The sequence below is a fragment of the Zalophus californianus genome, chromosome 1 (genome assembly GCF_009762305.2).
Source record: "Zalophus californianus isolate mZalCal1 chromosome 1, mZalCal1.pri.v2, whole genome shotgun sequence".
In the NCBI taxonomy this organism is placed as follows: domain Eukaryota; kingdom Metazoa; phylum Chordata; class Mammalia; order Carnivora; family Otariidae; genus Zalophus; species Zalophus californianus.
This window is the reverse complement of record NC_045595.1, coordinates 8,868,648-9,116,392: the sequence shown is the minus strand read 5'-3', so window position 1 is coordinate 9,116,392 and position 247,745 is coordinate 8,868,648. Positions and strand designations below refer to the sequence as shown.

The window sequence follows — 247,745 nt, the reverse complement described above, 5'->3', positions numbered from 1 at the left end:
CAGCCCACGACCCACACGCTGACAGGCACACAGGCCCACCATCACGTGATGATAACCTGTACACACGCATTCCAACGAGGAACCATGTTTAGACAGGCCAGCGCGGGCCTCACATGGACACACACCGATACACACCAAGACACACACACACCAGGGCATGCTGACACGTACATATGCACACTGACACACTGACATGCATGATCACGCAACCACACTGTGGAGCGCTCCAGACATACAACTCCTATATATAGACACCCGAAGGCACACACAAAGCCACACCAAAACATCTTGGCAGTAGCCAGCCGGGCACACAGAATGACACTAATAAAAGGGAGATGTGCTAATACACTGTCAAACAAACATACACCATCAGATACCTGCATGCACAAGCCCAATGACACAGGGAAGGAGCACACTGACCCTGATACAAAGAAATACAAAGTGTCACTGATACAAAGTGACATTGGCAGTCACAACAACACAGGGACATACATAGGACACACCTGGTGCCCAGATGTACCCCTTGGCCTTGGGTACACTGACCAACAGTCCAGGGGCTCACCCAGCCATGCACACAGGTATGACACACATACACCCAAGCCCCTCCCACAACCCACCCTTACGGCACTCATGCAAATACACACACACACAAACACACTTGTACTTGGACCTGATCATGGACACACAGATCTAGGAGGTGCCACAGAGCCCAACCTGCAGGGACAGAAATGGGCATGGAGGCCTCAGGTACATGTACACTCTTGCCGCCCCCCCCACCCCCCGTGAGACTCCAGTCTCTCATGCAGGCCCCTGAACCCTCATTTCCAGAGCGGTAAGGAATGCGGGCAGAAGTTGGTACTGAGGACCCTGGTGTGGGGGCAGGGGGAGCCCTTAGGTGACCCCCGAGGTGGGCGGGGAGGCGGTGCCTGCAGCCCCTGGGCAGATCCTGCCGAGACAAAGCTCTCTCCTGCTGCCAGGTACAGCCAACACCTTCTCGCCCTCCCGGGCCAAGAAGCTGTGGCAATTCTAAGCCGGGCATTGTCTGTTGGAGGGGTGTTGGTACCCAGGTATGTGTGCACATGCATGTGTGCAGGGCTGGCTGTGCAGGGCTGCCATGACTGTGCCCACTGAGTCCCTGCAAGCAGACACAAGGGAGTGAGTGTGTGTGTGTGTGTGTGTGTGATCACATGTGGTCACATTACATCATTGAGGCAGGATGACTGGAGTTGTGTCCTCAGCTATCTGTGTGGGTCTGGGTGTTTTCTGGGGGAAGAGACACAGGTCAGTGTACATCCAGGAGTCTCTTTGTGTGGACCAGTGTTGTGTAGTGGTGGGTCTCTCGGTGGGCTTGGGGGTGTCTGTGAGTCAGAGAGGGTAAGCATCTGCCAGGCCCCGTGTCAAGTGCTGGGCACACAGTAAGAAACAAAACAAAAGGCCCTGCCCTCCGAGGGCTGACATTCTAGTGGGGGTCCCGTGTAGGTGGGGTCTGGGTTTGACAGGAAGTACTGGTGATGTGGGTGCATGGGGAATGAATATGTGTGTTTCAAGCTGACCACATGTGTACAACGGCTCTGAGGGTCTTTCTGTCCGAAAGTGTCAGTGTGTGTGTGATGAACTTGTGTATGTGTGGCAGGGATATGGGTCTGTGTGTCCCAGAGGGTGAGTGATGAAGGGGGCGAGTGGGCAAGGGTCCCAGTGAGTGTGTCCGTGATCGGGGTCTGGGTGGCAGAGAGTGTTAATGGGTGTTACTAGGAGTGTGTTCCTGCGGGGTGGTCTTTGTGGGTCTGGGGCTGTGACAAGGATCTGTGTGTGTGTGTGTGTCAGGGAGGGGGTCTCTGGGTCCATGTGTTGTCATTCAGTGCCTCAGGGACTATGTCCCTAGAACCCTGCGGGTCCCACATGGCCTCCCCCACTATGTCACAGCCGCTACCGAGGCAAGGCCGAAGCAGAGGGAATCGATACGTCCTTAAAAATTCAAGGGCTTCTCGTAAACAGAAACTTTTAACACCGTTTAAAGTTTCAGGGCCGTTGCAGCAGCTCCTCCCCAGCACCACTGCAGGAGGAAGGCAGGGGGCTCGTGAGCAATGGTTTGGAGAGAAGGGGCCAGGCTCATGCTGCATGGGGGACCAGGGTGTGGGGCTGCTGTGAGGGGCTGAAAGAAGGAACAGGAAAGGGATTTAGAGATCCAGGGGGACTAGGGCCTGGATGGCTCGGGAAAGAAATGCAGAGGGTTCGGGTGTCTGGCACCTTTAATATAGCTGGGAGGCTTGGGAGGGATCTTGAGAGCCAGGCAGACACCCCACCCCCCCACCGGCCCCTCTGCAAATGGGCATGAAGGGCCACGCCCCTCAGAAGCCCCCCTCCCCCAACTTGGGTCCCGTCCTCCCCACAACGGATGGCCTGTCCTCCCAGCCCTGTCCACCAGTCATGCCAGACCCTGGGGCTGGGGTCTGCCCACTCCCTTATCACCCTCCTGGTCCTGCCTCTGGCCCCAAACCTAGGTTCTGCTTGAACCAGCTTCCCATACCCACTTACACCCACACCACAATTCCATTTGCACACACACACACACACACCATCCATCCTTCATTCACATACACACTCACAACCCAACATTCATCCCTCTGCTCATACTCACACGCACACACACACACAGAGGCAACACCCATCCTTCCATTCAGACACACATACGCACACACACACAACATTCATATACACACACATAACATCCTTCCATTGAGACACACACACATACACACAGAGGACACCCATCCTTTTATTCAGACAGATAGACACACACACAGGCAACATCCATGCTTCCATCCAGATACACACACAGAAACGGGACACCATCCTTCCATTCAGACACATTCGCACAAAAAGGACACACATCCTTCCATTTACACACACACACAGACCTACTCATAAAACATCCAGATACACACACAACACTCCTCCTTCCATTCCTAAACACACAATACCCATTCTTCCATTTACACACACTCTCACACCACTGTGTGCACATACACACTCACTTCCTTATCTAGTCACAAATTACATCCTCTCATGTTCACACAAACAAAACACTTGAACCCCATGTTCATGCACATATCTGCACTCAGAATTGTCCACATGCTGAGACAACCTCCCCCTACCCACAGCACCCCCACCCTGTGTACACACACACACACACACACACACACACACACACACACATCCACTCTGCTCCCCTCTCCACAGCTGCCCCCTGGGAGGATTTTTATGAGGCAAAGGGGCTGCTCTAAAAAAAAGGGGGGATTGCCCTAGAGGACACCCATGCCCCCCTCCCACTTCCCCACAGAACCCAGGTCTTAGGGCACACCTGGCCTTTGAGAAATCGCAGGGGAGGAGGGTGCTGCCAGGAGGCCGGGCACAGCTGGGATGCCACAGCTGGAACCCCTCACACTCCTCCCTGCCGGGACTGCCCACCTGGCTGCCACTGGAAGCAGGTGTGTTCTTACAATGCAGGTGTGTGGGGGGATGAGGAGGAGGGAGGATCGGGAACCAGGCCCGTGGCATTACCTGGCCAGGATGCTGGGGGTTGGTAGAGGGGAGGGCGCTGAAACATCTGGGCTCTGGCAGCCAGGTCCTGGGCCACTGAAGGCGGGACCAGGCATTGCTGGGCTCTGGGGCAGCTGGGCAGGCCTCTCAGGGGATGTGGGTAAACATCTGGCACACAGGATAAGTCAAGAGCCAGCCTGTGGGTCCTGCCAGGATTGGGGAGAGGGGTGCTCTAGGCCTTCCTGACAGGACTAGGGATCCTCGGGGCACCTGGGTGGCTCAGTTGGTTAAGCGACTGCCTTCGGCTCAGGTCATGATCCTGGAGTCCCGGGATCGAGTCCCACATCGGGCTCCCTGCTCAGCGGGGAGTCTGCTTCTCCCTCTGACCCTCCTCCCTCTTGTGCTCTCTATCTCTCATTCTCTCTCTCAAATAAAGAAATAAAATCTTTAAAAAAAAAAAAAAAAGGACTAGGGATCCTTACTCTCCACGAGGGCCTAATGCTTCCCCTGCCCAGCCTGGCAGGCATGATCTGTGCCCCAAGCCGGGGGGCCTAGCTTTGTGCTTGCTGCCCTCACCCCAAGCTGGGAGTGCCTAAGGGGGTCTGAGCCCGAGATATTAGGGCCCTGTTCTCAAGGCACACCTGGCCAGGCACCTGGGACCATGTCTCACGCACAAGAGAATCACAAAGACACACAGGCATACTCAGACACACAGAGATACAGACCCTCCTCCTCTGGGGGAGGTCATATAAAGCGCCATAATCACACATTGTCACAGGATCACCCAGAGATACTGTTGTACACTCTTCCAGAATAGCGCGCGCACACACACACACACACACACACACACACATATCCCCACAGAGAATCCCACACAGACCTTTCCAGATTCATCCACAGAGTAACACCAGTAATACCCCAGTGACACACAAAAACCCTCACTGACACAGACCGCCATAGAGACTCAAATATACACCAACTTACAAAGACACGCTCAAACATACTGAGACATAGTTATACAGATTCCTAGAATCTCCCTGAGCCTAGTTATACAGATACACACAAGGCCACCCAAAGTCACATAGGTACACAAAATCTCATACGGGACAAATCTATTTGGCCCCACACACAGATGCTCTCAAAATCGTCCAGAGATGTGGCACACACAAAGTCACACAAAGATATACAGATCACACAACACACACACACACACACATAGATACACATGATCACTTGTGATCACAAATGGTCATACACATAGTTGGTCACACCAACACCCAAAGACACACACACATATCCCCAAACCACAAATGGGAATGTGCAGGCCAGCCCACAGCTGCACACAAGGCGCACAGGCACACATTCACACATGCCGCTGGTGGCACAGCCTGGCCAGGGCCGAGGATAGGCAGGCAGCAAGGCCTCCTGTGGCCAGCACTCATCTGGAGGCAAAGGGAAGGAATTGGGGAAATGTTTCATTTGCAGCCGGCAGGAGACCCACCCCACCCGCCCTGGAAACCTAGCCCAGGCTCCTGAATGGGGCCTCTGTGTGCTGCCACCGCCCAGCTGACCCAGGGAGTAGGTATCAGGGGGGTGAGGCTGGCTGAGCCATGTCCCTAGCCAAGCCTCAGGGGCCACCCAGCCACATACCAGGGCCCAGGCTGGAGTCCCCCAGACCACAGGAGCCCTCCGCACACCCATCCCCGCTGCATCTGGGGGCCACTCCCCAAACCCAGCCTGCAGGCAGAAGACAGATCAGCTAGCGGTTGGATCTCCAGGTGTCCCTGCCTCAGGCCCATGTGTGTCCCCAGGCTGGGCAGCTGCCAATCTCATGCCATGAGGCCCCTTGCTCCAGCATGAAGGTGTGACAGACAACAAGGCTGTATATGACAGCATGGCTGAGGATGTGACAGTGTAGTTGTGTGTGACAGTGTAGCTGGGCTCCCTGTGCAGCCTGGGGATGGGGGTGGGGCAGCCATAGCCCCTTGGCTCATGTCATCACACACACTGTCACACACATAGTGTCACTGTCACACCTTCGATCACACAGCCACGCACAGAGCCACACTATCTCATCCTCAGTCACACTGTCACACACAACCACACTGTCACACATGCTGTCACACATAGTTATGCTGTCACACCTTCAACCACACACAGAACCACACTGTCACACCTTCAACCAGCAACACTGTCTGTCACACCCTCAGCCACGCTGTTACACACAGAAATACCATCACACCCTCAACAATGCTGGTCACACACGCCTTCAGCCACATGGGCTCATGTGTCCTCACAGTCGGCCTGATGTGCTGACCCTTGCACTGCCGCAGCGTCACGCCGACCAGCAGAGACACACTGACACGCCCGGTCCGGGTGCCCCTGCAGCTGCGGTCGCCACGTGGCCACACGGAGTCACTGCCACCCTCGGTCACAAGGAGGGGAAGCAGATCTGATCACTCCATCCCCAGGCTGTGGCACAGCTGTCCCTTAGTCAACGTTTGAACCAGACCAGTCATTCAAACAACACAACGACGTACCCTCCCCGTCCCGGTGTCACAGAGCAGGCAGCGCAAAGGCTCTCTGAAGCCATACACTCACGGCCACGCTATTGCAGGGGACAGGCGCACATCTCACACTGCCACACAACACCCAGAGTCCCTGGACAGAGATACAAAGAAACAGTGGATGACAGCCGCCACCACTGTTACAAGAACATCCTGTCACACAACAGTCGCTCTCCCCAGTGCCTGTCACAACATTGAGACAGCCCCTTAGCTGTCCCCACAAGCAGCCAAGCATTCTGACATGGCCCCCACAATAGTCACTAGGATACCCCCCCACCTCCCAAGTCGTGGAGACAGGGACAGGCCCACTCTGACACCACCACCACCACCACCCCCGCCGCTGCAGTCAGCGTGTGGAGAGCCAGGGGGCTAATGGACTCGCAGCTGTAGGCAGTGGGTGCCAGCCCCCCCCGACTCATGAATATTCATCAGCTGGGGCGCTCTTGAACCTGTGGGGAGTCGGAGGTCCCAGGCAGCTGGGCACCCCCTTCTGTGCCAGGAGGCCCTCAGGTGAGGGGGGGCTCAGCCAAGCCCCAGCAGTCCTCAGAGCCCACCCCCAGTTCCACACATAAACACATGAATCTGTGAACATGGACCCCCAGACACACACACAACAGTCCTACAAAGTCAAAACCACACCCAACAACACAGCCATCCACCACACACACATACCCCAGACATGCAAATACAGGCACACACACAATCACATGATTTCACAACCACAAACACATAATCACACCCAAACCACAGACACAAACCACACACACACACACAACATGCAAACACAGAGGTACACAAACCCTCAGTCACACGACCACAAACACACAGATACACCATCACACCCAAACTACATAGACACTATCACACACAGGCATGAAAACACACACGCATACACATGGGAATATGATCACCTCCAAACTACAAGCTACTTCTCATGAAACACCCACGTAAGTGTGCAAACATGGACCCACACGTTCATACATGCAGTTCCACTGACTCTCAAATGCAAATTCACAGACACGCAACCACCCCCAAAAAGCGACTTCATGGACCGTCTCTGTGTCTCTCTCACTTTCTCTTGCTCTCTCTCTCTCTCTCACACACACACACACACACACACACACGTACGCACGCACGCAGCCACCACAATCTCACTCTGCCCACCCCTGCCGTTTTAGAGAACGGGAAACTGAGGCACTGAGTCCCTGAAGGCCCGGTGAAGGACCGTCCCTCTTGACTTCAGGCAGAGGCTGCGGCCGGGCGCCCCCTGCTGGTCCGGCCCCTTCAAGAGCGCGCGGGGCGGCGGCGCGCGGGGCGGGCACGCGCCTGACGTAACCATGGCATCCTCTTGGCACGCGCGGCCCGCGCGCGGGGAGGGCGGGGAGGGCGGGGCGGGCGCGTTGCCATGGCGCCGACGGGCCGCGTGAATGGGGCATTGTTCGTCGCGGCGCCCGGGCCAGGCTGTCCAGGACCCACCCGGACCCACCCGGGCCGGCAGAGACCGGGAGACCGGGCGGAGAAAGACAGAGATGGGGAGAGATGGAAAGGCAGGGAGAGACAAGAGGTAGGAAGAGACAGGCAGAGCCGTAGATGGGAAAAGAAAAACGCTTAGAAGACAAGGGGGAGAGACAGCTGCGGAGAGACAGAGATGGGAGAGACCTGCGAGATGGAGAGAAATGCACAAACGAGGAAAGCCGGACAGAGGAGGAGGGCCAAGGAGAGGCAGAGCAGGGGATGGAGATGGAAGACGAAGGCTGGGTGGGAAACAGAGGCCCGCTGTGCCCGGCGCAGCGCCTGGCAACGGGAGGAGGCAGAAGACCAGGACCCCCAGACAAAGTCGGAGATGCTGAGACGTGGGAGGAGACCCAGCCAGATGGAGGGTCAGGGGGACCCAGGAAGGAAATGAAGGGAAAGCTCCGAGGGTCTCTGGTCCCACCCACCTCAGTCCCTTCTCCACTCCCCTTATTTTGCTTTCCACTCCCCTTTCCATGACTCGCCTCCCCCTGGTTGACACTCTCAGAAGGCAAACCTCTGTCCTACACATCTTCATACACCCGCTACAAGACACCATCAACACAGAGATCCAGTCCTTGGGGACACTGCCCAGATGCTCTGAGACAACTTCACGGACACAGCGACACCTACAGATCCATCCACAGACACCCAGAGACACTCACAGTCATGGTTACAGTCAGGCACACCCACAACAGGGACTCCTTCCCCACACCAGAGCCCCACAGATGCACCATCACACAAGGACCCTGCCAGACATGTGGTCCTGGTCACACACGGCCACACATCACCACACAGGCTCACACTCATGGGAACACTGTCATACGTACCCACCCCAGACACAGAGTGCTCTCTCTCATCTGCACATGTCTCCCTACATTCAGTGACACCTCCTCGGACACACATGTGCCCTCCCCCTGGTCTGACCCACGGACTGGCTTCCTGTCCCCTGGTCCAGATTGGGGGTCTGTGGGGCTGCAGGGTCCAGTTCTCCATGTTTCACATACAGACATCTGTCGGCGGTGGAGATTGGGAAGGGAAGGAAGTGAAGCCCCACCTCACTCTGCCTCAAAGGGCTGGGTCAAGCCAGGCCAGGGTGTTTCCCTAACTTCTGCCTGTCTGGGTCAACTTGGCCCAAACCTTGACCAAGGGTGTCCCCTGGTGGCCATGTGTGGTCCCTGCACCCATCACGTGGGGAGATGGTGGGCGGCCCAAAGGCCCAGCCTGAATAGAAGGGCAGAGAGGACAGGCCCAGGCTTAGCCCAGAGCCTGGAGACCGAAAGCCAGGGTCAGAAGCGAGAACCCAGACCCAGAATTCAGAGCTTGAAATCCAGATCCCAGAATTCAGAATCAGAGCTCAGAATCCAGAATCTGAATCTAGACTCCCAGATACCAAGATCTAAATTCCAGATCCCAGAACTCGGGTCCCAGAATTTAAAATCCAGGTCCAAATGCCCAGGATCTAGAATCCAAACATCTACATCCTATCACCCAGAATCTAAAATTAAGGACCCAGAATCCAGATCCAAGAAACCCTCCTCAGAGCCAGCCCCCCTACCTTCCCCAAGCCTCCCACGTTAGACCCTGGGCAGCAGGGGTTGGTCCCAGCGGCCGCCCCTATGTGTTTACACATACACACTTCAACAGGATATTGCAGACCCACACCCCAAAACATACAGCCTGTGACCACCACACATACAATGCCACACACTGCAGATACACATGGACAATCACACACACACACACACACACACTTACAGCCTGGCAACACAGCATCACCTTCAGAAACCCGGAACTGCCGTACACCCCTCTCCCAGCGTAGGGACCCATGTCGGTCTGTGCACCCATACAGTCTCAGAGCTCCCCCACCCCGCCCCCACCCATCCCACCAAGCTCACACACACAGCCACCATACCCAGAGATACACAAAAACCCAGGACACCCTGGGTTCTGTGCCCTGCATCCGGACACACTCACAGGACTGTGGGAGCTGGCACAGGCCTACACACATGCGCGCACACGCGCGCGCGCGCACACACACACACACACACACACACACACACACACTCCCCCAAGCATGGAGAAGCCCCGTGCCTTGGCAGCTATGCAGCCCCTGGGAACAGGACCCCCGGGACAGGGCTTGCCGTGCACCCCCGTGCCCACCCCAGCCCTCCCCTGCCTGGCCGGCTGGCGGGCTTTAATACAGATGCCAAACTCATAATTGTAACTGAGGGTGACAGGGTCACCTTGAGCCCCAGATGCTCGCGCGGTGACAGATGGCGTTGGCAAACCTGATTAGCGGCCCCCGTGCCAGCGCCTGTGGCACCTGCATCCCTTGCCCCTCCCCCGCTCCCCCAGCACTCATTACCCACCCATTACTGGGCCTGGGGGGCGGGGGTGGGGGCTGGCTGGCACTGCCCAGGAGGGGGCAGGGACTCCGGGGGCCCCCTGGCACCAAGGTTCCCAGCTGGCTCCCCGGCTGGCAGGAGGTGGGCACAGCTGAGGGGGGGGGAGCAGGGGCCTCGTGCCTGCCAGAGAGAGGGGTGCCCATGGTGCCAGGGCTGAGCTGCCCACTCGGACTCAGCCTGGGGTTTGGCACAGAACCCTGGAGGGAGGAGGGAGAGTGGCGCCCCCTGTGGGCCCCTTGCGGCCCTCCCCCACCCAGGGCCCTTGAAGCAGGGCCTTGGGAGCTGGCAGCCTGGCCTGTTCCCACCCCTCTGTGCAGGCCTGTAGGGTCAGAGGTCACAGGCTCCCACGCCCTCCTGGCCCATCTGTTTCCTCGGGTCCCCTCCTTCTGCTCCTCTCACCTGGGGCCTTCCTTCCTGAGGCAGGAAGAGGGCTGAGAGGGGCCTGGCCGCCCCCCCCACCCCGCCCCACGCTCCGGGGGGCATTTGGAGGCAACCCTGACAGCGCCACATGTCCCTGCGTCTGTGCCAGACGGGCCCATCTGCTAGGGCCCTGGTTCCAGCCGCCCAAAGCCAGGCTGCCCTCCTGCGCTGCAGACCCTGTGCCCAGCTAAGGAGGGAGCACCCCTGATGCCCACACCCCAGCACAGGGCCACCCGCTCCCAGGGAACCCGTTGGAGGAACACACACACACACACACACACATACACACACACACACACACACACACACAACTGGGCTTGGCCAACCGTTATGGTTCCTGTTTAATGCCACGCTATGCGTGGGACTGGGTGGAGATTTGAGGGGGTGGGGCAAGAGGGGCAGCTGGGATCACACAGGTCCTGCCCCTGATTTGGGGAGCCCACGTTTCCCGCCCCCTGCAGCTTCATGGGCTTCCCTGCCTTGGTTTCTTGGGGTCCCGAGGATGGGGGTCATCCCTGTGTCTCCTGGTCTGTGTGGGACCATCTGTCCTCCCTGTAGCTGGGAGTGTGTCTTTCATTCTGCGAGGCGGGGGGGTCCAGCCTGGTGGTAAAAACTGGTTGCCACACTGCCTAGGATTCCAATGCCAGATCTGCCACTTATTGCCGTGTGACCTGGAGCAAGAGACTTTGCCTCTTAGAGCCTCAGTTTCCTTCTCCGTGAAATGGGATGATACCAGTCCCATCTCATTGGGCTGTTCCGAGGATGACATGAGGTAGTGTGTGTCAAACGCTTAGCGTGGGGCCGGGCAAACAGAGTGCTTCGTAAGTGTGTGCTATGATCCCCATTGGGGATGCGTCTGGTGTCCCCGGGAATGGGGCAAGAACTCTGGAGCCCCATCTGGTTGTCCCTGTGTACCCGGTCTCTTGACCCAGTGCTTATGATCCAGGTCGGCGTCTTTCTGGGCACGTCTCCCCCCATCTCTCCAAGCTGTGTGCATCTGTGTGTCTGTCCACGAAGCTCAGATCACGCCCTCGGGCTGCACTGACACCCTTCAACCAGCACAGCAGACATCTTCATCCGTCGACGGGAGGCTGGGCTGCTTGCCCGACACCACAGGACCACACGTGTCCGGCGCTTGCGAGTGGGCACACAGCCGTTGCAGAGGACGAGTGGGGTGGGGTCTGAGCTGGGAATGTAGAGGGAGGAGCAGCGGCCAAAGCAGAGGTGATTGCGGAGGTGAACGGCCGTGCAGCCGGGCTGGGAGAGTACCTGGGGCAGGGAGATGGGTCAAGGGCAGTGGAGTCTGGGGCCCAAATGGGGAGAATCATCTCCCATCCACTTCCACCCCCACCTGGGTTCCGATCCTGACCATCTGCTGGCTGTGTGACTCGGAGCAAGCTACTCAACCTCTCTGGGACTGTTTCCTCACCTGTGAAATCGTGGAAGTTCAGCCAGGAAAAAGAGAAATCAATCTAGGCCTTTCAACAAAGAGGATTGATATAGGGAAGGGCTGCTTCTCCCAAGCAGGAGATGATGATGAGGTAGCCTGGGGATTGGTGTCAGGGAATCTGCCGCCACCTCCAGGGATGAGGGTTGGCAGGAAGGGGTGGTTTAGAGGAGCCGGGCGGGGGCGTTAAACAGAAAAGCCCTTAGCCCCTTGCCTAGCGCACAGTGTTCAATAAAATTTCCTCCTATGATCCCCTCCAACTAAGTGGCTCTACCAACTCACCCCCAGATCATGGCCCTTCTCTATTTAAATCCTGCATTCCTGCCGCCCTGCCACCCCCACCCTCATCAACTCCCCCTCCCCTCACTCTGCCCCAGCCACCCCAGCCTCTTCACCGCTCCTCCAATATGCTAAATGCAAGCCCACCTCTGGCCTGTTGCCTCTGATAATAAGCCCAGCACCTGAGCTCCTCCCTCCCCCCCACCCCTGAGCTCATCCCAACTCATTCCTTCCTCAGAAGCCCCCCCAAGGGAAATATCACCCCCTGGTGGCGTCTATCCCAACGAGCCAATCTCTTTCTTCATGGGTTCCCAGTAATTTATAGTCCTGTCTCTTTGAATGTTCTTCTAGAATATAAGCTACCTGGAGGCAGGGAGGTTCTCTGCTTTGTTTATGGCCGTAGGCTGAGCAGGCACATCATAACAGAAGCTAACGCTTGCTGAGCCCTAACACCAGGCGGGGGCCCACACTGCTCACCTTCGACGAACTCACTCCTCCCACAATGCTCCAAGCTGGAACATTATGATCCTCATTTACAGACGAGGAGACGGAGGCTCCGGAGCAGTCCCTCACCTAAAGCCACACAGCTGCTGAAGGGGCTGCGAACCCTTAGAACGTCTTTGTGTCATCCTGGGGTAGCTGCAGCTCTGGGAGAGGGTACATAGCTGGATCCCAGGCCAGGAGTTCCCTCGGCTGGGTGCAGTGTGCATGGCAGCATGGCAACTGGGGCAGGATTCAGGGCAAGGTAGCTGGTCCAAGGCCATGCAGTCACCCCCGTGTCACCTGGATTCAGCGAAAATTTGCTGAATGAATAACAAGCCAGGGGGTCTTGGGAATGGACACCTTGCAGGGCATGGCTCCAAACACGGTGCACGAATTTGTGTCTATTGTTAAGTCTGTTTTTGCAAAGATAGGAAATGAGGCTCAGAGAAGGAAAGCCACTTCCCCCGGGTCACACAGAAATCATCAGTTAAGGCATTAACTTGAAGCCAGGTACACCAAGCACCAAAGCTGGGGCTCCAAACACATGCTCTGAGTTCTCACAGCTCTTATGGAGCACTGACTGACTGCCCATACCCATACCTGTCTCATTCAACTGCCCAATAGCCCTTAGGAGGCAAATACTAGTATTCATTTATTCATTCAACAAACACTGAGGGCCTATCATGTTCCCGGCTCTGCTCACAGGCCTGGAGATGGGGATACAGAAGTGAACAAGGCAAAATATAATCCCTGTCCTGGTGGAGCAGACATCCTAGTGAGGGAGACATGATAAATGTAATTACAAAATCAGTTTTATATGTTAGGTGATGATGTGTTCTACAGCAAGAAATAAAGCAGGAAACAAGCAACAGGGTGGAAGGTCCTGCATTTTTAAATGATGTTTAAGTAAAACCCTGAAGGAGGTGAGAGGAGGAGCCACAGAATGCTCGGGGAGTTGGGGGGATGGTAGAGGCAAAAGGGAACAGCCAGTGCAAAGGCCCTGAAGTAGATGTGACATTGGGTGTGTCCAGATTAAAAAGCCATGTGGCTGGTGTGGCAGGAGTGAAGTGGGTGAGGGGGAGAGTGGGAGGAGGTGAGGTCGGGGAGGTGACAGGCAGAGAGTGCAGGGCCTTGTGGGCCTTGGGAAAGACAAGGCTTTTGCTCTGAGTGAAGTGGGAGCCATGGAGGGTTCTGAGTGGAAGAGGGAGGGAATGGGACTCTGGTATTCACAGGTGCCCTCTGGCCATTAAATGGAAAAATAGACTTGGATGAGAGACAGGATGGAAGTAAACTGCATGGTTGGGTCGGAGAGGCTTAAGCCCCATTTTGTAAGACAGGAAACTGAGGCTAGGACACATTTAGATTGAGGATGCGAGGTTTGACCCCAGATCTGTGCAGGACCACAGTCTGTGCTCTCTGCCCATCCCGAAACTCCGCCCTCCCCTTTCCCCACCCACCCTCACCTGAGTATACGGCACGGCCTTGCACATCTCCTGGGCCACTTCCTGCGGGTCCAATGGCAGAGACACAGTAGGGGCCACCTCCTGCCCGTGGTGCAGGTTACCTCTCCCCAGCCGCCCAGTTTTCTGCAGTCCCAAGAAGGCCTTCCAGCTGCTGAGGGCAGAGGATTGTACCTGGGAGCCTAGGGCCCCTCGGCCCAGAGCCCGGGTCCGATTGGTGGCAGCCCAGAGCTGAGATGGGGGACCCAGGAGTCCAGGCCTCCCGGAGCCTGTGTGCAGCTGGGCCCCACCGAGCAGGCTCAGGAGAGCGATCAACTGGCCGAGGAACATCTGTCCGTCTGTCAGCCAGTCTGGGACTGGGCTCAGGGTCCTGCGCAGTCAACCCTGCTGTCTGGTGAGGGGAGTCTCAGCCCTTCGGACCCGCTTTTAATGGCTTGCCCCCAAGCTGGGCAGCTCGGGAGGCACCTCTGCAAACCCACAGTGGGGAGGAAAATAAACTGAGGCCTGCTGAGTTCCCACCCCTCCCCCCAGCCTGGCTGGGGTCGGGGCTGGGTCTGTGGGTGGGTGGGCTGTGGGGACCGGGAAAGGCGCGACTTGAGACATGGGCTCAGGGGCACAATGCCTGGAGGCTCTGAGGGCCTTCTTTCCAGGTCCAGGGCACCATCCATCCAGTTTGCAAAACTAGACATTGCAGCCAGGCTTCTTGGGTTTCAGTCTCAGCATTGCAACATTCTGGCTGTGCAACCTCTGCCAACCCCCTTAACCACTCTGGGCCTCAGCTTCCTCTTCTGTTATGGTGATCTATGTAATGTGTTATCAACACTCCCTGCTTGGGCCGGGTGCTCTGAGGACCCCCGAGATAATTCATGGAAGCAGCTTAGACTAGAGGCTGATACAGTAGAACCACGAGTAAACTACAATTAACATCATTTTAGTTATTTTTTCTTTAGCACCTATTAGAGGCCAGGCATAATTCTGAGCCCTGGAGATGCCGGAGGGCCAGACAGAAATGGGTGCTCACTGTGAATTTGAAACTGTAGTGCAGAAAACAGGCAAGACAGGAGGATTCCAGAGCCTTCGGTGTTAAGAAGTTATTTAAATAGGATGTGCCTTACAGGTGTCAGGGCGGGGGCTTCTGCCCCCAGGGTGGTCAGAGAAGGCCTCCCTGAGGAGGTGACATTTTTGCAGAGCCTTAAGGTGGTGTTGGAGGCGGTGGGAACAGCCTGGTCGGGGGTGGAGGCTGGAGTGTTGGAAACACATAAAGAGGGTGGGAGCCGCGTCCCAGGCTTTGGAGCCCCGGGGATGCCTGGGGGGGAGGTCCGAGCCGCGCCCTGGCACCCCCGTGGCCCGCATTTCGCACCCAGGCGAAGAGCGGCCGGCCGCGGGGGCCGTGAGAAGCGGCAGGGCAAGTCCTTCCCGCGCCCCGCGGAGCTGCGGAGGGCGATGGGGCGCGCTCGCCCTCTGGCGGCGGCTCTCGGGACTGCGCGGCGGCTGCGCCCAGGACGTCTACCTTCTGGATGCCCCACCTGGAGGTGCAAGGGTGCTGCCCACTCACCCCGCTACATCTGAGCTCCTGAGCGTCCCCCAACCCGCCCTCTCGCTGTCCTCTAGACCCACCTGATGGTGCTAAGGCCCCAAACTTTGGAGCACCGCTGATCCCTCTCTTTCTGACTGCACACCGTCCCCCGCTCCCCGATCTGATATGCCAGCAAGTCCCGTCCGCTTCAGAGTCTACCTACAATCCATCTACTACTTTTTTTTTTAAAGATTTTATTTATTTATTTAATTGACAGAGAGAGAGAGACAGCGAGAGAGGGAACACAAGCAGGGGGAGGGTCAGAGGGAGAAGCAGGCTTCCCGCGGAGGGGGGAGCCCGATGCGGGGCTCGATCCCAGGACCCTGAGATCATGACCTGAGCTGAAGGCAGTCGCTTAACCAACTGAGCCACCCAGGCGCCCCTGGAGTCCATCCACTTCTCACTCCTCTCAGTCCCCCACCCGGACACAACCATTATGTCCCACTTGAACCAATACGGTCCCTCCACCCTGGTGCTCCAGCTCCCGCCGCCTCTCCCCGAAGGCTGCTCCCTCCACAGCAGCCAGAAGGCGACGTGAGCACTCGTGTCCAGGAACTTCTCTCCTCTGCTCAGAACCTTCCAGGGCTCCCACCTCACCTGGGGCAACAGCCCAAGGCCTCACTGCAGCCCATAGACGTCGTTCCGCCCTCTCCTATCACTGCTCTCCCACCCTCAGCGTTCCCGCCCTCTCCCGCTGTCTCCCTCCCTCCAGCCACACGGGGCCTCCTCGCTGTTCTCCAGACTCACCAGGCATAATCCCATAATACTACACAGTGGTACAGGGCTAAGGAAGCTCCTTTTTACCTGGAAAGATAACCAAGACAAATTAAAAAAAAAAAATCAGAACTGGATGTCTATTATGTGCTGACCTTTTGGGGGAGAAAGAATGAATATACAGTTATGCTTTACTTGCGTTTGCCTTTGTATTTCCATGTTGAAAAGAACAGCAAGTTTTCCTTTTGGGGAGGGGCTTCACTTTAGAGTTTAAACATTGTTTTGCGGCGCCTGGGTGGCTCAGTTGGTTAGGCTTCCCACTCTTGATCTCAGCTCAGGTCTTGATCTCAGGGTCTTGAGTTCAAGCCCCACAATGGGCTACATGCTGGGTGTGGAGCCTACTTTGAAAAAAAAAAAAAGTTTTGGGACGCCTGGGTGGCTCAGTCGGTTAAGCGTCTGCCTTTGGCTTAGGTCATGATCTCAGGGTCCTGGGATTGAGTCCCGCATCGGCTCCTCGCTCAGCGGGAAGCCTGCTTCTCCCTCTGCCTGATACTCCCCCTGCTTGTGCTCTCTCTCTGACAAATTAATAAAATCTTTTATTTTTTTTTTAAGATTTTATTTATTTATTTGACAGAGACAGAGAAAGCAGGAACACAAGCAGCAGGAATGGGAGAGGGAGAAGCAGGCCTCCCACCAAGGAGGGAGCCCGATATGGGACTCGATCCCAGAATCCTGGGATCATGACCTGAGCCAAAGGCAGACGCTTAACAACTGAGCCACCCAGGTGCACATAAATAAAATCTTTTAAAAATTGTTTTAAGCAGGGGCGCCTGGGTGGCTCAGATGGTTAAGTGTCTGCCTTCGGCTCAGGTCATGATCCCAGGGTCCTGGGATCGAGCCCCACATCTGGCTCCTGGCTCCTGGTTCGGCAGGGAGCCTGCTTCTCCCTCTCCCTCTGCTTCCCCCCCTGCTCATGCTCTCTCTCTCTGTATCTTTCTGTCTCAAATGAATAAAAAAAATCTTTAAAAAAATTGTTTTCAGTATACAAAATGGAACATAAGAAAAAAAGTACAAATGAAAGCAATCTATACCATTGGTCTGCCCCCTTGCTTTTTTTTTTTAAAGATTTTATTAATTTATTCATGAAAGACAGAGAGAGAGAGAGAGAGAGAGAGAGGCAGAGGGAGAAGCAGGCTCCCAAGGAGCAGGGAGCCCGATGCGGGACTCGATCCCAGGACCCTGGGATCACGACCTGAGCCAAAGGCAGACGCTTAACTGTCTGAGCCACCCAGGCGCCCTGCCCCCTTGCTTTTTAAGTGAACTATTTCAGGCATTCCAATAAGTATAGACAAAAATATATAACAAACACCCCTGTACTCATTACCACAATTAAAAAATTAAAAATTACAGATATGAGAGAAACTGGCTCTATACTTGTCCCTAATTCCTGGATTGGCCAATTTTAATTCCCATGCCTGTATTCATAGTTTTACTATTTATGCATCCATTCAGATATGCAACCTTGTTTTGTTATTTTAAATTTAATGTACATGGCATCATAATGTATATATCCTTTTAACTTTCATCTGTCTTCCACTTCATATTCCTTCCTTTCCACTCTGAAGAGTCTTCCACTGCACATGTATCTCCCAAATTTATTTCTCCATTACCCAGTTTTTAACCATCACAATCAATCCTGCAAGGAACAATCTGGAACATGACTCTGCCCATTAGAGTCATTTCTAATTGGGTAATCCATTCCTAGACCCTGCTCCAGATCAATTACAGTGGAATCTCTGGGGATGGGATCCAGGCACTGGTGTTTTTAAAAACCACTTCAGGGCTGCTGTGAACCCCAAGGGTGTACGGTCATATACAGCGGGGGGTGTGATACTTCTGCAATGCATCCGTGTCAGCTGGAAGGCTCACTGTAGAGTATCTGACTCTGAGACGGAGCCTGAGAACCTGCATTTCTGACAAGTTCCCTGGTGGTGGTGCTGCTGGGCTGAGGACCAAACTCTGAGAACCATGATCTATAGAGCACCTTTATTCTCTTTCTTTCTTTCTTCTTTCTTTTAGAGAGCACAAGCAGAGGGGGAAGGGCAGAGGGAGAGGGACAAGCAGGCTCCCCAGTGATCAGGGAGCCTGACGTGGGGCTCAATCCCAGGACCCTGAGATTATGACCTGGGCCGAAGGCAGATGCTTAACCGACTGAGCCACCCAGGCTCTCCAAGAGCACCTTTATCTGTTTTTAACATCTGCATAGTATTCCATCCTGTGGCTATTTAGTAGTTTCCTTAACCAGCTCTCTATTCTTGGACATTTATGTTATTTTCTATCTTGTTACTACCAAAAAAAAAAAAAAAATCCCTACAATGGAATATCATTCAGCTGGAAAAAGGAATGAAGTACATATTAATTTGCTTGGGCTGCCATAACAGAGGACCACAGACTAGGGGGCTTAATAAACAGAAATTTATTTTCTCACAGTTCTGGAGCCTAGGAATCTGAGATCAAGGGGTCACCCTAGTTAGTTGTTTGTTTTTTTTTCCTGAGGCCTCTCTGGCTTGTGGAAGAACATCTTCTCCGTGTGTCTTCACATGGTCCTCCTCCCATGTAACTCTGTGTTCAGATTTTCTTTTTTATAAGGACACCGGCATAGGTTATCCTTATAAAAAAGTGGCTCAGTCAGTTAAGCTTCTGCTTTCGGCTCAGGTCATGATCCTGGGGTCCTGGGATCAGGCTCCACGTGGGGCTCCTTGCTCAGCGGGGAGCCTGCTTCTCCCTCTGCCTGCCACTCCCCCTGCTTGTGCTCGCTTGTTCTCTCTCTCTGTCAAATAAATAAATAAAATCTTTAAAAAAAAAAAAAAGGATACTGGCATAATGGATTGGGGCCCACCGTACTGACCTCATTTTAGTTACTTTTTTAGTGACCCTATTTCGAGACATGGTCACATTCTGAGGTACCTGAGAGTTAGCACTTTAACATGTGAATTGTGGGGGGGACACAAGTCAGTCCAACAAGGATTGATACATGTTACACTATGGGTGAACATCAAAAACATGCTAAGTAAAAGAATCCAGACGCAAATGGTCACAAATGACTCTGTTTATATGAAATGTCCAGAATTAGGCAAATCTATAGAGACAGAAAGTAGGCTACTGGTTGCCAGGAACTGAGGGGAGGGGGTAAGGGGGAGTGACTGTTAATGGGGATGGAATTTCCTTTTGGGGTGATGGAAATACTCCAGAACTAAACAGTGGTGCTAGTTGCACAACACTGTGAATGTGTTAAATTCCACTGGATTGTTCACTTTATTTTTTAATAGTTTTTATTTATTTATTTATCTGAGAGAGAGAGAGAGAGAGAGAGAGAGAAAGAGTGCATGTGGCAGGGGGAGGGAGAGGGAGGGAGAATCCCAAACAAACTCTCCGCTGAACTTAAGAGCCCAAAACGGGGCTCGATCTCGTGACCGCAAGATCATGAAACCAAGAATCAGACGCTTAACCAACTGTGCCACCCAGGCACCACTGGACTGTTACTTTATTTATTTATGTATTCATTCATTCATTCATTCATTCATGAGACAGAGAGAGAGAGAGCATGAGTGGGAGGGGTAGAGGAAGAGGGAGAGAGATTCTTTTTTTTCTAAGGTTTTATTTATTTATTTGACAGAGAGAGCAACAGCGAGAGAGGGAACACAAGCAGGGGGAGTGGGAGAGGGAGAAGCAGGCTTCCCGCTGAGCAGGGAGCCCGATGCGGGGCTTGATCCCAGGACCCCAGGATCATGACCTGAGCCGAAGGCAGACGCTTAATGACTGAACCACCCAGGCGCCCCCCAGGGGGAGAGATTCTTTTTTTTTTTTTTTTTTTTTTTTTGGAGCAGGGAGAGATTCTTAAGCAGACTCCACTCTGAGCATGGAGCTGACACGGGGTTCAATCTCATGACCCCTGAGATCAGGACCTCAGCTGAAACCGAGAGTCCCACACTCAACCGATTGAGCCACCCAGGCAACCCTGGATTGGTCACTTTAAAATGATTAATTTGGGGCGCCTGGGTGACTCAGTCGTTAAGCGTCTGCCTTCCGCTCGGGTCGTGATCCCAGGGTCCTGGGATCGAGCCCCGCATCGGGCTCCCTGCTCCGCGGGAAGCCTGCTTCTCCCTCTCCCACTCCCCCTGCTTGTGTTCCCTCTCTCGTTGTCTCTCTCTCTGTCAAATAAATAAATAAAATCTTAAAAAAATAAATAAAATGATTAATTTTAGGGGTCATGGGGTGGAGCCCCGTGTCGGCTCCAAGCTCAGCAAGGCCTCTGCTAAACTTTCTCTCTCTCTCTCCCCCTGCCCCTCCCTGTGCTCTGTCTCTCTCTCTCTCTCTCTCTCAAATAAATACATAAAAACAAATCTTTAAAATGATTAAGTTTATGTTATGTAAATTTTAATTTTAATTTTAATAAAATTTCAATTTGAGACCTGCCCTCAGAACCCTCTCCACTCTATGCCTCCCATTCCCACTCCCACCCTCCCCCACCCCAGTGCCATTTGGGTCCTGCTGTGTGCAGAGCCCTGGCCAGTGGCTGGAACTCAGCTGTGGCTACTTCGACATCAAAGTGTCTACTCTTAGCTTGTAAACTGGTGTTTCTCAGAATGGATCCCAAATTGCCTGGTCTGGTAGGAAACTGTTGCCCATCAGCCCCATTGCGGGAACTTACTTCTTTCACCTCCGTTATAATTATTTGTGTGTCTCACCCACAAGACTGTGAGCTGTTTGAGGTCAAGGGCCAGCTCTACTTCATTACCTATCTCTTCAAAGATTCAAAAACTAGAAGAGGTGACTGCAGAGTTAAACATGAATGACAAGAAAGAGCCCACCATATAAAGATTCTGGAAGACAGTTCTAGACATAATAACAGCAAAGATAATGCAAAGGCCCTGAGGCCAGTGCAGGTCAGGGACCACATGGCCCCTTCTACCTCCTAATGGGTCTTCTTGCTTCTGCATATTGCCCCACTCAATGTCTTTCCTTCTCAGCAGCCAGAGGAGAACCATAAATCATATCCATCTCTGCTCTGCTCAGAGACCTCTCATGGCTCCCCTTTGCCCTTGGAATAAAACCGAACTCCTCACCATGGCCTATAATGCCTGCATGGCTGACCCCTGTTTATCACTGTGCAATGCACCTCCTTCCTCAATCCCCTCATTCACTTAGACCTCAACCACACTGGTCATGTGTCCCTCAGCAAACCCTGGGGAAAGACTTACTGGGCACCCCAGGGAAACCTCCCAGTGGGCACAGGGGGACACAGATAGGGAGGCTCACTGCAGCATTATTTTTGCAATCAAGAAAGATTGGAACCAAACGCCCATCAAAACAACCTGTTGGAATAGTTTATTCATAACATGAACAATATTGAGCAGAGATTTTTTTTGAGACTTTTTTTTTACTTTTATTTTTTACAACTAAGTGCCGTGAGAAATACACTTTATACTGTGAACCAGAGGTGGCAGAATGTACTTTCCAAAGAGACCTCAACAGTATGCCCCATCCCACATACAATTCTTTGTATGTGACCTTGAAAATCCTTTGACTGGGGGCTCCTGGGTGGCTCAGTTGGTTAAGCGTCTGACTTCGGCTTGGGTTATGATCTCAGGGTCCTGGGATGGCACCCAGCATCGGGCTCCCTGCTCAACGGGGAGCCTGCTTCTCCCTCTCCCTCTGCCGCTCACTCTGCTTGTGCTCTCTCACTCTCTCTGTCAAATAAGCAAATAAAATATTTAAAAAATGTGTGGTTTTTTTTTTTAAAGAAAGAAAATCCTTTGATTGCCTGACAATCTTTGACCCCTTCCCTTGAACCTAGACAACCTTTATGACTGGATCCACCAAAAGCATAGAGCAGAAATGATGTCATGTGACTTCTGAGATTCAGTCATAAAAATGCCATGCACTTCAGCTTTGGGCACTAGGGACCCAGCTACCATGTTGTGAGGAAGCTCAAATTGGCTCACATGGAGAAACCACTTTGTAGAGGATATTCAGCTGATAGCCCAGCTGAGACTTCAGCCAGCATCAATGACGAGACCTGAATGAAGGGAGATGCCTTCTAATGATTCTGGTAGCCAGGCATCAATTCATTCAACTTCAAATTCTTCCCAGCTGAGGCTGCAGAAAGCAAGGAGCAGAGACAAGCCATCCCCACTGTGCTCTGCCCAAATTCCTTTTTTTTTTTTTTTTTTGCAAAGTTGTATGTAAATTCTAGTTAATTAACATACTGTGCAATACTGGCTCAGGAGTAGAACTCAGTGGTTCATCACTTACATACACACCCAGTGCTCATCACAAGTGCCCTCCTTAATCCCCACCATCCATCTAGCCCATCCCCCTCACCTCCCTCCATCAACCCTCAATTTGTTCTCTATAGTTATGAGTTTTTTTTTTAAGATTTTATTTATTTATTTGAGAGATAGAGAGCACGAGAGGGAAGAGGGTCAGAGGGAGAAGCAGACTCCCCGCTGAGCAGGGAGCCTGATGTGGGACTCGATCCCGGGACTCCGGGATCATGACCTGAGCCGAAGGCAGTCGCTTAACCGACTGAGCCACCCAGGCGTCTCAATATAGTTATGAGTTTCTTATGGTTTGTTTCCCGCTCTCTTTTCCTCCCCTCCCATATGTTCATCTGTTTTGTTTCTTCAATTCCACGTATGAGTGAAATCATATGGTATTTGTCCTTCTCTGACTGACTTATTTTGCTTAGCATAATACCCTCTAGCTCCATCCACGTCACTGCAAATGGCAAGATTTCGTTATTTTTGATGGCTGAGTAATATTCTATTGTATATATACACACCACATCTTTTTTTTAAGATTTTTATTTATTTATTTATTTGAGAGAGAGACAGAGATAGCAAGAGAGAGAGCACACGAGCGGGGAGCAGAGGGAGAAGCAGGCTCCCCACTGAGCAGGGAGCCCCATGTGGGGCTCCATCCCAGGACCCTGGGATCATGATCTAAGCCGAAGGCAGATGCTTAATCAACTGAGCCACCCAGGCGCCCCATACCACATCTTCTTTATCCAGTCATCATTAGATGGGACATTTAGGCTCTTTCCATAGTTTGGCTATTGTTGATAACCAAATTCTTGACCTACACACTCTTATGAGCATAATCAAAATGGTTGTTTGGGGCAAGGTTTGTTAGCATCATTTGCAACTGGAACACTAGTATATACAAACATGTATATGTGACAGAAATAAGAGTTTTACCAAAGGATACTTAACCCTTACTACACATGATACAATCTGACATTTTTATTCTATTCTATTTTTTCTATTAAAAAATAACCTCTGGGGCGCCTGGGTGGCTCAGTTGGTTAAGCAACTGCCTTCAGCTCAGGTCATGATCCTGGAGTCCCGGGATCGAGTCCCACATCGGGCTCCCCGCTCAGCGGGGAGTCTGCTTCTCCCTCTGACCCGCCCCCCTCTCATGCTCTCTCTCTCTCATTCTCTCTCTCAAATAAATAAATAAAATCTTTAAAAAAAAAATAAAAAAATAAAAAATAAAAAATAACCTCTGTACGCCCGGGTTCATGGGAGCATTACTCACAACAGCCAAAAGGTGGAAGGAGCCCAGGTGTCCATCAGTGGATGAATGAATTAACAAAATTTGGTAAATACATATGAGAGAATGTCATTTAGTCTTAAAAAGGAAGGAAATTCTAACACATGCTAATAATGCGGACATTATTGAGGACATTATGCTAAGTGAAATAAGCCAGTCACAAAAGGGTAAATGCTGTATGATTCTCCTGATATGAAGTCCCTAGAGTCGTCAAATTCATAGAGACAGAAATGGAATGGTGGGTGCCAGGGGCTGAGGGAGGGAGGAATGAAGAGTTAGTGTTTAACAGGGACAGTTTCTGTTTTGCAAGATGACAAAGTTCTAGAGCTGGTTGGTGGTAATGATTGCACAACAGTGTGGATGTTTACTGCCACTGAATAGCACACTTTAAAATGATGATGGTGGTAAATTTTATGTGTGTTTTGTCACAATTTTTTAAACAAATAATTTTTGAAATAAAAGGTTTTCTATGAGCCATTCTCCCCTTAATTGTAAACCTGGAAATAAATAAATGCTAGTTGTAACCCACCTCATTGATTTCCTGAGTCAATAATGGGCCCCCGGGGGCGCCTGGATGGCTCAGCCATTAAATGTTGGCCTTAGGCTCGGGTCATGATCCCAGGGTCCTGGGACGGAGCCCCGCATCCGGCTCCCTGCTCCGCGGGAAGCCTGCTTCTCCCTCCCCCCCCCCCCGCTTGTGTTCCCTCTCTAGCTGTGTCTCTCTCTGTCAAATAAATAAATAAAATCTTAAAAAAAAATAATAATGGGCCCCCGGACCCACAGTGTGAAAAACAGCTACACAGCATGTACAATAAATCTCTAGGCACCTGGAAAGCGTGAAGTTGAGGGAGAAAAGTTGCAAACTAATACATTCAGAATACCACTAATGTAAACTGTTTAAAAATACATATTGCGGGCGCCTGGGTGGTGGCTCAGTCAGTTGAGCGTCTGTCTTCAACTCGGGTCATGAGCCCAGCGTCCTGGAATCGAGCCCCTCATCGGGCTCCCTGCTCAGTGCAGAGCCTGCTTCTCCCTCTGCCCCTCCCCCTGCTCATGCTCGCTCTCTCTCTCTTGCTCTCCAATAAATAAAATCTTTAAAAAAAAATAAAAATATATATCGCATATTGTTTTCAAGACTCCAGATAAGTAGCGAATGCATAAAGTTTGGTCTGGTCCTGGAAGAATAAGCTAATTTCAAAATACTTGTTACTCCTGAGAAGGGTGGGGAGGGAAAGGGGTGGCATTTGTCGGTGGAGGCCTGTCATTGGAGGCTTTCATAGTAGGGGGGCAAGTTTTATTAGAAAGAGTTTTTTTTTTTTTTTAAAGATTTTATTTATTTATTTGAGAGAGAGAGAATGAGAGATAGCGAGCACGAGAGGGAAGAGGGTCAGAGGGAGAAGCAGACTCCCTGCTGAGCAGGGAGCCCGACGCGGAACTCGATCCCGGGACTCCGGGATCATGACCTGAGCCGAAGGCAGTTGCTTAACCAACTGAGCCACCCAGGCGCCCTAAAAAGAGTTTTTTAAAAAAGGATCTGAAGGTGGGTACCTGAGGGGAGGGCAGTAGAGGGGATGGAAGGGGAGTGAAGGGGGGGGTGGAGGGGTGTGGAGGGATGGGCAAAATAGGTGAAGGGGGTTAAGAGGTACAAACTTCCAGTTATAAAATAAAGTCACAGGGATGACAAGTACAGAATAGGGAACATAGTCAATAATATTGTAATAACATTGTAAGGTGACAGATGGTGACTACACTTATCATGGTGAGCATTTTGTAATGTATGTAATCGTCAAATCACTACAATGAACACCTGAAATAATATGATATTGTATATCAACCATACTTCCATTTAAGAAAAAAAGATCTGGGGCGCCTGGGTGGCTCAGATGGTTAAGCGTCTGCCTTCGGCTCAGGTCATGATCCCAGGGTCCTGGATCCAGCCCCGCATCGGGCTCCCTGCTCCTCCCTCTCCCACTCCCCCTGCTTGTGTTCCCTCTCTCACTGTGTCTCTCTCTGTCAAATAAATAAATAAAATCTTTTAAAAAATAAAAATAAAATAAAACCAGTGTTGGGGCTCCTGGGTGGCTCAGTCGGTTAAGCGTCTGCCTTCGGCTCAGGTCATGATCCCAGAGTCCTGGGATCGAGTCCCGCATCGGGCTCCCTGCCCCCTGGGGAGCTGCTTCTCCCTCTGTCTCCCTCTCTCTTTCTCTCTCTCTGTCTCTCATGAATAAGTAAATAAAATCTTAAAAAAATAAAATAAAAAATAAAAAAAGATCTGAAGCAATCTAATCAAAGTGTTAATATCTGTTAACTCTGGGTGATAACGTATGTGACTGTACTCATCTGTCCTTGCGAAATAATCCGTTAACACTGTAAATGACAATGTCTAAAGCAATGCTCTAGGATACAAAAGAAACTAACACAAGTCAGGGGAGGAGCTCAGGCAGGGGCGGGGGTATGGGAGGCAGGTGGGAGTACGACTGCTCACTATAATCCTTTTTTGTTGCTTGTATTTTTATTTTTTTTCACTTACAAAGTATAATAAATCTTACCGTAAAGTATGCAGCCTACACATACACAGCTTACAGAATAACTATAACTCAGGCGCCACTATAGCCCAGATCAAGAAATAACATTAGGGGGGGCGCCTGGGTGGCTCAGGGGTTGGGTGTCTGCCTTCGGCTCAGGTCATGATCTCGGGGTCCTGGGATCGAGCTCCGCATCGGGCTCTCTGCTCAGCAGAAAGCCTGCTTCTCCCTCTCCCACTTCCCCTGCTTGTGTTCCCTCTCTGGCTGTGTCTCTCTCTGATGGAATCTTTAAAAAAAAAAGAAAGAAAGAAAGAAAAAAGAAATAACATTAGGAATGCCTGGGTGGCTCAGTTAGTTAAGCATCTGCCTTCAGCTCAGGTCATGATCCCAGAGTCCTGGGATCAAGTCCCACATCCGGCTCCCTGGTCAGTGCAGAGCCTGCTTCTCCCTCTGCCCCTCCCCCTGCTTGTGCTCCCTCACTCTCTCTGACAATTAAATAAAATCTTTAAAATAGAAATAACATTAAATACAGTGCACTTGGAGAAAAGCAAACAGAACAGGAATGTCCAGCTCAATGACCTGTTACCAAGTGACTCTCCCCCCCTCAACATGACCACTACCCAGACGCCCCCTCATTCCCACCAGAGGTGTCCCATCTTGATTTCCAGAATAATCTATCCTTTACCGCTAAAGGTGTGCATCCATAATGACACCAGGATTTTTCCACTTTACATAAAAAGGACAATTTGTGTAAACTTTATGCAGTGAAAAACGTTCCCTTATGAAAAGGAATCTCTTGGGCCCTGCCTCCTTTGTTGCAAATGAGGTCCCTGAGAATCACCCGCTGAGATTACGCGCAGCTGTAATTTCTGCTCTTGCATTCCTGTGTAGTATTCTGTTGGTTGAAACATCAAAATTTAGGTCTCCATTCTCCTGTGAATGGACTCGGGTGCCGGCTGTTTCCAGCTTGGGATTGACATAAATGATATATATGCTGCAGTTCTAAATTATGAACATTATTCTCCAGGCTTCCTAGTTCACCCAGCAAACCGCAATTCGTGTGTGTGTGTGTGTGTGTGTGATAAAATATATATAACATAAATCATACCATTTTAATCATTTTCAAGTGTACCGTTCAGTGCTATTAAGCACATTCACACTGTTGTGCAACCATTATCACCATGCGTCTCCAGAACTTTTTCATCTTCTCAAACAAGAACTCTGTCCCCATTAAAAGCTAACTCCCATTCTTTGTCTCCTCTGTCCCTGCCAACCACCATTCTACTTTCTGTCTCTATGAATTTGGCTACTCCAAAGACCCCATATAAGTGGAATCACATGATATATGTTCTTTTGTGACTCGCTTATTTCACTCAGCATAATGTCTTCCAGGTTCATCCATGTTGTAGCATGAGACAGAATTTCCTTCCTTTTTAAGGTTGAAACCCTGTTTTTAAAAAATACTGTTTAATTGCTACACCTTGATCGAATATTTTAAACATTTTTAAATATGAAAAATTAAATGAAAAGGCATAAAGTAACAAAATGTTTACAATAAAATTTAAAATAAAATTCCTACATAAATATCTTAAATAATCATACAACTTTAAATATCTTAAGTAGAAATTTAAATATTTAAAATTGTCTAGGTAAGGTTTTTATATAATTCTTTAAAATAAAAATCTTGAGATATTAAAAATCTAATTAAAAAGCATAAAATAAAGCATAAAAAATATTTAATGTTATGAACAATATTCAAGTATTTAAAATGAAATTTAAATATTTTAACGAAGATCTTAAAAAGATTCTAAATATTTCAAATATAAAGTAATATGTAAAAATAAAATAAAATATAAAGTAATATGTAGATTAAACTTCAAACTGAAGCAATATTTAAATTTTTAAATAAATACTTAGTTGTTTAAAATTTAGACATTTAAATTTTGGAAATAAAAAATCAAATGCTACTTTAAATGTATAAAATTAAAATTTAATGAGATTTTAATAAGTACCTGCTAAAATAAAATTTTAAATTATACTTGAAGACGTATAAAACATTTATTACCCCCTTCTCTCCCCTGCCCGGAACTGCGGCAGCAGGGACGCCCCCTCGCCCCGCCCAGGCTGCCATCGGACCTCGCGCGCAGGCAGTGCTGTGGCCAGCCCCGCCGGCCCGCGAGGACCCCGCACAGGCAAGATGGCGGCGCCCGCGCGGCGGGCGCGCAGCCTGCTCGAACTGCCGGCTCTCCGGGGCCGGGGCTCCCGTGACTACCGGGCGCCGCCGCCCCCACGCCGCTCGCCAGGGCCCTGGTGGCCGGACCCGGACGACCCGCTGACCCCGCGCTGGCAGCTGGGGCCGCGCTACGCGGCCAAGCAGTTCGCGCGGCACGGCGCCGCCTCCGGGGTGGCCGCCGGTTCGCTATGGCCGTCGCGGGAGCAGCTGCGCGAACTGGAGGCCGAGGAGCGCGAATGGTGCCCGAGCCTGGCGGCCATGCAGGAGTCGCTGCGGGTGCAGCAGCTGGCAGAGGAGCAGAAGCGTCAGGCCAGGTGTGTGCGGGGCTGTGGGCTGAGGACCTCCAGTGCGCGAGGCCTTGTCCCAGGTGCTGAGCACGTAGCAGAGAACAAGATAATTTCCGATGGCGGCAGTGGACCGTTAGGAAGATAAAATTGGGTGAAAAATGTGTGTGCCAGAGAAACTTTGGTTTGTGAGACTTCGAACCTAATGTGAGCCGACTACGTGGTGGGCTGTGGGTGGAACCTAAGGACTTGATCCTTAGAGACCTGAATGACCAGACGTAGCCATGGGGAGCTCTTAGGGAGTGTTCCTGGTAGAAGGAACCGCTGGTGCAAAGACCCTGAGGAAGGAGTATGGTTTAAGGAACTACCAGGAGGTCAGTGCGGCTGGGGAAGAGTGGGAGGTGATGGGGCCTGGAGTCAAGGGCAGAGGTCGGACTCGGAGACAGGTCTGAAGAATTAGACTTGGAAGAATGCAAGACCAGGAACATCAGGATGGTGCCACTTCCTGGAGGGCAGGCAGGGTGGGGGAGCAGGCCAAACGTGTTCCTGCTTTTCATTGTTCTTGTCCTCACAATAACTCTAGGAGGAAGAGGGGATCACCCTCATTTTAAAGAGATGAAAAACCGAAGCCTGGGAGTTTGTGGAGTCACTTGTCCAGTCACCCAGGCAGTAAACTGGAGCTAGAATGTGAACCCCAGTCTCTGTCCCATCGTAGCTGGATAACCCTGCCATGGGGTAGATCTTTCAGCTTGACGTTTCTAATCCTTAAAATGGGGCTGTGACTGGCACCTACAAACTCACAGGATTGGAGGGAAAGGTCCAATCCATTTCTTGCCTTTACAACTGGTCCTGGCATACAGTAGGTGCTCAGTGATGTCTGCAGGATGAAAGAGTGTGCTGTGGGAAATGGCCATATGGTGTGCCTCTTGGATGGCTCAGTGAAATGCTGAGTTGACTTGGGGTCTCCTCCTAAGGGGGTTAGCTCTCTTGTGCTCAAGGTCACACACAAGTTAATTCATCTCTCTTGCCTGTTACTTCACTTGTCTGGGACTTTTCCTGACAGTTTTAATGACCACCCTAAGTCTTCCCAGTTTTTCATCTCCACTGGGGGAGTTGGGGGAGTTGTAATGTGGGCAGACTAGGCGGTGGGCTGCCACCTGAAAAGGGTGCTCCTTTTCTGGCTGGGTGTTGCTGTCTTCATCACTCTACCCTCCCCTGCAGGGAGCAGCTCATTGCAGAGAGAATGGCCAATATGCCACAGATGATTGAGAACTGGCGGCGGCAGCAGCAGGAGCGCAGGGAACAGGAACAGGCAGACAAGGAGCGGCGGGCCCGGCTTCAGGCTGAGGCCCAGGAACGCCTGGGCTACCATGTGGACCCGAGGAGTGCCCGCTTCCAGGAGCTGCTGCAGGACCTGGAGAAGCAGCAGCGCAAACGCCTCAAGGAGGAGAAACAAAGACAGAAGAAGGAGGCCCGAGCCGCTGCACTGGCTGCTGCTGCGGCCCCAGACTCGGCAGCCTCTGTGGCACCCAGGTCCTGAGCTAGCCTGTCCCAATAAAATCTGCTGCCCCACAGCCCCGGCCCTGCACAGTTGTGTGTCCGCTCTCATCACGCCCCTTCCTGGGCCCCCAACACCTGGGGCCAGGGAATCCCCCACCCTTCCTGGCTCTGCTCACTCAGGGACTCTAGGCCACGCCGACTCACTGGGGCTTCAGGGGGAGGAAGGGGGACGCAATGGGGAAATAATGGAGGAGCAGATGGCAGAGGAGAAGAAGGCTTCTGTTTACCAACATTAATCTCCGGTAATTAGCCGATTACTAGGGGGGGAAGTGTAGCCAAAACAGACTTGTGGTGGTAATGGTGGGGGGCAGGGAGAAGCAGCCCTTCCAAGGCTAAGTTGGGGCTGGGGCCCACTGCCTGGGAATGAGATAGCCTCAAGGGGGGTGTGGAGACACTGCGAGCCCCAATCTGCTGAGGCAGACAGACCACTCTGCCCCTTCTCAGCACGGCCACGTCACCTGTGCCCAACCAGCCCCCAGACCCAGACGAGCTGGAGCAGGAAGCCCCAGTAGGCACACACCACCACAGGATTGGCTTTTAAAACTTTATTCACTTCAAAACCTTTATCAGGGACACGGTTCTGTCCTGGGGTTGGCGGGAGGGGGGGGAGGGGTGGCCTTGACCTCCAGAGCAGCTCTGGTGTCATCCCCTCCCCAGGCAGGACAAACCAGGCCGCCTCCTCTCCGGCGAAGGGATGCAGGCCAGACTGGGGCGGGGAGGATCCTTGAGCCTCTGAGTGCTTACCCCCAGATGGAAACGTTGGGGCACTCAAATGGAGGATCAAAGTTTGGGGCTCCAGCTTCCCCTCACCCTGGAAGAAGGCGGGGGGAGGTCTCAGGGGCTCTTCGGGGGGGAGGGGGAAGCAAGCAGCCGCCTCTCCATCTGGCTGCAGGGAGCTGGGACAGAGGCCAAGAGGGGCCCATCTGTCGCCTCCAGTCCTGCCAGTTTCTTAGAGCAGGCAGGGCTGGGGCGGGGGATGGGGGACAGCTGTCTGGCCTAGGTCTTCTCAGGCCAAGATGGGAATGGGGGCCACTTGAGGAGGGTGGGAAATCAGGGTGGTTTTTTTTAAGGTTTTTGATTTTTTTTCCACTTCTTAAATAAACATGAATATATATATATTTTTTTCTTTTATAAAACTTCTGTGGAGTTGGGGGGTGGGGAGGTTGGGGGGCAGCCCGGCCTCCCTGCATCACTCGTCATCAAAGTTCTGACTCAGAAGAAAGTTGGCAGCCAAGTTCTCGTTTTTTTCACAAGCGAAGTAGGCCTGGATCACCAAGCTCTCTGGGAAGCCCAGGGCTTTCAACTGCAGGAAGATTGGGTGGGTGTCAGCACGGCCTGGGGCCACCCGTCAGGGAGCTCGCCCCCAGCCAGGCCTCTTACCCTCTCTATCGCTTCCTTCTCCTGCGGCGTCACCTGGATGTAGTTCATCTGCGGAGCCTCCTCACCAATGGCGCCCACCTCACCCTCCACATCAGAGATGTCTGCCAGCTCCCCGGGGGGCTCATTGAGCATCTGGATGAACTGCTCCTGGTGCCGACTAATTTGCTGTGGGAAACAGGAAGGGACTGTGACCCACAGCCCTTGATGCCCACCCACCCCCACCCCCACCAGGTCCCTATCGCAGCCCTGCCTTTTCATTCCCTCAGCACATACTTAGAGGGTGCCTATTCTGGCCAAACAGCAACACAATAGTGGATACAGGCCCTGTCCTGGCGGAGCTGATGTTCCAGGGTAGGGCGACAGGCTATAAATAAATGGGTAATTATTTACAATAGAAATAGTGGGACTCACATACAATAGGGCAAACAGTGGACTAGAAAAAATGCTGCAGGCCAGGGAAGAGGGGCCTGTGATCTGCAGGATGAGAAGGGAAGTTCCCTCCAGATAGAACAGTAAGTGCAAAGGCCTGGAGATAGAAATGCACCTGACAAATCCCAGAAAACAGAAGATCCATGTGGCAAGGAACAAAGTAAACAAGCAACAGAAAGGGGACAAAACAAAGAGGAAGGCAAAGACCAGACCTGCTTTCTTCAATTGCCTTCTAGTATGAAAGGATGCCGCAGCTGACAGTTAAATAGCGGAAGACGTGATCCGGTGCACATTCTAAAAAGACTAATTCATCTGGGTGTTGCACATCTGGGGTTCTACAACTCTCTACAACACGACTTTTACGTACGTCTAACTTTAACTTCACCTCAAAAAGTGCTTTCTCAGGAACCTGGCTCCTCGTGGAGAATGGACCGTGGGGGCTGTGCAAAGGCCAAGGCCCGGGGGGTGGCTGCCAGGGAACTGGGTGGAAGTTGAGGTAGCAGCCGCAGGGGTTGAGTGCAGGGCTGGGCTGAGTGAGATGTTCTGGCAAGACAGGTGATGGACGACCCCAGCAGGTGCACAGGGCCTGAGGCTCAAGCAACCCCAGGCTGGTTTTTGCAGGGATGGCAAGGGCTGAGGAGTATCTGCTCTGAAGTCTTAAGACATCTACAAAGCACTTTCATGCTTGTGTCAAGTCAGCCATGGATAAGCGTGGCATTTGGAGATTCAGGCTAGTTACATCAATCTGGGGGGAACATCATCATTCAAGGTGATATAGAGGGAACACTAAACAGAGAAGAGTGAAGGTGTGCAACCTGAGCCCTGTAACACCAGAGAAGGTAAGCAAGAGGCAGCACAAGAGACTGAGAAGTGGAGCAGCAGTGGACGCCAGGCCCTAAACCAGGAGAGGCAGGCCTTTACAGAGGATCCAGAAAACCCTGTCACACCCAGGAGCCACTGCCCCTCTGCACAGGAACCTTCAAGGGCAGGATGGAGACTTGCGGAGCGCCGTGGTCCCAGAGCCAACTGGGACACACTGGTCCTGGGTGGTGCCATGCAACCCCGTGGACACTTAGGATGCACTAACTGTACGTGAGACCAAGCCAGAACCAAAACACCCAGAAGGTACAGTAAAGGACCCAGAGGCTGGAGGCAGACACACACAACACCAGCTGCCAAGACTGCTCCAGACCTCTGGCATCTTCCTCTGTGAGACAATGACACCACTACCCACACCTCACGAGGTGTTTGAGAATATGACATGAAACCAGGCAGATCATTAGACTGCATGGAGCAGCAGAGGGATGTCATTAGTCCTGCTTTGCAAATACAGAGGAACTCCCATATACCACACTGGGCCAGGCTAGTTTTCTGGGGCCCTGGCTCCCTCCATCCCCAGGGCCACACCTGCAAAAGCTGAGGATTCTCTTGGCCCAGCTGCTGGAGCAGGGCAGGCAACAGTGCCGGGTTCTGCTGAATCACCTGCCGCATGTTCTGGAACTGGGGCTGGTCCCGCAGGAACTCCAGGGGGTTCTCTCCTGCTAGCAGGAGAAAAGTGTGTATTCAGACACCATGTTGGACTCCCAGAAGCTTGGGGGGGGGGTCCCAACGCTTTGACAGCAGACACCCCACATGCACATCTCCCAATCCACTCACCTCCTTCTGTGGCTGGCTGCTCCGACACCTGGCTCTCCTGGACAGAACCATGTTCTGGCTCGGGGCTCCCAGGAATTCCCTGTCAGGGGTCCTATTTAGTTCTAATGCACAGACTGCCCACTGCCTCCCTTCTGCATGCTCAGCCCTGGCAGAAGACGGGTGAGGCCTCGGCCCTGCCCTCCACAGACCCACCCCACCACTCATGTCCAGGCTCCTGCAGGCAGGCTTTCCTGGCTGGAACCACAACCGAAAGGCTTCTGAGGGCAGGTTTTGCCTCTCTGACCACCCATCAGGGCACATAAGCCCATGTACTCCCTTGAGGCCTCCCCAGGAGGGAGCAGCCCCACCTCACCGTGAGTAGATACTCCACGGCTCGGTGGGGGTTGTTGTAGCTGGCTCTCAGGGCGGCCACGACCCGCTCCCGTTCATAGCCCATGGACATGATCTCTGTCAGCATCGTCTCATACTCAGAACCAGTCACTGTGGAGGGAGCAGCAAGGCCTTGGTCACCAAGGAGGGGGAAGGGTAGCTCCCAGGCCCTCCCACACCCACACAAGGCCCAGCTGCCGGCCGGGGCACCCAACTGCTTCTGCCCTGGGGACCACCCACCCACCTAGCGTGGATGCCGCGTCTTCCTCTCGCCCGCTGCTACCTGAAGAGGGAACAGAGCTGCAAATTCAAGAGAGAGAAATCGGACCCTGGCTTCTGGCGGCTTGCCCTCCCCCAAGTATGCAGAAACATGTATGTGTTGGAAGGTGCTGGGAGGACAGGGCCCAAGCTGGGGCTTCTGCTCCCTGGCCTTACCCTGACACAGACTCCGGGGATGTCGTGGGGACCGATTCCTCCGATGGGCTCTTGTCCTCTCTGGCAGTAGGTGGGGGATGGGACATGCCTGAGGCAGGGGCTGGAGGAAAGGATGTGGAGGACTCCGGGACAGCAGTGGGTGAGGCCTCTGGGGGTACTGAGGTGCCTGGGCTAGTTTTGGCCTGTGACACCCAGAAAAAGGAGCAGGCATCAATACCCCTATCTAGCCCCAACACCCCATCCCATCTCAGCCCCGCCCTATTCATAGCTAATCTCTCCCGGGCACACTGGCTCTTTGTCAGCTCCCCAGCCAATTCACCCACCCTCCCAACCAGCACACTTCACCCACCTTGGTCACCATAACGACCACAAAGTTCTTCTCGTCAATGCGATAGTCCCTGATGGGCACGTCATCACTCAGGATCTTGCCAGCATAAATGAGTTTCTGTCCAGCCACGGGGAAGGCATCACGACCTTTCTCAGCTTCTATCTTTTCCTTTAGCACCTTCACCTGGAGAGAGAGGAACACTCATTGCAAACCTCAAGATTCTTTTTTGGGGGGGGGGGCCTACAAGCCTCAATGGCAGAGAAACTAAGCTTCACGATCAACCATGCCAGATTCGAATTTGTTTGCTCATCCCACCATCAACGGAGTGTTTACCAAACACTTCACACCAGGTGCTATTCTAGGTACTGAGCATACAACATTAACAAGGAACAACACTCCACACGAGTCTCCGCTTCCGCGGAGATAACACTAACGCGAAGAAAAGAGAAAACAAACATAACTTCAGATAACGTAAAATATGATGAAAAATTAAATAGAATAAAAAGAAGATAAGATTCTTCATTCCACACTGCTGACAGTGCTTGGTTTTTGCCAAAGGCATCCTATACGGACGATACTAACCTAAGTGTATACATGTCACTTTTAAAGCCTCCCCACTGCATAAAGTAGGTATCAATAGCCCCGTTTTATATTTGAGAAAAGAGGTACAAACAGATTAGTTTGCCCAAATTCAAATATTTAGACTGATCGAAAAATATGAGTGCTTCCTTTTCTACAACACATAAGAGTTCAGTGTCTCCTTCATGAGGTAGTTGTGCAAAGAGTGCCAAACACACAGACGTTCAATATGTGTTAGGTCATAAGCCTCTTTTCAGCTAAAAATGCAGCGCAATGTTTAAACTATGGGCTCTCACATGAGGCAAAACCAAATATGAATCCCCGTTCTGCCATTACTTGCTTCCTGTGACTGTAGCGAAGTTCCTTAATTCCTAAATTTCCACATCTATAAAATGGAATACAAGAATCAAGAACGCTCAAGTGGTAAGTCTGTTTTGCATCTTTAGTAAGATAACAAACGCTCAGCAGCCGGTAAAAAACAAACCCCCAACAAACACAGACCACTGAAACTGAGATCGTTTATTATCATTATCATCGTCACTGCCGTCACCACTCGGCATCTCCTGGTCACTACTCCCAAATTCGGCCACCAACGTCCCGAGGAGACGCCTGCAAAGCTGGGAACTCGGAGCCCCCGTCCCGGAGAGCGTGGCCCGGCCGGGAATCTGAACCTGCGGCTCCCGCGACCCGCGAGGGCGCTGACATTGGAGCTGGGGCCTGATGGGTGCCCCGGGGGTGGGGCCTCGTCCGGAGACCGGCCCATAAGCGCCATCAGCACGAGTCGCCCGGGTCTGAGCCGAGAACCGAACGGAGGTTCGGGCAAGTCAGGCAGGCTGGAAGGGGTGGGCAGAGCCCTGCCTGCGCCGTCCTCCCCGCCCCTCCTGTCGGGATCCCGTCCTCCCCGCCCCCACTCCCCCACCCCACCCCCCTGGCACCCGTCGTTCCCACCCCCGGGCTCCGGTCCAGCTCCCACCGTTTCGTCAGGCTCCATGCGGATTTTGAAGGTCTGCTGCTGCAGCGTTTTGAGCGTGATGGTGACGGCCATGGCGGGGCCGGAGCGACGCGGCGGCCCCGGGATCCTCACACAACATGCAACTCACGCCGCCGCCATCTTAGCGCCCAGCCGCGCCGCGAGGCGACCGCTTCCGGGGCAGGCGGTGCGCGCGCCGACCACCAGAGCACGTGACCTGCGCGCGCCCCCCGTAGTCTTGGTGGGCATGCGCAAGAGGGAGGCCTTTGGCCAAGGCATGCGCATACTAAACTCGGCTCCCGGAGGGAGCTTCTCATTCAACACGCGTACAGATCACGTGGCTTCCTGAGTGACGCCACGCCCGTTAGCGGTGACGTCATACGGCCACAAAATGGCTCCGACATGCCGCCTTTCTTGCCCTTAGGAGTTTCTGTTGATTACCTTGAACAAAATTTTTAATGTACTTGTAGATATTTGTATTTTGGGGGGTTTTTTTGTTTACCAAATGAGTTTTGTTCTGGTGTGGCCACCCTCGTAGGAACCCTTACTTAGGACTGGAGATACTCAAAAGGTCACCAACAATTAATTAAAAAGATGAAAATTCTAAAAACCATTATTTGGCCGTGGAAGGAGGGCCAGGGGGCCAACTTGGGACCTCATACATTCCTGAGGGAGAACTGGATTTTTGGAATGAACGTGTAGTAGCTCCTGGGTGTCCCACCTCTCTGCTGCTCCTTCCCCAACCTCTTTGTTCACCCCACTATCCCCAGTCTGACCCCACAAGTATTTAAGGAAACGGTCACCTTTCAAGGCCTCCCTACATTGAATACAGAATTCTCTCCATAAACTTTCCCTGGATGCACCAATTCAATTGGAGGCTACCCAGAGGGGTGGAGCTGGGCCACAGGACACAGGTGGGAAGCATGGAGGCCCATCCACCAATCAAGGAATGGAAGGATTAGTTGGCCAAAGCTGAAGATGGTGCTTTGGGGGACTGGATGGAGGCAAGGCTGAGAGTATCTCCCAGTTACTGGGTGGAGGTCCTTCCATCCTGAACTGACCATTACCTGCCTCCAAACCTGCTCTTTAGTTTCCATTCAAGCACTCAACGCAAGCCCAGAACCAGTTACCTGACACCTCACCCATTCATTGCCCAACTGTAACCAGGTCCTGTTGTGTTTCCCTTCAGCGCAGGCAGAGCCTACGTTTCCACAGTAGGCCAGGCTGTTGAGGCCTTCTTGCCTCCCTCCTGCAACAAGGGACATGAGCTCCAGACCACCTACTGAACTTCAGGGGCAGCCTCACGGACCCCAAGAGATGGGCTAAGCCTCAGGGGCCCTAGACCTTGTTGGTCTATCTCTTTCCCTCTAAGAATTCAAAGACCACCAACAGTGCTATTTACCATCTCTGTACCTACATTATTATAGAAGGAACAACTTCTAATACGGACTAGTATTTAAAAAACGTTTAGGGGCGCCTGGGTAGCTCAGGCATTAAATGTCTGCCTTCAGCTCGGGTCATGATCCCGCAGTCCTGGGATCAAGCCCCGCATCGGGCTCCCTGCTCGGCAGAAGGCCTGCTTCTCCCTCTCCCATTCCCCCTGCTTGTGTTCCCTCCCTCGCGGTCTCTGTCAAATAAAATCTTCAAAAAGAAAGAAAACGTTTAAAATGGTCCAACTGTTCTATGTAGTCTTGTTCATTAACAGTTAAGAGGCATATATGGTTGAGTGTAGAATGGATGGCATGAAACGGTGCCACAGTGTGGGTTCAGAGTCCTGCCCTACTCCTTAAATTCAGGAGCTCGACCTCCTCATCAAACCGGACGGGAACTAGAAACAAAACTCACCAGTTTGGTGCAAAGACTCAATGAGTTAATATGAAGAGTATTTGTAATGGCACTTAGAACAATCACTCTTCTCTCACTGGTTTGAGGTTGTGGGGGTAAACAACAGGCCCTGGAACCTTATGGGACATTCAACCAACACTTTAGCCGCTGGAAAATGAGCCTTACTCGAGTCACCTCCCCCAGAAGGAAACACAGGAGGAAGACACAAAACTTAATTTAATAGAAATTTTGTTTGTAGTCCTTACATTCTCAGTGTGAGCCAAGCTGGAACCCACTGCCCCACCCAGAAGGGGCCCAGATCCTGGAAGCAGGGGGGGGAAAAAAGGGAGGTGGTGGGGGGGGGGTCAGAGCTCAGGCCCTAGGAGCCTTAGTTCTTCCTCAGTGCTGGGGGCTGGGGATGCCCCCCTCTTCTCCGGCCCCCCCTTCAGGATCCAAGAAGGAAAGCAGATGGAATCTTGGGCCTGGGGCTTCTCTTCCACCCTCCCCCGCCCCCTCAGGTTGGAGGGGAACGAAGAGATCTGGGGAGACAAAGGGACAGAGGAAGGCAGGGATGTCAATCAAGAAAGATGAGGTCAGGAATAAGGACGAAAGGAGAATTGAAGACAAAACACCAGTTTAGAAGGGGGGAAAAAAAAAAAGGAGGGGAGGAAACAAAACCAAAATCCACCCCAGATCAGAACCCGCCTGGGAAACAAAAAAAAAAAAAAAATGAAAAGTTCTCCAGTCTCATAGAGACATTATGTGGCGCAGCCGGCTCTGCGGCGGGAGCGCTCAGGCCTCAGTCCAGCCCCGGAGGCGGCGGCACGGCCCCTACAGCTCATCCTTGGCCTGGCCGCCGGCGGCGTCCTCCTCCTCCTCCTCCTCCTTGTCGTCCTCCTCGTCCTCGTCCTCGTCCTTGTCCGCCTCCTCCTCGTCCTTGCGCTTCTTGTCCTCCTCCTCCTCCTTTAGCCTCTGCTCTTCGTCCTGCTTGTCCTTCATCTGCTTCTCAGCCGCCTGCGCACAGACCACCGCACCTCAGCGGCCTGGCCCCCCCCACCCGCCGCACCTGCCTAGACCCACCGAGCCCAGGAGCGGACCCCGGTCCCACCTTCGTGACACCCCAGGTCTCGTTTCCAAACTCCTCTGCGTAGGCCTCGTCGTTGGTGATGAGGAAGTTGTCGAAGATGGTGCCAGACTTGACCTGGGGCGGCGGCAGGAGGATGGATGGAGGGGCGGTCAGAGCGGACATCGGGATGTCCCCGGCCTTGGACAAGCCCCCGCCCCGGCCCCGCCCCCATGTTCCCATGACAACTACAAAATGCCCTGCGATTTCTTCATCTGTAAAAGAGGGGCTCGCTCAGGCTCTTCAAATATTTTCCTAGGACCCACTACATGCCAGGCACCGTTCTAGGCAGGAAATGGTTATTAGCGAATAAAACTAAAATTTGGCTCCTCTGAGATGGAGTTTTTAAAAATTTTTTCTAGTAGTTACATTTTTTTTTTTTTTCCAGTAGGCTCTACTCCCAATGTGGGGCTTGAACTCATGCCTGTGAGATCAAAATTTGCATGCTCTGCCAACTGAGTCAAACAAGTACCCCTGAAACTAACTTTCTAACAAGGTTATCTAACCAACTTCTAGCTGTTAAGGGCAGTTAAACACGTTTGTTTGCATGAAGGAACTTAGTAGAAAAGTATCTGGCACACAATAAGCGAAACCTCAAAGGGGGTGCTGGGACAACTCCACGAACACAGACCAGGAAATTCTTCAGGAAAAGTACCAGTTTGGGCTCAGATCTGCCTGGAGTTGAATGCTACTACCCCTTTCTCCTCCTGGATGAGCCTGGACATTTGAAGTACTCCAGGAATCCCCTCTGTGTCTCACCTGCCAGAGATCTAAGCCCAGAACAGCAAAGTTTTCATAGGCATAGATGTTGCCATCAGGGGAGTACTCAGGGTTGTCAATCTCTGGGTGGATCCAAGTGCCCTTGTAATCTGGGTTGTCGATCTGCCGGGGCTTCCATTCGCCCTGCAGAAGGGGAAGGGAACCAGTGGTTGAGTGGAGGCCAGTGTGCTCCCCACCGGGCACCCCCACCCTGCTCAGAGCCCCAGGCTCACCTTGTACTCAGGGTTCTGAATCACAGGTGGTTCCCACTCTCCGTCCATCTCTTCATCCCAGTCCTCTGGCTTTTTCGCATCAGGGTCAGGGATGTGCTCGGGCTTGTCCCAGTCCTGAGGGCACACAAAAAGGTCAGGCAGCCCAGCTGTCCCCTGCACCCTCCATGTGGGGAGCCTCTGCCCAAGCACCAACCTCAGGCTTAGAGTCTGTGGGGTCATCAATCTTGGCCCGCTCATCCCAGTCTTCAGGCTTCGAAGCATCAGGATCCTTTATCTTCTTGGGAGGGAGGAAGTCCCAATCATCCTCCAAGGAGCCTGATTCCACCTGGCTGTTGTCAATCTTCACCTCATAGGTGTTATCCGGCCGGACAATCAGGGTATACAGGTGTGTGAATTCATCATCCTGAAGAGGGTGGGAGATGAGTGGCCCCGCCCCCCAGGCTGGTCTCTGAGACTCCCCCGTCAGCCGTTTGTCACCACCCCCAGTCACACCTTGCAACGGATGTCCTTGTTGATCAGCACGTTCTTGCCCTTGTAGTTGAAGATGACGTGAACCTTCTTGGTGCCGGGGCCACAGATATCGGGGCCTAGGTGAAGAGCGGGTTCAGTTAGAGCAAGAAGCTGCCTGCCATTGCAAAACTCCCCTTCGCAAAGGAAGACTCGATTCTTAAATTCAGGTCTGTAAAGGGTCACAGGACCGGAATCAGACCCTGACTGGTTCTAAGAAGCTAAAGTGAGCCTTTTTTGAAAAGGAAAAAAAAAGAAACAACCCAAAACAAACAAAAACCGGCTCTAGGATTTAATGCCCTCACTGGTAATATCAGGAAATAACTACAGAAAATCCCGTAAACTAACACTTTCAGACCAACAATAACAATGCAACGTTCTCAGCCTCCCTTCCAAAGACAAGCCTTAACTCCGTAACTACTTTCTGTGTTCTCAACACTACCTGTGCGGGGTTTTAAGGAACCCCTGAGATTTCAGTCTCCCTCTAATGAATCAAAGGTCAGCAACAGGGCGGGGCCCCTCACCGAACATGATGTTGTATTCAGAGTCTCCGTGCATGTCGGTCTGGTCCAGACCATCTGGAAAGAGCTTCACGTAGCCGCCCCCACAGTCGATGTTCTGCTCGTGTTTCACGGTGAACTGCACCACCAATGTCTGGCCCTTGTTGCTGAAGGGCTCAAATCTGGCCGACAAAGCGTAAAAGCGGGCATCCTGGCTTGTCTGCAGCCCTAGCAGGAGACCACAGTGAGGTCATGCCTCAGCCCCAATCTCCGGGGCTCCTAAGCACTGGAGACACAGAGGACTGCCCCTTCCTCCCCCCTGCCCTGCTCGTGGGGATACCCAGGCTGTGTGTGCGCGCACGGCTTCCTCCAGGAAGTCCTCCTGAATCCAAACACCCACCCGCCTCAAGCCCTTACCTTTATCCTTCTCCTGGTCACCGTAGAACTTGCCGGAACTGAGGACGAATTTACCAAAATCTGACTTGTGTTTGGATTCGATCCAGCGGTCGGTCCACCCGTCTAGGGGATCAAAGGGGCAGGTCAGTGCGGCCGTACTGATCTCTCACCACCGAGTATCTGCCGATGGCCTCAAGTTGCTGAGGACTGGGAAACAGATACCCCTTGACTGACCCCACCCCATCCTCTAGTTTGACACCTTCGATGGCTTAAGGGCTCCTCCAGCGAATCCTAACTCCCGCCACAGGAGTCCGCGGCACCCTCGACGCTCCCCAGGGACATGGAAGGGAGGCTCGCCTGCGGCTCTCGTCCCCGGAGGCCACCGTATTGGTCCTCTAAGCAATAATTACAGGGGAACAGCGCGGATCTAGGCTGAGGGGCCGCCCTCGTAGTCGGGACGGCCTCGAGACGGGACCAGGCCTTACCTCCGTCCAGAAACTGCTCCTTGAAGTAGATGGCGGGTTCGGCAGCGGCCAGGCCGAAGAGGCCGAGCAGCAGCGGCACGGGTAGCAGCATGGCGGGCCGAGGGGGCGGCGACGCGCGGGCCCTTTAAATCTCTCCTCCGGCGGCGGCTCTGCAGTAGGGACAGACGCTGCCGCCGGCCGCGCGCTTTTATACCCTACCGCCTCTCAAACCAACCTGGCCCGGCCTCTTGTCCCGCCCTCTGCACCTTATCATTGGCCTGCGGCCACGTCCCTGACTTTCCATTGGACCCTTGTGGTCTGAGCATGTTAGGCTGTGCCTCGGAACGCAGGGTTCCCAGATGGCCGATTTCTATTGGCCACACAACTGGCCAATGAAGGTCGACCACGCGTTGTGGGGGCCGCCCACCGGTGCGGTGGGGGCCTCGAGCCCCTCTGCCCAGGTCATGTGACCAGACCTCGACCCAACCCCGCCCTAGCCCGCGCGCTTAGCTCCGGGTCTGGGCGTTTAAAGAACGCGCGCGAGTCCCGGTGTCACCGCGCAGGACCTGGACCCTGCCCGAGCTCGCCCTCTTTCATTCCTCTGCCGGGAGGTGTGGGCAAGGTTTTCCTAACCACTTTCTACTCTGCAATTGGGGAGCCCCCACTCCGACGCCCTCGCTCTCGCTCTCGCCCGCCCCAGGCCGGGATAGGGCAAAGGGCACCAGAGCTCAGGGGCTGGGGCCCTGGATCTTCACGTCACCCCAGTGCCACAGCCTTGCAGGCTAGCGAGTAAAGTGCTCGCTCTCTCCTCTCTGGCCCCTAGTGGTCCCTAGTGCCCTCACAAGCCCGTCAGACTGCTGCTGTGTGGCTGGGGCAAGTCACTTAGCCTCTGAAGTCACAGGAGCCCCTGAGAGGCTAGGAGGAGCAACCGTGGCTAGGTGCCACCCTACAGAACCGCTTTCAAAGCTGTTGGGGTTGTCCTGGGACAGACAGAAGGAAGCCTAGAAGGCTAGAAGATGTGACTATTGGCTGTGGCTCCTAGAGTTTGGTAGGATTGTTCCTCTAACTGCAGCCTCTCCTTTAAACCCCCCTCAGCCGGTAAAGGGGTCGCTGCCTGTGGTCTCCCACAAACGGCCTGGCTTTTGCAACTAAACGGCTAAAGAGGAGAGGAGGGGGGTTCCGTTGGAGATGAAAAAAATGAGACAGATGGTGGGGAAGATAAAGTCCAAGGGAGATGGGCAGGACCCCTGAGTCTAGAGTCTTCTGAAGCCAGAGGCACGTGACTGACAGTGACTGACACCATCTCCCTGCCCCCCCCTTCAGCTGCAGGAAGCAGGAAGGAGATCTGGGGGTTTCCCAAATTCTAAGCAAACAGGCCCTGGACCTGGGAACATTGAAGTGAACTCGGGAAAGGGGGAATCCTGGCAAAAGAGTGGGAGAAGGGGTGCTTCCCTGATAGTGGTGGGGACTCAGAAAAAGGAATGGGGAGTCTTGGAGAAGTTGGGGTTCTGCCCCAGACATATCCAGGGTCACCCAACCTGCACCCCCTCATGAGGAGCCCCAGTTTGGGGTGATCACTCCTGGCCTGCCACTGGCCCTCCCAACTTCCCTCCCTTCCACCATAATGTCACGCACACATGAGCTTGGTGCTTCCTGCTTAAGGGTAGACACTGTGACTGTCTTACTCATTTCACCATCCCCCAGTGTCTCTTGTAGCACCTGGCACAAAAGAGGCTTAAAACCTACTTGCTGTGTGACAGAAAGAAGGAAAGACTCTTGGAGGAATTAAATAAACAAAGACAAGGGAAGGGTTTTGAAGCTAAGAAGGGACTTGGAGATCCACATACTGAATTTTTATAAGGACCTCACTGTAGGGTCAGGATCGCGGGTGATCTTAGTAACCCCACTTTTCAGGCTCACATAATTGTGATGGTTAAATGAGTAAAGGTGTTCTGCTTACGATCGTGCTTGTCACATGGTCCACACTCAATTTAGTATTAGCGAGTATGCGTATGTGTGTGGGCAGTATTTCACTTAAATCTCACAATGACCTGGGCTTATATCATCTCTATCCAGGCAAGGAAACAGGCACAGAAAGATTAAGCGACTTGGCTGAGTGGCATAAATGGGATTAGAATCTACTTGCACTGTCTAATCTCCACTGGCCACATGTGACTATTGATCTTTTGAAATGTAGCTGGTCCCAACTGAGATGTGCCATAAGTGTAAAATACGCATCAGATTTTGGAGACTTACTATGAAAAAAGAACATAAAATATTCCATTAGTAATTTTATAATATTGAAATGATAATTTGGACATACTAGGTTTGGTAGGTTCTTCAAATTAATTTCATCCATTTTGTTTTTAACGTTGCCACTAGAAAATTTAAAATTAGATTTGTGTCTTGCATTATATTTCTATAGGACAGTACTGATTAGGGTATCCATAATTGCCCTCACATTGATCTTCTCAGAGCATGCAGGGATTGGAGTGGGATCTGAAGTGTTTATAGTGTTTTTTTTTTTAAGACTTTATTTATTTATTTATGAGAGACCGAGAGAGAAAAGCAGAGGGAGAAGCAGGCTCCCAAGGAGCGGGGAGCCCGATGCGGGACTCGATCCCAGGGCCCTGGGATCATGACCTGAGCCAAAGGCAGACGCTTAACCATCTGAGCCACCCAGGCACCCTGAAGTGTTTATAGTTTCTGACACCATCTCTACCAACTGCTTGTAGAACCTTGGGGAAGTCATATCACCCTCTGAGCTTCCATTTTCACAACTGTGAAAGGGGAATTATATTAATATTTACATCAAAGTTTTGGGGAAAATGAAGTAACACACCCGAAGCACTTGGTACTGGGCACCTCTGGACATCACGAGATGTCCAAACAGGTTAGCTGCTATCTTGACTATAACTATTATTAGGTGAGTCCCTCTCCCCTTTATAAATAGGGATGGTCCCTACCTAGCCTCCCTTTAAAACTTAAGAGTCATTGGTATCAGCAGAATGACTATCTCTGGAGCCCACCACCTACAGCCCTCCTGCAGGCCAAGAGCGAATCCCACAAGGGCAGAGGGGTCCTAGGCTCAGAGAGAGGGAAGTCCAAGGTCACACCGCCTACTGGAAGTGGGGCTAGGTGAAAGTTAAAACAACGCCGCGATTCTGTCCTCGAGGTCTTCCATTTGGCGTGTCTGGTCAACCGGACACTACTAGTCTAGCTAGGGCGGAGGCGGGCACTGAGTCTCTCCCAGCCTCTAAGGTTCAAGCGCCACACTGAAGATGGCGGCATCCTGAGCCTCGCCACAGGTCCGCCACACTCAAGATGGCGACACTCCTTCGGCGCCGGTTCCGGTTCCGGTTGTTCAGGCCCTGGCGGGACACGCCGAGCACGCTGGCAGCAGCCATGGCGGACGGCCCGGTGGCGGAGGTGCTGCTCCGGCAGCTAGAGGCGGCGGATGGCGGCCTGGACAGCGCGGACCTGGCAGCTAAGCTGGGCGTGGACCACCAGGCCGTTGTGGGCGCGGTAAAGAGCCTGCAAGCGCTGGGCGAGGTGAGTCGGATCCGTGATGCCGGGCCTCCTCGCTTTTGCACCTGAAGTCCCCATGCCCGAAGGCCCTGCCTGGTGAAGAACCCTTCGGGAGTCCAGCTTGGGGTGCGCAGGCAGGGAGTCGGCAACAAGTGAGAGCCCAGAAGCACTAACGTTCTGCGCTCAGTGAATGTCCATTGAGACATGGTAGGCATCAGGGAGGGCACGATGGTGGACAAGGGAGCCCGGGTCGCTGCCCTCAAGGAAGTTGCGGTCTAATGAGGGAGATACTCAGGTGACTCTCAGAGCGATAAGAGGAAGTACAGGGAACCCAGAGGTGACAGCTGGCCCAGGCTTGGGAGTCAAGGAGAACATCCTGGAGGAGGTGACGGCTGAGTCAGGCCTCTGCGCTGAGGAGGAAAGCTCCAGGGATCAATGGCAGGAACGGGAAACAGGTCTAGAAAGGCATTAGCAGAGCCAAAATTTGCAAGGCCTTGTAGGTCTTTATCTCACGGGGGTACTGGAGAGCCATGGCAGGAGCTGGAGGCAGTCCGATGTGTGTCCTGTCTGCATCACTTTGGGAAAGGATTGGCAGGGGCAGGACTGGTGGTGAGGGGAGGAAGACAGAGGTTGGCACATCCCCAAGCTAGAGGGCCTGGTGTCTGGTTGTAGGGAGGCAGGTGGAATGGAGAGAGGATTCAGGAGAGGGAATGAAAGGAGATTTCATGACAAGGCAGGGAGAGCAGGGATGAAGCCCAGCCTTTTAAACTTGGACAAATAAGAGGTGATAGAGTCATAGGAGGAAGATTCGGAGAGGCCTGTGGGCCACCCAGGAGGCTGGATCCTCGGGGCTACAAATCAGAAAACATAACTGGGCTGCATATTCATCAAGCTCATGTTCTGTGCCCCACTTTGGTCTCGGCTTTATTCATCATCTAGTCCTTGTCATTACCCCAGGATGGTAGCACTGATATCTCCGTTTTGCAGACTGGACACCTTCTGAGCACTGGTCAGTAACTTGATCAGTGTCACTAGAAGGAACAGGCAAACGTGGATTTGAAATTAAGCATTCAGGCTGCAGAGCCTGAGGTCATCAGTGCAGAGAGGGCATCGGGTGTGGGGTGTGAAATTGACTTGTGTTGGTCACAGAAGGTTGAATAGTGGCTATTTATTGTGGCGCAGCCTAACACAGTGATGGTAACGAAACATTCTGTGTCCTTTCCATATGTTAATTCAGTAATTACTCAAGAAAACTTCGTGGGGTAGAGCCCATCGCACCTTTCTCTTGCTGGTAAGAAAACTTGCTCAGGGAAGCTAAGCAACTTTGCCAGGTTCACACAGGGAGTGAGGAGCAGAGCTGGGGATTAGAGTGCAGAGGGAGCTAAGTCCTGTGGGCCCCACCCAACCTTGCTCCTCTGTGCACGACCTGAACCCATCCTCATCATGGAGCTTTGGATTCCTGTGTGTATTGGGAACCTGGGGGCCCTTTGCTGACACGCTGGGCCGTGAGATGCAAACACGTTAAATGTGGAGACGAATCAGTTCACTTGGGGCCTTAAAAATCTTTCTGAGATTCAAAAGCAATAGAGAGAACTCATTTTCTGCTAGATACCGTTCTTAGTACTTTACTTCACCCTGGGAGACGTGAGCCGTCTCTGTCATTATCCTTGTGTCACAGAAGGGAAACTGAGGCTCAGCAAGGGGTACTCACTCAGCTGGGAAGTGGTGCAGCTCAGATGTAAAGCTGGCTTCAGGGGCACCTGGGTGGCTCAGTCGTTAAGCATCTGCCTTCGGCTCCGGTCATGATCCCAGGGCCCTGGGATCGAGCTCCGCGTCGGGTTCCCCACCCTGCGGGAGGCCTGCTTCTCCCTCTCCCACTCTCGCTGCTTGTGTTCCCTCTCTCACTGTATCTCTCTCTCTGTCAAATAAGTAAGTAATCTTTAAAAATAAATAAATGAATAAATAAAGCCGGCTTCAGGCACTCTGCAACCCAAGTGCTGTGGTGAGGGCGTGCCTGGCTCTGAACCCTATCTCTGTGGGTCTTCCCTCCCCCATTTCCCTGCAGATCATTGAGGCTGAGCTGCGCTCCACCAAGCGCTGGGAGCTTACTGCTGAGGGCGAGGAGATGGCCCGGGAGGGCAGCCACGAGGCCCGGGTGTTTCGCAGCATCCCCCAGGAGGGCCTGGCCCAGAGCGAGCTCATGGTAAGGTCCTAGGGGCGAGGCCTAGGGAAGTGACGGGGCGAAGGGGTCCTCATGCTCCGCTCACCGTGGCCTCGCTCCCCCAGCAACTGCCCAGCGGCAAGGTGGGCTTCAGCAAGGCCATGTCCAACAAGTGGATCCGTGTGGACAAGAGTGCAGCCGACGGGCCCCGGGTATTCCGAGTGGTGAGTCCCTGCAGGTGGCGGTGGGTAGGTGAGCAGGGTGGCCCCCCCCCCCCCCCCGGCCCTCTCGGTAGCCTCTCACACCCATCATCACGGCAGGTGGACAGCGTGGAGGACGAGGTGCAGCGGCGGCTCCAGCTGGTCCAGGGTGGGCAGGCTGAGAAGCTGGGTGAGAAGGAAAGGAGTGAGCTCAGGAAGAGGAAGCTGCTGACTGAAGTGTGAGTGGGTGCCCTCCCCTTCCGTCCCATATCACCCACTTGGTCCTAGGGATTGGGGGGACGGGGTCACCCCGCCCAGACTGGGTCACAGTGCTGTCAGTGTCCTCCCAGCTCTGCTTGACCATGTGGTTGTCAAGAGCTCGTGCCAGCCTCATGCCACTTCAGGGCCTTCGCTCGTGCCATGACTTCTGCTGAGAATGGTCTTCCCTTAAGCCAGGCTTGGGCATCAAACCTCTGCCTGTGTGTCACCTTAAAGAGGCCATCCTGACACGCCCCCCCCCCCCCCCTTTGAGTTCCATAAAAGCTGTTTGCTTCTACTCCCCGTACCAGTGCCATGTTTATTTCCTTTATGGCTCTGATTTCAGTGTCTGAAATTTACCGCATGCTGGGACCTGGACAGGCCTAGGGCTCTTCTCTCACAGGGCTGACGTACCCTTTGAGCAGATACCGAGTGGCATAGTGGTTATGAGGACACAGGCTGGAGGAGGGCTGCCCAGTCCAGGTCCCGGCTCCGGCACTTATTAGTTGTGTGACCTTGGCCAAGTCACCTGATCTTTCTGGGCCTCAGTTTCCTCATCTGTAAAATGGCCTCTTTTTCACAAGGTAGTGGGATGATTTCAGTGGAATAGAGCCTGCTGGCACGGAATAAATCCTTGAGAGTTTACCTGTTATTCTTGCTCAGCTGTGTGCTTAGTACCTCGAGTAGACCCTGGCACATGGTAGGTTCTCATCAAGTATTTGTTAAACGAGTAAGTGAGTGACAGAGGAGTGTAAGTGTGGGCTAAATAAGAAGATTTCAGGTGATGATGAATGTCAGGAGGAAAATAAAGCAGAGCGAGTTGGTGGCTGGTGTTGGGGTCAGCATCAGCTGGGAGATCAAGGGAAGCCTCTTGAAGGAGGTGACAGTGGCATCCCCTCTTCCTCTCTGGCTGCAGGACCCTGAAGACCTACTGGGTGAGCAAAGGCAGTGCCTTCAGCACCAGCATCTCCAAGCAGGAGACAGAGCTGAGCCCAGAGATGATCTCCAGGTAGGGGGTGACCCCAGGAACTGGGGCAGGTTGAGGAGGAAGGACAGCCCTCACCAGGGCCACGTACCTTGCATCCCCCACCAGCGGCTCCTGGCGGGACCGGCCCTTCAAGCCGTACAACTTCTTGGCCCATGGTGTCCTCCCAGACAGCGGCCACCTGCATCCTCTGCTCAAGGTCCGCACGCAGTTCCGGCAGATCTTCCTGGAGATGGGGTGAGCATTGGGCCCGGGGTGGGGCCGGCCCAGCCACTGGGCACAGGCAGGGCAGTCAGGCCACATCTCCCTCCAGGTTCACAGAGATGCCGACTGACAACTTCATTGAGAGCTCCTTCTGGAACTTTGATGCACTTTTCCAGCCCCAGCAGCACCCGGCGCGTGACCAACACGACACCTTCTTCCTCCGAGGTGGGTGGAACTGGCCGCACCATGCAGAACTTCTTGGAGTATCGTACTCAGTTTACAGAATAAACTCCATCCTCGGCGTGGCCAGCCGGGTCGGTGTGAGCTGGTCCCGGCAACCTCTGTGACTTCCTCCCATGTCCCCTCCTGCCCACTTCATGGCCCTTGCCTGCGCTGCCAGGCAGTTTTCTACCAAGAACCATCCTCTCCTAGATCTTCAAGGCTGCCTCCTCCCAGATCGTCAAACCTCTGCCGACGGGTCACCTTACAGAGACCACCTTGACATGCGCTTGCCCCCCTGAATTCTAAAAGTCCCTCATCTCTAGTCTTCAAGCGTGGTTGCCGATTTTTCCTTTCATTCACTGCGTTTAGTACCGTCTGAAATTGAATGACTTTCACAATGGTTGTTATTATCTAATCCCCCCCACCCCCCCCACCCCCCGCGCCCCGAGGCAGGGGAGGCCAGGGGTTGCCGGTTACCTGGCCTGGCCAGGAACAACAATGGCATTGTTATCATTGTCGTGGTACCCAAAACTTACTAAGTTCTCACCACACGTCAGTCTCTGTTCTAATTCTCCTTCCAACTGTGGGAAGTAGCACTGTTCGCTCTCTTTTACAAGGGAGGAAACGGGGGCTCAGGGAAGGAACATCACTTGCCCTGGGTCACACAGGTTAAACGTGGTGGAGCTGGGATTTGGTGTCAAGCTTTTCAGGTGCACCAAAGTTAATGTTTCTGGAAAGGGATCTTAAGAATTCACACATTCACGCAACAGATGGTTGCTAAGCCCCTCCTGTGTATCAAGGTCTTTGTTAAACATCTGGGTTACAGCTATGAATGAAACGTGGAGTTCCTGCCCTGGTGAGACCTGTGTCTGGTGGGATAGGTATTTATTAAATCCTGAGTCATATGCAAATGCAGTAATGCAAGATGGCAGTAAACACAGTGGAAACTGGCGTGAAGGGGGAAGGGGCTGTCAACTTAAAACCAAGTCTTTGTTTACGTAAAGGCCAAAGGAGGTAAGGGAGAGAACCGTATATGGGAAGGAAAGTTACAGGAGGGAAAGGCCTGTGCAAAGGCCCTGAGGCTGTAACGTGCGTGGTATGCTCACAGATAGCTGGGAGGCCCTGTGACTGGAGGAAGTGAACGGCTAGGAATGGGCAGTGACAGGACATGATGGCCAAAGAGAGTTTTTTTTTTTTTTTTTTTTAATTTTTATTTATTTGACAGAGACAGCGAGAGAGGGAACACAAGCAGGGGGAGAGGGAGAGGGAGAAGCGGGCTTCCCACAGAGCAGGGAGCCCGATGCGGGGCTCCATCCCAGGACCCTGGGATCATGACCTGAGCCGAAGGCAGACGCTTAACGACTGAGCCACCCAGGCGCCCCCAAAGAGAGCCTTGTGTCCACCTCCCGCCCTCACACCCAGGGAGATGGAGGGTTCTGGGCAGAGGGAGGATGTGACTGACTTGGGTGTTCCCGGGCGCCCCCTGGCTGCTGTGGGTGGCAAGGATGGGAGCTGCGCATGTTGCTGTCTGTCCTCAGCGCAGTGGCTGGCTGAGAAATGCTCCTTGACTGACCAGATGATGCTCTGTCTTGCCCAGATCCAGCTGAGGCCCTGCAGCTCCCAATGGACTACGTCCATCGGGTCAAGCGGACCCACTCTCAGGGTGGCTACGGCTCACAGGGGTGAGGCAGGACCAGGACTTTGCAGTGTAAGAGGGGGAGAAGGTTGGGGGGTCTGAAGGCCACAACGCGGACTGTATTTGTCCTCCCAAAGGTACAAGTACGCGTGGAAGCTGGAGGAGGCCCGGAAGAACCTGCTGCGCACGCACACCACGTCAGCCAGCGCCCGTGCCCTCTACCGCTTGGCCCAGAAGGTGCAGCTCAGCCCAGGCAGTGGGGGAGGCAGGGGGCTGTCCTGCTGACCTTCTGACCTCCTCCCGGGCCTGGCCTGCCTGTCACCCCCAGAAGCCTTTCACGCCAGCCAAGTACTTCTCCATCGATCGCGTGTTCCGAAACGAGACCCTAGACGCCACACACCTGGCCGAGTTTCACCAGATTGAGGGCGTGGTGGCTGACCATGGCCTCACCCTTGGCCACCTCATGGGCATCCTGCGGGAATTCTTCACCAAGCTGGGTAGGCAGGCAGGCTGCGGTGGGAGGTGCTAGCGGAGCCATGGGAGGATGCCGTGCCTCCAGGCTTATCCTCCACCTCTGCTCACCCGCCTCCCCTGCCCAGGTATCACCCAGCTGCGCTTCAAGCCGGCCTACAACCCCTACACGGAGCCCAGCATGGAGGTGTTCAGCTACCACCAAGGTCAGGGTGGAACCTGGCACTGGGATGGGGAGGGATGTCTCAGGCTGCCCACAGCTAAGCCCGGGTCCCTGTCACTGCCAAGCCCACTCCCAAGGTCACTGCCAGACCCGGGGTCATCCACACAACCTGCCCTATCCTTCTCCCACCCCTATAGGCCTGAAGAAGTGGGTGGAAGTCGGGAATTCTGGGCTTTTCCGCCCTGAGATGCTGCTGCCCATGGGGCTCCCCGAAAACGTGTCAGTCATTGCTTGGGGCCTCTCCCTGGAGCGGTGAGTGCCTAAGCCACTTAGGGTGTCTGGCTGTCGCACGGGTGACTTGCTGGGCGTGGGGGCCTGCAGACCTTCAGCCCCATCCGTCTGTTCTTCATTCGACAAGCCTTTCGCGAGCGTCTGCTACGTGCTCGGTCCTGTGCTAAGAGTAGGACAGCACACATCCCTGCCTCTGCAGAGCCGGGCTCGTAGTGTAGCGAGAAAGACGGCAGTTCGCAAGATAAGTCAGTAAATGGAACAAGTGAAGTTCAGAGTGTGTCTGCAGCTAGCAAATGCGATAGAGAGAACCCAGTAGGGAGGGCTGAGGAGACAGCGTTGTCAGGGAAGGCTTCAAGGAGGAGGCAGTATCCGAGCAAAGACCGGAGGCGGGTGATAGGGTAAGCTGGGGGCACATCTGGGGAAGGGTGGTCTAGGCAGCAGGAACAGCCAGCGCAAAGACCCAGAGGCAGGCATGTGTGTGATGTATTTGGAGAACGTGGAGGAGGCCAGTGTGGCTGGAGAGGGGGCGTAGGTAGAGTGGGAGGAGATGAGGGTGGGGAAGTGACAGGGCAGATCACTCAGGACCTGGTGAGCCCCGGGAACAACCTGGGCCTTTAAGGAGGTGGGAAGCATCAGAGAGGGCCTGGTCAGAGGAGAGCACGACCTGGCATAGCGTTAAAACTGGTTTCCTCCCTCCCCCCCGCAAGCCCGACAATGATCAAATACGGCATCAACAACATCCGGGAGCTGGTGGGCCACAAGGTGAACCTGCAGATGGTGTATGACGGTCCTCTGTGCCGCCTGGACGCTGAACCGGGGCCCCCACAGACACAGGGCGCCGCGTAATGTGGACCACCCTGGATAGCCCGCCTTCCCTGAGCCCCAGCTGTCCAGCCCTCTAACATCCCTGCCAGTGACCCCCTTGTATTTATAAGGCCTCTGTGAGGCCATCCCCCTCACCCTCACCCCTCGTATCTCCTCTTCCCTACCTGCCCCCAAGGTCCCAGGGGCAGGGGAGCAAGTAGCAGGTTCGATCTATGAAGGTGGGCCTTAGGGAGTCCTGCAGGCCAGCTGCTGGCTAATAAAGTGGGCAGTTGTCCTCATCTGGTGCCTTTCCTTAGGGATGGGGGACTGCTAGAGCCCTGGGTGTGAGGAGTGGTGGGTTAGGGGTCCTGGGTCCTCAGGAGCTCCTGGCTTGCCTGAACCAGCCCCTTGGGGGAGACTAGCTCTATCAAGCATTTACTGATCACCTGGTGGTGCCAGGCTCTCCTCTAGACGAACAGAAGTCCCCACCCCTGGGGAAGGGGCATATGGGAGGGGAAGACCAAGGCAGGTGCCACAATTCCCCCTGGGAGCCAGGCATGGTGGGGTGACAGCGTGGGGGGAATGAGGGGGGACAGCTTTAAAAAAAACTTTTTTTAAGTGTTTCTTTAAAGCTGCCCCCTTCCCCCTTTTTTAAAGAGCAATTTCTGGTTCACAGCAAAATCGAGTGGAAAGTACAGAATTTTTTTTTTTTTTTAAGATTTTATGTATTTATTTGACAGACACAGCGAGAGAGGGAACACAAGCAGGGGGAGTGAGAGAGATGCAGAAAAAAAAAAATAGACCCAGTAGCCCTTGGGAGATTGGTGCCCCCCACACCCAGGGCCTAGAGAAGCCCACAGCCTGAACCTGTGGGGACCCTGATGCGGGGCTCGATCCCAGGACCCTGGGATCATGACCTGAGCCAAAGGCAGATGCTTAACCCACTGAGTCACCCAGGCGCCCCTAGAAATTTCTCATATACCTTCTGCCCCCACACGTGCACAGCCTCCCCACCACAAACATCCCCACCAGAGGGGTGCATTTCTTAGAATGAATGAACTACATAGACACATCCTAATTGCCCACACTTCATGGTTTACATTGTGGTTCACGCTCTGTGTTGTACATTCTCTGGGTTTCGACAAACGGGTGATGATGCGTGTCCATTGTTCTGGTATCACAGCGTATTTTCAATGCCCTAAAAGTCCTTTGTGCTCCACCCACTCATCCCTCCATCCTCCCCCTAAAAAGCTGCTCTTTTTTAAAAAAAAGTGGTCTCCTGAGAACTTCATGGGAGCTCAGAAGAGGAAGAAGAGTAGGGTAGAGCTTCATGAACCCACATTGAACATGAGTGGGATCTCTCTTAATGTGAAAATATTTTAAAGCAAACCTCTGTCTCCATGTCTACAGGGTCAGCACACTTTTGGAAACGTAAACAGTTCTTCTAGAACCACGAGGTCACTCTTGTAGCCAGCACAGTCGGCAGTTGAGGCTGTGGGCTTCTCTAGGCCCTGGGTGTGGGGGCACCGATCTCCCAAGGGCTACTTGGTCAATTTTTTTTTTCTGTATTTCAAATTAAATAATTCAGTCATACAGAAAAATAACTCGTTCTTCCAACAAATGTGCACCTCCTGAGTGCCAGCAGTGTGCAAGCTGAAGACTCAGCAATGGGCAAAGTGACTCAGGTCCCTGCCCTTGGGAGTGAACCTGGGGGGAAGGGGGTACACTGGAGACATAAACAGATGAGTACAGAAATGGAGGGAGGGGTAAAGCCACAGAAGAGGGAAGGTGGTGGGGAAGGTTAAGTGTATATAGCATAAACTAACCCAACAAGCACTTAGGAATCCATCCCCAGTTGGATCAAATCTGAACACGGACTATGTTTGTTTTGGATCTTCTGCATTTTAGATCTGTGACTAATGGGTTGAAGACCCTATGGGCTTGTCCTAGTTCCTTTTGCCAGCACCTCACTGAGATTGCTCCCTCCTGAATGTGGTGTTTTCTCTTTCTCATGTGTTTTTAAACTTTTGCTACTACATATTTTACTTTAACAAGTTTGATTTTGCTTATTTTCAGAAGTCACACAGACCCTGCACCATTAAAAAAAAAAAAATCGTCCTGCATATTGTGTGTTGCTTTTGTTGCTTTTTGGTGTGTATGTGTGCATGTGTGTGTGCACGTGTGCTTACCAGTGAATCTTGAGATTTTTCTCATAGATAATCTTCAAATCTGATGCTGCAGGAATGTACATTTTGTTTACATTGTGGCTTTGCCACAAGATACTGTTAGCTGCTGTTTATTAAACTGTGTTCTAGAAGCTTATCTCTGCAACCCTTACAATAGTCTGATGTTTTAGATTTTACTGCCTCGGTTACAGGCAAAAATGGATTTTGAGAACGAGTGGCAGTGTTATGCCCCACCCCCAGCCCCTCTCGCCGGTAAGACCAGATTCAAACCACATTCTCCAGAATGTGGTGTCAACATGGGTGCTCTGGTCATTGCGTGATGGGCGACAGAGTCCTGCACAGGATTCCTGCTGCCTCTCCCACATGGACACTGACCAGTGAATTGGAGCAAAACCCCAACTTCTTGCTTTGGCCCCCAGCCCAGCCCAGCCCCTGCCCAACTTTGATCCTTCACAACCACAGCTACCCCCATTCCCTGTTCTCCCCACCAGGCCTGGCTTCTCCTCAAGCACACTAAGTGTGCTCCCACCTCAGGACTTTGGCACACGCCTATTCAAATCTTTTGCCCATTTTTAAGTTGGGTTGTTTTATTATTGAGTTGTAAGAGTTCTTTGTAAATGCTGGCTGTTAAGTTCTCAGATATATGTTGAGCAATATCTTCTCCCAGTCTGTGCTTCCTCAGGTGACAATTATTATTGTTACTATTGAGGCATTACTGTTATTACTACTATTAGTAAGGGATATGGGCCCAACTCTAAAGGCCAGACCCGCCATGCTTTTAAGGAGCTACCAGGTTTAGAGCGCACAAGTAACTGATTCAAGGTGATACTGCAGAAGTTTTTTCTCTGAAGACAACAGGTCATAATCAAGAACAGCAACGGTCAGGATTTTTTATTGCAAGGACTTCTTGGGGCTCAGCGCAGACGAACTGAAATCTAAGAATTAACGCAAAGACGGCTCGATTCCCCCAACCCACGCCTGGCCCGGGAAACCCCCACATGGGCACGCACACGCACACAGACCACCCCCTCCTCCGGGCGGCGCCGGCTGCGCGCGCAACCTCTAGGACAGCCCAACCGCCGGTTAACGGCCAACTCCTACCCGCTGCGCGAGCAAATTCTCAAAAAGAGGCGGACCCAGGAGCACGTGATGCAGCACGTGCGCGGGGGCCGTGCGAGCCGGAGGGCGGGGCCAGAGCGTGCGCAGAGTGCTCGAGGGAGAAGGCGGGAAAAGGCAGGATGGAGCGACAGGGAGTAAGCGGCGCTTGTTTTCCTTAGCGAGGCGGGTGGCGGGTGGCGGGTGGCGGGCGGGGAACCGCCGCGATCTCGGGCTTCCCTGGTGGACCCTAACCCAGCCGCTTGTCTCCTGCCATCGGCGCCACCCATCGCCTGGCCGGGTCCCGATTTCCTGACTGACTGACCAGGCCCCGACTGACGGACGGGACTGTGTGACTGACACGCTGACAGCCCGGGCCAGAAGGACGGACTCCCACGCATGGCTCGTGGCAGGAGCAGGGTAGACAAAGGCTCCGACATCCATGCGCCGCACCCTTTTCCTATCTTCTTTTTCTCCTACCTCTTCTCCTTCCTCGGAGGACTCGAGCCGCCGCACACGCCAGTTAGGAGCCCAGCACCCCTCCCGGCGCCTCTGCCCTCACCCCAGCCCCTCCAGGTCTCCCCGCCTCTGTACTCCAGCGCTCCAGGCGCAGGCCCTCCCACCGCACGTCCCCGACCTCGTGGTGCCCGTCCCTAGCCCCGCGCGCCTCTCCTGGGTGTCCCCGGCCTTTCGGAGCGGCACACGGAGGTGCGCGGGGCCAAAGGGGCGGTAGGAGGGGATCTGACCCCTTCTCGCCCTTACCCCTCTGGCCTCTCAAGCGCTGGCTGTGCTCACAGGTGGACATGCCCCACGTAGAATGCAAGGACCAGGAGCTGCAGCCGCTGGGGGAGAGCAAGGAACGGCAGCAGTGCGAGGAGAGCCGCGAAGACGAAGCTGGTCGGGGGTCGGCTAGGTGAGGAAGCACCCTGCAGGACGGGTCCACACAGACCCCTGGGTCCTTCTCGTTCACCCGGTTCTTCCACGAGACCCTGCCAGTGTCTGCTGTGGGTGCATTTGCTCCGCGTACTGGTCAGGCATCTGCCATGTGCGTGGCATGGTTCCAAGTACTAGGACACAGCAGTGAGCTGACACTCTAGAGGAGGAGACAGACTGTAAACCCGGGAATATATAGTAGTCAGGAGACACTAATGCAGTGTGGGGGCCAGTGGTGGGGGCCGGGGTGGAATAGGGAGAGAGTGCCAGTTTGGATCAGAGGGTTAGGGAAGCCTTCGTGGAGGAGGTGACGAGTGAACCATGAGGCAGAACTATGCTCTAGACAGAGGAACAGCACCTACAAAGTCTGGGAGGAGGACTGTGCTGGAGGAGCCAAAGAGGGTGATAGTAAGAGATACAGTCAGGCAGGTGGTGGGACTTTGGGTGTTAATTACCCATGAGAAGGTTTGGAATAGAGTGACATGGCAAGGACTATTGTTAATAAAGTTTTATTGGAATGTAGCTACGCTTGTCTGTGGCTGCTTCTGTAGAGTCAAGTTTTTGCAACTGAGACTACAGAACCCACAAAGCTGAAAAGATTTACTATCTGGCCCTTTATGGAAATTTGAAGTCCTCTGGACTAAGGTATTAAAAGCCTCCCTCTGGCTTCCATGTAGCGAATAGATTGTTGAGGGCAGGAGTTTAGAAGCTGGGAGACTAGTGAGGAGGCAATTGGAATCATCTAGGTGCAAGATGACTCCAATTTGGCCCATGGTGGATCTATTGAGGTGATGAGAAGTCAGATTCTGGGCATATTTAAGAAGGTAGAACTGATAGAAGTTGCTAAAAATGGATTAGTTGTTGGAGTTGAAAGAGCAGCATCAAGGATGACAAAAAAAGTTTTTGTCTCATACATTTATTTATTCACCATATATTTCTTGAGGGTCTGCTTTGGCCAGACAATGATGATGAGCATGCAGCAGTGAACAAATCAGAATTTCTGCTCTCTTGGAGCTTTCTTTCTTTCACTTAGCAGTATGCACTTAAGGTTCCTCTGTATCTTTTCATGGCTTGATAGCTCATTTCTTTTTAGTGCTGAATAATATTCCATTGTCTGGATGTCCCACAGTTTGTTTATCCACTCACCTACTGCAGGACGTCTTGGTTGCTTCCAGGTTTTGGCAATTCTGAATAAAGCTGCTATAAACATTCATGTGCAGGTCTTTGTGCAGACGCAAGTTTTCAGTTCCTTTGGATAAATACCGAGGAGCGCCATGGCTTGATCATGTGATAAGAATATATGTAGTTTTGTAAGAAACTGCCAAACTGTCTTCCAAAGTGGCTGTGCCTGTCATCAATGAAAGAGAGTTCCTGTTGCTCCACATCCTTGTCAGCACTTGATGTTATCAGTGTTTTGGATTTTCACCATTTTAACAAGTGTGTAGTAGTATCTCGTTGTGTTGATTTGCTGTTTCCTGGAGAGATAAGAAGTTACACATCTTTTCATATGCCTATTTGTCATCTGTATGTCTTTTCTGGGGAGATGTCCAGATTTTTTGCCCCTTCTTTAATCAGGTTGTTTGTTTCCTTATTGTTTTTAAGAGTTCTTTGTATATTTTAAATACTTGTACTTTATCAGGCATGTGTTTCACAAAGATTTCCTCCCAGTTTGTGGCATATCTTTTCATTCTGTTGAGAGTGTTTTGCAGAGCAGAAGTTTTTAATTTTTTTTTAAAGATTTTATTAACTTATTTATCTGAGACAGTGAGAATGAGAGAGAGAGAGAGCACATGAGAGAGGGGAGGGTCAGAGGGAGAAGCAGACTCCCTGCTGAGCAGTGAGCCTGATGTGGACTCGATCCCGGGACTCCAGGATCATGACCTGAGCCAAAGGCAGTTGCTTAGCCAACTGAGCCACCCAGGCGCCCAGAAGTTTTTAATTTTAATGAAGTCCAACTTACCAATGTTTTCTGTTGATATTACATCTAAGATGGTCCTCTAGATCTTTTTCCTATGATATCTTCCAGGAGTTTGATAGCTTTGTGTTTGACATTTAGGTCTGTGCTACATTTTGAGTTAGTTTGTGTGAAAGTATGAGGTCTGTGTCTCATTCTTCTGTCCATGGCTGTCCAGTTATTTCAGCACCATTTGTTGAAAAGACTCCTTTCTCCATTGAATTTCTTTGCTCTTTTGTCAAAGAACTGTTGACTATATACGTGTGGGCCTATTTCTGGGCTCTCTATTCTGTTCCATTGATCTGTTACCTATTCCTATACCAGTACCACACCATCTGGATCACTGCAGCTTTATAGTCAGTCTTGAGGTCAAGGAACATCAGTCCTCCAACTTTGTTCTTCTACTTCAATATTGTGTTGGCTATTCTGGGTCTATTGCCAAGCTGACTTTCTGAAAAAGAGAGATAGACAATAATAATAACAATAAAATAATGTGATTTCAACTGGTGGCAAGTGCTGTGAAGAAACAAAACAGTGTGGAGCAACTAGAATGATAGGGAGTTTAGAGTAGTTAGAGAAGAGCTCTAAGGAGGTTACATGACAAAGGGCAGCCAGGAAGTATCGGGGGGCCCAGATATGCCAGGCAGAGTAGAAGTCTCTGAGGTATGAATAAGCTTGGTGTGCTCACAAAACAGTCATAAGATCAGCATATCAGCATTGTGATTGGATGCAGAGGGATACCCTGAGTCCACGGGACACCCATACCCTCCCAGTGCTTCCATCTGACCGAGAGGCAGATACTAAGTGCTGACACAGAAGAGATTGGGGTGCTGGGAAAACGTTTCCCCTGGGGGCAGCCAGCCCCCAAATCGGGAGCCAGAGACAGCGCCCTTGAAGAAGCAATGCTAAATCAAAAGGTAAGGGAGAATGGATGTTGAGTGGCCATGGGGGTGGGAGGAGGGGCTGAGAAGAGTTTATGGGAAGGCCCTCTGGCTCAGGGAGCTGAAGGCAGGCCCGTGTGGCTGGGGTGTGGTTGTGAGTGCAAGAGGAGCACTGGACGGCTTGGCAGAGGCCAGGTCACGGGGCGTTTTGTCAGCTATGGACTTTATTAAGAGGACTTTTTTTGGTAATAGCTTGAGATATAATTCACATACTATACAATTCACCAACCTAAAATGTGTAATTCAACTATTTTTAGTACATTCAAAGAGCTGTGCAACCATCACCACAGTCAACTTTATAACATTTCATTGCTCCAAAAAGAAACCTTGCACCCCTAACCACCATCCCCCGTGTCTGCATGGTGTCTGCCTCTTCCCCAGCCCCTGGTAACCACTACTTTCTGTCTCCATGCATTTGCTTCTGCTGGACATTTCATATAAGCAGAATCATACACTTATGTGGTCCTTTGTGACTGGCTTCTTTCACTGAGCATAAGGTCTTCAGGATTTATCCACACTGTAACATGTATCAGAACTCCATTACTCTATATGGCTGAATAATATTCTATATTATGAACGCACCATGTTTTACTTAGCCATTCGTTGGCTGATGGACATTTGAGTTGTTGCTGCATTTTGGTTCTTGTGAGTAATGCTGCTGCAAATATCCTTGTATGAATTTTGGCAGAGACATACATTTTCATTTCTTTTGGGTAGATACCTAGGAGGGAAATCACTGTGTCAGAGAAGTGCCATGTTCTGGTTCCTGTTTTTAAAAGACACTGGCTGCTTTGTGGAGAATGGGTGGGAGCGGGCATGAGTGGATGTGGGAAGATCAGGTGGGAGGCTCCTGTGGGGGTAGCATCTAGCAGAGCAGACAGAGAGAAACTCTCATGGGGGTGGGGATCATTTAGTGAGGCATGAGGAAGGGGATGAACCGAGGATCTCTCCCGGCTAGTGTGCTACCAAACAGGGAAAACGCCATCGTGTCAGGCATTGTGATTGGCAGCGGGGATACCCCTGCTGTGTTGTGCTGGAGCGGGCTCCTCCTAGCTCACAAGAGCCAGTTCTACACATCTCTTCCCAATATAGCATTTAGCCATTTTATGTTGGTAGCTTGAAATTGGCTAGAGTGGGAGTTTGCACCATGGAAATTGGCAAACACTACAAATTAGGCCTTTTTTCTCCCCCACGGAGAGCCACTTGCTAAATGTTTACTAGCACACCGCTTTATCCCCCCTTTGGACTGGTTTCCAGCAAGTAATGGTTTCCGTGGCAGAGGCAAGAACACGAGTTCCATTTTGCCCTTATTGAGCTTGCGGTGACTGGGGACACGCACATGAACATGTCCAGCATATAGTTGGACTTGCTGACCTGGAACTCAGGGTGGGACAAGGGGCTGGAGATGGCACCATGGGAGCCACCGTTTCAGTGGCAGCTGTGGGGTGAATGCGCTCACCTGGGGAAGGAGTGAGACAAGGCCAGGCTCAGGACAGGGCCCTGAGGACTCAAGGTATAAAGCCAGCTTCCCCCGACCTCCAGATTCCTCAGTTGTAGAGCAGACTACAAGGTGGAATGGTTTCTAGGTGTGTACTATCAATTGGAGACCAGAAAAAAGAAGGAAATGACTGCAGTCATTTGTTTGATACCATCTTCCTGCAAATAGGGTGTTTAGACCTGGATATAAGTGGCAAAGAGACATAGACAATTGCATATTAAAGACTTCAAGGAGTTCCACTAGAGCTTTGGGCCGGAAAAAAACAGATGGATTAGAACCAGTGCAAGGGCCAATTAATAGATCCAGCAGCAGATACTCCGCGACATGATTAAAATATGAACGCATTTCGGGAAAGAAAAGCAGAGGGTGAGGAACGGGCTCAGTAGCTTTGATTCAAACCTTCCCCTTCCCCCTTCCTGGCTGTACTTCAGCAAAACCTCATTTCGCCCAAGCACCAGAGATTCTGTTGTGTTCCTCCTTGAATGTTTGATTAGCTTGTCTCCCCTCCTGGGACTGCCGCCTGCGGTGGTCATGAGTGGCTGGCGGCTTGTTTACTTGTCTATCTGTTAGAGGCCACGGAGGGAGGGCCCCATCAGCGGGCGGCTCTGGCTCATACGCCTGCCAATCACAGCTTTACCTGGAGTGAACAGATGGTCTCTTCACTTAGACCCATTTCCTCACCGTACCCGGGCCCCCTGCCAGCATGGGCCCTGCTCGGAAACTATGTCCTAATCCTCGCAGCTGAATTAGGGACTCCTTAGAAGGATAGACTATAATAGATGAGCATGGTGAAGTGTTCACAGCCCCCACCCCAAAGCCCCCCTGCCGGACCCCTCCGTGGGGCCATGCACACCCAGCCTGCTTTGTTGGGCCTACTTCCATTAGCTGGCCCCCATCCAGGGTTGGGCAACAGAAGCAGGCCTGGGAATGGAGGAAACCAGTGAAGAGGACATCGTGCATTTTGTTTATTAAAGTTAATTGGTGAATGCAGGCCCAGGGAAGCCTATGATTCATTAGCATCCTGATGAATATGCAGCTGCTGAGTATTAAGAGAAATGAAATGGAAAGAAAGAAATCCCCAAAGGAGAGGTTGGAAAAAATCAAGAAGCTCTCTGCAGACATCTGATGCAGGCTCTTGTACCACAACAAAATTTGAATGAGATGAATTCAAGTGATTTTTCACCATTTTCGTAGCTGCCATGAAAACCATTCCATCCTCATCCCTGGAGCCTGAGGAAGGAGCGACTTTGAACTGTTAGCAGCACAAGCAGGTTGTTAGCAATTGCATTAAAAAGAAGCACCTGTTTTTATCATTGATTTTAAATTCAGATCCTTGCACAGTTGGGACAAAGCAACTGTGGGTACAAGGAGGTTTTGTGAGTGGAAATGTTATGCATGGCTCTGGAAGATGTTCATTCCTTTACATATTCAGTGAATATCTGTGCGCCTTTGGGATGCATAGAATGCCGTCCCCACCCTAAGCGTGCAGTGTCCTGGAAGGAACCAATGTGTGTAAACCGTGGCAGTGTTGTGATTAGTAAGTGGAGGTGCTGTGGGGGTGCACTAGCAGAAACTCCAAATGGTGAAGTTGCAGGAAGGGAAAGTCATTTCAGGCAATGGCTGATGAGTTTGGTGATGTGAAATGTTCCAAACTGCTCAGAGTGGAGGGTGGAAAGGGAAGGTGGCAGCCAGGGCCCTGGAAGGCCTTGTGTGCTGGGCGAGGGAATTTACTTGATCCTGTGGCAGGTGGGGCTCTCAGGCTGTCAAGCAGTAGGACATCAGATTGCAGTTTCGAAGGTCCCTAGAGACCAGGTGAGAAATGATAGGTGTGGAGTTGCAAATGATTAGGTAGAGAGGAGATGATAGGTTTGGGAGAGACTAAGGGGGTGGAAGGGAGGATTTTCTGACAGGATGTGGAGGACAGAGAGAAGCTGGACTCCAGGCTGACTGTTAAGTTTCTGGCATGGGGACCAGGTGGCTTTTGGTGTCATTCACAGAAGGGGAAGGAGTATGGCGATGTCGGTATGCCCATTTGGAGTTTGAGATGCCTCTGGGACAGCCAAGTGGAGAGGGCCTGGAGGCAGTCAGATACATTGTTGGGAGCTCAGGAGACAGGTGTGGGCAGAGGATGAACTTGGGGGTTGTGGAAGGTGGATGGTATTGAAAGTCCTTGCTAGTCATTCATTCATTTATTCCATGCCCCTTTATTACTCCTATCATGAGGCGTAGGTATTATGGACATGAAGATGAGTGACACATGGCCCAGTCCTCCCAGAGACTACATGGGGAGGCTGAGGTGCAGGCCCTTACGCTGTAGGTGCTGTGTGCATGTAACTCAGCCAGGGAAGACTTTCTAGAAGAGGCAGGATATAGGCAGGAAAAAGGACTGGCTACAAGGGTGCCTTAGGGGAATGACAGGTTATACATTGTGAGGTGGTGGGTGGGGGTTTGCAGGAAAGGCCAGTAGGGAAGAGGTTTGGGGGTCCTGGCTTCAGAGCAAGGGTGTGAACGATGGGGTGAACAATGGTGTGAAGAGAAGAGAGCGAGGCCAAGCAACAGAGCCGACCTGTTGGGAACGGCAGGGAAGGGTGGTCAGTAGCACCAGCTGCAGCCAGTAGGTCAAGGGAATTACGGTCTGCCAGGTGCAACTGGGGACCTTGGCAGGAGACACTTCATTTGAGAACTGGGGTAGGAACCAGTGGGCAGAGAGTGAGAGGTGAGAAAACGTGCTCAGAAAGTGCCAGCAGCTCTTTCTAGAAGAGCTACATGGCTGTGAAGGGGAGGAAAGAGGGAGGAGGCTGGCTGAGGGATACCTGGTGTTTGAGGGGAGGGGTGTCTATATGTGTGCTGTTTTGAAACGTAAGACTGGGGATGACATGTCCCGGAATGGGTCAGCCTAAGGGAGAGGTCAAAGGTACAAGAAGAGGGTGAGGTACAGAGGGGAATGGGATTGGGAGCCCCACAGAGGCATGGGACCCTTTTCCTGCCTGCCAAATAGGGAGTTTGGAAAGAGGAAGGGTGGTTGTGGATCCATTTGTTGGGGGGGGCAGTGGAGGAAGTTACTGGCTTGCACTATTTCTGTATCTCCTCAGGGTGAGGGGAGGCAAGTGTGCGGTCAGGGACAGAATTATGAAGGTTTGGAATGGCTGGTAAGAATGAGAGAAGGAGGTGACCAGAGCACAGACAGGATGCCCAGTGACCTTGAGGACCCCCCAGAGGCTAGAGAGCTAGACCCTGCAGTGACCCTGTTCACAGGATCATTATTTCCTCCAGTGTCGTTCACGTTCCTAAGTTTAAGAAAAGATATAACGCTTGGTTATGGAGAGCCAGGGTGGGGTTTTGGTGTGGGTGTGACACAGGGGTGAAGGGAAGCAGGCTGAGACCCCCAGCTGAAGACTGTAGTGATAGACCCACTGGTTTAGGCTGAACAGGAGGGCAGTCAGTGCTGAGGTCTCAAGGAAGTCAAACACCAGGTTTTCTTGAACCCATGTCCACAATTCCATTATCGTCATGCAAAGCATGGCTGTCTTTTCAAGAGCCATCCGCTTTGTGTTTTTTCACATGCATCCAAATGTTACAGAAGTCTGAATGTTAAACTGTCAGTGTGTGGAGTGAGGGGGCCTGGCTGGCTCAGTCAGTAGAGCATGGGATTCTTGGTCTCGAGGTTGTGAGTTTGAGCCCCAAGTCAGGTGTAGAGATTACTTAAAAATAAAATCATAAAAAAAAGGAAAAAAAATAAAATACATGTCCCAGATCTGAATTAATCTCCTTCTGCCTCACTTCCCTGTAGGAAAGCAGTAATCGCAAGCTAGGAGGCCATAAACTCCTTAGTGAACCTCTGTCCTGAATGCTCAGGAAGGCTTTAGTTTGTCTATTGTTTTCTAGCTGACGTAAGTCTTTGCTATAGATTATCTGCCTCAGAGACACACTTTCCCGTCTTGATAAATGCATTGACCACACACACACACACACACACACACACACACACACACACACACGTATCTTGCCTTGGAGGCTGATGAACTTGCATGCTTTGCACACACACACACACACACACACACACACACACACACACACACACACACACACACACGTATCTTGCCTTGGAGGCTGATGAACTTGCATGCTTTGTATGAGGCCAGAGGAGGGTGGAATAGATCAGATGGAAGGCATCCTTCTTCATTCATTCAACAAACAATGGAAGATTTACTATGTGGTGAGTGCTGGGAATTCAGAGATAAACAGGACACAGCCTTCTGGGGAGATAGGGATAGAAGCTGTGACAAGCACATGCAGTGATAGAGACAGGCACAGGGTCATGGACAGCTTCTCAAGGGAGGCATTGGTGTGGGCTTGGTCTCACAGGTCAAGTCAGAGAGCAAGCACAAAGCCACAGAGGCAGGAAGCGATCTGGCAAGGAGTACTCAAGGGCCAGGACACAGCTGAAGTCTTGGGCCTGAGAACTTTCATGCAGGCAAAAACTCTGGCCACCCAGGCTCTTGTGCTCAGGGGTTTTACTGTGCTTGTATCCTGAGCCAAAAGGAAGAGCTTAGGCAGTCAGGAAACCACCAAGAAAAATAGTTTTATGGAGAAAGCATCCAAAAATCAAGATGTAATTTTCTAAGTAATCAGTGCCTGGCTTGTGGTCTTGGCCAACTTTATGGTTGCTTGTGAACTGGTATATACAGGAACTGTTCTGTTGGCACCTCTGAGTCGCAGCCATTAAGAGCTAGAAGGACCTCAGAGGGCAAAGAAACTGAGGACCCAGGGCAGCAGAACATGGGCTGGGGAGTCAGGCCAGCTGGGTGCCACACCCAGCTCTATCACACATTGGCCAGTGACCCTGGGAGAGTGACACACCAACTCTGCGTTCTCAGCTACGAGGTAGGTAAAGATGATTGAGTGGACCAACCCCAAAGCATGGTCATGAGGATGCAGCAAGACAAGGTGTGCAGCTTAGCACCATGCCTGACAGACAGTGCTTACAGATCAAATAAAGCAGAGATACAGAACAAAAAAAAAAAAAAAAAAAAGAAAGAAAGAAGGGAGGGAGGAAGGAAGAGGTACCTTAAACATTTTATCTTAATTTAAAACACCAAGGGGTCTGCTAATAAGAGTACAACTTTTTTTTGCATAAGTTTCATTCACATTGCATTACCCACAATTTCCACTTCTTTGTTTTTAAATATTTTATTTAAAGTAGGCTCTACACTTAACGTAATCTTTGCCCCAATCTATAGTTGTTGATATACTATAAACAGTATAACTGACACTCATTTCAAAGCAACAAGTTGGTGTAATAACATGATAGTGGGCTTTGGAGTCCAGCAGATACCTCTGTTCTGGAACTTTAGGTGGATTTTGTTTGTACCTCTGGGTCTGTTTCCTCAGTTATAAAATGGAGATGCTGTCCCTGCCTTCTCAGGGCAGTGTGTGAATGAAATAAGCAAGCGTCGCCTACAGGAGACACACCACACTGGTTCCCCTCCCACCATAGAGCTAATTCAGATCAGCACTCTTGGGAGAGTTTGCTGTTGACCTCAGTTTCCTGTACTTTCAGAAGTCAGGTTTCTAGCCCCTCTATCGCCACCTCCAGTGCCAACCGCCAGCTGATGATGCTAGAAGGGAAGTCAGGATCCTACTTTTCCTCTCTCGAGTCAAGCATCGACAACCTGAAGAAGAGGGCCCAGGAGCTGATTGAAAACATCAACGAGAGCAGACAGAAGGACCACGCACTCATGACCAACTTCAGGGACAGCCTCAAGATCAAGGTGACAGATTGTCCCACACACTGCAAAGCCCCAGAGGTCAGGGGGAAGGAGTCCTATGTAAAGGGTGAAAAGGGGAGGGAATGAGCTGCTGCTGAGCGTCTTTGAGGCTCTAGGCCTGTTGCTCAGCAAGCTGCAAATAGTACCTCATTTCCCCCTTACAACAGTCCTGCCAAGAGATCAGACCCATTTTATAGATGGTAAAGTAAGGTTTGGAAATAATTTGCTCAAATGAAGGAGCCAGGATGAGGAACAAGGGTCCATCTGCACCCGCAGCCCACCCTTCTTATTTCATGCCAGGGCTGATGGCCATGGGAGTAGGGGCTGAGGCATAGCCTGCATTGTCACACCCATTTGTCCTCCAGAAGTTGGTTTGTGGGGGACCCGGCTGACTCATTCAGTAGAGCATGCAACTCTTGATCTCAGGGTTGTGAGTTTGAGCCTCACGTGGGGTGTGGTAGTTACTTAAAAACAAAAATCTTTCCAAAAAAAAAAAAAAAGTGGAATGGTTCGTGATGGGAGGGTAGGGTTTCCTTGACATGGCTGGGCCTTAAAGTGTCTACTAACAAAGCCAGATATTATGTTCAGGTCCAACATTAATGATGGTCCTGGATGTTTCTTCAGAATGCATAATGAATCCTATGAATGGGACAGCTTGTTGGTCACATATGGGACACATATTATGCATCTTTCAATGACAGGCTAACTTTTTTCCCTTCTCCCTCCTCCCATCCCTACCAGTACACACCCTGGTACCTCAGAGAAAACTTAGAAAGTAGAGGAGAGTATACATAGCAGAAAAAATAGAAAACATTCCTATGATCTCACTACCCAGAGGCTACTTTGTCACATGTTTTCTTCCGGTTTCCACTGCATATTTTCTTCCTAACCTGTCTGAGCCTGTACTATATACATACTTTTGCATCTTCCTTTAAAAAAAAAAAAAAATCAAGTGGCGCCTGGGTGGCTCAGCCATTAGGGTCCTGGGGTCCTGCGATCGAGCCCCACATCGGGCTCCCTGCTCTGCGGGAAGCCTGCTTCTCCGTCTCCCACTCCCTCTGCTTGTGTTCCCTCTCTTGCTGTCTCTCTCTCTGTCAAATAAATAAATAAAATTAATATATAGGCAATTTCACTTCCAGTCACTGGAATTGTTTTTACCATTTTTTTTAAGGACTTTATTTATTCATTTGAGACACAGAGATAGAGAAGAGAAAGCATGAGCAGGGAGAGAGGCAGAGGGAGAGGGAGAAGCAGGCTCCCTGCTGAGCCAGGAGCCTGACGTGGGGCTCGATCCCAGGACCCTGGGATCATGACCTGAGCCGAAGGCAGACGCTTAACCATCTGAGCCACCCAGGCGCCCCTTTACCATTTTTATAAAATAAATTGCAGGGACGCCTGGGTGGCTCAGTCGTTAAGCGTCTGCCTTCGGCTCAGGTTATGATCCCAGGGTCCTGGGATCAAGCCCCACATCGGGCTCCCTGCTCGGTGGGGAGCCTGCTTCTCCCTCTCTCACTCCCCCTGCTTGTGTTCCCTCTCTCGCTGTGTTTCTGTCTGTCAAATAAATAAATAAAATCTTTAAAAATAAAATAAATTGCAGAAATCTTAGCAAGCCACTTAAAACAAATGTCTTGTGATGCCTCTTGTTTGATTTTCTAAAAGCACGCTTTATTTTTTAAAAGGTTTCAGACCTGACAGAAAAGCTAGAGGAGAGGATGTATCAGATTTATAATCACCATAACAAGATCATTCAGGACAAGCTCCAAGAGTTCACCCAGAAAATGACAAAGATCAGCAATTTGGAAACAGAGCTCAAACAAGTGTGCCACACCGTGGAGACCGTGTACAAAGACCTGTGCATCCAGCCTGAGGTATGACTAAACACATGCATGTGGGTGCCACCTGAGAAAGGCAAAGACGAAAGTAAATGTCAACACAAACCAAGGACGTTAGCACTGCGCCCAGCCCTAAACCCCACAGGGGCCACTATCACTGCAAAACCCTTGATGCTCTTGCCACCTCACCTGTGGCCCCTGGCTCCCTCTGAGGCAGTGTGTCTGAGCTAAGAAGCTAGACAGTTGTTATTTCCCACCACTGTGTGGTCAGCTCTGTGGTGACAGAAAGGACAGTGTCTACAGCCCTAAGCCCTGGTCAGTGCCTATCCAGGGTTATTACAGCAGAGCCAAAGACTCTGGCACAGGCCACACCACTTAAGGGGGAAATCCCTACCACATACCCAGTCACCTCACAGTCACCACATTTTTCCTGTGACTGAAATGACTTTGTGGGTGGTTACAATTAAAAGTGGCCCACACCTTGGGGTCAGATATGCAGACTTTATTATTCTCTCTTTCACTCTCATTCTGCTCCAACATCCAGCATAAGGCACTTACCCTCAAGATGGGAGGGTCAGAGGGCACACAGTGAACTCTTGGTGTGTGGGGGATTTGCTCAGTCAGACACCAGAGGTTGCTTCCATGTCACTCTCCTTCCCTCTTCCTGCTCCCCTGTCAAGAGAAGCTTCTGTTCCAAGATAAGTGGAATCCATCCCCGTCCACGGTTAAAAGTGGGTTGAGAAACTTGGTACAGAGAGTCCCATCTTTTTAAGGAACACATTTGAATGACTTCAAAGGGAAAATTTTGATAATTAAGAATCAGTGTCTCTCACTTCCCACTATAAAAGTTGGCTCCATCTGCCACCTCCCTGAGTAAGCTCAGAGCACAGCGTTTCCCTGGGAAGGAGCTGGAGACCATCTGGGCTCCTGGGTGAAGTATGTTCACTTGCTGGCCGTGAACGCCTGGATCCCTGTGATTGCCCTTCCAAGGATCAGAGCATGAATGTCATGAGTGCCTGGACGAGATAAATACAGAGTTGGTTTGGAGTCTGAAGAGCTCGCAACCTCCCTTTAAAGTCAATCTTCATGTCCCTCCTCCCCCTAGGCTACTACTTTGGAAGAAGAACAGGCCCACAAAGATGGCGAATGCTGAGAGCTACCGGGAGAGAGTCCCCTCTTGGTGACAGCCACCAAGAGAAAGCTAAGAGGCCACCATTTGGGCCATGCCGAGAAAATTGTTTTTCACAGTTCTGTAATGCATCTTGGCAAAAAAAAAAAAAAAAAAAAAAATACCCCTAGAATCCTTGTGCTAGACCCAAAACTTCAAGTCCAGCCCTGGCAATGGGCCCAGCTTTGGTGCTCCCCACACTTGGCCGATTCACCCCACCCGACCCTGCACAGTTGGTTAAACGTTTGATTTTCAACCCGTTCACGCTTCTTTCCCACAGAGGCTGAGAAAGCTGATGAGCTCTGTGGAAATATGTCAGGCCCTTTCTTACCTACAGAAGGGATGGGAAAGCAAACATCAGATAAATTGCTTGTCCCAGCTGATCTCCCCCATCCTAAAGCCGCCACCCCACATCCCACACTCTCAAGTCTGGGTAACATTTTTACAAGCCTCAGTGCTCTCCTTTGCTCTTCCTCAGTTTAACGGGGTGGACGAGATTATTACCTCCCTTTTATGGAGCAAAATAATTATGTTTACTTCCCAAAGTGCACATCTGACCCCATCCCTCCCCTGCATAAAACTCCCTGAAGGCCCCCCCTCTGCTTGCCCTCAGGGTCATTCCCACACCAGTAGGATCCCCCCAACCCCAGCCCTCCCTCTTGCTGTTTCTGGAATGTCCCATCCAGAATAGCACACAGAAGCTATTTCACTGTCTCTGCCCAGGTTGCTACACTTCCCTTCAGGCCTAACATGGTCCCACTTTCTCCCCAAGATGAGCACTTGTACCCCTTTACATCGCTCCCTATTTCTGCCTGGCTCACACAAGATTGTACTTTTTTTTTTTTTAATTGTCTTTTTCCATGTTTGTTTTCCCATGAGGAAAGTGTTTTGGGCCCCATGCAAGTTACAACCAGTCGCCAGGTGCAGACACCACAGCCTGACAATGATTTATCTTTTTTCTCTTAACATAAATGGAGTCGTGATTCCTGTGTGTAGCTGCGCTTTTGCTCCCTGGCACCCACCAGCTCACTAGGCATTGTGCCCCACTCTGGGGATGTCCGAGGAGATAGTAAAGCAATCTGGGGAGCACCCCTCCTCCCAATCACCATGGGGGAAAGGGCTGAGAGCATTTCACTTCCCCAGTCCCTGTGTGAGCCACTCCAGATGAAGAACACGGGTGGGACTTGCCCCAGGTCACACTGCTAGTGATGACAGCTGGGAGCAGGACTCAGGCGTGCTGTCCCCTCCCTTCTCTAGACAGCTGAGGCCACTGTGACACTCCTCCCCCCAGAGACCCAGCCCCTACCTTCATAGGTGTTCACAGCCTCCAGGTTCATGGCATGCCGGATTACGTGATACTCATCAGAAATCCCATTCCCCCCTAGTATGTCTCGGGCCTGGCGGGCGATATCCAGGGCCTTCCCACAGTTATTCCTCTTCAGCAGGGAGACCATTTCCGGAGTGGCCCTGGGAGTAGCAGAGAAACGTCACACAAGTATGGGATCACAACTGACCCGAGGCATCCCTAAGCCCTGGGCAAACCCAGCCAGGGGAGAAAATTCCCCAAGTTATAGTCACAGCAGCAGACACTGAGCTCCCAGTAAGGGATAGGCAGGCAGTCCTGTCCCATCAAGGCCAAGAGGGAAAGGGACGGGTCCCCAGGGGCCACCAGGCACAAAAGACCTTTCTCCCCAGGACCAGCCACCACCACGTCCAGGAGGGACACAGGGTCCCCTCCTTGCTGCCTACCCCCTGCTCCCCCAACACACAGCCCCTACTTGTCTTGATCCTTCAAGCGTCCAAGCTGCAGGCAAGCGTGAAGGCCCAGCGCGATCTCAGTGAGCATATCTGCCAGCTTCTTCTGAATCAGCTGGTTCCTGGCCAGTGGGGCGCCAAACTGGATCCTAAGTGGGCAAGTTCAGGGTAAGTGTGGACATGTTCACCCCCCCAGTCCAGGAAGCCTTCCCAGGCTGCCTCAAGTCCTCACTGAGTTCACCCTGGCCCTGTCACTGCTCAGTATCACCAATGTCACCGAGCAGTCAACCCCTCACTGCTCTAGGACTTCCCAGGCCATTTCACTGAGTGGGGAACTTAAGTCTGGTAGGCAGGGGAGGAGGTAGGGTAAGGGATGGAGCCCGTGCCCCCCACACCTCCCAAGAGATCTCATGGCAGCCCCACACACCTATCCAGGGTGTACTGCCGGGCCGTGTGCAAACAGAATTCAGCAGCTCCGAGCACGCCCCAGGCAATGCCAAACCGGGCATTGTTCAGGCAGCCGAAGGGCCCCTGTAGGGTCAAGAAAGAGGCCTCAGCCCCACCCAGGAGCTGAGAAGCCCTGGGCAGAACTAACTTACGTAGGGGGAAGCCCCCTCCCCAGATGTGCAGTCACTATAAACCGAGGGATTCAGGGCAGCCATTTCAATCACACAAGGTCCTGGCACCAAAGCTCATGCACACACAATTCTACCCAGCCCGGGATCTGGGTTGGATGCTCAGATCTAGGGAATGATGTAAGGAGACAGAAAGATGCACGTGTATCAAAGGATTAAGCTGGTTCAGCCTGTATGTGTCCTTGGCAGAGCCAGTATAAGGAAAATAGTCACCCCAAAGGGGCAATTTCCAAACATCAGTGAGCCAGGCAGAAGCTCTCAGAATCACTTGTGTGTGGGCTCTGCAAGCACAGGGACTGTGTCTGGTCCACAGCTGGGTCCCCAGCATGGGGCCTGCCCAAGGAAGTTGAACCAGCAGGTGACCTGATACCAGTTCCCAAGGTGGCCGCTGCTCACCGCCAGACCAGATACATCAGGCAGCACATTCTCCTCCGGCACCTCCACATTGTCCATGACGATCATGCCTGTGGACGAGGCCCGCAGGGAGAACTTGCCCTCAATCTTGGGGGCTGAGAGGCCCCGCATCCCCTTCTCCAGCAGGAAGCCCCGAATGCAGCTGTCTTCACACCGAGCCCATACGACAAACAGGTCAGCCACAGGTGAATTGGTGATCCTGGGGGGAGGGATGGGCAGTGAGAGTCTGGCCACCTCCCTCCTGCCCCTGCCCACCTGCCTGAGACACCCAGACCCCTCACCAGGTCTTGGTCCCATTGAGGGTGTAGCTCCTGTTGGATGGGTTGTGGCGGGCTCTGGTCTCCATGCTGCCAGGGTCACTCCCATGGTTGGGCTCTGTGAGCCCAAAGCAGCCCAGGAGCTCCCCCTTGGCTGCAGGGACAAGACAGGGTCACAGGTCTGCCTGTCCCCCACTCATCTCTTCAAATGGAAATTGTCAGCCTCCCCGTCAAGCCAGGCCAAAGGCAGACCCAACTCTGTCCCCATGGCACTCTCAGGTGGTGTTGGTGTGTGGGGGCACCCCTCCCCCCGGCCACAGTAACAATGCCATGATGGGGAGGGGCCCCACAGGAGTCAGGAAAGAGATAATCTGTCTTGAAGGCAGTGAAAAGGAGTTAAGCAGGAGGAGGAAGGGTGGAGAGGAGTGGTTCCTGTGAGGGTACAGATGTGCAAAGGCACAGTGGTACATTTGGAGAACGCCAAGTAGCTGAGTCTGGCTGAGAAGGAGCAGTCAAGAGAATAGCCAGAGATGAGGTGGAATGGTCAGAGGCCTGCCTACTCATGAGGGGCCTTGTGGACCCAGTCAAGAAATTAAGACTTTAAACTTTGGGCTGGGATGGGGGAACACAGCAAATCAGGAGGGAGATGATAGTGGTAAGAAGTGGGCACAGTCAAGAGAGACCTGGGGAGGGGTCAGTCAGGATCAGATGTAGGGGTGAGGCCCATGGTCTGGCAGGGGATTTGGGTGGCCATTGGGGCTATCCTTGAGGTAGGGACAGAAGGCAGGCTCTGGGGACCGTCCCATTCCTAAGTTCTAGATCACTGAGGCGGTCTTCCTTCCACCAGGCTCTACAGGCAACTGCTCACCCAGCCGGGGCAGGTACTTCTGCTGCTGCTCCTTGCTGCCATAGGCGTAGATGGGGTGCATGACAAGGGAAGACTGGACACTCATTGCTGACCTGTAGCCGCTATCCACCCGCTCCAGCTCTCGGGCTAGGAGCCCATAGGCCACAGACGAGACTCCAGCACAGCCATACCCTGGTCGGGGGGGAGGTGGAGGGAAGATAGGGCAATGGGAGAAAAGTCCTGCCCAGCTGGGACCAGTGTGATTACTGGGCCCCAAGAGACAGAGCTATATAGGGGTGCCCAAGGAGGGGGCACCAAGCTGGCCCTAGTTTGAAGGTTTATTAATTTTTCCTCACAGCTACTTTCAGATGGAGGGATAACTAACAGCCTCACTTTGCAGACTGGGAAACTCAGGCTCAGGGATAAGAAGGGGCTTTCCAGGACACAGTGGGGACTGCAGAGTGTGGAGATAAATCTGTCCCTACCTTTGACGGTGGGGCCCAGCACACCAAGCTCCCCCATTTCTGAGATGATCTCCCGGTGAAAAACTGGAAAAGACAGATGCCCAAACTCAGGCCCAGCCCTAGCCCACTGGAGCCCCCATCCCAGGGACAGAGGGGGCCCAGGACCCAGCTAAAGCAGGGAGAGCTGCTGTGCATAGTGGAGGGTGCCCACCCGCCCGCCGGAGCACCTTCGTTGCGATTGGCCAGCAGGATTCGGGGCATGAGGCGCTCCTGGCAATAGGTGCGGAAGGTGTCCCTGATGAGGATCTCATCCGCTGTCAGCTGCCCCTCCAGCATCAGCGGGTCTCTCCAGTCAAATTCAGGACGCGAGGCTGGGACAGAGAGCAGAGAGTGGGAGGGGGCTTGACTCGGCCCAGCCCACCCGACCACCGCACCCTCCTCTCCTGGAATCCTCAGCCCCACTCCGCGACTCCCAACTGGCTCCTGGTGGATGTGGGGAGTAAAAAGCACTGGCAAGACGGCATTTCTCCGGGAAACTCACTACCTCTGGCCCTGGCCACGCCCTGCCTCCCCTCCAGGGCAGCCCTCGGATTCTGGGACAGAGCCCACTCTGGGCAGACAGTTGGACAAGGGCCGCAGACGCCTGGCGCAAGAAGGGATCCTTACACTTAGTCGCTCCTTTCTGTGTCTTCCCGCCCTTTTCTGCAAACACAGGACGGAAAAGTCACTCCGGAAAAGTCCCCCGAGCCTCCAGTTCCACCCTCCCCACCCTGCCCCCGACCCGACACTGACCAGTTTGCGCCGCCGCCGAGCCCCACCCGCGCAGGAAGCTCAGACCTGGTCCACGGCTCAACAGCCGCTCCGAGACCCTTCTCAGGGCCATCTGGGCAGCTGGCGGGCAAGCGGAGCAACCACGGCCAACCTGGAGGAGGAGGGGCGTCACAGCGGAATGGCTCCCACCGGCGGGCCTGGGCCCTGGCGTCTCTCGGCCCTCTCGGCCCTCTCGGCCCTCTCGGCCCTCTCGGCCCTCTCGCCCCTCTCGCCCCTCTCGCCCCTCTCGCCCCTCTCGCCCCTCTCGCCCCTCTCGCCCCTCTCGCCCCTCTCGCGGGTGCTTAACTAGCGCCTCCCGGCTCACCGTACAGTCCACAGTAAGACTTTTGACCTCTGGAGGGGGTGGGAGGGGCGGATGCCGAACGGGGCTTCTCATTGGTGTGTGCTAAGACCCGGCTCCTCCGCGGCTCTGCTTTTTAAAAGGGCCACGGCAGCCTTGCCTGTGAAGACGTGAGAGCCCAGGCGAAGGCATATTAGAGGCTTTAAGAAGCAGAACAGGAAAGGGGCGGAAGGTGAGTGCGCCAAGCCAATTGGCCAGCTGTGCTCCTGTCCTGATTGGCCCTAGGAGGGGGCTTGGCCCACGCTTGATTGGTCAGTTGCAGGGGCCGTGTACGGAGGAATTTTGGAGTTAAATGAGGAAACTGAGGCACAAGAAAAATGAGTCCTGGGAGCCTGGAGGGCAGACCTTGATGCCGCCTCTAAAGGCTGCTGTGGGGAGCAGGGGTAGAGGCGGGCTCCAGTGGGCGATCTCAGCCCAACCTAGCTGCCAGCCCGTCCCAGGAAGCACACGTAGCCCTGGGCGACGGTGTGTGTGACTTGTAGTGATTACCGTGCGCTGTTGCTTCCTGCATCTAGGTCTGTGATTGTGCGGGACTGACTCTGTATCTGTATGTGGGTGTGCCTACGACGTTGTGGGGCGATTGTCTGTGGGCGGTTGTGTGCCATTGTCACTGGCTGTGGCTATGTGCCTGAATGTCTTTGTGGTTTCTTGTCTGTGTAGTTGTAAGCTTGTGTAATGGTATTCCGTGCGATCGTATGTCTGTATGAATGATTCTGTGTTGTGATGGTTTTCTCTCTAGGTGTGGCTATTATTTTTGTGACAACATGACTGGATATTTGTGTGTATGTCTGTGTGGTTGTCTACCTCCATGTGTCAGTGTGATTTGGTCTGTGTGCACTTGGACAGGACTGTGAGTGCGATATGAGTATATGCCTGAGTGAGTGGCTGTTCTCACCTAGTCACTTTGATGAGCATTTGTGTGATGTGCATTTGAATCTGGGTGCACTGTGCTTGACCATCGCTGTATCTAAAAGGCACATATCTAGCATGACATGGCCTTTTCCCAGGTGGGGAAAGTAAGGCCCAGAAAGCAGAATGATCTTGCTCAAGGTTACCATGGGCCAAATGCAGAGCCTGGTTCCCAGGCCAGGCCCCTCCCTGCCCACCAGGAACACGTCTCCCCACGTCGACATTCTAGCTATTTGTGTGTATATCATGTTCTACCTCACATACCATCTCTGAATGAGTGTGCTGGGAGTAACGGTGGGATTGTGTTCTGAGTGTGATCCCTGGCCTGCCTGTCCCCAGGTGCCTGGAACCTGGGTGTCCCTAGACTCTCCCACTTTCTGGGCCCTTCTTGCCCTTAACATCCATATGAAACAGTTTGAGCCCTCCTCCTCACACAGTAGGGATTCCATCACCACCCTGAGATGTCCCTGATTCTGCATGGCTCTCATTCTTCTGGTCACCTCCCTTCTGCAGCCAGTGGCCTCTCTCCCCCACCCCCTTCCTTTCCCAGAGCTCCCTACCCTGAAGCTGGTGTGGGTGTCAGAGGGTGATGTCAGTATCCACACCAGGAAACCCAAACTAAGTTTCAGGCCTTGCCACACTGGGAAGTCATTATCCCTCCTGGCCACAGGCTCCTAGAGGACAAATGCTTCCAGCCAAATTCCCCCCCCCCCTTCTTGCCTCCCATTTTAGAGCCACACAGTCCTGTTTAGTGCCTCATCCCAAACCAAGGAGATCTCTCTCCAAGAGAGACTCTGCTTTCTTCTCCAGGAACCCACTAATTCCAGCCATTTTATTTTATTGAGGCAAAATTCACATAACACAAATGAACCATTTTTTTAAAGATTTTATTTATTTATTTGACAGAGAGAGAGACAGCGAGAGAGGGAACACAAGCAGGGGGAATTGAGGAGGGAAAAGCAGGCCTGCTGCCAAGCAGGGAGTCCGATGTGGGGCTCGATCCCAGGACCCTGGGATCGTGACCCGAGCCAAAGGCAGACACTCAACAACTGAGCCACCCAGGCGCCCCCATAAATGAACGATTTTAAAGTGAACAATTCACTGGAATTTAGCACATTCACGATGTTGTGCAACTACCACCTCTATCTAATTCCAGAACATTTCCATCACTCCAAAAGGAGACCTTGTACCCATTAGCAGCCACTCCCCGTTCCTCCTCCCCCTGCCCCTGGCAGCCACTTATCTTTATGTCTGTTCTTTTTTTTTAAGATTTTATCTATTTATTTATCAGAGAGAGCACAAGCCAGGGGAGTGACAGGCAGAGGGAGAAGCAGGCTCCCCACTGAGCAAGGAGCCCGATGTGATGCGGGGCTTAATCCCAGGACCCAGAGATCATGACCCGAGGCAAAGGCAGATGCTTCACCAACTGAGCCACCCAGGCGTCCCTGACTACCTGTTTTCAATTCTTTGGGATATATACCTAGGAGAGGAATTGCTGGGTCATATGGTAACTCTTCTCCAACTTTTGGATTGTTTAACTTTTGGAAGAATCACCAGACTTTTCCACAGTAGCTGCATTTTCCATTCCCACCAGCAGTTTACGGGGTTCCAATTTCTCTCTACATGGCCATCTTAGTGGGTACATTGAGCTGGCTTTTATATTACTTGCTTCCCCCTCCCTTTGTGGCACATGATAATATTTTGCCTTTTTGTGCGATACGTTTGTGATGCACCAACTCTGATTGTGGGTCTGTGGTAATGTGTCTACATCTGGGCAAGGTTGTGCGCTTTTCACTATCAGAGTGCTAGATTCTATGTTGGCAGGATTGTCTGTCTTTGACTGGCCGTGCCCCCTATGGTTGGGCATTGGTAGCTGTGTAATTGTGTGACCACTTACAAACTGTGACCGTGACAGGGGGCCTGAATATGTAAGGTGGTAGGTTTTATATGGTGCCATGCACGGATGTGTCTGATGTATAGCTGTGTGCATTACTACATCATCGTGTGTTTGTGAGTGGTTGTGTGTTCCTGTGTTTTTCTGGAACAGTGTGTGATTGTGGCGGTAACTGTCTGTGGGATTATGAATTCTATGTCTGAGAGATTGTGTGACCATATCATTGTGTAACCAATGCAGCGTATAGCTGTGTTTTTGTGCCTGGGAATTGGGTGTCTGTTCATCGTCTACATGATATGCAGACGCACAATTCCATGTGCAGGGACTATATGGTCTGTGTGACTGAGGGACCAGGAATCTGTGTCACTATGTAACTGCCTATTGTGTGTGGATATGACCGTGGACTAGGTGTCTATGATGTGTCCGTAGCATCCACCCAGGTTCCCAGGGCACAACAGTGGAGGTCCCTGGTGTAGAAGCTTGGATCCCCACCCCGCCCCCCCATGTGGGGCAGCAATCAAAGAGCAGCCAGTCCTAGAGCAGGGGTTGCTGAGGGTCTCCTGTACATCCTCAGGTACTTCCTGTGGCCTGATGATCCGACCGTCCCATTTCACCCCGCAGAGGGGGTCACTTCCCCCGCCCCCCGCCGGCCCCATCACACCGGAGCAACTGTGGTCACAGCAGCCTCCCCCCCACAACACAGCCCAACTCCACACAGCACCCCGCAGAGGGTCCATGGTCGACAGCTGGCGGCTGATTGGGAGGGGGTCCTCCTGGCACTGGGCTCAGGCCCTGCGAACTCACAATCCAGGCAATTTCAAACCAACCCAACGAGAAGCCCCAGCCCCCAACCCTCCCACTCATCGGGAACAGAGCTTCGGCTGTTCTGGGCTCCCACCTGATAGCAGGCTCCAACATCTGGGGTGTCTGATAATGCTTGGCTTGGCAGGGACTTCAGGCCAAGTCCCGCCATCAGCACGGTCGCTGCTGTTTATTGGGGAGGGGGAGAGCTACAGGGCCCCGGTCACAGGAAAGGGTGTCTCAAAGCCCCTTCTCAGGATCCCCATTCTGTCTGTTACCCCTTCTACAGGAAGATAACTAAGAGTAGGGCACCAAGTCTCTCCTTTTGTGGGGACTCAGTGCCTCGCTTTACCAACACCTGAACCCTCAACCTCTGAGCCCCCAGCCCCTGAACCTCTGACTTGGCTTTTTATATGGGGTCAGTCCTTAAGGCCCAGCCCTTAAGCAGGCTGAGATGAGGTCTCTTCCCCAGAAACAGTGACCCCCGCCTTGCCTGCCTCTTATCAGGGGCTGCAGCCAATCAGCTGAGGGCAGAGAGGAGCCCTCCAAGGGGCCATTGGTGTCTCAGAGCCCACGAGGCCACGGAGGGAGAGGAGGCCTGAGGCCCAGGGTGGGCACCAGCCGGCCATGGCTGCAGCTGAGACCGCCTTGCCCTCCATCAGCACGCTGACCACCTTGGGCCCCTTCCCGGACACACAGGAGGACTTTCTCAAGGTGGGGCCAGGTGGGGTGTAAGTGGGCTGGCTGGGGTCCTGGGCTGTGGTTAGAGCTTGGGGGGGGGTGTCTAGTCTGCATCTTGCTCTGCATCTTACCCAAGGCTGGGGGTCCTCAGCCCAGGCCAGGCGTCTGAACTTGGTCTAAGGACCTATTCTTGTCATATAAGACTGAGGCTTGGAGGGGCACCTGGCTGGCTCAGTAGGTAGAACATGCAACTCTTGATCTTAGGGTCGTGAGTTCAAGCCCCATGTTGGGCATAGAGCTTACTTTGAAAAAAGAAAAAAGAAAAAAGGAAAGAAAGAAAAGAAAAAAGAACCTGAGGTTCAAAGCTGAACACTGCAGCAGTCCACAGTAAGACAACCCCAGATATCAGGGGGAAACAGCAAATGCAGGAATTTAATCTTGGGAATTAATTTTGGGGGGGGCAGGGAAGGAGAGGGAGAGCCTGGAGGAAACTGAGGCAAGGCTGCCCCCCACCCAGCCTTCCATGCCTAGCTCTTCCCCCCCTTCCCCCGTGCCTGAGTGTGGCTCCAGATAATGTCAGTCTTATCTTGGGTCTCCAGCCAGACCCATCGACCTCTGGTCCCCGGACTTGGAGGGGCTGGAGGGAGTGTGCAGTGTAAGGGAGGGGGACAGACTGATATGACAGACAAGCAACCAAGACCCCTTTCCAGAGCCTCTGGCCAGCCTGCCCCCATTAGGGCATCCAGCCCCTTCCGTCTCTGGGCAGGGTACCCTGGTGTCCACCGAAGCCTCACGCTACCGGCTCCCTCCCCAGTGGTGGCGCTCTGAGGAGGTGCAGGACTTGGGTCTCGGTCGCCCTGATCCCACCGGGCTGCCCCTCCACGTGAGGCCGGAGTTGCAGGACACGCCCAGGGAGGACGAAGACGGCGAGAGGGACTCGGCCACTGCCTGGGATCTGGATCTCCTTCTCACCAATTTCTCGTGCTCAGAGCCGGGCGGCGCGCCCCAAACCTGCGCTGTGGCGCCAGGCGAGTGCTCCGGGGTGCAGTTCCCGCCGCCGCCCCTGCTGCCGCCGCCGCCACCCGAGACTCCCAGCCCGTATGTGGGCGGCCCGGGGCTGGCTGGGCTCTTGGGTCCCGAGGAGCACCCGGGCTGGGCACGCCCGGCCCCAAGAGCCCCGGCCCCGGACGCCTTCGCGGGCTCAGCCCTGGGCCCAGCCCCCGAGCCCAAGGCACTGCCGCTGCAGCCGGTGTACCCCGGGCCAGGTGCGGGCTCCTCCGGCAGCTACTTCTCGAGGACCGGGCTTTCAGTGCCCACGGCGCCAGGCGCCCCCTACGGGCTGCTGTCCGGGTACCCAGCGCTGTACCCAGTGCCGCAGTACCAAGGGCACTTCCAGCTCTTCCGCGGGCTCCCGGTGCCTGCGCCCGGCCCCACATCACCCCCCTCTTTCTTGAGTTGTCTGGGACCCGGGACGGCGGGTGCGGGACTCCGGGGAACCGCAGGAGACCCAGGAGGGATCGCGGACGCGGCGCCATCCAAACGCAGCCGGCGATCGTGGGCGCGCAAGAGGCAGGCGGCGCACACATGCACGCACCCGGGCTGTGGGAAGAGCTACACCAAGAGCTCACACCTAAAGGCTCATCTGCGCACGCACACAGGTGAGGGAGCGGGGCGCGCGGCTGGAGGATGGGCCTCAGGACCAGAGAATGGCTGGGGAGCTGGAAAACCCGAGCAAGTGGCGGAGCTAAAGCAGAATTTCGGAGCCACGGGCAGGGCAGAGGGAGCTGGGAGCCGGCCTGGGACCCCGGGAGCAGGGTAGGGGCACGGAGACAACCTGGGGAACCTGAGGAGCGTCTCAGGGAACAGACAGCTAAGACCTGGGCAGGAGAAGGGCCAAAGAGCAGAAAGCCTGGCAAGTGACAAAGGGGGCGGGCTAGAGGAGGGACTGCGGAGAGGGGACAAGCTTGGAATGCCAGGGGCGGGGTCAAAGACAGAGGGTTCAGGTGTGGGGCCAGCGGAGAGCGGGGGTTAGCGGCCAGGAGTATAAGGCTTGGGTTGCTTGCCGGGGAGGCGGAGCCAGACTGTAGGGGGCGTGGCCGCACTGAGGAGGAGAGGCAGGGCCAGAGTCAGTTTCCGGAGCCCAGAAGCCGAGGCAGGTCCAGGACCGTAGAGGGACTAGAAAGGAGGGTGGGCAGCGGAGGAGAAAGCCGGGTCCCAGGGATCCTAAGACGGGGCGGGGCTGTGGAATAGAGGCTGGGGAGAGGAGGAAGGGTGAAGCCTAAATTTAGTAGGAGTCCCCACAGGGCCACGTGTACCTTCCTGTGCAGAGACGCATGGGGGGAGAGGCCAGGAGTAGCCTGGGGAGAGAACAATCACCGGGGACAGGGCCTGGATTTCGAGGCCCAAGGGTCAAGGCCGGGGGAGGGGCGGGGGGGGCGGGCAGAATTAGGCGGCTGCTGGAGGGTCCCCAGGGAGGGGCTGGAACACAGGGAGCCAAGCCAAAGGACGAAGGTGGGGATGGCTTTAGGACTCCGGGGCAGGGTAATAGGGAACAGGAAATGAAGCCAGTGGGGTAGGGGACACGACTTGGGTCCAGGAAATGAGAACGGGTTTGGTGCCAAATGCAGGTACAGAGGGGTCGAGGTCGCAGAGGCAGGACGTGGGTGCAGAATCAGGACCTTCCCCTGAGAGTGAGCGCCTCCCTACATTTTGCGTGCTGGGGCGCCTCACTTGCCTCACCCCAGTACGGACCAAGGGTGAGCAAAGGAGTGCGACCAGATAGATGCAGAGGCAGACGGGGGAGGGGTGGGGCGGACAGTGGCGCTCAAGGCTTCCTCGTCCCCCACCCATCCCCCAGGGGAGAAGCCCTACGCCTGCACGTGGGACGGCTGTGGCTGGAGGTTCGCGCGCTCGGACGAACTGACCCGCCACTACCGGAAGCACACTGGACAGCGCCCCTTCCGCTGCCAGCTCTGCCCGCGCGCTTTTTCACGCTCCGATCACCTGGCCTTGCACATGAAGCGTCATCTTTGAGCCCTGCCCCAACACTTGGACCCTTCCAGGGGATTGGGGATGGAACAACAGCAGATCCACACAGGGTGGTTTTCCCTCGGACGGACCCTCTCCTGGATTCGCGGCCCCACAGATCCACCCAAAGATCAAGGGCTGGCCCATAGACAGACTGGGGGAACCTCCAACCCAAGCTCCCACGCGTCCTCAGCCACAGAGCTACACAGATACAGCAAGAGAGAGAGACCTCCAAATAAACGGACTCTGTGGGACACTCAGACATTTCGGACAGAGAGACAGACCCTCAGAGAGCTGGACCCTCAGACCAGCTTACAAGAGGCCCTGGGCAGTGGGAGTGGTTGTGGGGTGAGGCTTCCCAAAGACCCTGGGCCTAGAAGGGGGGTTTCACACCTTGACTAATGAAGCTCTGCATAGTGGCTGGATCTGCTGTGAATGGTTATAACGGGTCCTGTACTAATGCCCCTCCCAGATAAAGGTTCAGCGTTGGCCTGACTTTGTGGGTTTTGGGTGCTGGAAGATGGGAGGAAGCTTTACTCTCGGGGTGAGATTGGGGGGCCATACACACCTTCACACCCTCATGTAAACTTCAGCGACCCCTCTCGGCACTGAAGGCTTTGCCGCCCCTCCCGGTCACACCCCCAGTTTAGCCTAAATTGTCCTTGTCTCCTGCCTTGAACCCCAGGTACATTCACTGGGACCGTCTCCCTGGGTCCCCAGCCCTCAGCCTGGCCCCATCACCCTCCACCGTGACCCGATCCAAAATATTCCCTTGAATAGCTATCTCAGGAGGCCCCAGGAAAACATGTGGAATAAAAAGGGGGAGGATCAGGAGCACAAGCGCCCCTTAAAAGAGCAAAGTTCACAAGAGTTAGACTTCAGGTTGTAAGACAGGAAAGGAAAAAAATCCAAATCTGCGTTTGACCCAGGAGCCGGAGCAGCGGGGTGCTAGCGGAAGAGAGCAGTTTTGAGACTAGCCACAGAAAGAGACGGAGGCGGGGCCTAGCGGAGGGATGTGAGCTATGATTGGCCAGGAAAGGAGTCGGAGGCGGGAGAGGGTCATAGGAGGCGTGGCCTGAGCCGGACGGGCGGGTGGAGTATTATCAAGAGTTGAGTCCGCCGGAAGCGCGAGGTGGTGCCCGAGGGGAGTGACCGTCAGAAAGGAAGCCCCGCCCCCGGAGGGCCTCGAACTGACTTTCAAATCTCAGCTTCTCTGTCTCGCGGGCAGTCTCCATCCTCGTGAGGTTCCGGCTGGGGTTCCCACGCCTGTCTGGGGAAGTGAAAGTCGACTAGGGACCGGCCCGGCCCAGCTTGTGACCTGGCGTCCCGGGCCCCAACACAGATTCCTGGACCCAAGCGCCATGGCCACGCTGAACCCGATGCTCCTGGCCGCGCTGCTGTGGGTCCCTGTAAGGACCCTGACCTGCTACGGGGACTCGGGGCAGCCTGTGGACTGGTGAGTGCGCAGGCGCCGACCATCCCCCGGGGTCGGCCTGGGGGGGTGCACGGCAACTGGGTGAAGCCAGGGTTCTCTCTCTTCCCCTCCCTCCATTTCTCCCATTCCTCAACTTCGAGGTTCGTGGTCTACAAGCTGCCAGCCCAGAGCGGGCCCGGGAAAGCGGCGCAGAGCGGACTGCGATACAAGTACATGGATAAAGACTCAGGGGGCTGGCGCGACGGCGCGGGGTCCATCAACAGCTCGGCGGGGGCAGTGGGCCGCAGCCTGCTGCCGCTGTACCAGAATGCCAGCCAGGTGAAGGGGGGCCTGGGCTGAACCTGGGTTGAGACGCTAGGGCCCAGCCTGGAGGGAAATTTAAAGTTGCCCCATCCATCTCCCCCCAGCTCGCCTTCCTGCTATACAATGACCAGCCACCTAAACCCAGTGGGGCTCAGGACTTGTCCAGTCGGGGGCACACAAAGGGTGAGTCCCGGATTGGGGCTGGGGAAGGGCTCTGGTTTTCCTATGCATTTTCCCCAGCTAACCCCTGCCCTGCCCAGGGATGGGGTGGTGGGGGGGTGCTCTGTCAGACTCTGGACATCTGCTTCCTCATTATATTAATATTGTTTTTGTTTTTGACTATGAGAATTGACAGCGGCAGAAACTGAGCTCAGCAGTGGTGTCGACACTGCCCACACCTTCTCCAGGCCCCCGGCAAATGGAGGGTGCTCCTGGTGGCATACGTGCTTGTTGGGATGCCTTGAGCAGTCCTTCTGATCCCTGTCTTCTGGTTCAGGCGTGCTGCTCCTGGACCAAGAAGGGGGCTTCTGGCTGGTCCACAGTGTTCCACGGTTCCCTCCACCCACCTCCTCTGCTGCATACAGCTGGCCTTTTAACGCCCAAACCTATGGGCAGACCCTGCTCTGTGTGTCTTTTCCCCTCACGCAGTTCTGGAAGATTGGTGAGTGTGGACAGGGAGGCAAAGTGAATCCCTGATTCCCAGGCCAGAATGTGGAACAGTCCTTCATTTTCTCCACCCTTGCTCTCCAGGCAGACAGCTGACTTACACCTACCCCCTAGTGTATGACCACAAGCTAGATGTGGCCTTCGCTCAGAAAGTCCCCTACCTGGAGGATGTGGTCAAGGGCCACCATGTTCTCCACGGCCCCTGGAACAGCAGTGTAACACTCACATCCAAGGCAGGGGACACATTCCAGAGCTTTGCCAAATTTGGAAAATTTGGAGATGGTGAGTCCTGAGACTAAGGGTTGCAAAGCTTTTTTTTCGGCAGAGGGGGTGCCTGGTGTGTCCATGGCTAAGGGCAGGTCAGGAATAAGGACTAGGACTCTTTGAGAGCCACAAGCAAATGAGAGGTGGATAACTGACTTGGGTTCACATACTGGTTTCTGGCTATGTGATGTGTGGTTCAACCAGAGCCTCAGTTTAACCCGTCTGAGAAATGGGGACACCGATTATCTACTTTAAAGGATTGCTATGAATGAAATGATGCATGTAAAGCATTTGGTAAGGGCTATTAGTTTTAATGTTTGTCATTCCCTATGTTTCCAGGAATTGACAACTGAGGAAACTGAGCTCAGAAAGGGAAAGGGGCCCCAGCAGTGACCCTGACCCTGTCCATGCCCTTTTTCCATCCTCCACAGACCTGTACTCTGGCTGGTTGGCAGAAGCCCTTGGCAGTAACTTGCAGGTCCAATTCTGGCAAAACTCTCATGGCATCCTACCCTCCAACTGCTCCAGGGACCAGCATGTGCTGGACGTGACCCAGATAGCTTTCCCTGAGCCAGCTGGACCAGCCTTCAGTGCCACAGAAGACCACTCCAAGTGGTGTGTAGCCCCAGAAGGGCCCTGGGTCTGTGTGGGTGACATGAATCGGAACCTCAGAGAGGAGCAGCGGGGTGGGGGCACATTATGTGCCCAGCTACCAGCCCTCTGGAAGGCCTTCCAGCCTCTGGTGAAGGCCTGGAAGCCCTGTGGGGAGAACAGAACCTTCTTTCCATAAAGCCCAGCAGAGCATGTAAGAGCTAAGGCTCAGAAGCCAGTTGGGACTTCAGCTTGAACCCCAGTTTAATGCCTAATTGTGTGACCTTAATGATGTGCCTTAACTTGTGACTCAGTCTACTCATCTGCAAAATGAGAATCACAATACCTGATTCAGGACTGTTGAGAAATAAAAGGAAATTGGTGGATGATGGGGCTGCTAACCTTTTTTCTTCAAGTGGACACTGGGACTCCAGACAACATTACAGCCCTTCTTCTCTCCCTGACGGTCTGGGGACAGCTGGTGTATAAATGAGACCCAAAGTGGGACCACAAGGAAGGGTCCACCCAAGACTCACCTCCCTTCTGGTTGGTAATCAGACCTCAAGACGCACACAGGCAAGGGGGCAGAAACACAATGTCTTGCCCCGCCAGGGGAGGTGGGGTGAGCCCCAGAAAGCTCACACAGCACAGACACACTTTATTTATATGTGTACATATGTATACAGGTGGCTGTACAGAGCAGGACCAGCGGCCCCATCGGCTACGGGCCTGGAGGCGTGGGGCAGGGTGCACCTTTTTTGGTCAGGCCCACTGGGGGTACAGCTTCAGCAGGGCACCGGGAGGTCAGCCCCACCTCAGGCTTGGTGGCTGGGACCAAGAGGGAAGTGGGTAGGACTGGGGGCCCTGCACTGCTGGGTGCATTCTTTGTGGGGGCTGGGGAGGGGGTTTGGGGTTCTGGAGAGAGTTTGGGGGAGGTGGGCTTGGAGCGAGGCCCGCTCAGCGTGGTCCGCTCCTCCACCACCTCTAGCACCCAGCACTCCCGACCCCGGGGGACCTCAGGTGCGGGAGGCGCCAGGGATGTGGATTCCTGCAACCCTTTGGAGTCTGCACCAGGAAGCTGGGGCGCGCCGGCCTTGGCCCCAGGACGCACAGGCTCTACGACAATTGGCACCGGGGGTGTGCCTGCCTCACCCGAGCTGCTGCGCCTGCCGGTCTCGTGTTCCTGCACTGGGCTCAGTGCGGCCTTTGCCACAGCCCTGGCCACCCCACCTGCTCCATCCTCTGTCTGCACGCTCTGGTGCCGTGTGCCGCTGGCGTCCAGCGTCCGGCCCCCGGGGGTTGTCACACGGGGTGGGGTGCAGGCCTCGGCACCACCCGGAGACTCCTTCTCCTTACTGGACGCCGGCGGCCTGGGGGCGCCCTCGGGCAGCAGCGGGTCCGCGCCCAAGCTCAGGGGCGACTCTTGGCGGCCCAGGCGACGGACGGCGACCTGCCTAGGTGTGCCAGGACCCTCGATGGGGGGCGTCTCGCCGTCAGACTCGGCGAGGCTATGCAGCGCCAGCTCGCCGTGGAAGTCCTTGCGGAAATCTGGGTGGCCCACCTCGAGGCTGTGTTTGCGCAGCGCGCCCTTCTTGTCGGCGCCCAGCGAGGCTCCCAGCTTCTCTGCAGACTGCACGCGTTTGAGGAGCGGCGAGCGCGGGGGCTCGGCACTCTTGGGGCGCGGGCGCACCACCGGCGGGGACGAGTGCAGCTTCGCAGGGAAGCTCTGCGTCGTGTGGGAGCTGCCCACCGTGTGGCCCGGCAGCGGCGGCGGCGACGCCTGTGTCGGGGACGGCGTGTGTGCCAGTGGCGACAGCGGGATGTTGCCGGCCGACTTGCAGCGCGCAGAGCGGTACTGGCGGTGCAATTTCGGCGACAGGCCGTGCAGCGTGCTGGGCCGGATGTGGTGCGACGCCGACGACGCTGGCGAGTTGGGCGTGCTCGAGGCCGGCGAGCTGCTCTGGGAGGAGGCGCCTGCGGGTGGGCGAGAGGGGCTGTTGCGCGCTGGGAGCACAGCCAGGGCACAGCCCCGCCACCCTGCGCCGCTCGGCCCGCCGCGCGCAGGCGCAGAGCGTACCTAGGTAGGCGGAGTCGGGCGTGGAGCGGTAGCTGTGGGTAGGCGAGCGTGCGGGCAGCCCGTGCGTGGGCGAGCCCGGGAGGCTGTCGCTGGACGACAGCGACCGGTTCAGCGACGACAGCGAGCGGCTAGTGTGCAGCAGGTTTGACTGCTTTGTGATCTTGCGGAAGAGGGAGCTGCGCTTCTTGCTGGGGGACAAAGAGGGGGCCACCTACCCTTCACCAAGTTCCAGAACGCCTGGCTTCTTCCACTTTAGGGCCGCACTTCCGCCCCTGGGGACCGCTCACCCCTCCTGGCCCCTCCCTCTCCAGCTGCCACCTACCTATCAAAACCGAAAGAACTTTTCCTAACGCCGGTCCTATTTGGCTCCTCCCCATCTCAGGCCCCCATTCCTCTCTGGCGGCTTCCAGCCCAAGCGAGAACACCCATCCACACCGAACCAACTTTTCCCGGCCCCGCCCGCCTCTCTAGCCCCTCCCTCTCCAGTTGCCACCCATCTAACAGGGCGGGAAGAAATTCACCTGACTCAGTTTTGTCTGGCTCCTCTCATTCAGAGCCCCTACTCAACGACTTGTCCAGGCCAAAACGCCAAAACCGTCTGATCTAAACACAACAGTCTCCTCTCCCCACCCACCTCTCCTAGCTCCTCCTACCTCTAAGGGAAGAAATTATTTCAGTTGGCCCAGTCTTGCCTAGCGGGCTTATTTCACATAGAAATCCCTTCTCCTAGCCCTCCCAGCCGTCTAAATATATCCAACAGGTCAGGACCAGCTCCCGGACAGCACCCTCTCTAATGGACAAGTGCTGGCCCCGCCCACCTCCCAAAACACCTCCCACAAGGTTTTTCTCCCAGCCTAGAAACCTGGCACAGCTTCCTTGCCTGGCTTCTCGCACTCTCCCAGCCCTTCTCACTCTGTCCTCTTGTTTTTGTTCCATGGCCCGGCCGGCCACTTTTCCTGGGCACGTCCCTTCTCAGGTCCTCACCACTTCCCGCCTCAGCCCCGCGCATTGCTCAAACAACAACAACACAAAACCACAAGCGTTCCCTCAGCCTGCCGTTTATAGGCCTGCCAACTGCACTTGGCCCCACTCACCTCTCCTGACCCTCCTTGGCAGAGGGCCGCTTGTTCCTCCTCGCCATTTTGGCTTTGTAGCTGCTGCGCCGTGCGGGGCCAATGCGAATGGAGGTATTTTCGAAGGGCGTTGTAGTCACCGCTACCTTATTGCCACTCTAGGGGAAGAAAGGGGAGCAATGCCCTGCTGGAGGCTGCTCAGGCAGCTCCAGTTCCCCAGGATCTCTCAACCCTCCCTGGCCCTCCCCGCACGGGGCTCCTTCCCTTGCACTCACCTTAAGGATCAGCTCAACGACCTCAGGATGCACCATGCCATGCACAGGCTCCCCGTTCACGTGGGTGATGAGGTCACCAGCACAAAGCCCGGCCTCCTGGGCTGGGCCTCCCTCTTCCACGTGCTGGGGACAAGACACCCCACAGGGGTAGAGTCACAGGATTGGTAACAAAGAAAGCTCCCTGAGCTTCTGTGCCAGACGCCTAACTCTGCATGCACAGCAATCCTCATAACACCTAATGAAACAGTAATCATTCTCCCCATTTTACAAATGAAGAAACTGAGGCTCAGAAAGGGAAGTGAGAGCACAGGTCACACAGGACTCTTATCCAGGTCCTGGTTCTACAGTTTGAGCTGTCCCTCATCCCTGGAGGGCCTTCTTTCCCCTCCACCCACGCCCCACCTCCGGACATAGACGCCAAGCACGTGTGCTCACCCAGACAATGTGATGGACACTGTAGACATCCGAGTCACCCATGTAGACCCGAATGGCACGCAGTGTGAAGCCGTACTTCTTGCCAGAGCGTTGGATGGTGATAGGGGAGCGGAGCCCACTGACAGCCGGTGAGTAGTCCCGGCTGGGTGAGGAGTCCCGTGAGGATGGGTTAGAGGAGAGAGATCTTGGGGACATGGGACTGGCCAGCGGTGAGCTTCCATGGGGGTCCACTGCAGACAAAGAATCACAATCAGAGATTGGGACCAACAAGATACATCTCTCCCTGTAGCTGCTCCTCATTCCTCCCAAGTCAAAGTCCCAGGGTTCTCATTGGTCCATCCCAGAGCCAATCATTGTGGACAGGGAAAATACAGTGTTCTCATTGGCCTATCCGGGCACACATGGAGACAGCCCCTCCCCCGCTACGTGGAGCCCGGCGTCACCTGCAGGAATCATGACAGACAAAGCAGTGGCGGAAGCTGACTTGATGACTTTGCCCCCAGTTCGAGAAGGTCTCTTCTCTACTGCGGGGTCTCCTGACAGTTGTTGGTGCCGCGCCCGGCGCAGAACCAGGTCATTAGTGGCCCTTGGGCCGGATGAGTCCCCATCCTTCGAGGCTGGACAGAGGTCACCTGGGCGTGGGCGGTCAGCTGCAACAGAGCAAGTGGGTTAGGGGTCAGTCCAAGGCCACGGGCTTGCTGTATCCTGTTCCCTCTGCCTGAAATGCTCTTCCTGCTTCTCTCTCTTACTTGTGAGTTTCACGAAAGCAGGTAACATATCCATCTAGCACAGCTCCTGATACAGAGGAGTGCTCAAATACATTTGTTGACTGAGCATGGAATATGGGGTGTTCCCCATGTTGATGAGAATCCCCAGGCTGCAGTGTGAAGAGTGGCTGAGCTCTTGCATAAACTGAGCACCACGCTCACTGAAATGTTCACTATATGGCCACTGCGTAATTGGGGGAGGCGGCAGGAGGGGGCACTCACTGGCCTCGGGGTCCCCAGCGCTGGGGGTGCCATCCCCTTGAGCTGCCTCTTTCAGGGCCCGCGCATCCAGCGAGCCCGGGGGGTCAGAGCTGGGTCGGGGAGGCCTGCGCAACCGGCCCTCATCCTCGTCCTCTTGGGGGGCGCTGAAGCGGCTGGGCTCCAGCAGCGCAGAGAAACGGCGGCGCGCGCCCAGCGGGGGACTGGCCTCCCCCTCCAGGAAGCTGGCCTCCGAAGCCGAGAAACGTTTGCTGCACGAAGGGGTAGTGGTCAGAAGAGACACGCCCCCCCGGACCCCGCCCCCAAACCCAGTCCTGTCCCTGCTCACATCTCCGGGGAGCCCCCTCTCCAGGTCTTCTCGCGCAGGGTCAGTCCTCCCAGGCCCTCCCGCTTGCCGGCCGCCTTCTCCTCTGGGCCCTTGGCGCTCGGCTCCCGCTTGCTGGCCCCCGCTGCCGCTACCGGGGTCTTGGGGTCGTGCTGCGACAGTTGCTCCATGCTGCTATACACCTGAACGGGCGGGCGGGTGGTGTGGGAGGCAAGCCCGGCCTCAGTTCCCGCCTTCACTCCCGAACCAATCCGCTTCCCGCTACTGGACCAGCCCACACTACGCTCCACCCCCCAAGGCCGGGTCCCGCCTAATTCTGAGAGGTACCCCAACCACCTACAATTCTTCAACTCAGGCCCCACTCCACAAAGTTAGGCCCTGCCCCGCCCATGCCCTCAAGAATATGCTCTCCTTCGTGCCCCACCTCCCCAGGCTTCACCCAATTATGTCTACTCTCGCCTCGGCTAGGCCCTGAACCCCCTTACACGCCGTTCCTCAAAGCGAGATCTTGCTCGGCCTTGCCCCGGGCCCCCCCGCGCTGCTCTTTCCGTCCAGCCCCAGGTCCCGACCCCGCCCCGTCCAGAACTAGCCCCGCCCCACCGTGGGCCTGCTTTCCACATCTGTCCAGGTTCCCGTCAGATTCCACTCAGTGCCACAGGCCAGTCCCAAGACCCGCAGTGCCACAGGCCAGTCCCAAGACCCGCAGGCTGCCTCCCCCGCAGGCCTTATCACCCCCAGATCTCTTACCCCTTCAGTAATTCCCCGGCTTGAGACCTCGGGCCTGGGACCCTGCTCTCCTGTCTCCTCAGCTCTGCCCCACTGCGGACCCACAACCCTTCGCCTCCTCAACCGGTCGTTTGGGGGAAGCAAAGACCCGCCTCCACCCAGGCCCCGCGCCCCCGGGTCTCACCCCACCCCTAGCCCAGCCTTGGCCCACCTTGCTGAAGCGCGGCGAGCAAGAGGAGAACTGGCGTATTTCCACAGGCTCCTCTTCGGTGGTGTCATCCTCGTCGTAGGAGTTCACGTGATGATACCTGTCTGAGCGGGCTGAGGATTGGGGGGTGGGCCATAACCGCAGGCAAGGGTCCACGCCTCAGATCAAACCCCCACCGGAACCGGATCTTCGTTCCAGCCGGGCCCCGCAGGCTCGGCCACGCCCCTGCCAGGCCCCTGCCCTATTCTCGGGTCAGATTCAGGCCCCTCCCCCAGGCTGGGTCCCCACCCCACTCTCGGAGGCTCCAGAAAAGCCACACCTCCAGATCCCACCTAGGGCACTCGATGCCAGGCCACGCCTCCGAGCAATCCACGCCCCCACCACAACCTCGGCCCTCTCATCCGGCTAGGGCTGGGAGGTCTCCCGCTCAGCTCCCGTCCCAGCCTAGGCCTAACCGAGGGCCCGATCTCACCGGATCCCGCCCCCTGTCCCTGCTCACTGTCGAAGTAGCTGGTGTCATCCTCGGACTCCAGGTGGGGGATGAACTCGGCCTTCTGCCTCAGCAGTCCTGTCCAGTCCAGGTCTCGAAAGAAACTGTGCTGCTTCACTTCAAAGGCACCACCTGGGGAGGGAGTGGTGGAGGGAGGAGGGGAGGGGGTTCCAGGGACCGCTGAAGGCCAGCCCCGCAGATAGCCCCGGACCACTTGGACTTGGAGTCCTACTCTCTGGCAATGGGCCCCAGTCCTTAGTTTCTCTGAAAAGCAGACCCCTTACCTGCCCCTAGGCGGACCAGGGGGTTGGTCTGCAGGAGGCTGGATATCAGGAGCTGGGCGTCGGTGGGCAGGGCCTCATCCCCCTCCGGCCACAGGATGTCATCTACAGAAAAGGCAGGGCTGGGGGTCGCTTTTGGGGCCTACAAAACCTTGGGTGGGCCCATGTCCCCATGCCCCCACCTGCCCCCCCACAGAGGCACGCACCGCTGATGACCTGTCCAAACAGTTCTTCGGGCGTATCACCAAAGAAGGGTACGCAGCCCACCAGGAACTCATAGAGAATGATGCCCATGGCCCACCAGTCCACCGGCTTGCCGTATCCCTGGCGCAGGATGACCTCGGGTGCGATGTACTCTGGGGTCCCACACACCTGGGGGCAGGCCGTCAGCCTGCGCCCGGGGCCGCAGGAGGGGCCTCGAGGGAGAGCCAAGTCCCCCACCAGGCCCTGGGCCCCACAGTTCTGTCGGGTCACTCCACCCACGGTGACCCCCACGACCGCACACACACACCTGTTTGTCCAGGAATTCCCGGGCGTCCTTCTCAATGTGGCCTTCATACAGGTTGGTGGTGAGGCTCATAAGCCCCATCTTGGAGAGGCCAAAATCCGTGAGCTTGATGTGCCCCATAGAGGTGATGAGTAGGCTGCAATGAGTGTGTGTGTTGGGGGGCGGGGGTCTCAGAAGTGAGGCCCGCGTCCACTTCACTCCTGGTCCTTTCAGGCCAGGGCTGCCTGAGGGGCAGGAATGAAGTGATAGGAGAGGCTCACTTGTCAGGCTTGAGGTCCCGGTGCACAATGCCATAGTTGTGCAGATACTCCAGTGCCAGCACTGTCTCTGCGAAGTACATGCGGGCCATCTCCACGGGCAGCGCCCCGATGTTCTTCAGCAGGGTGGCGCAGTCCCCCCCTGTGGGGGAAGGAGTTGGCCCACGTGAAGAGGGAAGCACCCTCGGCCCAGAGCTGAGCACTCACCAGCCACCAAGTCCTCACCTCAAACGGCTCCCATTGTACAGCCAAGGACAACTGAGGCTCGGAGAGGGGCCTCCCCTCCCCAGGTCCCATGGGGAGTGCCCTCTACCAGTCTTCTCTCCTTTAAGCCATCCTCCCAAGTGAGTCTAATCAGCCAGTGTCACACAGGAGGGGATTGAGACTCAGAGGCTGGGTCATGCAGGGAGTTGATGGTGGAGATGAGATCTGGTCAGGATTAAAGCCTGGGAGCGTGGCCCTTGATCTCCCGGAGTCTGAATCTTGAGGGTCTGGGGCCTTAAAATGTAGATTCCTGGCCCCTACCAGGTTTGCTGCAGAGGGCATTCGTATTTTGGTCTCCTAAGATCCACTCCTAAACTCTCTTTCAAGGGCCAGATTTTCTTCCAGGTGCAGCGGCTGGGTCAGCATGTAACCCAGTCGCTTCAGTGAATCAGCCCTCAGACTTCCCCTTCTATTTTCACAAAGATTGCTGAACTCATAGGATGTAAACTGTGATCAGCTGGATGACAGGGCCTGTCTAGAGGGAAGTCCACATATGCAAGAGCAGAGTCAAGAGATGAAGAGATTCCTAGTGACATAGTTTGAGCACCCAGACACAACCATTCCTGAAGGCGACATTATTTTTTTAATCACAACTTCTTTCTTTCTTTCCTTTTCTTTTCTTTCTTTCTTTCTTTCTTTTTCTTTCTTTCTTTCTTTCTTTCTTTCTTTCTTTCTTTCTTTCTTTCTTTCTTTCTTTCTTTCTTTCTTTCTTTCTTTTTCTTTCTCTCTCTCTCCCTTCCTTCCTTCCTTCCTTTCCTTTCTTCTTGAGCCAAATTTAGCTCAGCGTCAGAAACTCACAAATCAGACTGACTCCCTGAGAGTGGGGCTCAGGAATCTGCATTTGGCCACCACCCTAGGTAATCCTGACACAAACTTATGATGAGAAGCAAGCTGGATTGTCTTCCAAATGAGACTCTGGGGCTGGGCCACACTCAGAAGGCACATGACCTTAAACGTGTGCTGTCACCTCCATCTTGGTCTCCTTGCTTCTGCCCTCACTGCAGCAGCTAAATGGATATTCTCAAAATATAAATCAGATCCTATCAGCTCTGCTTAAAACCTTCCTTATAGCTGATGTCTGTTGCACTGGAGTGAAACCCAATGCCATTCGGGGCTCTGCTAAGCTCTGCGTGCTCAGCCCCAGCACCTCTCCATCCTCATCTCCCCCCACTCTCCCTCTGGCTTGCTCACTTTGCTCCAGCTTTATTGGCCTCCTCACTGCTCCTCCAAATCCAGACACCTTCTCACTTAAGAGATGTTGTACTTGGGATTCCTCTCCCTTACGGTCCTTGATGCCATCCTCATATATGAAATCACCTGCTCTCCTTTGGCTTGTTTATTGTCTGGCTACACAGACCAGAATGTAACCTCCACAAGGCAGAGGTGTGTCCATCTGGGTCCCAGCTGTGCCATCAGCGGCAATGTGGCATGAGGAAAACCATGAGGGGACATCTGTTGAGTGAATGGGTGGTTGACTAAAGGTTTGGGGGCAGCATAGGGTGGCTCCATGAGACCATGTGTGTCCTAATAACCACAGTATGTGTGTTTGGGGCAATAGATGAATTAATATTTGGGTGAATATAAGCATCGATGGGTGGATAAACCGATGGAAAAAAAGTACATTGGTGGCTGGATGGATGGATATTAAGTAGATGGATGTATAAACTGATGGACAAATTGTGGACGAACGTAAGGAGATAGCCAGATAGGATGAGAGGCTGCTAGAATAGAGTTGTGGATGGAGGAATAAAAATATGATAGTAAATAGATGGGTGGATGATGGATTAATAAATAGATACATAGGTATTGATGGATGGATGAGTGGTGAGTAGGTAGGTGAATAAATGGTTGGGTGACTAAACGGCTAGATATATAAAAAGATGGATAGATGAAAATAAATGTGCAAGGCAAAGAGTGAACCCTACTATAGGGACTTCAGTTAATAATCATGTATCCATATTGGTTCAATTATAACAAATGTGCCACACAAACACAACATGTAAAGAGTAGAGGCAACTGTGAGGAAAGGGGGTATGTGGGAACTCAATGTACTTTCCAGTCAATTTTTCAGTAAATCTAAAATACTTTAAAAAATAAACTCTATTAATTTTTAAAAATAGATGTATAATGGATAACAGATAATACGAATGGACAAAGGGATGATAATCAAATGATTGGATGAATGGATGGGATGGATGGATGGGTGGATGGATGGAAGGATGGGTGGCTAGATGGATTAATGGAGGATAGGACAGATGGATGAATGGGATGGATTGATGGATGGGATGGATTGATGGATGGATGGATAGATGGATAGACGGGTGGATGGATGGATGGATGGGGTGGGTGGAAGGATGAATGGATAAAGAGATGGTACATGGATGGATGGATGGAAAAACTGATGGATTAGCAAATGAATAGATGGAGGATGGATGGGTAATTGGATGGATGTTCTATATTGAATGAAATGAAAACAGATAAACCAATAGATGGCTAGGTTATAAACAGATGAGATGCATAATCAATGACTGAATAGTTAAATAGGTAGATAAACATACAGGTGGATAGTCAATATGGTGACTAGGGCTCAGACAGGCCGCTGAGCAACCATGAGCAGCATGCATCCCCCCATCTTCCCTGCGATCCTGCAAGCAGCCACACCTTCCACGTATTCCATGACCATGCAGAGGTGGCGCCGGGTCTCGAAGGAGCAGAACATGCCAACCACAAAGGGGTTCTCGGCAAAGGTGAGTATATCACGCTCCACGAAGGCCTGCTGGATCTGGTTGCGCAAGATCAGGTTCTGTTTGTTGATCTTCTTCATTGCAAAGCGCTGTCTCGTTTCGCGGTGCCGCACAAGGTAGACAGCGCTGCAGGGGGAGAGAGCGAGGACCGGCCATCACCTCCGAGACACCCGGCCTCCGCCACCCTCCCCCCGCCAGAGCCCCGGGTGGCTCACCCGTAGGCACCATTGCTTATGAGCTTGATGGTCTCGAAGTCATTCTCTCCAGGTGGTTTCTTAGCCTTGGTGGTGCTGCTGCGGCCCTGCAGGGGATAAATGGGGACAACCACCACCATCATCATAAAATTGGAACTCTTATTATTCCATTGACATACGAGGAATCTGAGGGGGTGGGTGGATCCTTCACCCAAGTGCCACAGTAAGGGAGTAACAAAGTCAGGACTTGAACCATACTGTCTGACTCTGAAGCCATATTCCTAACTTTTTTCCATTAGGAAAGAAGCCTACAAAATAATCACCTTAATATACAAAGAACTTCCAGAAATCAATAACAAAAAGCCTAACAATTGAAGAGAAAATATAGGCAAGATAGTCCATAGTTCATGTATCTTGCTTATATTTTCTCTTCAATTGTTCATGTATTGCCTATGAAGAGATGCTGAACCTCATATATAGTGGCAGAAGAGCAAATGAAAACTACCCCAAGATATAATTTTTCACCTAGCAGATGGGCAAAAAAATCCAAAAGGCTGACACACTCTGAGTAAAGCTGTGGAGGAACAGGTACTTTTATATCTTGCTATTGGGAGTGTGAATTGGTACAACCCCCATGGAAGGTACTTTGGCATATAAAAGAATTCCAAATGCATGTTCCCTTTGATCCAGTAATTTCATGTTTGAATTAATGCTACAGATTTGCATGTGAAAAATGACAAATGTATTATCTTGCCCATTGCAACACTGGAAACAGCTCATATGTTCATCTATAGGAAATTGGTTAAATAAACACATGAGGAGTATCTGTGTAAAGGAATATTGTGCCACTGTTAAAAAGAGTGAGGAATCTCTCAGTACATTTATTCAGAAGGCCCTCCAAAGTACTTTATTAAGTGGGAGGGGGAAGCAAGGAATAATATGTACTGTATGTTTTTGTGGCAAAATAGAGCTATCTAATCATATTGGGGGGTGCTCAGTAGCATATATACTAATAATATTTGGGGGGATATAGGTCAGTGGGGGACAAGGGTAGGTATAGGATATTTCACTGTATACCTTTTTTGAAAATTATGTTTATTTTTCTTTAGGATGAAGAGATTCATTCCATAAACATTACACAAGAATGTGTGATATAAAAATATTAAATGTGTATGCTCCTCAGAATGTAGCCTAAAAACATCTGACACAAAAAAAAATGATAGAATTACAGGAAGAAATTGCTCAAAACTGGGATTTAACACATATTTCTCAGAAACTATTAATCAGGAAAAAAAAGGAATAGGGAGATGGAAGATTTGAATCACTCAACAAGTTTGATTGAATGGAATAGGTAGAATCCTACAAACAACAATTAAAGATAAATACCTTTTTAGAGTTTTAGAGTTTTGAGTGATGTCATTCCATTACCTATTCAAAAAATTAAACAAATGGCATGGGTAGTGAGATTCTGTTAAATATATATATAAAGGAAAGTTGTGTTTGTATATATGTGAGAATTCATAGAGTTTGAAACAAAGGGTGTTACAAGTTCAAATGCCTTCAGGGGCCAGGCAGGATAGGTGGGGGCCACGGGTGACTGGGAGGCAGGTACCCCTTATCACAAGCCAGCCCCCACTTAGTGCCAACTGGCTCCACAACCATGTTATTAGAACCTGATTTTTCAAAAGAAGGTCCACACTCAGATTTTGAGTCAAAATCGTCTCCTTTCTGGGCGCCTGGGTGGCTCAGTTGGTTAAGCGTCTGCCTTCGGCTCAGGTCATGATCCCAGGGTCCTGGGATCGAGCCCCACATCAGGCTCCTTGCTCAGCAGAGAGCCTGCTTCTCCCTCTCCCTCTGCCTGCCTGCCACTTCCCCTGCTTGTGCTCTCTATCTCTATCTCTTTCTCTGTGTCAAATAAATAAATAAATCTTTAAAAAAATCATCTCCTTTCTATATTTTGCTTCAAATTTTTAAAAAAACACTGCACAGTTCAGCAAAAACACATGTGTGGCCAGTATGTGACATGGGGACATCTGTCAAAGTGTGGCTGGCTCAGAGGTGGGATTATGGCAATTTTCACTATGCTGAGCTGTTAACACAGAGAGACATCCAACCTACTCAAAACCCCATGCAGGGCTCCCCACAGTTACCATATGACCAGCAATTCTGCTCCTGGGTATATACTCAAAAGAGCTGAAACAGTTGTCCAAACACTTGTACACAAATGTTCATAGCAGCACTATTCATACAACCAAAAGACAGAAACAACCCAAATGTCCATCCATGGACAATGGACAAACAAATATGGAGGATCCCTATGATGGAATATTATTCAGCCATAAAAAGGAATGAAGCACTGATTTCATGTTACAATATGGATGAACCTTGAAAATGTTATGCCAGATGCAAAAGGCCACAGAGTGAAAGTGAATTTATATGAAATGTATAGGAAATATACATTTCTGTGAAATATGAAATTTATATGAAATATCCAGAATAGGCAAATCTATAGAGTCAGAATGCAGATTAGTGGTTGCCAGGGGCTGGTGGGGGGAGGGGGAATGGGGGAGAAACTGCTTAATGGGGACATGGTTTCCTTTTGGGGGTAATGAAAATGTTCTAGAACTAGATAGAGGTGATGGCCACACAACATTGTGAATGTACTAAAACCCCATGAATTGCTTATTTTAAAATGGTTAAAATGGGGGTGCCTGGGTGGCTCAGTCTGTTAGGCATCCAACTCTTGGTTTCAGCTCAGGTCATGATCTCAGGGTGGTGAGATCAAGCCCGAGGTGGGGCTCCATACTCAGTGCCAAGCCTGCTTGTCGCTCTCCCTCTGCTTCTATCCCCACCTCTCTCTTGCACTCTCGAATAAATAAATAAATAATCTTTTTAAAACTGTTTTAAAATGGTTAAAATGGCACATTTTATGTACCATGTGTACATGGGTGTGTATTATGTGTATTTTAGCATGGAAAGAAAAAAGCCCATGAAGGAACAGCTGTTATTATTAGCCCATTTCTCAGATGGGGAAACTGAGGCTCGGAGCGGGAACCAAGAGCCCCGGCCAGAACCAGAGTGCTGACCAATGGCCCTCCTGGCCTTACCTCAGACAGGTCGTCCTGCTCGGGTGTGTTGGAGCCACCGCTGTCCTGTTCCTCCAGGTGCACCACATCTAGGAAGGGACTGAGAGTGAGTAGAGGCAGGGGTCCGGGCAGGTCCACCCACAGCCTCCTGCGCCCACCAGTTGGCACCTGGAAAGGGGTCACGGGTGAGGCCCAGCTGGCGAATGATGTAGCGGGGGATGTCAGTCTTGACAAGGTGACCCTCCTTGGCGTGGCCCTCCGCCGCCTCCAGCAGGTGGTAGAACTCCTCAGGGTTGAATTCCTGAGGCAGGGCAGGGATGGGCTGGCAGCGGGTCCAAGACCGCCCCCCAACCCTCCCCCTTGCCCATGCCCAGCCCCCTCACCAGACACTCCAGCAGCCTCGCGGGGCGCGAGATGATAATGAGCAGCTTCTTGACCAGCTGAGTGACGAAGGCTACTTCCATGCTCTCAGAGCGTTCATAGGCCTGGGGTGGTGGGCACAGTGGTGGGGGCGGGTTCACAGGTGCCCTGCTTCAGCCAGGCCCCTCTCCCACCCCCACACACTGCTGCTGTGTCCCATTTTATGAGTGAGAAAACTAAGGCCAAGGCCACACGGTAAAAAATTATGATGATGGGGGCTCCTGGGTGGCCCAGTTGGCTGAGCATCGGACTCTTGGTTTGGGCTCAGGTCCTGTTCTCATGAGTCTTGAGATCGAGTCCCATGATGGGCTCCAGGCCCAGGGCAGAGTCAGCTTGAGGATTCTCTCCCTCTGCCCCTTCCCCCACTCATGTGTGTGTGCGCGCGCGCTCTCTCCCTCTCCCTCTCTCAAATACATAAATAAATCTTTTTTTTTAAGACTTTATTTATTTGGGGCGCCTGGGTGGCTCAGTCGTTAAGCGTCTGCCTTCGGCTCAGGTCATGATCCCAGGGTCCTGGGATCGAGTCCTGCATCAAGCCCCGCATCGGGCTCCCTGCTCAGCGGGAAACCTGTCTCTCCCTCTCCCTCTCCCCCTGCTTGTGTTCCCTCTCTCGCTGTGTCTCTCTCTGTCAAATAAATAAATAAAATCTTAAAAAAAAAAAACCTTTATTTGTCAGAGGGAGAGAGAGAGTGCACAAGCAGGGGGAGCAGCATGCAGAGGGAGAAGCAGGCTCCCCACTGAGCAAATAGCCCAAAGTGGGAATTGATCCCAGGACCCCAGGACCATGACCCGAGTCAAAGGCAGACACTTAACTGACTGAGCCACCCAGGCATCCCTAAATAAATAAATCTTAAAAACAAAATGATGATGATGATGATAGGCAGCGCTGTCTTAAAACCTTCACTCATTCAATTCATCTTCAAAACAACCCTATATTCCAGGCCAAGTTAGAATCCCTCTGCTTGGCATTCTCTCCTCTCCAGACCCTGGGCAGCTCCCTACTTCTGCTCCATCGGTCTCTGCTCCATCGTCACCTCCTCGCAGAGGCCTCCCCTGACCCCACCACCCCACTCTAAAAATCACACCCACACCCCACCTCCTGACTGCATCCTCAATCACTATGATCGTACTCCACTTCCCCTGTTTTCTACCCCATGAAGCCCCTTCTAAAAAGCCATATATAAATTTCTCTATCATGCCTCTCAGGGCCAAGACCAGGGTGAGGCAATGAGACATTCACCTTGATGCCAAAAATCTCAGTCTTCAATATAACTGATATTTTAATGCAGTATTTGGAAAAAATAATGCAAAAGAGCATGGAAAAAATAAAGCAAAATAACAAAATTTAAATAAGGATAGGATCCAGTGGGGTTGTGCCAAGCCATACTGGAGCTTGAAGCACTTGAAAACAAAATAGTGTGTGGCAATCTATACATGGTTTTTCAACGATTTTTTTAAAGTTGGATTTATTTATTTGAGGGGGAGAGAGGGGAGAGGGAGAGGGAGAGAGAATCTCAAGTAGACTCTGCACTGAATATGGAGCCCTGTGCCGGGCTCCATCTCATGACCCTGAGATCATGACCTGAGCTGAAGGCAGACGCTTAACGACTGAGCCACCCAAGCGCCCCGATTAACAGTTTTAATGAAAATATTATTGATGAGTTTGTTTCCATTAAAAGCAGGAAAGTAAAATTCTAACAAATTCCGGTTTGATTATAAATAAAATACTTGGGCGCCTGGGTGGCTCAGTTGGTTGAGCGACTGCCTTCGGCTCAGGTCATGATCCTGGAGTCCCGGGATCGAGTCCCGCATCGGGCTCCCTGCTCGGCGGGGAGTCTGCTTCTCCCTCTGACCCTCCCCCCTCTCATGCGCTGAGAGAGAGAATGAGAGAGAGCGCGCGCATGAGAGGGGGAAGGGCCAGAGGTAGAAGCAGACTCCCCGCCGAGCAGGGAGCCCGATGCGGGACTCGATCCCAGGAGCCTGGGATCATGACCTGAGCCGAAGGCCGTCGCTTAACCAACTGAGCCACCCAGGCGCCCAATAAATAAAAATCTTTAAAAATATATATATAAATAAAATACTTGGGGCACCTGGGTGGCTCAGGTTGTTAAGCGTCTACTTTCAGCTCAGGGTCCTGGGATCGAGCCCTGCAATGGGCTCCCTGCTCAGCAGGAGCCTGCTTCTCCCTCTCCCTCTGCTGCTCCCCTTACTTTTGCTCTCTCTGTGTCTGTCTCTCTCTGTCAAATAAATAAATAAATAATCTTTTAAAAAATTTTTAAAAATACTTAAAATAATGTTAAGTTTTAATACACCTACTTTTTAATTTTTTCAATAATTAATGGGTTTTTTGGGGGGGAAATCACTTGCCTCACCCTAGTCCCAGTCCTGATGCCTATTATTTATCTTCTGACTCTTCCTATTAGAATGTCAGCTTCCTGAGGGAAGGGACTTTTGTTCGTTTTATTTCCAGGTAATTCTCCAGCTTCTAGGGCAGTGGGAGGCCCAAAGAAGTGCTTGATGAATATTTGTGGAGTTAATGAATGAGTAAATTCCCTTCTTATGGCAGAAGGACTGGGGCGTAGAGAGGTTAAGTAACTTGGCAAAGGCTGCACAGTAAGTGATGAGCTAGATATGAATCTAGGCCATTTGTGGAGTCTGTGCCCTCAACTCCTATGAACCTAGTGGCAGAATCTAGACTCAAACCAGATCTGATGCTAAAACCCATAATGACACCGATGTACTGCCCTTCAGGTGTGAGTGGGGGCCTACAGCCCAAAGCTCTGTATTCTGGCCCTTGTGCCCTTATCCAACTTCATTTCACTTGGCTTTTGTGCTCCTGGAATTTCCCAGACTCCATTCTCACGTCAGGCTGTTCACCCTGCTCAGCACACATTTCCCCCAGCATTTCTCGTAACTGTCATTTCCTCATTATTCTTGCCCCAATTTCAATGTTACCTCCTCCGGGGAGGCCTCCTGGACATTACAAGGCAGCCCCTGACACTCTGTCTGGTTGCCCTGTTCTATTTGCTTCATAGCCCTAAGCATCAGGTGAAATCATGGAATTCCTTGATTTGTCTGTTTCCATGTTTCCCATCCACCTCCCACATCAGAATATCAGCCCCAAGGGGGCACCTGGATGGTTTAGTCAGTTAAGTGTTGGACTCTTGATTTCATTTCGGTTCAGGTCATGATCTCTGAGTCATGAGATCAAACCCCGCGGCCAGCTCCCCGCTCAGTGGCGAGTCAGCTTGTCCCTCTCCGTCTGCTCCTCCCCCTGCTCTCTCTAAAATGGATAAATAAATACAATTAAAAAAAAAAAAAAGAGGGTGCCTGGGTGGCTCAGTCGTTGGGCGTCTGCCTTCAGCTCGGGTCATGATCCCGGGGTCCTGGGATCCAGCCCCGCATCGGGCTCCCTGCTCCTTGGGAGGCCTGCTTCTCCCTCTCCCACTCCCCCTGCTTGTGTTCCCTCTCTCGCTGCGTCTCTCTCTATCAAATAAATAAAATCTTTAAAAAAAAAAAAAAAAGAGGGGCACCTGAGTGGTTCAGTTGGTTAAGTGTTGGACTCTTGATTTCAGCTCAGGTCATGATCTCAGGTCATGATCCCTGCTCAGTAGGGAATCGGCTTGAGATTCTCTCCCTCCCCTCTACCCCTCCCCTCCTCTCTCTCGCTTGCGCTCTCCCTCTCTTTCTCAAATAAATACACAAAAATCTTAAAAAAAAAAAAAAAAAAGAATATCAGCCCCAAGAGGGCAGGAATATTTCTCTGGTTTGTTCACTGCTGGGTTCCCAGTGCCCCAGCACACAGTAGTTGCTTCATAATTTCAGTAAGTGAGACAAGAAATAAGACCAATAAAAATATACATCATGCTGGATGGTGCTAAGTGCTAAGGAGAAAACTAAAGAGACAGTGGGCGGTGAGTTTGAGCAGAGGTTTACATTTTAAATAAGGGGGTCTAGAGGCCACCTGAGAGTAAAGATCTGAAGGAGGTGAGGGAGGTTAAATTCTTGCCGCCCCCATCAGACCTAGCCGCAGACCACGGCCTTCTCTTGGGGAGCACGTCTTTCTTGTCCACCCCTGGAATCTCAGCTCCACGCCAGCGCCTCGCACGCGGTAGGCGCCCTCTGAATGGAAGTGGGGTGAAGGAAGGCATCGGGCACGAATGAGGCCAGCCTCCGTGCACTCACGTCCTGCAGCAGCTTCTCCAGATTCTCCTGCAATTCGTAGAAGTAGACGGTGGTGATGAGGCCGTCGCGGGACTTGGTCAGGCAGTCCCGGGCCAACTCGATGATCTGGTGGTGGATGAAGCTGAGCACGCCGTCGGCCAGCGGCAGCACGCTGTCAGGTTCGTAGGCGCGGGCGAAGTCGCGCAGCTTCTCCTCCATCTGCGCGGTGGCCTGCGGGAGGGACAGAGGCGGGGCGGGGGTGCCGGCGCGGGGCTGCGCCTGGAGGCAGTGGCCACCAGGAGCCTGTGCTGCGCGCGCCGGCCACCAGGGGGCGCGCGGAGCTAAGGCGAGCGAGGGCTCCCGCCGCCCGGCCTCCCAGCGGCCGCCCCCCGCCCCGCCTCACCTTCGGGAACCTCTCCTTGTAGACATGGTTCATCATCACGATCTCATTGTCGTAGGAAGAGGGGGAGCGCCCGGGGCTGCGGGGAGAGAAGCCCATCCTGTCCAGCCCCCTGCCTCCGAAAACAGCCAGGCATCAGATTCCTCCCCACCCCCGCAACCCCGGTAAAACTTCACCCATCGTGTTGCAACCCGTTTAATCACGCGGACAGGGGTCTCGCAGTACACAGACCCCCAGTCATCAGCTTGGGTGGGTGTGGGGGGGTGTCTGCCCACCTGAGGCTCCGCGAGCGAGGCCGCACGGCAGGAGAGCGGCGGCCACCATCCTCGTCAGTGATGCTCTCGGTGCTGCCAAAGTGTTTGGAGAGGAAGTGGAGCTCATCCACGGTGGGCTGGTAGGGCAGCTGGTGCAGGCGCTCCTGGGAGGAGCAGGAAGACTGCGGGGAGGAGCGGGGCCGGGGTCAGAGCCACCGCGGTCCCCCCACATCTCGCGACCCTGGGCTGGGACTCCTGGGGCTGATGGGCCACTGGGCAGGGTCGGGATCAGGACCTGGTTTATGATCCTTGGATCCCAGGGTCCAGGTTGGGACTCCTGGAGACAGACAGGGGGACAGGGACAGACACGGATGAGAACTGTGACGCTCACACAGATGTGGCCAGTGGGAGCCTGTTTAAAACTTGAGTCAAGTCACATCCCTCCTCTGTTCAGAACCCTCCATGGCTCCCACCTTAATCAGGGTGGACCCTGAAGTCCTTCCCAAGACCCACAACATCCTGCAAGATTGGGTCCTATATCTCTGCCGTCACCTCCTCCCACTCTCCCCAGCATTTTACTCTGCTCCAGCTGCAGAGTCCTCCTTGATGGTCTTTGAACAAGCCACACACACCCCTGCCTCGGGGCCTTTGCACTGACTGCTCCCTCTGCCTGGAGCATATCTACTACTGATCATTCCTCCTTCACACCTTTGCTTAAATGTCACCCCTCTGGGTGACATTCATCCCTCTGAATACACATCCATCACTCCCTATCCCTGCCCTATCTTGTTTCTTCTTGCTATATTTATCTCCTGACTTAGTATATCTTTACTACTAATTTTTATTGCTGTCTGCTCCTTGATGGGAAGGTCTTGGTTCTGCTTGGTCCCCTAGTCAGGACCTAGCATGCACAAACACAGACCCACAGATATCAGTGGAGAAAAACAAGGATATCCACTTGGTTCTGCAGGCAGAAGGATCTTTTGAAACATTACATCACTCACTCCCCATCCCATCAGAGTCTATTAAAATAATTTTTTCGGGGCGCCTGGGTGGCTCAGTTCTTAAGCGTCTGCCTTTAGCTCTGGTCATGATTCCGGGGTCCTGGGATTGAGCCCTGCACTGGGCTCTCTGCTGGGCAGGAAGCCCGCTTCTCCCTCTCCCACTCCCCCTGCTTGTGTTCCCTCTCTCGCTGTGTCTCTCTCTGTCAAGTAAATAAATAAAATCTTTTAAAAAAATAAAAAATAATTTTTCAATGCACATAACCTATGATCTACAGAACCACAATTTCAAATAGTTCAGGCTGAATTTTTAGTATAATTTAATATAAAGCAAAAAAGCCTTTGTATGGCTTCCCGCCACATTTAGAATAAGATCTACGTCCCTGCCCTGGCTGAGAAACCCCAGTATGACAAGGGTGCTGCCTGCTTCACCCCCGTCTGTCCACTTCCAACCCAAAGCTCCAGCCACTCAAAGCTATCTTCAGCTTTCCAAAGGCAACAAGTTGTCTGTTGCCTCTGGGAGTTTGCACATGCTGTTCCCTCCTCCCCTTCCTGAAACACCCTTCCTTTCCTTCTTCCACCTGCCAAACTCCTGCTGCTCCTTTGTCTTGGCTTCAATTCCACGTCTCCCAGGAAGCCTTCTTTGACCCTCCCCCCAGCTGAATCAGGTCCCCCCTATATTGCTATCACCTCGCCTGGTGCTACTCCCATAACAGCTCCAACCACCCTGTGTTGCAAATGTCTTCTTATTGCTCTGTCTCCCCTCATGAGGGCTTCATCAGTCCTTGGATCCTGGCCCAGCTTATAGCACCCACCCACCATATGACAGTCACATAAACGTCTACTGAACATCATACCAATGGATGGATGAGTGAACCGGAGACATGGGTAGTAAAGGGGGGTGGATGGAGAGAGAGAGAGACTTTGAGTATTGCAATGGTGGGGCAAATGTGTTCTGGGTGAAGGGTGTGCTGACCTTGGCCAGCTGAGCCCCTTGGGCAAGCGGCTCAACACATGAGCCTTAATATCTTTATCTGTAAAATAAGCCGGTGATGAGTAGGACCCCCAAGAAGATATGTTGAGGGTGGAGAATAGGGCTTTCGAGGGGACCTGTAACTTGCCAATAGATGGATGGGTGACATCTTGGAAAACAAGAAGAACCCCAAACTCTCCTTAAGGTCAGCCTGACCACTGGCCTGGATGTGGGCCTTCAGGTTGCAGGACTTCCCTGAAGCTCCCACCCACTCGCCCACCTGCCAACTCACCGAGACGGTGGAGCTGGGTGTGTTGGTGCCATAGCCAGACGAAGGAAGCGAAGCCAGAGACCAACGGCGTCCGTCCGCCCTGGAACCCAGCCGAGATATTCAGAGGCTGCAAGGCCCCACTGGTCCCCCCCACTCCTCAGGGTGTGATAGAAGCCATTGGCCACCACCAGGGTAAGGGGTGCGGGGATATATCAGTGCTCTGCCTGAAATTCCAAAAGGCCCTCAGAGCCAAGGGGCTAAAAAGGAAGTCTTCCAGCCAGGCACCAGGGACCTGGAGCAAAGATCAGTCTCCTCTGCTACTTATGATGATCCTCCTTTCCTGTCATCCTCACTCCAAACAAGCCTCCCCAAAGCAAACCCCGAGGAGGACCAGAAAAAGCCCACTCAGGGAAATCAATCCAGAGGAGTCCCAAGAGTTGCCCCCAATGAGAAAGCGCTCAGAGTGAGACCACTTGAGTCTTTTCAGAGAAGAAATGCCCCTCCCTCACACACACACACACACACACACACACACACACACACACGTGATCACTCATGTCCACACCCACAAGTGTTGTTGCAACTAGTGTGGTCAAGTTCACAAACTGACAGTCACACATATTCATTCACACGTGACTCCTCAACACACTCACACACAATCACTGTCCCATACGTGGATCCAAATATCACACTTTCCTACACTAACACCCACACACATGCAAAACCACATATACACTCACATATAAACACATACACTCAGAGACCCAGTACTCACACTCTGACACAAAGACACACACTCCCCCACACACTTTCTACCCTTCCACATTCACACAGACACATTTAAGAACCCTCACGCACTCAGTCACACATTCCAACTCCCACACAGCCACACATTCATTCACACTCCCACCAGATTGCACACTCACCTGGAGACATTCATGGAAGGGCATGCTCCCTCACATATTCACACACGTTTACAAATGTACAGGTACACACTCACACATGTTCACATTCGCACACTGATGCACACCCCTACGGACACATGCGTAGGCACAGGCTGCCTCACGTTTTCATAGTCTTACAAACTCATACTCACACATCCACCTCAGCACACAGATCGCCCATCACAGGGACACACACTCTTGTGCACGAGACTCGTCCCTCATTCCTCCCTCCAGGCACTGCCCTCCCAGCCCAGGCAACTGCATCAAGCCCAATCTTAGAGCCATTTTCTGGCTCCCTGTTGCTCTCAGCTGAATTCCACAGCCAAGGCGGTCTTCCCCACCCACCCCAGGGAGCCGTCCTCTCTCCCCACAGTCCCATGTGAGTCCCACACGACAGCCTTCACCAGACTTTGCGGTGATCCAGGTTTTCTGATATGCCACCCCAACTTAACTCCGAAGATAGAGACGGGGTGTCATTCACCTGTTATGCTCAATTCCCAGATCACAGCACGTGTTCAGACAACGTTTTTAGAATGAATAAAGTTTAAAGAAAAAGAGACCCGCCCAAACATCCTGGTGACTCCCAGAAGTTTCTCCAAAACACATTGGAGGAATCTTTTTGACTCCCCCAATTTCAACAAAAGCCCGAAGAAATTCACTAGTGACACTCCAGAAACCCCCAAAGACCCCAGTAGGGACACCTGAAATTCCTCCTCCTGGGCCCTCGAGAAATAGCCCCAGGTGCCCTTCCTCTTGTTAGAGACCAAGAGTCCCTCGGTGGGCATCATGAAGTCTGCGCTTGCGCACCTCATCTCCGCTCCCTGTCCTGTTGCTATGGAAACGCCCGGCCAGGAACTAGAGGCTAGGGAGATTGAGACCCTGGGCTCAGGGCGCAGGCGCTTTCGCTCCAAGGCAAAGGAAGTCCCACTCCTCCTCTGATTCCTGATAGGAGGTTGGCCCCGCCTTCTCATCGACCCCGCCCCTAAGGCCAGGCGCTTATTCCCGCTGGGACGTTGGGGCACTCTGCGGGTCCCTCGGGCCCTGGCTCAGGTGCAATTAGGAGGGGAACAGATGGTGGCCCAGACGGTGGGTCGGGAGGGTCCGGCCAGGGTTCTAGGGCCCTGGGGAGAGGGACTCACCTTCGGGAAGAGGCAAACGAGAAGTGGGCGGGGGTGTTGGGGGAGAAGTTGCGGGGGCTGTCCAAGGGACTGCTACCTGTGGCGGAAAGAGGGTGATTTTAAGGCTTGGTGTGGGAGGCAATCCCACCAGGCCTTCTAATCCTTAAAGAGGGTTGCAAACACCAGCTCCTCCCCTCTTTAGCCTAGTCTCACCCATGTATGAGTGGACCACGCCCCCTTAGCTGTGGCCCCGCCTCTCTAAGTTACCGAGTCAGCCCAGCCCCCCTCCAGGCCGGTTCTGTCTTCATCAGAGATGGCCCCGTTCCTCAGGTATGGTTCCTCCCTTCAGCCCCATCCTCTTTTCAGTCTAGCTCCGTCTGGACCTCTGCCCACCAATGCCTGTCCCTCAGCCGACTGACCAAGGCCACACAAGGGTGGTCCCGCCCTTTGCCCAATCCGGCTCCTCCTCTGTCCAGACTCGGCCCAGTCCTGCGGCATGAATACACCCTTCGCCTGTGCCCCCACCCACCAGGCTGTGGCCACGCCCCTAAGAGGTGGCCACACCTCTTCTCGTCTGATCCATACCCACCACCTGTCTCACCCAGGTGTCCAGGCAGTGGGGAGTGGGGTCGCGGCAGCGTGGGCGAAGTGCTGGTCAAGATGAGGCTTTTCCGGTTACTGGTGCGGCAGCTGCGCGGAAGGCGAGGCAAGGGGACCGGGCCAGGCCACAGCCCAGTGAGTTTGTGAACCCAACCATCCACCTTCCCATCTCAGATCCCCACCTGTCTCCTATCTGTGGGTGCTTGGAGGTGCCCCCAGAGGATTGCTCAGTGGAGGAGGTGACAGAGGTCTCAGCATGTGTGACCATGTTAGCACAGTGTCAGTCATGGAATAATAGACATGTTGTCCATGTGACACCATTGGAGACAATGAGTGCATGTGTGTCTTTGGGGCTGTGCATGACATTCTCTGTATGTAAGCACATGTGGCGCCCAGGGTGTGAGCTCAGCACTGGGTTGGGTTTATCTTATGTGACACAACCTGTACCTTTGTGTGTCTGTGTGACACAGCGTGTAATGCCACTTGTCCATGGCGAGATGTGCCATTGTGTGCTGTACCATATGTGTGTATGATTTCTGCTACATGTGTCTATGTCTTCGTGCGGCATTCTAAGTCTACGTGATATCCTGCCCTTGTGTATGTGACATTCACCACATGTATCCACGTGTGGCATCTATTGTGTCTGATACTGTGATACTGGGCATGTTTGAACCTGCCACCATGTGTGACATTCCCTAGATGAGTCTTCCATGTGTGATACTGTGTCTCTCTATCTCTGCAAGATTCCCTGTGTCATTTATTCTGCATCCATGTAACACTGCATGTGACATGCTTAGGTGATATGATGTGCTGTGACATTGTTGGGTGCATGGATGTCATTGCCATACATGTGTCTGTGTGCATCTTAGATGCCAGAATCGTGTGTGTGTGTGAGTGTGTGTGTGTTACCATGCATGTGACATCTTCCTGGGTGTACACAACATTGTACCTGTGAGCTTACTCGTCTGTGTGTGATGCTGGGGGGTCCCTGTGTGTCTGGGCATGACTCGGACCTATGGCCACTGTATGCGTGATGGCTCCAGGGTGTATCTGGGCCACTGGGACTGTAGTGTGTGTATGTGTGTGACATCATGTCCTACGTGACGCTGTGTGTCACTATTTTCCGTATGAGGCTGTGTTCTTGGTGGGGGGTAGTTTGGGCTATGATAAAGCCCCCCTTTCCCTCTGCCCCTCAGGATCCCAGCTTCTGAAGAGGGAGCCCCCAGCCCCTCCATTCCCCTCACCCCCCGCCACAGTGACTGAGCATATTAGCGAGACCAGGAACACGCGGCATGGGGGTGGGGGGGAGGCCAGGCTGCGGCTATTGTTCCGAGGGTGCCAAGTCCCCCACCCTCCCCTTCTTCCCCTACCCCCACTGGGTTGCCCGAGCCCTCAGCGCCAGCAGACAAAGGCGCCTCAAACCCCCACCCGGCGCAGCCTCCTCCCCCCCCCCCCCCGCCCCGTGGCGGTCCTCTCCGGCATACAGTCCCCCCAGTCTCGGCCCACACAGTCCCCAATTCAGCCCTATCCCCCCGCAGGAAGGGGCCGCACGGACACCTCTGGCGCAGCTGGACCGGGTGCAGCATCCCGGGCCCCGCCCTGCGGCAGCGGCCAGAGGGGCGGCTTTGGTGGGGAGGGCCGGGTCAGGGTCTGAGGGATGGGGTTCTACCTCTTGGTGCGGCGGAACATACTGCCGCCAGGGAAGGAGGGCATCGAGAAATTGGAAAGCGCAGTCCAGAGAGAGTCAGACATGACCCGGCGGCGGCGACATGGTGGCAGGTGCGGCAGTGGCGGCGGCAGCGCGGGGAGCGAGCGCGCGGGGCGGAGGCTGAAGCCGCAGCGGGCAGGGGAGGGCGGGGGAAGGGAGGGCCGTGCCACTGCCGCCCGCCGGGAGGGGGCGCTGCTGTTCCCCAGCGCGCCAGGCCCCGCCCGCGCGCGCCCCTGGCGCCCCCACCCGGGCTGGAGAAGGGACGGCCAGCCCTGCGCATCTTTACCCAAGGCTCACCTGCTGCTTTTCCGGGGCAGAGGCAAATCCTTCTGGAAGGCAAAGGGGCAAAAGGGCAGAGGTCAGCGTGGACCAGCAGCTGCTATCTGCAAGCCCTGTCACCCCCTGGAGGAGCAAATGTTGGGTTGGACGAGTCCCTCAGCAGCAGCCTCACCTGCACCCTTCATTATGCCTGGAGGGCTGGGCTCTTTGAGGGAGAAGGTACCAGAGTGATTTCTCTCCCGACCGCAGAGACCAACACAGAGCCCCATATTGGACTCCTGAGTTGACATCTCAATGTGCGTTTGTGCAAATGAAACAAGAGCCTATTTGAAAAATATTTCTTGAACACCTCTTATATGCCAGGCCCTGTCCTAGGCACTGGGGACACAGCAACGAATGAGAGAAAAATTCCTGCCCTTTTGGAGCTAGCATTTAGAGAAGGGAAGCAGACAATAAACAAGATTAATATAGAAGTAAATATGATAAGCTTAAGCATTCCTAAGTGTCATGAATAAAATTAGGGTGATGTGAGGGAAAATGGTGAGAAGGACATGATGGTCAGAGGGCTGCTCTGGAGAAGTGACTTATTTTTAAACAGATGTTTTATTTTTTATAAAGGTTGTGTTGGGGCGCCTGGGTGGCTCAGTCATTAAGCGTCTGCCTTCGGCTCAGGTCATGATCCCAGGGTCCTGGGATCGAGGCCCGCAGAAGCCTGCTTCTCCCTCTCCCACTCCCCCTGCTTGTGTTCCCTCTCTCGCTGTGTCTCTCTCTGTCAATTAAATAAATAAAATCTTGAAAAAAAAGATTTTGTAAAAAAAAAAGATTTTGTTTATTTGACAGAGGGAGGGAGCACAAGCAGGGGGAGTGGCAGAGGGAGAGGGAGAAGCAGGCTCCTTGCTGAGCAGGGAGCACGATGCAGGGCTCGATCCCAGGACCCTGGGATCATGACCTGAACCAAAGGTAGACACTTGACTGACTGAGCCACCCAGGCGCCCCTGTGGGGAAATGACTTTTAAGATAGTTGTTGAAAAAATAAGAGCCAACCATGAAGGATCTGTGGAGAGAGCATTCCATATAGAGGGAACTGCAAAGGGCCCAAAGGAGACAGGAATGGACTTGGCATGCTCAAGCATGGAAGGCTGAATGAATGAATGAATGAATGACTCCACACCCCAAGGGTTCTATCCCACCCCCAGCCAGATTCAGTGTTGAGGGTGGGGTAGTTAGGATGGCTCAAAACTAAAATCGGAAGTGGGAATCAGATGATGGCCAAGTGGTCTTTTTGATCATGATGATGATAATAATTGCTAAATATTAACATTATGTGTCCATACCAGAAGAAAGTTGTGTTTTGTTTGTCAAGCACTCAGGAAGCCACTACAGGGATCAAAAGTTATGGAAGTCAGTGCCTTTTCCCAGGAGAGCAGTGGGAAGAGGGAGTGCCACCTTCCAGTCAGTTCTGTGTCCACAGGCCAAAGTGAATAAAGGAGGTTGGGTGGAGCTACAGATGGAAAGATTCTAGTGGAGGTTTCAAAAACCTATTGGTGGGGACTCCAACAAGGGGAAAATGAGGAACCTTCTAGATCCTTTCTAGGATCTCTGAAAGCAGAAAGCCCTGGGTTCAAATCCCAGCTTTGCCTCTTATAACCTTGGCAAATGACCTCCCAACAGTCCCATTTCTCCTAGAGGATTCTGTGTGATGATTCAGGTTTCTAACACCTTAGCATGATGCCTAGCACATAGTAAGCACTCAATAAATATTAGGTCATAGAAACAGGACTTATTATGAATGGACATGCTATATGAAAGAGGATGGGCCAAAGGGACCTCCCACTCCCATGTACAGAGGACACACATATGGTTAGGGTCAAAGAGAACACCGTCCAGATCAGCAGCCCTGCCCTCCCGAGCCACGGGTGACCAGAAATCCATTCCAGGTTTTCCCTCTGTTTTTGCAGGATCAGTTTGAATGAGCTTCGGCGGGGACCAGCCAACTGGGCTGGACGACTGCAATGGCCCAAGCAAAATCTAGACCTGGATTTTCCGGCCACGGAGCCCAGGATTCCAGATCCGGGTACACTGGGCCTTCGAGGGTGAGCCCCCGGGGGACCTTTTTTTTTTTAAGATTTTTTTAAAATTTATTTATTCAGGAGAGACAGAGAGAGAGAAGCAGAGGGAGAAGCAGGCTCCCAAGGAGCAGGGAGCCCGATGCGGGACTCGATCCCAGGACTCCGGGATCATGACCCGAGGCGAAGGCAGACGCTTAACCATCTGAGCCACCCAGGCGCCCCCCCCGCCCCGGGGGACCTTTAAACACCTCCCGGAGAAGTCCTCGAACCTAGCTCCAATTGCTAGCGCCCCTAAACATTCTAGAGTCTAAGAAAAGGGCAAACTGGGGCTGTAGAGGATTTGGATCCTCAGTGTCAGAGTAAAGAGACACCACCTCCATCACTAGCTGCAGAGCCGCTCTGCCAAGCGGATTCTGCTTCTCCCTGGGATTGATGGACGGCTCTGTGGATAGGGCTTTCGAACTCAGGATTTTGTTCATATATACAATCCCAGCTGCACACAGTTGGAGGCCCTCGGGCGCTCCGCGGTTGTGGGACAGCTCCTAAGGGATTGCATCAATGTGTGAGGATGTGCCCAAGGCAGTGAAGTGGTTAATCCTGCCATAAGGAAAGAGGTAGGGGCAGGACTCCGGCGGGGTAGCCTGGCCCAGAGGATGCCCCAGGAAGGAAGGGTGGGGGAGTGGGAGGATCCCAGGCTGGGGGCGGGGTCTTGAGCAAGAGATGGAAGGCCCGCGTGGCGCTGAGCCAATGGGAGTCGGCGCCGGCCCGGAGGGCGGGAACACACCCCCTTACAGGCCCCGCCCCTTCCCGCCCTTTTCCTGGGGACCCGACGGCGCGGACCCAGACTGGCTGCTTCAGCACCTGCTCTGGCTTTGCCGCTGCTCCCTCCCTTTTCTCAGAACCCCTTCTCCCACCCCAGCACTAAGATGGGGTGGGAATCCAGGGGAGATTTCGAGAGCCCAAGTCTCTTAGATGGAGCCATCTGGGTTCTGTTTGAAAGCAAATTAGCTTTCCAACCCAGGTCTGGCTCCAGCATCATCCTGACTACGCGGGAAGTCCTTCCTATCATCTGACTCAGATTTTTCCTGCTGCAACGACCGATCAGCTAACCTTGGTCTCCAACCTCAGGGATAGTGTGGGTTAGAGGAGTCCTGAAATGGACGAAACCCTGGGTGAAGGTTTGAATCCTCCCCTTCTTTTTCCAAGCACCAGGCTAGGTATGTACCTTGAGTCTGGGGCCACCTAGGCTTTATCTAAACTCCAGATTATTTAGCGTGGGTCCAGGAAGCCTCACAAGGACCAGACCCCAGGCAGGCCTTGGGGTGAAGCTTTGATCAGTTTCCTCGCTGGGGTCAGTTTAAGAGCAACATCGAACCTTCCTATTAACCCTTAGAAGCTCACGAGAAAGATAGTAGAAAAGGACCCTTCTGAGCTTCAGAATCCCCACCCATCTTTAAGGTAGGAGTTCCTGACGCGTGGATTTCCCCACACTCCACATTCCTCAGTGTCCCACTCTGTGCAGTGGACTCACTCCCGCGCCTGCGCAGCCTGGAGACCAGTATCTTCTAAGGCTGCAAGGAGCTAAAAATCGCTCCCGCCCACCCACAAGCTGGGCTGGACTTGAGGATCTCGCGGGGGGGGGGGGGCGGGGGGCGGGTAGTGAAAGGAGGGGGAATGAAGAGTGAGGAGGGAGGCTGTCTAGGGTGTCTGTCCAATTAGGGCAGTAGGAAGAATCCTGGTGGCCCGGCAGATGCATGGAGGTCGAAGGGGTTCCCCAAGCCTCAGAAGGGGGTTCCTGGGGTAGTGAGGGGCTAGGCTGCAGCATAAACATGTTTGCGGCCTCTGCGGCGCGCCGGTGGCCCCGAGGGGCGCGAGCCCTGGGGCAATAACTTTGCTCTGCACCCTATCACCCCCAACCTGGCGTTGCGCCCTGGCGATGACTTCGGTCCCAGCCCCCTCCTCCTCCAGCGGGCCAGGTGCCCCTCAGGCTATCCTCGAGGGGGAGCGCTAGGCTGCACCCCCTCCGTCAGCTCCCTGGATCCCCGGGCGGCGCCTGAGGGGCGGGGTCGCCAGCGCGGCGGGACGCGCGGCTACCGCGTTCCCCTCTGGTAGCGTCCCGAGGCGGTGGGAGGGGGCGCCCCGGCCGGCCCCCGCGCAAGTTCTCCCGCCCCCTACCGGGCCCCGCCTCAGGGCGCCGACCCCTTCCCCGCCACCCGGGACCGAGGCCGCCGCGTACCTGCAGCCTCCGGCGGCGGATCAGGCCCGAATCGTCCATGGCGGCGGCGGCTTCGGCCCCGGGGAGGGAGGAGGGAGGTGGCGGCAGCGGCGGCTGCGGGAGGAGGGAAGAGGGAGGGAGTGAGAAGCCGCGGGGACCGCGGCGGCGGCGGCGGCGGGTGGGGGGTGGGGTGGGGGTGGCGGGGGCGGAGCAAAGTGGGGCGGACCCGGCGCCGTCACTGCGTCTGGGCGCCCGAGCCGGGCCTCGGCCAAGGCTGCCCGCGCGGCGGGGTGGGAGGGGGCAAGAGGGGGAGGAGCTTCCCTATGTCCCCAAGGGAGCCAAGCTACGGGGAGACCCCTATAAGCAAAGATACCCCAGGGGAGAGACATGCCCATGGGTAGACCTCCAACCCAAGAAACACCCAAGGGAGACATTCTCACTAAGATTATTCCTTATGCGGATACCCACCCCTCCCCGCAGCGACCCCCTCAGGGAGACACATTTCCACGGGTTGATAGTCTCCACCGGGAGGCCCGTTCCAATCAGAAACTACCCCCTCACCCTGAAAATCATTCCTAAGACAGGTGATCTCTGAGAGGTAGCGTTTCCTCTCAAAAGCCCCCTGCCGCCCCCAAGAAAAGACACTTCCGCAGAGAAAAATCCCCACGGGTGACATTTCCCGTGGAAAGCCTGGTGAAGATACCCCCAAAGAAAGACCCCCCTAAAAGCCATATTCTCTGTGGGAAATTGTTCCCACCCACGAGACCCCCACATCCTGAGGAGATACATTCTTACAGAGTGACATTCGCATTGAGGACACCCATCCTCACGGGAGATGTTCCCACAGAAAAACATTTTGCATGTATATACCGCCCCCCTCCCCAATCAGAGCTTCCTCGGGGAACCCTGCAGCCCCTCTAACGACCCCCTCCCTCACCGTCAGGATTAAGTAGCCAGGCCAGGCTGGACTGTATTTATAGGAGCGATTAGCTGGTAGTTTGGGAGGGGGGCAGCTGAAGCGATTTTCACACACACACACACCCCGCGAAGTGTTCCTACAGCTGAGACCAAGCCGACCATGCTTCCCAGAGTTGGTGTGGAAAGTATCAGTGACCTCTCCACTCCAAGCATTGGGGGACAGGGTGCGGAAGGGGCTTCCCAAGAGTCCCTCCCCCTAACTGACCAGGAAAGCCCTGGAGGGCGCGGTCACTGGGCGGGAGCGACCCCTGCCGGCCAATGAATGAGACGGCAAGGTCTAGGTCCAGGTGTTCCCCAAACACTTTTTTCCTCATCTCTGCGACTTTGCCTGAGTTATCTCAGTGTTGCTCTCTGTCTCTGTTTGTCGACATGTTTGTTTGCCATCCTGCTAAATCTCTTCTTCGAACTTCGCTGTCAAAGGCCCAGACTCCGCTCTTGTCGCCCCTTCTAAAGAAGGCTGTCGCGGGAGCTCTCCATGGTGCTGATCTCACGCGCTCCTGTCCGCGGTGCTGAATTCCGAGGGCAGGGTTGGGGGCTGAGGTCAGGGGAGGGAAGGGTTGGCGGGAGGCACAGCCCAAAGACTGGACAGATCTGACAGACGAGCACCCTGGACTACCCCAAAATGGACCAGGGGAAGGCTAGGTCCACTAGGTCTTGGTTGCTGAAGCCTATAGGACATCAATGGGTGGGTACCCCTGGAGGGGCCAGGAGACAGGGCCTCCTGATTCGTTAATTTACTCAACACGTACTGAGCACCTACTGTGTACAAAGTAGTGTTTGATATCTGGGAGTTCCGCAGTGAAAGAGACAAACAAAAACTCTGCATTAGCCTGAGAAGGGAGGGAGATTTGTGGCAGTGGGCATTGCTCCCAAAAACGCATATGCACACACTACCAGCACAGGCACACACACACACTGCAAACATACACACAGACACGAACGTACCAACACATGCTCAGGAAACAGACTCACATACACATAGTCACACACTCTGCAAATATGTACTCCTCAAAAATACACACACATACACATTCTCAGCAAACACAGACTCACACACAAACACATATATATATTTGCAAATATGCACTTAGAAAACACAGACACACTGAATCTTATGCAAACACAAAAACACAGAACACAAACACAAAATCAGCAAACACAAGCACAGACAAACACATATACACATAAACTCACACTCTGCAAAGACACACATATGCAAACACATACTGAGAAAACACAGACATACACACACTCAGCAAATGCAGACACACACAAGCAACATGTACACTCAACAGACACAAGCACACACACATAATACCAAAACCAAAAGAAGCTCAGCTTCACACAAACTCTTACCCAACACACAGACACAGTATCCTCCCCACACAACACATGGACACACATACGCACTCACATACTTGCTGCAGGGCTGTTCTTCTCACAAGACTTTCCCACTAGAATATAAGTTCTGTGAAGTTGAGATTTTTTTTATAGATTTTATGTATTTGTCAGAGAGAGAGAGAGAGGGAGAGAGGGAGTGTGCTCAAGCAGGGGAGTGGCAGGCAGAGGGAGAAGCAGGCTCCCTGATGAGCAAGAAGCCCTATTTGAGACTCAGTCCCAGAACCCTGAGATCATGACCTGAGCCGAAGGCAGATACCTAACCCACTGAGCCACCCAGGCATCTCGAGGTTGAGATTTTCATTTCTTCCTGCATCCCCAGAACCTGACACACAAGAGGTGCTCCATAAACATAAACATTTGTTGAATGAATGGATGAATTGAGGGAATGTTTGTAAGAAACTCACATTCATAGAAACTGCAGAGGCACACACACACACACACACACACGTTTCAGATACAGACACACACCCTCTCCACACATGTCAACACCTCCTTTTTCACTAATGGTCACCATTCATGGTCAACAACCTTTATCCACTGACTTATCCACAATATTCTCACAGGACAGGCATCCTGACACTACACCCCCCTCCTTCACATTTATTATATCTTACTCAATTGGACACACTTGGCTTGGGATACATACAGGCTTCCTCACCCAGATTTTGAACACATACACACACCCATACAACCACTCAACCAAGAGACACACATACTATACCCTCACACAACAAACATACACTCTATACACACACAGTCATACAAACACACTCATCCAACACACATACACATAGATAGAGTTTAAGCCACAATTTCAACACAAAGGCCAACACAAGGATATATACACAGCAGTCCCAGGTTCACTGGCCTTTGGTCAGCTGGAGCAGGGGGTGGGGCAATGGGAAACTCCTCCTCTGCATCAAACCACACCTCCTTTGGCTGCCACTCTTTCTTGCACTTGACCCTGAGGTGTCTCAGCTGCGCCCTAGACCCCCATCCAGTTAACAGGTGAGGAGTGGCCAGAGGGGGCAGAGGAGGGGAGGGAATTGTCTTGTCTCCACAGACCCTCAGGTTCCCCTACCTTGTGGCTTTTGGACCCCAGCAGCAAAACTCGAGTTCTGCCACAGCCAACCTTGGCTCCAAAGGCCCAGCCCTGGTGGCAGCCCCTAAGCCGATTGTGGGCCGAGAGAAGGTGACCATGAGAAGAGCCAGTGGGGATCAAGCGGGAGGGAGGAGACTGGGCAGAAGAGAGGGAGGAATTACTGGACAGAAGAGGGAGATTGCAAGAGCCGGGGAGTCCCTTTAGTTCTGAAGACAGAGGGGATCACCTGAGGGCCAATAGGGTGGGAGATCCTGCTGGGTGTGAGGGGGAGGGGCACCATGGTCAAACTAGAGGAGGGGGCACTTGGGCCTAAAGGGATGGAGGGGACATGAGTCTGATGGGGGAGAAGGGACTCCTGGGTCAGAGGCAGGACTTCAAGGCCCCATGAGATTTGAAGATCCTTGGTCATTGCCTCCCCATCAACTCTCTTTCTCTGCTCTCTCTGCCACTGTCTCTTGGGTAGGCATCAAGAGGGTACTACCCTGACCTCCTGGAAAGGGACAGCCAAACCTCACCACATACCCCAGCTGACTCTTGTCTCAAGTGGACATGGCCTGCAGGGGCCACACTCGACCCAAGGGACTGACCTGGACCCTAGGACTGACCCTCGCATGGATCCTGCTGGGAGCCTGTGGAGGAAGCCGCCCACTCCCAGCTATGTCCCGGAGACATCATAGGCTGGCGGCCGATCTTGGCACAGGTCAGCTGCACCTTGCAGGTGAGCACTCCAGACCCTGCCTAACCTCCAACACCCAAGAAATCCCACTTCACCATAGCAATACCAGAATTTCCTTATGAGAGGAGCTTAGGGTGACACATGGGTGGGGGAAAATGGGGAGTCAGGGCTTGTGCTGAAGAATGGTAGTTAAAGGGGCACCTGGATGGCGCCGTCAGTTAAGTGTCTGCCTTCAGCTTAGGTCATGATCCCAGGGTCCTGCTTCTCCCTCTCCCTCTGCCTGCCACTCCCCGCTGCTTGCGTGCTCTCTCTCTCTTTCTGTGTCTGTCAAATAAATAAATAAAATCTTTAAAAAAAAAAAGAATGGTAGTTAAAGTGCTTAGATTCTGGAGTCAGACTGCCTGGATTCAAATCCCACTCCCAATTCTGCCACTTCATAACTGTGTGACTCTGAGCAAGTCACTTAACCTCTCTGGACTTCATGCAGACCATTAAAGAGGGAGAAAAATAATAGACCTACTTCATAGAGGTATTGTAAAGGATATATGTAAGTATATGAAAACTTACACCACTATCACAGACATAATAAAAAATAAGCTGATTATGATAAACTATTATTATTATTATTCTCATTTGAAATTGCATTTGTGTCCCAAGAGAACTGTCTTTATTTAAGTTTAACGTTTGGGCGGCATTGACATAACTGGGGTTATGTTCAGGGGACCCCCGGGCCTTGGTTCCCCAATCCTACCTGAGGATCCAAGACTCCAGCTCACAGGAGTTCCCTTCTCCATGGTCCTGTTGTCCCTCAGAGATGGACACGCCAGAGGCATCGGACCCTGGGATGGTCCCAGAACGCTGTGGGGACCCGAGCCCCGGGTGAGTACAGTACTCGCCAGCGTTTCCTTGTGTTCTTTCCTCCAGTTGCCCCTGTCAGGGGCCACAGCCCCTGTGCATCCTGACCCAAACGAGCCTGTCTTTCCCGATGTTCAGGTGCGAATCCTTTCTGGGACACCTCCAAGTTGCCCTCCACAGTCGCTTCCGCCTGCTGTTACTGGGGATACGCCAAGCGCAGCCGCTCTGCTCCGAGCTCTGCGATGTCTGGTATGGGAGGCGGGGCATAAGGGGCGTGTCCTATGGTTTGGGCAGGACCAAAGGCAGGATCTGCAGTTTGTTAGTCCTAGAGTTTGAAAGGGCGTGGCCTGTCTCCCAACAAGGCCAAGGTCTAAAGATGAGGCCTAGTGTTTAGAGGCCAGGTAGAAAGGAGCGGGGCCTCTAGAGGACCCGGCTTTTTTAAGATTGGCAGTACGGAGGCGTGGCCTTCCATGGACCTGGGCTTTTTAAGGGGCGGGGCCTCCTGATAGAAAAGAGAAGCTAAAATGGTGGGGAGTGTAAGGGGCTGGCCTAAATTAGATGGTCTGAAGTCTGCAGGGATGAGGCCAGTTGTGCCAGGGCCCTGGGTATGTGTGGAGAATATAGGGCATGGTGAAATCTGGAGGATGGCGTCCCTGGGGACGTGATCCTAAGAGGCGGGACCTGGATCTGGGGGCGGGACATACACGGAGCGAAGACTTAGAGGGCAGGAAACCCACTAGGATGCGACTGCGGAGACTTTACCCACCTTCTCTCTACACACCATCCACAGGTTTGCCACCTGCGAAAACGATATCACCTGCGGCCCGACTTGGCTCTCACTTCTAGAAAAGAGGGACTGTGAGCCTGGCTGCACTACCTATGACCAGGTAGGTGAGCTTGAGACAGAAGATGCGGGTGAGAGACTGGGACCTCCCCTTATTATGTCCAGTCTTAACCCGCCTATGCCCCAGGATCCAGACTGACACTCCCAAGGCCCCTGCTCCCACCCTTCCCCCTTCCGCAGCCCAGCCTCCATAGTGGGATACGTCTGTACGCTCCTTAGGGCCCACTGAGTCTGGATTTGGCCTCCCCAAGGGACTGTCTCTGCTCTAGGCCCATCCACAGTTCCCCCTGGAAGACCCAGAAGCCCAAATCACCTTCCCTAAGGTCCCAGCCTTAATCTGGCCCTCCCCCACCTCAACCCGGGGACCCAGTAAAAATAACTCGCCCGCCCAGGACTCCACTCCTGTTATGTCCCCGCCCCCACACTCCTGAGAGGACCCAAAGCGGGTAATTGCCCACCCCTAGACCGCGCTTCTACACTGGCCCCTTCTTGCAAAGTCCGGGATTTTCCCTTTCCAAGGCCACGCCCCTCAGCTCTCCCTCCCCCTCGGCCCGAAGGCCACGCCCCCGAGTATCAGGACTCCGCCCACTCGGGCCCTAACTCCACCCCCTCCCCCAGACCTTCGCTGACGGGGCGGACCTTTGCCGTTCCGTTCTGGGCTACGCGCTGCCGGTGGCAGCTCCTGGCGCCGGTCACTGCCTCAACATTTCCATCTCGGTACTGCCGGGTTCCAGACAGGAACGGAAGGCCGGGGAAATCACCTTCCCGCGTTTCCGCCGTTCACGCATCTCGATCCTGGATGCTGCGGGCAGCGGGAGTGGCAGTGGAGGCGGCAGCGGCCCCTAGGGGGGCGCGGGGCCTTGGATGGGAGATGAGCCCCTTCCCCTGTTCCGGCCCCTCAAGACACCCAGAGCTCCACCTCCCTCCCGCTCTGCCTTCTAGTTTCGAGTCCTGTCCCGCCTCCCTGGAGTCCCAGAGACTCGCCCTTCTCCAGGTGATCAAAGAAATAATCCAACTCTAGCTCATCTTCCCCTCTCCCCCCGAATAAAGTCGCCAACTAGAGCACTGTGATGTGGCTGCTTCTTGGGGAAATCGGTGGCAAGAATAGCTGCCAGAAAGTGATCAGTGTCTCACTTCAAATCCTCAGGTCCCAGAGTTAGCAAGTGATGCACACTAGCATGTAAATGACAGCCTATATTCTGAGCACTTTCACAACTTGGAATATCCAGGTGTCAGAAATGGAGAGGGGTCCAGAAGAGGGGCTGACAAGGGCAAAAGGTATGCTCCCCCACTGTGAGCCACCAGGGCCATGAGGAGGCTCCTTGACTTGTATAGACCTCAAGACCTTTATGGCCCTTCCCTCTGAGTAAGCCGACCCAACAGTGGCTAGCCTGATGCCTCTTTCATTCCTTCCTCCCTTTCTTCCAAATCCCAGTCCGCTACCTAAAACAAAGGACTTGACTCAGATTTAAAATTTGGGATGTAAGTGCTACTCCTGATCCTCCTCCTATCCAAGAGCCTTAGGACAGCCCGTTTCCTCACCAGTAAAACAGGGGCAAAGTGCCTTTTAGTTCTGTTCAAAAGAACAAGACTGATGATGTCTCCTGTGCCCAGACACTGCTGTGATAGATCAGGCCCATTCTCTGCCCTCAGGGAAGATGGAAAGGCATAAGAGAAGAGACTCCTGCGAGAGTAGCAGATAGACCTCTTTCAGCCGCAAGAGACAAACAGCTCAAATTACCTTTCGCCAACAGTGATGAGCTTCAGGAATGGCTGTATCTAGGTCCTTAAATGATGTTAGGAATCTGTCTGCATCTTTTTCTTGGCTATACTTTCGGACAAGATCTCCTCACAACAGCAAAGATGGACCAGCAACTACATGATTCCAGTGGTTAAAATGGGCCTATTGCTCTGTAAAGCCAGCAAAGTTTCCAGTGCTGGCACTCAATGATCCTGCCTCATCGTGAGCCCATCACCAAACCAATCACTGTGCCCAGAGGGATGCTGTACTCTCACTGGCCTGATATGGGTTATGGGCTTGTGCCTGAAGGCAAGGTGGGGTCAGTTCCATCTGAACCATATGGACTGAGGATGGTGGAGAGGTGGTCCCAAAGGAAAATCAGGTGCTGGAACCAGAAGGTTAAGGAGTGCTGGGGAGGGAATCAAGATATATTGGCCATAGAGACATGGCTACGACCCTGACTCTGGAGTATGTCCACCTGGGTTCAACATCCCAGTTCTACCATGTACTCACGCTGTAACTTTGCGAATGTTGCCCAGCCATTCTGAGTCTGTTTCTTTATCTATCAAATGGGGATGATAATCATTCCTCTCCTAGGGTTGTTGGGAGTATTAATGAGTGAATGCAAGTTGTTCTGGTTATACATCGCTGTGTAGCAACTCAAAACTCAGTGGTAAAAAACAACAATCATTATTCTTTCTGTTTTCTGGTGGTGGTTCTTGTTCGCTTAAACACTGGCTGGGGTTAGAGTCATCTTAAAGGCGTCTTCATTCACACATCTGTTGGTTGGCACTGGCTCTTGCCTTGAACCCCAGCTGGGGCTGCTGACCAGAATCACTACACGTGGCCAGTCCCTGTGGCTTGGGCTTCCTCACAGTATGGCATCTGGACTCCAAGGGCAAGAGTTTCCAAGACAGTCTGGTTGAAGGGGTCTCCTCTCTGACTCCCTAGCCTTGGAAATCAGTGTCGTCTCCACTCTATTCACTGATGTTGTGTCACTAGAGCCAGCTCGTATTCAAGGGGAAGCATCTAGACTCCATCTCCTCATGGGACGGAGGTCACATAAAATACTTAGAAAGTGCCGGGCACATAATTAACAATAAGTGTAGACGTCATCCATTATCATTGTTGCGGTTATATACTGCATTATTGTGACGAGGATAAGTTGACATTCAAGGAAGAAAGTAGATAAGCCTTTGAAGGATCTCCAGGCAGATGACCAAGCGATAGGCATGGGCATTTCAAGTAGAAGGCCTGGGTATTTCAGGTTCTGGGAATTCCCAGTTGCTCAGTGAGCCTGGAGCACAGCATGGGAGAGGGGTCAGATCACAGAAGGCCTTGAACACCAGGCAAAGGGCCTTGGCCCTGATGATAAGGGGTGTGAAAGCCATGGAAGGTTTACACAGAGAAAGGTCCATCAGACTTACACTTTTTTTTTAAAGATCTTATTTATTTATTTATTTGAAAGAGAGAGCAGGAGTAGGGGGGAAGGGACAGAGGCAGAGGGAGAAGCAGATTCCCTGCTGAGCAAGGAGCCCAATGTGGGGCTCAATCCCAGGACCCTGGGATCCTGACCTGAGCCGAAGGCAGACGCTTAACCGACTGAGCCCCCTGGGCGCCCCCGGACTGACACTCTCGCCTGCCTGGATGAGGAACACCAGTGAGGACCTCGGGACAGGAAGCAGGTGGGCAGAGATGGGTGAAAGAGAACCAGAGGAATAACCCCCATGGTAGTCCTAAGGAGAGCAGGCTCGTGTGCAACCTTCTAGAAACAGGTTGTGGTTAACTTCATTTTTTTTTTAATTTTTTAAAGAAGAATTGATTGATTGATTGACTGTGAGAGTAGGGAGGAGCAAAATCCCAAGCAGGCTCCACACTCAGGGTGGAGCCCAACATAGGGCTTGATTTCCCCATCCTGAGATAAAGACCTGAGCCGAAATCAAGAGTCAGACGCAACCGACTGAGACAGCCGGGTGCCCCCAGACTCCACATTTCTAACAGATGAGCTTGATGCTGCTGATCTGGGGATCCCTAGTTGAATATCCGGGGATTCAAAGACATTTGTTAGAAGTGACATTTGCGGGCACCTGGGTGGCTCAGTCCGTTAAGTGTCTGCCTTCAGTTCAGGTCATGATCCCAGGGTCCTGGGATCAGCTCCACGGTGGGCTCCCTGCTGTGCGGGGAGCCTGCTTCTCCCTCTTTCTCTGCTGCTCCCCCTGCTTGTGCTCTCTAGCTCTCTGTCAAAGTAAATAAAAAATCTTAAAAAAAAAAAAAAAGAAGTAACATTTGCAAATTACATCTTTAGGGTGCCCACTGGCTTCTGGTTATGGCCAGCTGTGAAAAAGGGATAGTTTATCTTGTCCAGGCAAATTCCATCAGCAGTCAGAAGAGCCTATAAATTCAAGATAAACTGTAATTCTTTTTTTTTTTAAGATTTTATTTATCTATTCATGAAAGACAGAGAGAGAGAGAGAGAGAGAGAGGCAGAGGGAGAAGCAGTCTCCCAAGGAGCAGGGAGCCCAATGCGGGACTCGATCCCAGGACCCCGGGACCATGACCTGAGCCGAAGGCAGACGCTCAACCATCTGAGCCACCCAGGCGCCCGATAAACTGTAATTCTATTAATTCTGAGGAAAAAAATGTAAATCCAAACTTGAGAGCATAAATTTACAAATTTACAGCACAGAAAAGGACAGGGCAGAATTATTAATGGAATCTGGATGGGTAAACATTTTGCAACTACAATGATAACCAGAGGCTGTGGCTTGAATAGAAGGTGCCGCTAGGGTGGGGAAAGGGGGAGGCCACAGTTCCTCCCCAAGGTCTGCCTTCACTATCCCTGCCCTCAGGCCTTCACAAAGCAGGTCTTCTCATCTCCAGGTATTTGCGCTTACTGTTCCCACTGCCTGGAGCCCTCTTCACCCTCCTGATCCACCACTCACCCTTCCGATCTTGGCCATTCAGCTCCTCAGGCTCTCTGGGCCCCAGAGCAGAGCTGCCAACCCCATCATGCACTCCTGAGCTCCCCTGGACTTCAGTGGGTACTCAGAGACCTTTTGTAGCTGGCTCAGCGCTGGCTTCCTGGTGCCCACCATGGGACCTATATGGAGTGGAGAGGTATTCAGTTATGGGCTGAATTGTATCCCACTCCCCAAATTCATGTTGCAGTCCTAACCCAGTACCTCAGAATGTGACTATATTTGGACAGGGTCTTTAAAGAGGTAATTAAGTAAACTGTCATATGGGGGGCCATAATCCAATGACTGGAGTCCTTAAAAGAAGAGATTAGAGGCAGCTGGGTGGCTTAGTCGGTTAAGCATCTGCCTTCGGCTCAGGTCATGATCCCAGGATCCTAGGATTTTTTTTTTTTTAAGATTTTATTTATTTATTCATGAGAGAGAGAGAGAGAGGCAGAGGGAGCAGGCTCCCAAGGAGCAGGGAGCCCGATGCGGGACTCGATCCCAGGACTCTGGGATCATGACCTGAGCCAAAGGCAGATGCTTAACCATCTGAGCCACCCAGGCGCCCCCAGGGTCCTAGGATTGAGTCCCGCACTGGGCTCCTTGCTCAGCAGGGAGTCTGCTTCTCCCTCTCCCTCTGGCCCTCCCTGCAGCTCGTGCTCTCTCTCTGTCAAATAAATAAATAAATCTTTAAAAAAACTTAAAAAAAACAAAGGAAATAAATCAACCCTGCCAACACCTTCATCTTGAACTTCTAGCCTCCAGAACCGTGAGAAAATAAGTTTGTTGTTAAAGCCACCCAGTCTGTGGCACTTTGTTATGCAGCCCTAACCAACTAATACATGCTCCATAAATAATATTCCCACAATGCCCTGGGCTTCTAGCATCAGAACATTTACTAACAAGTGAAGAGCCATCCCCTTTCTTCCTTCTATGACATTGCCACTGCTTGAGTCAAGGAGGGGTCAAGGGTGAGGGAAAGAGGTGGGGGGTGGAGTACTGGGTCTCTCCCACCCCCAGGTACCAGTTCTTAACTTTTTACCCGATATTCCCTTCCCCCTGACAGGGATTGCTTTGGGCATAGATATGTCCTACTTTCAGCCAGGAAGTGACAGGGCAGTTGCTTGGGGATGAGGCCTTTGGAGGTTGAGATGTGATATCTGGAACTGTGGCAGCCATAGTGGGACGATGAGAGGCAAAAAAACCATCAAAAATGGCAAAAGAGAAGATGAATTTAAAAAATAGTGTCCTTGAGGGGTGCCTGGGTGCCTCAGTTGGTTAAGCATCCGATTTTTTTTTTTTTTAAGATTCTACTCATTTATTTGACAGAGAGAGACAGCGAGAGAGGGAACACAAGCAGGGAGAGTGCGAGAGGGAGAAGCAGGCCTCCTGCCAAGCAGGGAGCCCGATGTGGGGCTCGATCCCAGGACCCTGAGATCATGACCCGAGCCGAGGGCAGTCGCTTAACCAACTGAGCCACCCAGGTGCCCCAAGCATCCGACTCTTGATTTTGGCTCACGTCATGATCTTGGGGTCATGGGATCAAGTCCCGAGTCAGGCACTGTGCTCAGTGCAGAGTCTGCTTGAGATTTCCTCTCCTTCTCCCTCTGCCCCTCCCCTCCTCCCATGCTTGCTCTCTCTAAAATAAAAAAATAATAATTTTTTTTTTTTTTTAAATGGTGTCCTTGAGTGCCTGGGTGGCTCAGATGGTTGAGCGTCTGCCTTTGGCTCAGGTCATGATCCCAGGGTCCTGGGATCGAGTCCCGCATAGGGCTTCCCGCTCAGCGGGGAGCCTGCTTCTCCCTCTGCCTCTCTCTCTCTGTCTCTTATGAATAAATAAATAAAAAAAAAAATCTTAAAAAAAATGGTGTCCTTGATGTTGAGCCACCTGACTTCCAAACTTCTCAGAGTGAGATAAACCTATCTTGCTACTGGCAAGGCTGTGCGGGAAGTAAGTGCTTACTTACATTGCTGGTGGGAGTGCAAGTCTTCACAGAGAGGAACTGGAAATATCTCTCCAAATTACAAACCACATAGACCCTCTAACCCAGCAAGCCCACCTCTGGGAACTTTCCTACAGACAAAACTGCATGAGAAATGATGGCCCATTCTCCAATGTATATGTGTAACAGCAAGCTGGGCGACAACTCAATGTCTCTTAAGAAGCATTAAATAAACCACAGGACAGTCACACCGAGGACTCTGTAGCTAGAAAGGGAACAAGGAAGGTCTTTAGGCACCCATTTGGAATTACCTCCAAGATGCGGTGAAGAGTAATGAATGTGCACTATCTAGGCTAGAGTTTGTTTCCATTCCTAAAACAAAAACAAACTTCAGGAAAGTATCCGCACATATATTTTGTAACATGCCAGGCTATCTCCAGAAAGATGTAAAAGGTACCTGCTGTAGCCTAAATGTCTGTGTTTCCCCAAGGTTCACGTTGATATCCTAATTCCCACAGATAGTATTAAGAGGTGATTAGGTCAAGAAAGGGATTAGTGCTCTTATAAAACAGACCTAGAGAAGGTTCCCTGCCCCTTCCACCACGTGAGCACACAGTGAGACGCTGGCAGTCCACAACCTGGAAAAGGGTCCTCACCAGCACTTGACCATGCAGGCAACTGTGATCTTGGACTTCCAGCCCCCAGAACTGTAATAAATATCTGTTGTTTATAAACCACCCGGACTGTGATATTTTGTCATAGCAGCCTGAAGAGACTGAGACACCTTGGTAAGCCCACTACTAATCTGGGGGCACAGTGGGAGGGAGGCTTCTCAATGTCCCCCCTCCTAATTCTGTATCCTACAAATATATTATGCATTGAAAAAATTAAATAAGGGCACCTGGGTGGCACAGTCGATTAAAGGTCCGACTCTTGGTTTTGGCTCAGGTTGTGATCTCAGTGTCAGGCTTCAGGCTCAGCATGGAAGTCTGCCTGAGATTCTCTATCCCCCTCTGCCTCTCCCTGCCCCTGCTCCGTACACACATGTGCTCTCTCTAAAATAAATAAATCTTTAAAAAATAAAATCAAATAAAAATATAAAATCAAATCAAATCGGCCAGGGCCCATCCTGTTTCGGTTGGGAAAGTCTGTAGCTGGGTCCAGCTGCAGAGCACCCTCCCAACCTGCTTCCACCGCAAAGTACAACCAAATGCTTAGCTTTCCATAAACAACTTTTAATCACAAAAGGGGGGCGGGGGGGGGGGGAGGTGAGGAAGGCACATAAAGGGAGAACAGGCTGGATCCTAGAAAGTGGTGGCTGACTCCAGGCCTCGCTCCTGGAAGTACCGGTGCGGGAGGCGGGGGTGGGTTCGGGGGCCTTTGCTGAAGTAGGACATGATCCTCCCAGATCCCTCCTGATCCCCAGTCGGCGAGTCCTCCCTGTGGGAGAGGTGGTGATACTGGCCGCTTCAGGGTGTTGGGGGTGGGGGGGATTCCCAGGGAGGCTGAACCCTGGCCTCCTGCCCTCTTTCCTCACAGCACCTCCAGGACACCCACCACAGAACGCCTTCTGCCTCCTTCTCCAGGATGCTCTGGGCCGTGCGCCAGCTGAACCGGACAAACTGGGGGAAGCCGAACACAGGCTCCACGTGCTTCCTCAACCACGCTTTTGTCTTGGGATCTGAGGGACGGGAAGGGTGGGGTGGGCAGTGGTGATGGCCCCTGAGCCCTGACACAATGTCCGAGTTCCTCAGCCTGGCACCTGACGTCCTACTACCTCATCTCCAGCCACCGAAGTACCGGAGGCCCCGCCCACTGTTCGAGGCCCATTCCTGCCTCAGAACCTTTGCCCAGGCAGCTCCCCACTCCCACTGCCAACGGGTGCTCAAGGTAGTTTAGGGGAGACTGCCTCTGAAACATCCTTTCATCCCCTCAAGGACAACGGTCATTAAATGAGCATCTGTGGACCATGGTGTTACTGCCCATCATCCCCCCCAAAATTAGGAGCTTCAGTGGGGACAGGGAGGTCCCTGTTGATCTTGCTCATGGCTATATCCCCAGGCCCTCAGTAAGCACTAAATGCGACCCAAACTGTCTTTGGCCTGGACTTGGTTTCCTTACTATGGCCTCACCTAAGTTCCAATCACAGACTTGCTGTGTCTCCCCACCCAACTGCCCGTCCCTCCCTGGGCCTCAGAAGGACCAGAGGGTTCCTTGAACCCAGCCACTGACTCTTGAAATCTACTCATGGTGGGGGGTGGGCACATGATCACCTGCCACACAGACAAGGAGTGAGCCTCGTAACTGGGAAGAAAACAATAGATTTAAGCTGGCGCTACTGGACATCAGCTGGCACCCCTCGCCCCTGTCCCTTTCCCCTTAACAAACAGATGCCCACCAACAGTGTCAGGCCCTCACTGGGGCTCCAGAGAGACAGGAGAAAGGGAGAGAGAAGGGAGGAGAGAGCCTGCCCGCTGGAATCCAGCTCTGCCGCAGGCTAGCCAGAAGCAAGTGCTCCCCCTGTCTGAGCCTTACGCTCTTCCACTGCAGAGCAGGATGAGTGCAATGCAGAAAACTGTAGAAGCGCGCTCAGGCCTGCCTTGTCAGTGTTATTGCCAATACCACTGTCTCAAGGCGGCTCCAATGGGCTCACCATTGGGGTAACCAGAGCCATAATCAGCATCCAGGTCCTGCAGTTTTTCCACAAAGTGCCAGTTCTTTACAGCCTGGTCACGGGCCACCTGTGGGCAAGATACAAACTTGGGATCTCCCTCCCCGGAAGCAGGCACGCCTGCCTCCTGCGCAGAGGGATGCTAGGAGCTGGCCACGGCCAGCAGGAGCCTAACCTTGGCACAGATACTGGCAGCGCTGACCACAGGGTAGAGGGCATCTGCCTTGGCCTTGACTGTCACCTCAATGCCAGGAAACCGCTCCTGCAGCCGCTCCTGGTAAGTCTCTGGTGGCCCCACAGTGTCCACAAACACCTGTGTGGTGACAGAAATGTATTCATTCAACAGACATCTGGAAAAACAACTGTGTTAAGTGATCCAGCCTCCCAGCATTTACACATGCTGTTCCTGTACCTAGAATATTCTTCTCTCAACTCATCCCTAGGGTGCAGCTTTCTTGGACATCTCTGTCAAAAGTCCTCTCCAGGGGCACCTGGCTGGCTCAATTGGCAGAGCGCCAACTCTTGATCTTGAGGTCATGAACTTGAGCCCCACATTGGGTGTAGAGATTACTAAAGAAAAAAAAAAGTCCCCTCCAAAAGAGGCGGTCCCTGATCAAGTCGAATCCATTTTACACTCACTGAGCACCTAAACACACCATGGCTACACCAGATGCCAGGAATATGGCAGTAAACACACCAGACAAAAATTTCTGTCTTCATGGAGTGGACACCCTGGTGAGGGCCACAGACAAGAAACAGGGTAAATAATAAAGGACAGGGGAAAGTCGGGAGGGATTATCATTTTATTTCTTCTCTACTTGTTTTAAGTAAGCTCTGTGCCCCACGCAGGGCTTGAACTCACGACCCTGAGATCAAGAGTCCCATGCTCTACGACTGAGGCAGCCAGGTGCCCTGGGAGGGGTTATCATTTTAAACAGTGGTGGGAGGGATTCGGAGAGGTCACTCTGAGGTGGTGACATCTGAATAAAGGCCTGAAAGAGATGAGGGAATGAGTCATGGGGAGATCTCAGAAAGAGGATTCTTGACAGAAGGAAGAGCCAGTGCAAAGGCCCGGAGGCGGGACCATGCCAAGTATGCTATACAGCAGCAGGGAGGCCTTGTGGCTGGAGTAGAGAGAGGAGATTGGTGATATCCACTGCCGTTATCCTCAGAAATCACCTTTATCATCTGCTTGCCAGCTGACCATCTCTGTCCCCTGACTTGGCCATGAACCCCAGAGGGCAGAGCTCTTGTCTGTCTGCTCCAGTACTGCACCGTCAGTGCCACGTTCCAGTCCAGGACCTCAGCCATCTCCTCAGCAAGGTCTGCCTTGTTCCGTTCCCTATCTCAAGTGTATTTATCCTTGCTATTCTCTAACAACAGCCTGTTCTTTGCCGCAGAGTACTAGATGCAATGCCAACTTACATTTCCCTCTGGTAATTTAATCTCACTCTCTCTCTTCCACTTGACACTGAACTCCCCAGGTTTAATTTTTACTGAAATCAAAAAATTAAGTGTTGAGATCTATGTCTCAGATGACTATCTGCTGCATGAGGAGCAAACTATAAAAAACAGGCCTCAAAGTGGGGGGAGGATGGGGCAGGAATCCAGGAGAGAAGGGTGCCCTGGGCTAGGACAGAGGCTCTGGGCCGGTGGACAGATGCGGATTTGTTCTGGACTCTGAGCCTTTAGAATACAGAGATAAATTAAATGAGAGTGGAGCTGGGGGCTCCTCCTTGGTCCAGGGTGGGGTACACATTTAGGGTAGAAGAAGTAGTAAAATATCAAAGGCAGCAACATATACTCCTGAGGTAACCCAGGTGTGTCTGACCTTGAATCACCCACCGCACTTGTATACCTCCATTTTATCCTGAGGTGATCAAATGTGCGCAACCCAACAGTCAGCTCACCTGGGCAACTTTCACACCCTGATCCAAGGCATATTGCACCAGCCCAGTGGCTGTATCATGGGATAGGGAATTCAGGTTGTACTTGACCCTGCAGTGGGAGACAACCCAGTCAACCCTGATCCAGATACGGATCCCTTCCAGCTCATGCTGGCTGCCCCTCCACCCTGGCCCCTCCGGGAGGCCCCTCACCGCCCAAGCATGCTGGTAGAGATGAGGTTTGGAGACAGCACGTCCAATGCCCAGCCCACAAAGTCCCCGTCCTCCTCCATTTTCACAAAGAGCCTGTCCCGCTCGCTCTCCGATAGGGTCTTTGAGTCTGGGAGGAGGGTTGGGAGAGAAGGGGAGCGACTAGTTCTCCCAGCTCCTGTTCTCCCCCTCCAGTTTGCACCCGCCCCTGCACACGCCCAGGAACCCCCTCCCGAGACTCACAACTCCAGCTCACCTGCCACTTTCAGGGCCTCCAGATGTGCCAGGTGTGAGAGGGGGCAATAACAGATGGCGTAGACCATGGGGCCTGGAGAAGCGGGGGTCCAACCAGTGAGCCCGTGAAAACCGCTATCCCTATTCCATCATCACCGCTTTCTTCGGTGTCATCGCCACTATGACCCCCCCCTCCCCGGGTAGGGCACAATCCCAGCTCCCGTTCCAGTGCAACCTCCGTTCCCCTTATCACGCCCCTCCCCCAGCCCAGTCCCGGAGTCGCACCCAGCACCGGGCCCCGGCCCGCTTCATCGACGCCCAGGACGCAGGGCTCCTTGCGGCACACCGCGGGCACAGGCGAGTTCAGGCGACAGCGGCTCGTACTGTCTCTGTCCAGTTCGCCGAGATCCATGCCGCCTCTGCAGCCGCCACCAGCAGCAAGAACGAGGTCTGCGGGGTCTGGTCTAGGCGCGCGTTTTCCGCGGGCCCCGAAACCGCTCTCGCTCCCGACCAATCGGTGCCCAGGACCCTCCCCCGACGCTCCTGCCGCCGTTGACGTTTGCGCAGGCGCCACCGAAGCTCCTGCCGCACGGCTTCCTGGGAATTGTAGTTCCCAAGGCCGACCGCCGAGCTCTTCTTTGGGGGAACGGGGTGGGCGGAGTCGCTTTCCAAGCTCCGCCCCCGAGTCCCTGACGCCCCGTCTGTCAGGGCTGGTAGGAGGATAGGGAAATAAACGGGAAACTGACGCAGGCCTTGGAGAACTTGGCCCAGTCAGGACCTTGAAGGTCAAATACCACTATATTGCCAGAATACTGCCAGCGTCCAGTGTCCACATCACTGGGACCCTGTCCATCTGGATGTTGGCTATTTGTATTCCCTGTCCCTGCCACTCCACACAATCTAAGCCCTCTGGAATAGGTATTCCTACTTCCACTGAGCTCAGGCCTTCAGATTTGGGGTCCAACTCTCTCTCCCTCTCGGTACCTCACCCGGGCCCTCGCCCCTCCCCCCCACTCTGCTTCCTAACCTCTAACTGGGGCTAAGCCTCCCCCACCCACCCCCTCCCAACTGTGATCCCAGATCTCAACAGACTTCTGCTAAAAGTATGCGCCCACCAGGCGGGGCCATTCCCCCCAGTTCAGGGTTCATGTCCCTCAATTCTCGAATCTCATCAGGGCTCACGTCCTCAGCCTGTAGGTGTCTGACCCGCATCAGGCTCATTACCCCTTCCTCAGGGTCACAGTTCCTCCATCTCTGATTCCCCCTCCCTGCCCCTCACCATCTTTCTTCCTTTCACCCCGGATATCAGCGGGGGCTCACGGGTCCTGACTCAGCTCTCCCCTCTCCACCGTCTTACAGCCTCCGCCCTAAAGGCCCTCCTCGCACCCGCCCCCACCCGCGGCCCTTCCCCTCTCCCCGCCCACCCTGGGGACTCTCAACCCGGACTTGACAGCCCGCCCTGGGCCCGCCTCCTCTGAGTTTGTCTCTCACCCGGGTTCAGGGCCTCCAGTCGCAATCCGTTGGTTTGCAGGATGAACAATCCCGTTGCCTGCAGGGCCGCACCTGCACCAGATTCTCGCGGTCCATGAACACCGGGCCCGGCGCTGTGCCCAGGACCTCGCGGCTGCGCTCCTGCTTGCCCAGGTCGCAGAAACAGCCCCACTTTCCCCACGGGCCAAGGATCGAGTCCTCCACGTCTAGGGATGGAGGGCCAGCTAGGGGGGACCCTACCCCCTGTGCCCTCCTCTAGGAAGGGAGGAGGATAAAGACACTAACAACAACATCTCCTGTTTGCTGGGCTCTGCCTCTGTGCCAGGCACCACACCCCCATAGATTATCTCATGTAATTTCCCCATCATTCCCAGGTGGGGAAACTGAGACCTATAGAAAGCAAGTTACCCTTTGAGCTCATACATCTGGTGTGTGACCCAGAGGAACTGCAAACTGACACTTCCCACTGGCGCTAGCCTGTCCAGTTGGGCGTGTGATACAACACGCCAGGTGCTCACTATCTGAAGCCGACTCCTGTCTTCAGGGGTGTGATAATGGGCCTGTTCAGTAGGCATAGTGCCACCTAACCAGCAGGGCTGCAGGTGGTAAATTAAGTGACGTAATTGGGGTAATATAACGAAGGTACTGAAAGCCTCTGGCGATATGCTGGCATGTACTACAAAAACAATTATTATGGCCACTTTTCAAGCAGCTACAACCTTCTGAGTGCTTATCAGGGGCTCTTTACAATGCTTTTTTACAGACTCCTCCCTATGCCGCCAGGAAACAGGTCTTACCCCAACTCTGCAGCTCACAAAGTCCTAACACTTCATGCCTTACCAAGTCTCTGCCAGACAACACTGGCTTCTTTCTTTTCCTCCGTCCAGCCCTTTTGCTTTGGCACTGGCTGTTCCCATTCCCTGGCACACTCTTCTCCCTAAATCTTTGCATTTGGGGCTTTTGCTGGATTCCTGCTGCATTGGTTATCCATCCTCTTCAGCCCGGCCTTCTCTGACTTCAGACGTTTACCGCGCCCTCCTTTCTCTATCTTCTAGCACACATCCATGAGTTTATGGATGTGTCTGCTTGGGGGTTTATTGCCGACCCATGTCCACTCTTCCCCTGGGAGAGGCTTAAAGTCGGTCTCTATTTCAATTTACAGATAAGAAAACTGAGCCTCAGAGAAAAGTAAGCGGCCCACGGGGGCCACGCCAGGGCGCAGATGGGGAGAGGTCTGAAGTCCCTGGAGGAGGGTGTGTTTGCAGCCAGCTGGCGAAGTGGGGTAATGGGGCACCTTTCCGCACCATCACACCCGCGGCGTGCGGTTACCTTTCTCCTGATGCTGCAGCCGCAGCTCCTCCCAGGTGTCGCCTCCGCTCTTCTCGCCAAAGTAATGGTAGTCGCGGGAGACCTGGGCAGGGGTCCCCAGCAGCAGGAGAATCAGAGGCAGCAGCAGTAAGTTTGCCGGGCTCCCGGCCATGCCGGACTCCAACCGACCCGGGCGCGCTCCGAGGAGGAGCTCCTCGCGGGGTATGTGGTGCCCGCACTACCCCCACCAGCGGTGGCAGTGGTCGGGGCCCCCGACTCCGCGACTCCTCCCGCCGCTTGCAGGCGCGTGGACCGGGCCTGCTTCGCTCCCCATCCCCCCCCCTGCGGTTGCAGTGGACCCGACCGCTCCACTCGTCCGCCCACCCCCCCGCCCTATGCGTCATGGTTCGTGCCGCGCATAAAAGACACCCAGGCCCAGGGCGCGCTTGGTGCTGAGAACGCGTGTTCGCACGTCTGCTGGTCTGTGTGTGCTGCCCTTGCCCACGCAGGTATGGACACCTGGAGGGCACCGGGCTCTGGGGAGCCCCCTTGGAGCAGCTCCGGCCGGGTCCAGACCTCAGCGCTGCAGCCTTTGTTTTCCGCCCGCCGTAGTGGCCGCCTTTGTCCTTGCAGGGGGAAATCGAGGCCTTGGCCTTGCATGCAGTACAGGCCGCATCGCCGAGCTCCCCGCCCCCTGCTCGCGGGGGTCTCCTCCCGGAGCGGTGGGCTTGCGCCAGGGCCCTCAGGCCGACACGCTAATGGGGGGGTCCCTGGCGGCTGCAGCCGGGCCGCTTTTGCTGGTCGGGGGGACGGGTCTCCTGCAGTCTCAAGGCCGCGCAGACCGGGTACCCGGGAGGGTGTGGGGTAGTGCTGCGCCCTCTGCCTCTCTTCCCTGGTCACCGGGCCCAGCGTCACGCAGCGTGACCTTGGGAAGGGAGGACAAAGGGTGTTCCCGGGCGCACTGACCGGGCCGGGGGTCTCAGCTTTCAGTCATGGCCTCTGGCAAGGCGCACATCGGAAAGCCCGCCCCGCCCTTCCAGGCCACCGCCGTGGTGGACGGCGCCTTCAAGGAGGTGAAGTTTTGCGACTACAAAGGTGAGGGCGGCCGAGAGTGGGCCCAGGTGGGGGTGGGGCCCAGACATTAGAGGCCTAACTCCTTGTCTATCCCCGCTCCCTCCCGCAGGGAAATACTTGGTCCTCTTTTTCTACCCGCTGGACTTCACCTTTGTCTGCCCCACGGAGATCATCGCTTTCAGCGAGCGTGCCGAGGACTTCCGCAAGCTGGGCTGTGAGGTGCTGGGGGTCTCTGTCGACTCTCAGTTCACCCACCTGGCTTGGTATGAGCAAGGACTAGCAGGGAGGGAGGATGCAGCCAAGCCCACATCCTCCATAGGATCCGAGCTATATGTTCTTGCGGCTGTTGCTCAACATCTGGGCCTCCCTTTCCCCATCTTGAAAATAATAAAATTAAGGATGCCCAAGTCCTTAATGATGATGGCAGTAATTAGCATTTGAAAACTAGTTGCTGGGCCCAGAGAGTTGGAGATGCCTTACCTCACTTAGGGCAACACAACCTCCTTTCCAATAACTATTTCAAGAAGGTGGAAACCCCAGTTCTAGACAGTGAAGTGCTGGGCCCCAACACAGAGCTCGAGAGAGGAGGATGGGGACTCTGAGGCAGGCTTTCTCTGCCCCAAGATGTGGGAGGTCACCGGCATATGTGAACACCCTTTGCTGGACCTGGAGCCTCGGCTTAGTCTTCCCAGCTGCGGGAAAGAGCCCCTGTACCCTCTTCAGGGTGGGGTGGGTGGGGATCCTAGAGCCTTGCTGTAAAGCTCCTTATCTCTCAGCTCCAGCACCCCCTCTTCAGCCTTTATCACACCCAGGCCCCCAGGGTGAGGACCCTGCTGTATCAGGCATCTTGGGTCCCAGACTTGTCTCTTCCACTCCTAGGATCAACACTCCCAGGAAGGAAGGAGGCTTGGGCCCCCTGAACATCCCCTTGCTGGCCGATGTAACCAGAAGTTTGTCTGAAGATTATGGTGTGCTGAAGGAAGATGAGGGCATTGCCTACAGGTACTGTGGGGCCCTCAGGGAGCCCCCAATCCTCAGGATGAGGAGACAATGCTTGGGCACTGTCTTCCCTGCCCCCAGCCCTGTGGTCAGTAGGGAGTTGATACTCCCTCCCCCGGCCCTGGCAATGGCAACTCCCAGCTCCTCACCATGAACTCTGATATCTTCAGGGGCCTCTTTATCATCGATGGCAAGGGTGTCCTTCGCCAGATCACTGTCAATGATTTGCCTGTGGGGCGCTCTGTGGACGAAGTTCTGCGGCTGGTCCAGGCCTTCCAGTACACGGATGAGCATGGGGAAGGTGAGCAGACACACACATTCACCTGGGTTCAGCTGTGGGTACATACTCAGCCCTCGTGCACACATTGACTGCCTGCTCTATCAGTTGTGTGGGATGGATGTGAGGGCCCCAAAAAAGATTCAGTTCAGGGCCTCATCTGCAGGGACTTTTCTAGTCTGGTAGGGGAGATACCCCCATGTGAGGGTGGGGAGCTGGGAGGTAACAGATCTATAGAAGATATTTGAGAAGGCATGTACCAAGTCAAGCTCAAATAATATTTGTTGGATCAGAGTACCTTCTCCTGTGGAGGACACAGCCTGATCACAGACCCTCAATGTCCAGTGGGTCTATGGTTGACGGAGAAGCAGGATTAAAGGGGTCAAAAAGAGAGGTGCTAGGATGGCTCAGTCGGTTAAGCGTCTGACTCTTGGTTTCAGCTCAGGTCATGATCTCAGGGTTGTGAGGTTGGGCTCTGTGCTTAGCAAGGAGTCTGCTGGAGATTCTCCCCCTCTGCCTCTTCCCCCACTCCCCACCCCCCCGCAGGAAGAAACTAATCTTTTTAAAAGGGGGGTGGGTGCCTGGGTGGCTCAGTCAATTAAGCATCGGACTCTTGGTTTTGGCTCAGGTCATGGTCTCTGGGTCCTGGGATCCAGCCCCTTGTCAGGCTCCATACTCAGTGGGAAGCGTACTGGAGGATTTTCTGTCCCTCTCCCTCTGCCCCCCCCCCCCACTTCCACACTCTTGTGCGCATGCTCTCTCTCTCTCAAATAAATAAATATTTTTAAAGATTTTATTTATTTATTTGACCGAGAGAGACACAGTGAGAGAGGGAACACAGGCAGCGGGAGCGGGAGAGGGAGAAGCAGGCTTCCTGCGGAGCAGGGAGCCCGATGCGGGGCTCGATCCCAGGACCCCGAGATCATAACCTGAGCTGAAGGCAGATGCTTAACGACTGAGCCACCCAGGCGCCCCTCAAATAAATAAATAAATCTTTAAAAAATGGTGTGGGGGTGGTCAAAAATAAATAAAAGTGTCAGCCAGAACATCCTGTAGCTGGGCTTGAAGGGCTTTTCCCAACGTACTATATGGCCTTGGGGCTGTACCACTTGGCTCTGGGCTTTTTCTTCTGCCACTCTGGCTCCTACTTTGCCTCTGTTCATCCCCTCATAACTGCCCTACCTTGAAGATATGGCTCTAGCCTCAAATGTGCATCCCTGTGTCTTCCCACAGTCTGTCCTGCTGGCTGGAAGCCAGGCAGTGACACAATCAAGCCTAACGTGGACGACAGCAAGGAATACTTCTCCAAACACAACTAGACTGCAGATAGGTGGGACGCTTGGGCGATTGGCCTCCACCTACACCTCTACCTGGATACCCCATGGTGACCCAGGAAAGGCCAGACTTGCCCCTTTAAACTCCATAGTCTGTGACCCTGGAGGGCTTGGGCAAGGCCTTCTCATTCTCCCACCTGGGAGCTGGTAAATGGTGAGCCCCTCCCTGGACCCATCTAGCTGGGCACAGGCCTAGTGGTGACCAATAAAATATTAGGACAGACATGAGTCTGCGTCGGTGTGGTCTCTCCTGGTGTCCTTGCCACCTCCGTCCCGTCTCCCTGGGAAATTGACACTGTAGTTACTTATCTTCACCACAAGGTGGGAGCCTTACCTCATGCTCACTGCTTCCTCTCCTTGGCCAGAGGGTGCTTTCCGTGGGGGGTTGGGAGAGGGTGGGAGGTGGGGTAGGCTGTTGGCCCCTTGCTGGGAGCAAGCCCCAGGATGCCCTGTGTCCTAAAACCTGGCCACCCAGGGCAGCACCCACACTTTGCCATCTGCCATGCTGTGTTCAAATACCATTCAAGAGCTGTGATTTTCCCTGCGTCTCTTCAGCAGTCAAATGAGAATAAAGACAACTAACTCACATCACCATGCACATTAAATGCAATACAGTATGTGAAGCTTGGGCCCAGTTAATGGTTATTAGGATTGGTCCCTGGGGCTGGAAGAAGAGGGTGGGGACCCAGTCCTAAGAGCAGAACCAAGAGCTTGAGCTACATGCACAGTCCCTGCTGCAAGCTCTGCCCCACTCTAGGTTGGAAGGGCTGCCCACCTGCCCCTGGGGTGGAAGGGTGAGGGTCAGGCTGGGAGGCAGGTGTTAGGAGCCAGAGTGTTCCCAGGAGTACAGTTTGATGCTGTGCATGTTCAGGCAAGTGGTTTTGCCACTGTGAGCCATTTCCTTCCACAGGACTGACATTTCATTTAATCCATAGGCCCATTATTCATATTGCTATCCAGCCTAATAACCCTCCAAAACATTCATCTGGGCCTTGGAATTTTATCTACACTCCTTCCCCAAGGCCCTCCGTGGTCTTCCCTGACCTCATCTACCCACTCTTGGTTCACTCGAATCCAGACACACACGGGTTTCTTGCTATTCTTTAACAAGCTGATCTTGTTCTGGCCACAGGAACTTTGCATGTACTGTTCCCTCTTGCCCGGAACGTTTTTTTCTCAGAACCTGTCTTTAAATCTGAAAAGTCGCATCATTAAAGGTCCACGTTTCCAATCCATTCTCCAAAGCAGCTCACCTCCCCTGCCCCGTCACTACCACTTTGACCTGTTTTTTTCTCTTGCTAGCACCTACCACCATCTCCGAATCATGTTTGTTTGTTTATTGTCTGTCTGCCATGGTCCAGGCAGTGTCTCCTGCGCTAGGTTGTTCAGCATTTCATAAATGAATTAATGAATTTGTTCTGCCCTCCCCACCCGTGCGGTTTCTCAGCTTGTGTTTTTCTCTGCTGTTCTGGGGGCTTCCAGCTCCGAAGCCAGCTAGACCCCTTCCGGGCGCACCAGCCGCCCTCCCACCAGCCCCAGCTGCGGGGGCGGGCGTCCCGCGAGAGGGCGGCGACGGCGCCCGAAGCAGCCGCCCCGGCAGGACCAGACCTGGCAGTCGCCCTGCTCCCAACCTGGCACCCGGGAGGGGAAATTGGCAGGCGGGCGCCGCCCTTCCTGGCGGGGGTGGGGGGTACCGCGGCGGCCACGAAGGCTGCAGCAAGCCCCCGCCCGGGTCAGGTCAGACGGAGCGCGCGTGGGCGCGGCGGGGCCCGGACGCCAACCCGAGGGGGCAGGCTCTGGGTTGGCTCCGGGACCCGGGAGCATGGCCCTCCCACCGCGGATGCTCTGGACCCAGGCCTGGGGCTTTCCGGGCCCGGGCAGCCGCCTGCCTGGGAAAATCCCGGCCCCCTTCCCGGCGCCGCAGCCCTGCCCGGCAGAGCGGGGGAGGGGATTCCCGGAATCTGCCCGGAGACGGCCGTCGCGTCACTGGACAGAATCGGCCCATGTAGGGGCAGCGCTTCCGCTGCGTCAGCGGGGAAAGCCCCAGCGCGCGCTGCTGGGCGGGGCTGCGCCCGCGCACTGAGCGTCTCGCTCCAGGCATCCTGCCCCCTGGTGATGGGCGGCTGGACAGCGTCCCCGCCCTGGACCTTCCAACCCCAGAAATCACGGGACGAGAGAAGGTTGGACGACCGGACTAAGGCTACAAGATACTTAGGTAGAGCTGGCGAGGAGGACACAAACACTGGAGCGAGTCACAAACAGGAGTGGGGTGGGGGCAGCCCACTAATCTCCCTCCTCCCGCCCGGCTTGGAAAAAAAGACAACAGAAATTAATAAAGAACCATTTTTTTTTTACTTAAATAGATTCAATAAAAAGTCGGAACAACAAACACACACACACACAAACACATCTTAAAATAAACTCTTTAGAGACCAAGTGCGTGTTTCTTATCCACAGTACTGTGCAGAGGGGGGAGTGCAGGGGGCGGGGGTCCCTTCCCCAGTGTCCCCGCGGGCTTGAGTACCAGGCGGCGGGGCCAGCTCCGCCGCGATCGCCCCCTCCTCCCCCCCCTGTTAAATACACAAATATATTATATTCAATATGAATCGAGTCTGTTTCCAGCAGAAAAAAAAAAAAAACATACAAAAAAACGTGGAAGGGGGCTTGTAAACGTCGAGGTGGAAGGACCGGGCGCAGAGCGGGCGGGCAGGAGTCCAGTGTGGTTTGCGGTGCCCCGGGGGCCGGTGCCCACCGCCTGCCCCCTCGCCCCTTGGGAGGCGTGCGCCCAGTCGTCCAGACTGCGGGAATGTCCGTACGGGGGGCGCTCAGAAGGCGTGTCCCTTGACCCCGAGCAGCAGCTGGCAGCCGTTGCTGACATGGGTCATGACCTTCTGTTTGAGCTGGGCCACCTGCTCCCGGAGGACCCCAGCAGTGCTCGACAGCCCCGCGTTCTCGGCCTTGAGTGTCTTCACCTTGTCCTCCAGGCGCGCGATGCGCTCCAGCTTCCGCTTCCGGCACTTGGTGGCCGCCAGCCGGTTCCGCAGCCGCTTGCGCTCCACTTTGATGCGCTCCTGGTCTTCCATATTGATGGGGGACACCGGTGGCGTGGCGTCGCGGCTGCGCGCCTCAGGCACCGTCTGCGGTTCCTCCTTGAAGGCGGAGGCTCCTCGGCCCAGGCCCAGTTGTGCCGGGTGGCCGCCAGCGAAGGGTGGCGCGTGTGGGAGGTAGCTGATGGTGGCCGTCGGGTACGAGCTCCCAGTCCCGACGGCGGCCCCGGCGCCTCCAGAGGGCGCAGAGGCTGGGGAATAGCTGCTGAGGTTGGTGTAGACTGGAGGAGGCTCCGGGCCGGCGTAGACGCCCCCGGGCCCAGCCGGGGGCCCCGAGCTGGCGCCCAGGGACACGTTGGGGGGCGTCACGTGGTTCATCTTGTGCAGGTCGTCCAGGGCTTTGACAAAACCGTCGGCGAAGCCCTCCTGCTCCTCGGTGACACCGCCCCCGGCGCCCCCCGCTCCTCCGCCGCTGCCTCCCCCGCGGGGGTAAAAGTACTGTCCCGGGGGCGTGGGTGTCGTCGTGATCACTCCGTTGCTGTTGGGGACGATCAGGCGCTCCAGCTCCGATGAGGCAAGCTTGAGGGACGCGCCTGTGTCCGAACCCTGGCCGGAAAAGTAGCTGCTGCCACCGCTGCCCTCTGGTCCTGGGCCCCGCGCCCCGGGAGCTTTGAGACTTCGGTAGGGGTCGGCCAGGTTGAGCGCCAGGCTGGGTTTCAGGAGTTTGTAGTCGTGTAGAGAAAGGCCGCCCGGAGCCCGGCCGTATCCCGCTGCTGCGTATGAGTCGTCGTGGTAGAAGGGCTGTTCCATTTTAGTGCACATCCGGGCGGCCCAGGCGGTCTGGGGGGGGGGGGGGTCCCTGCGGGGCCGCCCCGGGCCTCGCTGCGGCGAGCGGCGCTCTGTCCGCGACGGTGGCTGGACCGGGTATCTGGACGCGCGTTCCCAGGAGCTGGCACCGGCAGGGAAAGGCCAGCCGGCGGCTGTGCGCGGAAGCTCCGTGCGGCTTCTCGAGCCCTTCTGCCTCTGGCGCGCTCGCTTTCCTGGTGTCGCTTTCCCCTGCTCCCCGCTCCCCGCAGACTCCGATGCTGGCCTGGCCGCGCTCAAGGTCCCGGCAGCTCAGCCTGAGCCACACGCCTTTATACGGCTATTGTCAGCTACGGAAGTGCGCTCCGATTGGCCGTCGCTCGAGCCGGGCCCCCGCGCCCCCCTCCTCCAGCGTGGGGAAGGGGAGGAGGCGGCTCGCGTCACTGTCAGGAAGCGCGTGTCCTTGTAAACAGCGGCCACGGGCTGGGTGGCTCGGCGCGGCTGCAGGGGGAGGGGCTCAGGGGACCCCGGGGTGCGCGAAGAAGGGGGTGCTGGTCCAAGACACACGGGGAGGGACTCCAGGGAAGGCGATGATTCCCCTGGATACGAGGAACTGATACAAAGCAAGTGTGTGTATGTGTGTGTGTGCGGGGGGGTCTCCAGGGTGTACACGAAAAGGCCTGAGGGACTTGGAGTATCCGAGAGGGGTTGGAGGGCTGATTATTCACTGGGAGACCCCACAGAGGTGAGACAGGAGGGTTAACCAGGGTAAATGAGGGAGGGGTAAGTAAATACCTGATTCAATAATTGTGTGGAGGTCCTGAGTACAAAGGGGTTAAAGGACTTGAATTTTTACTGGAGGGGCTGAACCCAGGAAGAGTGAGGAGGGGGAAAAATCAAAAGGGTAAAGGGAGGGGGATGGAGGATCCATTATGCAAGATATGAGTAGGGGTCCTGAAGTCCATGGGAGAGACTGAGGGCCTCCACAAGGGGAAGGAATTGGGGGAATCTAGATATATAGAAGGTGAGCGTACTGGGGTATACTGAGTCAGGGAAAATATGCAGGAGGAGAAGATGGGGACACTGTTAGAGGTTGGGAGTCACTGGAGTCATCTGCAAGGCCCTGATGAAGGAGTTAAAAGTGTCGGGACACACCTTCAGAGCTTAGATGATAATGACACAGGGTCTCCAGTTGAGACTTGAGGGCTTTTTGAGGGTCCTGGGGATTTGGACTACTGGATCTTCCATGATTGGCACCCCCTCTTGTGGGTGACTTCTAGACGCCTGTATACTTTACTCCCATCTCAAAGCCCTCCTCCAGTGCCCCGGGGCTTGACAGACACCGCGTCCACTCCTGGTGCGTGAACCTACCCCGACGGCCGGGGCGCGGTCGCCCAACCCCACTCCTTCCTTAGAAGCAGGCTGGGGAAAGAGCGCCGCGGCAGGAAGTGTGGCAACAGCCCCCGGGGAAGGAGCCCGGCCCTGCCTCCGTCACTCGGATCCTACCGGACCCTGCGCCCCGCCCTGGGTCCGGTCGGGTTCTGCGCCTCAGAAGAGGAACGTGGACGTGAGACCCCGGCGAAGGCCAGGGTGCGCAGAACACGCCCAGCCGCGTAGGCCTCCAGTCACCGTACCCCCTCTCCCAGCAATGGTTCAGCCCGCGGCACCCGCAGGCGATCGCGGAGGCTGGCAGTCCGGGGACGATTCCATTAGCCCGACGGAGGGGGACGCACCGGGGAGCGGGCCTGGTCGCCATGGCAACAGGCCGGAGTCCGCGGGCTGAACTGGGGGCGGGGCGGCCCCGGGAGGTTCTCTCCCGCGCCCATATAAGGACACAGGAAGGGGTGGGACCAGCGCCGTCCCGGGGCCCTGAGCCAGGACCCGAGAGCCCGAGTATTTGCCAGGTCCCAGGGCGCGCCCGGGCCCCCGGACGGCTAGTCCCGACCAGCCCCGCCGCCGCCCCCGAGGCCCCCACAGCCGCCTCGCTGGGCCCCACCCAGCTACTCTGGGGCTGCGTCCTGCCGGGCCCGGCCCGGCCCAGCCTGTCAGGTCCCCGCCTGCCCGCGGGCCTGGGTCGGACTTCGCCCCCGGCCCGACAGGGCGCGGAGGGGCGGGCCAATGCCTAGAGGTGCCCCCGGCGCCTGGGCGGGCTGGCACGACTGCCTCCTTCCTCGGGTGGGGTACCTTTCTTTTACAGCAGGAGGTCTGGGCCTCTCCCCCCCCCACATCCCTAGGGGCTGGGGTGCCCCTTCTCTCACACCAGTGGGCGAATTTAGTCTAGGGGTCCGCCTGGTTGGTCCGCCAACCATCCAGAATACCTAAAAAAGGGGGGGTCCCTTCCGTCTCCGGGATGTCTCCTTCATCCAGTCGCAGGAGACCAGAAAATCCAGGGGAGAGAATCTGAGAGAACTCAGTGCCCCTTCCCCAGCACTACATGGAGGTTTAGATGGTGAGGCTCCTAGTTAGATTTAAAGTGGGAGTTCCAAGCCGACTGTGAGCCACTAGAACAACAGGTGAAAGATCAGTCTCTCTCTCTCCCTCTCTCTTTCCCTGAGAGAGAGAGGCCTCTATCTTCTGGGAGGATGGAAATTTCTTTAGGATAGAGAGAGGCTGAGAGACAGGGGCTAGCCTGACTTTATAGGGCAGGGAGAGAGCACAGTTAAGTGTGAGGGAGAGAAGGAAAATGAAAGAGGCAAAAAAGAAACTGAGCTTGTGGGGGCAGGGGGAAGTCCAGCAGAGCAGTGAAGTTAGGGAGGAAGGTCCCATGAGAAGGTGGGGGTATCCCCATCTTTGGAGGGTCCTTGTGACCCCTGGGTGCTCCCTCCCCTCCTCCTCTTGCTTGAACTGCTCCCCTAACCCCACCCCAGGCTCAAGGGAGATTCCAGCGGCTGGCCGCTGAGTCTGGCGGGCGTGCTGCCAGGCCTGTGTCTCCCGCCCATGCTAATAACTGCAGCTGACATCTGGCCGGGCCCTGCGGGGGCGCGCAGTGGGCAGCATTGGGGGGCTGGGCGGGTCTGGCCTGAGGGCAGCATCTTGGGAAGGCAACCTGCAGCTCCCGCAGGCCAGGAGGCCACAGTGAATCAGCCCTGGCCAGTGCTGAGGTTGGCCATACCAGAGGAGTCCTGGACAGAGGTGAGGCTGGCCCAGAGAGGGTCGAGATGGAGGACAAAGATGGAGCAGGAAAAAGTGGATGTGTGGGGGCGGGGGTCAGGGCAGGGAGAGAGATGCCCAGAGAGACAAACCAGGGGCAGGGTTAGCGTCATGCAGACTAACAGTGAGACTCAGAGACACTTAAGATAGGCAGACAGACTGAGAAATAATAATTATTATTTTAATAGCTAACACTTATATGGCTCTTACCATGGGCCAGGCACTCTTCTAAGCGGTTTACATAGAGTAACTCATTGCCTGCCTCCCAACAACCCAGCGAAATGCATGCTCTTTGTATCCCCATTTAACAGACAAGAAAACTGAGACACACAAAAGTAAGGAACTTGCTTGATATCCCATAGCTACAAGTACTGGAGTCAGAATATAACCTGGGCTGTCTGGTTCCAGAGTATTAGCCACTGTCTTGTGGATTTTCATAACCAGAGAGGCATTTATGGTATACCAAGTGTATGGCAAGCTCTGCAGGTCCTTTCCTGAAGGGTCTCTTTCTAATCTGCGAAGTAGAGTTGGGCACAGGGCAGAGGGCTGGGGGTGGGAGTGAGAGCAGGCTAGCATGTTGAAGTGGGGTCGGGTTGCTCCATGTACTCTGCATGGGTGTTTGAGCAGGGGGTGGGGATTGGGCCGGCAAAGGAGGGCGGGGGCCCAGCCGAGCTGGTACAGCCGGTTCCAGGCCCCTGCCAGTCTCACCCTTGTGGCCTGGGCGCCACCCCCTCACGCCGCCCTGCTGGCGCCAAGGCCGGCTGGGCTATGAGGAGGGTGTAAGGAATAGCCCCCTCCCCCACCCAGCCTGGGTGCCCAAACTGGCAGCTGGGTACTGCCCAGCCCCTGGGCTTCAGATCAGCATCTGGCTGAGGAGTCTGTGCCCAGACTTCTCCAACGCCCAGGGGCCTGGGGCCTGAGGAGTGGAATAAGGAGGAAGTTCACCCACCCCCACCCACAGGTTTCTCTGGGGCTTTTGGCCTTGAGGGACTTCTCCTTCTTATAAATAGCCTGGTGACCCCCTTGCCCCAGCCTCACTGACCGACCGGGCCCTCACCAGGAAACTGGGCTGGGGGCTGCCCGTGAGTCAGCCAGTGGGCAGGCCAGGGCGAGAACCCACAAGTCATAGCACCCAGCCTCCCGCGTCCCTGCCCCTGGGTGTGGACAGACAGCTGGGCAGGAAGAGGCTGAGAATCACGGAGGCCCTCCCCCAGGAACCCCTGGCCTGCCAGCCACCTCCCTCCCCCACCTCTGCGGTTTGGGGGTCCCTCACCCCCTCTCCTGGAGAGGAAGCTTCTGGGTTTTCTTGGAAGCAGGAAGGAGAGTCCGTCTCCTCAGGCTGACTCAGCTGGGCATGAGGGGAGTTTCCCACAAAGCTACTTCTGCCCCCCCCCGCCACTGCTGGAGAGATCTTGGGGGGCCTGAGCATGGCTGACATCCTGGGTCACCCCTTTACAGGGGATGTGGTGAAAAAATAAGCCCACACCCCACCAAGGACTGAGGCTGATGAGCTGGGCCTCCTAAGGGAAGTGACAAACAGCAGGGAGGGAAGTGGGGGGGGGTGATGTTTGGAGAGAGGAAGCACCAGGATGGGGTGGGGGCGCAGAAACAGACTGGGAAGCACAGAGCCCCACAGCACCTCAGCATGGTCCAGGAGCGCGTGTGTGTCTGGTTGGCTGTGGGTTTGCATGTGGCTGGCCTGTCAGGGCGTGTGAGAGTGTGTGTGAGGCCTGTCTTCTCAGTGCATGTGTCTGTGTGTTGGCCCAACCCTGCAGGGGTGTGTAGGGCCTGTCTGCTTTGGGGGGCGGGAGGTGCGTGAGTGTATGTGCATGGTCTGTGGAACAGGTTGCATGTGGCTGACCCATATGCATTTGTTGTTTGGAGTTCATATGGCTAACCTATTCGTGTTTGGTGTGTATGTGTGTTTGTATGTGTGAGGTCCACAGCTTGCCTGTGTGAGGTCTGTGTGTGCGTGTGAGGTCTGTGGCTAGTCTGTGTCTATGTGAGCTCTGTGGCTGTGTGTGTGCGTGCATGCGTGTGTGTGTGTGTGTGGCTGGTCTGTACGTCTATGTGAGCTCTGTGGCTGTGTGTGTGTGTGTGTGTGTGTGTGTGTGTGTGAGTGTGTGCGTGCGCGTGCGTGCATGTGCGCTAGCCAGCAGGTTCTGTCAGGGTGTCTCTGGGCCAATGAGTTTACGAATGTCCGACTATGGCTTGTTCATGCCTCTCTGTGCTGGGTGTGACTGTCTGGCCAGACCATGTCTGTAAATATGTCCGTTTGTCTGCTTGCATCTGTCTAGTCTGTAGGTGGGTCTGAGTTGTGTGTGGTACTGCTAAGGTATTGTGTATCCGTAAGGTCATGTCTCGGGGTCCCTTGGAGCCTTGGGAGTGTGTGTGTGCACAATGTGTGTGGGAGGCTGGGGTTCTCTGTCACGGTGTTTCTGTGTCCTCTTCATCCACCTCTCTGTAGGTTTAGGTTTGTCTCTCTTGCCTCTGAGTACCTTGCTGAGTTGGTGATCTTGTTGGTGTGTGCACGCACATGTGTTGCTTTCTTTTGTGTCAGGATCTGACAGTGTGTGCGTGTGTGTCTGAACATCTCCAGTGAAGCAGTAGATGTCCCTGTCCTGAAAGCAACTGTCCCTTCTCTCTGAGTCTATCAACATGAGTGTGTCTGACACCCAGTTCTCTGCGTTGCTCTCCTGCCTGTGTGTCTCTGGCCTATTATATTTGTCTCAGTGCGAGTGAGTGTGGCTGTGTCTGCTGGGCTGTGTGTTCTCACCCGAATGTCTGTCTGTGCCTGTGTTTGTGTGTCCATCTTGCCTGTGTGCCCAGTTGATTTACCTGTATCACACACACCCTACCTGCATGCCTCTGACCTGCCGATGTCTTCATGTGTGGGGCATCGTTTCCATCTTGCTCCTGAGTCGGCCCTGTCACTGTCCTATATGTGACAGCCACTGCTGGGTCGGCTTGCCCAGATGTGTGTCTGACCCTGTTGGTGTGTCCCTGCTTGGCAGTCTCTCTGTGGCCAAGGTGAGAGGAGTTTGTGCGTCTGGACTGGGTCTCTTTTGGGGTGACTGTGTGTGTGTATACTCCTTGCCACCCCCTCCCCCAAGTCTGGCCACCCTGGGCCATGTTTACTCTGCCCCCAGCCGATTTCTGCCCTGCCCGGGGAGGGGCTGACCCTCCAGTCTGTCCAGCCGGCAGTCCACAGGATGTTCCCCAGACGCTGTCTCCGCCGACATCCCCTCCCTTTGGCCACCCCTGGGTCAGGACCCAGGCGTCCAGGGCAGCGGGGGTGGGGCTGCAGCGTGGGGGGGGTAGCCTGTCAGGGCCCCGGAATGAGGGTGGGAGGTGGGGAGGCAACGGGCCCAACAGGTTCCGCCTCATTCCTGCCCCGCCTCTCACTTCCTGGGTGCCTGCCTGGGGCAGGGGGTGGACGGGATGAACCCCATGGCCTCAGAGCGCCTGGGTGGGGCACGGCCCGCCCCAAAAGACCTGGCTTCTGCTGGGCACCTTGACACCCAGGCCTGAGAGACAGGAGGAACCTGGGTCCTTCTGCCTGCCAGGCCTCCTCCTATTGCTGTGCCCAGCTCTCAGGATGCAAAGCGTCCCCTCTATTATTCACCTAATTCCCACAACAACACAATGGGCCAGGTATAATTATCCACCATTTTCATATGGGGAAACTGAGACAGAGATGGCAATGATGGCAGAGGCAGGATTTGAACCCAGCTCTGAATGCTGCCCAAGACCCCCAGCCAGCTCACCAACTGCCTTCCTTCCCTTCTCTAAAAATGGTACATGTAGGGTGGAGTGTAAACCCAGGCCCCCATGAGGCCTGGCTCAAGGGGGCGCCCGGCTTGCTCTGAGTCAAAAGGGGCCCCTGGTTTGAAATGAATAAGAAAACGGCTTTAACCGTTTCATCGCCACGATGGGCTCTGCCAAAACTTCCTGTGGGCTGGGGGGGAGGGGTAGGAGCTGGGTTCCCAGAGGCCTGGGCTGTGGGGGGTAGGCCCTGCCAATTCTGGGGTGGGGGGAAACATCTCCAGCGACTTGGGCGCGGGATGGCTAAGGGAAGACACTTTCAGCCCCCGGAAGGGGCGCCCCTCCCCCCTGGACCGGGAGGTCCCTAGAACTTAGTTCTCAGCCCCCACTGCCTGGAGGGGGTCTCAGAGTCCGCAGCCCCCTCCCCAGGGGCCTGACTCACACTCGGGGAAAGCCGCGAAGGGTGAGTCACGGGGGTGGAGAAGGGGGAGCAAGGTCGGCTGCGGCCAAGGGACCCCCGCGCTGGCCTGAGTCACGCATGCTCCAGCCTCGCTGACCCCCAACCCCCTTCCCCAGAGACCCGGAGCGGGAAGCGCACTGCCGGTGGACCACCGAGCTGAAGGAAGAGCGGGGCTGGGGGAGGGGGGAAGCACGCGTCAGGCCGCGCGGGAGGCTCCGGTTCCCATAGTAACTGGGGGGTCTCTCAGCTCCACGGGGAGGGGAGTTCCTCTCAGCAGGGACGGCCCCCGCGCGCCGGGGAAGCCCCCGCGCGCTCCGTCGAGGGGCCACAAGTTTCAGGTCGGTCAGGAAGGGGTTAACGGCGGCCCCCCCCTCCCGGGTTTCACCCGCGCCCAAAGCCTGGGGAGGGGGCGGGGCCATGCCCCGCGCGCCCCCGCGCGCCCCACCCCCGCGGCCGCCCACGCACACGCGCGCGCAGCTAACCCATCCCCCCACGCTCGCACGCACGACCGCGTCGGGCTCCACGCATGCAGCGACCCCTGTCGTGTCTCACGTCACGCACGACGCACGCGCCCCCGCAGCGCGGGGAGGGGCCCCTCCCGGCGTAGAGCAGTGGGACGTGGGGCGTCTGGTGCCCACTGCGCACATCTCCGCCTCCGCCAAGCGCGGTGTCGCGTGTGACTTTGACACCCCCCCCACACACAAGGTCACAAACTCTCCGATGACCCACAGTGTCACACGGACACAGGATACACCTGCCATACACTGGCTCAAACCTTCACCAGTCCAGCCAGCCCCGCAGCGGACATGGTCAGGGTCACACGGACACACAGACACACGTGGAGACCCAGATGGTTACACAGGCACACCTGTTATTCTTTGTGTACGGAGACAGGGCCATCTCCATTCAGACAGGTGGTATATATAGGTACTCTGATAAGGCCACACCATCACCATCAAGACAAAGTAAGACGCAGATACAAAGTCTTGGATGCCAGGATTCCAGTTGCAACACAGCCATACCTCTCACACAGAGATTGTAAAGGCACAGAGACACATGGTGGGGACAGAAATGACAACCATTTAGTCACACGGTCATCACAAATAGGGTGCACAAGTTAGAGTCACAAACAAACCCACAAGGGCACACACAGGGACATTCCGATTGTCTTGGGGATGTGGACAAATCAAGGACACACATGTCAGGGTCATGCTGTCGCAGAAAGCCACATGGCGAGAAAAGACATGGTCGCACAAAACACACTCACTTCGCATACAAAAAGATGACACAGGGATGTAGACACACAGCGAGGTTGCATATAGAGAAGCATTGTGCCCCAGTCCCCATCAGCACCCCCACCACCAAATCACAGTCTGTTGCATAAATTCCCAGGGCCCCAAGACACAGGTGGATGCAGACACAATGCCTGTGCACACACAATCACAGACCCACCATCTCACACCTACATAAATGAGCACACTTTACACGGACTCAAGACACACACGCACACACGGAGGAGGACAGGATGGGAGTTCCCAGCGGGATGTCAGTGTCTTTAGTGCAGAAGGCCTGCCAGAGTCCCTCCTGGTATGCAGCATGGTGTCCACCCTGTAGCTGTGGTCAGCCCTGGGGAAAGGGCATCATCCTCCAATTGTGTGCACCCAGGATCCCCATCCTTGCCCTCATGACTGGGTCTCTGCCCAGATGTGAAGGCCGGAGGGGTCGGGCCGGGGTCCAGCTGTGGCCGCAGGGAGGGGCTGAGTCACCAGCTTCCCAGCAGTACAACCCAGGCTGGGCCCAGCTGTTCCTGGAAACAGGCAGGAGGGGGTGGGGTCTCCAAACCAGCTGGGGGCTGCTGGCCCCCACCCACACTCTCTGTGAGGGGCTCTCAGCTGGATCCTCCCTACTAATGGAGGCCTCTGGGGCATCGCCCAAACTTTGGAACTCCCTCCTCCAAAAATGGAGGTTTGCATCTTTCCCCGAAATATAGGGTTCCTGCCCCCAAATGAGGGCTTTTAATTGAATTGAAGGTACCCAGATCGCCCCCAACAGTGGGGCTCCCTGCATCCCATAATAGATTGTTGCTCTTCCCTGCCAACATGGAAGCTTCCTTTCCCCACAAACATAAGAATCCATGCCGCCCCAAATGGAGGGTTATGGCTCCTCTCCCAAATTGAGGGCACCCAGACCTTTCCTTAAATCTGGGGACTCAGGTCACTGAACATCTAATCTAAAAAGCCCATAATATCACATTAGAACAATTTAAGTCCATGCCCCAAATACCTGGATTCCCAGATTCTTCCTACACATCAAGATCCCTGCAGTTTTTGCAAATATTGGGGATCCCACCCCAAATATGTGGCGGTCACATGTCCCCCAACATTGGGCTAACAGGCCCTCCCACAAATATTCCAGGCACCACCCCCCCCGGCTTGTAACAACCCTGGTTCCCGGCCCGTCTTCCACTTTTACCTGGGGGTAGGACGGCCCCATTTCCCCCTATTGGCAGCACCCTGTCCTCCGGTGGGTGCGGGAAGGGGGAGCCAGCGGCAGTTGTTCCCACGCCCGCCGGAAGGCAGCCCAGTCCGGAAGCCGGCACTGCCGGCCCTTGTCCCCTTCCCTCCTCCCTCTCACCCTGCTCCAAGGGGTTAGAGGCCGAAAACAACGCGGGAAGGGGGTGTGGGGGTGTAGACGAGCCTGGGAGGCCCCCGCGTGCATGCGGCTGCGCGTCTGAGTGGGCTGTAACTGGGTTTCTGATGGTAGAGTGACTGTGCTCAAGCGATGCGGAGTGGGGGCTGCTCTCATCTTGCTCAACCCGCTCCAGGGCAGGGTCGCCGGAGCCAGACTCGGGGTTGGAGAGAGCAGCGCCCCTCCCCTCAGACCTAGACCCACCCCCAAAGCAGAGCCCGCCCCTCCCTCCAGGTACAGCTAATAACCTCTAATTACTGCTCATTACCTTGCCCGCCCCGTGGGAGAGGAGCTGCTGGGGTATTCTGGCGCCAAAGGGTGCGGGCCGGGGCTTTACCCCTTCCCCTAAAGCCAACTAGAGCCTCTATTTCCTCTCCTGCGACCGGGAATTAAAACAGCACCTGCCACCTAGAGTCATGGGGAGATTTCAACCGCCTATATAATTTAAATCGCTTAGCGCAGGAACTGCATACTGTCGACACTCAATAAATGGTGACTGCAATTTTATTAACTACTATTGTTACCACTTTCCTTTGAGCCCCCTCCACCGCCCGGGCGGGGTCTCTGAAAGGGCACAGGGCTTCCCCGCAGGCCGTGCTCCTGCAGTCTGCGCGCCCCCTGGTGGGCCTTGGGGACCTGGGCGGCCTGGTCCTGGGATCTGAGGCTGGAGGACCTCAGGGGCTCGGGGATGGGGGGGGGACAGGGGGGTTGGGTGGGTGGAGTGGGCATGGTGCAGGAGCAGCTCAGTGGAATTCGATCCATACTGAACAAGTGTGTCTGTCCATCACCCAAGACCTGAGTCTGGCTGATTCATCCTGTCCCCTCGACCTAGGACCACGCTCGTGACCCCTTGTTTACCCCTGAGTCAAGACTCTCAGGTCACCTCCACCAGGAAGACCCCTTTAGGATCTCTCCTCGAAGTCCACAGAACGTGTTATGGCCTGCCCTTTCCCCGCGTAGATAAAGGCTCCGATAAGGTGGTTAGGCAGCAGAATTTCTTCCAGCTGAAGGGAAAGGACGTGAATAAGCCTGTATAACAGGGTGGGATAGCTCCGCCTCACATGATGAGGAGTTATCGTGACGTCTTCGCTACCCCCAAAAGAGCCAAGGAGGAGGGGTAGCGGGTCCACATTTGGGATGTGCAAGCTTGGTCCCGACTGACCCCTAGCGGCAGGGCGGGCGCCTGAACGCTGCCCGAATCCAAGATGGGGGAACTGGAAGTCCGATCGGGCGTCGGGAGATCACGTGTCCGGGGCGGGGCCTGCGCCTAGGGGGCGGGGCGGGGCGGCGCTCTAGGCCGAGCGGGAGGTCGGGGCTGCGGGCGCTCGCTGGTGGCGGATCAGGAGGTGGCTGCGGTGGCGGGGCTCCGCGGCCGGGGTCGAATCCGACTGGGAGCCATGAGCGTGGACAAGGCCGAGCTATGCGGGTCTCTGCTCACCTGGGTAGGTCGGGGGCGGGGCCAGGGACAGGTGTGCGCCCCTTGTTCTTGCCCGGGAGCCCTGGCCTTGGCTCAGTCTACCCCTCTGTTCTGGGGCTGGGAGGAGGAAAGAGTGGTGGGCTTGCAGGGCGGTTGGACTCTGGCCTGAGCACCCGCCCCCGTCACGTGGCAGGTCTGCGTGGAAAGAACAGGTGAGGCTCCGCCCCTTCGCGGCTGGGTCACGTAGGGCGAGGGCACAGGTGAGCTGGTCTGGTCACGTGGGGCCTGTGGGGCCCAGGTGACTCGTGGTTCCGCCCTGGCCTCGTCACGCGGGGTTTGTGGAACACAAGTGAAGTGAGGCCACGCCCCCTCCAGGCCCAGGTGTGCAGAGGCCACACCCCCGCGGAGCTGGTGTGAGAAAACTATAGGCCAGTCCCCGCCAACCGTGTGAGGTTCCTGCTGACCGGGAAAATCTGCAAATGGGGAAGGGTTCTGTTCTCCCAGGCCCTGACTGCCCGTTGCCCTTTCCTCTCCCTCCCCAGTTGCAGACGTTCCACGTCCCGTCCCCCTGTACCAGGCCCCAGGACCTGAGTAGTGGCCTCGCCATAGCCTATGTGCTGAACCAGATGTGAGTGGGGCTGAGGGGGAGGGTCCCGAAAAGGTCCTCCAGCAGCTCATCCCACCTTCTCGCCCCCAGAGATCCTTCCTGGTTCAACGAGGCGTGGCTCCAGGGCATCTCAGATGACCCAGGTCCCAACTGGAGGCTGAAGGTGACAGGTGGACTCATGACTGGGGGACAGACTGGCGAAGAGATAATCAGGGAAGGCTAAGCTAGACATATCCTGGGTGATGGGTCAGCTAGCCACATGTCCTGGGTTGATGCACAGACTTGGCTAGGAAGAGGGACAGATGTCTGGTGATGAGCCAACTCTGTTCTTTCATTCTCCTATGGAGCAGGCCTGGGTGTGCAGCAAGGAATAACAAAGACAAAAACCTGCATGCACACACACATATAAACATTAATTTCCAATGGTAGTAAGTTCTATAAAGACAATAAAAGCTGAGCCATGAGAGAGGGCAACTAGGTGGGTGGTTACTCCAGATGGGTTGATCTCCATGTGAAATTTGGAGAAACGGGATTCCAGGCACAGGGAACAGCAAATGCAAAGTGGGGAATAAGCTTGATGTATCGAGGAAAGGCAGGGAGGTCGGAACAGAAAACAAGGGGCCAAGAATGGTGGATGAGGTCATCAGGAGGAGGGCAGGCTGGGGCAGGGAGATGGATTCTATTTTAAGTGCTGTGCAAAGTCAAGGGAGGGTTTTAGCAGAGAGGAAAGACACAACCTGGCTTGGACTTTAAAAAGCTCCCCCTGGCTGCTTGGAGAGGAATGGGGGGTAGGCAGCAAGAGTGGAAATTGAGACCAGGTTGGTGCAATAATCCAGGTGAGAGATGAAGGTGGCTAGAGCCAAAGGGTGGCAGGGCAGGTGATGAGAAGTGATTGGATTCTGGGGACATGTGAACAAGATGGACAGGTGGACAAGAAGGGCAGACGACTAGATAGGTCATCCCTAGGAGAGAAGACATTTAGACAGAGAACGGTGCCAAACAGGATGAGATGACCAGTGATTGGGAAATGAGGCAGAGAGAAAAGGCTGGGATAGGCAGCTTCACAGTGGGGGCTGCCTGGCTCCTTCTGGGGGCCTCTGGGACCCTGGACACAACTCCTTACCTCTCCCTAGGTCAGCAACCTGAAGACCATCTTACAGAGCTTGGTGGAGTATTCCCAGGATGTGAGTAACTATGACAGGACTTAGGGGGTGGGGTTGGGTTGGGAGGAGGTGAGTGTCTGTTAGCCCTCATATCCCCTATTCCCACCCCCACCCCCCTGTCCTCAGGTCCTGGGGCATCCCGTTTTGGAGCAGCATCTCCCGGACGTGAGCCTCATTGGCGAGTTTTCAGACCCAGAAGAGCTTGGCAAGCTGCTTCAGCTGGTGCTTGGCTGTGCCATCAGTTGCGAGAAGAAGCAGGGTATGGGGGTTCAGGGCCCCCAGGGGATGACCCGAGGAACTCTTCCTCACCCTCTACCCCCATGTTTCAGTGTTCTCCACCTTGATCCCCAGAGCACATCCAGAGAATCATGACGCTGGAGGAATCAGTTCAACATGTGGTAATGGAAGCCATCCAGGAGGTAGGTGGGGGTGCCCACTGTGGCAAGGAGCTTCAGGGGAGGGGACATCAGAGCAGAGGCAACTGGGCACAGGCTCTGCTCTGGTAAGGTCTGGGCTCTTCCTGGAACCCAGCTGGCCAGATTTCCCCATCTCATGTGTCTGCCAGCTCTAAGTCACCATTTAGCACCCTCAAAGGACCCAGCCTCCCTGCTGGAGCCATGGCAGGAAGGCAGCCTCTAGCCTGGGGTTCTTGGGGAGAACTGGCTTTGGGGACAAGAAGATGGAGAGGCCCTTAGGCTGGGTCATGGAAGCTTTAATGGCCACCCTCAGAGGGCCCAGCTCATCTAGATGTCCTCCTGCCCCGCTTCAGCTCATGACCAAAGACACCCCGGACTCCCTGTCACCAGAAACATATGGGAACTTTGATAACCAGGTAAGAGATGGGGGACCTTGTTAAAGGACCAAGCCCATTGCTGATTCTCAGGGCTGCCTAAGGAGGAGGAACTTGTCCTTAAGTGTGTAAACTACCTCCATCCCTCAGGGTCCTAGCCTCTTCCCTCGTTCCCACATCACCTTTCCTCCAGTCCTTTGGGGTCCCAGCCCTCTGTTAGATCTTGAGGGATTCTGGGCTCCTCCTCTCTGCCACTAGAGATGCCAGCTTCCCTCCACTCTCTTCCCATGGATCCCTGACTTCCTCGCCCCTCCCCACCCTCCACTCCCCTCCTCAGTCCCGAAGGTACTACTTCCTGAGCGAGGAGGCTGATGAGGGGGATGAATTGCGGCAGCGTTGTCTGGACCTGGAGCGGCAGGTGAGGTTGAGGGTGGCGGGGAGGGAGCACAGGTGCTCCTGGGGCAGAGTTGCTCGCCTCCGTTCTCCCCTCCAAACTCCAGCTCATCTGCACCCCCTGCTGGCAGCTGGTGCTCCTGTCTGAGGAGAAGCAGAGCCTGGCCCAGGAGAATGCTGCGCTGCGGGAGCGGGTGGGCCGGCCGGAGGGTGAGGGCGCCCCTGGCCTCACTGCCAAGAAGCTGTTGCTGCTGCAGTCCCAGCTGGAGCAGCTGCAGGAGGAGAACTTCAGGTGCAGTCAGCTGGGAATGGGGCCAGCAGGCCAGGGGATTGGCCCAGCTGCAGTCCCCTCAAGTGTCCCTTTCTTCCCCACCCCACCCCGCCAGGCTGGAGAACGGCAGGGAAGACGAGCGCCTGCACTGTGCCGAGCTGGAGCGGGAGGTCTCGGAGCTGCAGCAGCGGAACCAGGCGCTGACCAGTCTGGCCCAGGAGGCGCAGGCGCTGAAGGATGAGATGGACGAGCTGCGGTGAGTGGTTGGTCCCTGGGTCCCCACTGCCCACTCGTGTTGCCACCGTGTCCCTCTGATGCCATAGTCCCTCGAAAACCCCCAAATGCCCAGTGGACCCGCACAGTGTCTTCTGGACACCACCAAGATTCCTGGATCCCTGATGCCCCCCAGGACCCCACAATGTGCCCTAGTGATCCCACATTATAGCCCCCAGACCTTGGAAGATCCCCACGACCCCAGCTACCAGCTCCCCACCCCTGCTCCCATGCTGCACAGGTGCCCTCATGCTCCAGGATCCTATTGTGCCCTCCAGGACCCAAATGCAGTAATCCCCCCGCCACCCCCTCTGACCCCTCATGTGCCCCCTCATGATAGGACTCTTCCTTCTTGACTCCACAGCACCCCTGCAGCCCCAGAGCACTTGTTGGGCCTCCAGAACACCCACTTTCTAGACCTCACCATGACTCTGTAACCTCAAAAGGCTCCCCTGTGACCCCACAGCACCCCTGTAATGTTAAAGTGTCTAGTGAATCCCTACTGCACCTTAGAGGACCACATAGTGCTCTGCCCTGAAGCTCCCCCATGACCCCACCATGCCCTCGTTGATCCCACAGCCACCTTATAACCTCAAAGTGTCCTTGAGGCTCTTTAGAGCCTCTGGGCACCATCATTCCCCCCTGGAACCACTCAGTCATTCTATATCCCCACAATCCCCCCCCATCCCTGATTATGACCCTGGGCTAACCACTGGTGCTTAGGGCTCCCTCTATGCCCCTTAATGATTTCCCAACAACACCGAGCCCTGGCTGACTCCTGACCCTCACGATCTACCACCTTGAACCCACACATCCCCAGGTGACGTGACATCTTCCCCTGCCCAGAGGGCCTCAGATCCAAGCTGAACCCTGACCCCAGACCCAGGCCTCCTCTCCTGACTTGCCTCCTCCCCCAGGCAGTCCTCTGAGCGCGCTGGGCAGCTGGAGGCCACGCTGAGCAGCTGTCGGCGCCGGCTGGGGGAGCTGCGGGAGCTGAGGCGGCAGGTGCGGCAGCTGGAGGAGTGCAACTCCGGCCATGCGGAGCGCACCCGGCAGCTGGAGGATGAGCTCCGCCGGGCCGGCTCGCTCCGTGCCCAGCTCGAGGCACAGCGACGACAGGTGCGGCAGGGACCAGGGCAGAGCCTGGAGGGCAGCGTGCTCTGGGCCGCTGGGCCCCTCGCCCCTCTCACTTTGGCCCATCCTCAGCATGGCGCTGAGCCCCTGCACCCAGAGCCCTCTCGCCCTCATTTGCATAGCCCCTCCCTAGGCTTGTAAGCCCCGCCCCTCCGAGGTCTGGCCTCTCTGGCCGCAGGCCTTCACCTTCAACCCTGCATCCTCACCCCTCCTCTCTGTTCAGGTTCAGGAACTGCAGGGCCAGAGGCAGGAAGAGGCCATGAAGGCCGAGAAATGGCTATTCGAGTGTCGAAATCTGGAGGAGAAGTATGAGTTGGTGACAAAAGAGAAGGAGGTGAGGCTGAAGTCCGGCATCCAAGCCCCACCCTGTCCATCCTGGCATAGCCCAGTCCCCAGGAGGCCAACCATCCCTCAAATGGCATCTTGCAACCCTGTCCCTCCAGCGGCTGTTGGCGGAGAGGGACTCCTTGCGGGAGGCCAATGAGGAACTGCGCTGTGCCCAGCTGCAGCCTCGGGGGCTGACCCAGGCTGGTGAGTCGGAGGCCTAACAGCCCTAGGGCCTGGGGCAGGGGTGGCCTAAGGTGCTGTTAGGGCAGACAGAAAAGCAGTGTCCCAGGGCTTGTCTAGACGGGGGGGGGGGGGGGGGGGGGGGGGCAGAGCTAGGCCACTTTGAAGACAGGCTAGAGCGGGAAGAGGTGACAAGGGCTGACAGAAGGCAGGGGCTGACCTCCCAGGATCAGGGTGGGGCAAAGGCAAACTCAGGCCATGCATCGCTGCTCCCTGTCAAGCTGGGAGTGAGGCTTGTGTTAAGCCAGGCTTTGGGCCAAACTTGAGTCCCCAAAGATGATTCTTGGAAAGAGAACCCTAGGGCTGGGGGCAGCAGCTGTGCACCAACCTGAAGACATTTCTCACGTTCTCCAGACCCCTCGCTGGATCCCACCTCACCAGCTGTGGAAAACTTAGCAGCAGAGATCCTACCTGCAGAGCTGAGGTACCCTGGGGTCTCTCAGAGCTCTGGCTGCACCCAGAGCCCACTCTCTGCCCTGCTCCCAGTGCAGGCACCTACTGCTAGCCTGGTCTGCTATGTTGGGATGCCAAGTCCTAGCCTGGCTCCTGGGCCCCCTCACTCCTAATTCGGCCCTTACCTGGTCGGCGCTCTAGCCCTTGTTGGTTGCTTGCCCCTCCAGGATCCATCCTCAGTGCACAAATTAGGCCCAACCCATCTGGCTCTACTCACCGAGCAAAATTCCTACCCCCAGCCCCACTCATGTAGGACTCTGCCCCCAGGGCGTAGCCCTGTCCTCAGTGTAGCCCTTGCTAGGTTCAGTGACTCGTGTCTTGCCCAGATGAACTCTCCCACCCCAGTTCTTCCTATTTCTGCGTCTGTGTTTCCCGCAGTCTTGCTTTCTCGCAGCCGTAGCAGGGATCCTGAATGTTCTAACCCGCTCCCGTAGCCCCGCCCTTGCCTGCCTCCACCCTTAGGCCCAGCTCAAAACCCCGCCCATTTTGGTCCCCCAGCGCTGGGTCCCCATTACTCTAATCCGGCCCCGGAGTCTGGTCGGGCGCTTCCCCAGGGCTCTGTCCCTCTGCCAGCCCTGTCCGCCCAGTCTCCCTGCCAGAGTCCGGCAGGCCTGCGGGGTGACCCGTCTCCAGCCCTGCTCACTCCCTCGCGGTCGGCAGGGAGACGCTCCTGCGGCTTCAGCTGGAGAACAAGCAGCTGTGCCAGCAGGAGGCGGCCTACCGGGAGCGGCAGGAGGAGCTGCAGCGCCACCTGGAGGACGCCAACCGCGCGCGCCACGGGCTGGAGACGCAGCTGCGGTGAGGACCCACGGGGCGGAGGGGGGCCCCCCTGCGCGCGCGCATGGAGGGGGCGTGTGATGCGGGGCAGAGGGCGGGCGCAGGCACTCAGCAGCCCCGCACTCCTGCAGGCTGAACCAGCAGCAGCTGTTGGAGCTGCGGGCCCAGGTGGAGGACCTGCAGAAGGCCTTGCAAGAGCAGGGGGGCAAGACTGAGGATGTGAGTGCCTTCCTCCTCCCTGCCTGGCCCTCCCTCGTGCCCTCCCCGTAACCCTTCTCTCTCTCCTCCCTGCTGCTCGATGTCCCCTGCAGTCCATTGTAAGTACCGTGGGCCCAGGGTGGCACCCCCTACCCTCACCGGGAAGGAGTTGGGACCTCTGGACCCCCATTCACCCAGTGCCTGTTCTCTCCCCCAGTCTGCCCTGCTGAAGAGGAAGCTGGAGGAACATCTGTGAGTCCCAGAGGGAGGGCATTCCTGGTGGTGGGGGGAAAGGCTGGGGCACAGATGTGGGGGTCATTTGCTGTCTTTGGGGGCTTATTTATGAGAACTAGTTAGCCAAAACAGAGAAGGCTCAGATCAGGTAGGGTCTTGGGGGCCAAGGGAAGGAGTATGAACTGTTCGGGGGGAACAATGGGGAGCCATGGAGGGAATTTCAGTAAGGTAGTATATGACAGGGTGACAATCACCTTTTACTTTTTACATTGTTAAAAAAAACTTTTTGGGGGCGCCTGGCTGGCTCAGTCGGTAGAGCACGTGACTCCTGATCTCAGAGTCATGGGTTTGAGCCCCACATTAGATGTAGAGATTCTAAAAAAAAAAAAAATTTTTTTAACAACAAAAAAAACGATTTATTTTATTTTTTAAAATTTTATTTATTTATTCATTTGAGAGAGAGACAGCATGAGCAGGGGGAGGAGCAGAGGGAGAGGGACAAGCAAGACTCTGCTGAGCATGGAGCCTGACCCGGGGCTCAATCCCATGACCCCAACATCATGACCTGAGCGGAAATCAAGAGTGGGATGCTTAACAGACTGAACCACCCGGGTGCCCCTATTTTATTTTACTTTTTTTTTAAAGATTTTATTTATTTGAGAGAGAGAGCAAGCGAGAGAGCAAGAGAGCATGAGCCAGGGGAGGGGTGAGGCAGAGGGAGAAACAAGACTCCGTGCTGAGCAGGGAGCCCAATGTGGGACTCAATACCAGGACTGTGAGACCATGACCTGAGCTGAAGGCAGACGCTTAACCGACTGAGCCACCCAGGCGCCCTTCTTTTATTTTTTATTTCTTTATTTTTTATATTTATTTTTTTATTTTTATTTATTTTTTAAAGATTTTATTTATTTATTTGACAGAGAGATAGAGAGCACAAGTAGGTAGAGTGGCAGTCAGAGGGAGAGGGAGAAGCAGGCTCTCTGCTGAGCAGGGAGCCGGACGTGGGGCTCGATCCCAGGACCCCAGGATCATGACCAGAGCCAAAGACAACCGCTTAACCGACTGAGCCACCCAGGCGCCCCTATTTTATTTTTTAAAAAGATTTTATTTATTTGAGAGAGAGCACAAGTGGGGGGAAGGGCAGAAGAAGAAGGAGAGGGAGAAGCAGGCTCCCCACTGAGCAAGGAGCCTGATGCAGGACTCAGTCCCAGGACTCTGGGACCATGACCTCAGCCACCCAGGCATCCCCCCTATTTTATTTTTTTAAGAATCAAGTAGCTATTATATTTATAGTTTAAAAAACGAAATATATACCGAGCAATACAGAGAGAAGGGGTATATCTTTTAGTCCCCACATTGATTCAGTTTCTACGCCACCCCCATTCATATTAGTTCATTATAAAAATCCTTGCAGGGGCGCCTGGGTGGCTCAGTCAGTTGGACAGCTGCCTTCAGCTCAGGTCATGATCTCAGGGTCCTGGGATCGAGCCCTGCATCGGGCTCCCTGCTCAGCGGGGAGTCTGCTTCTCCCTCTCCCTCTGCCCACCCCCATGCTTTCTCTCTCTTGTGCTCTCTCTCATGCTTTCTCAGATAAGTAAATAAAATCTTTATTTATTTATTTATTTATTTATAAAGATTTTATTTATTTGACACAGAGAGACATAGCGAGAGAGGGAACACAAGTAGGGGGAGCAGGAGAGGGAGAAGCAGGCTTCCCGTGGAGCAGGGAGCCCGATGCGGGGCTCGATCCCAGGACCCTGGGATCATGACCTGAGCCGAAGGCAGACGTTTAACGACTGAACCACCCAGGCGCGCCTAAAATCTTTATTTTTTTAAAAGATTTTATTTGAGAGGGAGAGAGAGCCCGCACGAGCAGGGGGAGGGGGAGAGGGCCCCGCTGAACAGGGAGCCTGATGCGGGCTCGATCCCAGGACCCCGGGATCATGATCTGAGCTGAAGGCAGCTGCCCAACCGACTGAGTGAGCCACCCAGGTGCCCCAAATAAAAAAATAAAAAAAAATATTTTTAAGGATTTTATTTATTTGACAGACACAGCCAGAGAGGGAACACAAACACGGGGAGTGGGAGAGGGAGAAGTAGGCTTCCCAGGGATCAGGGAGCCCGATGCGGGGCTCGATCCCAGGACTCAGGGATCATGATCTGACCCGAAGGCAGACACTTAACGACTAAGCCACCCAGGTGCCCTAAAATCTTTTTTTTTTTTTTAAGATTTTATTTATTCATTTGAAAGAGGGAGAGAACGTACAAGCAGGGGGAGAGGCAGAGGGAGAGGGAGAAGCAGACTCCCCGCTGAGCAGGGAGCCTGACCTGGGGCTCGGTCCTAGGACCTGGAGATCATGACCCAAGTCAAAGGCAGACGCTTAACCATCTGAGCCACCCAGGTGCCCCAAATAAAATCTTTAAAAAAATAAAAAATAGGGGCGCCTGGGTGGCTCAGATGGTTAAGCATCTGCCTTCGGCTCGGGTCATGATCCCAGGGTTCTGGGATCGAGTCCCGCATTGGGCTCCCTACTAGGCAGGGAGCCTGCTTCTCCCTCTGCCTCTGCCTCTCTCTCTCTCTCTTTCTCTCTCTCTCTCTCTGACTCTCATGAATAAATAAATAAAACATTTAAAAAATAAAAAATAAAAATCCTTATGAAATTTTTAAGCAGATGAATATAAATATAAATTTTTATTCTGATTCCTCATTTACCTGAAAGGTAGTGTGATATCTGCTAGGTCTGCACTTCACTTCTCCTACTTAAGAAGATGGCTGGGAAATTTTGCCATATGAATAGTTGTTTTTCTTTTTAATAAATACAGTAGCTTTTGTCGACTGGGGTTCCATGGAGAAATTAGGCCTGGCCTTACAGAAAATGATTTGTTTGACTCTGCTCACTTCTGCCAAGGATGGCGTATAGCTGGTACCAACCCAGAATGCAGAAAAGGTTATTTCCTTACAGAGGATGGATATATGGAAACGTCAGGGCTTAATTCTCCTGTAAAATTCCAATCCAGAAGGGCTGGCCTATAACATTCTTTGGTGAATGTCATATGTATTTAAGTCATTCTTTCTGACGCCTGGGTGGCTCTGTCAATTAAGCATTTGCCTTCAGCTCGGGTCATGATCCCAGGGTCCTGGGATCGAGCCCAGGCTCCCTGCTCACTGGGGAGTCTGCTCCTCCCTCTCCCTGTGCCCCTCTCCCGGCTTGTGCTCTCTCTCGCTCTCTCTCTCTCAAATAAATAAATAAAATCTTAAAAAAAATCCATTCTTTCTAGGTATTTGCAATTTCAAACAGTGCAACAGAGTAAAACCTTGTATGTGCATCGTTCTGCTTGTGTGCAGATATGTCGAAAAAGTGGAATTGGTGGCTTAGAGGGCACATGCCTTTGTAACCTTAGTAGATGTAGCGCAAGTTTCACGATTAGGTGTTAGACCATGCTCCATATCCCGTGCACGAAAATAATCTCACTCACCTACAGGGAGTGTTCTTAGATCTTTTGGGTTTTGCCACAGGTGGCAGAACTGTAAGGTTTTACACCTTGAGTTTCTTTTTGTTAGAAGAGATCTGCATTCTAGAAAGATCCCTGGCTGCTGGGCGGAGAAAGAAACTGAGAGCGAGTGTAGAAGAGACTGGCAAGGGGTGATGGTGGCTGTACCAGTGTGTGGGCTGTGGCACGGAGAGAAGTGGACACACACAGGGCTGGTCCAGGGCCCACCCGATGAGGGGTGTGGCAAGTTGTGGCTCCAGTGGCTAAGGAGATGGTGGGACCAAGGCATATGGCTTCCGTCTCGGCGGGGGGCTGGCACACAGGTCTCTGCAGCCAGGCAGGTGCACACTGGCCAGCTGGGAAGGCTGTGGCCACCAGTGGGAGGAAGAAGGGGGCCCAGCGGTCAGTCCGCTGCTGCCCATCCTCTGTCCACAGGCAGAAGCTGCATGAAGCAGACCTGGAGCTGCAGCGGAAGCGGGAGTACATTGAGGAGCTGGAACCGCCCACTGACAGTGGCCGTGAGTGGGATGCAGCAGCTGGGTGGGGCGGGAGGGCCCCGAGCTTGGCGGGGAGCTGAGGGGTCCCCTTGCTCCCCCAGCAGCTCGGCGTATTGAGGAGCTGCAGCAGAGCCTGCAGAAGAAGGATGCGGACTTGCGGGCCATGGAAGAGCGCTACCGCCGCTACGTGGACAAGGCGCGCACGGTGAGGACACCGGGGGTTCACGGGCCTCCTGCCAAGGCCGCTGCCTCCCACTGACTCATGCCTCCCACCGACTCATGCCTCCCAGCAGCGTGCACCTCTCTGCCCCCCACTCCCGCACCTGCCGTACCCCCATCGTATCACAGACGTCTGCACCACACTAATGCGGCCCAACACGTCCAACGGCCTGCAAGGCCAAGGTCACACCTGCCTGTGTCTTTCCCAAACCCTAGGTCATACAGACCCTGGAACCCAAACAACGGCCATCCGGGGGGGCACCCCCAGAACTTCACACCCTGAGGACACAGCTCCGGGAGCGGGACGTCCGCATCCGGCACCTGGAGGTGAGTGTCCTCATCACTTCTCACTGTCCCCAGCATATCCAGGCCCCTGACTGTTTCCTCCTTGGCAGATGGACTTTGAGAAGAGTCGAAGTCAGAGGGAGCAGGAAGAAAAGCTGCTCATCAGTGCCTGGTATAATATGGTGAGTGCACGTCACCGTAGTGAGGGTACCAGGATGTGCCATGGGCTCACTGGACCCCAGCCATGACCGCTTCCTCCCTCCAGGGCATGGCTCTGCAGCAGCGAGCTGGGGAGGAGCGGGCACCTGCCCATGCCCAGTCATTCCTTGCACAGCAGCGGCTGGCCACCAACACTCGCCGCGGGCCTCTGGGACGCCTCACATCTTTGAACATGCGCCCCACCGACAAGCACTGATGGGCCTCAGGATCCTGCCCTCTGCCCAGCCAGTTGGGGCTCAATCTGCCCTGGATTCCCCCAACTCACCTGGGGCCCAGCATCAGGAAGGCCTAGGGTCAGCTGCCTGAGAGCCTTAAGGTCATGACTTCTGCCCTTTGTTCTCTCAGATGGGACAAGTGTGCAGGATAGGGTAGGAGGCAGGAGTGGGTCTGTTCTTTTTAGCAATGTGATTCTTATCCTTGATTTTCAACCTGCGGTTAATGAGATGCCAGGGGAGAGAGTGATTTTTATATTTGAGAAGAAAAATAAAGATTTTCAATCTGTCCTGGCTGGACTCTGGGCACTGAGGGGAGGGAGAGAAGATGGGCCAGATCATTGCTTTTAGAAAGGCCTGGCTTGTGTTCTTACTAAAGCATGAATGACTGACAGCACCCACTTGGAGGTGAGAACCATTGTTTGTGTCTGTGTAAACAGTATGTGCGTGAGGTCTTTTTTTGAAGAGGCTTCAGACAAAAATTCCTGCCTTATGAAGCTGTCTTTTCTCATGAAGGGAGACAGACAATAAACAAAATAGATAAAGTAAAAGTTTGATGTGAGAAGTGCTACAGAGAAAAAGAAAGGCAGAAGTGATGGGGATGTGGGACGTCCATTTGGGCTGTGGTGGTTTTAAATAAAAGGCCAGCGGAAGAGACCTCGCCAAGGAAGTGACATAATTTAAGCAGAGACCTCAAGGAGGTGAGGGAGGGGCCGTGTAGGTATCTGGGAAAGAGTGATCCAGGCAGAGGGAACAGCGTATGTGTGAGGCCCTGAGATGAGGCTTTGCTTGGTGGTTAGAGGGACAGTGAGGAGGCCAGTGTGGAGTGAGTGAGGGGAGGAGGGGAGAGATGACGGCAAGGAGATTGTGAACTGGAGGGAGTACTTTTATTCTAAGGGACATGGGAGTCATGTAGGGTTCTAAGGAAAGGAGGGACATTACCTGACTCAGGTATTCATAGGCTCCCCTTGGCTACTGTGGAAGGAACAGACTGGGGGCGGTTAGGGCCAGAGCTGGGAGACAGGGCAGTGGTCCATGGTCTAGGTGGGTGGGTGGGTGACATTGGTGGCTCAAGATGTGGGCCCTAGAGGAATGGGAAATGGTTGGATTGCGGATATAATTTGAAGACCGAGCTGATAGGATCTGCTGCTAGGTTGACATGGAGGGGGTAAGAGAAAGAGTTGGAGAGGACTCCCAGATTTGGGCCTATCACCCGGGAGGGCAAAGGCAACAGATAGGTTGGGGCAGGTTGGGGAGCCAATAGGGAGCTGGTTTGGGGAGAATGTTCTGTTCAAGGTGCCACATGATCTCGAGGAGGCAGGTGGCTCTCTCAGTCTAGAATCTGGAGAGGGATCCTGGCTGGACTTCTAAATTCACCATATGGTTGAATTATGACTGGGAGCTCTGAAGGAGTATTGGAGAAGGCAGTGACTTGGGGCAGAGAAGTGGCTTGCAGAATCGTAAAACAAGACTGACAGGAGGGGGCTGTGGTCTGGGGACTGGCTGGTACATTCATGAACGAGTAAAGCCATGGACACGTGGGGTCATTTCAGAGGGCAGAGTTTGGGAAGAAGGAGGCAAGGTGCGATCAAAGAATCTGGAGGAATTCTCAAATCTTATTTAGCCTAATTCCTGGCAGGAAGAGTCGGGCTAATAATGTTTGAGTAAAAACCACTAACATTTTATTGAGCACCTATTATGTATCAACACTCTAAAACCGTTATTCCATCCCCATAACTCAATGAGGTAGGCACTCACATCTCCATTTTAAGGAAAGAATGAAGGCAGGGCACACTGATGGGGGCCTTTCAGGCAGTGGAGGGAGGGAAGTAGAGCTGGTGGGAAGGACCGCCTGTTCAAAGAAGCTGGAAGAATCCTTCACCCTTAGCCCAGTGCCTGGCCCACAGGAGGCTCTCCAAGCCCCAGTGCCAGACGCGAAGGCTGGCGCGCAGGAGGCGGGAACCGGTCAAAATCGGACAGGTGGAGTCCACACGCGGCTTATGCAGACCCGGACTGCTGTCTGCGTGCCCTGTCGGGGTTTGTGTCCCCGTCCTTGGGGGAGCCTGGGCCTGAGAGCCTCAGGCTAGACTCTCCTCCTCCTCGCCAATGGGGCTGGGCAGCCAGGGTGGAGCCGGGCCCCGGGGCGCGGGCATAGGCACAGTGGTGAAGGGCTCGGCGGCGGGCCCCGGGACGGACAGCTCGGGGCCGGCGGGGAGCTCCGGCTCTGGCTCCCGCAGGCCGGAGTCGAGCAGCGGGTCCCCGCAACCGCACTCCGGGGCCGCGCCGTCGGGGGCGCCTGCGCACGTGCAGCTGGCGGCTGTGGACGTCTCAGACACGCAGCTGTTCTTGCGGCGCATTAAGGACAGGCGCCGGCCCAGCAGGCCTCCCGCGGCCGTGCCTGCGCCTACCGGCAGGAGGCGCTGCAAAAAGTCGCTGTGCGCCTCGCCCAGCGGCCCGTCCACGCCGTCCAGCCGCTGGAACTGCATGTCCTCTTTGGCCAGCCTGTCGGACGGACAGTGGTTCAGCGTTGCGACCTCGCTCCTCTCCTTGACTGACAGAGCTGGGACCGAGACACGCTGCTTCTCCTGGTGTCATCCATCCCTTTGTCCCACTTACCCCAAAGACCTCGGTCCTCCTCCTGAGAGCCTGCTTTTATCCTCCGGCTTCGGCTAAGCTCAAACTTAGCTCTTCAAGCCTCAGTTGGGACTGCCGCGTCTCTGGCGCTGCCTCTGGCCGCCCATCCAATCCTCATCGGCCTTAGCCCTTGGGTCGGCCCCCAGTTAGTGGCCGGGTCCCAGACCTTGACCCGGATCCCTGCCCCCTACCCCCATTCTAGTCCTCACAGACTTTAGGTCTTAGCCCTGAGTCTCCAAATTGGCGCTGTCCTGGTAGCCCAGAGCCCCTCCAATCGGATCATCCCCGCAGGGCCAGAAGCCCCTCCTCCGGGAGGCCCCACCCATCCCGCTGGCTCACGTGATATCGAAGGTGGAGCCCTGGAAGGAGGGCTGCTGCCGCAGGAACGCGGTGGCTGCGGTGTAGGGGGCGCGAGCCTCGGTTGCGTCCCAGTACAAATCCTTCTCCAGCATGGCCAGGTCGTCATACATCTCGTCCACGGCCAGCATTGACACCTGCGGGCGTGCACGGGGTGGACCCCTCAGGATGTGTTAGGAGCATGGTGACCAAAGAAAGAAGGATGATCGTTCAGGGTCCGGGCCCCGGCAAGCCTTGGAGGGGTGGGGCCGAGGCTGGTTTGGGAGCCCGGGATGGTCGCACGCGAGTCTCACCTGGAAGTTGCGGTCGATCAGAAAGTTGGTCTCAAAGTCATCGTCGTCCTCTCCGAAGGGATTGATGAGCTGCTCGGCTACCTGAAGGGGGAGGGGATAGGTAGGTAGAACCCTGAGAACCCGTGCCTATCCCCCCCCCCCGGGAGTCCCTACCTCTGGGCCCCACCCACCTTGAGCCAGCCCGCATAGAAGAAGAACTGCAGCAGGGTGAAGATGGGCACGCACAGGTCCAGGTCGTGGCCTTCGTAGCCCTGAGCTGGGTCCAGGAACTGGCGACCAATGAGGCAGGCCAGGAAGTAGCTGTACACAGCGATGGTCACCACCTGGGGGCAGGATGGGTCACCAGGTCAGGGTTCTGTCGGTCTCCGGAGGTCTTGGAGAGACCAGGACTAGAATGGGGCATCACTGATATGGGGGCTCAGCGGGCCCTCAGTCTTCCCTTGAGCCCAGTGCGTCAGAGCGTCCGATGCCGGATTTAAACAGAGGCACGGCAGGGTTACCTGGGTATAGACAAGGGGTACGCTGATCCAGTCGTAGTGAAAGAGCATTCCACACTTGCCCCGAAACACGGTCAGCTCCTGGGTGCAGAGACAAGTCATGAGAAGGCCTGAATTGCGATTCAGGGGGATTAGGGTGGGTACTTGGGATGGAGGTGAGTGGTTACCTGGTGGGATGTGAGCGTGTGCTTCTGGGTCTCCAGGGAGAGTATTTAGTGATGAGTGTACGTCTGGGGTAGGGGGCACTATGCGCCTGGGGGTCGGCCCCCTAGAGATAACTGTGCACCGGGGGACGGCTTGGTAAGGGTGTTGGGAATCTGCCTCGGGGGAGGCGCGTGGCAGGCCGCCATCTGACACAATTCGGGGGAGGTGTAATTCCCCTGGAATTTTGTCTGAATGACCTCCTGGCGGGCCCACCTCGAGCAGCAGTTTAAGGGCGCTGTTGTCGCGGATGCGGCCCTCACGCCGGGCCTGCGCAGCCAGGTTGGAGAACCAGACGCAGGGCACCCAATACTTGTTGTAGGACGAGTTCAGGTTCTCGAACTTCTTACGCTCCTCGCGGGTCATAAATCCTGGAGGGGCGAGGTCGGGGTGTGTGAGGGGTTACTAGCCCCGCCCCCCGCCCCGCTTCAGGCAGGAGTCTCACCGGCCTCCACTACGTGGTCTATGGTGGGGAAGCGCTTGAAGACCGCGGTGCTGACTGAGCGCAGGATAAGCACAGCCGAAAGCCCGGCGTAGCGCATGAGCGTGCGCCGGTACAGGCGGCCCCGCTCGTCGCGTCCGTGCACCGTGCCTGCCACCACGCACATGAGCGCGTCCGGCAGCGGCATGCATAGGTACTGGTTCCACCAGCGGTGCACCACCAGCGTCACATAGAAACCTGTAGGACAGCCGGGAATAGGGGGGCTAAGTGGGGATATTAGGGCCAGGTCGTGGCAAGAGGGATGATACAGGCTCCGCATCAGAGATACCAGGGGAGGCTCATCACCCACCCACCTCGCGGGGCCAGCTGGGCTGGGTATTTGGGGGTCACCCTGGCTGATTGTCACCTGGGATGTGAGATTGGGATGTCAGTATGGAGGTGGAGACACAGGGCCTATGTTCGGGGCACATAGGCAGGTTGTCACCCTGGCCACAAGGAATCACTCGGTTGGGAGCATGGGGGACCTGAAACAGGAGGCTGGGGTCACATGATGTCACTGACTTGTCAGAAATGTCCTCCGGGCAGGACTTGAGAGGATGGAGTCATATAGGGTCACTGGAGGGGTCCCCGGGACCCAGGACATGTGTGGAGCCACCAGTAGTCTCATGCAGACACAGATGGGAGACCCTGAGATGACCAGGGATTAAGCCTATGGGTGACACGGAGCTCTCATGGCTTACTGTAACCAGGTGACACCCAAGGTCTCTGGAAATTGGGGCCACACCTGGCATGAAAGATGTAGAAATAGGGGTCTGTTGCAGTTGGATTTGAGGGGGGTCTTCTGAGGAATGGGGTCTCCAAAAGGCCTGGAAATGGGTTTCTTAGTATTCGGGGAATGGGGAACTCAGGAGCAAACGCACCCAGCACGAAAGAAACTGGGATGAGACTGGCATACTGGTCACAGTAAATGACGAGCTTCTCGAAGTAGCGCTTCTGCCCTTCGGTCAGCACGAAGCTGCGAGGGAGGGGGCAGGGGGTTACAGGAGAGCCTCCCTCCTGGACACACCCAAGGTCCCTTCCCTAGTCCGCTGCCCACCCCCCCCCCCCGCCGCGTTCCCCACCCCAGGGCCGCCTCACCGATAGGCGGCACTCAGCGCCATGTAGAGCCCCAGGAAACAGACCAGCTCGCGCCACAGAAGTTTGTAGATGCTCCCGCGCCACAGCAGCAGCAGCTGCGAGAAGCCGCCGAAGCGCGCATTGGCCACGCGGGCTGTGTAGGTGACGGTCATCGCAGTGCCGGGCCGGCTGCGCCGAAGGAGAGGGAGCTGAACCGGACCCCAGACTGTGGGTGGAGGAAAGGGTCCCCCGGGCTGCGGGCAGGGGCGGAGAGGTGCGGGCCGACTCAGCTTGGGGTCTCCAGCCCAGGTTCCGGTCTCCTCCCAGGCCCACTCAGTCCCGCCCTAGCCCCCAGTCCTTCCCAAGCCCCCTCTCACAGGCCTCCCTCTTCCCAGGACTCCTGGTCCCAGCGCCTTGCGTCTACCTCCCCTGGCCCTCTCCCTCCATCCTCCATCCCCAAGACCCTTGGGTCCACCGATCAGCCCCAGTAGCCCTCCTTACCTGGGCTCCCGTCTACAGCCTTCCCCACTTCCTGAGTCCCCAGCGCCTCAGTTTCTAGAGTCTTAGGACTCCAGCTCTTCCCCAGCCTCGATCCCCTTCTTCAGGTCCCATCTCTGCCCGTCCCCCACCCCACTCCTACAGCTCCCATTCTCAGCCCATCCTCCACCGCCCGCACTCCCTTCTGAAGCCTTTGGAAGCCCAATCCCCAAGCTTCCAGTTCCCCCAGGCCCTGTACCCCAGGCCCTCTCCCCTGGCTGGTCTCTCCCCTACACAGGTGCCCGAGCCTACCCACCTCCCCACTTAATGGCCCTGGCTCTGCCCCTTCCCCCTTCTCCTGGACCCACCTTGACCTTTCATCTGTCCCATCCCCTCCAGCCTTCAGAGCCCTCAGCTCCCCACCCTGAGGAGTCGGATGGATTCCTGCCTGAGGACCCATCTGTCCTCAGGATCCTCTGTTACCCCAGGCCTGGGCCCTTCTCACCTGGTGGAGGGCGCAGAGACAAACGGGGCCAGGGACAGAATGGGCGGGTGAACTCAGCATTAGGTGGGGCTGAGGCCAGACCCCGGGGGGAGGGGGCTGGGGAGTGGGCGTGGGCAGCCCCTCCCTGGCCCGCCCCCCCCTTGGCTACAGCCTCAGAAGTTTGTTTGGAGAAGTCTTGCCAGTTTGTTACCTGGGGCAGGGGGCCCAATCCACCCTGTCCTCCCTTGCCCCTCCCTGTCTCTCTCTCTCAGTCACTGGCAGGTCCAAGGGATCGTGGACCTAAGCTGGGGGAGGGGGCAGTGACTGTCTCCTTCCCAGTTCCAGAGACACACACACACACTGTTCAGTGAGGCTGTGTCACTCCACAGCCGCCATAATCACACACCGTCACAAGGATGCACATAGAAACACACACCGTAGACCCAGACACAAATTTAACTTCTTTTAACGCAGCCTCCCACAACCAGGGTATAACCCAGAGTGCAGTATACACTGTTACAGACTTACAAAGTCACAGAAGACACCTGTAGCTCTACCCACCCCCAACATTCAATATAGGCAGACGGACCCTAACCCACCAGGCTCTCGGCTCTCAGGTATCCATCCATATGGTACTCCAGCCACTCAGGAGCACATGGGCAGGGACCTGGGACCCTGCATTCCCTCACGATGGCACCATGTTAACAAAGACACACGCAATGTCACACAACTGCTAAGCACAGACCCCAGAATGCCTTCACACAGACAACAGAGATCCCTCCCCTACAGTCCCGCAGAGCCTTCTAACTAGATGGGCTCATGCCCATACCCCTCCATAAAATTCACCTGCATTTACACATTATTACATAAGACACTCTCTCCCCAGTGCTCCCTCAACCATACACACATCTCAGGTCTCACTCTCAGTATTGCCATGAACACACAAGCTTGGGGACACAGCTTGTCCCCAAATTTGGCATGGATGTAGACAGATGCTGCCCCTTCACAGACACACCTACAAAGGGGGCACCCCCAGCCTGACACAAATAGCCCCCTTATCCCCAACATCAGACTCATAACCCAGTGTGGAAGGTGCGGAGGCTCAGAGTTCCAACCCTAAGAGGGGCACCCTTAAAGCCCCTTGTGTTCACCGTGCGCACTAGGAGGCCCATTGCAGCCCCGCCCTGCAGCCCCGCCAGCCAGGACACTGTGTTCCCGGCCTGGCAGATGTCTGCCCTGCCCCGGGTAATTAGGAACTGGCCCGGACTGGCCACCCTCAGACCCAAATCTCCGCTGTCCAGCTGCCGGACAGCCCATAAAAGGGGGAGAGGGAGTGGCGTGGCTAGCTTCAGGGCCTGGGGGAGGGCACTGGCTTCAAGAGGATGCTCTCGGTTTCTGAGCAGAGGCCCCCACTTCCTAGGACACGTCCTTACAGGCACTACAGCTCGCCCCTACTCCTTGCTCAGCCACCCGCCCCCAACTCACGTGTCCCCACACACCTCTGATTGCTGGCCCCCCACCGGCCCCGGGGCAGGTTGCCCGAGCTAGTTCACATGCTTAATAATTGTTACAGTGAAGAATAACAAACACTCCTTGGCGGCTGCGTGCCTGGTGCTGTTGTAAAGGCTCTGCTTATTTCATCTCATTGAGTCCTTACAAGCGGACGTAAGAAATTGGTGCTTTTGTTATTCCTGTTACCCAGGTAGGGAAACTGAGGCTCAGATGACACACAGCTTGTTTGTGGCACAGCTAGTTTTTGAACCCAGGCAGTTTGGCTCGGAGCCTGGGGTCTGTCACAGATTGCACCACTGTGTTTGTTTACAAGTGCCACCCCAACCTGTCCACACCCAGTGGAATAGTGGGGGGGGGGGTGGCATGTCTAGGCTTGGGGCTGGGTTCCCCTTACACGCACACCCTGGCACACCTGTGTGCAGCCTGAACACCACTTCCTGACTCATGCTTGTCCTCAGGAATCCTCTTTCTGTCCCCTCGAACCAGCACGGCCTTGGAAATTGCAAATGCTCAACGTCACTGCCCCAGTCTTGGGTCTCTCAAGTGGGGATGACACTGGCTGTCCAGGCAGTGGCAGAGGGAGGAGTGAAGGGATATGGGAGCCCACTAAGTACCTTCCAGCTGGTGTGCTAAACCCTTCCAGGGTCTGGTGAATTTTCCCATGACTCTGAATGACCACACTTTATGTTTCCATTTTAGGGATAAAGGGAGCGGAGCTCAAACCGCAGGAAGCATGCTGCCTATCACTCAGCGAGGCCGCTCTGGAGGCAGACAGGACTTCAGGGGCCCACCTGACCCAAGGCCTCTGCCATCCTGCCTCCTAATTAGCCCCCGTTGCAGCCCTGTGCTGGGAAGGGCTGATGCCATCCCATGGGAACAGGAATTGGGGGGTGGAGACTGTTAATCCTCAGTCTGGCAGGCCCAACCTCTGCCCAGGGCGCCCACTAATTCCCAAACCAAACAGCAGGCAGTGCTGGGCCCGCTGCCGGCCTAATCCGTTCCCCACCAGCCTAGGGATGGCCAAGGGGCCTCCCAGTTCCCACGCTCTGAACCTCAAAGGAAGTGGGCAGATGCTCCCCTTCTACTACAGGTTTTATAGCCCCAGCAGGGACACCGCTACCAGAGTTAGAAAAGCACACCCCCTTACTGAAGATATCCTCCTTCCAAAATTACCATAATAAACATACATCTCTGTTAGATCTCTGGTGTGACTTGGTCCCTCTAAATGTGCCATCTTTGTGCAGTGTACAACCTGTGCAACTGTACATAAAGGTGCTGACCCCTGACTTCTCTACATCAACATCCATGGTGATTTAAGATCATTTTATTGAGGGGCGAGAGGCAGGGAGAGGTGGGGGGCAGCTACAGCCCCCTCAGCCCCACCAGGGGGAACAGACCTCCTCCCCGCCCCCCGCCCCCCAAGTGGCTCCCCCTATACTATGGGGGGGGACTTTGTGCAAACTCTGCCCCCCCCAGGGGGGGGTGGAGGGTGGGTGTGAAATGGTAGCGACTGGGGCTGGCAGCAGTGCTACTGGGCACTGGGGGGCTTGTAGGGCTCCAAGAGGAGGGCAGAGAAGGTGTTGACCTTGTCCGCCCCCCGCACCTCGTGGGGCAGCAGCGGCAGCTTCACAATGTGGAAGTCTTCGTACAGGTCCTCCATCTGTGGCCAGGGCATAGGGCAGATGGTGGCGGTCAGGGGGGTGCAGGGCAGGGACAGAATGTGGGTCAATGGGAGGGGTCAGGTTGGGGACCTCCCAGGATCAGGGGAGAATGTGGGGCAGGGGCTTCAAATGCTGATAGGTGGGAGCGACACCAGTGAGGTCAGAGATCACCGGGCTGGACCTCCCCCTCCCTGGGGTCAGAGGTACCCAGGCCAGGCCAGCTATTGTCTTCAAGAGCCAAAATTAGGGTGAGGAGCAGGGGGTTGGGGCAGAGGATTAGAAGACAGGATGGAGTAAAAGGTCAGAGAATACAGTAAATGATCCGTGGGGCCTTGGTTGGGCTGGGCCAGGCCCCAACTCCCAGGGTCAAAGGTGTGAGGGCTGGGCAGGCAGTTGGGCATGCACACCTGGTCCAGGTACTTGGCCTGAATCTTGTGGCGGGCCTCACACATCTTGCAGGGCTTCTCGGGGTCAGGGAAGACGAGCTGGTTGACGATGATGTTGTGGGTATCGATCTTGCATTTGGCTAGCTCTTGGATCAGCCGCTCCGTCTCGTACAGGGACAGGAACTCAGCAATGCACACGCAGATGAACGTTGTCTGCTCCTGCAGGGCATGAGAGAGGACAGCGAGGGGCAAGTTCTGGCCCTGTCCCCATCCCAAGCCTCTCACCACCCGCCCGTACCATGACTCACAGGGTCCTTGAACTGTTCGCTGACGGAGCGGATGACGGGCAGCGTCTCCTCTAGCTTGGACGCCAGTTGGTCTGCGTTCATGTCCCCTAGGCCCAGCATGTTGCACATCTGTGGGGAGGACGTGGGAGGCTCACAGCTTACCTGGGGTGCCTTACAGCACCCGGGCTGGGGACTGACATCTCCTGGGGTTAAAGGTCCTCAAGCAGACCACAGGGGTCAACCCAGCTTGGCCATTTCTGGGGGACTGCGGCGAGGGGGGCTTGACTTCCTGGAGGCTCAGTTTCCCCACATGTAGACCTTACCTCCAACAGTTGTACTGACCACACACCACCAGCGAGAGGGTGGCGGTGGTGGTGTGCCTAAATGTGGGGGCACTGGGCTTGTCATGTTGTCATGCTAATAACCACCCATGGGACACCGGTATGGCCTCCATTTGACAGACAAGGAAGGTGAGGCCCAGGGAAGTGAAGTGACTTGCTTGAGGTCCCAGAGTCGTGTCACACCAGACTGTAAAGCATTTGAGCCCAGGCCACCTGGCTCTGGAATACGTGTTTTCAAGCTCTGGTCTGGAGCACTCCGTGGGTGGGGGCAAAGCACGATTCCTATGGAGTAGGCGGACAGTCCCCCCGACCCCCGTGGTGGAGACCCATCCCATCCAGTGGGGAACCACAGACTGAGAGGGCGTGTGTGGGAAAGGCCTCTGTCACTGCACGTCTGCACACTCTGACACGGGGAGTGCCTGGACGCCCCGGGGCCCTGCCTGCCTGGGAGATGAAGGGGCTGATCTGGTTCTTGATCTGCATGAGGCGGCCTAGGCCCCGCTCCACGATGGTGGGGAAGTTGAGCAGCCTCAGTGTGTGGCCTGTGGGCGCCGTGTCAAACACCACCACTGAGAAGTTCATGCCCTTCACCAGCCTGCAGGGGAGAGGAGGATCAGGCCTGTTTGCCCCCTTCCAGCCCAGCCCTACGCAGCACCGCCCCCCCGCTGGCAGGGCCTGACCTCATGACCTCTGCGTAGCTCATGGCCTCGTCAATGCCGGGGAAGGCACTCATGGCCTCCTGCATCATCTTCTTGCCCATGCTGAGCATGTTGTCCTCCTCGAAGAACTCGTCAGGCAGTTCGGCCACGCCAAGGCTGGGGTCAATCTCCTGAGGGCCGAGGGGTCCAGATGCAGGCCGCTGCCGCCGCTGGACCTTCCCACCCAAGCTCCAGGCGAAAGAGCCCATGAAGGGCCCCGAATACCAACCTTCATCAGTTCATGGCTGGGGATACCCCCAAGGCACTTCGGGTCTCGTGTGGGCACACGAGTGGTCAAACCATTTCACAGACAGATGGAAAATTGTAAACTGTGATCAGTGCCCCAGAGGGAAGTCAGAGCCCATGGCTGGGCCCCTGCATTGGCCATTCCCCAAATGGGGCCCCGACCTCGTCCAGATCATTTCCCTAACAGGAGCCCTCCCTGACCATCCCATCTAACAATGTCGCCCCAGCTCCCCCTGCCCTGCCTTCATTTCTCCTTAACACTGAGCCCCCGCTCACATGGTTTACTCAGCACGTTTATCACCTTTATCAGCTGTCAGCACCGCGAAGCCCACAGTGAGTCCTCAACATGTATGCAGAATCCATGAAGGGATGATTGTCCCCGGGGTGTCTGGTCTGCTCTGGACTCAGTGCCTCTCTCTCCATCCCCCTCCCATGTCACCTCTTGGTGACTTCACAGGTCCCATGGTGAAGCCCCCAACTCGCTGGCCTCAGAGGTCATTTCCCTGAGGGAGCATGCCCACCCATCACCCCCGACAGTCACACCCTTGATGGGTTACTGCCAGTAACTGGGCCACCTCTAAGCTCCCACACCTCACTCTCTGACCTGGGCGTCCTTGCCTCCTACCTCTTTGGGCCATCTCGTCCCCGCACCCCTGCCCCATTGTTCACTGTCAGTGTCCCTTGTGGCCGGCACCCTTATCCAGCCTGGGCTCCAGAGGGTGCCTCTGCAAACACTCCCTTTTCCCCAGGTTGGCAACATCCCCACTCTGGTTATTCCCAGCTCTCTGGTATGGCTGCACTGAGGTGAACAGCTGGGGAACACACTTGACGAATAATTCCCACGTCGCTCCCCATTCCTGAACACAACTCTCCAACAGGCACTCAAGCCAGACACACCCTCGGGAGTTTCTTCTTTCTCCTCAAACCCCATCCATCCCATTCAACCCCTGCTCTCTGCTGAGACCAGTGCTGTGTCCGATTAGAAAAAGAAGCCACTGGCTGCCAACACCCTCATCTCCTCCCAGGAAATGTCCCCATGTCCACCCCACCCCCCTGCCCTGCCTTGCCCTGCTTCCATGTCCTGGGTCTGTGAGCTGAATGGAGCTCGCACCCACCTACCTACCTGAGGACCGTCCTCTGCCAGCATCCTTGCTCCCTCCCACAGCATCACTTGTCCCTCCCTGTTGGAGCGTTTACATCAGCAAACAAACATGCTCTGGCATCTCCTTTCTCTCCCTGGCCCCCAAAAAAGCCTCCTTAACATCACCCACCCTCAGCTTCCTCCAGCAATGGCCCTATTTCTCAACCACCTTCATGGCGATCACGGTCCCCACTCCTCAGCTCACCCACTCTGGGCTGGCTTTTGCCCTCATCCCCCATTCCCAGAGTGGTCTCTCTAGATCTGATGTGCCTGCTGAAGCCCACTATTTCTTCCCACCGAGTCCCTCTGTCCTGGAGCTCAGGAGCTCGCGATGCCTGGCTTCCTCCCACTTCACCCGTGGCTCCTTCTTGGCCTCCCTCACTGGTCCCCGCACCCCTCCCCCCAGCTGGGCCCTAAATGTTGATGTGACCTCAGTTTGTTTCTGGGCTTCTCCGTTCTCTCTCATTCTCCTCCACTCGCGCAGCTTGAAATACCATCCTTGAGACAATGACTCCCAAATCAACCCCAACCTCTTCCAAGCTCACATATCTCACATAACTAAGCCACTGTCCTGGCATCTCCACTTGGATGTCCAGTGGGCACCCTGGATTCACCGAGACCAAAATGGAATTCCTTGTTTGTCCCGTCGAAACCTGCTTCTCTCCTAGGTGCCCCCATCCCGGCTGTCGAGGGAGCCAACTAAGAGACGTACTTAGTTCACTTCTTTCCCTTGCCCATTACAACCAAACATTTGTGTTGCTTTAATTCCAAAATACATTCCAAATGTGACCACTTATCCCAACATTCTGCCCCTACCTGAGTTTCTCCGCACGGCAGTCATAGGAACTTTCTGAAAAATGAATTTGGCCATGACACTGCCCGGCTTAAAATGAACAGCTTCCTATTAAACTTGGAATCAAACATAACTGCTCCCAGGGGCCTGTAAGGTCCTATGCCACGTAGCTGTGATTGACCTATGACATCTCCTTCCCTCCCCTTGTTCGCTAAACTCCGGTCACTCCGGCCTCCCTTCTGCTCTGCAAACATTCCTCATTCGTTCTCCTGTGGGTATGCTGAGGGATGATGCAGAACAGGCAGGGCATGGTAGCTGATGGTGGGTGTTCACAGAGAGGGCCTGAAGGGCCTTTGCCAGAGTGGGGAGCTGAGCCCACCTCCACTCACCATGGCGAAGAGGTTGTCATAGCCTTTGACCTTGGTGGGCACCTTGGAGAACTTCTGGTCAAATGCATCGGAGATGTTGTGGGCTGGGTCGGTAGAGATGATCAGAACACTCTCCCGCCCCTTGGACAGCTGGACCGCTAGGCTGCAGCTGGGCAAGGTAAAGGTCAAAAGGCAGGGAGTGAGGGGTCAGGCTCTGCTACCTAGGTCTGCAAAGGGGTTATATAGGGCCCAGGAGCAGGGGACCTGGATTAACAGGGGCCTTGAGACAGAATATGGGTAACTGTGGAATCAAGACTTAATCCCTGTATAGGGACCCTCTCAGACTTCACCTACCGACCCCTCTGGGTGACTACAGTGGTAAGGTTCAGCTGTCCGGGCCGGTCTGGCCTGCTTGCTGCCTGCTGCTTCTTTGTTGGCACAGAGTGGCACGGTCCAGCTGTCCAGCCAGCCTAGCTTGACCCTGTGCCCCCTCCCTAAACGCTAAGCTAAGGGGTCCCTTGCATCGCCTGCTAAATTCAGGATGGTTCAGTCCGCTTGTTCAGGGTAATTTGCCCCAGGGACCCCTCCCCCTCCTCCCAGCCGACTGGTCTGGTCTAATCACGTGCCTCCCCTCGCGCCTACCACCTCTACCCCCACGTGGCCAGAGAATGGCAAGGTTCACCAGACTAGGATAGCTTGCCCCTCCCCCCTACTCCGAGCTCACTCCGGTACCGTCCAGCATATTGGGACACTTAAGTGCTCTCCTGCGTCCCGTGCGCTGGGTTCAATATGGTTCTACCCTTGAACCCCAACGGGGGCGGTCCAAAACAGAGGGTTCCAGGCCTGCATTCAGGCACTACCTTCCATTTGCCCCAGGTAACTTCCGGGAGTACGATCCGGAAGACCCCGGCCCAGCCCCTTTGCTCGGCTTTGGGGTGGAAGAGCCAGTCCCGAACCTCCCCTTCGCCCAGTGGTACATCCCACCCGTCTTCCCGGCCCCCGCCGCAGCTTCCTTACCTGCAGGTGGTCTTGCCAACACCACCCTTGCCCCCGACGAAGATCCACTTAAGGCTGCGCTGCTCGATGATGTTGCTAAGCGTGGGCTCCAGCGGCTCCACATCAGGCGCATCCTCGAACTCCTCTGCCTCAACCCCCCACCCGGCCACCCCTGCCGCCATCTTGGAACCGGCTCACGTGATCAAGCGGAGCGCACCACGAAAAGAACTTACAGGGGAAATTGCCTAGCACATACCCATCAAGCCTAGGAGCCTGAATTACTTTCCTCATGGCCTGATTTTTAGGAGATAATAGAAACTATATTTCCAAGGTCTTTCGCTTCTAGGGTTCACTTAGTCGCCCTCTTGTCCAAGTTTTTTCAAAGACTCCCCCTGCTGAATTAACATATTGGTACTTTTCAGACTACGCCCCTTCTCTGATTGGCTCTCAAGTCTCTCAGCTCTCCTTTCATTGGCTACATTTTTTCTCACTTTCACCAATCATTCTCACCTCCCGGTAGCCGCCAACCTCGCCTTAGCAACCAGCCAAACACCCAGTCCATGCCCTTTCCACGAAGTTAGATCCGAGGTCCGCCCTGGCCTGACTCCATAGGTTCAACTTCTTGTCGATCATTTGTCCTTATTCTCCAAACTGGGTCCCAACATCGCCTCAGGTCCGTCTCCTCTGCTATCCAGTTGGCTGTGAGCCACCCGGCTCTTGACGCAAACCAATCAGAGACGAACCGATTAGTTGGCTGAAGACAGGTCCCTGGACTGCATGTGGATTAGAGGGAGAACAACTCCAGATGTGGGCAAGGTCCGCCGACCTTCGTCCAGTGCGCCCTGAGCCCCATGCTGGGCAGGCCAGGGCAGGGACCACACCTACAACTGTGGTCCTCGTCATAGAAGGGACCCTATTCCCGGAAACCTTCTTGCACTTTGCTTCCTGTTCGAGGGGAGACCCTAGCGAATTCCCTGTTTGAATCTCTGTCCTGGGCAGGAATACAAGCTGAGTGCCAGGCCTTTGGCGAACACTCTTAACCTTAGATAGACTATAGCCTAAAAATACGCGCGACTTCATTTGAGTATTCCAGCCCATAACACCCTTATTCTCAGTGGGGACCCCAACTCCACGGAGCCAGCTGTATTTCCATTCCCAAATGAGAGCTCCATCCCAGAGACAGGTACCCAACCAAACCAGAGATATCCCCATTTCTAGTCGGGAGGGGTGTGTGTGTGTGTGTGTGTGTGTGTGTGTGTGTGTGTGTGTGTGTGTGTGTGTGTGTGTGTGTGTGTGTGTGTGTGTGTGTGTGTGTGTGTGTGTGTGTGTGTGTGTGTGTGTGTGTGTGTGTGTGTGTGTGTGTGTGTGTGTCGGGGGTGTGTGTGTGTGTGTCGGGGGTGTGTGTGTGTGTGTGTGTGTGTGTGTGTGTGTCGGGTGTGTGTGTGTGTGTGTGTGTGTGTGTGTGTGTGTGTGTGTGTCGCCCTCTAGACCGAGTTCGGGACCTCGGTTTCGAGGTGTCAGTTGAACACCCAGTCTCAGACGGGGTCCTTTCCCGCAGAGTATCCCTGGTACCGGAAGGGGATCCTAGCCCCGCCCCCAGTTTCAAGTGGGAACCTCACTCCGTAGAGCCAGCTACAGCCCCAGTCCCAGACAATGGTTCCAGTCCCGGGGAAACCGCCCAAATCTAGCTGGATTATAAAAAATCCGCGTGGCTGGCGGGGCGGGCCCGTGGCGTCAGGTCTTACCCCTTATTCGCCCCGCCCCTTCTACTCCGCCCCTACTGCGGACGCTTGAGGGCCAGATCGCTCTTCCCGGCATGCATTGCCCGGGACGGGGCAAGTCGGGCGCCAAGCGCCGGGCCGGAGCCGCCTTCCCGGAGTCCTTTGCGCGGCACCTGGCGACAAAATGGCTGCCCGAGGGAGACGGGCGGAGCCTCCGGGCCGGGAGGCGCCGGGCCCCGCGGGCGGCGGCGCTGTCGGGAGCCGATGGGCTGAGTCGGGGCCCGGGACGTCGCCCGAGAGCGGGGACGAGGAAGCGTCGGGCGCGGGTTCTAGCCCGGTGTCGGGCGGTGTGAACTTGTTCGCCAACGACGGCAGCTTCCTGGAGCTGTTCAAGCGGAAGATGGAGGAGGAGCAGCGGCAGCGGCAGGAGGAGCCGCCCCCGGGCCCGCCGCGACCCGACCAGCCTGCCGCCGCCGCCGCCGCCGCGGGCCCTGGGGATCTGAAGAGGAAGGGCGGCCCGGGCCCCACGCTCAGCTTCGTAAGGAGCCGCGGGGGTGGGGGCGGGCGCCGGGGCCTGCCTTGGCAGAGGGAATCGGGGCCCGAGAAAGGGAATCGGGATCCAGGTCCACCCTCCGGCCCCGATGAGGGGGCCGTCCGGTCGCCCGCTGAGGATCCGGAACCTGGATTCTCGACGAGAGGTTTGGGGGCGGGGGTGGGGACCCCCGGAGCCCGCCCGCGGGGACCGGGAGCCAGGAGAATGGCATTCGCAACAGTGCTCCGGGGATGGGGAAATCAGGATGCCGGGATTCCTATTTGAGTGGTACTTAAACTTGGATACTGGGACCATCTCCCACTATGGGGAAGAGGGGCAAATTCAAATCCGGAATCTGAGCTGTGTGGATTAGAGACAGTGCTTACTGTGTGACCTTAGGAAATTTGTTGTGTTTCCCTGAGTCTCGTTTGTCCAGTGTCCATTTATTGAGCACCATACCTTATGCTGAGCATTGTGCTGGGTGCTGGATGTGCTGTGTTCAACATGACAAGATCGTTTTCCCGGAGTGTCTGGGCTGGCCTACCCTCAATTTTCCCATTTGCAAAAATGGTTACCATCGCATCTTGTGATGTGATGAGGGTTCTGTGAGGCCATCCCGGAGGTTAGTACAGGGTTTGTCTTAAACGAAGGGCTAAACCACCAGTGGTTTTTAGTTGGGAATGAACAATCTCCCCCTCCCCCAAGTCCCCTCAATTTGGCAGTCTGGAGAAATTTTTGGTTGTCAGAATTGGGGGAGGGGTGCTGTTGACATATCTGAGTAAAGACTAGAGATGCTGCTCAACATCCTACAATGCACAGGATAGCTCCCCCCACCCCGCAAAAATGATGCAGCTCAAAATGTCACTAGTGTGAGGTCAAGAAACTCTAGGCTAAGTAAATGGCAACTATATTGATGGTCAACTCTGAGCCTGCTTTGTTTCTGGTATTGAGATCAAGTCCCTGGAGGCCCCTGGCTGGCTCAGTCGGTAGAACACACGACTCTTGATCTCAGGGTCTAGAGTTCAAGACCCACGTTGGGTGTACAGCCTATTAAAAAAAAAAACACAATAAACTTTTTTTTTAAAGATTTTATTTATTAGAGAGAGAGAAGGAGAGCGAGAGCATGAGAGGGGGGAGGGTCTGAGGGAGAAGCAGACTCCCTGCCGAGCAGGGAGCCCGATGCGGGATTCGATCCCGGGACTCCAGGATCATGACCTGAGCCGAAGGCAGTCAATTAACCAACTGAGCCACCCAGGCGCCCCAAAAGACGTACTTAAAAGTTTTTTAATAACCAAGAAAGAAAGAAAGAGGGGAAAAAAAAGAAAAAGAAAAAGAAGTAGCTAATTCACAGCCCAAGTATTAATTTGTTCAGGGATCAAGTCCCTGTGGTGTGGAGAAAAGTGTTAACTTGAGAGTAACAGACTGGAGGTCAAGTCTTAGCTCCAACAATGTGATTTTGGGCAAGTGATTTAACCTCTCCAAGCCTCATTTTCTTCATTTGTTAAAAGTGAGTGGGGATAGGGGCGCCTGGGTGGCTCAGTTGGTTAAGCGACTGCCTTCGGCTCAGGTCATGATCCTGGAGTCCCGGGATCAAGTCCCACATCGGGCTCCCTGCTCCGCGGGAAGCCTGCTTCTCCCTCTCCCACTCCCCCTGCTTGCGTTCCCTCTCTCGCTGTCTCTCTCTGTCAAATAAATAAATAAAATGTTTAAAAAAAAAAAAAAGTGAGTGGGGATAAACCCAGCAGCACGGGTTACTTGATGCTGGCTGAGGGGTAGAGATGGGAGGATGTCTGTAAAGCCTGTTGCTGCCCGTGGACACAGAAAGTGCTCAGTGGGAGAAGGTGGAGGACCAGGATGAGGTCTAGAGTGAGACTTCTTTTGGAGGAAGGGAGAGTGTCAGGATTCTAGGTTCCTGGCTTGGTGTAAGAACCAGAGGTGGAGGCCGAGTGACCCTTTGTGAGTGGGAGTAGCAGTAGTTGTCACTGCCTTTTTCACATTTCTTCATCGAGGGGCACCTTAAAGAGGCCAGGTTAGGTGCAGGGGACACAGTGTCCTTTGTTGGATAAGGATGCTGCTCTGTGACGTGGACCCATCTGACCCTGAATCCAGTTCCATTGCTTGCTGTCAACCAAGGGTAGGCTCTCTTCTTTCTCAAAGGTGTTCTCTCATCTATGAAATGGGGATGGTTGTAACCTTCCTCTTAGAGCAGCTGTGAAAGTGAAGGATGATACATCAAAGTACTTGGCACAGAGCTTAGCATACAGTGAGTGCTCAGTAAAGGGAGCTGTTGCTGCCTGTATGGTCCCTGCTAGGGGAGAGTGAGGACAGCCTGTCCCCACTGATGTGGGGGTTCTTCTTGCTTTTGGGGAGGGCAGCCCAGGGGCCCACGACTGCCAGGGCATCATGGGCCCAGGGCAGGCGCTAAGAATCGCGTGTGCTCCTCTCTGATTGCTGCGCAGGTCGGCCGGCTGGCGGAGCTGGGCGCGGCGTCGGGACGGGCCACCGGGCCGGGCTAGGAAGGTGTAGTGGGCCTCAGCGCCGCCAAGGCCGGGCCCGGCTCCTGTAACCGTTGCAGTCTTCTGTCCCTTCACCCAGGTGGGCAAGCGCAGAGGCGGAAACAAACTAGCCCTCAAGACGGGAATAGTAGCCAAGAAGCAGAAGACGGAGGATGAGGTGAGCAGGCTGGGTGAGGGGGTCCACCCGCGGTGCCTTTCCCTTCCAGCCTCAGTGTCTGGCTGCTGAGCCCTTTCCCTTCTGTCCAGCCCCCGGGGCCTTGGATGTGGGAGCTGGGTGGGGGAGGAGGGCTTTCAGCAGTTTCCCCAGATAAATTGAGTCTGCACATCTTTACTTCAAACCCAGGACCTTAAGGGTGACATGGGATGGGGGTGTGTGTGTGTGGGGGGTGTCAGCTGTCTCAGGACAGTCCTGACCCCAGTTCCTGGCCTCCTTGGTATCCCCTTGCAACCCCTGTGTGCCCCCCCCCCACAGGTATTAACAAGTAAAGGTGACGCGTGGGCCAAGTACATGGCAGAGGTGAAAAAGTACAAAGCCCATCAGTGTGGCGATGATGATAAGACTCGGCCCCTGGTGAAATGACCCCCTTCCCCCGCCTGCCTACGGCCTGGGACTCTCTGCGATGTACATAACTATTTAATGCAGCGGCAGCGGCGGCAGCCTTTACCCCCCAAGGACTTCTACACAGAAGGAAATCGAGATGCTTCCCGCAGCCGCGGACGATTCTCCAGGACTCTTTTTTACCTTGAGCACTTGCCTCCTGAGACTTATAGAACAGTGGTTTACTGTCCCCTCTCCTCCCACCTCCTTGCTCTCTCTGGCTCTTTCTGTCTTCCTCCCCCACCCCCACCCCCTCTTAGCCATCACTTCTGGGAAGTAAAGAACTTGACTTAGTGCCGGAGCGGTGTGCTTGGTTTGCCTTCTTTGTTCTCCACCCTAAGCACTCCCCTCCCCCCATTGCCTGGTTCTATACCTGGTCCTGGGTCTGGCATGGTGAGGGAGTTATTTGGGGGCGTGGGGAGGACAGGGGTGCATCCCCTCCTGTTGGCCTGGACTCTCCTCAGGACCCATTTCCCCCTACCCCTGACAGAGCCCCAGTGTTGCTGCTCATGTTCAGTGTCCCATCACAGCCCCATTTGGCTGGGCCAGAGCTGTCAGTTTGTTCATTCAGCTGACACTTGATGAGTGCCCGCTGGGTGCCTATGCTGTCCTGGGCCTCGGGGCCGTAACAGTGAACAGAACAGACCATGGACACTCCCTGCCCTTCTGGAAAGAAACAGACAAAAAGGGGAAGCCATTTTGGGAGGTGACTGGGAAAAAGTACAGGGGGAAGGTGTCTATTTCCCTTGACATCTGGTTTGAGTCCTTAGGGAGGTGAGGAAGCAGGTGGAGGGAACAGCCAGTGTAAAAACAGGTGGGAGAACATGTGGCCTTTGTGGGAAGCTTCGAGGTGGCCCACGTGACTGGACCTGAAGAGTGAGGACGGTGTGTGGATTATATACACAGCCTTGTATGCTAGGGTCAGGATTTGGGACTTCATTCTTGGTGAGAGGAAGCCTTGGTCCTGGGGGTGGGGGGCAGTATGAGCTAAGGAGCAATAGGTTATATGTTACCTATCTTGACAGGCCCCCTCAGGCTCCTGGGGCAGAACCTGGAGATGAGGCTGGGCCATGATTGGGGGAGGGGAGGTGGCGGAGTGTTGGCCGTCGAGGTGAGGAGGGCTGGGATCTGGATTCCTGTGGGGCTGCTTTGTCCTGCCAGCTACTTGCAGCCCCTCCAGTGAGGCTGGGTTGACCCCATCCTTATGTATATATGATCAGAAGGAGCACAAAAAGCACAAACACTACCTTGCAGAACATGATTGTTGACATGTTGGGACAGGGTGTCCTAAAGGAAGCCTGACTTCCCGAGTGCCCCGTTAGTGCTCGTTGTCCTTCCGGGCCTTCTGGAAACTGCCTGGCTGGCTGTTCCCCACTGAGCCCACAATGTTTTAAGAGGCCCTTGCCTCCCAAACCTCCCTTCTCCAAACCTGCTAGACCTGGAGCAGCATCTGGGTCCCCCAGGCATGGGCCCACCTCCCAGGCCTTCCCATGCAGGAATGCCAAGCAGCTCGGCACCCCTGCCTGTCCCAGATTCAGACTCCCATCCCCCTCCATCGGGAGGATCATAGCTCCCAGACTCAGGCTCCCATCCCCCTCCATTGGGAGGATCATGGCCGTCACCTGGTGCCTGGGACCTGTGTAGGAAGAGGGACGAGGGCTGAGGTAGGATAGTATCCAACTGGCCTCAGACTACCAGACCCAGCCTGTGGGGAACTGGGTGGGCATTCCAAATACTGAGCACCAAAACAGGCAAAACTTGTTCTGGTGCGACTAACATTCTAGTTGAGGAAACAAACAGGAAACGAAATAGAATATAGAACACATCAGACGGTTATACATTCTATGGGGGGAAAAATTATGAAAGGGGAACCAAGATCAGTAGGAGAGATGGCAATTTTAAGTTTGTCAGGAATGGCCTCCCTGAGAAGGTAACCTTTGTCCAAAGTTCTGAAAGCAGTAAAGATGCTCCTTGGAGGTGTTTAAGGCCAAAGAAACAGGAAATACAAAGACCCTGAGCTGAAAGCTGGCTCGGCTTTTCAAAAGAGAAAAGGACAAGCAGGCTTTGGAACCCAACTGCCCCTCTCATTTCTGGCTAACACACTGAGGCTTGTCTGATTTATTTTCCACATTGGCTCAAAGGTCTCTCCCTCCTGCTTTGGGGATGGTGAGCTGGCCCAGGTGTAACTTTAGCCTTGGGGATGTAGTGTTGGGGGAGGGGACATAGGCAGCCAATGATGCCACCCTTACCTCCTTCCTCAAAGGCACCAGGAGCCGCTGGATCTTTAAAAAGAAACACAAGTGGGAGAAGTAGGTCGCCCCTGCAGCAGCTCAGCCTCTTTTCTGGAGTGTCAGGAGGCAGGAGGAGCTGATGGAGTCCCAGCATCCCCCTTCACTGCATTTGCCAGTCCTGACCTCGGGAAAGTCTGAAGGGGGAGGAGAATCAAATTCAGGGTTTGGTGAGTCACACAGCCATGGCTTCAAACCATTCTGGTGCCTGTTAGTTGTGTGATCTTGGGTAAGTCACTTAGCCTTTCTGTGTTTCAAGTTCTTCATGTCTAAAACAGGGGTAAGGGTGCCTGGGTGGCTCATTCGGTTGTGTCTGTCTTCAGCTCAGGTCATGATCCCAGGGTCCTGGGATGGAGCCCTGCATCAGGCTCTCTGCTCAGTAGGGAGTCTGCTTCTCCCTCTCCCTCTTCCTGTGTGTGGTCGTGTGCTCTCTCTCTCTCTCTCTCCCCCTCCCTCCTTCTCAAATAAATAATAGGGGTAGAATACAGAAGCATCTCCACAGTCAAGTTCTAAAGTAAGGGCAATATTTAAGTCAGTGTTAACCCTGACATTATTTAAAACAGCTGTCATTGTTTCTCTGGGTGAAGCAATTGGTTTGGGTTGGGGGACGTGTTTGAGAAATGGTGACCTTTAAACACAGATGCCCTGTGAAGAGATGCTCAGATAGGGAGACTGTTGTAGACGGAGAGGCCTTTGTCTCCCATCTCAGATTCACGGTTGGGCACTAGCTCCTTGAATTTCTTTTTTGCCCTGAGCGCTTCTAGTTGGGAGTAAGTTTGCTGTGTACAGGGCTGTTGTGAGAATTACATTTGGAAACTGCCTGACAGGGAGTAAAGTAGTTGCTTAAGAAATAGTGATATATGGGCGCCTGGGTGGCTCAGATGGTTAAGCGTCTGCCTTCGGCTCAGATCATGATCCCAGAATCCTGGGATCGAGTCCCGCATCGGGCTCCTTGCTCAGCAGGAGTCTGCTTCTCCCTCTCCCTCTGCCTCTCCCCCTGCTTGTTCTCTCTCTGTCTCTCTCGTAAATGAATAAATAAAATCTTAAAAAAAAAAAAGAAATAGGGATATGAAGTGCCTGGCTGTCTCAGTCGGTTGATCTTAGGACCCTGAGTTCAAGCCTCACATTGGGCATGGAGCCTACTTAAAAAAAAAAAAAAGTAAAGTGAAAGAAATGGGGGAAAAGCCTGGATTCAGAACTCAAATCCACTAGCTGGGGGTAGGAAGAAAGACTTCCGTGATCACAGGAGGGCCAATACCGTGGACCACAAAAACAGCAGGGGTCACTTTATTCGGCCTGACTCTCCTCTCCCCTGAGGCTTGCGCAGAATCACTGGAAACTTGACATATTAATAGGAGAGGGTGAGCATTAAATTCTCTCGCGCATCTCCAGCTTTCTTCCCATCTGATCCTTATCTGGGGCAACTCCCAACCCTGAGCAGAAAACTCCTACTGTTAGCACACCTCCCGAAACTTCCAGTCCCAGTCCCTCAATATCACTCTTCCTTCCGCTCAACGCCCACCTCCGGGGGGGGGGTCTCCTGACCACCGGGTTTTGAGTCACAGCCAGAATCCTTAAGCGCGGCGACGCGGGCGCGCAGTGAGACGGGATTTGTAGTTCTCGCGCCTCAGCGTATGCGAGGGAAGGCCATTGCGCATGCGTAGGCAGCAGCTTTCTGCACGTGTCTCTCCAGCCCGGTTTCGGTCCGCAAAGGAGGAAAACCCGACTGCTCCTTTAGGGAGTCTCGGAGTGGCGTTAAGCACCAGCCGACCCTTTTCAAGTCTGGAAGTCCCCAGTGCTGGCTGGCAGGAGAGGTCTTAGGTACTTGTTTTTCATGAATGAACGGAGGGGGACTGACTTTGCTAACGGGAAGTCGGCTGAGAAACCTATCCCCTTCCTCCAGGCTGGAGCAAAAATTGACCTACCACTCCTGGAGCCAAAAAGTCCCTCAAGACAGGGCTGGGTTGTCCTTGGGGATCAGAGGCCTAGTTGATTAAATTCAGTAAATATTGGCTTAGGGCGTGGCTGAATACAGTGAGTGGACGGCCTTGAGCCTCTCCCGGTAAAAGCCAAGTTTTTAAAGAATGATTTGCCGCAGGCCTGGTAATGCTTAACTTGATGATCTCTCACCCAGCAACCTATTCTTATACCCATTTTACTAGCGGGGAAACTTAAGACTCTCAAGTGGCGGGAGGTTGCCCGTCTGTTTATCAGCCTGGCCAGGAAGGGGGAAACCGAGGCCCCAGGGTCTCCAGCTTCTCCCTCGTCTGCTGCTCCACTCTTAAAAGAGGTGCCCTACTTTATCCTCAGATGGCGCAAGGATTATGAAGATGTCTTTCATCACGTCCCTGCCCTTGCCTAATTTTCCTGGGTTGTTTCACCTCATTCAGCTCCAGGTAGGGAAAGAGATTAGGCCTTTCGCTTCAGCGTTTATTCATTTCGTTTAGAATTTTATATCCTTGTGGGTTTTTCTCATATCCTTGTAAAAAGTATCAAACAGTACTGGAAAATAACACAAAATGTGGCAGAGGCTTGTGCAGGAACGCAACCTATCTTAGGCACCCCCTTTGTCTGGCTTAGTCCTTCGTCTCTGGGGTCTAAAATTCACGCTAGGCTCAGTCCCCTCCGATCTTTCCTTGAGGACACCTACTGTTCTCGTCTCAGGCACCTTCTGGATGCGTGTGGCGGGGGGAGGCCCAGTTTTATTCGTAGAGAAGGGGGTGAAAGGCACAACTGGCTGTGGCCGAGAAGTTCACGGGTCCACCACATACCAAAAGTCCCCACGCGCCACCAAACTCAGCTCCCAGCAAAGAGCTGCTGTCAGGCCTGCGTGAGAGACGCTGAGAAAACGAGATACTGGGAAGACCGAACGGCCAGAGGGGCCAGGCGAGCCGCCTACACTTCGGTCACGTGACCAGGTCTCGGCGGGGCCTCGGTCTCCCCGGTGCCGTTCCACGTGTTACGGCTGTGCCTTCCGATTGGCTCCGCTGGCCCAATTTGAACGGCGTACGGAAGCCGCCACGGTTCATCCACGGCCGCGTTTTTTTTTGTTGTTTTTTTTTTTTTTCATTCCCTCTCTTCGGCTCCCTCCTTCCGCGCGAGTCTCAGGAGAAGCCGCAGCGCAAGGCGCCGCTGCTGCCACCCGGGGCCGGGTAAGTGGGCCTTACCCGAAGCCCGACCGGCTGGGCCCGGGCTTGCGTTGACCCCCGCGGGGCTCCGGGTCTGCGTCGCGCGCGGCCCGGCCGTCGGGGCCGCGCCTGACCGGGAAAGGCCGAGAACTCGGTTTGGGCCCCATTCGCGAGGCAGCGAGAACGGGCCGGGGCGGGGGAGGGGGAAACCGAGCCGGGGTTAGGGGGTGGGGCCTCGGAGCCGGGCGAGACCCCGGTGCCTCGAGAATCGGGCCAGTGGGGCGGCTGGGGTCGGGCTGGAGGGGATCTGGGGGAAGCGCCTGGGGACTGCTTAGGGCCTGATTGGGGGATGTCGTGAGGATCAGATGTGTGTGTGTGGGGGGATATTTAGGCGGGGCTTTGGTTGGATCTGGTTGGGGAAGGCCTCATTGAAAAGTTGGGGGTCTTCTTGGACCCTGACAGGGACGGTCGTTAGACTTCGTTCTAGAGGGCTTTGCTGGGTCTGACTTTGAGGCGTCGCTAGGATCCGTTGGGGGGAATGCTCTGGGAGGTGTTCGGCCAGGCCTAACTGGGGGAAGCTGCAGAGATCGGACGAAGTGGGTTTCCACCTCGAGGTGGTGGGGGGCTTGGCCGAACTTGATTGGGGGGAAACAACAGAGATCCGCTAGCAGGAGTTAATGCTGACTGGGGCAGGAGGTGGAGTGGGGGGAGACTTGGCCAGATCTGATTGGGGAAAGGGACAGGGACCGGTCCAGGGGTCATCTTTCACGGGGTGGGCGGGATTGGCTGGCTCTCGTTCGGAGAGGCAACTCGGACCTGTCCGGGGATTGCTTCGGCCCGGATTAAGGGGAATCTCTGGATGGAGACTGGCTAGGCCAAAAAGAGGAGCGTCTGGCATCCGGCTCAGTTTGGAGGGGCGGATTAGGGGAGGTGGCAGGGATCGGGACGATTGGAGCACCTTGGGACCGTGCATCTGGGAGGCTCAGTGACCAGACCGAGGCAGAGGAGGCGGCTGGGATCTGGCGGAGCTTGAGGGCTGGATTTCGGAAAAAGAGGGTTCTCTGGGGGCCGTGTGTGGACCGGGGAGACTACGGGGACCGGGGCGCTATCGCGGTCTGGGGAGCAGGGCCCCTGGATGGACAGGTGGCTGGGGCCTTGCCTGGCGGCTGTGAGGCTGGCGGAAGTCATAACGCCCGCAGCCGGGGGAGGCGGCATGGGCCGCCCTGGGACGAAAGCTCCGTGCTGGGCCCGATGAGGGCCGCGGCCGGCTTCCATATCCCCTCACCTGCGCTCCGGAGCCCGAGACTGCGCGGACGTGGATGGCGCAGCTGGAGGGGACCCCGCACTTGGGCTGGTGTGGATCGGCGGCCTCCGCCTGTCCGCCGAGGGCGCTCCCGTCGCGCTGCCGCTACAGCCACTTCACGGGGTCTCAGCGCGGGTCTCACACGGGGCCCCCGGAACCCAGCGCTGACCCCAGCCCCTACCCCCGCAGCTCACCTTGCGCCATGGACTGGCAGCCAGATGAGCAGGGCCTGCAGCAGGTCCTGCAGCTGCTCAAAGACTCGCAGTCGCCCAACACAGCCACGCAGCGCATCGTGCAGGACGTATCCTTCCTTCCTTCCTTCCAGGCCTAGGGGGAACAGGGCGGACATCTGCAGCCCCTGAAGGCCAGAGGAAGGGGCGGATTCCCTAATTCCCAGACTCTCTTATGACAGGAGCTAGCTTTGGCAGAGAATGGGGTCTTAGAATTCTTGGGTCCCATTTCCAGAGGAAATGTGGCCCTGTGGGGGAGGGGAGGAACACGTTTGGCTGGCACTTAGTTTTTGTTTAGGTTTGTGGTTAACATTTCTTTTTCCCAGTTGATGCTTAAAGTAAGTTAAAGTTTAAGGTATTTAAACTATCAGCAAGTTTTACTTGAAAATATGGATTCCCGTCTTTTTTAAAAAAGCAGGCAACATGGGACTGTTCATGAGCAGGACCGAGTAGCAGCTGCCTTGGTCCGACAGTGCGGCTCTGCCAACCCTCTCCTGCTCCGGCCAGGTCTCCGAGAGTGGATGGGAAGCTCAGGTGTGCTCTTCCACCCGCTGGATGACTTTGGTGTGCCTGCAGAGCTGTGTTGTTCTGGCATGGGGGTTGACAGGTGGGGTCTCAGGAGCTGTCCGCCTGGTCCCAGTGGTCAGAAGGGATTTTAGCTACATGACAGTAAGGGGACCCACCTGGGGAAGGCCCTTGTCTCCCAAGTGCCTTAACAACCTGGCAGAAACTCAAACAACTGAACCAGTTTCCCGACTTCAACAACTACCTGATCTTTGTCCTGACCAGACTCAAGTCGGAAGGTATGCTCTCAGTGCCCCTCCATTCGGGCGGGACCCTGCTTTCTCCTCTGTGCTCCCCTGACCCTCTGCCCTCCACCCCCAGATGAGCCAACTCGTTCCCTCAGTGGTCTCATCCTCAAGAACAACGTGAAGGCACATTACCAGAGCTTTCCGCCACCTGTGGCCGACTTCATCAAACAGGAGTGTCTCAACAACATTGGCGATGCCTCCTCACTCATCCGAGCTACCATAGGTGAGAGCGAGTGGTGCCCCAAGTCCTTACTCTCGGCAAAGGAGCTTTTCACTGTGTTAAGGGTATCGATTCACTGACGACTGCAGTATCGTGGATGGTAGCACTGTTAGTGTTGCCATTTTACAGATGAGGACGCTGAAGCACAGAGATGTTAAGGGACTTACCTGGTAAGTAGCAGAGCTCAAAAGCGACCAGTGCAGGTCTGTGCTCTGAACCACTCCCTCCTGAAGCAGCCATTCTCACTTTGGAGGCAGTCACTCCATGTCCAGAATTCTGTTTAGGTCCTGAGGGTATAGCACATTAGAAGATGAGCCCCCCCCCCCCCCCAGTCTTGTGGAGTTTGGTGTCTTCAGCTAATCCTCACCAATAATGATGAGTTGAAATGGGAGTTTGGTTTGTGTTTGGAGCCTTCCTGACTCCCGGAGGGCTGCCTGAGCAAGTTAACATAAGGACAACTGAGAATTCTCCAGCAATTTCACCTCACGCGTCTTCACTACTGAGAAACACCAACCCAGTTTTTTGTCATTGACTTGCTTTTTTTCCCCACCTTTATTGAGATGTAGTTGGTATAAAATCGACTTACATTTTTATTCTTTAACGTCAACTTTTAAAAGTTGGTTTTAGGAGAAAGTTGTATACGACTTTTAGATGAAAAGACATTTGCATGCGGTAAAGGGAAGGGAACCTTAAAAACGTGTGCTAAAGACAGAAAAATAGTCTTAAATTTGAGCCAGATACTGGCTTGCTAGAAGTCCTGATCTTGGGGCCTGCTACCCTTAGCCCTGACAACACCCCCTGTGAGGCCAACAGAGGGATCAGATTTATCAACTTCACTAGATAGCCGGGTTCTGCTCTGAGTGTTTGAATTAAGGTATCGAAACTTCCAGTAGTCCTAGGGGCCTGTGCTTTTATCCCCCATTGAGCCACAGAGAGGTCAGGCCATGTGGCCAAGGTTGCGCAGACAGGGCTGGGCCTGGGACTGGGACTGCACTCCCAGTCCTCACGGTCTCCCTCCCGCAGGTAACGCCTTCCCCAGCAGAAGCAGGAGGCAGGGTCCTCTTGGAGAGGTGGCAGGGCCAGCTTTACCCCTGCTGGGGAAACACTGCCACCTCCTGGCTTCAGTACACTCTCTGCACCGCCCTCACCTGAATTCAGCTCCGCTACCAGACCGCGTCTCGGCCCTTGAGCTGTGCATACCTATTGCAGGCTGCTTTTGGGCTTCTGCTCAGCAGTACAAGTCCCCAGGGCTTTGTGGGCTGTCAAAACCTGAGCCTGTCACCTCTCAGCCCTCGCCGCCTCCCACTTGCCCCCCCCCCCTCCCCCCCCCCCCCCCCCCCCCCCCCCCCCGCAGCCCGCTCTGCTCAGCCCAGCCCCTCTCGCTCCTCACCCATCTTGGAGCACACCCGGCCTGCCCTTGCCCCAGGCCTTCGCACCTGCCATTCCCTCTGCCTGGGATGCTTTTGACCCCGGGAGTTGGATGGCTTGTCCCTCATCTCCTTCAGGTCTTTGCTCACATAGCAAGGTATCACCTGGGTGAGGCCTCCTCTGGCCACCCATTTTAAAATGGGGCGACTGGCTGACTTGGTCAGAAGAGCATGAGACTCTTGATCTCGGGGTCGTGAGTTCAAGCCCCACGTTGGGTGTAGAGATTACTAAAAGAAATTAATAAACTTAAATAAATAAAATTGCTGCCCTCAACCTCAGCCCTTGCCAGCCGTCTTTTCTGCTTTAATGACCCCCCTTAGCTTTCAGCATCTAGCCTCCCAGGTCTTTTGCTCATTTATTTTTACCTGGAAGCCTCTCTCACTAGACAAGCAGCCCCCAGGGGCAGGGATTTTGTGTTTAGTTCTGTGCTGCATCGCAGGGCCTGCAACGGAGCTGGCTTACAGTAAGGCTCAGAGGATCTTGAAAGGAGCGTGTAGGGCTTCTGGGGGACTGTGCCTGGACAGCCTGCGAGCCAGCGGAGCGAGTGCGCGGCAGGCCCGCACCTAGCACGCGGCCTGAGGCAGCGTCCTTTCCCGGCTGCCCCAGGCATTCTCATCACCACCATCGCTTCCAAGGGCGAGCTGCAGATGTGGCCCGAGCTGCTGCCCCAGCTGTGCAACCTGCTCAACTCGGAGGATTACAACACCTGTGAGGTAGGTGACTAGCTGTGGCCCACCTGGGTGGGAGCTGGGGTGGGACTGGGGTTCACGGCTGTCTGCCCACTCTTCTCCACCTCAGGGAGCCTTTGGAGCCCTGCAGAAGATCTGCGAAGACTCGTCTGAGCTCCTGGACAGTGATGCCCTCAACAGGCCACTCAACATCATGATCCCCAAGTTCTTACAGTTCTTCAAGCACTGCAGCCCAAAGATCCGGTGGGTGTGGCTCCCCGGGGAGGGGGGCCTGGAGGGGGTGGGGCCGGGGTTGACCCAGGTGCCCACTCGCCGCCAGGTCCCATGCCATCGCCTGCGTGAACCAGTTCATCATGGACCGGGCCCAGGCACTGATGGACAACATTGACACCTTCATCGAGGTGGGCTGCCGGGCCGGGGTTGACCAGGGCAAGGGCCGAGGGCCGTGCTGCAGCTGATCCCACCTTCCCTGCAGCACCTGTTCGCCCTGGCCGTGGACGATGACCCTGAGGTGCGGAAGAACGTGTGCCGTGCCCTGGTGATGCTGCTGGAAGTGCGGATCGACAGGCTCATCCCCCACATGCACAGCATTATCCAGGTGTGCAGCACCAAGGCAGGCCCAGGTGTTCTGTGGGGCGGGCAACAGGTGGGGAGGGCACCCCTAGCCGGGCCGGGCCTTAGCCTTTCTCCCACCCTGCCCTAGTACATGCTGCAGAGGACCCAGGACCACGATGAGAACGTGGCCCTGGAGGCCTGTGAGTTCTGGCTGACGCTGGCCGAGCAGCCCATCTGCAAAGAAGTCCTGGCCTCCCACCTGGTCCAGTGAGTGCCACCCCTGCCCTCTGCCCCGCCTCAGCCTCCACCCCTCTCTGTGCTCTGCTGACCCTCTGGTTATCTCCTGTGTTGCTCTCAGTCTGTGTTCTCTATCTCCGTTTACTTTCTGTCTCTGTGTATGTTGATTTGGCAAATGATAAGATAGTTTTTAATGACTTAAAAATTAGGTAAGTTATAGGTGAAAAAAATGAAAAGTTGACAAAGGCTTTGGGCATAGCTGGATCCAGATGCTCAAAAGGATATAAAAGACGTCTGTGTGGTCTCAGACCTACGCCCTACGTGTTGTCGGGCACGACCTTCCCCCTTGGTAGTGCTGGGGCCTTCTACTACCTTCAGGCTTAGGAACCTCAGAGGAAAGAAATTCTCTCTCAACCAGTATCTCCAGCACAAGTCGTAGGGCTGACCCTCCTTGACCAACTTGGATCACTTTGCCTATCCCTGAGTCATGCATCAAAGTTTCCAATTCCCAGGTGCATGGGCTCCAGCTGGGGAGATGGGCTGCCCTGCCTATTTGCTCATCTGACCTGGCCCATCCCAGGGAAGGGCCGTAAGTCCTCCTTGCCTTACAGTATGCTAGGGCTCAGACACTGTTCTAAGCTTTTTGGTGTATTCGGAGGTCTGGAATTCCCTGAGTGGCCAGGTCTGGGTCAAGAACCCGCTTGTGGAGCCAGGAGTGGTGTCTGCTTTGTCCCAGTCCCAGTGGCTAAAACTAGGTCAGAATAATGCCCCTAAGTTCCATACATTGCTCCTTGGCTCCTTGATGCTCCCCCCTCGGGGGCCCCTGCATCCCAATGAGCAGCCTCTCTCCCAACAGGTTGATCCCCATCCTGGTAAATGGAATGAAGTACTCAGAAATCGACATCATTCTGCTCAAGGTCAGTCAGGGCCCACCGCCAGGCATAAACGGGCAGGTGAGGGCTGGGGCATTGAGGCTGGGTTTCCCAGTGGTGCTTAGTGATCTGCCCGGCCCCACAGGGCGACGTGGAGGAGGACGAGGCAGTCCCCGACAGTGAGCAGGACATCAAGCCACGTTTCCATAAGTCCCGCACAGTGACGCTGCCCCATGAGGCTGAGCGGCCTGATGGCTCAGAGGACGCGGAGGATGATGATGATGACGATGCTTTGTCCGACTGGAATCTGAGTGCGTGGCCTGGCCTCTGGGGGCTTGGTGGTGCTGGGGGAAGGCAGCAAGCCCAGGGGCTGCCTCTTGGGAGGTGATGAGAGGCCTACTCAGAGCAGATCGTGAAGATTCTAATCATGATCTCTGATCCTTGGGGGGGTACAGTCTAGGAGGCTGGCAGCCTGTCCAAAGGGCCTCCCTGAGCCTGCCCCCACATTTCCCCTCCCCCGTCCCAGGGAAGTGCTCGGCAGCTGCGCTGGACGTCCTGGCCAACGTCTTCCGGGAGGAACTGCTGCCCCACCTACTCCCCCTGCTCAAGGGTCTCCTCTTCCACCCTGAGTGGGTGGTCAAAGAGTCAGGCATCCTGGTGCTGGGCGCCATCGCTGAGGGTGAGTGCCCCACTGGCGTGGTCGGGCCCGACCTCGGAGCCCCATGCTGGCGGGAGACTGTGGAGCTAGTCCGGGCCCGGCTGTGTTGTGTAGCCGTGCGGCCCGGTGGACCCCAGCCGCAGGTTCTCTCTCAGAGGCCTGCTCAGCCCCCACCACACAGCTCAGGGATTTGAATCTCCTCCTCAGCCGCTGGGCCTGAATGGAACACCCAGGCCCACGATGTAAGCCCTCCCTTTAATTCTCACAGACAGCAGTTCTGTGGGGTTGTCAGCACAGTTACGACTACGGCATTAACCAAGGGCAGCCTGCCTGATGAGGTGGGGGTGCATAGATGGGGCGGGGGGCCCGCCTGATGAGGTGGGGTGCATAGATGGGATGGGGGGCCTGCCTGATGAGGTGGGGGTGCATAGATGGGGGCCCACCTGATGAGGTGGGGGTGCACAGATGGGGGATGGGGGGCCCGCCTGATGAAGTAGGGGTGCATAGATGGGGGCTGGGGGGCCCACCTGATAAGGTGGAAGCGTATAGATGGGGGACGGGGGTGCCCGCCTGATGAGGTGGGGGTGCACAGATGGGGGACGGGGGGCGGAGAGATTTATACCACTTCCCCGGCCACCCATGGTACAGCTGGGTGAACGGGAACATGGAACGTGTTACCCGCGTCACTAGTGACCACCTCAGCATCCAGGCCTGTCATAGAAGGTTCAGACCTGGCAGCAGGAGCCTCCACCCTGGAGAGTTTTTAAAATTTATTCAAGGAAAGGTTTTTTTCTATAATAAGCGCAGGGTATGTTACGGTAACACGTGTGCATACGTTAACGGGCTTCACGAGGTGTTCTGGGAAAAGATTTCAATGGGAAAAGAATTAGAGAAATTGACCCACAACTGGTAAAAATAGATCTTGGGTCTTGAATTATTAGGTGGTGTGTTATTATATTATCTGTGTTCTCCAAACAAGAGATGTGTTCACGGTTTTGTTTTGTTTTGTTCTTTAAGAATTTATTTATTTATTTATTTTTAAGATTTTATTTATTTATTTGACAGAGACACAACGAGAGAGGGAACACAAGCAGGGGGAGTGGGAGAGGGAGAATCAGGCTTCCCACAGAGCAGAGAGTCCGATGTGGGGTTCGATCCCAGGACTCTGGGATGATGACCTGAGCTGAAGGCAGACACTTAACGACTGAGCCACCCAGGCGCCCCTAAAGATTTTATTTATTTGAGGGAGATCAAGATCGAGAGATCAGAGAGAGAAGCAGACCCACTGTGGAGCAGAGAGCCCGATGCGGGCTCGATCCCAGGACCCTGAGACCACAACCCAAGCTGAAGGCAGACACTCAACCAACTGAGCCACCTAGGCGCCCCTGTTCACAGTTTTTTTTTTTAAAGGTTTTATTTATTTATTTGAGAGAGAGAATGAGATAGAAAGAGAGCATGAGGGTCAGAGGGAGAAGCAGACTCCCCGCTGAGCAGGGAGCCTGATGTGGGACTCGATCCCGGGACTCCAGGATCATGACCTGAGCCGAAGGCAGTCGCTTAACCAACTAAGCCACCCAGGCGCCCTGTTCACAGTTTTTTTTAAAAAAAGCTGAAAAATAGAAAACAAACATCCAAGAAATGTTTCAAAAGAAAAGTATTTGGGGTGTCTGGCTGGCTCAGTCGGTGGAGCATGCAACTCTTGGTCTTGGGGTTGTGAGTTCGAGCCCCACATTGGGTATAGAGCTTAAGTTTAAAAAAAAAACAAAACAGGGAAAGACGGGTGCCTGCATGGCTCAGTTGGTCGAGTGTCCCGACTCTTGATCTCAGCTCAGGCCTTAATCTCAGGGTCCTGAGTTCAAGCCCCACGCTGGGCTCCACGCAGCCCACTTAAAAAAAATAAAGAAATACAATAAAGAAGTAAAAATAAATAAAATTTAAAGAATTAAAGGAAAAGTGTTTTCTGTCCATTTTGGTCACTGTGCTGCCCGGCTGTCTGAATTCATGAGTGACTATGGCTGGTGGTGCAGATGGAGGGGAAAGGCTGGTTCTGATGCTGCCTCCCAACCTGGCCCTGCCTTCCACCGTTTCTGTGACTGAGCCATTGTTTCTGTGATTTTACCTCCCAGCCTCAGTGTCCCCATCCTGTTAGATGCCGCTGAGCTCTCCCCAGGAGGGTGGCTGTGGCTGGCTCCAGCTGGGCTCAGGCTTGCCCTTGTGCTGGTCTTTGCAGGCTGCATGCAGGGCATGGTGCCCTACCTGCCTGAGCTGATCCCGCACCTCATCCAGTGCCTGTCGGACAAGAAGGCCCTGGTCCGCTCCATTGCCTGCTGGACGCTGAGCCGCTACGCCCACTGGGTGGTCAGCCAGCCGCCCGACATGCACCTCAAGCCTCTGATGACAGAGCTGCTCAAGCGCATCCTGGATGGCAACAAGAGGGTGCAGGAGGCAGCCTGCAGGTGACCTTCGACACCTGGCCCCACAGCCCCCACCCCTGCCCCACCGGCTGCCTTCTGGGAAGTGATGACACTCATGACCCTTGACATCATGCTGATTTCTCACGTATTCGTACTGGCTGATCCCAGGGGCATGCCTCCCCCCCCTCCCAGGCCCAGCCCCACCTGTGGCCACCCACTAAAGCCCTTACCCACTCCAGTGCCTTCGCCACCCTGGAGGAGGAGGCCTGCACAGAGCTGGTGCCCTACCTCAGCTATATCCTGGACACCCTTGTCTTCGCCTTTGGCAAGTACCAGCACAAGAACCTGCTCATCCTCTATGACGCCATCGGCACCCTGGCCGACTCGGTGGGCCACCACCTCAACCAGCCGGTGAGACCCCACGGCATCTGCCTCTCTTCAGCCTCATGCCCCTCTGCGTCCAGTGACCTGGCAGTGACCCGGTGTTGCACGCCAGGGACATGGCCATGACCTCAACAGGCAGGCAGGCAGACCCTGCCCTCGCCCTGTTCCCAGTCTAGTCGGGGAGAGAGTTTTGAGACAGCGTGGTAAGTGCTGTGCTGGGGAAGCTCAGGGGCCTGCAGAAGTGGGGAGCTGTTGACCCTGGCCGAGCAGGGTGGGCAGGGCTAGGGATGTAGAGAAGGGAATGGACAAGACGGGCCTGGAGATCTGGCTGGATGGCAAGGCCTTGGAGGGCCCCATGAGCCCCAGCAAGGAGATGAGACCTCATCACTCAGGCAGTAGGTGCCTCTGAGTCACAGGGAGCCCCGCTGCTGCCAGGCTGCCCCCCCCCCACCCCTGGGAGCCCCAACTTCATACTCCCTCTCCAGGAATACATCCAGAAGCTGATGCCTCCGCTGATCCAGAAGTGGAACGAGCTCAAGGATGAAGACAAGGATCTCTTCCCTCTGCTGGAGGTGGGTGGGCTCCCGGACCTCTCCCAAAGCCTTGCTCCACCCTTCCCGAACTCACCTCTCTTGCCCTTCTCCCGACCAGTGCCTGTCATCGGTGGCCACTGCCCTGCAGAGTGGCTTCCTGCCCTACTGCGAGCCCGTCTACCAGCGCTGTGTCACCCTCGTGCAGAAGACTCTGGCCCAGGCCATGGTAAAAGCATCTCACCACCCCTGCCCCACCGCCCGCTCCTCGGTGGCTGCCCTCGCCCGGGCCCACTGCCCTTACCTGCCCCCCCCCCCGCCCCATATGTGCCCAGATGTACACCCAGCACCCTGAGCAGTACGAGGCCCCTGACAAGGACTTCATGATTGTGGCGCTGGACCTGCTCAGTGGCCTGGCCGAGGGCCTGGGTGGCCACGTGGAACAGCTGGTGGCCCGTAGCAACATCATGACGCTGCTCTTCCAGTGTATGCAGGTGGGTGGGCCCCTTGTAAGCCCTCCGACTGCAGGGAAGCCCTCTGGCAGCCCGTGTGGGTGGTGCCCATAGGACATCTGGAGAAAGGGACCCACCAGGGGTGGGGCGGGGAAGCTTGTATTTCTTTTAAAAAGTGATTTAAGTGAGATGTGAGTCAAATCTTATTGAATAAGCTAACAATGTAGAAAATTAAAAAGAGAAACGAGGGGCCCCTGGCCGGCTCAGTCGGTGGAGATTGTGACTCTTGATCTTGGGGTCGTGAGTTGTAGCCCCACGTTGGGCATGGGAATTACTTAAAAAAAAAAAAAAAAATCAGAAGGAAACATGAAAGCGGAAGCCCTTCCAGCTTTACACACGTCCGTGCCCAGTGTGTTAGGATGGTTAGGCCTGCTCCCTGCCATAGCAGTACCCTGAGCAGGGCAGGGGTGCTGCTATGGCTCAGTGTGCCCAGAGTCCCAGATTTACAGATGGGGCCCGTGATGGGAAGTGACAGGGTCAGGCCATGCCCCAGGGACTGCTCCCCCAGCTACCCTGCCCTGAGGGATTAGTTGGGACCCCAGCTGGTTGGGGGGCGGGGACTGACCCTGCTCTGACCCCCTCCCCCCAGGACTCAATGCCTGAGGTCCGGCAGAGCTCCTTCGCGCTCCTGGGAGATCTCACCAAAGCCTGCTTCATCCATGTCAAGCCCTGTATCGGTAGGACACCCATCTTGTCATGACCCCATGACCCCAGCTCTGGCCTCAGATGATGGAGAAATGATTTTGGGAGGACAGTGACCAAACTGGGCTGTATTCGTACCGTCTGATGGGGTCTGCCCGGCCAGGTTCAGGAGCTCACCCTGGCTGGCCCTCCTGCTCAGCACTCCTCCTTCTCCCCACCAGCTGAGTTCATGCCCATCCTGGGCACCAACCTGAACCCTGAGTTCATCTCTGTCTGCAACAATGCCACCTGGGCCATTGGCGAGATCTGCATGCAGATGGGTGAGTGCCCTGCACCTCGCCCCTCGCTGGCCTGTTCCCCGCCGGGGGCAGGACCTGGGCTCCGCCTGACAGGTCCCCGTAAGAGAGCCCTGGGGCTTCTTGAGGATCGCTGCTGTTGGGTGTGCGAGAGGACATCTCTGAGTCGTTTCCTCAGGGATCTTGCCAAATGGCTGAAAGGGCACCTATGGTTGGTTCTTCTAAAGAGGCCGAACAGGAGGCCTATCCTGATTGGATTGTTTGTGGTCTCCCACCCCGTGCAGTTGGCTGAAAGGCCCACTGGGATTGGTGGGGAGATTTTGGCCGCTGCCTCCCTTCTCCCCCTCCTCCCCTCGGGAATCTGGGTAATGTTGTCTAACCCTGGTGTTGAGCAATGACTTCAGGGAAGCTTCTGGTGTTTGGAAGGTGTGGGTCTGTCCCTGGTTGGCCACGGGTCCTGAGCCGGGCACCAGCTGGAGAATGTTCTTTGTTTCCTCACTGGTTGCAGTTGGCCAATGTCTGGATGCAGCTGGGGGTCAGCATGGGTGGTATGGGCTCTGCGGGGCTCTGACTGACTGGTCCCCCAGGGGCAGAGATGCAGCCCTACGTGCAGATGGTCCTCAACAACCTGGTGGAGATCATCAACCGGCCCAACACACCCAAGACACTGCTGGAAAACACAGGTGGGCACCAGGCCTGAGCAGTTGCTGTCCCCTTACCTGGGATTGGGCTTCCCAGCTGGGAGGGTAGTGATGAAGAGACCTTGGGAAAGGACCAGGGAAGGTGTCTGGAAAGACCTGGCAGGGGTTCTGGGAAGATGCCTTGGGGAGACCCTGGTTGGGCCTATTCCCTTGGGGCCCCCCCGGGGCGGGGCTGGTGCCTCGTGCCAGAGGCCCCGCCACGTACCGTCCCGGGGCCGCTCGGGGTTGCAGGTCGCCTGACGAGTCCCTCTGCCATTCCAGCCATCACCATCGGCCGCCTGGGCTACGTGTGCCCACAGGAGGTGGCACCCATGCTGCAGCAGTTCATCCGGCCCTGGTGTGTGTGCAACCCCCCCCCCCCCCCCCCCCGTGTGGGGCCTGTGTGTCTGGTGGGCGGGGCAGCAGGGTGGGGTTGGGGGGGAGGGGGGCCTGACCCGTTCCCTTGTCTGTGTCCACCCCCAGATGCCCGTCCCAGCCCATCACCTGCTGAAACACCCCCCCTCCACCCCACGTAGATAACACGTGCCCCACCCCCCGCCCCGCTGGCCTGCTGCCCTGCCCTGCCCCCGCCCACCCGCTGACTGCCTGCCGCCTGCCTCCCCCGCAGGTGCACGTCCCTCAGGAACATCAGGGACAATGAGGAGAAGGACTCGGCCTTCCGAGGCATCTGCATGATGATAGGCGTCAACCCCGGGGGCGTTGTGCAGGTTGGGGCAGCCGGGCTCGGAGGGAAGGCGCCGGGGCAGGGCTTGGGCGGCCCCTCACACAGGACCTGTCACGTTTCAGGACTTTATTTTCTTCTGCGACGCTGTAGCCTCCTGGGTGAGCCCGAAGGATGACCTTCGGGACATGTTTTATAAGGTGAGCTCCTGGGAAGGAGCGGCCGGCGGGGCGGGGCGGGGGGGGGGGGGTGCCTCTGGGGGGAGAGGCTGCCTTCAGACGGCTCCGCGCTGGGGCGGGCCTCACCCCTCGCCTCCCCCCAGATTCTCCACGGCTTCAAAGACCAAGTTGGGGAGGAGAACTGGCAGCAGTTCTCAGAGCAGTTCCCGCCTCTGCTCAAGGAGAGGCTGGCTGCCTTCTATGGGGTCTAGACGAGCGGCACGACTGCCAGGTGAGGAGGCTGTGCGCCCGCGGGCCATTGCTGTTGGGGGAGGGCGGTGCAGGCCCTGACCCCCCCCTCTCCCCACAGGTTTCTGTCTGCGTCGTTGGAGGGGTTGCTGGGGAGCGCGCTGCGTCCAGAAGTCGCCGTGCCCTGGTCGAGGGGGGTTAGGGAGGAGTGAGCGGGACCCAAATCCAGACGCCTTCCCCGTCCACCTACCTGCCGTGGGTGTGTGTGGCCTGGCGGCCAGCGGGCAGGTGGGTGGGGTCTCCACACTCATCCTACAAACAGGGGAGGGGGGGTGGGACTTCTTGGCAGCAAGGGCCCTTTGCTCTCAGTCGGGGTCACCTCAGGCAGCCCCCTTGGGCCAGCCTCGCGGGAGGGAAGATTCAACACGGCCGAGCAATCCCGGCTCAGGCTGAGGCAAGGGGAAAGCAGGCGGGGAGGGGGGTCCTTGTAGAGACACGTACGCTCGCACGTACACCCGCGGACACACGCATGTACGGCGCTGCAGCCTGCCAGGCTGGGCCGGTCGCCCCCCCATTTCCCCGACTGCATGGAGACAGTAGAATTAGTGAACCCCTGAGTTAACCCGTGAGGCCTTCCGTGTAACCTGCATCTAGAGTTTAAGAAGCTTCTGCTGTTTTGCCGGCATTGGTGACTGGGGAGGGCTGGGTGGGTTGGGGGCCTCCGCCGGGCCCCTGGGGCGGGGGAAGAGGACGGCCGTCTCCAGGCCGCCAAGTCAGCACGCGCACGCTTCGGGACCTGCTCCGCACACTTCCTGCCAGCTCGGTGGCGGCCACAGCCTGGGTGGCCCCCTTGCTCGGTCCCAGCCAGAAGAGCGGGGACGGCCAGAGGGGCTGGGTCTGGCCAGAGGTTGCCCTTTCTTCTCCCCTCCCCCTGCCCCCCCTTCCTCCCCCCCCTCCCCCGCAGCTGTGCTCCAGTGACTTTTGAAGACACTGGGCCAGGGCCTTCTTCCTGAAGAGAGCTGAGGGCAGCCGGAGCTGCTGCCCCCTGCCCCCTGTGTCTCTCCATAAGCAAGTCTGTTTCAAGGGCGGCCCGTTTCTCTGTGCTTCTGAGAGCCCTCCTCTCAGGTTCCAGCCTGAGTTTTAATTCGAGGGCTGCAGGCGGGGCCTTTAATCGATGGGGGACAGAGGATGAAAGCTTAGGCTCTGCCAGCAAGAAGGAAATGAAGCGCTTTGGAGGAGGAGAACGTGGTACCCCCGCTGACCCCATTCTCTGTCCCTGGAGCTTCCTGTTCATCACAGCTCCCAGTGGGCTACAAGACCCCACCAGACAGGGGCAGTGATTCCAGGGGACCTTCTGGGATTGGTTGGGGGTGCAGTCACGGTGCGGGAGGCACCCCTAGAGGAGGGGGTGTGGTTACTTCCCAGTTGGCCTCAAAACTGAACTGGGCCCTGCAGCCCCCTTAGTGTTTTCCTTTTTTTCTCCCCTACTTTTACTTTTCTGGGGGCCCCTTTGGGAGTTTTGTGGGGCTTTGACTGGATTCCTACAGCCCGGGGCTTGTTCTGTTCATCCCTGCAGGGCCCTGGACCCAATCCCATCATAGCCCTGTGTCTTCTCCAGACAGGGTCAGGCCCTGCCTCTATTCCGAGGGGCACTTGGTGCACATTCCATAAACTCTGCTGGCTTCCCTACCCTGTGAAACTCCAGCAGGTCTCTGGAAGCCATTTGTTTAAAAAAAAAAAAAAAAAAAAGGAAAAAAAAAGGAAAAAAAAATTAGGTACCATTTAATTTTCTGGTAATCCAGTTCTTTGGAGCATCCTCTGCTGGGTCTTGGGGTGTGTGGATGGACTGGGTGTCTGATGGGATTGGTAACCCCTTCTCCACCCAGGATGGGGGCGCTCCAGCCACCTTCAGGGAAGGGGAGCCTGGTTCTAGTTTTTTTTCTTTTCTTTTTTTTTTTTTTAAGAAAACTATTTAATTTTTTAATTTATTTTTGGTTGATTTTTGCACAACGAAGTTTCAGCTTCTCAACCCTCTCCCCTGCCCAGGGCTGCGGACCCTGACTGGCCTCGATCTGCAGTCCCCCTTTGTCCCACATCCCTCCTTCCCCCTCACCCTCTTCCTCCTACGGGCTCCAGGGTCTGTCCATTTGTTACTGTGCTGTGCTGGGGACTGGCGCCGAGGTGGCGTGAGATTCCACTTGTGTAGAACTTTGTTGAGTAAAGATCAGTTTCTTGTGAAACCCTTGGTCTCCATCTGGCCTCCTGTATCCTTGGCTTTGGCAGTAGAGAAGAGATCTGGAGGGGGGCTTGGGACGTCTTAGAAATGGGGATGCCCAGGACTCAGGAAATAATTCAGGAGTAGGGAAGTAAGTAAGCAATTAACCAGGCACATTTCTTGGGACCCCAAGCCTCTCACTTTTCTTCCCAGTAAAATGGGAAGCTGAATGTGAAGGACAAAGATCGAATGTGGTAACATGCACGTGTCGTGTGTCCCCTGGAATGTAGTTATAGCCACTGAACGTCTTGAGCTCAATTTAAAAGGGAGCCGTTAGGGTTACAGCCCAGGTTCAAGATCCCCATCTGCCTTAGACTAAACTAAGGGGCAGAGTCTTGCAGCACTCTCATCTTTGGCTAACCTCACAACTCTGGGTTACTGGGCAGGTTATACATTTTTTGTAGGAACCTTAGCACTTGGCCTGTGGGAGGTGTATGAGACAGTTACTGAGGCAAATGAGAAATTGCGAAGTTCTTGGGACACACGGCCTCAGAATAAAATCTTGTTGCAACCTCAACAGGGCCGAAGGTCCCCTGCATCGACTTGGGAAAACAAACAAAAAGCTGACATTGCCATATATCCAGCATTCATTAGACAAATGTGTACATTTTAGTGAGGGCATAGGAAATAAACAGCGGAACAGTGATATGTCCCATAGAGGAAAAAGTGGGGAGGGGAGAGAGAACGTTGGTAAAATGGTCGGCTTTACAGTAGGGGACTGTGAGGAGGCCTCACCGCTTAGGTGGTAACAGCATATCTGGGCATCTGCAGAGGCAGAACGGCAAGTGCTCTGAGACATTTTATATGGATCGGTTAATACTGCTTCGCTCAAAAGACACTTTGAGTAAATAAGACATAAGGACGATTTTTAGGTAATTTAAGAGAATCTGAGGCCTCTGCGGTACAACTGAACATTTCTGCCCCGGGAAGGAAAGTCAGGAGTTGGAATCCCTGTATGGTCCAGACTGTGAACTCCGAGGGACTGCATTTCTAAGCACCGTGTCACCTGTGAGAGGTGCCTTTGACAGAGCCGCGTCAAACCAGAGTCAGCTGCCTGTTTAACAAACGCTGTTAGAAGCAGTCTGCATTGTCTAGCCCAAGGCCGACGAAGCTGCACCACGGGAGCCCTCAAAACAGCGGGATTCCGGGATCCAGCCTGTTTCTCCACGTGCCGCTCGCTTCCGACCAGCGCTCAACGTCATCAAGCAGCGCCGGAAGTGCCTTCGCGCTGCCTAGGAGACGGGACGCGGGGCCCTCGGCTGACAGGGCCCGGCTGGCCGCGCCCACCCGGTCGCCATGGAGCTGCCCCCAGGGCCGCGCGACGATCCCCGCGCCTGGGAAGATGACTCGGACCCGGAGTCGGAGCCCGACCCGGACGCGCAGGCCGAGGCTTACGTGGCCCGCGTACTCAGTCCGCCGAAAGTCGGGCAGGCGCCCCCACGCGCCCCTTTGCTGTCCGCGCCCGTCGCATCCCCTGGCGCCCTGGAGCTGCGGGCGGCGTCCAAGGGTGCGCCCGTGGGGGTCCCGGGACTGCTGAGCCTTCCTCCGGAGCTGCTGCTTGAGATCTGCGCCTACCTAGACGCGCGCCTGGTGCTCCATGTCCTGCCGCGCGTGTGCCACACACTGCGCGACCTCGTGCGTGACCATGTCACCTGGAGGCTACGCGCGCAGCGCCGCGTACGCGCGCCCTACCCAGTGGTGGAAGGTGCGCGCGCCTGGGGGCTGGGGTCAGCTGCCCAGGTTAGGCTGGGGTGCTGTGAGCACAGCCGTGGAGCAGGCCTCCTGGTTGTCCTGGCTTGGGTGGAGGCTGAGGTAGTTAGCGGTGGTGCCAAAGCCCCTGATCTCTGGGTGCACCGTGAGCCAGACGCTGGGGGTCCTGGGGCTGTGGAAATCTGCCGTGGGGGGCTGGGGTCCCTGAACTCAGGATCCAACGAGCCTCAGGCTTGGGGTCTGGTGGTACCAACGGCCCTGACCCCTGGCTGGGGGTTGACACAGGGACTTGGAAGTCTTAGCTGTTGGAATCTCTTGGGGTTCGGGGTAGGCCAAGAAGCCAACTGGTGATGCCAAAGCCCCTCGCCCTTACAGTCTTGACCCAGGTAGGGTTGGGGCAGGGACTAAAAGCCCAGAGCCTGCAACATTTGATCCCAAGCTACATCTTAGAGGTTAGGATCCCTGATGCCAGCAATCACAGATCGATCCTCAAGCCCAGGGTCTAGCCTCGTTTAGGGGCTGGTGGTAATTCCACCTGCCCCTGAGGTCATTGATCCCTGGGGGATAAGACAGCTTGGTGACCTTGAATTGATGGGGCTTTCCTGAACAGCTTGATAAACAGTTGCTTGAGCTCCATTAATACCACTGAATCTCTGCAAGCGTTTGAGTTCTGCATCTCGACAAAGTTCCCAAGTTTACAGACACCAATTTGGGAACACTTCCCTGGTTTGGTTAAGATCATGGAGGCAAAGCGTCCTAGTTCTGATGCACAGCCTGAGGGGTTGAGGCAGGACCTTAACATCCTGAGGCTACTATCCTCCACACTTGGGTTGGGGGTTCAGGCCTGCGAAGGTGGTCCCAAGGCTCCAGTTACCCCATTTTTGGAAACTGGGGTGAGTAGTCCTAGACCTGCTTGGAAGGTGGGTGGCCAGTGGTCCCAAAGCTAGATCCTGGGCCTTCTTGGGTGGGGTGAGGGATCCAGGTGGGGTTTTCTCCAAGTCGGGTGAAGGCTGGGCTTCCTGGAAGCCAGGGGTGGGCTTGGACAGCTGGTGTGGACGTCAGGATGCCTGCCCACTGGGGACCCTGCTCACAATGCCCCACAGAGGAGGACTTCGACTGGCCAACAGCCTGCATCGAGCTGGAGCAACACCTGTCGCGCTGGGCGGAGGATGGGCGCTGGGCTGAGTACTTCTGCTTGGCTGATGGGCACTTTGCTTCCATTGACTCGGTGCTGCTGCTCCAGGTGAGGTGGGGCTCGGTGGGGGACAGGCAGGGGTGGGTCAGGGTGACTCCGACACCACCACCTCACTCTCTTCTTAGGGTGGAGCGCTTTGTCTGTCAGGTTCCCGAGATCGCAATGTCAACCTGTGGGACCTGCGGCAGCTGGGGGTGGAGCCCAGCCAGGTTCTAGTCAAGGCCCTGGGCACCGAGAAGAACAGTACCCACAAGGTGAGGGGTTAGGAGGCCAGACAGGGGCACGAGGGGTGGGGCCTGGGTAGGGTGCCATGGTTAAGGGCATGAGTTTTGGCACCAGACATCATAGATTTAAATCTTGCTCTGCCATTGCTCGTGTGACACTGGGGTGAGATGTAGGACTTCTCTGGGCCTCTGTTTCTACTTGTGTCTAGGGCTCAGTTAGGATGAGGATGAATGAGATGAATATGCCGTAGAGCTTTGCTTAGGCTGGGATACACAGGAGGCACTCAAGACGCATCAGGTATACCTTGAGAGGCGTAGGGCAGGGCAGTTACGAGGCTGCCCATGGGGATCACAAAGCTCTGCGCATGGCTGTCAGCTCATGAGAGGCGGCCGTGCAGGAGCACCACCGCCAGTCATTGAGGTGGTCTAGGCAGGTGGTCAAGAGCCTGGTCTCGGAACTAGGCCACTGGGCTCAAATCCCCACTCTGCTACTCCCTGGCTGTGTGACCTTGGGCGAGGGACTCAACCTCTCTGTGCTCCAGTGTCCTCATTTGTAGCACGGACACAGTTACGCGGCACTCTCCTCAGAGAGTCTGGTGAGGAATGAGTTAGGCACCAGCCAGTGCTTTGTGCCTATTGGCTCCTGAGGCAGGGTTGTTTTTTTGTGCCCAGTTTTTTTGTTTCCCAGTGAAGAAACCAAGGGAGAGCCCTTCATTCGCTCACTCCATGGAGTGGAGGCCCCACTTTTAGTCACATTGTTAGGTGGCCTCAAACCACCACGGGTGCTGAGTCTGGCAGGGACTTGACTTGGGAATATCATTCTCTGTGGGCGTGCACGTCCTCAGCTCCTCGGCTCTGAAGTCAGACCCACCGACCTAAGTCCTGACCTCTACTTGGAGCGGACTTGCTCTGGGTTCTTGGGTCAGTCATTTCCCTCCTCCGACCCTCAATCTTGTTACCTCTGAAATGGGGATGACCACGGGGTCCGGTCTGCAGGGCTGGGTGTGGTCGCTGGCAGCGCTGGACCACCGCGTGTGCTCTGGTTCCTGGGACAGCACGGTGAAGCTCTGGGACATGGCGGCTGATGGGCAGCAGTTCGGCGAGATAAAGTGTGTGGGGTCCTGGGCGGGGAGGTGGGGCCGGGCTGGGTTCCCACCTAGTCACAGCCCGAGCCTTGGGGTCCATGTGTTCCCAGGGGCAAGGCGGCTGTGCTGTGCTTGTCCTACCGGCCTGACATCCTCGTGACTGGCACCTATGACAAGAAAGTGACCGTCTACGACCCCAGAGGTGGGCCGGGGGCCCTGGGAACCAGGTGGGGAGAGGAGAGCCGCCTGGGGTCTCCGGGGTCGTGCTGGGAAAGGAGACCCTTGGCCCTCATAGCCTGGCTGGGATGACAGTCACAACCAGATGGTGACCACTCCCAAGTGGCCCCTGCTGTGCTGGGACAAGGAAGGCAGCTTGAGGGGGATGTGGGTTGGGGGCAGAGGCACCCCCCCTCCATCTGGGGTGTCGGGGAGGATGGGAGGCCCTCTGGGCCTCAATACTGTGGGAGGTGGAGCAGCCCCTAGGACCCTGGCTCCCCCACTTCCTAGCTGTCAAGCTTGAAACCTCAGTCTCCCCCTCTGTGAAATCTGGATAATAACTCCAGCCCCACAGGGTTAATAGGAGAGAACAGTAAGAACCTTGGTGGATTAAATGTCAGTTGACGTAAAAAGCCTACGAAAACACTGCCCAGCACATAGGGCCTTTCCCGTTGTTTCTTTCTTTATTCATTCTTATTTTAATTGAAGGGCTGGGGGGGGGTCTTTGCCCAGGTGGGGCCAGAGGCGGGTGGGGGGCTGCTGAGGGGGCAGCTTGGCTCTGACCTGCCTGCAGGTGGAAGCCTTTTCTGCTGGGACTTGCTGAGGTCTGCACTGTGCTGTACTGAGCGGACGGGATTGGGATGGGGGGATGGGAGGGCCAAGATCTGGGGGATGGGGGGATGGGAGGGCCAAGATCTGGGGGTGCTGGGTGGCCCAGGCCCAGCTGGGACAGGAGGGGAGAGGGACGGGATGGGGGTGGGCACAGCAGACCAAGGGTGGTGCCAAGTGGGATAGGTGCCGGGGTCCTCGTGTAGGCTGGGGGGCCCCCTGGGGGCTCTGACGTCTCCCTTCTTCCCGCATCACTCCCGAAGTTGGCCCGGCCCTGCTGAAGAGCCGGCGGCTGCACTCCAGTGCAGTGCTGGCGCTGCTGGCGGACGACCGGCACATCATCTCGGGCAGCGAGGACCACACGCTCGTGGTGTTCGACCGCCGGGCCAACAGCGTCCTGCAGCGCCTGCAGGTGGGCCCTCCCCGCGGGTCCAGAGGGACCGGGGCGGTGGCTTGGCCTAGTCTGAGCTGCTCTGTCCTGTATCCCTCCCACAGCTGGACTCCTACCTGCTCTGCATGTCCTACCAGGAGCCCCAGCTCTGGGCTGGTGACAACCAGGGCCTGCTGCACGTCTTCGCCAACCGCAACGGCCGCTTCCAGCTTGTCCGGGTCCTCCAGGGAGCTTGCCCCTGCCCCACTGTCCCTGGGCCTCCTCCCTACCTCCTGACCCCCTGGGTGGCTGGCGGGCGGACCCTGGGCGAGCCCTTACCTGAGTGTCCCCTGTCCTTCCTTTCTGCAGTCTTTTGATGTGGGCCACAGGTCTCAGATCACAGGGATCAAACACTCGCTGGGGGCCTTGTACACCACGTCCACCGACAAGACCATCCGGGTGAGGCCCCGAGACAGGCCCCCTCCCTACCCTGGCCCCACCAGCTGGCGGTGCATATCTTGACCCTCGCCCTTTCGCCTGTTGTCCCTCACCAGGTGCACGTGCCCACGGATCCGCCGAAGACCATCTGCACCCGAAACCACAACAATGTGCTGAATGGGGTAAGGCCCTGCCCTATGCGCCCTGCCCAGCTGCCCAGAGCGCCCCTGACTACCTCTGCCCTGCCCTCCCAGATCTGCGCGGAGGGCAACCTGGTGGTCGCCGCTTCTGGGGGCCTATCTCTGGAGGTCTGGAGGCTGCAGGCCTGAGCGGGCAGACGCCGATGTGGAGGGGGATCTGCCGGCCCACAGGCTGGGCCATGGCCTCTGTTCTCGGGGGACCTTCCCCGCATGCTGGTGCTGCCTCTGCCCTGTCCCGAAGCCCTGAGGCACAAGGAGTCCGGGCCATGGTGAGCTGTGCCCCATGGGCTGTGCCCCGCACCAGGGAAGGTGAGCGTGGTGTTCAGGCCCACCCAGGGGACTGCTCCCCTCCCTGGAGCCCTGTTTTTGCTAGGATTTGGATACCCGCTTTCCCTTGAGAGCAAAGGAGAAATAAACCTGATGTACTGGTGTCCCCCGAGGGCCCTGCCTGTGCTTGCTTGGGACTGGGAGGTGTGTGGTGTGTGAGTCTGTGCGATGCTATTTTATATCGAGGTGCGAGTGTACCTGCTTGAGCGCAAGCCTTCCTGCGCTCATGACCACGTGTGTGTGTGTCGCTGGGGAGGTGGGTCTGGCTGTGTGCGCTGTGACCGTAACCCTGTCTGTGTGTATCTGTGTGCTGCTGGACGTGCTGTGTGTGAGGAAGGAGGAGGCTCTTGAGGATGTGCACACGTTTGTATAATGGCACGTGTGTGTGTGTGTGTGTGTGTGTGTGTGTGTGTGTGTGTGTGAGAGAGAGAGAGAGAGACAGGAAGACATGTGTGATGCGTGCTGGCACGTAGACTGGGGCTCTGACCCTGGGTGTGTTTGTGCAGTGGGCAAGGGGATCTGCTAAGGCTACCCCACGGGGGTGGGGGAGGTGCGTGCTCATGCATCCGGGGGCGCAGGATGTGTGTGCTGCTGGGGCCAGGACCCTAGAGTTGGTGGGGGACGGGGGCACTGCGCCAGGTGTGCGGGTGGCCCCAGTGCAGGCCCCCTCTGCCCCCACCGAAGCCTGGCCAAGCCACGTCCTGAGGATCCTGCACTTCATTTTTATTGAGGCCTCCTGGGCGGTCGGGGCCGTGGAGGTCACAGGATGGCGCAGGGCTTCTTCTCCTTGAAGGGGTTGGCAGCCGCTGGGATGCCCACAAGGAAGGGGTCGCTCTTGGCCTGCTCCGTGCAGAACTGCAGCAGGTCGGCAGCCGCCTTGGACACCTGCAGGCCAGCCTGGTCAGCCAGGCCCGGGCTGGCCACCTGCCCCCTCGCCCAGACACGCCCGTGCCACCCCGGCCCTTACCTTCACGCGCTCGATGCCCGCCTCCATCCGCAGCTGCTCCACGGCCCGGCGGGCCTGCCCGATGTCGCTGCCAGTGGCCCCCTTGCTGGACATCTGCAGGGAAGTGAGCAGGGTCACAGGCAGTGGGCTTCATTCCCGACCCCGAGCTGTATGGCTATCCAAGAGTCCCCTAATCACCTCCTGTGTGCCCCCTGGGGACTGTAGGAAGGGGGTGGCGGGCCCCCGACCCGTCAGGACCACATACTTCAGCTGAGGCCTCTGGCTGATGCCTGACTGCTCAGTCCTCCAGCAGCCGGGCCCTGGCTCCCTCCCCTGCCAGCCTGGCCTCTCCAGCCCCGCTCCGTTCCCTCCCCCACCCCTGCAGACACTTTGAAGCCAGGACACTCATGGAGTGAAATGTCACCAGCAGCAGCAGCTGCCTCAGCTGAGGGGGTCCCTGCCCCAGGGGGCCCAGTGGCTGCCCTGGTGTCACATGTCACCTTGGCTGGGCGAGCGGAGGGGCCCTGGCCTCTCACTGACCTGCTTGATCCTCTGCCAATGGCCCCCAACACTCCTCCTTTGCTGGCCTCTGCCCCCGACCACGTCCAGAGTGTATGGTACCTTGGCTCAGGGGCAGCCCTGCCTCTCCCCTCTGTCTACACTCACCACCCAGGATCTTACCCACAGATAACTCCGTCCACTTGCTTATGCTGATGGCTCTCTCCGTCCCGGTCCCTGAGCCTTCCCTGATTTCAGATCCACCTGAAGAGCCTCCTGCCTCCTCAGTCTGTCATCCTGGGATCTCAGGGGTCTCTTGCCTACCTCGGCCAAAGCTGGACTCGGGATTATCTTCCCCCAGACCTTCTACCCCCCAATTCACCACCGTCCACTCAAATTCCCTGGCCCAAATCTTCAACTCCTTCGATCCTCTCTTTCTGGTGTCCCCACGTCTGATCCTTTCTCAGGAGCCATCAGATCAACTTCAAATTAGGTTCTCAGTCTGGTCACTTCTCTCCATGTCTGTTGGCATGTCCCAGGTCCTGCTCCCATCTCTGCTGGCCTGGACTAGCGCAGGCGCCTCTGCCCTCGTCTTCCCTGCTCTGCCCTTCCCCACTGCCCCCATTCTCCTCAAGGCAGCCTGCGGGGTCTGGTAAAAAATAAATCACATTACAACATGGATAAACCTTGAGGACGTATGTTAAGTGAAATAAGCCAGTCACAAAATGACCGATAATCTACGATCCCGTTTATGTGAGGTCCCTAGGGGAGTCAAATCCAGAGACAAAGTAGATGGTGGGTGGCAGGGGCTGGGGGAGGGGGACGGGGAGTTAATGTTTAATGGGGACAGAGTTTCATTTTGGGATGATGAAAACATTTTAGAGACGGATGGTACAACAATGCGAATGTGCTTAATGCCATAGAACTGTATACTTTAAAATGATCATGGTAATAAGTTTTATGTTATATATGTTTTACCACAATAGAAAATGGGTGGGGTGCCTGACTGCTTCAGTCAGTGGAGCGTGCTTACTCTTGATCTCAGGGTTGTGAGTTGGAGCCCCACGTTGGGTGTAGAGATTAAAAATAAAAGGTTTTTTTTTAAAAATTGGGAAAAAAATCAGAGTCTCTCATTCCTTTTTAAAACTCTCTAATGGTTGGGACGCCTGGGTGATTCAGTCGATTAAGCGTCTGCCTTTGGCTCAGGTCATGACCCCAGGGTCCTGGGATCAAGTCCTGCGTCCGGCTCCTTGTTCAGCAGGGAGCCCTCTGCCTGCCGCTCCCTCTGCTTGTGCTCTCTCTCTCCGACAAATAAATAAAAAATCTTAAAACTCTCCAGTGGTTTCCCAGCCACTTAGAATACACCCATCTTCCTTACTACTGTCTGCTCTGGCACCTTTTCTACCTGCTCCGAATTCACTTTTTTTTTTTTTAACAGATTTTATCTTTAAGTAATCTCTACACCCAACGTGGGGCTCAAACTCGCGACCCCGAGATCAAGGATCACAAGCATCACCGACTGAGCCAGCCGGGAGCCCCTGAATTCATTTATCCACCTCTTTCCCTCCTTCATTCCTCATGGATCACCCTGATGCCCTTGTGTGGGTTCATTCATCCATTCAGCATATTTGCTGAGATCACAGTATGTGATCACTGCACAGAGTTAGAGAAACAGCAGTGAAACCAGACAATCCTGCCCACCTGGAGCTGCCGTTCTCATCAGGGAGGGACAGGCAACAGCAAACAAAATGTATTAAGTGCTTTGAGAGACAATGACAAGCAAGGTAAGGGTGGAATCGGGTGGTCAGAGCAGGCCTCTTGGACGAGGTAATATTTAGACAGAGACTCAGGAGAAGAAGCTGGAGAAGAGGGTATTTCAGGCAGCGGGAGCAGTGGGTGCATCGTCCCGTGGTCAGGGAATGAGCTTGGTGAGTTCTAGGACAGTGAGGAGGCTGGTGTAACCGGAGAGGAGGAAGTGAGGGCAAGTGGTGGGACAGGACAGGGAAGTGAGCAGGCACCTTCGCAGGCCGCGGTGAACACCCCGGATTTTACTCCTAGGGAGAAGCCACTGTAAGAGAGTTTGAGAAAGAAATGATTTGTCTGGCTTCTGTTTCATGAGCTCTCTGGCCACAGACGGGAGATGGACTGGAGGGAAGGGTAGCCCAGCGTGGAGGCTGTGAGAATGGAGAGAAGCACCTGGATACAGATACCCAATCATGATGTTGTACACCTGAAACTAATATATGTCAAATTCTATCAATAAAAAAAGGCACCTGGATTTGGGACCTATTTTGTGCGTCGAACTTGTTAGAGGTGCTGAGGGATGGGTGTGGGTGTGAGAGAACGGGAGACGTCAAGCTCAATTCTCCAGTGTTGAGCCTACTAGGTGCACCGAGGGCTTATTTGCTGAGCGGAGGGCTCTTTGATGAGATGTGGAAGACCGCAGGGAGATCAGGATTAGGAGGAGTGGGAACTGAGGTGGTGAGCTTGAGATCCAAGTGGGGACCGTCAAAGATGTCAAGGAGAATGTTCTCTTCCTCCAATCAAGTGGGCTAATCTCTGGCCTCAGGACCTTTGCACTGGCAGTTCTCTTTCCCAATGGTGGGGAATGGCCTCCCCAAATATTCACATATGGGGCCTTTCTTGGCTTTCTGGCCTTGGCTCAAATGTCCCCTCCTTGGTGTCCTTCCCCAACCACCTGTCCCTGCAAATAAGGCCACCTCCCCCTCCATCCACCCCTATCTCAAAGACACATCATCATTTTTGAATCTTCAAGAGCACTTACCACTATCGTTGTTAGCTTTCTAGCTCCCCAAACTGTGGACTCCAGGAGGGCAGGGTCTGCATCTCCTTCACCGATAAATCTGAAGCGCCAAACACAGAGCCCTACGTACAGTATAGACTCCATAAACTGTAGAATGCCTGGTTAAAAGATTCCCCCCGGACCAGACCCTGTGCAGGGCTAGGAGGGCTCATGAGATACAGACCCCACCTTCGAGGGTCTCACAGTCTTGCTGGAGGGAAAGAGAGGTCAGCCTTGGATCCCAGAGGAGGTCCCTTACCCAGAGGAAGGTCAGGGAAGGCTTCCCAGAAGAAGTGACAGCTGCAACAGCCCGGGGAAGACCAGAGGGTTACGCAGCATGTGGAGGAGGCTCTGGAGACCTGCGAGGTACGGACAGCGATCACTAAACCATTTGACGAGAGACGCTCAGGGGCAGAACCTATCTGACATTTCCTGATGACTCGAATCCTATCCAAGGACGACGTTTAAGAAGCCATCCTCCTTCCCCAAAGGGACAGAAACGAATAGGAAAGCGCCGCGCAACGCGGTGGGTCTCCAGCAGGCGGCAGTGAAAGTAGGACTCTTCATTCATCTCAGGCTTGTCAAAACGAGAAACAGGGAATAACGGCTCCTCGCGGCTTCCGTAATACGGGACGCACGCGCAAGTTTGAACGCGCCCTGGATCATGGGACTCAAAGAGGGTCATGTGACTAAGCAACTTCCCGTCCCCTTCTGCAGGTTTTCCCGAGCCCTGCTTCCCGCACTGTCGTACAGAAGCGCGTGCCGAGGCTTAGTGCGTTTGGAGGCCCCTGGAGGCCTGGCCCGGGGCGGCTGTGATCTGGGAGTGCGGCCGCTGGAACATGGAGGGTCCTCCGGAGGGAAAGGCACCCGCGGCGGCGCTGGCCGCTGTGCTGAAGCACAGCTCGGCGCTGCCCTCCGAGAGCTCCCAAGTCCGAGGCTACGACTTCAACCGCGGCGTGGATTACCGTGCGCTACTGGAGGCCTTCGGCACCACCGGCTTCCAGGCCACCAACTTCGGGCGCGCAGTGCAGCAAGTCAACGCCATGGTGAAGCCCGGGGCGGAACTTCCTGGATTGAGGGGGTGTGGCCTAGAGTAGCGGCAATGCAGTACTTGGAGGGGGCGGGGCTCCCTTGAGTAGGCGGTGTGTCCTGTGTTGGTGGAGGGGTGTAGGGGCGGTCCAGTAGGTGGAGAGAGGCAGGGCCCGCTCTGGGCGGCGGTTTCTGTGCTGGGGAGAGGACGTCGTCCCCTCATCCCCAAAACATCCTACCATCAGAATGAAGTTGGGACTGATTCTAGATAGGAGGCGGGTCGTAGGTAACGAGTGAAAGTGTTCAGAACGGTGCGGTTGAGGAACCTAAGTCAGGCTCGGATGGGGAAGGGGACCGGGCCTGCAAAAGTCGTGCTCTGCGATTCCTTGGAAAGGGGGTAAAACCTGAGCGTGTGCCCCTGAGATTTGGGCTGTGGATGGGGCAGAGCCTGCACAGGGGGCGTTCGTTCCCTGGCCCCATGTATTCCAGGTAGAAGTGGTAGATGCTAGGGCTTGGGGGCCAGAGGGTAACTTGACCCTGCCCTTACACCTAGATAGAGAAGAAACTAGAGCCGCTGTCGCAGGACGAAGACCACCATGCAGACCTGACCAAGAGCCGCCGCCCACTTACTGGCTGCACCATCTTTCTGGGCTACACATCCAATCTCATCAGTTCAGGCATCCGTGAGACCATCCGTTACCTCGTGCAGCACAACATGGTGGGGACCTGGTGGGGTTGTGGCCTTGGCCTCTCTAGGTCTTATGGGGGCAATAAAATTATTGGTCATTAAATGACATAGGGAGACAGGGTCAGTTTTAAGCAGAGGGACACGATCTTACTTTTGTTGTGCAGTAGAGCTTTCCCCAAGGGTCACTGGGTTAGTGTTGGGAGTTAGGAGCCCTACCTGGGATGAGGGCAGGGCCCTTTTTCTGGGCCAATCTCACTGACTTGTGGCTGCAGGTGGACGTCTTAGTGACCACGGCTGGCGGTGTGGAGGAAGATTTTATCAAGTGCCTGGCACCCACGTACCTGGGCGATTTCAGTCTCAGGGGGAAGGAGCTACGTGAGAACGGGATCAACAGGTTGGGGGCCCTGAGTGGTGCCGGGCAAGGGAGCTGGGCGGAGGGTCCTGGGGCCCGATGCCCACATGCCTCATTTTCACAGGATTGGAAACTTACTGGTGCCCAATGACAATTACTGCAAGTTTGAGGACTGGTTGATGCCCATTCTGGACCAGATGGTGCTGGAGCAGAACACGGAGGTAGGGCAGGAGCGACCTGGGGGCCGGCGTGGTAGGAGTCAGGGGGGGCACTGCAGGCTGAAGTCAAATGTTTCCTCCTAGGGTGTGAAGTGGACACCTTCTAAGATGATTGCCCGCCTGGGCAAGGAGATCAACAACCCAGAATCAGTGTATTACTGGGCCCAGAAGGTGAGGGGCTGGGTGGGGCACAGATACCAGGCCTTGGCACATATTAGCTTGTTTCACCTTCATCGCTACCTGGAGAACCAATTCATCATTTCCACTCTTAGGTGAGGAACCGGACACAGAGGTTAGGTAGTTTGAGGCTGCGCAGCCACTGAGTGTGATCTTGGTACCCCGGCTCTACTCCTGGACCACCTGGGATCAGTTGCGGGGGGGTGCCATGGGTCCCATGCACCTCCCACGCGGAGGTCCAGCAGTCAAGAGTAGTGAGAGCTACACGATCCTTTGTGTTCTGTCTGGTTTCATCACATATGCTTCTTCATCTGTGGGGGAGGTGCTGTTGCTGTCTCCATTTTACAGTTGAGGAAACTGAGTCCCAGACAACTTAAGCCCTCTGCCCAGAATCAGGCAGAGGAGGGGATGCCACTGGGATGGGGACCAGCCTGCCCCCACTGGGCCCTGAGCTCCAGTCGCTCTTGTCTTGCTGTTCCCCAGAACCACATCCCTGTGTTGAGCCCAGCGCTCACTGATGGCTCCCTGGGCGACATGATCTTCTTCCATTCCTACAAGAACCCCGGCCTGGTCCTGGACATCGTCGAGGGTGAGGTGCTGGGGCCACAGAGCAGGGGAGGAGGGCTGGCTGGGTCCGTAGCCTAACCCCAGCACTCTTCTCCCAGACCTGCGGCTCATCAACACACAGGCCATCTTTGCCAAGAGCACTGGGATGATCATCCTGGGCGGGGGTTTGGTCAAGCATCATATTGCCAACGCCAACCTCATGGTGAGTGGGGACAGAGTACCCGGTCCCTAGTGAGGGTGGTATGCGGGCTTGCCATGCAGACATACCTGTGCACTAGGCCTATGCCATGTGCCAGGGAGACAGCTGTGGATTAGACAGGCAGGGATCCCTGTCCTCCTAGACTGATGTTCTAGTCCGGGAGACAGGCAGCGAACAAGTGACATGTAGGTCACGTGGCAGTTAACTGCTGTGGGAAAAAATGAGGGTCGACATGACGGCAAGAGAAACAAGGTTCTGGGAAAGACAGCCGGTGAGCAGAGAAAACGGCCAGTGGGCAAAAGCTCTGAGGTGCCTGAATTAAGTCCAGGGACAGTTAGCAGGCCGGTGAAGGGGAGCGGGAGGTGAACCAGCAGCCAGAGCCAGGCCTCCAGGGCGGCCACTTGCGTGCTTACAGGCGCCCTCTGTGAACAAGTGGCTGGTCCGGGAGGAATGATGGGGCCAGGACCAGGGTGGGAGTCGTCTTCGTATGTGGTGGCAGCCCTTGCTGAACAGCTGTGGGACAGTTGTCGCTCCCTAGTAGGTGGGTTTGGGGCAGCTCTGCCCATCAACCCTACCAACCCCCAACCTCGCACTCTGCTCACGCACTGATGTGGGGCCCTTCCTGTGGAGTGAGGGGCCACTATGGGCTTCCAGCATGCAGGACACAGCCCTCAGCCTCTGCAGAGGTTAGGTAGTTTGAGGCTGGGCAGCCACTGAGTGTGATCTTGGTACCCCGGCTCTACTTCCTGGACCACCTGGGATCAGTTGGGGGGGGTGCCATGGGTCCCATGCAGCCCCCGCCCTACCCCCCCATGTGCCGCGACTGGCTGACCAGCTCACCCTGCCCCTCCCCACAGCGGAACGGGGCCGACTACTCTGTCTACATCAACACGGCCCAGGAGTTCGATGGCTCGGACTCTGGCGCCAGGCCGGACGAGGCAGTGTCTTGGGGCAAGATCCGGGCGGATGCCCAACCTGTCAAGGTGAGGGCCGGTCAGCTGGCTGGGGCGCGGAGTCTCCCAGAGTGCAGCCACGGGCCTTGTGGCTCACCCAGGTCCCCTCTGCAGGTCTACGCCGATGCCTCCCTGGTCTTCCCCCTGCTTGTGGCTGAAACCTTTGCCCAGAAGAGAGATGCCTTTGTGCCTGAGAAGAATGACGACTGAGTGGCTATGGTTCCAGGGAAGTTCCCCCTCGCCTCTATTTATTAGCTTGTACACCCAACCCCTCCGTCCCTCCTCGATCAGCCTCGTGTCTAGAATAAATGGTCTCTGTGATCCTTCTGAGTCTGTGTCCGTGTCCTTGGTGGCAGTGGGTCCCCACCTTCAGCTGGTGCCACCCTCAGCCTCAAAAGCCTCTTCCCGCCAGCACTGGACGCTGCCCCCCATGGCGGTCAGCAGGCAGGGCTCTGTGGGGTGGTAGGCCAGTGACTGCACCACGCCAGGACCCACGGGCAGGGCCAGTGCCAGGGCACCCTGTGGAGGGAAGGGGCGGGGAGTGGGTATCCGTGCGTCCCTCTCTCTTGACCTTCAGCCACCCGCCTCTAATGGCTTCCCAGGCACTGCAAACCTCAGCTGCCCCAAAATGAATCCCTGAGTTGCTCCATCCTTTGGAGCATGTGTGGCTCAGGCCAAGCATCTCGGGAGTCTTCCTCTTTCACGCTTCCCACCCTGTTTATCTATCGGCAAGCGCTCCTGGCCCGGCCTTCGGACCACGTCCGGATCTGCATTCACAGCCACCACACTGCTCCGATCATGTCCCGTCCGTTCCTGGCTTCTCCACCCTGCCGCTGTCCAGGCTCCAGGGGCCCACTGGGCAGCCTCTGTGCTCACTTCCTGCATCAGCTTGCAGTCACCACTCAACACATTCGGTCCTTCAAGCCTGCCCCCGATTGCTCTTCCCACTTCAAAAATGTCCCTCCATGCACTGCCCCCTTCAGGGTGACTTTCAGTCTGACAGACTCTAGAGAAGTAGGTAGAACACTGGCACATTCTTAGTTGCAGAGAAAGCTGGGCCCTCAAGTCTCCAGGGCCCCCCAGTTTCCTCCATCCTCTTAGGGGCATTACTTTCCCTGGCCAAGCCCCAGCCCTGACCCCATGAGGCCAGACTGATGGTCTGTTCCCAGCCTGACCTCCCCACCAGGCCGAGACACAGCAGGACAGGGCTCACAGGGTTTGGGACCAGAAACCATGGGGATGCTCAGAGGTAGCTCAGGGTTTCTGAACTACTGCCCCATCTCAGCTGGGGTCAGATGCGGCTGTCGGCCCCGCTCCCCCCAGGGTCAGTCCCTAGGTCGGCTGGGCTTGCTTAGTCTGACCCTATCGCTGCTGCCATCCCACAGTCCTTCCGTCTCCTGACCCAAGTGTGCCACACCTCCAAGCCTTAGCACACACTGTTCCCTTTGCCAGGAATGCCCTTCCTGCTTTGTCTTCTCACTCACTCCTCCAAGCCCCCAGCTCTAATAGCATTCCCTTGTGCAGGTGTGGGAGTTGCGAGGGAGTTGCCTGAGAGCAGGCAGCCTGGTAAGGAGTCGGGGTGAGGAGGCTCACCTCCACCAGGTCCCAGAAGTACACCTTCCCGTCCTCGGAGCAGCTGACCACGTGTGTGTCACGCTCGCTCAGGCAGCAGTCCAGCTTGTACTCCTGGTTCTTATGGCCTGAGTACCTGGGGCGGGGGGTGGGGTCAGGAGGACTTGGGTCCTAGCAGGGGTGGGGTGGGGGGCCCAGCACCCCGAGGACTCACTCGCCCAGCAGCTCCCCTGTGTCCTTGTCTAGAAGCCGCAACGTGGAGTCCAGGCTGGACACCAGGGTGCACTGCCCGTCCTGGCTGAAGCAGGTACAAGTGATGGGGTCTGGGGGGTGGGGAGGGGTGCAGGTGGGTGAGGCTGGGGCCCCCTTTCCTGCCCCCCCCCCGCCCTGTCTGCCCCACAGCCCTGGCACACTCACTGCCCACGTAGTCTGAGAAGAGTTGCCCCATCCTCAGGTCATAGCGCCTCACCCGGCCGTCCACGGAGCTGCAAGAGGTTGGATCCAGCTGAAGCAACACCTGGGGCCAGGAGGTCCATGGCTCCAGTCCCTGTACTCTCCCTGACCCTGCCAGGACCCTGGGGAGGGGGTGGGGAGCGAGGCTGGGCTTGCCCTTCCTGTGCACCCTTCGCTGTCATGCTCACTCTCACAGCTAGCCACGGAAAATAAACAATGAAATGAATTTTTGAGTGGAATTCCAAGGCACTGGCTTTGAGACTTACACCCAGGGCCAATCAGGACCTACTCCATCGGTTTCTGATATGCACTGAGCATCGTCTCTGGGCTAGTCCTTGGGACACAGCTGCAACAAAGCCGGGAGCACTTTCTGCCATCACAGAGCCTTGCTGCTGAGTGTAATCTAGGAAGGCCTCCCCGAGGAGGTGGCCTCTAAACTAGGACTTGAAGGATAAGGAGACAAACGTGTGGTCCAGGAGATGTGTGGGAAGGGACCAGCCACTAGGCTGGGAAGCCCAAACTTACTCGCCCCCCGCCCCCGCCCCACCATGGTGGGAACGGCACTCCTTTGGGTTGTGGCAATAAATGGGCAGCCCTGCTTGGGAATTTTCATTGTTTGCCTCTTACAATAGAATATCAACCTGACGTGGGCAGAGATTTTTCCCTATCTCATTAACTGCTGTATGTTCACTGACTAAAAAAGGGGTATGCAAGAGAGCTCAAAAACACTGAGTAAGTAGAAAGGGAGTCCAGATAGAGAAAGAGCAATTGCAAAGATCCTGAGGTGAGAGCATCTTGGCATAGTAAAAAAAAAAAATGAGACCTGGAATGAATAAAACCTAAAAGATCAGCAGAGAGCACTGTGCAGGGCCTTGTAAGCTGAGGTGAGAAGAGTAGATTTTAATCTAAGTAGCGAGGCAGTGGTGATCCCCAGTGGCACCAGGGGAGGGGTGAGGTCCCGGCTCCACTCACCCTGCCAGGACCTCATGGTCTGACACCTTCACACTGGATATGCCATCCCTGGCTTCGTCTAGCGTCTGCACTGGCTCAGGCCTCCGCGATCGGCAGTCCCAGCAGCGTATGCTGGAATCGATAGAGCCTGTAAGGGCCAGCATGAAGGTGAGGTCGGGTTTGGGCTGCAGGGGCAGTACCCTGCCTAGGCCCCAGACTCACCAGACAGGATGACTGTAGCCTCTTCATTAAACTGGACCGTGTTCACCTTCTGAGAAACAGGGATTGCCACTCAGAGGAGGCTGGACTTTGGAGGACTGGGATAAAGGCAGGGTTCCAGATGCAGGTTAAAGCAAGGGCAAAGGAGGGGTGACTGGGTGGCTCATTCGGTTAAGTGTCTGCCTTCAGCTCAGATCATGATCCCAGAGTCCTGGGATCCGGCCCCACATAGGGAATCCCCGCTCAGCAGGGAGCCTGCTTCTCCCTCTCCCTCTGCCCGCCCCCACTTCTGCTCTCTCTCTCTAATAAATAAATAAAACTTAAAAAAAAAAAAGAAAAGCAAAGGCTAGGGATAGAGGAGGTGAAAGGTTTTGGGGAAATTGCATGCTGGGCCGTGGGGAAAGGATCCTTGCTCTGTGATGGGTAGGGGTGGAAGGGTTTCCTGTCACCACCTACACGATAATGCGGGTCCTCTCCTCCACCCACGCTGTAATGAGGCCTCTTCTTGTTTGTACTCACCCCCGCGTGGCCCCGGAATTTGCGAACGACCTGTCCCGATGCCACATCCCACAGCACCACCGCCTTGTCCCCGCCGCCGGAACACAGACTGCTGTTGTCAAAGGAGCTGGAGGGCAGAGGAGGCAAGATCAGTGTTGACCTCAGATCCCGATCTCTGCACCCGTATCTCGGCTTGGCCCCCGGCTCACCCGGCCGCGTCCAGCACCTCGTAGCCGTGACCACTGTAAGTCCGCAGTAGCGTCCCTCGCAAAGGATTCCACAGCTTCAGGGTCTTGTCGCTGCCACACGTCAGACAGTAATTGCCATCCACTGGGGAACATCAGGAAGGGATTATAGGGCTTCGGACCTCAGAAGATAGGAGAACCTGGAATGAAGAGGGAGCTCACCATTAAATCGTACAGCTCGCACTGCCCCCTGCCCGCAGTCCAGCGTCTTCACCCGTTTTTGCGGCAGCTCCGGGCCCCGTGGTTTCGGCTCAGGGAAAGCCATTTGCTTCGGGACCCCTTCCTCGCCGCCTGACACCGGTTTGCACAGAAGACTCCGAACCCTCGGAACCCACGCTTGGATGTAACCGTATTGTCTTCCGTAGTCTACTTCCTATTACTCACTTCCGGTTCAAATGTTCGGCTTTTTTCGGGACAGTGCTGGGAATACTGAAACCTGACTCCAGCTTCTAGGTTTCTTTCCCTACTTCTTGTTTTCCAGGAACATTTTTGGTCTCTTCTAATTCTCCGTCCCCTGGCTGGGAGGAGTCCTGGCCCCCGCCGCTGGGAACGGAAGCTCGAAGCCTGTGGGTGCCACTCTAAAAGCCACCCTCCGTTTCCGCGCCGGAAGCTGCAACTCCCGTAGCGGAAGAGGCTCGACCTCCGACCCGCCATGTCCACCAACAATATGTCGGACCCACGAAGGCCAAACAAAGTGCTGAGGTGAGGACCCCAACGTCACGGGAACAGGGCTCGGGTTGTGGGGCGAGGCCCAGGGAAGCGCTTGTCCATTTCGGGGGGCGGGACTTTGAGTGCCTCTGACCCTTGAGCCTGCCGCAGGTACAAGCCCCCGCCGAGCGAGTGTAACCCGGCCTTGGACGACCCGACGCCGGACTACATGAACCTCCTCGGCATGATCTTCAGCATGTGCGGTCTCATGCTCAAGGTGGGCGGCGCTGAGTTTCCTTTGGCGTAGGCTCCGCCTGATAGCGAAGCGGGTGGGGGGAGCCGATTCGGAATGAGGCGGGGCTGACGCTGAGGGGGCGGGGCGTGGGCCTGGCCGGGGGCGGGGCTGCGGTGTTGCCCGGCAGCGAAAGCCAGAGCCAGGAGGGAAGCCAGGGGTCCGGGTGGGTACATGGGAAGTCGGTCTGAAGGAGGGGACTCGTGGAGAAAGGATGGGGTTCTTAGCATCACGAGCTATGTCAAAGGCCAGTCTTCTTAGGCCTGAGAGTATGTGGTGCTGTCAGAGACGCAGGCCAAGAGAGTACGACGAGAAACTGGGTACCTGGAATAGGCTAGGGGGAATGGGACGGAGGGATTCTTGGGGATAAGGTGCAAGCTGCGTCGGGTGGAATCAGTGGGTTGGAACCCGTGCCTGGGAATGCCCCTATGAGGGTTCATTGGTGTGCCTGTCACTGACCAAATACCCACATTCACCTGCCTTTCCCCAGCTGAAGTGGTGCGCTTGGGTGGCTGTCTACTGCTCCTTCATCAGCTTTGCCAACTCCCGGAGCTCTGAGGACACTAAACAGATGATGAGTAGCTTCATGTGAGTCTAGGCCTAGAGAAGGAGGACTCCTGAGTAAGTGGGAGAGGGGGACCCAAGCCTACCCATCCTGGACTGACACTTCTCTCCCGTCTCAGGCTGTCCATCTCTGCCGTGGTGATGTCGTATCTGCAGAACCCTCAGCCCATGACGCCCCCCTGGTGATGTCATCCTAGGACTAGTCTGTACACCTTCCCCCAGGCCTGGCCCCTGGCTGTTCAGCCTCTGCCCTCAGCTGCTGTCCTGGGCTTCCCTGAATGAGGTAGTCTCAGGACTCACAGCTGGATGGAGGGAACCTGACCCTTTACCTGGGATTCCACTTCTGCTGGGCAGAGGGGAATACCCTAGGCCTACCCCTCCTGCCTGCCTTTCCCACCCTGCCTGCTGCTGGGGGAGATGCTGTCCATGTTTCTACCTGTATCCACTCGTTTTTTTGTTGAAACCAGTTAATTATTAATAAAGTTTTGCATTCTGGCTGTTCTTTGGGACCCCTCTCCTGTGCATTGCGGATGCTCTTCCTATTGGGGGAAGGGCTCCAGATCCTCCACTCAGGCCTTTGTTGGGGCTCTAGCCTGGAGCCTTCTGGTCGTTCACTTGCTTATTGCACAAGCCTTGTGACTTAAGTCAGTTCACTTGCTTATTTCATAAGCCTTGTGACTTAAGTCAGCTGCCAGAGGCAGGACAGTGATCCCTGTCCTCTGGCAACTCAGCAGATGGGTTCTGCTGACCTGAGGAATGTGGGTTTTCATTTTCTTTTTTTTAAAGATTTTATTTATTTATTTGACAGAGAGAGAGCACAAGTAGGCAGAACGACAGGCAGAGGGAGAGGGAGAAGGAGGCCCCCCGAGGAGCAGGGAGCCTGATGCGGGGCTCGATCCCAGGACCCTGGGATCATGACCTGAGCCAAAGGCAGCCACTTAACCGACTGAGCCACCCAGGCGTCCTGGGTTTTCATTTTCTTATCCGACAATTCGGGTAGTATCAGTGAGCTCGATGGACTAATAGGGATTGGGAAAAGCATGAAACACTGAGTCCTCCTCCACCTGTCACGCCTCACGTGAGTCCCATGGGTATTTCTTCCAATCAGGCTGGGTACCTCCCATCCTCAGTACCCCAAGGGCAGTTCCTCTATGCATAATACTCATAGGACAGAACAGGACCACCATCAACCCCTGCTCCTAGCAAGCTAGGTCCCTCCAAGACCCTAGCCCTGAAGATCAATGGGACATCCTAGGAATCCACGCACACACTCCCGCCTCCTAAGCAAACTACACTCGGAGCAAAGTCTGAAGCCTCTGCGTCCACGGGGTCAAAGGGACACTCCGAGGCCACTCGGAGGCGGTGAGACACTCACGGCTCCCCTGCACCCGAGGGTGGGACACGCCCGACGCCTCCGCACACTCCTAGTGTCCCCAGGGGTTAGCCAGAGCTGAGGCCTCCGTCCCGTGACGCGCCCGGCAGCACCCTAGCCCCGCCCCCGCCAGCAACCATTGGCTAGGTCCGGTTCTGGGGGCGGGGCGTTTGCCCTGCCTCTCCGGGCCCGGGCAGTCCCTGGAGGCGGCTGCGGTGGCCGTGGCGGCGGCGGCGGCAGTAGCTGCGGAGCCATGGCCGCCGACGCGCGGCCTTTGGGGGTCCGCGCTGGCCGTGGCGGCCGGGGCGCGTCAGGGCCCACGACGAGCCCCCGCGCGCTGCAGCCACCGCTCCCGCCTCTCTCCTTTCTTTTTTTGTTGTTGGTGGCGGCGCCCGGCGCTCGGGCCGCGGGATACGAGGTGAGCATGGCCCGGGAGCGGAAGTGTACACAAGCTGGAGCGAAGCCCCGAGTAGGGTCCGGAGGTGTGGGTGGGTTTGTTCTGTGGGTGCCTAGTGAATGGTTGTTAATATGACAGTGTGGCCTGAAGGCATGCTTTGCGTCATTGAAAGGTCTGGCTGTGTGAGTCTGAGAATTGGGCTCTCTGTACCTGCCTCCTTCCTTCTGTGGGTCGGCTTGCCTAGACTTTGCATGCACTTAACTGTGTGATTGGATATATGTGTGTATGTGCGAGCAGGGGGATTGCTTGAGAGCTGGGACTCTGGAGTCAGCCTGCCTGGAGTTCCAGTCTGGCTCCCTGACTTCCTGGCTGTGTGATTTGGGGCAAGTCACTTAACCACTCTGATCCTCAGTGCTCTCATCTGAAAATGAGATAATATTGCCCCCCAAGTCCCAGGGTGGCTGCTTCCTATTTGCAAATGCCTAATAATCATTTGCTACTACTATTACTGTTAACCCAGGGTGTGAGTGAGAGCTGCCCTGAGGGGTTGTGTCAAATGGGAGTTGAATTTGTATGCCCATCTTTGTGGGTGTCCTCCCTAGAAGGGCCTGGCCCCATTTCTCAGAGTCACTCACCTCTGGATCAAAACTTATCTTGTGCCCCCAGCCCCACCCCAGCCTGCTTCTTAACCTCTGTGTAACTGACAGGGTGTGTGTATTTGGGGTCCCTGTGCAGACATGCCCTGTGGTGCATCCGGACATGCTCAACGTGCACCTGGTGGCCCACACGCATGACGATGTGGGCTGGCTCAAGACTGTGGACCAGTACTTTTATGGCAGTGAGTAGAGCATGGAGACTTCCCCGTGGGGCCCCCATGCCCCTTTGAGCCCTTCAGATCCTTTCTGGGTCCTGGACATTGGGAAGGGGGACATGGTCCAGTTTGAGCTCCTGTGTCTAAGAATGTCCCCCTTGGCTCATTTGTCCCTGACTGCCTGACCCCTGTGCCCACAGTCCAGAATGACGTCCAGCATGCGGGTGTGCAGTACATCCTAGACTCAGTCATCTCTTCCCTGCTGATGGAGCCCACCCGCCGATTCATCTATGTGGAGATTGCCTTCTTCTCCCGTTGGTGGCACCAGCAGACAAATGCAACACAGGAAGTTGTGCGGGACCTGGTGCGCCAGGGTGAGCCTGCCCGAAGGAAGTGAAAAGAGGAAGCCCAGCTCAGCTCTGTTTCTGACCCTCCAGCTTCTGAGATTTTATCATGTCCTGTGCAGCCTGTATGTGCATGTGGCTCTGCCTGCCTGGAATTTCCCTTTATTTGTAGAACTCCTATGCATTCTACAGGGCCCCACCTCCAGGGGATCCTCAGGGAAGCCTGCCATGCAGGGGGCCCTCTGTTCCATGTCTGGCTATACTGGCTTGGGAGTGACTCCTCTTCTCCCTCCAGGCCTAGGTTTGCAGGCAGGCCTTCTTATCCCCTGCATGGCCACCCCTGGCCCCAGTCCTGGCCCTGACAATCCACCCAGACTGCCCTTCCCACACAGGACGCCTGGAGTTTGCCAACGGTGGCTGGGTGATGAACGATGAGGCAGCCACCCACTACGGAGCCATCATAGACCAGATGACGCTTGGGTTGCGCTTTCTGGAAAACACATTTGGCAAAGATGGGCGCCCCCGTGTGGCCTGGCACATTGACCCCTTTGGTCACTCTCGGGAGCAGGCCTCGCTGTTTGCACAGGTGATCTACCCACCTCACTCCTAGCTCTGACTCCTCCCTTGGCCACTCAAGCCCCGCCCTTCCCTGCAGGCTCACCTGGCCCAGGCCCTGTCCCCTGGTCCCTTGAGGCCCTGCCTCTTGGGTGAGCTATGAATCCCGTTACTGCTTGCCTCCCGCGCTCCCAGCCTTTCTGCTCTGCCTCCACCCGGGATGTGACCCCACTCCAGCTGGCTCCTCCCGGGCCCCACACCTGCCCCTCATTGTAGCCCTGGCCCCACCCCATTTGCTATGATCCCGGGTTCTCTACAAAGCCAGGTGGCAGGTGGAGGCCTGCCCTGCTTTTCAACCGGCTTCACAACCTTCACCATGATGGCGTCCCCTTTCCACTCTCTGATCCCTTCCATTCTAAGGCTGCTTAAGGGGGAAAGCTTTGAGTCAGGCCCCTTTCCAAGCTGGGGTAGGTGGAAGTCTGTTCTAGCGTTGTACCCGCGCCTCCCAGCCCTCCCGCGGTGTCGTCTGACCCTTCCCCAAGCTTCAAAATGAGCTGGAGCCCTTCCTCGTTTCAGACCTGCTTTTTCTAACTGTGCTCTGACTGCCCCTCCCACGCTGAGGGGACGGGTGGGTGGTGGGGCGAGGACTGGGCACCCACTGCTCCTGCCCTCTGATCCTGGTCCTCATCCCGCCCCACCTCCAGATGGGCTTTGATGGCTTCTTCTTCGGGCGTCTGGATTATCAAGATAAGGGGGTGCGGAAGAAGAAGCAAGAGATGGAGCAGGTTTGGCGGGCTAGCGCCAGCCTAGAGCCCCCAGTAGCCGACCTCTTTACCAGTAAGGGCGTGTGGGGTGGGGTCAGGGCAGGCCCCAGGGGCATGGGACCTGGGACCACGCTCAGAGGGCCCTGGGTTTGCTTTTATACTCTGTTGTCATTGTCCTGAAACTCTTAATAATTTACGAACAAGGACCCAGCACTTACACTTTGCACTGGGCCCTGCAAATTCTGAGGTCCCTCCTGGGTGGGGTGTGGCAGGCTTTGACCCCAGGGCAGGTCTGGGGCACTGAGCCTGGTGTGGCATGCAGGTGTGCTCCCCAATATTTACAACCCACCGGAGAAACTGTGCTGGGACACGCTGTGTGCTGACAAGCCCTTTGTGGAGGACCCGCGCAGCCCCGAGTACAATGCCAAGGAGTTGGTCGATTACTTCCTGCAGTTGGCTACTGCCCAGGTAACCCTACTGTGCAGAGCCCGTGAGACTTGTGTTCATAATGCACTGGGCCCGTTCCACGGCGCGGGCATTCCCTAACACTTCCTCATCACCCTCGGAGGAAGGTAGCATTCCATTCACCATCGCCAGGCTCCCCTCCCAGATGTGTTCATTTCTGATTAGAAGACTGCAGACAACCTTTGCTGCCCCAGATGCTCACCAAAGGCATGAGACAGCAAGGCAGTGCTTCAGTGCCCTCATCTGGGTCCAAGAGGAGTACTCAACAGCGTGAGGCTATTTTTACGTGTGTCCCTATGCTTCCACAGGACCCACTTCCACTCCCCCTCCACTCCTCTACGTGCACCCACACTTGTTTTTTAAAGATTCATTTATTTTATTTTATTATTATTTTTTTAGAGATTTTATTTATTTGAGAGAGAGAGAATGAGAGACAGAGAGCACAAGAGGGAAGAGGGTCAGAGGGAGAAGCAGGCTCCCTGCTGAGCAGGGAGCCCGATGTGGGACTCGATCCCGGGACTCCAGGATCATGACCTGAGCCGAAGGCAGTCGCTTAACCAACTGAGCCACCCAGGCACCCATTTATTTTATTATTTTTAAAGATTTTATTTATTTATTTGAGAGGGAGAGAGAGTGAGTACACACAAGCAGGGCTGGAGGGGCAGAGGGAGAGGGAGAAGCAGACTCCCCGCTGAGCAGGGAGCCCAGTGTGGGGCTCGATCCCAGGACCCTGGGATCATGACCTGAGCTGAAGGCAGACGCTTAACGACTGAGCCGCCCAGGCGCCCCAGCACCCGCACTCATGACCACATATATAGCACGACACAGCTATCTGCAGGGATGGCCCAGGACACCCTGGCCTGAGGAATTCTCCATTCCACCCGCAGGGCCAGTACTACCGCACCAACCACACCATAATGACCATGGGCTCGGACTTCCAGTATGAGAATGCCAACATGTGGTTCAAGAACCTTGACCGGCTCATCCAGCTGGTCAACGCTCAGGTAAGTGTGCCAGCTCGTGTGCATGAATGTGCTTGGATCCCTGGCCCTTGGGTCATATGCATCCCAGTTGGGTGCTCTCTTACTTTTATATTGCTACTATAACAAATGACCAACAACCATGGCGGCTGAAAACAACAGAAATATCTTACAGTTTTGTAGGCCAGAAGTCGGACACAATTCTCACTGGGTTAAAAATCATGACGTCAGCAGGGCTGAGTTCCTTTTTTTTTTTTTTAAAAGATTTTATTTATTTGACAGAGAGAGCATAAGTAGAGGGAGCAAGAGGGAGAAGCAGGCTCCCTGCTGAGCAAGGAGCCCGATGTGGGACTCGATCCCAGGACCCTGGGATCATGACCCGGGCCGAAGGCAGCCACTTAACCGACTGAGCCACCCAGGCGTCCCAGGGCTGGGTTCCTTCTGGAAGCTCTTGGGGAGAGTGTCCAACTTCCAGAGGCCTCCTGCATTTCTTGACTCATGGCCCCCCATCTTGCAAGCCAGCCACGCAGCAGCTTTCTGCCCCTGCGTCTCTCATCATGTCTCTTTCTTACTCTCACTCCCTCTTTTCTCTTCCACTTTTTAAAAAAATTTATTTAGGGGCACCTGGGTGGCTCAGTCGTTAAGCGTCTGCCTTCGGCTCAGGTCATGATCCCGGGGTCCTGGGATCGAGCCCTACATCGGGCTCCCTGCTCCGCGGGAAGCCTGCTTCTTCCTCTCCCACTCCCCCTGCTTGTGTTCCCTCTCTCGCTATCTCTCTCTCTGTGTCAGATAAATAAATAAAATCTTTAAAAAAAATTTATTTATTTGGAGAGAGAGAGTGTGTGCTAGCGCAAGGCAGGGAGGGGCAGAGGGAGAGGGAGAGAGAGAATCTCAAGCAGACTCTACGCTAAGCGTAGAGCCAGACACGGGGCTCGATCTCAAGCCGCTGAGATCATGACCTGAGCCAAAATCAAGGGTTGGACTCTTAAGTGACTGAGCCACCCAGGTGCCCCCCCTCCTCTTTTAAAGACCCATGTTGACACTGGGCCCTACAGATCATCTAGGATAATCTATTTTAAGGTCAGCTTATCAGCAACCTGAACTCCATTTGCAGCCTTGATTTCCCTTTACCATGTAACCTGACAGGTTCTGGGAATCAGGACTCAGACATCCTTGGGCCTCTCACATCTGAAATGTCCTTCCCATCAGTTCTGTCCTCAGGGCTGTCTACTGGTAGTCTCCATGTCCTCAGCTTCTGCTTGCTCCCAGCACCACCGTTTCACCCAAAACACCCTCAGGAACATCACCGAGGGCCTTCCAAAAGATATTTTCCAGGCCTCCCTGTGACCCCGAGGAGCCCTGGGCACCTTGATCACTTTCTTCTGTAAATATCATGGTCCTGAGCTGCCAAGGCTTTCCTCCTGCCCTGTTCCGCTCCTCTGCCCACTGCATTCTATTGGAAATAGAGTCTCTTACTTCAAATCCCTAGATTGCCACTTAGTGGCTCTGTGACCCTGAGAAATCTTAAGCGCTCTGCCTTAGTTTTCTTATTTAGAAAATGGGCATAGTGGTGGCTCCCACCTGATAAGGCTGTTAGGGTTTAATGAGTTCGTTTACACAGGTCAGTAGAACAGGGCCAGGTAAATAATCAGTATTATGGTGGTTGCTTCTTACTGTTATTTGGGGCTGAACACCTGCTTCTCCTTTAACACGCAAGCTGCAATGTTTCCTCCTCCAGGAAGTCTTCACCAAACACAGGTGGAGCTCTTGCCCTTTCCTCTGTGTACACACAGTCCCCACAAATACCCCATGAGGCCACAGCCAGGCTGATTGTAACAGACTATCTATTCAATATCTCTCCTCCACTTGGCTGTGGGTTCCAGGAGAGTAGGGCTGGCCTCTGCTTCTAGATTGTGTCTGAAATCCTGAGCATATTGAAGAAGCAAGTGATTGTTTGCTGAGCAAATCCTGTGTGTGTGTGTATGTGTGTGTGTGTAACTGTGTATGTGACTGTGTGTTCAGGGGTAGACGTGGATGCACATAAAGGCGTGTAGTTCCTTCCCTTCATTCACTCAAGTGTTTAGTGAGCACCTACTGTGTACCAGGCACTGGGTTCACAACACAAGCAGAACAAACATCTTTTTCTTCACAGAGGAGGTCACCTTCTTGTTCCTCCACCTCAGTTGAAAGTGAACCTCCATTCATTCTAACAATGGTGTCATTGAGCAATAATCTGACAGTCCTGAGAAATGATCACTCCTGCCCTATAATGTCATACTTAGTTTTTCCACACACATAAATTTTTTTTTAAGATTTTATTTATTTATTTAGAGAGGGGGGACAAGCGGGGGAGGAACAGAGGGAGAGGGAGAGAGAATCTCAAGCAGACTCCCTCCTGAACGCAGAGCCTTAGGCGGGGACTTTCTCACGACCCTGAGATCATGACCCGAACCCAAATCAAGAGTCCCACGCTTAACCAACTGAGCCACCCAGGCGCCCCCACAAAAAAAATTTTAATGATAAAATTGGAATTAAAAAAAGTTTAGTAAAAATTTCAGGTTTATTCTCGCATCCGTGAAATTCTTTCCATGCTGGTAATGTTGAGTTGCTGCCAAAATTCAGCCTCACACTGGGCCATTGGTTTGCACTCAAAATGTGTACTACAAGAATCCGAACCCACCGCATGCATGAAGGTGCGCACATGTGCGTGAGGATGTGTGTGCACACCTGGGGGCCCCCTGGGAAGGTGCCGGCTCCCGAGGGCTCACACACGGACACCTCCCCCCAGCAGCAGGCCAACGGGAGCCGCGTCAATGTTCTCTACTCCACTCCCGCCTGTTACCTCTGGGAGCTGAACAAGGCCAACCTCACCTGGTATTTGGGGGGAAATGGGAGCTTGGGGGGGGGGGGTTGGCCTGCTCTTTGGGTCATGACCCGGCCCTCAATGCCTCTGCCGCTGCAGGTCGGTAAAACAAGATGACTTCTTTCCCTACGCGGACGGCCCCCACAAGTTCTGGACCGGCTACTTTTCCAGCCGGCCGGCCCTCAAACGCTATGAGCGCCTCAGCTACAACTTTCTGCAGGTGAGTGGGCGCTGGGCTCAAGGGGGCGCACAGGGGTCCCAACAGGTCCGGGGCCCCAACACACCTCCTCTGTTCCCCAGGTGTGCAACCAGCTGGAGGCACTGGCGGGTCCGGCGGCCAACGTGGGGCCCTATGGCTCAGGAGACAGTGCACCCCTCAGTAGGTGTTGAAACGATGAGGGGACGGGAGTGTGTCTGAAGCTGGACACACCGACCCTCGGCCACCCCATCGAGTCCCCTCATAAAGCTCCTCGGGACCCTGCCCTCCCACACGTGAACTTTCCCGTCTCCTTGGGGTCTGGACTGAGAGTCCTGCAGAGACCCCAGCCGGTTCACCGTCTGCCTGCAGATGAGGCGATGGCAGTGCTCCAGCATCACGACGCGGTCAGCGGCACCTCCCGGCAGCACGTGGCCAACGACTACGCGCGCCAGCTGGCCGCAGGCTGGGGGCCCTGCGAGGTGCGCGGGGTGGAGCCAGGGAGGGGGCGGGGCCTGGAAGAGGCGGGTGTAGAATGAAAGGGTGGACACCGGAAGAGGCGTGGTCAAAGACAGTGGGGTGGAGTCTAGAAATGCCTGCATGGGGCGGGGCCTGGGATGAGAGAGGCGGAGACGGGAAGGGGGCGGAGCCTAGGAGCGCTCGTGGGCGGGGACAGGTAAGGGGCGGGGTCCGGGAGGGGACACGGAGGGAGACCTGGGTGGGCCTCCAGAGCTGACCCATGGACCTTTACTCTCCCTCCCACAGGTTCTCCTGAGCAATGCGCTAGCGCGGCTCAGCGGCTCCAAGGAGGACTTCACGTACTGCCGCAACCTCAACATCAGTGTCTGTCCGCTCAGCCAGACCGCTAAGAGCGTGAGCCGGGCTCGGGCTGGAGGGGCGGGGCCAGGGAGCAGGTGGGTAGGACAGCACTGGAAAATGAGGACAGAGGGGGCGGGGCCTGGAGGAGGCGGGGCTCGGACTGAGGGGCTCTTGGGGTACCTGCCGGTTGTGAAATTGGTTGGGAGGATCGGTCTGCAGAGCGATCACTTGGGGGGCAGTGAAGCTGGGGTGGGAGAGACCAAAGCACCCCATGGGGGCTTGGATCACCCAAGGACGTTGCCGCGTGTGGTGGGTGGGTTTCAAGAAGGCCTGCTGTGACCCATGCCCGATCTGGCCCTCCCACACCAGTTCCAAGTGACCATTTATAACCCCTTGGGGCGGAAAGTGGATTGGATGGTGCGGCTGCCAGTCAGCGACCACATTTTCGACGTGAGGGACCCGAATGGCACAATTGTGCCCAGCGATGTAAGCCCTTTCAACAAATATTTCTCCTATGAGTACCACCCCCCATGATTACCTCCTGCCTTGGACACCTCCTCCTGGGGATTTCTACCCCCCACCTCACCCCACCCCACGGACACATCTCCCTCCATGGATAACTCCTCCCATGGACGCCTCCCTCTCTCCGGTAACTCTTTCATTAATATCTCCCCCTCCATCAATACCTTGCGCCTCCTACTTTTTCTTTTTCTGCCCCTTAACATCATACCCCCTTGGAAACATCCGCTCGCCCTTACCCCCCTGTCCTGCCTCTCGGACAGTCTCTCCCTTTTTAATGTCTCCTCATGAATTAAAAAAATATATATATTTTAGGGGCACCTGGGTGGCTCAGTCGTTAAGCGTCTGCCGTCGGCTCAGGTCATGATCCCAGGATCTTGGGATCGGCCTGCATGGGGCTCCCTGCTCAGCGGGAAGCCTGCTTCTTCCTCTCCCACTCCCCCTGCTTGTTTTCCCTCTCTCGCTGTTTCTCTCTTTGTCAAATAAATAAATAAAATCTTTTGATTTATTTATTTGACAGATAGAATGAGATAGAGAGAGAGAGAGCATGAGAGGGGGCAGGGTCAGAGGGAGAAGCAGACTCTCTGCTGAGCAGGGAGCCGGATGCGGGACTCGATCCCGGGACTCCAGGATCATGACCCGAGCCGAAGGCAGTCGCTTAACCAACTGAGCCACCCAGGCGCCCAAAAATATTTTATTTTTTAAGATTTTATTTTTTTAAGTAATCTCCACATCCAATGTGGGGCTCCAATTTACAACACTGAGCTTGAGTGGCATGCTCTACCAACTGATCCAGCCAGGCGCCCTGAATTTTCTTTTTTCTTTTTACTTTATTTCCCTCATCCTAGAAGGCCTCTACCTATGAATCTCTTCCTCCTCTCGAACCGCCTTTCCCTCATTCCCCTGCTTCAAGGATTTCCTTCCCCATTTCCTCCCTCACTTCCCCTTCTCCCACAGTCTCTGCACCCCATAAGTGTTTTTCCCCCCACTTTATGAATCTTCTCTGCAATCTTTAACTCAGAATTTGACACTCCATCCTCCCTGGCCAGCACCTATATTTCTTCTCCCCACCTGGGGCTCATTCTTCTCCTGGAGAAGACCCATCCCTTTATGTACAGCTCAGTATTTATACTCACAGCCTCTTGACTCAGTTTCCCTCCTCCATTACCCAAGTTGGTGAGACTTCCTAGCTCAGACAGTTCGGAGCTGCTTTTCTCGGCCTCCGTGCCTGCCCTGGGCTTCAGCATCTACTCAGTAACCCAGGTGCCTGGCCGGAGCCCCAACGCCCACAACCGCCAGCCCAGATCCCAGAAGTCCTGGTCCCATGACTTGGCCATCCAAAATGAGGTGAGACTCCGTTCAGATGCCCTTCCCTTCCCCTGTGACAAATTTGAGGTGTCATGGGGAGTTGCATGGACTCTGGATCAGTGGGTCTTGGGTTCATGGTCTAGTTACCAGTCCCTCATTATGTGCCCTCCAGTAAGTGACCACCTCCCTTTGAGCCTCAGTATCCATTCCTGGGACCGTGAGGACCCAGTGTCATCATGGATGACACTGGACAGATACATGAGGGCTGACAGTGGTAGGGGTTTGCAAATTAAGTGAGGCAGGGCAGAGACTCGAGGGAGGGAGCCACCCACGTGGCCATGTAGGGGAAGAGGGATCCAGGCAGGCAGCGAGGCAGAAGCAAGAGCCCTCAGGCAGAAGGGTGCTGAGTGTTTCAGGAACCCCCTGGGGCTCAAGGGGCGGGTATTGGGTGACAGGTCAGACTCTGCAAGACTTGAGGGCCAAAGGGAAAGACTTTGGCTTTTACTTCGAAGGAGCCACGTCGGGAACAGGGCTGCATCAAGACTGTAATGGGCCCTAGCACTTTTGCCTTTGTGGGTCCCTTTTTCCATTAGGAAAAAAAAAAAGTTAAAAATTGTATTTCATGAGCAGGTGGCTGTAAAAGACGAGTATAATATATTCATTATTATTACATTTAAGTTTTCTTCTGATTGTAGAAGAAATCAAAATTTACATATTTCCATTGGCCCCTAAAAGTCTCCTGGGCCATGGCACTGATTCCTTTGTCAAATGCGCGAGTCAGCCCTGGGCGCAAGCAGACTGGCTAGGAGGGTATTTAGGGTGTCACTGGCGCCCTCTGGTGGCCGCGGGTGGGGGGGAACTGACTGGGGAAGCGAGCCTGGAAGGGGTCTGCCGCACTAGTCCTAGAAGGCCATGGAAATGGTGAGAAGTGGTCAGATTGAGGAGGTGGAAGGTAGAGCTGTTAGGATTTGTTAATAGGGTCAGGTGTGAGGAGAGAGAGAGAGAGGAGGGGAGGGTAGCTCCTGGGCTTTCTCCTGAGTCCCAGGAAGGATGAAGAAGCTGCCCTTGGCTGAGAGGATGGTTATTAACCTGTGTCTGCCCTTCTCTACCCAGTACCTCCGGGCTAGGTTTGACCCTGACACGGGACTCTTGGTGGAGCTGGAGAACCTGGACCAGAACCTCCTGCTGCCTGTTCGCCAAGCCTTCTACTGGTGAGGGGGGGGACCACCAGGTCAGGGAGGGGGTGTAAGTAGAGCTAAGGTCACTTACCTGACTCTCACCTGCCCCGGCCCCAGGTACAACGCCAGTGTAGGCAACGACCTAAGCAGCCAGGTCTCAGGTGCCTATATCTTCAGACCCAACCGCCAGGAACCATTGATCGTGAGCCACTGGGCTCAAACGCACGTGGTGAAGGTCTGGGGCCTTGAATGATGAGTGTGTGGGGGGGAGGTGTGGAGCTTGGGGGTGGTGGTGAGCTATATGTGGGTAGGGTCAGGGGTTGGGTTTATATCTCTATCAGATAAGAGGGCTAAGACCTGAGGGGAATATTGAGAATCTTCCCACAGGGCTGATATTCATGGCTGGTTGAGTAACAGTCATTCCTTGGGAGCAAGTACGAAGGCTTTCACATCTGCTGCGGGTATCAGGATTATACTTAGCTTTTGAAACTGGGGGTGGGGTGTTCCCTCTTGGCCCATGAATGGGGAGAACCAGGTGTAGTTGCTTGAAGAGTTCACCAAGGATCTGTGCTGGAGGGGATTATATCTGAGGTGGATATTTGAGAGTTCACACTTGGATAGGGCTTGGGTGATTCTCTTAGGATGGATATCTGAGGGTGCATCTGGCTGGGAACAGGGGCTCGCCCTTGTGGGGTTTCTCGGGGCCTCTCATTGACATTTCCTCTTAGGGTAGGGGTGGGCCAGGTAATGGCAAGATTCACATTCGACATAATTCCCCTTGAGGTGAACTTCTGCATATGTGGGTCACTGAATTAGTATAGTTTTGCCTGCAGTAACAGTTGCCGAAATTAATGGTGCCTAAAACAAGACAGATGTTTCTTTCCATCTAACAGAAAGTCTGGCTGGGCCATACAGGGCAGATGGAGTGACTTCAGAGTCATCCAGGCCTCTTCTGTCTCATTGTTCTGCCCTCCTCAACATTCAGCTTCTACCTCATGGCCCAAGATAGCTGCTTAAGCTCCAGCCGTCATATTTGCATTTGAGCCAGTGAGAGAGGGAAAGAGGCAAGGAACGTTGTGTACGCCTCTTTGATCATTTTCCATTGAGCAAACCATGGTTACACAGCCTCAGGGAAGACTGGACCATATAGTCTTTATTCCAGGTAGCCACTTGCCAAGCTAGAATCCTGTTCTAAGGAGGAAAGATGTGGTAACGGTGGACAGCAAGCATATATGCTACACTGAAGAATTATGTGTTAACATCTGACATGGGAAGTGTGGGCATCACACCTAGGTGGGTGGGGGAGGTTCCCATGCTATGAGTGGAGTTGACCTGGATGTAGGCCTCTGTGAGGTTAATGGCAGGGGTGGGTATCCGCAGGGCTTGCCAGTGTGCAGGTGCAGGCTTAGACTCACCCCCTGCCCGCATGTGCCCGCAGACACCCTTGGTGCAGGAGGTGCACCAGAACTTCTCAGCCTGGTGTTCCCAGGTGGTTCGTCTGTACCCAGGACAGCGGCACCTGGAGCTGGAGTGGACAGTGGGACCAATACCTGTGGGGTGAGTGGCACCCACTGGGACTTGGGGGGTGGGGGCAAGGGCAGGGTGGGACAGGTGAAGCTCACAATCTTGCTATCCCCGCGGGTCCAGTGACGGCTGGGGGAAGGAGATCATCAGTCGCTTTGACACTGTGCTGGAGACAAAAGGACTCTTCTACACAGACAGCAATGGCCGGGAGATCCTGGAGAGGAGGTGGGGTGACTGGGGGCAGTAAAGAGTGGTCTGTGGTGTGTGGGGGCCCAGGCCTGTGGGGGCGTCTGCTGATCCTCTGAGTGTGGGAGGGAAGGGATGAAGGGGGAGTGAGGAATGGATAGACCCGGGAAGGGGAGCTGGACCCCAGGCCTGACCAAACCCTCTCCGCCCCCCCAGGCGGGATTATCGACCCACCTGGAAGCTGAACCAGACTGAGCCAGTGGCAGGCAATTACTATCCGGTCAACAGCCGCATTTACATCAGGGTAACACCTCCCCATCCTGCTCCCCATTTCTTAGCACCCCTCCACACAGTGGGGGTCACCATCATTCTTAGCATCTCTTGGCTGTCCTTGGTGGTCTCCACCGTCCCCTGTGATGCCTGTCTGGGGGCCACCGCTGGCTGGCTGTGGGGCCCCTCACTCTCCCCGCACCCCCCGACCCCCAGGATGGCAAGGTGCAGCTGACTGTGCTGACTGACCGCTCCCAGGGGGGCAGCAGCCTGAAGGACGGCTCCATGGAGCTCATGGTGAGTGGCCAGAGCCCTGTTTCAGCCAGTTCCCACCCTGGCCCCCTACTGGGCCTTGAAAACCTCTTTCTGCTCCGTTCTCTGCTAGGTGCACCCCACTGCCTATAGTCCCCACTAAACTGAGACCTCCATTCCTATGTGGAAAGTTTCCTCCAAGCTTTTGTTCAGTCCCTACCTAGCTCCCCATCTCCTCCAGGCCCTGACTTGCCCTATCTCGTTAGATCCTTCCCTCCCTCTGTCCTAGTACCTTGCTAGGTTGGATCCCCACTTCTGCGGGTGGTCCCCTACTAGACCTTTCTCTGCGTCCATTCTTCTCACTCTAGTTTCTCTTGAAACTTCCACAAGCCCTCACCCAAATTTCTGGCCCAGAAATCGGCCAGAGGGACTCCTCACCCTCTCCTGGCCACTCCCCACAGGTGCACCGAAGGCTTCTGAAAGACGATGGACGCGGAGTAGGGGAGCCGCTGCTGGAGGAGGGGTTGGGGCTGTGGGTGCGAGGGCGCCACCTCGTGCTGCTGGACAAGGCTCCGACCGCGGCCACCGGGCACCGGTTGCAGGCAGAGAAAGAGCTGCTGGCCCCGCAGGTGGTGCTGGCCCCCGGTGGCGGCGCCCCCTACCACCCGGGAGTCGCCCCGCGCAAGCAGGTGAGTGGGGTGGAGCCGCCAGGTGGAGAAGACCCCAATGAACCACGGAGGGTTTTCCTGACCTTAGGCGGGACCCACTCCGCCGGCCCCTAACTTGTCCTGGGGAGGCCATAAGCTAGTCCCACCCCCTCAGCTCAGCCCCATCGCCCGGCAGTCCCGGCTTGCTGAGTCCCATCCCGCCACGACTGGGTCTTAGCGCAGCCTCTGCCCTCTCCCCTCTCCGGCGGGCTCCACTGGGCCCCACCCTCTCGCCCCTTCCACTTCCCCACGCTCGGTCCCGTCCCCTAGCCACGCCCCCTGAGCTTCAGCCCCGCCCTATCTCAGTGGGTCCCAAGTCAGATCAGGTCTGCCCCTTCCGGGCTCGGGCCCGCCCCCAGCCTGTTACCGCCCTTCCCTGGGTCTGTGCCATCCTCCTTGGCTTAGCCCGAGCCTTTCTAGCTGAGCCTCTTCCCTCCCTGATGAAACCACGCCCCTGCGTCAGAGCCCCGCCTCCTAACCGCGCCTCGGCCCCGCCCCCCTTCCTGCAGTTCTCAGGGCTCCGCCGGGAGCTGCCTCCCTCGGTGCATCTGCTCACACTGGCCCGCTGGGACAGGACAACGCTTCTCCTGCGCTTGGAGCACCAGTTCGCTGTAGGGGAGGGCTCTGGCAACCTGAGCTCCCCGGTGACCTTGGATTTGAGGGTGAGGAGGGCAGAAGTGGAACGGAGATAAGGGAGAGGGGAAACCCTGCTTTGTCCCCACTCAGCCGGGCCCATCCACTGCCTACAGGACCTGTTCTCCGCCTTCACCATCACGTACCTGCAGGAGACCACGCTGGCGGCCAACCAGCTCCGGGCCAGCGCTTCCAGGCTCAAGTGGATGCCAGCCACGGGTGGGGGCCTGCACCGGGAGTTGGGAGTTGGGGGCTGGGGGCTGTGTGGGAGGTGTGGGAATGTTGGCCAGGACCGGGATAGAGCTCTAGCGTCTAGGGCGGTGTTCAGATCCAGGTTAGGGGGTTAAGGGTCTTAAGTGGGTCTAAGCAACTAGCAGTGGGTCTTGAGGGTTTGAGATGGGATTCCCTGGGTATCTAGTTCTGGGGAGAGGGGTGTGCCCATCACTCCTGGGGTTGGCATGATGGTCTTTAGATAGGGCTTGAGGGTGTGAAGGAGATGGCCCGACATCAGGGACAGATTGGGGGATCTGGGGATGGTATTCAGGGCCTGGGAGACAGTTTAAAACGGGTCTGGGAATAAGGCCCTGGGGGATAGATTTGAGGGTATATAGCTGTGTGGAGGCCGAGGGGAAGGAGGAGGGGGTGAGGCAGAGGAAGTTGGCACCCCTCACTTCTCCCTTGCACCTCCCCAGGCCCCACAGCCCAGCCCTCTCCCTCTTGGCTGGACCCTGTCACCATCACGCTGCAGCCCATGGAAATCCGCACCTTCCTGGCCTTGGTCCAGTGGAAAGAGCATGGCTAGACATACGGGGGGCAGACCCATTCTCCCCCTCCTGCTGCTGCTGCTGCCACCAACAAAAGCCATTAAAATGCCACTACCAAGACTTGGGTCAAGGTGTGACTGAGTGGGGCTTTGTTTTTTGTTTTTGGAGGGGGATTTCATTTATGGCCTAGAAAGGTCAGCAAACACTAGTTGACTCTTGACCTGAGGCCTGGCAGGGAACTCACACCAGATTACACCATCCACACCCCACTTCATCCACCACCGTCTTCCACTCCTCCTTCACTCCGTCCGCTCAGGCTGTGGCACAGCTGTCTCTAGAAGCTACTGAGAGTGGGCCTGCATGGGATAAAGGCCCAGAGAACCAGACGTACCCTGGGGCCTTCCACACCTGGCCTTGGGGGAGCCAGGCTCTGAAGGCAAGGAGTCTAGGGTCCTGGTGAAGGGGGTAGAATAGGAGCCAGGTTCCAAAGTGAGGCCTTGGACAGGTGGGCTAGAGCTGCTGGGCTCCCAGGAGATAGGCAGAGAGCCTGGTACGCCTGGTGTGTTCTGGGGTCTGTTATGGAGGAAGGACACTTTGGGAAGAAACTGGTGGTTTAGACTCGA

General features: G+C 55.1%; 26 protein-coding genes and 1 non-coding gene across 55 annotated transcripts; 15 read left to right on the top strand and 12 right to left on the bottom strand.

The window, feature by feature from the left end:
- Positions 1-11,414: 11,414 nt before the first annotated feature.
- DAND5 (DAN domain BMP antagonist family member 5) lies at positions 11,415-14,446 on the bottom strand. The gene is made up of 2 exons (XM_027582286.1): positions 14,120-14,446; positions 11,415-11,716 (listed from the first exon to the last, which is right to left on the bottom strand). The coding sequence occupies exons 1-2, from the start codon at positions 14,444-14,446 to the stop codon at positions 11,471-11,473; spliced, it is 573 nt and encodes a 190-aa protein (XP_027438087.1). The 3' UTR covers positions 11,415-11,470.
- Positions 14,447-28,720: 14,274 nt separating this feature from the next.
- GADD45GIP1 (GADD45G interacting protein 1) lies at positions 28,721-30,636 on the top strand. The gene is made up of 2 exons (XM_027586562.1): positions 28,721-29,092; positions 30,284-30,636. Exons 1-2 carry the CDS (start codon positions 28,743-28,745, stop codon positions 30,600-30,602), a joined length of 669 nt encoding a protein of 222 aa, XP_027442363.1. The 5' UTR covers positions 28,721-28,742; the 3' UTR covers positions 30,603-30,636.
- Positions 30,637-31,152: 516 nt separating this feature from the next.
- Positions 31,153-36,952, bottom strand: RAD23A (RAD23 homolog A, nucleotide excision repair protein). Of its 2 annotated transcripts, none has more exons than XM_027586560.2 (9): positions 36,772-36,952; positions 35,241-35,402; positions 34,892-35,073; positions 34,701-34,756; positions 34,440-34,567; positions 34,088-34,166; positions 33,839-33,972; positions 32,003-32,167; positions 31,153-31,925 (listed from the first exon to the last, which is right to left on the bottom strand). In XM_027586560.2, the coding sequence occupies exons 1-9, from the start codon at positions 36,841-36,843 to the stop codon at positions 31,812-31,814; spliced, it is 1,092 nt and encodes a 363-aa protein (XP_027442361.1). In that variant the 5' UTR covers positions 36,844-36,952; the 3' UTR covers positions 31,153-31,811. The 2 variants fall into 2 exon arrangements, with proteins under 2 accessions (XP_027442361.1, XP_027442362.1); XM_027586561.2 differs by having other exon boundaries at positions 33,839-33,969; positions 36,772-36,951.
- A 1,859-nt stretch (positions 36,953-38,811) lies between these two features.
- CALR (calreticulin) lies at positions 38,812-42,763 on the bottom strand. The gene is made up of 9 exons (XM_027587600.2): positions 42,596-42,763; positions 42,132-42,233; positions 41,739-41,942; positions 41,200-41,294; positions 40,901-41,110; positions 40,708-40,821; positions 40,475-40,618; positions 39,701-39,793; positions 38,812-39,606 (listed from the first exon to the last, which is right to left on the bottom strand). The coding sequence occupies exons 1-9, from the start codon at positions 42,684-42,686 to the stop codon at positions 39,424-39,426; spliced, it is 1,236 nt and encodes a 411-aa protein (XP_027443401.1). The 5' UTR covers positions 42,687-42,763; the 3' UTR covers positions 38,812-39,423.
- A 3,192-nt stretch (positions 42,764-45,955) lies between these two features.
- On the top strand, positions 45,956-55,618 carry FARSA (phenylalanyl-tRNA synthetase subunit alpha). Its single transcript, XM_027586981.2, has 13 exons — positions 45,956-46,126; positions 48,168-48,305; positions 48,389-48,487; positions 48,584-48,702; positions 49,638-49,730; positions 49,815-49,943; positions 50,020-50,135; positions 51,730-51,814; positions 51,906-52,005; positions 52,097-52,265; positions 52,368-52,445; positions 52,600-52,714; positions 53,401-55,618. Exons 1-13 carry the CDS (start codon positions 45,980-45,982, stop codon positions 53,537-53,539), a joined length of 1,527 nt encoding a protein of 508 aa, XP_027442782.1. The 5' UTR covers positions 45,956-45,979; the 3' UTR covers positions 53,540-55,618.
- A 1,248-nt stretch (positions 55,619-56,866) lies between these two features.
- SYCE2 (synaptonemal complex central element protein 2) lies at positions 56,867-70,994 on the top strand. Of its 8 annotated transcripts, none has more exons than XM_027585945.1 (5): positions 56,867-56,936; positions 57,576-57,691; positions 67,701-67,875; positions 69,552-69,740; positions 70,810-70,994. In XM_027585945.1, exons 1-5 carry the CDS (start codon positions 56,922-56,924, stop codon positions 70,855-70,857), a joined length of 543 nt encoding a protein of 180 aa, XP_027441746.1. In that variant the 5' UTR covers positions 56,867-56,921; the 3' UTR covers positions 70,858-70,994. The 8 variants fall into 8 exon arrangements, with proteins under 8 accessions (XP_027441746.1, XP_027441744.1, XP_027441743.1 ...); XM_027585943.1 differs by having other exon boundaries at positions 67,668-67,875; XM_027585942.1 differs by having other exon boundaries at positions 67,665-67,875.
- On the bottom strand, positions 58,602-76,511 carry GCDH (glutaryl-CoA dehydrogenase). 5 transcript variants are annotated; one of them, XR_003518382.2, is made up of 14 exons: positions 76,380-76,511; positions 76,037-76,166; positions 75,911-75,946; positions 75,472-75,615; positions 75,266-75,328; positions 74,802-74,972; positions 73,958-74,087; positions 73,659-73,875; positions 73,055-73,158; positions 72,651-72,776; positions 72,179-72,339; positions 61,189-61,327; positions 59,672-60,116; positions 58,602-59,186 (listed from the first exon to the last, which is right to left on the bottom strand). XR_003518382.2 is itself a non-coding variant. In XM_027585934.2 (13 exons), coding segments are annotated over exons 1-13 (1,494 nt in total). In that variant the 5' UTR covers positions 76,452-76,511; the 3' UTR covers positions 59,575-60,115. The 5 variants fall into 5 exon arrangements, 4 of the variants coding, with proteins under 4 accessions (XP_027441735.1, XP_027441736.1, XP_027441738.1 ...); XM_027585934.2 differs by lacking the exon at positions 58,602-59,186 and having other exon boundaries at positions 59,575-60,116; XM_027585935.2 differs by lacking the exons at positions 58,602-59,186; positions 75,911-75,946.
- A 4,105-nt stretch (positions 76,512-80,616) lies between these two features.
- Positions 80,617-84,353, top strand: KLF1 (Kruppel like factor 1). Its single transcript, XM_027586828.1, has 3 exons — positions 80,617-80,733; positions 81,515-82,358; positions 83,558-84,353. Exons 1-3 carry the CDS (start codon positions 80,647-80,649, stop codon positions 83,731-83,733), a joined length of 1,107 nt encoding a protein of 368 aa, XP_027442629.1. The 5' UTR covers positions 80,617-80,646; the 3' UTR covers positions 83,734-84,353.
- Positions 84,354-84,837: 484 nt separating this feature from the next.
- DNASE2 (deoxyribonuclease 2, lysosomal) lies at positions 84,838-87,375 on the top strand. Its single transcript, XM_027584977.2, has 6 exons — positions 84,838-85,183; positions 85,303-85,480; positions 85,570-85,648; positions 85,962-86,126; positions 86,216-86,413; positions 86,827-87,375. Exons 1-6 carry the CDS (start codon positions 85,089-85,091, stop codon positions 87,183-87,185), a joined length of 1,074 nt encoding a protein of 357 aa, XP_027440778.1. The 5' UTR covers positions 84,838-85,088; the 3' UTR covers positions 87,186-87,375.
- Positions 87,376-87,594: 219 nt separating this feature from the next.
- On the bottom strand, positions 87,595-122,283 carry MAST1 (microtubule associated serine/threonine kinase 1). 4 transcript variants are annotated; one of them, XM_027587545.2, is made up of 28 exons: positions 122,240-122,283; positions 117,353-117,445; positions 113,066-113,097; positions 111,062-111,150; positions 110,482-110,557; positions 108,420-108,498; positions 106,175-106,335; positions 105,903-105,978; positions 105,521-105,730; positions 101,299-101,400; positions 101,084-101,216; positions 100,937-101,004; positions 97,851-97,936; positions 97,553-97,761; positions 94,631-94,769; positions 94,374-94,506; positions 94,069-94,234; positions 93,866-93,967; positions 93,591-93,713; positions 93,095-93,204; positions 92,161-92,339; positions 91,836-92,083; positions 91,290-91,496; positions 90,847-91,076; positions 90,412-90,534; positions 90,158-90,294; positions 89,064-89,251; positions 87,595-88,960 (listed from the first exon to the last, which is right to left on the bottom strand). In XM_027587545.2, the coding sequence occupies exons 2-28, from the start codon at positions 117,389-117,391 to the stop codon at positions 87,708-87,710; spliced, it is 4,698 nt and encodes a 1,565-aa protein (XP_027443346.1). In that variant the 5' UTR covers positions 117,392-117,445; positions 122,240-122,283; the 3' UTR covers positions 87,595-87,707. The 4 variants fall into 4 exon arrangements, with proteins under 4 accessions (XP_027443346.1, XP_027443347.1, XP_027443348.1 ...); XM_027587546.2 differs by lacking the exons at positions 113,066-113,097; positions 117,353-117,445; positions 122,240-122,283 and adding an exon at positions 112,730-112,861; XM_027587547.2 differs by lacking the exons at positions 108,420-108,498; positions 110,482-110,557; positions 111,062-111,150; positions 113,066-113,097 and having other exon boundaries at positions 122,240-122,282.
- Positions 120,965-124,249, top strand: RTBDN (retbindin). 2 transcript variants are annotated; one of them, XM_027587552.1, is made up of 6 exons: positions 120,965-121,053; positions 121,357-121,530; positions 122,301-122,367; positions 122,482-122,592; positions 123,134-123,230; positions 123,806-124,249. In XM_027587552.1, exons 2-6 carry the CDS (start codon positions 121,362-121,364, stop codon positions 124,031-124,033), a joined length of 672 nt encoding a protein of 223 aa, XP_027443353.1. In that variant the 5' UTR covers positions 120,965-121,053; positions 121,357-121,361; the 3' UTR covers positions 124,034-124,249. The 2 variants fall into 2 exon arrangements, with proteins under 2 accessions (XP_027443353.1, XP_027443354.1); XM_027587553.1 differs by lacking the exon at positions 120,965-121,053 and having other exon boundaries at positions 121,337-121,530; positions 122,283-122,367; positions 123,806-124,033.
- Positions 124,250-131,050: 6,801 nt separating this feature from the next.
- RNASEH2A (ribonuclease H2 subunit A) lies at positions 131,051-137,943 on the bottom strand. Of its 2 annotated transcripts, none has more exons than XM_027586699.2 (9): positions 137,653-137,943; positions 136,324-136,578; positions 134,855-134,926; positions 134,602-134,728; positions 134,413-134,500; positions 132,678-132,815; positions 132,485-132,572; positions 131,389-131,512; positions 131,051-131,271 (listed from the first exon to the last, which is right to left on the bottom strand). In XM_027586699.2, exons 1-9 carry the CDS (start codon positions 137,801-137,803, stop codon positions 131,136-131,138), a joined length of 1,179 nt encoding a protein of 392 aa, XP_027442500.1. In that variant the 5' UTR covers positions 137,804-137,943; the 3' UTR covers positions 131,051-131,135. The 2 variants fall into 2 exon arrangements, with proteins under 2 accessions (XP_027442500.1, XP_027442499.1); XM_027586698.2 differs by lacking the exon at positions 137,653-137,943 and adding an exon at positions 135,118-135,542 and having other exon boundaries at positions 136,324-136,529.
- Positions 137,944-138,002: 59 nt separating this feature from the next.
- PRDX2 (peroxiredoxin 2) lies at positions 138,003-141,543 on the top strand. Its single transcript, XM_027586700.1, has 6 exons — positions 138,003-138,140; positions 138,615-138,726; positions 138,815-138,968; positions 139,585-139,707; positions 139,875-140,005; positions 141,215-141,543. Exons 2-6 carry the CDS (start codon positions 138,624-138,626, stop codon positions 141,298-141,300), a joined length of 597 nt encoding a protein of 198 aa, XP_027442501.1. The 5' UTR covers positions 138,003-138,140; positions 138,615-138,623; the 3' UTR covers positions 141,301-141,543.
- Positions 141,544-143,644: 2,101 nt separating this feature from the next.
- Positions 143,645-145,487, bottom strand: JUNB (JunB proto-oncogene, AP-1 transcription factor subunit). The gene has a single exon (XM_027584450.2). The coding sequence runs from the start codon at positions 145,182-145,184 to the stop codon at positions 144,141-144,143; it is 1,044 nt and encodes a 347-aa protein (XP_027440251.1). The 5' UTR covers positions 145,185-145,487; the 3' UTR covers positions 143,645-144,140.
- Positions 145,488-156,441: 10,954 nt separating this feature from the next.
- On the top strand, positions 156,442-168,981 carry HOOK2 (hook microtubule tethering protein 2). 5 transcript variants are annotated; one of them, XM_027587731.1, is made up of 23 exons: positions 156,442-156,671; positions 157,189-157,274; positions 157,344-157,416; positions 158,387-158,437; positions 158,543-158,675; positions 158,768-158,835; positions 159,186-159,248; positions 159,544-159,624; positions 159,731-159,891; positions 159,986-160,126; positions 161,061-161,262; positions 161,501-161,611; positions 161,721-161,808; positions 162,199-162,268; positions 162,958-163,095; positions 163,206-163,293; positions 163,386-163,391; positions 163,490-163,524; positions 167,434-167,516; positions 167,597-167,700; positions 167,931-168,041; positions 168,110-168,181; positions 168,265-168,981. In XM_027587731.1, exons 1-23 carry the CDS (start codon positions 156,627-156,629, stop codon positions 168,412-168,414), a joined length of 2,160 nt encoding a protein of 719 aa, XP_027443532.1. In that variant the 5' UTR covers positions 156,442-156,626; the 3' UTR covers positions 168,415-168,981. The 5 variants fall into 5 exon arrangements, with proteins under 5 accessions (XP_027443532.1, XP_027443533.1, XP_027443534.1 ...); XM_027587732.1 differs by having other exon boundaries at positions 156,443-156,671; positions 167,600-167,700; XM_027587733.1 differs by lacking the exon at positions 163,386-163,391 and having other exon boundaries at positions 156,444-156,671.
- Positions 168,982-170,224: 1,243 nt separating this feature from the next.
- On the bottom strand, positions 170,225-174,206 carry BEST2 (bestrophin 2). The gene is made up of 9 exons (XM_027585215.1): positions 173,992-174,206; positions 173,775-173,869; positions 172,858-173,091; positions 172,629-172,783; positions 172,215-172,292; positions 171,885-172,037; positions 171,715-171,795; positions 171,404-171,558; positions 170,225-170,932 (listed from the first exon to the last, which is right to left on the bottom strand). Exons 1-9 carry the CDS (start codon positions 174,141-174,143, stop codon positions 170,509-170,511), a joined length of 1,527 nt encoding a protein of 508 aa, XP_027441016.1. The 5' UTR covers positions 174,144-174,206; the 3' UTR covers positions 170,225-170,508.
- Positions 174,207-177,747: 3,541 nt separating this feature from the next.
- On the bottom strand, positions 177,748-184,263 carry GET3 (guided entry of tail-anchored proteins factor 3, ATPase). Its single transcript, XM_027585216.2, has 7 exons — positions 183,382-184,263; positions 182,386-182,533; positions 179,799-179,947; positions 179,563-179,713; positions 178,799-178,906; positions 178,512-178,709; positions 177,748-178,103 (listed from the first exon to the last, which is right to left on the bottom strand). Exons 1-7 carry the CDS (start codon positions 183,540-183,542, stop codon positions 177,972-177,974), a joined length of 1,047 nt encoding a protein of 348 aa, XP_027441017.1. The 5' UTR covers positions 183,543-184,263; the 3' UTR covers positions 177,748-177,971.
- Positions 184,264-185,175: 912 nt separating this feature from the next.
- TRIR (telomerase RNA component interacting RNase) lies at positions 185,176-189,028 on the top strand. 2 transcript variants are annotated; one of them, XM_027585217.2, is made up of 3 exons: positions 185,199-185,619; positions 188,209-188,286; positions 188,602-189,028. In XM_027585217.2, exons 1-3 carry the CDS (start codon positions 185,266-185,268, stop codon positions 188,707-188,709), a joined length of 540 nt encoding a protein of 179 aa, XP_027441018.1. In that variant the 5' UTR covers positions 185,199-185,265; the 3' UTR covers positions 188,710-189,028. The 2 variants fall into 2 exon arrangements, with proteins under 2 accessions (XP_027441019.1, XP_027441018.1); XM_027585218.2 differs by lacking the exon at positions 188,602-189,028 and having other exon boundaries at positions 185,176-185,596; positions 188,209-188,285.
- A 5,068-nt stretch (positions 189,029-194,096) lies between these two features.
- On the top strand, positions 194,097-207,956 carry TNPO2 (transportin 2). Of its 3 annotated transcripts, none has more exons than XM_027586019.2 (25): positions 194,097-194,167; positions 195,636-195,747; positions 196,404-196,479; positions 196,562-196,711; positions 198,743-198,849; positions 198,935-199,068; positions 199,145-199,226; positions 199,301-199,423; positions 199,529-199,647; positions 200,474-200,534; positions 200,635-200,800; positions 201,016-201,168; positions 203,378-203,603; positions 203,801-203,972; positions 204,431-204,517; positions 204,597-204,704; positions 204,811-204,969; positions 205,577-205,664; positions 205,851-205,949; positions 206,513-206,608; positions 206,888-206,963; positions 207,234-207,333; positions 207,413-207,487; positions 207,610-207,737; positions 207,816-207,956. In XM_027586019.2, the coding sequence occupies exons 2-24, from the start codon at positions 195,649-195,651 to the stop codon at positions 207,715-207,717; spliced, it is 2,664 nt and encodes an 887-aa protein (XP_027441820.1). In that variant the 5' UTR covers positions 194,097-194,167; positions 195,636-195,648; the 3' UTR covers positions 207,718-207,737; positions 207,816-207,956. The 3 variants fall into 3 exon arrangements, with proteins under 3 accessions (XP_027441820.1, XP_027441819.1, XP_027441821.1); XM_027586018.2 differs by having other exon boundaries at positions 206,858-206,963; XM_027586020.2 differs by having other exon boundaries at positions 207,610-207,711; positions 207,816-207,896.
- Positions 203,659-203,728, top strand: LOC113919119. Its single transcript, XR_003518847.1, has one exon. It is a non-coding gene; the product is annotated as a small nucleolar RNA SNORD41 (small nucleolar RNA).
- Positions 207,957-207,984: 28 nt separating the features above from the next.
- On the bottom strand, positions 207,985-209,013 carry LOC118356049. Its single transcript, XM_035722550.1, has one exon. The coding sequence runs from the start codon at positions 208,986-208,988 to the stop codon at positions 208,002-208,004; it is 987 nt and encodes a 328-aa protein (XP_035578443.1). The 5' UTR covers positions 208,989-209,013; the 3' UTR covers positions 207,985-208,001.
- A 1,664-nt stretch (positions 209,014-210,677) lies between these two features.
- FBXW9 (F-box and WD repeat domain containing 9) lies at positions 210,678-216,212 on the top strand. Of its 2 annotated transcripts, XM_027584326.2 has the most exons (10): positions 210,693-211,674; positions 212,783-212,922; positions 213,000-213,128; positions 214,095-214,207; positions 214,294-214,385; positions 215,272-215,420; positions 215,504-215,617; positions 215,748-215,837; positions 215,933-215,998; positions 216,071-216,212. In XM_027584326.2, exons 1-10 carry the CDS (start codon positions 211,266-211,268, stop codon positions 216,143-216,145), a joined length of 1,377 nt encoding a protein of 458 aa, XP_027440127.1. In that variant the 5' UTR covers positions 210,693-211,265; the 3' UTR covers positions 216,146-216,212. The 2 variants fall into 2 exon arrangements, with proteins under 2 accessions (XP_027440126.1, XP_027440127.1); XM_027584325.1 differs by having other exon boundaries at positions 210,678-211,674; positions 215,272-215,617.
- Positions 216,213-217,074: 862 nt separating this feature from the next.
- Positions 217,075-220,989, bottom strand: GNG14 (G protein subunit gamma 14). Of its 2 annotated transcripts, XM_027584332.1 has the most exons (4): positions 220,850-220,989; positions 220,573-220,651; positions 217,311-217,403; positions 217,075-217,228 (listed from the first exon to the last, which is right to left on the bottom strand). In XM_027584332.1, the coding sequence occupies exons 3-4, from the start codon at positions 217,401-217,403 to the stop codon at positions 217,103-217,105; spliced, it is 219 nt and encodes a 72-aa protein (XP_027440133.1). In that variant the 5' UTR covers positions 220,573-220,651; positions 220,850-220,989; the 3' UTR covers positions 217,075-217,102. The 2 variants fall into 2 exon arrangements, with proteins under 2 accessions (XP_027440133.1, XP_027440134.1); XM_027584333.1 differs by lacking the exon at positions 220,573-220,651 and having other exon boundaries at positions 220,850-220,987.
- A 118-nt stretch (positions 220,990-221,107) lies between these two features.
- DHPS (deoxyhypusine synthase) lies at positions 221,108-225,103 on the top strand. Of its 2 annotated transcripts, none has more exons than XM_027584327.2 (9): positions 221,108-221,636; positions 222,177-222,337; positions 222,580-222,701; positions 222,784-222,880; positions 222,962-223,048; positions 223,538-223,643; positions 223,720-223,823; positions 224,678-224,803; positions 224,888-225,103. In XM_027584327.2, exons 1-9 carry the CDS (start codon positions 221,255-221,257, stop codon positions 224,981-224,983), a joined length of 1,281 nt encoding a protein of 426 aa, XP_027440128.1. In that variant the 5' UTR covers positions 221,108-221,254; the 3' UTR covers positions 224,984-225,103. The 2 variants fall into 2 exon arrangements, with proteins under 2 accessions (XP_027440128.1, XP_027440129.1); XM_027584328.2 differs by having other exon boundaries at positions 221,288-221,636; positions 222,173-222,337.
- WDR83 (WD repeat domain 83) lies at positions 224,989-229,073 on the bottom strand. The gene is made up of 9 exons (XM_027584329.2): positions 228,874-229,073; positions 228,676-228,796; positions 228,488-228,593; positions 227,972-228,020; positions 227,771-227,897; positions 226,763-226,830; positions 226,560-226,668; positions 226,367-226,481; positions 224,989-225,292 (listed from the first exon to the last, which is right to left on the bottom strand). Exons 1-9 carry the CDS (start codon positions 228,974-228,976, stop codon positions 225,143-225,145), a joined length of 948 nt encoding a protein of 315 aa, XP_027440130.1. The 5' UTR covers positions 228,977-229,073; the 3' UTR covers positions 224,989-225,142.
- A 49-nt stretch (positions 229,074-229,122) lies between these two features.
- Positions 229,123-230,716, top strand: WDR83OS (WD repeat domain 83 opposite strand). Its single transcript, XM_027584331.2, has 4 exons — positions 229,123-229,413; positions 229,531-229,636; positions 230,142-230,239; positions 230,335-230,716. The coding sequence occupies exons 1-4, from the start codon at positions 229,364-229,366 to the stop codon at positions 230,399-230,401; spliced, it is 321 nt and encodes a 106-aa protein (XP_027440132.1). The 5' UTR covers positions 229,123-229,363; the 3' UTR covers positions 230,402-230,716.
- Positions 230,717-231,781: 1,065 nt separating this feature from the next.
- On the top strand, positions 231,782-247,268 carry MAN2B1 (mannosidase alpha class 2B member 1). 2 transcript variants are annotated; one of them, XM_027586822.1, is made up of 24 exons: positions 231,782-232,005; positions 232,720-232,822; positions 232,996-233,169; positions 233,532-233,725; positions 234,399-234,531; positions 234,781-234,926; positions 235,811-235,927; positions 238,692-238,777; positions 238,866-238,986; positions 239,067-239,145; positions 239,335-239,444; positions 239,728-239,835; positions 240,151-240,267; positions 241,474-241,647; positions 242,722-242,819; positions 242,904-243,021; positions 244,225-244,343; positions 244,434-244,535; positions 244,713-244,800; positions 244,983-245,063; positions 245,480-245,707; positions 246,235-246,387; positions 246,475-246,577; positions 247,051-247,268. In XM_027586822.1, exons 1-24 carry the CDS (start codon positions 231,841-231,843, stop codon positions 247,158-247,160), a joined length of 3,027 nt encoding a protein of 1,008 aa, XP_027442623.1. In that variant the 5' UTR covers positions 231,782-231,840; the 3' UTR covers positions 247,161-247,268. The 2 variants fall into 2 exon arrangements, with proteins under 2 accessions (XP_027442623.1, XP_027442624.1); XM_027586823.1 differs by having other exon boundaries at positions 231,841-232,005; positions 238,695-238,777; positions 247,051-247,246.
- Positions 247,269-247,745: the final 477 nt, after the last annotated feature.

Excerpts from the sequence above, each read along its gene's own strand:
- RTBDN (XM_027587553.1), top strand. The coding sequence starts at position 121,362 with ATGGCCTGCAGGGGCCACACTCGACCCAAGGGACTGACCTGGACCCTA. Across the intron at positions 121,531-122,282 it reads AGGTCAGCTGCACCTTGCAG|GGTCCTGTTGTCCCTCAGAG; the intron begins GTGAGCACTCCA and ends TCCCTTCTCCAT. Across the intron at positions 122,368-122,481 it reads TGTGGGGACCCGAGCCCCGG|GTGCGAATCCTTTCTGGGAC; the intron begins GTGAGTACAGTA and ends CCCGATGTTCAG.
- GNG14 (XM_027584332.1), bottom strand. The coding sequence starts at position 217,403 with ATGTCCAGCAAGGGGGCCACTGGCAGCGACATCGGGCAGGCCCGCCGG. Across the intron at positions 217,229-217,310 it reads CGGGCATCGAGCGCGTGAAG|GTGTCCAAGGCGGCTGCCGA; the intron begins GTAAGGGCCGGG and ends GCTGGCCTGCAG.
- DAND5 (XM_027582286.1), bottom strand. The coding sequence starts at position 14,446 with ATGTTCCTCGGCCAGTTGATCGCTCTCCTGAGCCTGCTCGGTGGGGCC. Across the intron at positions 11,717-14,119 it reads AGGCCGTGCCGTATACTCAG|GTACTCTCCCAGCCCGGCTG; the intron begins GTGAGGGTGGGT and ends TCCCTGCCCCAG.
- MAN2B1 (XM_027586822.1), top strand. The coding sequence starts at position 231,841 with ATGGCCGCCGACGCGCGGCCTTTGGGGGTCCGCGCTGGCCGTGGCGGC. Across the intron at positions 234,532-234,780 it reads AGTAGCCGACCTCTTTACCA|GTGTGCTCCCCAATATTTAC; the intron begins GTAAGGGCGTGT and ends TGTGGCATGCAG. Across the intron at positions 235,928-238,691 it reads TCCAGCTGGTCAACGCTCAG|CAGCAGGCCAACGGGAGCCG; the intron begins GTAAGTGTGCCA and ends ACCTCCCCCCAG.
- DNASE2 (XM_027584977.2), top strand. The coding sequence starts at position 85,089 with ATGGCCACGCTGAACCCGATGCTCCTGGCCGCGCTGCTGTGGGTCCCT. Across the intron at positions 85,184-85,302 it reads TCGGGGCAGCCTGTGGACTG|GTTCGTGGTCTACAAGCTGC; the intron begins GTGAGTGCGCAG and ends CTCAACTTCGAG. Across the intron at positions 86,414-86,826 it reads ATTTGGAAAATTTGGAGATG|ACCTGTACTCTGGCTGGTTG; the intron begins GTGAGTCCTGAG and ends CATCCTCCACAG.
- CALR (XM_027587600.2), bottom strand. The coding sequence starts at position 42,686 with ATGCTGCTACCCGTGCCGCTGCTGCTCGGCCTCTTCGGCCTGGCCGCT. Across the intron at positions 42,234-42,595 it reads GGAGCAGTTTCTGGACGGAG|ACGGGTGGACCGACCGCTGG; the intron begins GTAAGGCCTGGT and ends TTGATCCCCTAG. Across the intron at positions 39,794-40,474 it reads TGGGCTTAGATCTCTGGCAG|GTCAAGTCTGGCACCATCTT; the intron begins GTGAGACACAGA and ends CCGCCGCCCCAG.
- MAST1 (XM_027587546.2), bottom strand. The coding sequence starts at position 112,812 with ATGTCTGACTCTCTCTGGACTGCGCTTTCCAATTTCTCGATGCCCTCC. Across the intron at positions 94,770-97,552 it reads GGTCATGGAATACGTGGAAG|GGGGGGACTGCGCCACCCTG; the intron begins GTGTGGCTGCTT and ends CTTCCCCCACAG. Across the intron at positions 91,077-91,289 it reads GTCTGTCATGATTCCTGCAG|TGGACCCCCATGGAAGCTCA; the intron begins GTGACGCCGGGC and ends CTTTGTCTGCAG.
- GADD45GIP1 (XM_027586562.1), top strand. The coding sequence starts at position 28,743 with ATGGCGGCGCCCGCGCGGCGGGCGCGCAGCCTGCTCGAACTGCCGGCT. Across the intron at positions 29,093-30,283 it reads GAGCAGAAGCGTCAGGCCAG|GGAGCAGCTCATTGCAGAGA; the intron begins GTGTGTGCGGGG and ends CCTCCCCTGCAG.
- RNASEH2A (XM_027586699.2), bottom strand. The coding sequence starts at position 137,803 with ATGGCCGGGAGCCCGGCAAACTTACTGCTGCTGCCTCTGATTCTCCTG. Across the intron at positions 132,816-134,412 it reads AGGGTGTGAAAGTTGCCCAG|GTGTTTGTGGACACTGTGGG; the intron begins GTGAGCTGACTG and ends GTCACCACACAG. Across the intron at positions 132,573-132,677 it reads CTGCCAGTATCTGTGCCAAG|GTGGCCCGTGACCAGGCTGT; the intron begins GTTAGGCTCCTG and ends TCTTGCCCACAG.
- PRDX2 (XM_027586700.1), top strand. The coding sequence starts at position 138,624 with ATGGCCTCTGGCAAGGCGCACATCGGAAAGCCCGCCCCGCCCTTCCAG. Across the intron at positions 138,969-139,584 it reads CAGTTCACCCACCTGGCTTG|GATCAACACTCCCAGGAAGG; the intron begins GTATGAGCAAGG and ends TTCCACTCCTAG. Across the intron at positions 139,708-139,874 it reads GATGAGGGCATTGCCTACAG|GGGCCTCTTTATCATCGATG; the intron begins GTACTGTGGGGC and ends TGATATCTTCAG.
- WDR83OS (XM_027584331.2), top strand. The coding sequence starts at position 229,364 with ATGTCCACCAACAATATGTCGGACCCACGAAGGCCAAACAAAGTGCTG. Across the intron at positions 229,414-229,530 it reads AGGCCAAACAAAGTGCTGAG|GTACAAGCCCCCGCCGAGCG; the intron begins GTGAGGACCCCA and ends AGCCTGCCGCAG. Across the intron at positions 229,637-230,141 it reads TGTGCGGTCTCATGCTCAAG|CTGAAGTGGTGCGCTTGGGT; the intron begins GTGGGCGGCGCT and ends GCCTTTCCCCAG.
- HOOK2 (XM_027587731.1), top strand. The coding sequence starts at position 156,627 with ATGAGCGTGGACAAGGCCGAGCTATGCGGGTCTCTGCTCACCTGG. Across the intron at positions 157,275-157,343 it reads GCCTATGTGCTGAACCAGAT|AGATCCTTCCTGGTTCAACG; the intron begins GTGAGTGGGGCT and ends TCTCGCCCCCAG. Across the intron at positions 158,836-159,185 it reads TAATGGAAGCCATCCAGGAG|CTCATGACCAAAGACACCCC; the intron begins GTAGGTGGGGGT and ends GCCCCGCTTCAG.
- GCDH (XM_027585934.2), bottom strand. The coding sequence starts at position 76,451 with ATGAGAAGCCCCGTTCGGCATCCGCCCCTCCCACCCCCTCCAGAGGTC. Across the intron at positions 76,167-76,379 it reads GTCTTACTGTGGACTGTACG|GTTGGCCGTGGTTGCTCCGC; the intron begins GTGAGCCGGGAG and ends CTCCTCCTCCAG. Across the intron at positions 75,329-75,471 it reads GCTGGCCAATCGCAACGAAG|TTTTTCACCGGGAGATCATC; the intron begins GTGCTCCGGCGG and ends TGTCTTTTCCAG.
- WDR83 (XM_027584329.2), bottom strand. The coding sequence starts at position 228,976 with ATGGCTTTCCCTGAGCCGAAACCACGGGGCCCGGAGCTGCCGCAAAAA. Across the intron at positions 228,021-228,487 it reads AATTCCGGGGCCACGCGGGG|AAGGTGAACACGGTCCAGTT; the intron begins GTGAGTACAAAC and ends CCTGTTTCTCAG. Across the intron at positions 226,669-226,762 it reads CTTCTCAGACTACGTGGGCA|ACCCCATCACTTGTACCTGC; the intron begins GTGAGTGTGCCA and ends CCCACCCCCCAG.
- LOC118356049 (XM_035722550.1), bottom strand. The coding sequence starts at position 208,988 with ATGAACAGGAAGCTCCAGGGACAGAGAATGGGGTCAGCGGGGGTACCA.
- DHPS (XM_027584327.2), top strand. The coding sequence starts at position 221,255 with ATGGGACTCAAAGAGGGTCATGTGACTAAGCAACTTCCCGTCCCCTTC. Across the intron at positions 222,338-222,579 it reads ACCTCGTGCAGCACAACATG|GTGGACGTCTTAGTGACCAC; the intron begins GTGGGGACCTGG and ends TTGTGGCTGCAG. Across the intron at positions 223,644-223,719 it reads GGTCCTGGACATCGTCGAGG|ACCTGCGGCTCATCAACACA; the intron begins GTGAGGTGCTGG and ends CTCTTCTCCCAG.
- KLF1 (XM_027586828.1), top strand. The coding sequence starts at position 80,647 with ATGGCTGCAGCTGAGACCGCCTTGCCCTCCATCAGCACGCTGACCACC. Across the intron at positions 80,734-81,514 it reads CACAGGAGGACTTTCTCAAG|TGGTGGCGCTCTGAGGAGGT; the intron begins GTGGGGCCAGGT and ends CTCCCTCCCCAG. Across the intron at positions 82,359-83,557 it reads TCATCTGCGCACGCACACAG|GGGAGAAGCCCTACGCCTGC; the intron begins GTGAGGGAGCGG and ends CCCATCCCCCAG.
- FARSA (XM_027586981.2), top strand. The coding sequence starts at position 45,980 with ATGGCGGACGGCCCGGTGGCGGAGGTGCTGCTCCGGCAGCTAGAGGCG. Across the intron at positions 49,731-49,814 it reads AGCCCAGAGATGATCTCCAG|CGGCTCCTGGCGGGACCGGC; the intron begins GTAGGGGGTGAC and ends ATCCCCCACCAG. Across the intron at positions 49,944-50,019 it reads CAGATCTTCCTGGAGATGGG|GTTCACAGAGATGCCGACTG; the intron begins GTGAGCATTGGG and ends ATCTCCCTCCAG.
- TNPO2 (XM_027586020.2), top strand. The coding sequence starts at position 195,649 with ATGGACTGGCAGCCAGATGAGCAGGGCCTGCAGCAGGTCCTGCAGCTG. Across the intron at positions 198,850-198,934 it reads AGGATTACAACACCTGTGAG|GGAGCCTTTGGAGCCCTGCA; the intron begins GTAGGTGACTAG and ends TCTCCACCTCAG. Across the intron at positions 207,712-207,815 it reads GGCTGGCTGCCTTCTATGGG|GTTTCTGTCTGCGTCGTTGG; the intron begins GTCTAGACGAGC and ends CTCTCCCCACAG.
- TRIR (XM_027585217.2), top strand. The coding sequence starts at position 185,266 with ATGGCTGCCCGAGGGAGACGGGCGGAGCCTCCGGGCCGGGAGGCGCCG. Across the intron at positions 185,620-188,208 it reads CGGGCCCCACGCTCAGCTTC|GTGGGCAAGCGCAGAGGCGG; the intron begins GTAAGGAGCCGC and ends CCCTTCACCCAG. Across the intron at positions 188,287-188,601 it reads AGCAGAAGACGGAGGATGAG|GTATTAACAAGTAAAGGTGA; the intron begins GTGAGCAGGCTG and ends CCCCCCCCACAG.
- BEST2 (XM_027585215.1), bottom strand. The coding sequence starts at position 174,143 with ATGACCGTCACCTACACAGCCCGCGTGGCCAATGCGCGCTTCGGCGGC. Across the intron at positions 173,092-173,774 it reads CCCAGTTTCTTTCGTGCTGG|GTTTCTATGTGACGCTGGTG; the intron begins GTGCGTTTGCTC and ends GCTGTCCTACAG. Across the intron at positions 170,933-171,403 it reads GGCTCCACCTTCGATATCAC|GCTGGCCAAAGAGGACATGC; the intron begins GTGAGCCAGCGG and ends TCCGTCCGACAG.
- FBXW9 (XM_027584325.1), top strand. The coding sequence starts at position 211,266 with ATGGAGCTGCCCCCAGGGCCGCGCGACGATCCCCGCGCCTGGGAAGAT. Across the intron at positions 212,923-212,999 it reads ACTCGGTGCTGCTGCTCCAG|GGTGGAGCGCTTTGTCTGTC; the intron begins GTGAGGTGGGGC and ends CTCTCTTCTTAG. Across the intron at positions 214,208-214,293 it reads CAGCAGTTCGGCGAGATAAA|GGGCAAGGCGGCTGTGCTGT; the intron begins GTGTGTGGGGTC and ends ATGTGTTCCCAG.
- SYCE2 (XM_027585938.2), top strand. The coding sequence starts at position 57,178 with ATGGCTCGTGGCAGGAGCAGGGTAGACAAAGGCTCCGACATCCATGCG. Across the intron at positions 57,692-67,664 it reads GCTGGTCGGGGGTCGGCTAG|AAGTCAGGTTTCTAGCCCCT; the intron begins GTGAGGAAGCAC and ends CTGTACTTTCAG. Across the intron at positions 69,741-70,809 it reads ACCTGTGCATCCAGCCTGAG|GCTACTACTTTGGAAGAAGA; the intron begins GTATGACTAAAC and ends TCCTCCCCCTAG.
- GET3 (XM_027585216.2), bottom strand. The coding sequence starts at position 183,542 with ATGGCGGCAGGGGTGGCCGGGTGGGGGGTTGAGGCAGAGGAGTTCGAG. Across the intron at positions 179,948-182,385 it reads ATGACAACCTCTTCGCCATG|GAGATTGACCCCAGCCTTGG; the intron begins GTGAGTGGAGGT and ends CTCGGCCCTCAG. Across the intron at positions 178,710-178,798 it reads GCGAACAGTTCAAGGACCCT|GAGCAGACAACGTTCATCTG; the intron begins GTGAGTCATGGT and ends CATGCCCTGCAG.
- JUNB (XM_027584450.2), bottom strand. The coding sequence starts at position 145,184 with ATGTGCACTAAAATGGAACAGCCCTTCTACCACGACGACTCATACGCA.
- RAD23A (XM_027586560.2), bottom strand. The coding sequence starts at position 36,843 with ATGGCCGTCACCATCACGCTCAAAACGCTGCAGCAGCAGACCTTCAAA. Across the intron at positions 35,403-36,771 it reads GCATGGAGCCTGACGAAACG|GTGAAGGTGCTAAAGGAAAA; the intron begins GTGGGAGCTGGA and ends CTCTCTCTCCAG. Across the intron at positions 35,074-35,240 it reads TGGTCGTTATGGTGACCAAG|GCCAAAACTAGCCCAGGCAC; the intron begins GTGGGTGAAGTG and ends TGGGTGTCACAG.